This window comes from Nycticebus coucang, chromosome 17 (genome assembly GCF_027406575.1).
Source record: "Nycticebus coucang isolate mNycCou1 chromosome 17, mNycCou1.pri, whole genome shotgun sequence".
NCBI lineage: Eukaryota > Metazoa > Chordata > Mammalia > Primates > Lorisidae > Nycticebus > Nycticebus coucang.
In genome coordinates this window covers 59,141,558-59,429,915 of record NC_069796.1, presented here as the reverse complement: position 1 = coordinate 59,429,915, position 288,358 = coordinate 59,141,558, and the positions used below count along the sequence as shown (strand labels likewise).

At 43.7% G+C, this 288,358-nt stretch overlaps 4 protein-coding genes and 2 pseudogenes across 11 annotated transcripts; 3 read left to right on the top strand and 3 right to left on the bottom strand.

The window, feature by feature from the left end:
- Nucleotides 1-3,441: 3,441 nt before the first annotated feature.
- Nucleotides 3,442-91,962, top strand: ADAM19 (ADAM metallopeptidase domain 19). 2 transcript variants are annotated; one of them, XM_053567150.1, is made up of 23 exons: nucleotides 3,442-3,666; nucleotides 8,078-8,163; nucleotides 12,423-12,493; nucleotides 37,139-37,217; nucleotides 42,986-43,062; nucleotides 53,755-53,947; nucleotides 54,864-54,929; nucleotides 60,297-60,368; nucleotides 64,329-64,495; nucleotides 66,495-66,579; nucleotides 67,226-67,365; nucleotides 69,294-69,471; nucleotides 72,030-72,119; nucleotides 74,880-75,075; nucleotides 76,356-76,464; nucleotides 77,862-78,066; nucleotides 79,053-79,130; nucleotides 79,243-79,351; nucleotides 80,737-80,881; nucleotides 81,700-81,784; nucleotides 82,128-82,352; nucleotides 87,127-87,262; nucleotides 88,044-91,962. In XM_053567150.1, the coding sequence occupies exons 1-23, from the start codon at nucleotides 3,570-3,572 to the stop codon at nucleotides 88,112-88,114; spliced, it is 2,760 nt and encodes a 919-aa protein (XP_053423125.1). In that variant the 5' UTR covers nucleotides 3,442-3,569; the 3' UTR covers nucleotides 88,115-91,962. The 2 variants fall into 2 exon arrangements, with proteins under 2 accessions (XP_053423125.1, XP_053423124.1); XM_053567149.1 differs by having other exon boundaries at nucleotides 3,453-3,666; nucleotides 87,127-87,279; nucleotides 88,068-91,962.
- A 560-nt stretch (nucleotides 91,963-92,522) lies between these two features.
- Nucleotides 92,523-108,694, bottom strand: NIPAL4 (NIPA like domain containing 4). The gene is made up of 6 exons (XM_053567336.1): nucleotides 108,422-108,694; nucleotides 103,862-104,101; nucleotides 100,515-100,571; nucleotides 99,667-99,757; nucleotides 97,305-97,465; nucleotides 92,523-96,691 (listed from the first exon to the last, which is right to left on the bottom strand). The coding sequence occupies exons 1-6, from the start codon at nucleotides 108,456-108,458 to the stop codon at nucleotides 96,063-96,065; spliced, it is 1,215 nt and encodes a 404-aa protein (XP_053423311.1). The 5' UTR covers nucleotides 108,459-108,694; the 3' UTR covers nucleotides 92,523-96,062.
- Nucleotides 108,695-141,709: 33,015 nt separating this feature from the next.
- On the bottom strand, nucleotides 141,710-275,991 carry CYFIP2 (cytoplasmic FMR1 interacting protein 2). Of its 6 annotated transcripts, XM_053566076.1 has the most exons (32): nucleotides 258,910-258,928; nucleotides 256,433-256,567; nucleotides 254,586-254,675; nucleotides 248,191-248,268; nucleotides 244,556-244,657; nucleotides 242,465-242,646; nucleotides 240,550-240,646; nucleotides 239,117-239,245; nucleotides 236,436-236,540; nucleotides 234,684-234,775; nucleotides 232,739-232,856; nucleotides 230,410-230,529; nucleotides 229,778-229,903; nucleotides 223,176-223,342; nucleotides 222,277-222,424; nucleotides 220,088-220,162; nucleotides 219,052-219,205; nucleotides 217,907-218,063; nucleotides 217,119-217,215; nucleotides 215,686-215,762; nucleotides 212,874-212,982; nucleotides 210,690-210,809; nucleotides 204,489-204,688; nucleotides 202,781-202,868; nucleotides 186,766-186,909; nucleotides 185,480-185,570; nucleotides 184,311-184,441; nucleotides 165,440-165,512; nucleotides 164,523-164,617; nucleotides 148,198-148,436; nucleotides 146,605-146,752; nucleotides 141,710-144,472 (listed from the first exon to the last, which is right to left on the bottom strand). In XM_053566076.1, exons 1-32 carry the CDS (start codon nucleotides 258,910-258,912, stop codon nucleotides 144,305-144,307), a joined length of 3,858 nt encoding a protein of 1,285 aa, XP_053422051.1. In that variant the 5' UTR covers nucleotides 258,913-258,928; the 3' UTR covers nucleotides 141,710-144,304. The 6 variants fall into 6 exon arrangements, with proteins under 6 accessions (XP_053422051.1, XP_053422047.1, XP_053422048.1 ...); XM_053566072.1 differs by lacking the exons at nucleotides 220,088-220,162; nucleotides 258,910-258,928 and adding an exon at nucleotides 275,886-275,991 and having other exon boundaries at nucleotides 256,433-256,655; XM_053566073.1 differs by lacking the exons at nucleotides 220,088-220,162; nucleotides 258,910-258,928 and adding an exon at nucleotides 275,886-275,991.
- Nucleotides 185,522-202,692, top strand: FNDC9 (fibronectin type III domain containing 9). Its single transcript, XM_053566077.1, has 4 exons — nucleotides 185,522-185,591; nucleotides 197,444-197,735; nucleotides 199,941-200,615; nucleotides 202,384-202,692. The coding sequence occupies exon 3, from the start codon at nucleotides 199,948-199,950 to the stop codon at nucleotides 200,611-200,613; it is 666 nt and encodes a 221-aa protein (XP_053422052.1). The 5' UTR covers nucleotides 185,522-185,591; nucleotides 197,444-197,735; nucleotides 199,941-199,947; the 3' UTR covers nucleotides 200,614-200,615; nucleotides 202,384-202,692.
- Nucleotides 246,277-247,197, top strand: LOC128568428 (nucleophosmin-like; annotated as a pseudogene). Its single transcript, XR_008375158.1, has one exon. The product of XR_008375158.1 is annotated as a nucleophosmin-like (transcript).
- On the bottom strand, nucleotides 262,350-262,870 carry LOC128568427 (60S ribosomal protein L29-like; annotated as a pseudogene).
- Nucleotides 275,992-288,358: the final 12,367 nt, after the last annotated feature.

The window sequence follows — 288,358 nt, the reverse complement described above, 5'->3', positions numbered from 1 at the left end:
AAGACTCTAATCCAATTGTGGGTCATAAAACTTTCATTACAGAGAGGGTCCTGCCCCATACCCTGGAGGGAGGAATGCTGTACAGAGAGGCCAGGATGAATCTGGAGAGGCCTTGCTGGGTTTATGTAAGCATTTCCCTGAGTTCTGTCAGCCATTCTAGCAAATTAATTGAACCTAAAGAGGGAGACACAGGAACTCCAACTTGAACAGTCAGTCAGAAGTTCTGGAGGCCTAGACTAATAACTGTGTGGGGATTGAGTCCCAAACTTGCGGGGTCTGAAACTATCTCCATTAGGATAATGTCAGAATTGCATTGGAGGACCCCCAACTTGTGTCCACTGCAGAACTGATTGCTGGTTGGAGTGGGGAGAAACTCCCATATATTTGGCCACAGAAGTCTTCCTGTTGAGTGAGAGAGTAAGAGAAAACACTTTTTTTATTTTTATTTTTGAGACAGAGTGTCACTCTGTCGCCCTGGGTAGAGTGCCCTGGTGTCATCATAGCTCACAGCAACCTCAGACTCTTGGGCTTAAGAGCTCCTCTTGCCTCAGCCTCCCTAATAGCTTGGGCTATAGGTGCCTGCCACTACGCCTGGCTAGTTTTTCTATTTCAAGTAGAGATGGTGGTCTTGCTCAGGCTGGTCTCGAACTCCAAGCTCAGGTGATCCACCTGCTTCAGCCTCTCAGAGCACTGGGATTATAGTCATGAGCCACTGAGTCCGACTGAGAAAGCACTTCAGTTTGTGTTTTTTTCAACCCTCAATTGTGTCCTAGTGTTCTGTGGAAAGTGGGAATCAGAAGTGATAAACTTGGATATTTAGCTGTGGAGATTTCTAAGCAAAGGGTTGAAGATGCTGCCTGGTTTCTCCCAGCCGCTTCTATAAAATGTGAGAGAAAGAAGATAAATTGAAGGATTTTTTAAGCAAAAAGGAATCAGAACTTTAAAATTCAAAAAATTATCAGCCTATTCGTATTGCAAAAAATGAGAAAGTATCTTCTGGAGAGGAAAACAAGGGTGTGGCCACTCTCCAGGCAGACAACCCAGAAGCCAGGAAGAAAGATGGGATCTTACCAGCAAAGATGTTGCCAGTTTGGACCAAAGGGAAAAAGAGACAGGAGGAAAGTAAGGTTTTCAGAATTCTAGAATTCTATAGGACAATAGAGCTATGTCTATACTTCAAGAAAAGGGATGAATGATCATAAGACAATTCAGAAATTATCAGGGATGCCCTTCCCAACCGCAGGCTCCGAAAGGCTGTCTCAGAGGGTGGGGGCCCCTCTTTAAGCAGGCTGGACTGCTCCTCCTGCCCAGTGCCTCAGGGATGGGACTGTGGCTAAGACCCACTGCCTAGGGATGTGGGTGACACTGCTGCCCCATTAGGCCTAGTGGAAAGAATAGTCCAGCCAAAGAGGACTATCCTAGACAATCTGACTTGCTAAGTTTTGAACTTCTTGGGACCTGTGACCTCTTTCTTCAGATTCTTCTCTTTTGGAATGGGAGCCTTTGCTCTATGCCTGTCCACCACTGTACTGTGGAAGCTCCTAACTTGTCTGGTTTCATGCGTTCACAGCCTGAGAGGAATTTTGCCTGAGGATGAATCATACCTCATTAGATGATTTAGATGATAATAAGATGAGACCTCAGACTTGTAATTGATGCTGGATTAAGATGCTGGGAATATTGGGATAGGGTGGATGTATCTTGCATGTGACAAGGACGTAAATTTTGGGAGTTAAGGGGAGAATGTTACGGAGCGAATTGTAACTTCTACAATTCATATGTTAGAACCCTAAACCTGGATGTGACTATATTTGGAGACAAAGCCTATACTATAAGGAGGCTATAAGGGTTCCCATAGGACTCTTGCCCTTTTAAGAGGAAGAAACACCAAAGCTTGCTTTCTCTGTGCACATACAAAGAAGCCATGTGAGGACATAGGAAGAAGGTCCCTGTCTAAAGGCCAGAAAGAGAGACTGTACAGAAACCAACCTGCTGGCACCTGGATCTTGGACTTCCAGCCTCCAGAACCATGAGAAGATAAATTTCTGTTGTTTAAGCCATATAGTCTGGGGTATTTTGTTATGGAAGCAGAAGACTAATAGCATGGCTAACCACATCAATGACAAGAACCACGCCTTTGCTCCCCCTGTGGGTGTCCATGTTTAGGTTTTGACAGAGCTCCCTCCACATCAGTTTCAGAGTGCTTTGCCTTCTCCAACACAGGGCATCTTGTTTAGTTGGGCAAACCTGGGTCTGACTGAAAAGGCCCAGTGAAAGCAACAGCTGACAGAACTCTGAGACCGGATTTTTAGACCAGGCTTTGCTGCAACATGCTATGGAATCACAGCAAGTCACTTCTCTCTATCAGTTTATTCAGCCATAAAATAAAATGTGCCACATCAGGCTATGGGTTATGCAGATGTGGGTTTGAATCCAGCCTCTGACATTAGATGTGTGACCTTGGGCAAGTGACTGAGCCTCTCAGGTTTGATTTTCTCATCTCCAAAAGAGGGAGGATAACTAATATTGTTCGTCCTACCCCACAGGATTATTGGGCTAATTAAGAGATAATGCATGAAGAGTCCTTGGCAGTAATAAAAGGCCAATAAAAGGAAGTTCTTTTCCTTGGTTAATTACATGAGTTAATAACATGTAAAGTTCTGAAGCCAATGTCTGGCACTTAGTAAGTCCTGTATCAGTCTTCGCTATCATATTTCCTTATCCAGGCAGCCATTAAGTCCTCAACAAGTGATAGTCGATATTATTATTTTGGGGTCTCATCTCCCTCCATTTCCCTCCAAAACCCTAAACCCTAACCAGCCCCAAACCTGGTTTTCTCTGCACATAGCCCATGGGCTGTCACGCCCCAGTGCCCTTTGTCTGGGGCTGGGCGGTTTCCTCCGCCTTTTGTTCCATTTCTCCTCTTCCCAAGCTCAGATGTCTTCTCCTCTCGGATTCCTCGTCTTCACCACCCCCCTTCTCCCAGTCAGAAGGAAGGGCTCCCAGATTTGTGTTCTGCTAAGAAAACAAGTCCCCATAGCACTCAGTTTTTTGTGCCTGGTGGTTGAGTTAACTCTTTCGGAGCCTGCCTAGAAGAGTGGCAACCTTTGGGGGGACAGCACTGAGTGAGTTGCCTCTAAGTGTCACCCAAGGCGTGTGGCACCGTGCGGGACAGAGTAAACCGGCTGCTGTGGGGAGAGGGGTCCAGTTTAACTCCGGGAGTCTGAGCCCCCGACCCTCCCCAGGGCGCATCCACGGCTCAGCCTCGGATTCTCGCTTCCCCGCGGTTCCTCTCGCCTGGGTCAAGCCGGCTCCCCGGGGTCCCGCTGGCTCTTCCCCAGGCCAGTCCCTCCCCCACCCCCACCCCCACCCCCTTCGGGCGCCTCCCCTCCTTTATCCCAGAGCCGAGCCCGGCGGGGCTGGAGGCGGAGCGTCTCGGCCGAGGGCGGACAGCCGGGTTGAGAGCCGCTGAGTGAGCCGGGGATCCAGACGCGCCGCCACCGCCGCTGGGCCGGGGGGCTGGCATGGCCAAGGGCGTGTGAGCGCCGAGCGCTAGGGCCTCCGCCACCATGCCCGGGGGCGCAGGCGCCGCCCGGCTCTGCCTGCTGGCGCTCGCCCTGCAGCTCCTCCGGCCGCGGGCGGCGCGGGAGCAGGGATGGACGAGAAGTAAGTGGCCAGGCGCGGAGGGGATGGAGGCGAGCTGGCTGGGCGGCTCAGGAACGTGGGAGTCGCCCTGTAGGTCTGGAGCGCCGGGACAGCGATCCCTGCACCTCCTGCAACTCCGGGCCTGCGCCGCCGCCGCTCCCGAGCCTGGGAGCTGAGGCTTTGTTCCCAGGTTGTGCGCCCTGGGAGGTGGCGGGGGTCGGGGAAAGCCAGAGCGGGCAGAAAACAGCCGGTCCTTCCCCTCTCTCTTTCTCCCTCCTCTGTTTTCTGCCTTGGGCTTCTCTTCCCGCTGCTCTCCCGGCCTCTCTCCTCCGTTTTCTCACGGTCCCTCATCCCCGCTCCGCCCCTCTCTCTCTCTCTCTCCCTCTCTCATCTCTGCCTCTCCCGCCCGCTGCACTCTCCAGCGGTGAGCATCCCAAGCGTCCTGCCCGTGTGGCCTGGCACATGCTCGGTGCCAGCCGCACTCCGATGGAGCAGAAAATAAATGTCCCTGGAGGACTGTGGTAGCTTTGGTGAAGGTAGCTCGCCTAGTATCTCCAGCCGTGCTCTTCGGACCCTGGGCTGGCAGGAAGGTTAGTGAAGAGCAAGTCCAAATGTACCCATTTTACAGACTGTGAAGGCCATGCCATAGATTGAGATCTGCGGTGGTACTGGAAATCAGGGCTCTCTTTCCAACCCCCGGGTGACTTCCCTCTTGGGCGTCAGTTTCCCGTCTGTGAAGCCGAGGGTTCCGACTCCATGCTCACCCCTTGGATGCCGCGTGATGTCGGTTTCTCACAACTAGTTTCCCAGACACCAACCCCTACCCGGCCCCATCCCTTGGGGGATTTCGGCTGTTTTCGCGGAAGGAACGTCCCGGGGGTTGCGCCTGGGTTCTGTCATTATGACCCGAGAGAAAGCTTAGCCCTGGCTGCATCGCTGCAGACGGACTGGGACTGGGCAGGCTCCAGCCCGCTGCCTGTGGGACCAACAGTTAGCGTTTTCAAATACAGCATCGCTGGGAGGTGGGGTGATGTGCTGGACCCCCAAGACACCTGGGGCTGGGGGCTGGGCTCTCTCCCGGCAGTGCTCAGCTTCCAGGGGGCCAGTGGGAAGACAGAACCGCCATTTGAGGCATTGTAATGAAAGGGAAACTGAGGCACCGTGTTTTCGAACGTAGCACGAGGCCTGTGTCAGCGCTTAGTGCAGGAGTGTAGCATAAAGAAAGGCGAGGAAAGCAAGTTACTGCTCCGAGCACGGGCGCCTTCTCTGAGTTCTGAGTCTCGGGAGACCACTCAGGGAGGCAGAGTCTCTGTACAATATCTGGGAAATAATGAAAAGTGTAAAAGAAATAAAATGATCTGCAATCTCCAAACCCACAGTTAGTATTGATATTTGTTTTTTTCCCCTTGAGTCTTTGTGTGTTCCTATCAATATATATTGTTAAAATTGGAACAATACCATATAAGCACAGTTTTTTGTCTTGGATTTTTCATTTCACACTATGAACATTTCCCACATCATTAAATGCTCCAAAAACATGATTTTAATGACTCTATAAATTCTATCAAGAGCTGGTAGAAGTATAATTGTCAGAAAGTTAAAAAAACATGACTCTTATACAAATGTGGCAAAGATTTATTCAATTCATTAATGAGGTAGCAAACTGGCTGGTAAAGCTGGTTCTAGGAACATTAGAAGAACAAAGGTGAGAGAGGCATTGGAGAAAGAATGTTGAAATCAAGTGGCGGGGATAGATACACAGGTGGTGGATGACCCACAAAGCAAAATAGTCCTAATTCTTAGTTATCTTTCTAATAGGCTGAAATCATTTGCATCTCTGTCAGGCAGAAATTTATAAGTAACATAGAACTAACTTCACAGAGTAGAAGCTACTAATCAATAGTAAATAAAAAGACAATGGTAGATTCCCCTAGATAATTCAGTAATTCGTGGGTGGGCCTGTTAAGCAGTGCTCCAGTATGACATTGAAAAGATAACCCTGCTTCCTCTTTGCCTGATTTTCAAGTTGTAGAGACTTTTTCTTAAGATTTACTGTGTTCTTCTATTGTTGTGATTTTAGATTGCTTTCAGTATTTTTTGCAATCATAACTATCATTTCAGTCCTTTACATATTCTATGAAATTATCATATAATTTTTGTTATTGTTGTTTAAAAGGTTTTAGACTGACCCTGGTATGAGGAATGCATCTTAAAATCCAGAGACACCAGGGCAGGGTGTCTTCAGGAATATTAAGTACCTGGCGTAATTCTCCGTACATAGTTAAGTACTCATTACTCAGAAAATATTTGACAAATAAGTGAATGCATTGGTTTTGATTTTAACCTATCTGATGAGTGGTGTTAGTGCAATGAGATTATTTTTTAGGATATATATTTTTTAATTTTTTTTTATTTTTTAGACAGAGTTTCACTCTGTTTGCCCTGGGTAGAATGCCGTGGTGTCACAGTTCACAGCAACGTTAAACTCCTGGGCCCAAACTATCATCTTGTTTTAGTCTCCCAAGTAGCTGGGACTATAGGTGCCTGCCAAAATGCCCTGGCTAGTTCTGTTTTTAGTAGAGACCAAGTCTTGCTCTTGCTCGGGCTGGTCTTGAACTCCTGAGCTCAAGCAATCCATCTGCATCAGCCACCCAGAATGTTAGGATTATAGGCATGAATGCCAGGCCTTTTTAGTGCCAAAGCTATGGCATTCAATGCCAGGCATGAATGCCATAGCTTTTAACTACAAGTGTATTATACCAGTAATTAGAAAAGAAAATTAATAATCACTCATAATCACACCATTCTAACAGAGCAACTATGGCCATCTTTTTATCACTCTATGTTTTATGTGATTGATGTGATTAGTTTAGAAAGAACAGATTTTGGAGTCCTCACCTCAGTACTCAGGAGACCTTTGGATTTGGTCTGTTCTTGTGGAGGCTAATTCACTTAGTTTTGGGAACATTACCATTTCATTAATATGGCTTATAACCAGCGTTTGAGTTCTACACTGCCTTGAACACGTCTTTCTTGTGGTTTCAATTCCCTTTTCTTGCAAAATAGCACTCCTGCTACTTACCTCCCAGGCTTGTCCATAAGGACAAAGGAGAACTAGGTAGTGAGAGTGATTTGGAGAGTAAGGAAGTGAAATACAAATGCAAACTTGCCATTAGGCAGCTCAAGTTGAGGTAATGATGCTCTGCAGAGTAGGAGGCAATTTCACCTTGACTGTCTCCAGTACAGTGATGAGATGGGCAGGTATCATTGTTTTCATTTTACAGATGAGAAGACCAAAGCTCTGGAGAACAGTTACCCATCGGCATACCCATACCTTCAGAACATGCCAAGAATCCCACCGCTTCATTCCTCTCCACTGATATCATTCTAGTCCCAGCCACCACTATCTCTCCCCAGGGTCCTAGGTTTCCAACCTTGCTTTCCTGCTTCAACTCTCACTTCCGCCCTCCTCCCCCATCCCATCCCCATTCTCCACCAAGCAGGCAGACTGATCTTTTTAAAACCTAACACAGATCATATTGCTCTGTATTTAAAACATCCAGTGCCTTCCAAGTCTATTTATAATAAAATCCAGGCAGTTTCCATGGTCTCTGCATTATCAGACACATGGCTGTCCTGCTGACCACATCTCTTACCAAATTTTTCTCCAATTTACTTGACTCTAGCTACCTCTACCTTCTGCTTGTTGCTTAGACAGGCCAAGTCCACTTCTGCTCAGGCAGGCCCGTTGCACATTCTGATCCTTCTCCCTGGGGTACTCTTCTCTGAGATCTTAGCTTGGTTCCTCCATCTGGTCCCTCAGATTTCTATTAAATGCCATCTTTGCTGGTCATCCCGTCAAAAACAGGCTTCCCTGGCTGGGTGTCTATTTATTCCATGACACTACCTTACTTTGTTCAGAGTCCTTGGCACCATCAGAGAATGTTTGTTTATTGTCTGTCTCCCACATCTAGAATGTCGCCATCACCTAGACAGGTACCTGGCCTGTAGTCAGTGCCAAGAGCTGGGAATCAAGCAGCTCTTCTAATGACCCAGCACAGGCAATGGTCATTGTCCCAGGAAGTCAATCCAGACCCCAACCAGAGGTGGCAATACAGGTGACCCACTTTCTCAGACATGCCAGAACTAAGCTTTGTGGTCAAACTTAAAAGGGATACAAGTGTCATTGTAGCAGGGACTTTTGTTGCCTAAAAGGGACTCCAAGAATTTATCAGTTTCTTAATCTCAAGGTAGAAAGCTCACATCTAAAACACCGTAAAGAATTTATCCTGTTTTAAATACGTAAATATCCTGTTAAATAAATTCCTTAAAAAAAGTTCAATAGTCCTAAATTGAATTAATTGTTCACGCATGGCTTAGCTAGTTATAGAAGTCTGGGATTCTAATGTTTGTGTAATTTCTTTATTGGCAGGAGGAATTGAGGAAGGCAGCCCCCAGCTACAGCATGAATTAATAATACCTCAGTGGAAGACTTCAGAAAGCCCCTTGAGAGAAAAGGTAAGAGTCCAAAGCTCTCATTTTTAATGGCAAGAGTTGACAACTAGAGGCTTAGGGCTACCTACTCAGCTTTCTTGGAAACCTAGTCATTGCCATCAGTGCTGTTTCCAGCCCACTTTGTCCTCTCTGTGTGTCTGCTTGGGCTATCCTAGGTGGGACTTTCCTTCACTGAATGACAAACTTCTAGAACATTTCCAAATGCTCTTAGTTGAGGAAATGAGAATTCATATTAGTACTGACACAAGCTAAGTGCAAATGTGTTGGTGTCATAAAAACCACCTACTCTCGATTGAAATTCATTCCATGTTGTGATTGTTATTTTTCTGTGCATAATACACATATGCTTTATTTTATCTAGTTTTTTTTTTTTTTTGTAGAGACAGAGTCTCACTGTACTGCCCTCGGGTAGAGTGCCGTGGCGTCACACAGCTCACAGCAACCTCTAACTCTTGGGCTTACGCGATTCTCTTGCCTCAGCCTCCCGAGCAGCTGGGACTACAGGCGCCCGCCACAACGCCCGGCTATTTTTTGGTTGCAGTTCAGCCGGGGCCGGGTTTGAACCCGCCACCCTCAGTATATGGGGCTGGCGCCTTACCGACTGAGCCACGGGCGCCACCCATGCTTTATTTTATCAATGGCATAATGTACCTAGAGAGGAAAAGGATAATCTAAAGTACTTTTACTAACAGGCAGGAGAGAGACCTAGCATGGGAATATCTCTTAAAAATCCAATAGATTCTCCTGGCTAGAACACCAGTAAAATGCACAGACTTTATAAAAGGGAATGGAAAGAAGACAGAAAACATTATCCTGACAGAGCACCTGTGTATCTAGGATATTCTTTGTGGTTCTGATTTTTACAGCGTAACTGAGACATGAAAGAAAGATGAGGTTGTTGTATGCAAAAAACCTCCTATGTGACCCTCCATTTTCTGAAGAACTTGTGTTTCCTCATTTATAAAATGGGGCTTAGAGGAAATAAAGAGGAAGAGAGCTGAAAAGAGGAGTTAGTTCTAAGATCTTTTATGGTTCAAATGGTTTGTGATTTATTGGGCAACATATAGAAGCAAGATTATAGTAGGAAAGAGATGTGTCAGGAAAGACTTCAGATGTTGCAGCTCTTGAGTCTGGAAAGATATTAATAAACAGAGAGGAGAAATGCCTAGAGTTCTAGAAATTATGGCTAGAGTAATACAGATGTGTCCCAAAAAGCTCCACCTTGGATTTACCAAAGGAACTTATAGTGAAAATTTAGGGACAAATAAAAGCAAGTTACATTTTGTCCTACAGGCAATTAATGCATTGAACTCATTTCATCAAAAAGTAGAAGAGGCTTCAGGAAAAAATAGCTTCAGGAAAAGTCTAGACAAGTTAATGGATGGTCATCCTTGAGCAGATTATTTTTAAAACTTAAGATTTTGAATATTACAGCCTATTCTTTATTGCCTAAGGAGTGGGTCTGGTACTTTTTATAGAGGCTTTTTTGTTCCCTCCAGATGTGGGTGCCGGGCATCCTCAGGAAGGGCCTGAAAAACAAAGTGGAAGACCAGATCCTGTCTTTGTCCCCAGTTATTGTCTGCCCAGAATATGGGTCATTGTATTCTGTAGGAATAGTCAGCACAGTGCCTGGCACCATGAATTTTGGTTGAATGAATAAATGAATGAATTTCAGAGAAAGAGAGTAGAAACTGGATTTTATTAAAGCCTCTTATTCTTATTTATGTAATTCATTCATTCATTAAACATTAATTGAACACTTACTGTATACTAAGTATTCTACTAGATCTTAAGGGAATGCAAATGTAGAAGGACAGGTTTCCAATATGTGTGGAGCTGGAGGTCTATTTAATCTAGCCCACAGGAGAAAGGACTTTCAACCCTTCCTTAGGAGAAGTACGAATATTGGGTCAGCTCTCTACACTTCCTAGCAGAAGTGATGGTGTCTCTTCCTCGTACAGTCCCAGAGATACCCGAGAAAAGCTTATCAGTAGAACTGGACAGGGAAACATCATAGATCCTTAAAATGCAGTTTCATTGTTTTGCTTGAAATGTCTCATGGAAACAAGGGACATCATATTTTAGTTATCAGTGTCTGAGCACCTTCCAGAACAGAGAAAATTATTTTTAGATTACCCACATAAAAATAAATAATAGTACTCATGTTGCAGCTTGTGTCTATTTGGGGAAGGGGTGATAATAGTTTGATTTGATGATCGCCTACCTCTGTTGCTGTTTGATGCTTTTGACATGCCCACTTGGGGCTGTGTCCCCCACTTTTTAATGTGGTTGGGCAGGGCACTTGTTCCAGAACTCCCCAGAGTAGAGTGCCAAAGGATCAGCTACCAGAATATGTGTTTGCAAAGGAAAACTGGGGCATCAGAAACAGAGAAGTGGCTCTTTCAGTGAAAGTTATTGGGCAAGCATCTATCCCAGCTTCCTACTCTGATGGGTTTGAAATGTCCTCTCTTAAGATGAGGTAATAGATTAATTTGGCAACAGAGTTGCCCAAGAGTCTTTGATGGGAACATTCTGATCTCCTCAGAGCCCTTGATGACCCAAAGGTCTCAGGAATAGCCAGACCCTTATGGAGAGTGAGATTTGCAGCAAGTAAGGAGAATGTGCTTAGAAGAAGCAGACCCAATCAGAGGTGGCAGTACAGGTGACCCACTTTCTCAAGCATGCCAGAACTAAGCTTTGTGGTCAACCTTAAAAGAGGTGGAAGTGCCATTGTATAGGGACTTTTGTTAACTAAAAGGGACTTCAAGAATTTATCAGTTCCTAAATCTCAAGTTAGAGAGCTCACATTTAAAACACCCTAAAGAATCTGTCCTGTTTTAAATATGTAAATATCCTGTTAAATAAATTCCTTAAAAAAAAGTTCCATAGTCCTGAATTGAATTAATTGTTGAAGCATGGAGGTTTATTATGACTTGGCTTTTAAAATTTCTTTGACTTTTTTTGCAATAATAAGGCAAAAAGATTAAAAGTCCTTTTCTTAAATTATAAAAGAATTATGAAAATATGGAAAGATGTACAAAAGAAAGTAAAATTAACCCATGATCCCACTGCCTAGAATACCTGTGGCAACCTTTAGATTTATTTTTTTCTACTTTTTTCCCTTTGCAAAAGTATATTTAAAGAAAATATGCAATGTTATATTTTGAGGCTTTGTCCTCAAATGTTTGTTATGTACCTTTCTCAGTCTCATTATGTTGCCCTCTGTAGAGTGCTATAGCATCACAGCTCACAGCAACTTCAAACTCTTGGGCTTATGCCATTCTCTTGCCTCAGCCTCCCGAGTAGCTGGGACTACAGGTGCCCATGACAATGCCCTGCTATTTTTTTGTTGGAGTTGTCATTGTTGTTTAGCAGGCCCGGGCGGGCTCGAAACTGCCAGCTTTGGTGTATGTGGCTGGCACCATACTCACTGAGCTATGGACACTGAACCCTTTCTCAGTATTTTTAAAAATAATTTTAAAGTTGCTGTTTTTTAATGTCCAGTGTTCTTTCATATGAATGGATCATTGTTTATTTAACCATTCTCCTATTTTACAAAATACTTTCTATATCTTGGCCACCTCTGAAAATTGTGTAATGAATACTTTATAAATAAAAGTACACTTTAGCTACAATTTCCCATTCTCCCTGTAGATGGTGATTTTATGGATGACCTTTGGGACACCCTATAAAATAACCCACTATGAAGAGGATCCCCTGGTCTTTCATAAGATAATAGCCAACATGTATCAAGGGTTTTCTGTGTGCCAGGCACTGTGATAAACTATTTATGTACATTACCTCACTTAATCCTTGTGAGATCCCCATAATGTTGACAATTACTATCTTTATATTATAAATGAAGAAACTGAACTGTAGAGAGGCTCAGTAACATGTCCACCTTCACTCCACTGTGGTATCAGAGCCAGCACTTGAACCCCAATCTGACTGTACAGGAAACTGGCTGTTGAAGACTGTGTTTTCCTGTATTTTTCTTTACCAGACCACACAAGTACACTTAACACCACATTTCAGCTTGGAGTTTCTTTCCTGTGTCTTTTAGGAGAAAGCGGAGGGGGAAGGTTTAGGGCCATTCTGGCACTGAGGTCATTTTACGTTTGGGCTAGAAATACAACTGACCTCTGCTCCTTTGTTTCCAGTGGGTCAGCGTCTGAGTACTGTCCTAGATAGGACCTGTGCCCAACTCTAGGAGACTTGGCTCCGGCTTTTAGAAACTGACCTTCTTTTGTTGTTGCTTCTAGCATCCATTCAAAGCTGAGCTCATGGTAATGGCTGAGGGGCAAGAACTGATCCTGGACCTGGAGAAGAATGAGTAAGTGGACTCCTCTGTTGTCTAAAATGAAGTAATTAACTTCTGTGTCAATGCAGGATGCAGGTGTCACTGTTTTGGAAGGAAGTAGTTAGTGGAGTGACCTCAAGCTCTCAATCCTTGATTCTGTTGGGGGAAGCATCATGCAAAGACAGAGCTTTTCTAATTTTTTGACTTGCTGTGACATTACTGGACTGCTAAACATCTTGCTTGGATTTCCTTAGGCTGTATTTCTGGGGTCTCTTAAAGTTCACTGCAGGCATAGGAGTGTGTATGTGTGTGAGAGAGAGATTAAGGGAAGGGATGACCAGAGGCCGTCAGCAGCTGCCTTACTAGCTCCAGCCCAGAGCATGGCAGGAAATGAAGGAGATTAGAGGAAAACAGCAGAGAGGAGCGAGGCAAAGCAGAGTGTGTTCTGGGTCAGCTAAGCCTCGTCAGCAGTCTCTGGGCATCCTTTGGCCCAGCTCCTTCATCTTCCTAACCTCATTCATCAGAGGCCTGGCTCAGATATGTTTCCATATTGATTTCCTCTCAGGTACAGTTGTATCTTGATTCATCTTACTGAGGAGGTGATGGTATGTCTGTTGCCCAATCTTTAGCCATTCCCAATCTTCTTAGCCACTGACGAGTTCTCCTTACTTGGCTGAGGGACGCTGAAAGCGTTTGGTATTTCCCCACCAACAGTCCCTCTTTCCTTCTGTCACACAGACATTATAGATAATGCTGCATGGCTTGGAGAGCTGCCTGTCTCCTTTTGGCAGCTTCTGGAAGCCCCTGGAAGCCAATGAGTAATCAAATATATCACTGCCAAGAAAGGAATGAAGAAGGACCTTCCCATATCCAGAAGGATGAGAATGGCTGCAGGATTGGGTGGAAAGGGAGAATATAATTTATTCCAAATTTGGGCTTTTGGACACTTGCAAAGGAAGATGAATGGTGTTTTAAGTGTGGTTGAAGTACGACTCAAGCAGTTTGTGCAGTAAATATGACTTCATCCATATCTTTCCTCTGCCTGCAGGACAGGGTGGCCTTGGGAAGGCAGGAAGATGGGGATTGCAATCACTTTTGCTACTCTCCTTCTGAGATTAAAACCAGTCAAGGGATGTGTTTCTTTATCTCTTGTTTCCTGAAATAGATCTGACCAACTGCATCTTTTGGAGGATGTCGGCTCTGCATGTGGGTTTCTCCTTGGGTGTCTTCTTTTGGTCCTACAAAAAAAGGCCCATAAAGGGTCTGTTCTGGACTATGTTCTTTTAGGGCCTGTTTTAATTTCTCAGGGCTCCCTCCTGTTAGCTCTAGTCTAAATGTTCCCTATTGCCACCTAAGTCTAATGTCTTCTGTTTTGCCCTCAGTGAAGCATATGACCTTTAGCTTACTCTGGTCAACCCCAGTGATGACATCGATGCCATGGGCAAATCTTTAGGTGTTAGACTGACCAAGCAGGGATTCCAGGACTCAAGTCCCCTTCCTTCCATATTGTTTGGAATCTTTGCAAGAGATCACAGGAAGCTACAGCAGGAGATGCCTTAGAAAATGCTCTTAGTAAATAGTGAAATTATGGTTGCAGAAATCTTAACTCAGGGAAGGATAGGTACTTGTCTACGGCACAGCAAGTAAATGAGAGGTGAGACTAGGATCATTTATATGCTTAGCTTGTATCTAAAGCCACAGAATGTGACCCAGGGAAGCTTACCCTTCTCATCTGTAGAATGAGGATAGGAAGGCCAGCCTCATAGGCTGGTTGTGAGAGTAAATGAGGTGAGGTGTGTGGAGTGCATACAAAGCACATGGGAGTGGTCCACTACTGTCGTGATTTTTGTCTTCCCACCCTGAGGTGCCCGAGGACAGCCTGTGGATGTGGTTCTATCCCGGGCCACTCCAGAGCAGCCTCTTGATTCACAGTGAGCGCTGTGGGGTTGGATGTGGTTCTATCCCGGGCCACTCCAGAGCAGCCCTCTTGATTCACAGTGAGCGCTGTGGGGTTGGATGTGGTTCCCGGCCTCTTTGAGCTGGCAGAAGGCAGATGTGACAAAAATGGAAGCAGCAAAGCCAAGCAATATGACCTCACCTTGTGTCCCAGGGGGACAGTTTCCTGCTATTTTCATCCAAATTGGGCTGGCTTTTGTTTTTGAACATGTGTTATGGAGCGGAAGTCCAACTGCACACGACTTCCTAGAGTGTTTATTTCCCAAGCCTTCTCATTCATGGTGCGTGTGAGTCCAGATTCAAAACATTTTGGAGCGGGGGAGGTAATTTTCTGATTTTTCAAATCACTGTGCTTCTATAATTTCATGATATCTGGCGGGAAATAAGCCATGTGCTATGTGTTATCTCAGGCTCCTCATTCATTCTTTCCACTTACTATGCATCTGCAACCTTGCAGGTGCCAGTGTGGGTTTTGGAGATAGAGCTGTGCATAAAACACTTCTGCTTCTATGGAGCTTATATTCTAGTGGGAAACGGTAAGCAAAGTATAGTATGTCCGATGATAAGTGTGCAGGAATAAAGGAACTGAAAGGCTTGGGAAGAGCAGGGGCAGGGAGGAGGAAGCTGCTGTTTCTGAATGGTGTGGGGGAAGGCCTTGCTGGGGAAGTGATACTTGAGTGAAGACCTAAAGGAAGTGAGGGAGTGAGCCATGCAGAGAGCTGGAGATGACAATTCCAAGGAGAGGGAATAGCCACGTTCCCTGCACTGACTGCAAGTGAAAAACGGCCCTAATAGTTTATGAAGATTTCCATTCTCTGTGCTGTGCCACATACATTTCCCCATACATGAGATTCTCAGGCTCCCCAGGAGCAGTGGGGCAAGGGCTTCTGGGACTCTGAGGGACAGAGAGGACATTTGAAACTTCTTTTTCATCATCCTGAGGTGTCTGGCCTTTTCCCATCAAATCAAAGCCCACGTGCTAATACATGGCTCAAAATAGCAGCTAGCAAGCATTTAATGGAATTCACACATGGAGAGAGATGGCCAAGAATGGTGAGGATGGAGGAGCATGGGGGATGGGCCAGGAAAGGGGGGAAACAGCACACCAAGCTTCCGCTCAGGCAGCAGACACGCCGAGGTATCTTGCAATAGTACGGCAGCTGGCAGCCTTTTTTTCTGCTTTCAAGCAACTCAGGCAAAACAGATGACATCCTGTGAGAGTCCCACACCCTTTTTCTACTGAGTGCAAGTGAAAAACAATGATCTCTTAGGGATAACCTGAGCATGGCTTTCATGTCAGACAGTCCTGTGTTCAGATCCTGGCTCTGCCATTTAACCAGCTCTGTATCTTCTTTAAGCCTCAGGTTTCCCATTGGTTGTACAGTCATAGTCCCACATTGTCCTTGAGCCACAAGGAGGATGAAATGAGGTGGTGCCTGTAAAAAGCCTGACATAGTGCCTGGCTTGTATTCCATGCTCAGTAAATGGCAGCTATTATTATTTCTTACTCATTGTTTATAAATTGCAACAGTAATACACACTCATTATAAATCATGTGGCAACGCCAAATAAATAAAAAAAATGAAAGTTTCCCACCTACAAGGAGAATCCACAGTTGACTATTTGGTGGGCATACCCTGCACCTTTTCTTTGCATGTGAGACGTGCACATGGATCACAGTTGCATGTAGATACCCCACAGAAGCATATACACAGACTGTTATTTTTGTTAGGAAAGGAGGAACAGAAATGAGATTATACCAGGCCTATTGCTCCAAAACTTGTTTTATTTTATTTTATCATTTTAAGATGAAGTCTCACTCTGTTGCTCAGGCTAGAGCCCCATGGCCTTAGACTAGCTCACAGCAACCTCAAACTTCTGGGTTAAGCAATCCTTCTTGTCTTAGCCTCCCAAGTAGCTGAGACTACAGGTGTCTGCCACAATGCATGGCTAGTTTTTCTATTTTTCATAGAGACAGGGTCTTGTTCTTGGTTGGCTGGTCTCGAACTCCTAAGCTCAAGGACTCAAGCACTCCTCTCAGAGTGGTAGGCTTACAGTACATGTGTGAACCACCACACCTGGCCCAGAACTTGTTTTGTTAGACTCAAGTGTATCATGAAGATAACACTCTGTTCTAATAAAGTATATATTACATTTTTTAATATTTACAAACACATATACACATAAATTGCAAAGGTTTGTGCATAGTTTTTGTTTGGAAAAACTCCCTTGTGATTGAGGCAGTGTGTAGAATGGACATAGCACTGAGCTCAGAGACCATGTGGAATTGGTCAACCAGCTCCTAAGCCTCAGCTTTCTCATCTGTAAAGTGGAGATTTTGTCCCTGTTGGGCCCTAAGGCTTTTCTTGAACTATCTATTTAAAGTACACAGTATAATTGGAAAAATGGAAGGAAAGTCCCTGCCTCAGGGATTCTGCTCCAGTTATGGAGATGTCCTTAGAAACAGTCTGAAGTGGGATAAAAGACAGTGTTGCCCAGAGCCAAGGGTCCTTGAAATTGAGAATGAACTGCACCAGTTCAGGCAAAAGAAAACATAAGAAGAGAAATTACAGGGCAGAAATTATAGGCTGCTATTTCCACAGCCCACACATTTGAGGCATAAATCTATAATATTTTTTCTATGTCTTTCACTCCATGTTCTGAGGACTGTCTTGCCAACACAGGAACCGTAGTTGACCAAACTTGTTTGCTGAAACAAAATGGAATTGTCCTTAGCAATAGGCATCCAGGGAGATGAAACTCTCCTGGGTGATGTGGGCCCTGGCTCTCTCCCCTCCCCTTTCTTGACTTTTTCCCAAGTGGAGGGCACACTGAATTGCTTAGCTGGCTTCCAGGATGCTCACCAGGCCACACTGCTGGTGTATGACAAGGGCACCTTCAAAAGCAAATGAACAGCTCGGCTAGTAGTTCTCTTATGCATGTTCCGGGACTCTCTTCTTTTCAGTATATTGACCTTTCTTGAGTCCAAATGATAAGAAGTTTAGTATCCACTGCAGAAGGGAGAAATGTCCTTTGGTCTCAGCCCAGTCATTGTGCTCCAGCCCTATTAGCTAAAGAGAGGTCCTATTTGTACAAGTCTAGCTAATAAGAATGAATGTTTGTTTTCTTGTGTGTGTTTATTTACCTCTAGAACTCCCGGGCATCATTAATTGTCAAAGCAGATTTTGGGCATTTAAAAATTACTGATTTTAATACCCAGCATTACTTCTTTCATCTCTCTTCATATTTCTGACTTCTTATCAGTCCTTCAGTGACACCATAGGGATGGAGACTGCTTTTGCTGCCCTGGAAATCCAGAAGCTACCACCTCCAGTCACTGCTAATGGAGTTATCTACCTCCTTAATTTTTTCCTTTCCCTCCTTCTTAGTCCTTATTTGCATTGTAAAATGCTGGAGGAACTGAGAAGAAAAGAATTATCAGGCAGGAAAAGGAGTTTTTCAGCAACAGACAGGACAAATTAGTTGCCACCTCTTATTCCTGCACTACTGTTCCAGGGATGCCTGGTAAAAACCCATGGCTGACTCAGAGCGGAGCCCTGAACACCACTTAGGCTACAGTGCTCTATACCTGCCCCCACCCTACTGCGCTCCTCTTGGGTCAAGAATGGGCTTTAACATCTTACCTAGGCTAGAGGACAGCTCTCTTCGACCCTCTCTTGTCAGGAGCTTCATTTGTTGTTGGCAAAATTCAATTTCCTGGATCAAAGAGCAGCTTAGAGAGGCTTAGACAGTATCTCAATGCTCTTAGCAGACCACGCTTCGCTGAGTTGCATTTAAATGAGTCACAGACATATGGATTACATTTCACTTAAAATACACATGGCTCAAGAAATTAAAGGATATCATTCTTTAACCAAGAATTTGGCAGATCTAAAGTATTAAAAATGTTTTTCCAAACTCTGTACACAGCTGGACACCCCCATTCCTCACAGCTAAGAGTATATAACCCCTGGAGACCCGATTCTGGGGAAACAGTTGGATGTATGGATGGGGACACCAGGATCTGATGAGAGCTGCCTGAGGGTGTCTGAAATTTTCTTCAAGCATTTCTTTGGAAGTATCAGGAACTGATTTAACCCTGCTGCGTTGACTCTGAAGGCAGTGAATGCATGAGCAAATTCCAAGCACTGTGCTAGGCACGCTGCCCCAGAGAGACCTAATAGGGGTCTGGGGGTGTAGTTTCCAATTGTAGCTTTGTTGACTGAGATTGATTTCATTCACAATTCCCATGTTGTCCAAAACCCCTGGAATTGCAGAGCAAATGGATTGCCAACCAGTCTGATAGGATCTTTGTATAAGCCAAATTCTCAACCCCACCCCTGGCTGGCTCTCTGTAAATGCTCCTTAAGCGGTGAGTATTACATAAGCAGGGTGTTCATTTGTAATGGACTGAAGGTTTATGTGTCCTCCCCAAATTCATTGTGTTGGAATCCTAGACCCCAAGATGATAGAATTAGGAGGTAGGGCCTTTGGAGATGATTAGGTCATGAGGGCTCTGGCTTCATGTATAGAAATAGTGTCTTTATAAAAGAGAACTCAGAGAGCTAGCTCATCCTTTCCGCAAGGTGAAGACACAGCTAAAGGTATCCTTGATGAGGAAAAAAATCTACTTATACCTTGCTCTTGAACTTCTCAGTCTCTAGGAATGTGAGAGGTAAATTTGTTGTTTCTGAGCTACCCAAGTCATGCTATCTTTCTTATTTTTTAAAATTTTTTGAGGCAGAGTCTCATTCTGTTTCCTAAGCTAGAGTGCCATGGCATCAGCCTAGCTCACAGCAACCTCAAACACATGGGTTCAAGCCATTCTCCTGCCCAGCCTCCTGAGTAGCTGGAGCCACAGGTGCATATCACAATGCCCAGCTATTTTTAGAGACAAGATCTTGCTCTGGCCCAGGCTGGTCTCAAACTGGTAAGCTCAAGTAATCCATATGCCTTGGCCTCCCAGAGTGCTGGGATTACAGGCATGGGCCATCATGCCTGGCCAAGACATCATTATTTTTGTTTTTTATTATTACGTATTTATTTATTTATTTATTTATTTATTTTTGAGACAGTGTCTCACTTTGTCACGCTCACTAGAGTGCCAGTAGAGTGTCATGCTCACAGCAACCTCAAACTCTTGGGCCCAAGCGATCCTCTTGCCTCAGCCTTCCTAGTAGCTGGGACTACAGGTGCCTGCCACAACACCTGGCTGTTTTTAGAGATGGAGTCTCATTCTTGCTCAAGCTGGTCTTGAGCTCCTGAGCTCAGGCAGTCCACCTGCCTCAGCTTCACAGAGTGGTAGGATTACAGGTATGAGCCACTGTGCCCCGTTGACATCCTTATTTTTAAATTGTTGGAAACATGATATTACTTTCTTAGGGTCCATTGCTTAAGCTCAGTCTCAGTAATTATAAGTGGTGATCTGAAGGAAAATAATTTGTCTACAGCTATTTCCAGTATAAAAGAAAAAAACAATTAAAACAAAATGAAGGGATGCAGCTGTTTGAAGTAAGTATCAGAAAGTATCTAAAATTGAAGTAGCCTAGATGTGTGGATTCTGAAGGTCATGAACACATAAGCCCCAAACATCCTAATTCCTTAGATTAGGAATCTAAGGAGTAGAATAGATTTGGACTTTGGTGCCTGAGACCCAGATTCAATTCCAGGCATTAACATTTCCTTGGTTAATGGTCTTTGGCAAGTTATTTACCGTCTAAGTTCTACTTCTTCTTCTGTAATGTATTCATGACGATACCCACTGCTCAGTGAGCATTTACTGAGAGCCAATGCTAGGCAAAGACACCTCATACAATGTCTTATTTAATCCCAATGGCAACCTTTTGGAAAAGATGTCATTATTATCTGCATTTTATGAATGAGAAAACTCAAGCATGAGGAGTTTAAATAATTTACTCTATGTCAGGAAGATGTAAAACTCAGGCCTGCCTGTCTCTTTCTACATTTGCTACCTGCATAGAAGATCTGTACTACAGGGTATGTTAGGCTGAAAAATGTGCACTGTCCCTTTAAAAGAGATCTGCATTCTAACTCCTGGACCCCCTTACGTGGCTATGTTGCCTTATATGGCAAAAACAGGTCTTTGCCGGTATGTTTAAGTTAAGAACCTTGAGATGAGGAGATTATCTTTGATTATCTGGGGGATAATTATCTGATCCATTAGGGATGGTTCCTAAATGCAATGGGTCCTATTTATAGGAGAGAGGCAGAGGGACATTTGACTCTAGGCAGAAGAGAAGACAGAGTGACCACAGAGGCAGAGACTGGAGTGGTGAAGCCACAAGCTAAGGCATGCTGGTAGCCATCAGAAGATGGGAGAGACGTGAAGCAGATCCTCAGGAACAGAGGGAGGGCAGCCTTGCCGACACCTTGATTTTTGTTTAGAAATACTGATTTCATTCTTCTGGCCTCCAGAGCTGTGAGAAAGCAAGTTTCTGTTATTTTAAGCCACCACATTTCTGGTAATTTATTACAAGGCAGCCCCAGGAAACAGACACATAGTGTTTTTGAGGTGTAGAGATAATGTATTACAATGTGCTTAGTACAATGTCTAGTACATAGCAAGTAGGTTTTTAATACATGCTTACCTTTATTAATGCAAAGTCAAGAACAAATGTTTTCTAAAGTGTCTTGGTGATGTAAGGCATGACATGTGGCCTCTGCAGGTTTCTTTAAGTGTGAAAATGACAAGAGAAAAACATATTGAGAAATAATCTGTGTGGTTATTGCTTATGAGCATTTCCTAAATTCTAGGTCAGGTTCTTCTCTGATGCTCATTCTGCCTTTAAGGAACTTCTGGCTGACGTTAACTAGGAAGGATGGTCAGATAATAATAACAACAATAATAGAAACACGAAAATGTAGAAGTCACCTATGTAAGAGGCACTGTACATGGCTCATCTAATTCATTTGTCACAACCACCCTATAAAGTGTGGGTACCTACATGAACCCTATTTAGCAGATGGAGACCCTGGGGTGTGGAGCACTGTGACTTGCTCAAGGTCCCCTGGGTGCTGAGAAGCACAGAGGCAAGATCTGAAGCTAGAGTTGTTTGACTCTCAAATTGAGACTTTTAACCTGGGCATTGTATTCCTCTTAGATGCTCTGTCCTGGCTTAGTATGCTTTGACCTCTTTGGCCGGCATTGGCTTTGCTTCTCCATTGTTCTACCCTTCCTCTTCTCGTCCCTCCCCGCCTTTCCTCAGCCTTCGTTAGAATGTGCATGTCAGTGTAGCATGGTGGTGTAGTCCAGGCAGGTGTGGGGCCCGAGCCAGGCTTGCCACGCTCCCGAGGTGTAAACTTTGGCCAGTTACTTCATCTCTGCAGACCTCAGTTTCCTCATCCACATGATGGGGATCATAACAGTGGCCACCCCACAGGATGCTATGTGAAGTCAATAACGTAATGCTCTTTAAGGGTTTACGCAGCGCCTGCTGCACTGTGAGAGCGCAATAAATAGCCACTGTTATTTGTGTTTTACAGGGTCGGAAAAACATTTAAGAATGAAGTAAGAGGGAATTCCCCTGAGTTGGTTTCCAAATGTAATTAAGAGGAGTTGACCTTAAAACTCATTGCCCCTGGGAGGAAATACACTTCTGCTTGCCAGCCATGCCCAGTTTGACCTAACTGTAACTCTGAACACAGCTTTGCAGTGTTCTCTTATCAGCCAAGGTGCACCTCTTCTCTGTGTCTGCAAAAGCAGTACCCAGCCCCTCCCTTAGGGGAGGGCCTGAACTAGCCGACTCGGAGGTTGAATTTGGTCCCTGGTTCCAGCTCTATCTTCTTCCAGGGACCCACAGCCGGGGCTGCCTGTGCAGCCAGGAAGGATGTCCAGAGTTTTCTTTTGTCTCAAGCTTATTTCTCCTGGCTGCCCTTCACCAAGAGCATGGGGTGAAATGAATGGGAGGAAGCTGTCAACTGCCCTTAGACAGATCCTTGTCAGAGCTAAGGGAAGAAGTAAGGAGTGTTCTGAGTTTGGGAATCCCTTTATTATCAGGCTGTTTACCTTAAGATAACAACAATAGTTTGCATCCAGTGAGTAAGCATTTACCATGAACTTAATATTTTGTGTAGCTTTTTTATCCTTATGTATGTTTACCCACATGGGATCATACTCTAACCTCAGTTTTATAATTTTTCTTTTTTCACTTGGAAATATAGCATGGGCATTATCAAAGCCTTGAAAAAATTTACACAAGAACTTTTGGGAATGTTCGATGCTTTTCATAATAGAACTCCAGAAAAATATTAAAGTTATGGAGTTTTTAAATAAATGGGGTTTTACTTTATACTTTGCTTTTTTATTATTGTGTTCAGTATCTTTCCACATTAGCACATTTATAGACCTATTTTATTCTTTTTAATGATGTCCTAGGATTTTATTGAATAAAGGACCAAAATTTATCGAGGGTGGCGGGTTCAAACCCAGCCCCGGCTGAACTGCAACAAAAAAAAAAAAAAAAAAAATAGCCGGGCATTGTGGCGGGCGCCTGTAGTCCCAGCTACTCGGGAGGCTGAGGCAAGAGAATCGCTTAAGCCCAGGAGTTGGAGGTTACTGTGAGCTGTGTGACGCCACGGCACTCTACCAAGGGCGATAAAGTGAAACTCTGTCTCTACAAAAAAATTAAAAAAAAAAAAATTATTAATCCCTATTAATGGGCATTTAGGTTTCTGGTTTCTTGTTATTTCAAATAATGTACTAATAGGCTTGCATATAATCTTTAAACACATTTGCAAGTATTTCTGTAGGATCATTACCTAGAACTAGAGTTGTGAAATCCTATGGCATATACATTTAAAATGTTTTTAAATTTTGAGAAATTATAACTCTCCCTCCACATATATCTCCTTAAAGGCTATCCCATTGTGTATTTATATGCCGAATGTGAGAGTATATTATGAGTATGTTTCCACACATTTATTGTATCATTTTTAATGGCTATGTGATATTACATTGCATATAAGTGATTAACTCTTAAAATTTTTTATAATGAAAAATTATCAAATGCACAGAGTAGAGAAAATAACATAATGAATCCCCATTATTGTTCAGATTCAACAATAATCAAATACCATGATTAATCACTCCATATTTTTCTTTTCTTTTTTGTTTGAAAGGTACTTCCTTTCAAAGGTCCTCCCAGAGAATCACTTCCTAGATAGATATACATGAGTCAAAGGTAATTTACAAGTAATATGTGGATATATAAAGACAAATTGCCTATGGCTTTTCCGTAAGTTTATATCCCACTGAGATGTCCTGTTTTCTCAAACTCTATCAATTGCTTGATTGTTGAGCTTGGGCAAACTGTTTAAACTCAAGCTCTCCTGTTTTGTTTTGTTTGTGTGTGTGTGGTTGTTTCTTTTTTTTTTTTTTAGTTTTTTTAAATAGCTTTACTGAAATATAACTTACATACCATATAATTCACTCATTTAAAATATACAATCCGATTTTTTTAGTATGTTTGCAGAGTTGTTGCAACCATCACCATAATCTAATTTTATAACATTTCCATTACTCCCAAAAGAAACTATTAGCATTGTTATGGGTTGAATTGTGTTCCCCAAAGTCATATGTTGAAGTCCTAATCCACAGTTCCTCAGAGTTACCTTATTTGGAAATTGAGTGGTTGGGGCTGTAACTAGTCAAGATGAGGTCATCCTGGAGTGTGGCCGGCTCCCAATCCAAAGTGACTGATGTCCGTATAAAAAGGGGAGAGTTGGACATAAACGTGTACATGTGAAGAATACTCTGTGAAGATTAGGGTTATACGGTCATAAGCCAAGGAACTCAAAGCTAGGAGAGAGGCCTGGGATAGACCCCTCCCTGGCACTTTCAGTGAGAGCATGGCCCTCTTGCCACCTTGATCTTGGAGTCTTAGTCTCCATAACCGTGTGATAATAAGCTTCTGGGTTTTTTTTTAAGTTTCCTCTTAGTTTGTAACACTTTGTCAAGGCAGTCCTATCTTTTTTTTTTTTTTTTAAGGCAGTCCTATCAAACTAATACAATCAGTTATTCCTCGTTCCCCATCAGTCCTATGAAACTGCTAGTCTGCTGTTTCTAGATTTGGCTGTTTTGCGTACTTCATGTAAATGGAATTATACGATTTTTTTGTATAGTTATAACACATTTTATTAATCCATTCATTGGTAGATAGAGCTCCTGCCTCTTAAACCGGAGCTAAATTCTATGCATTCTATACATCTGTGTAAAGTTCTATGCCAAATGCTATGTACGGAGTAGGGATGAAAACAGAATTTCTTTGCCCTCTGGTAGATTATACTCCCTGGGAGAGAAAATGACTAGCAAACAGCATAATCCAAAACAGATTCCAAACATACACAATAGAGTCAAAAGTAAAGTATTGAGAAGGCAAGCGGAAGGGGCATTTGCAACTAGGGAATAGGGGAAGCTTCCCTAAAGGGGATTACTTGGCACCCTGTCTTACAGAAAGAGAGAAGGTTTGTGATGAGGGAGGGAGAAAAGATGGATGGGAGAATGAGAAAGGAATTTAGACTGAGAAAACGGTGGATAAATATTTAGTCTGGATCAAGGGGAACCAAAGCTGTAGGGCTAATAATCTCTTAGGAATTTAGTATTCCTAACTAGCCAGATCATTTGAATTCAGAAGAGTGATAAGTTGCGGTCGGGGAAGGGGTGGCTTTTCCTTCCACAGTTGGGCTACCAGAGGATTTGAGTGGTATGGAGCTCAGTATTTTTATTCTTCCATTTTTGACTTTGGATTGGGTTCTCTCTTACCTGGGGTAAAACCATGTGGCCAGGGAAGTAGGTGCACTAGTTCTGGGAAAGATGCTTGAAGTATACTTTAAAGCAAAGCTGTGTCTCTACACCTTGGATGAGATGCAGCTTCCTCCCTCTCCCCTGCACAGTGAGGAAAAATTTGGGTGGAGCTGGATGGATGGAGGTGTACTTGGTGGATGGAGCCCATGGGTGGCCAGGGACTAAGCACAGGCAGAAATGGCTTCTGCACAACTTGGGAAGGTGTGAGGGTCTCCTGAGAAGCAGGGCTGGTGGTAGGATGTCTACCTATATTTTCTATACCACATATATAGATGGTGTATATATATATATACATATATATATAGATAGATGTGGGGTGTGGTATAGAAAATATACGTACATATAGACCCTACCTTCCAGCCCTCTCTTTTCTCCCAGCTTCAAGGATGTGAATAAGCTCTTTGTCTAGGGTCTCTTGAAATTGGAGGCTATTTCCTACTCTTCAACCTTTGTGCCTGACTAGACTAACCCCAGGGAAAAATCTAGGAGAGGAGAAGGTGGACAGTGGGGCTTCTGGATTGATGCTGTTCAGAAAAAGAAGCTGAATTTACATTTCACCAAAAGAAAGTAAGCTTTATTTTCTCTATTTAGAAGTCAGTGACACACACAGATCTTTGGCTGACCCACTGAATACTAAATAAATCAGGCTTCTGGGCACCCTGGGGCAAGTTATAAGTCTTGCTCAAAGTCATCTGAGGGCAAATATTGGGTCAGAGAATCCCTGGCTTTTCTGACAAGGCTTGAACTCTGGTATGCTCACTGAGGATTCTTAATCAGTCTTTCTTTCTCTTCCTTCATTCAACAAATACTGTGAGTGCCAACTTTGTGGCAGGCACTGTGATAGATTCTGGGTGTTCCTGGAAGAAGCAATGACAAGCAAAACACACCGTCTGCCATCACGGGACTTAGAGATTAGCAAAATCAGATAATTAAACAATTACAAACCAACATGAGGTGTCCTGGGATGGAAGAAGTGGAGGGTCCTGCAAAAGCATGGGGAAGGGTAACTTCTCCTGGACTGGAGTCCAGGAAGGCTTCTGGGGGGAAGTGAAGAAAGGGAGGAGTGTGGCGGTGGAGGGTGTGGTCGAATTGGCTCACACAGCAGAGATTCTGTGCCAAGTGCACAGTAGCAGGAACAAAGCCCAAAGGCAAGAGCAAAGTTGAAGATGAAAGGAAGTTCTCTATGGTTAGAGCAGAGCAGGCAGAAGGAAATGATGAGAGAAGAGGTAGGCAGGGGTGAGTCTTTACCAGGCCTTGTAGGCGCCTAAAGAAGATTGAGCTTTCATCTTGAGGGCGACGGGAAGCAGATGAATATTTCAAGATCTGCATAGTGACAGCATCTAAAATATATTTTGGAAGAACTAATGTAGGGAAGCAAGTAGCCAGTCCAGAGAGGATGGATTCCAGAGATATTTATAGGGCAGAAACTCAGAGACTGGGAAGTAGGTTGAACCTGGGCTGAGGGAGAGAATAGATTCCAGAGCCACCCAGAGTTCCTTGCTTGAATAAGCAGCACTGTGGCGTCTTAGTCCATTCTGTGCTGCCATAACGGAATTCCAGGGACTGAGTAACTTAGGAAAATAAATTCACTTCTCACAGTTCTGGAGGGCGGTAAGTCTAATACCAAGGTGCCAGTGTCACCCTGTGGTAAGAGGGTAAGAAGGCAAGAGATCAAACCTGAAGCTTCAAACTTTTTTTTTTTTTGAGACGGGGTCTTGCTCTGCCACCCAGGCTAGAGTGCAGTGGCATCATCATAGCTCACAGCAATCTCCGACTCCTGTGCTCAAGTGATCCTCCTACCTCAGTCTCCCAAGTAGCTGAGACTATGTGGTATGTGGCACATACCACAATGCATGGTTAATTTTTTTTATTTTTTTGCAGAGATAAGGTCTCACTCTTGCTCAGGCTGGTCTTCAAGTCCTGAGCTCAAGCAATCCTCCCCCCTTCACCTGCCTAAGTGTTAGGACTATAGGCGTAAGCTACTGCGCCTGGCTATTGAAGCCTTTTTACAATCAGCATTAAATTCGTTCATGAGGGTAGAGCCCTCATAACCCAAACACCTCCCATCAGGCCCCACCTCCTCGCACTGCCGCAGTGGGGATTAAGTTTTCAACACACGCTTTTTGGCAGACACAGTCAAACCCTAGCAATGGTGGTGCTCGTCCTTGGGTTTGTCCTGCACTTGTGGTGAGGTGTTGGATAAGCTATTAATTTTCTCAGATTTTTAGTTTTCTTGTTAGATAAAAGTAATAAGCCATAGTCACCAACTTTGCAGGGGATCCACTGATAAAATCTATTGAAATGTAATATTCTGTACTCTTTCCATCAGTCTGACAGGTCTAGCAGAAGCAATCTCCCCTCCTCTGGTTATCTCTGTCTTCCCTCCTTATCTAAAATTCTAAGCACTTGATCTCCAAGGAATTGGTGAGACCTCTGCCCCATTCCAGCAGCGAAGGCTTCACTGGGGGCCTCTCTGGGATTCTCAAACTGGCTTTTGTTTAAAACAATGATATCATCGAGTGGGTGGAGTTGGGCTAGGCTTTCCTCAACCAGTCAAAGGAGAAATGGGGCATATGACTTATGGCTCTTTTCCGACCTCTTCCATAGCTCCCATGTACCCTCATTACCCCTTCCTCCTCCTTCTCTCCTGAGGTTTTGAGTTTGCAGGAAATTGGCAGCCTCCACATTCTCTTGCATCAGTCTCTCTGGAGAGCAGTCCAGATGGACCAAGGGGCTATAGTGGCTGCATTATATCAAGCCTTGTTTCTTTCCCCAAAGCCCCCCTTCTGGGGAAGGGCTAGTCAAGGAAAGGGATTCCTTTGGAGGGAGGTTGGAGTACTAGGGAAAGTGGTGATCTAAGTGCTGGAGGGATGTCTGGCTCCTTGTATTCTAGAGGCTCTTTATCTCTTGACTCACCCTACTGGATTTGAGACTTAGGTAAGAATGCAAAGGTCACACTGACCTGTTAGGTGTGTGGTGATGGGAAGACGGCTGTGGAAAAGCCATGTTGAGTATTTTTAGTCCCTAGGCCAGCCTTGCTCTCTGCCCTTAACACACACACACACACACAGATGCATGCACACATACATGCACGTGAACTTCTCCTTCATAGCTGCATAAGCAGCTTGGAAATTGGTTATCACATTGGTTTGCAGCTGTTCTAGGAAGGAAGGAAACAAGATGAGCTGCAAAACAGTAACTTGCCTTCTGAGGACCAGACAGTGACACCTACCCTTTGTGTGGCCTGTCAATGTTTGCCAAGTGCACTCAGCGATGACCTCTTCTAACCATGGCAGGAACTGTAGGTGGCAGGAACTATAGGTGTCAGGATACCAAGGTCTGCCTTGTTGCCTGCTATATATCCATCCTAGCACAGTGCCTGGCACACAACTGGCCTCAGGAAATATTTCTAGAGTGAGTGAGTTGGTTACAGATGTAAAGCCCGAAGCTCAGAGAAGGGTTTCTTCCCTGCAGCCTGGCCAGGGACCCCACGCACATTAAGTGATGAAATCAAGTCCTGAGAAGTGCCAGCTTCCTGATGCCATGTGCCCTGCAGTTTGTACCATATTATGCTGCTTAATAAGCAATTATTGATGAGATTGCATGAACATCCTTCCTTTCTGCCTTCTGGGAGTGTCTGGATGGCCCAACTCTTGGATTATCTACCACTGACTTTTATCTTTTACTGATTATTGAGAGAATAGGTTTAGAAACTTGATGTTGGGCACACTGTTTTGCTCTTTTTCCAATTCATCTGTCAAAGTGAGGGAGAACATTGGGCAGAGAGGGTGGTATATAAAGGTTGTTTTGATGCAATGGACTTTGCAACTTACACGTAAATCCCTGCCTCCCCACAAAAGAACTTTATAGAAAGGATGAGGAAACACAGAATGAGGGAATAGCTGAAGAACTAGGGTTTGAAAGGTTTGGGATCCAAGAATTACTAGAGAGTCTTTTCAGGTGCTACCATGGGGGTTACTCAGCCCCAGCCATTTCCACACAGGTGTCACTCACCTAGAAATTCCAAGATGAGATCTTACTGTCCAGACTTGTCACGTGCCAGTCATTTGGCCAAGTAAGGGCAGGGACCTTGACCAGCTCCAGGTGCCCAAGTGAACAGTGCAACAAGAGGGAAGTATTTCTTTAAATGCACATCATTTAAACACGTTTAATCAGAGGCTAAAAGGGACTAAGCACCTAGATTTGCAGATTGGTTTGTGGTCTTCACCCACCTGTTTCTGATTTTTTTTTTCCACCCACCTATTTGTTTTTCAGGGGATGGTCCTCCTATTCCCTTTTTTCTAAGCATATTCTCATAGGGACCAGTGGTCTTAGAGGGCCCTTTTCTTCCTTTCTTCCGTGTCTCATCCACATAGTTGTAATGTGGCTATTTCCTCATACACCCCTTGCTCTGGCCCTTCCCTTCAGGTTATCTGTGGTGTCAGTGACTCTGATAAACACTGTGGTTATTTACCAGAAACTGGTTCCTCAAGAGGCTGTTGTCAGACAGTATTTTTGCTATTAAATTTTTCTCAGAAATACTAAAGATAACTCTCCATTTCTCTGAGCTGTTCTTATCCAATTTTGATAAATACCCACAATAGCATATTCAGGATGCTACAAAACAAACGTGTGAGCTCTTCTTGGGGGAGTCACTGCAGGACCCCACTCCCCACCCACCCACCCTCCACCAGCATACACACACACTCCAATCCCCAGCAATTAAGCTTCCTAAGCCTAAGAAGTTGGCCCTATTTGTACAGAGAGGTTACTCATCCTTGTAGTGCAGAGGCAGCCAAGAGGGAGGCACGACGAGAATTAAATAAAGGCCCTGCTGGCCAAAGGAGTAAATGGTACTCATCCAAACATCCTTTGGTATATATCATAAAATCAAGACACAGGACCTGGAGCTGGTCAGAAGACTGGGGGAAGACGTCATGGGAAGCAGTTGGTGAAAAAGAGTGTTGATTTAATACATTGTTTGGAAACTTCCTTAATAGAAGGTTAAAGAAAACATACCCAGGAGCTTTGGCTTTTTGCCAGCTTCTGGGTGGCGCCATCTTGCCTTCAAAGTGTTGCCCCTGAAACTGGTCCTCCAGCAACAGTGATGCTTGTTCAAGTGAGTTCTTGGGATAGGAGGCTGCCCAGCTCTTTACTGTAGGAATAGGCTTTAAAATCCCCCCTTCCTTGGCTTTGTCTTTTTTCTCTCGAAAAAGAATGCCTCTGCTTGTGGACCCCTGGACTTATAAATCCCTTATTTGGCTTTGGGGCCATGGCTTTGGCATGTTGGTTTGTTTCCATTCCTTTGGAGTCAGAAGTGGAATGAGCACTGATTTGGAAATCTGCGTTCTGAAACAGTGCTAAGCTGTCTCTCCTCCCCCTTTATTTTCATCATCTTCTAAAACCAAACCAAACAATGCTTGCTGAATTTGTTCTTTTGACCCAGATATGGGCTAGCATAGGCCATGACATTAAAATAGCACTCTCTTCTGTTCAAAGACACTTCTCAGTGCCTGTTCTGGGCCTCACCTTTTCTATTTGGTAGAAAAAGAAAGCGAAGCTGAGTGGATTGTGATGTGCACCTTTTCACTTAGTCAAAAAGTATTAATATAAAAATTTTCAAACATTCTCCTAAAAAAGAGAGACTAGTGTTATGAACCTTCAGATGCCCATTACCTATATTTGACAATTATCAAGATTTTGACACATTTTTTCCAGCTAGTGCTGGTGCTAGAAAAAATTATAACAATGATGTTTGCAGAGCACCCATGCTTTCTACTTTACAAAGAATTCTTTCACATTTATTCATTTTATCTAACAAGTAGGCATGTAAGTCTCACTGTATGTGCCAGACACAATCTTACAGCAGCCCTGTGAAGTAGATTCTATCATTCTCTCCATTCTGTACAGGAGAAAATGGAGGCATAGCGTAGTTACTGACTTTCCCAAAGTCACCCAATTTGTAGGTTTCAGAGCTGGAATTTGAACGTATTTTCTTCCTTGAGCCTTTCAATGTTGCTATGAGATAGTAATTATTACTCTGCCCATTTTGCATCCTAGGAAATGGAGGTGGTTTAGGTGGCTCCAGTGAAAACAATTCCCATGCAAATGCATTGTGAGCACTCATGGAAGTTTTATTTATCTAATTAATGGGGGAACCAGCAAGATGGTAAAATTGGCTTAAAACTGGGTAAGGGAAACCTAGGCGTGTGTGTGTGTGTGTGCATGTATCAAATAGTGAAAAAAGGAATGCTAAATTAGATACAAAACTAGTAATTTCCTAGGGGCAATAAAATCTTAACCTTTGCAGTTACCTTTTCTACTACATGAAAATATTTGCATTTCTATTGTATCTTAAGTTTTTAAGAGTTAACATCTGATTCTACAGAGTGGTACAAGAGTACCCTAATTAATGGTGAGCAGTAAGTCTTTCAAAGCCACATTCCTCCCACAGAGCCCAGAGAACCCTAGATAGCCCTCTTTGAGTCTAGGACCTGACAGTGCTCTTGTGTGACATTGAAGGGAACCACACTCATCTTTTGCCTTATTTTCAGGGTTTAGAAAGACAGTTGCCTAGTGTGGCTAGTACTCAAACCAAAGTACTTGTTCCAAAGTACTTGTTTAGAGCCCTAGACTTTCCCTTGATGCTATGCTGGTATAAAGATGTTTGGTAGGTGATTAGAAGGCTAGAAATGGAAAGAAGAATTAAAAATGTTAAAATGGATCAAATGTAGTTAGAACAATACCCAGAGACTGAGAATTATCACCTGGAAAAACTATTAAAAAATCGGATTCCTTATTCCTTCTGTGGAGAGTATAATTTCCAGGTGAGCTGGGATGGGGGCCTGGGATTTTATTATATTTATTTTTTTGACAAGAGTCTCATTCTCAGTAGCATCATCATAGCTCACAGCAACCTCAAACTCTTGGGCTGAAGCAATCCTCTCGCCTCAGCTTCCTGAGTAGCTGGGACTACAGGTGCCTGCCATGATGCTTGGCTAGTTTTTCTATTTTTAGCAGAGATGGGGGTCTTGCTCTTGCTCAGGCTGGTCTCAAACTCTTGAACTCAAGCAATCTACCCACCTCAGCCTCCCAGAGTGCTAAGCTTACAGGTGTGAGCCACTGTGCCTGGAGGGATTTTATAGCTTCTCATAGACTTTCTAGGTCTTCTGCAGTTACTGGGGCAGTCCCTCCGATGACATCAAGAGTGACTTTGTCACTAACACAGGCAGGGTGAAGACCCTCCATGTGAAATAAAAGAGACTAGCAAGGCTATATACCTCCCCAAGCATCATTAGGGTTGAAACGTCTGGGTACTCCTGAAAGATGCTTCAAGATTCGGGAAAGGAGGCAGCAGTAAAATTTGCCACTGAGATGAGCCCAGTGAGGCCTGTTTATACTGAGCCGTTGGTATATGTTATTGTTTTTCAAGGTAGTTTGGAAATAGTTTTCACTTTGTCTTTGTGGGTTTGCTTATCTGAAGCAGGAGGAAGAAGGATTGAGCTCCCTGAAGATGTTTTGCAAATTTATATTAGTCTTACTTCTCCTTTCTCTAGAGAGGCAATTTTAGCTTAGAGAGGCATTTGAAATTTGCCCGATGATACTTAAAGGAGTTGTTGTGGGATTGAAGGCTCCAAGCCTTAGAAAGACTGGTCAGAGCTGTTTTCAGATTGCAGAGTGCTTTGGGGACCTGGCTGCTTCTACAAACGGCACCAGTTCTTCCCTAGAGAGTGACCTCGTGTTTTACGTCCAGTGCGTGGGGCAGCTTACTTTCCTAGATGGGATTCTGAAAATGCAGGTTTTGCTCAAGAACTTTGGGGTCTGAGTGACCCGTGTTTTGTCCAGAGTCGCCAGTGCAGTGCCGGCCACTGTTGTCATGATAAGGGTGGGAGCGTCCTGCTGATCTCGGCCTGACCCTAGACCCTGAGCAAAGCAGACAGGGTGAAAAGCAGCAGGGTGCAACAGAAATTGCTTTTCTGTCAAAGCTAGAAAAAAGAGGGGGCAGGATGGGAAATCTTGGATAGACTTTCTCTCTTCCTGGATGCACATCACTCACAACTCATTTCCTGAAAATCCTAATGCAATCCCGTGGTGAGAGACGGCTTCCTGCTGATCTGCTGAGCCAGCTCCTTGTCAGGGAGGAGATGAGAACAAGATGTGGTGGCCACGTGGCCTCCTCTCTGAGGGGACAGCAGCAGTGGGGAAGGCAGGCATGCATAGGCCTAGGTTGGGGCAGTTGGAGAGTTGTTAAAACAGGTGGCTGAGTTTCTATCTGATTCAGTAGGTCTGGGGTGGGGCCAGACAGTTTGTATTTTTAAGTAGTTTCCAGGTAATGTTGATGCTACTGGTTCAGAAAGGGTGGGCAGATGGAAGAGGAAGCAGATTGTTCTGTGTGGATTCAGAAGCCAGAATGAAGGCCATGGGTGCCAGTTATAAATAGTTTCTAATTCATTGTAAGAACTACTGTGTGTGGTCAGAAATGGAGTGGGTGGTCTCAGGAGCTTCTGTCCCTGGAGGTGTCCAGTGTTCAATGTCCATACGGCAGGTTCCTACACTAGGTAGAGGGTTCTTTCATTCATTCGTGCACTTTCTTTCATTCACTCATCCACTTTTTCACAGAATACATATATACCGCCTGCCAGCCAGGTGCTGGTGCCTGCCAGTCGGGTGCTGAGAGCTGGGGAGAACTCTAGAAAAACAACTGTGGTCCCCACCCACAGTCGAGTAGATTTGGCTGTATAATTTCTGGGCTCACTTTCAGTACTAAAGTTTTGAGGGTCCTATGATGGGTCAGGGGGAGAGATCCTTAGAGAAAGGAGCTGTAGAAAGGTTCTTATCTTCTGAAGACCTGTGCCTGAGGACCAAGAAGAAGGTGGAGTTCTCTGAGGATCAGTTTGGAGTGTCTTAATGGGACTTGGATGAATGATTTTCCCCCCTTGCTGAAGTGGCTGAGAATGTATCTACCAGGAGGGCATTTCCCCAGGGAAAATTCACATCTCCCGATGGCACCTGGTATGAACCATTAAACTCTAAAGCTCTGACCAGCCTCCATTATGCAGTCTGTGAAGGCAGACCAGGAAATGGCCTGTAGGAGTGAGCAGATTGCTTTTTACCACCTCTCTCAAGTGATGTCCTGGAGAGTTAATGGCTGAGGAGAGTTAGAGAAAACTAGGTAAATTCCTGCAGTTTTTCTGGGTTCTTTCATCACAATCCATGTTGAAAGCAATAATGATAATTACTAACTTGTACTTGGCTCCACTCTGTGCCAGGCATGGTGTTAAGCCTGTTATGCCCAATCAAGATAGTGAGTATATTATCCTCATCTTTTGCACAAGAGGAAACAAAGGCTTGGGGAAGTAAAGTAACTTGCTCATGGCCATAGAGACAGTAAATGTTGGAGCTGGAATCAAAACCTCAGTCTTCCAGACTCCAGCTCATGCTCTCAGCTCCTAGTACACTGAACTACTCATTCATTCATTCACCCAGCCATGAGCTAAGGAATCTTTTCATGAAATAGATGTTAAACACTGATAAGTATCAATGAGAAAAACTGCTAGGCCTATGCTATCCTGGGGCTTACAGTTATCTTCCTCAGACAAATGAGTGATTCTTCTCTTGAGCCCCAGGCTCAAAGTAATAGCTATAACTGGCTAAGGAGAAAGAGAAAAGGCAGGGAGACAGATCTTGGCACGTTGGCTACTGACCCAAAGTTTTCCTGTGAGTGAGAGTTTCTCTACAGGAGCTGGGTTTTGTGCTTTGCTTTATTCTTATATTTCCCTGTTGGGTTTCTTTTCTTCTTGTCTAAGGATGGATGCTGAAGGCCTTGACATAATACAAGAGACAGTTCTTGTGGTATTTACCTCCTGACTGCACCCTGGTGGTAGAGCAAAATCCGAGATTCAAGAGTTCTAGAACATAGAGCTACAAGTGACTCTAGAGACCCTTTATAATAATGACCCTCTCTTGCTGAGAAGTATCACCTCTTTCAAAACCCAGTTGTCCCTATAGATTTCTTTGGCTTTCTGTACTGGCCTCAGTCTAAATTTTCTTCATTTTAAAGGCAGTTGTAAATTAGGTTTTCAGTTTTCAAAATACATTATCTTATAATTGTTTTACAAGTCAATTAGTTCAGAAATGTATAACTTACATTGTGAACATCTTCTGCAATTCCCCTGACATAATCAGTGCTAACAATGGGCATTTTTTCTCTTGTTGCTTGTGATACATGCACTAGTGTGTACAGTTATAGGTTTTTCATTAAAATGGAGTTTTAAGATACATACTTTTCTGAAATTTACTGCTTCTATCTAACTCTATTTTAGACATCTTTGCATATTAGTACATAGAGGGTGGACATAAAGTTCATGTGTAATTTATTATGCTTAACTATTTTAAATTGCACACGAACTTTATGTCCACTCTGTAGAGAGCCACAGTCTTTCTTTGAGAGACTCCAGTTTCTCCCACTCAAGTAATAACCAGGCCTGACCCTTTTTAGCTTCCAAGATCAGATGAGATGGGGCACATTCAGGGTGACCACAGACTGTCAGACTTGAATTTCTAATGGTGCTTTCCCATTGTAAACCTGTTTGTACCCTGACCTTGACTTTCTATAGAAGAATGAATGTTTTTAACGTGGTGGAACTAGTTGAAACATCCATTTGGTTCTTTTCACTTGTCTTTTAACTTTCACAGAGAAATCCTAGGAACCTTGTTTGGCATCATCTAGACTTTGATGTTTGATGAGAGATTCTTCTTCCTTTTTTTTTAGATCGAGTCTCACTCTGTTGCCCACACCAGGCTAGAATGCCATGGCTTCAGCCTAGCTCACAATAATCTCAAAGTTCTGGATCCTCCTGCCTTAGCCTCCTATCTAGCTGGAACTACAGATGCCAGCCACAATGCCTGGATGATTTTTTTCTGTTTTTAGTAGAGATGAGGCTCGATCTTGCTCAGACTGGTCTCAAACTCCTAAGCTCAAAGGATCCTCTTGCCTCAGCCTCTCAAATGGCTGGGACTACAGGTGCCTACCACAACCAATGCCCAGCTAATTTTTTTCTGTTTTTAGTAGAGACGGGGGTCTTGCTTTTTCTCAGGCTGGTCTTGAACTCCTAAGCTCAAGAGATCCTCCTGCCTCAGCCTCTCAGAGTGCTAGGATTACAGGTGTGAGCCACTGTACCCGGCCTTCATGAGGTATTCATAACCTCAACTTCAGGGGGTCTGTGACAAGAGAGAAAACAATGTCCAAGTTTAAAATCGAAAATAATGGATGTATTGGGATGGCAACATACAGAACTACCAGGCCTCAGGAAATCTGAACCATGAGGTCTCAGAAAGGACAGGCAGGGGCAGCTCTGGGAACTCAGGTGGCAGGAAAAGAGGGGCAGATGGTGTTGCCTCCATCTGTTCAGACTTTGCAACATCACGCCATTGGCCTAGCTTGGAACCAGGGCCACCCCTTGGCCAGGGCTAAGTAGGTCACTTTGACAGACAATCTCACCAAAATATCCATCAGGGCAAAGTTATTCTCTTAAAAAAAAATTGATCTGCTGATACTAAAAATTGGTGGATGCAACACTGGAAAAATCAATCAAGGAGAGTCCATAGTCCCTGGAGAATTTCATATGTGTTTGCATGTGTATTTTCCCAAGACCCAGAAAAATGCTTCAGTTGCTTTCCAATCATCTCATTGGAGTAATGATCCCAGTAAATGCAAAATTAACAACAAATTTCCTCTGGATTTCCTTTGTTCCTTAACCCCTGTGGCTGCATAGTTTCTTTTGCATGGAGATGCTTGGGATGGTCCTGTCTTGTTCAGTTAAAATCACCAGACCCCATTACCAGGAGGATGTAGCCCATTAACTGAAGATATAAAAAATGTCGCTTTTTGTTGTTTGCAGGCACCTTTTTGCTCCAGCCTACACAGAAACCCACTATACTCCAAGTGGTAACCCTCAAACCACCATGCTGAAATCAGAGGTGAGTTCAGGTCAGCAGATGTCTGTCCAGCTGCTGCCCTCTCTGGGTAACACTCCTGCGGACTGAGGAGATTCTGATGGAGGTGGTCCCTCCTCTCAAGGATTGTTTCTCATGACCAAAGACCCCAGGAGCTAGTAGGAGAAGCGAAATGTGTATTTTTTTGTTTCATGAGTGCTCCCTATCCCTTTGCCAGCTAAAATGGCTAAACAAACAAATAGAATATATATACATTTTTTTTGCAGTTTTGGCCAGTGGCAAGTTTGAACCTGCCACCTCTGATATATGGAGCCGGCGCCCTACTCCTTTGAGTAACAGGCGCTGCCCACAAATAGAATATTTTTGGGTAATTGCTTGTGATTAACATTGATAGAAGTCATTGGGAAGCATACCTTTACTTTGCTTCATGTTCATAACCCACACTTCAATAAAACTTTAAGTTAAAGAAATAATTTACCCGTAATCCTTACTTTACTAGTCAATTGGTACCACCCTTTTAAAAATGGAAGTATAAGGTTTACAGAGTTGTAATCACTGTGCATACAAATTTTGTAGTCTGCCTTTTTGATGTGGTTCTAAGTTATGAAGATTTTCTTATTTTGCTGATATCTTTATACTGGATATTTTTTCCTTGAAAGTTGTTTTCAAGTGTGGATGTTTGCACAAAGGCAAAGATTTATCATTTGGGAAACGGTCTTTCAGATAGATACATAATAGTTTGGTTTACCACACCTCACTGTTGGTTGTTTAGGGTAGTGAATCACAATCATGCCCATTTCATGCTTTATTATCTCTTTCTACAGGGTGCCTGTTGGAATTTGTGGGCTCAGAGCAATGGTTTTCAGACAGGCGCTATGCCCTCTACACTCTGCCCCAGGGAACACTTAGCAGAGATAGTTTTGATTGTCACAACTGGGTGGGGGGAGGGAAGCTACTAGCATTTAGGAGCTGGAAGCCAGGGATGCTGCCAAACATTCTACAATGCACAGGACAAACCCTCCACAACTAAATTATCCTGCCCCCAGTGCTGTTGTGCCTACGTTGAGGAACCCTGTGCCCTTTCTCAGAGCCTGGGCTGATGAGAGGGAGTGAAGAAGAAGGGAGGTGTGGAGGACAGCAGCAGAGGCCCTTCCAGGGAACCAGAGATCCCACATCGCCAGAGTGCGCACGTCTGACAAGATAGTGCCAGCCACTATCAGTCATTAACAGCTCTGATTAGGTCATCGCCTTACCCCTGGGTGGGGAAGGGACCCAGGAATGCTAAGTCTTGATAGACATGAAAGATCTAGAGCCTGTGAACTAACCCTATAGCTCAGGGGCTGTAACCAAGACCTTCCTGGATGGCGAAGGGGTTGCTAGTGCAGCCGATGCCTGCAGCGGGCAAGGCAGGCTGTATCTTCGCTGTTTCCTCATCACTGGGGAGGCGGTCCAGCTGTGACTCCACCCTCCTCTGTGCCCCTGGGTCAGAACTTGTCTGCTCCTCTTGAGACCTCTGTTCTCTGCCCCCAGAGACAGGCAGATGCTTCAGGCTTACCTAGAAAGCCTTAAGCCATCACAGCTGCACAGAAACACCCTCCTCTGAGCTTGGCTCCTGCTTCTTCTGTCCCTACGGCTCAAGAATGGGTCTCAGTCCACAATTTGCCATGAGCTCATGCTTCCTGCTGTGAAAGCCCCCTCAGGGTGGCCCCATCAGGCGGAGGAGCCACGGAATGCAGTGACTTCATGACTGCTTCATGACTTGTCCTTTGTGCTGTCAGCTTGTGCGTTAGGCAATGAGGCTGTAAGGGCCTTTCAGACACAGAGGAGTGGAAGAGAACGTCCCCTCATTCCTCGTCCCCCTCCTTCCAAAAGTCTTGTTGACTGAACCATGGGACACTCACTTGTTTTCTAACATCCCCTGCTACTGCACTTTTCTGAGCCCCCACCCAGGCCTATGGGGCTCTCAGTGGGTCATTTGGATCCTGAGATCTCAAAGAGAAATGGGAATGGAATAAACCATTTAGCTGCACTTAACCCAAGTGTTGTTGATGACTGTGTTCTGCTACCATACTTGGCCTGGGGGAGTTCTGGGAACCTTATCAAGACTCGGCAGTGAGTCTTTTAGGCCACAGCCCTGATCTAGGTCAGGTCACTGGGGATGGGTCATGAATGTGTTTCTGCGGAAGGAGTTACAGGGTTTGGGGTCTGAAGCCAGGCTTATAGTTTTGGCTTTAACTAGCTATGTGACCTTAAACAAACCCTTTTGACCACACTAGTGTTGAGTTTCCTCCTTTATAAAGTGGATATGCTGATATCTGACTCACAGAGCTATAGAAGGGCAAAATGAATCACTGCTTTTCTTGGGAATTTATAAATTAGATATCTCTTCCAGCCTTATATTTTGCAGATGAAGAAATTGAGAGAAAAGGAAAAGTAACTTGCCCAAGTTCAGCTAACCAATAAGGGGCAAGGCTTAGACTAGAACTTGTCTGCCCTGATGCTAGGGAAGCCGGGGGATGACGGAGCTCTGACAAATCAATTCCTTCCTTTGCCACTTCTGGGAGAGGCAGCGGATGGAGTGTAAGGCCAGGCTGCTGGGTTCCAGTCTCCTCTTTGCTGTGTCACTTTGTGAATGACTTAAAACCTCTCTAACTTCCTTTTTCCTCCTTTTAAAACATGAAAATCATATCTATCTTAAAAAACAGCATTCAGACATAAATTGGAAAACAATCTGCCTACATTGTTCATCCAGTGGTAAGAGCTGGGCAGATGTTAGGTCTTATTGTTGATGATAGTAAGTGGCAGGTATGATGATCACAGAAGGTCAACTGTAGGAAAGTCATCTGTGTATTGTCAAGCATGCTACAAAAATCAGTGGTTAGGCCATTTCAGAGAGCACTCAGCTTGCGAATCAATCTAAAGGCAGGAAGAGACACAGGGATTCTTCACGGCCATCCCAGGATCTGAATTCTCTTTAATTGTGATAGCACCAGCATTTTGGAATCATAGCCGACATGCATTTCTAAACTCTTTCACTTTCTGTCTCCCCAGCTTCTGTGTACCCCATTTCCCTCATGCAGGCCTGGCCCTCTCCTCCCTGTGACTACCCTGTGTAGTGGGGTTCACGGCCTCTGAGCTCTGAGGGCCAGCTTTGGGACTGAGTACTCTATGATCATCCTCTGAATCCCAGAACCCTAGGGTAGGGAGGGAAGCCACCTGACAGGCTGGCATTTGAAAGCAGATGGACTGCCGGCTGGAAGGAGGGTTTGGCCTGCCTGGCTGTCTTTCCTACATGCTGGCAGTGCCCTCTGCCCCCAGGGTGGGTGCTTTTGTACTCCTCACAAGGGTAGGATTGCTCTTGTTTAAGGTCCAGAAAAGTTTGATACAAAGGTAGGCTTGGCCCCTGTTCCTCTTCCTGGCGGCATGAGCTTCAAGGGGAAGAAGCCACATTGCCGTCTGTGGATTATCAGCAGATGAGAGGACACGGTGGTCCAGAGTGAGCTCCAGTCAAGTGTCAGCTTGGCCTGTGTCCTCTGACCTGGCTGCTTGGCTCAGCGGCACAGGACATAGAGTTGGCACAGCAGAGGCCGGGCTTAGCCCATTGTTGGGCTTCCAGGTCCCTCAGGGCCACATAGTGTCTTTGATGAAGAATTTAATGATAGCCTGGTCACTAACGTTTATTGCCTGCCGCTCTGGGCCTAGCACTTTGCTAGCTCCATGGTGTTCTCACAGCCATTCTGGGAGGTGGAGCCTGAACACATGGAGGGTCAGAGAGAGGTTGTGGAGCTGTTTACATACGTGGTAGATGGGGAGGGGGGGTCTGGATTGGCCACAATGCTTGAATTTAATTATTAGGCTGTACTCATGCTTAGAGATGGGAGAGAGATGGGGCCAGAGAATACAGACAAATGGGTTAGCTATCTGCTGGGTCACAGCTCAGGGCACAGAGCAACAACTACAAGCAGCGTGATCCTAGACAAGGACCCTGGGGCGGTCACTTATGTGGAGGCCTGAACATTTACGGTTGGCCCTGCTCAGGCTCAGCTGTTGGAAAATAGGAAGCTTCTATGTCTGTAACTGAGTTTACATCCTTAAGATCTTTTCAGACCTTTGCTCTACCCTGAGGGTTTTGCCTTCTCTCTGTTCTGAACATCTCTGTCTTGACCTATTTGTGAAGAAGCTTATGGGAATGAGTCCCTTTGTAGTACCCTTGGTTTCTGGGGGACAGTCCTGGTTTGGCTCATCTGTCTGGTTTTGGTCCTTCACACACTCAGCAGTGCCCTACTCATTAATCTGTCAGCACCCCAAACGTTTATTTAAGCCACTCCTTATGGTTTGTAATTATATCTTTTCTTTCCTTCTTCCTTCTCTCCTTCTCTCTCTCTTTCTCTTTCTTTCTGAGATAGGATCTCACTATGTTGCCCAGGCTGAAGTGCAGCGGCATGATCATAGCTCACTGTAACCTCCAACTTCTGGGATCAAGCAGTCCTCCTGCCTCAGCCTCCTGAGTACCTGGGACTACAGGTGCCTATCACCATGCTTGACTAATTAAAAAAATTTTTTTTTCTATTTTTTTCAGAGACATGGTCTTGCTCTGTTGCTTAGGCTGGTCTTGAACTCCTGGCCTCAAGCAATCCTCCTACCTTGGCCTCCCAAAGTGCTGGGATTATGGATATAAGCCACTGTGCCTGGCCTATAATTATACCGTTTTTTGGTATTAAGCCCCACAGAAGCTGAAGCTGTGTTTGCTCATTGTTGTGTCTCTGGGTCTTGGCCCAGGGCTTGGCTCAGATTGGTCTTCCACAGCTTGGTTGGGAATACCAAGTGGCCATGAGACACAATGACCAGAGAGCAGCAGCAGACCTCATGGACACAGGTGCCAAACCAAATAAGACCCAAGTGTGGAGGGAGTCAGGGAAAGAAGGCATGGAGAGCTGTGGAGGAGATGGGGGTGCATTTGTTCCCTTGAGCTGCTGTAACAGAGCACCATTAACTTAGAGGTTTGAAACAATAGAAATGTATTCTCCCACAGTTCTGGAGGCTAGAAATTCAAAATCATGGTGAGGGTGGGACTGTGCTCCATCCAACACCTCTAGGGAAGAATCCTTCCTTGCCTCTTGCAGCTTCTGGTGGCTCCTGGTGATCATTAGTGCTGCTTGGCGTGGAGCTTCATTACTCAAGCCTCTGCCTCTGTCCTCAAATGGCCTCTTCTCTTTCTGTGTGGGTCTGTTGTCTCCTCTTCTTACCAGGACACAAGTCATTGGATTTAGGAACTTTGTAATCCAGTATGATCTCATCATGTAATTACACCTGCAAAACCCTATTTCCAAATAGAGTTATATTCTGGGGTTGTGGTGGATCTGAATATTAAGGGGACACTATTCAACCCACAACAGGGGGTTTTTAAGGTGACATTGGTAGGGATGAGGGCCCTTTCAGAAATCAGTGTTTCCTGTGGCTACCATCATGCCACGGAAAGGGCTCTGACAGATCTGGAAGTCCTGGGTTCTCCACCTAGAAGGAAGACCTTTGGCAAATCTCTTTGCTCCTCCAAGCCCTACCTTCTTTCTTTGTTCAATGGAGATAATGACATCTGCTCTGCCCCCTCTTCCAGGATTATTATAAGAGTCAAATAAAATGGTAGCTGGGAAAGGTCTTTGCAGGTTGTAAAGTGCTGTAAGGTTAGGGTAGATATATGAGAAGCTGTGCATCACCCATCACTTTCATGAGATGCTAGCATTGCCATGCTGATCAATGTTCTTTGGCCTGACCACTTCCTTTCTCCTTGCTAGGATCACTGCTTTTACCATGGCACGGTGAGGGAGGCAGAGCAATCCAGTGTCACGATCAGCACCTGCCGGGGAATTAGGTAAGAAACGCTGAAGCTGCAGGGGGCACTTGGTAACCTCCCCAGGACAAGCAGGACCAGCCTAATGCAAAGGACTGGGGAAGGGCTGGGCTGGGCCGGCAAGGGGAATCCCAGGTGATCCAGAAATGCTGGAATTTGTTTAACTTACCTCATGAACTTGATGTTTTAAAATATAGATTTTATCACCATTATGTATGGTAAGGCCAGCATCTCCAGAGACAAGTGCTATTGAAATATGGTCATACAAAAGAGGGGACATGCTATGCTATGGGAGTGAGGGCATGCAGGGAAGCCCGGGGGCTGGTCCAGGGCAGAGGGAGCAAGGTGAAGTGCAGGCGGGAGCCTTTCTGTGGTTTCTGCAGGAAGGAGTGGTTGACACAGAGTAAGCAGGGTTAGGATTGACTAGTTTGAATAATTCCAGCAATTTCTGGGGCATACAAGCTTTTTTTCCTTAGCTGTCCTGTGCCAGTTCTAGAGTGATTAGGGAAGGAGCATAGTGGCCCACAGACCAAGAGCCCAATAAAGTAGATGGCTGGATTGGCTGGCTTGCATGTGACAGGCAAGGTAGCTGGAAAATTAAATGCCATCTCTAGGATCTGGCAGATCCTGGAAGGGGCAGTCCCTCTAGGGTCAGCAAGACCCCAGATATCAAAGCAACAGAGACAGAAAATAAGACACATGGTTAATATACTCAACACTGATGAGCTGAGCATTCAGTTAGTTTCTCCTCAGCCCTTCTCTGGTAGAAGCGCTTGTAGGTGGTGAAATTGGAAATGGGCAGTTAATGAAGTAGGGGAGGAGAAACAGGATGAAGGACAGGCAAGGATAATTTGCAAGACAGGAAATCAACAGAAAAGTTCCAACCAGATGGCACTTTCTTCAAGCCAGCCAGACCACCCGATTTGAATCATTAGCAGTTTACTAGCTGAATATCTCAATTGGCTCATTTGTAAAATACGGATGAAAAGAATATCTTCCTGGTGTTGTGAGGATTCCGAGTGTTAACAGCTATCTGACCTTAATAAGGTGGCACTGGGACCTTGTCACCAGTCGTTGGCCTCCTGGACCCCTGCTTCTCTAGGTGTGGTCTTCAGGTGGCAGCATCAGCTTCAGCTGGGAGCTTGCTCAGAATGCAGCAGCTCCTTGGATTTTAATGTGCATTCTACCAAGATCCCCAGCTGCTCTGTGCCTGAGAACATGTGCTCCTTGAGAATATGAATTATACCTCAAATATCTATTTCTCTCCACCAGCCTGCCCTAGTGCCTTCCATGTGGTAGGATCTATACATGTATGTTGGAGTAATTTTATTTATTTAGACCCCTCCCATTCTCCTTTTCATACTTTTCTTTTTGCTGTTTTTGGCCAGGGCTGGATTTGAACCCGCCACCTCTGGTATATGGGGCCGGCGCCCTACTCCTTGAGCAACAGGCACCGCCCTTCATACTTTTCTTTTTTTGAAAAAGAATGATGATCTAAAAAACCTGGATTCCAATTACCTATACTAATTGCCTGTATGATGTGGTACCAGTTTCCAGTGTGCTGGGAAACTGCCTCACTGGGAAAAAGAGGAAAAGCCCTGATTAATAGCATCTGCCAATATACTGATAGATACTTCCGCTCAATTTTAAGCTACTATCATGAAGTGTAGAAGGCAGAATTGAAAAGCTTAGCCCTTCATTGGCTCTCATGAGCTGGTAGGAGATGGCTGTACTGTATACTCATTTTTTTGAGACAGAGTCACGCTGGGTAGAGTGCCGTGGCATCATCATAGCTCACAACAACCTCAAACTCTCAGGCTCAAATAATCTTCTTGCCTCAGCTTCCCAAGTAGATGAGACTACAGGCACCTACCACAATGTTCAGCTAATTTTTTCTATTTTTAGTAGGGACGGGGTCTTGCTTTGCTCAAGCTGATCCAGAGCTCAAGCAATCCACCTACCTTGACCTCTCAGAGTGCTAGGATTACAGGTGTGAGCCACTCTGCTCAGCCTCTACTCTTTCTCTCTTTATTGATTGATTCAATGATTGCTCCTTTCATTCAACAGATTAGTATTGGGTACCTCCATTCTGTCCATGCCCTATAAATGGAGAAAAAACAGACATTGCAAAGTAATTTCTGGAGTCCTCAGTTTCCTTGCCTAAAATGAACATCAATGTGTTAGGCCTGGTAGAGATTGTTATTTCAAGTCTACAGAACTTTATAAACATATGGGATTCTTATCATCTTTTCACAGTGAAATTAAGACCTACCAGGTTGCCATACAAATCTAAGGCCCCACACGCTGCAGGTCCCACATGTCTGTTTATAAATTGGGCCATGTCTTAATTTTAAGTCTTACGGTGAGTCGGCCAGTGGGAATTGGGCAGGAAACAGGCTTCGGCTGGGAGGCTGTAACAGATTAGCTTCCAAATCCCCCATTTAGCGTGACCTGGTTGAGCCAAACCGACTGGCCTTGTGGTGGTATTTGCAGGCCAGCCACCACCACCTGCAGTCTGCAAGTAAACAAAGTCTGTCCCAAGAAGGAAGAAAGGGGACATGCAGGTGTGACCTGCTTCTCTCTCCCTCTTCCTCCATCCGCTCAGTCTGGAGCAGTGGGAACTTGGCTTGGCCTCTTGTAAATCATTCCAGCAGCAGTGCTGATGGGGGAAGCTGGCTGAGCCGTCCATGTGTTTCTGCTTTGCACGCTTCCTCTGGTGATACACTCGCCTTACTTTCCCAGCCCTCTCACTATACACCTTAAGAGACCGAGGTTGTGGGTGGATTGATTTAAGAGCTGGAGCCTCATGCCAGATGGCTCCATTTGGACCTTGGAGAAGGAGCAGCTGCAACAGAGGCCGTGTTCAAACCCATGTAATCCAAACTCAAGTCACCTCCCAAGGCTCATAAAGCACTTGCAATGGAAAATCTCCATAGTGATTGCTCTTCTCTCCTGGAAACATACTCCTTGTGATTGGAGGAAATAGGTAGGGTTTACATCAAGTGGAATATTCAGGGTAATGATATAAAAAACAGAGGAATTTATCTGAGCTCCTAGATAGCTCCGGGGCCCCCTTTTTTCTCCAAAGCAGTTCTTCAGGTTACTTTAACTGAAGAAGTAATACATGATCATAGTAAGAATAAATTCAAATAATACAAAAGAGTATACCATGAAAGATAGGTTTCTTTTACACCCTGGATGTTGCTCCTTTCCAGAGGCAGCCAATGCTACCAGTTCCTTGTATCTGTTTAGAAATATTCCCGAGAGAGGACATTAATATGGAGTACAATGCTTTGTGATCTTATTTGGGCCCCGGACCTCTTTGAGAATTGGATGGAAGCCATGAATACTTACAAACTACACCAGTAAAAGGACATGAGATACCAACTCATGGGGGATTGCAAGTGTCCAGACCCCCCAGGCCTGTCACAGATTAAGGACCCATCCTCTGAATATTTACACAATTTCTCCCATGCACAAATGCTTTGCAAGCTAACACATGGTATCTATGTAGGGAATGATTACTATTTATGCAGAAATCTAGACAGTGCTGGGCCATGGTGTCTCTGTATTCTGGAAAACACATGTTTGTGCGCACGTGTTTGTCCCTAGCTCACTGTCTGTCAGCAGCAGGGGCACTCGATTGCTAAGTTGTTTTCTTAAAAAATACTTAGTAAAAGTCATCATTATGACTTTTTGTCATTTATCATTATTATCAACCCTAACATAGATTTAGTTATATAAACATTCAAATCATACAGGAATGTATAAACTTACAAAAGTGAAAGTTCTTTATCTTGTCTCACCTTCCCCAAAAATCCCATTCCCTAACTGTAATGACTTTGGGGAGAATACATAATTGTCTATTCAATACATATACATATATTTGTATATGTTTCTTTTCATCCATAAGATGACCCTATATATAATACATATTATATACATATATAGTCCTATAATTTTTTGTTTCAATTTTATGTTTTAGGTATACACTGATCTATCTCATTTTTTTAACAGTTGCATAGTATGTTATGTATTATTGTCTGGCAAGTTTAATTATATAAAAAGTCTTTCAAAGGTATACAGTAAATCATCCACAGTAGCCCTGTCCTGAAAAATCTGGGGCCCTAGGGCAGTGGCTCACACCTGTAATCCCAGCACTCTGGGAGGCTGAGATGGGCAGATCACCTGAGGTCACAAATTCAAGATCAGCCTGAGCTAGAGCTAGACTCTGTCTCTAGAGATAGCTGGGCATTGTGGCGGGTGCCTGTAGTCCCAGCTACTGGGGAGCCTAAGGCAAGAGAATCACCTGAGCCCAGGAGTCTGAGGTTGCTGTGAGCTATGACGTCACAGCACTGTACTGGGGGTAATAAAGTGACTCTGTCTCAAAAAAACAAAAAATCTGGGGCTCACAATCACTGTGACTATACCCTAACCCTGGTCCCCGGACTCTGATTCTGTGAGAGAGAAGTGAGGAGAGAAACCAGACAGAGAGTGGGTACGGGAGGATGTGTAGGACGTGTGCATGACGGCCTGGACTCCGAGTTTACGATCTAGCTCCATACTTCCCGGCTGCATGGCTGCTGTGTTTTCCTCTCCCCATTTAATTGTTTTGCTTGCCTTTATCTTAGCTGTGCTGGTGCCTCCCTGGGACATTAGGAGACCTGGGACTTGCCCTTGGCTCTAACATTAACTCACTGGATGAGTTGGGCAAGTTCCTTTTTGGAGGGGCTTTCCTCCCACCTATAAAATGGGAGTAGACCTGACAGTTAAAAGGGGCCTTTGGGGTTGGAAGCCCTAGGCTGTGAAGAAAATAAGCAGAGTCAGGAAAGAGGGCAGAGGAGGTGGTTCAGGTACAGGGTGTCCCAAAGGTCCCCATGAAGTCACCATATGCAGGTATAGAAAAAATGGGAAATTGTAGCTACATGTACCTTTATTTACAAAATATTCATTAAAAAGTTTACAAAGAGGTAGCCAACTTGTAAAGAATGTTTAGTAAATATTTTGTAATAAATATTTGTAAAATTTTACAATAAATATTTTATAAATAAAGGTACATGTAGCTATGATTTCTCATTTTTCCTATGTATGGCAACTTTATAGGTTACCTTTGGGACACCATGTCCATGCAGCCAACCCATAAGAAATAGCATGTTCTTTCTCCCTTCAGATACCTCACCTGCCTTCTACAGAACAGATAATAAATGCCACCTGTGGGTGGATCTGCACTCTGCAGATTAAGCCCTCAGACAGCAGTACCATTGAGTTGTGACAAGTTTAGATTCTGGCGTCAGACTTTCCTGGCTTAAAACCTGACAAGCTACTTCCGTTCTCTAGCCTCAGTTTTCTCACCTGTAAAATGGAAACAGTAATATCCACATCCTTGGTGGATTTATATGAGGAGATGACGGCCAGGTTCTGGACAGCGGGAACTTTGTTTTGATTGTGCTGTGTTCCCAGTGCCTTGAACAGCCCCTGTCACATGGTAGGTTCTCAGTATAGGTGCGTTGAATGGCTATTAAGTATGATGCTTTGCACCTTGCTCCATGTACAATGTGTGCTCAGTGACTTTAGCTGTTTTTTTAAAGTGTTGCTTTGCTTGTTAGTAAACATTGCTTGTTACATCAGTCGCAGTGTTACTACGTAACTTACCGCACAGCTAGTAGACAGCAGAGCCAGGCTGTGAATCCAGGTGTCACTCCTGAGCCTGTGATCTCTACCTGTGCCCTGCCACCCCATCCCAGAGTGGGGACATCAGTCGTGTGCCTCCTCTGCTCTGCTGCCTCTGAAGTTCCCTGTAGCTCCTTTCAAATGGATGCAAATTGAAGGGAAGGGGAGAGGAAAGACAGGTTACGAGGGGTCACCTCTTAGGGCAGCTCTAGGTGTAGGGATGTAGGATGAGTTCTTTGGGGTTTAGCTCTGAATGGACAAGTTCCCAGGAAGCCATTCTTGCCTAGTTCCTAGAAGGATGCATTTGGGTGTCTGTAGGTTATTCAGGTGTTAAACATGAATTGCTGGCTAACTGCCTGGCCTGGCCTGTTCTTCTGTACAATTTCATTTGTATCTAGCTCTTAAAGGTAAGGAACAGGATGGAGAACAGAATGGAGACAAGTATGTGAGGTCCCAGCCACCCAGCCTCCTGGAGCCCACTCGTGCCTCCTGCTGGGTTCTGCCCCTGCCAGTACTAGTATTTAGCAAATGAGATCAGCCATAGCTCCTAGAAGGACCAGTGACTGGTGGTGCCCAGGGAGGGCAGCTAGAGGACTTGGGGTGGTGGCAGGGGAGGGCCCCTGGAACCACATGCTGGGAAACTCCTGGATCAACAAAGCTGGGGTTCACTGTAAGTGCTGGGGCCAACCTTTAGCCAACCTCTGTCCCCAGGCAATCTAGGAGGACTGCACCTGTGACACAGGGTGGATTACCAAGGGCCACAGTTGATAGACGAGAGGGGAGTGGCCATGGGATCCTGTAGATGGAAGGACCTTCAGTGTCCTTCTGAGCCTGCATTTCTCACACTGTAATCTGCCTGTGCCCTGCAACAGCATTGCTCAGGCCCTTGGGAAAATCAAGCTCCTACAGCAGCATGTGGCTCCAGGCCATAGTTCCTGAGTGTGACTGCTCAGGGAATTGCCCATGGGACTTATCCGTGGTGTGGACACTCAGGCCTGCAGCATCAGGTCTTTTAGGTTGGACTCAGACATCTATATTTCTAATACATGGTAGAATATTCTATTAGATGTCACTGGGACCTCCAATCTTAGAAATCTCTGACACTTACAGTAGAATGCACTGACGGAGGCAGACAGCAGAGAGATTAAGGGCCCAGGGGCCAGACCTTAAGTCTTTGGTCCCAGATTCCCAGTGAGAGCTTGTTATTTGATCTCTCTGAACCTCAGTTTCCATATCTATAAAATGGAATTTATGATAGTACCTATCATATAACATGGATGTGGGAATGAAATAAGAATAATGTTTGCAGTGAACAATCTAGTGCAAATATCTTTATTGCCAAATGACTTTTGGTCCTTTGGATATACACCTAGAAGAGGAATTGCAGGATCAAATGCAGATCTACATTTAGATCCCTGAGTGTTCTCCAAACTTGCTTCCAAAAGGAACGTACTATCTTGCATTCCCACCAGCAGTGCAGAAGTGTTCCCTTGCAGCTCAATTCATAATTGCCAAGTCATGGAAGAAGCCCAAGTGCCCATCAACCCATGAATGGATTAATAAATATGTATATACCATGGAATACTAATTGTGGTGTATGTATACCATGGAATATTATGCAGCATTAAAAAATGGAGACTTTACCTCTTTTATGTTTACATGGATGGAGCTGGAAAATATTCTTCTTAATGAGGTATCTCAGGAATGGAAAAAAAAAAATCCAATGTACTCAGTACTACTGTGAAACCAATTTAGAATCACTCACACTTGCATTTGAAGAATGAAACACGACTATAGCCTAGGATGAAGGAGGGAAGGGGAGGAAGAGGGGAGGGTGGGGGATGGGTTGATAGAGGGAGGGTTGGTAGGGGGACCACACCTATGGAGCACATTGCAAGTACAAGTTGGATCAGGTGTGGAACACAAATGTCTTAATGCTGTAATTGGGTAAATGAGGTAAAAGCTATGTTGATTAGTACAATGTAAGCAGTCCAAATTTGTACAAATAATCAACACATTGAATCCCATAATGTCATAAATGTATTTATGATCTATGTACAAATGACTTAATAAAAAAAAGAAAGTAAGAAAGAATAATGTTTGCAGTACAGTGCCTGGCATCTGGTTAGCTCTCAATAAATGATACCTGAGGATGAAAAGTGGACGGCATGCCTCCTTCCTGTCTCCCAGTGAATAGGATCTGACCTCACACAGGCCAGCTGCATAGTACTAGTCACACCACAGAGGAGAGTTGCTGTCACCATCACTGAGCCATCTGTAAACAGGGGGTATCTTTCCGATCCACTCTACAGGGCTATTGTGACCAAGGCAGTATACCATCAGAGTTAAGGTTGTGGGACTAAGGATGAACCAGAATGCTTGGGTTCAAACCCCTACTCTTAGTATTTTTGAGACTTTGGGCTAATTAATTAAGCTTGCTGAGCCTTAGTTTTACCATTTTGTATGTTGAAGATAATAGTTGCAAGAATCCCAGAAGCTGGTGTGAAGAGTAAAATGCTTAGCACAGTGCCTAGTCTATAGCAAACGGTTGGTGATCTTTGGCCACTATGATTATTGTTATTTATCATGCACCAAACTTAGGCTTGGTCTCTGTCCTGTTAGGCCCAGAGGATGCCAGGCCAGCTGCACCTTGTGGCCCTACACTGGAACTTCCCTGATTCCTATATGGAACTTTCCATTCCCTGGGTATAGTCTTGGCAGCCATAACCTGATGCATACAGAACCATTGGTGGTTTGTGGTCACACCCTCTGTCTGTAGCCACCAGGGGAAACTGAGGTGATGGGCCAGGCTTTGGACAGCTGGGATAGGGAGATAACTTGGGAACAGGATGCCTGCGGCAGTGCTCCCCTCTGCCCTTTCCTGTCTGGATTAGGGAGTGGACATGACCCTTGCCCTTTGCCCCACTCCCATCCTCAGCTATCCAGAGAGCAACTTTGGTGCCCCACTGGGGGCTGGTTGGATTTGCTGTGTCAGCCTGGGTGAAACAGCCAGGAAGTCATCAGGCTCCCTGATTTTGGAATGAAGTCAGCCAGGGACGGACTCTGGGAAGGGCTGCTGCTGATCAGAGCCTGGCACTGTATTTCCTGAGAGCATCACAGCCTCTTCCCAAAGGGCAAACCCTGGGAGGGGATCCTGCGGAGATTGTGCTGGGGGTGGAAGCTGAGACAATCTGAGATAGTGGCAATGACTCTGAGTTGGAGATCCTGTAAGTTCTGAGCTCTCTGGGTGAATGAGAGCCTGCAGGAGGTTTTGGAGCACGTGAAATGCTTCCTGAGTTTCCTCCTCCCCCAGAGCCTTGAGAACCTTCCCTTGCCTCTGTATTCATCTCCCTGTAACAAGGATGCATGGGCCTCTACTCATTTGTGATAGCAAAAGACCAGGGGTCCTCGAACTATGGCCTGCGGGCCACATGAGGCGGTGTGATTGTATTTGTTCCCGTTTTGTTTTTTTACTTCAAAATAAGATATGTGCAGTGTGCATAGGAATATGTTCATAGATTTTTTTTAAACTATAGCCGGCCCTCCAACGGTCTGAGGGACAGTGAACTGGCCCCCTGTTTAAAAAGTTTGAGGACCCCTGCAATAGACAATCAGCCCTGGCTCTCCTCACTGAGGCTAGCTAAGCCTATAGAAGCCTTGCTGGAACATTCTAAACAAACACATTAATCCATCAGTCTTAGGGGTGATGGCCTTTTTGCTGTCTCTGCTATATAGGGTATGATTAAACTCTAAGCTTCATGTGGGCATATGCTTTGTCTGTTTTGTTCCCCACTCCATTCTCAGCAGCTAGTTGTTTCCTGGCACATCACAGGACTGCAGTAAATGTTTGTGGCATGAATCATGGTCCTACAGTGGACTTTGAATTACTTGAGGACAAGAATTATGTTTACATTGTGTCTAGGACCAAGTAAGGGCTCAATCAGTGAAAGAATAAAATGAATGAAGGCATCTTTCTTTGGAGGTCAATGCTAGCACCTGTAATTGAGGGGAAGGAAAGTAGTCACACTTGCTTGGTTATGGATATCCCTTCTCCTGATAGCTGCCGTGCTGACAAGGGACAGTCGGGACTAGTAGTTGCTTCTAGCTTTGGTTTCCAAGTACAAGGACACTCGTCATTCCATTTAATCATCCAAGAGTCCTGACAAGTTACTAAATTATTTCCATTTGGGGGATGAGGAAACTGAGGCTCAGAGAAATTTAAAATGTTTGTTGGACAAACGTGACAATCGAGTATTGGAGGGAAATCCTGAACCTGGGTCTCCTTATCTGTAGTCCAGTGTTCTTTCTCTGGCCACTGGGCTGCTTTTCTTGAGTCTGTAAAGTTTTGAACTGTTATTTGTCATATGCATGTTTGGATTTGGGAGGCCTTTTGGAATTCTTGTCCTACCACCCTTGTAAGCATTAAATGTCCTGGGTGCAGCCTCTTTAGAACCTTCTGGGCTTTTCTAGTCTAGAGATTCTTTTCTCTCTCTCTCTCTCTCTCTTTTTAGAAGAGTGCTGGAATGTGGAAGCACCTTTAATAATAGCTGATGTGACTCAAGGGATTTCCTCACCATTGCACTCTTAACACAAGTGCCTGGTTCCTTTCACTCTTTCCCCCTGAGTCCAGGTACATATGTGTGCGAGGAGCAGTGGGGTGCAAGGGAAGGCTACTGGCTGCAGGCTAGACTTGCCCCTTCAGGGAAGTTGTTTGGTTCCTTCCTGAAGCAGGAGGGCTCGCTCAGAGCAATATTTAATCACATGCTCACTGCTTTCCTCTCAAATTACCTTAACCTAGAGTCAGAGGCTGAGCCTAGGGTGTCCTGAGATTGTGCACTACATTTTATATACATGTGCATTTCTCTAGAGCGGGGTCTGGGCTTGCATCGGATCCTCATAAAGGGGTGCATGGCCCCCTAATAAGGTTAATAAACAATGATTAAAACCAACTGTCATTTTGCATATGGGGAAACTAAGACCTATGCTAGGGACTTTTCCAGGACCATAATCTGTGACCAGAGATTCTATTTCTCCTATCAACAGAGGACTCATCGTGGTGAGCAGTAACCTCAGCTACATCATCGAGCCCCTCCCTGACAGCGAGGGCCAACATCTTATCTACAGAGCTGAACATCTCAAGCTGCCTCCAGGGAACTGCGGGTTTGAGCACTCCAAGCTCACCACCAGGGACTGGGCCCTTCAGTTTACACACCAGACCAAGAAACGACCTCACAGGGTGAGTTGTGAGGTTCATGGTGCAGGAATCAACCTGGCATAGGTTTGTCCCCTCTGAGGACCTTTACTGTGAATCCAAGAGTATTTCTCAATGCAAGGGTGATGGTTAAGAAGGAGGAAATCACTTTCTTTTTTTATTCTAAGTCATTACTGAGCATGAGATACTCTCATAATTAACTGCTTTTGGGGGAAACAATACTATATTTAAAATACTCTGAGATGCTGATTTCATAAATTTTAAAAACTGAAAAAAAAATATACCTCCCCTTTTGGAATAGTCACTTTCCCATATGCACAAATACTTGTATTTATTCATACTGAAAATAGAGGTTGTGGTTTCCAGATTGTTTAGGAACCTGCTTGTCAGCATGTTCCCTCATGGTATGACAGCCTCTGTTTTGCCTGTGCTGGCCAGACCCACCGGTATTTTTTTTTTGAGACGGAGTCTCACTCGGGCACCCTGGTTAGAGTGCCATGGTGTTATAGCTCACGACAACCTCTAACTCAAACAATCCTCCTGCCTCAGCCTCCTAAGTAGCTAGGATGACAGGTATGTGCTAATTTTTCTATTTTTAGTAGAAATGGGGTCTCACTCTTGCACAGGCTGGTCTCCAACTCCTGAGCTCAAGCAATCCTCTTGCCTCTGACTCTGAGTGCTAGGATTACAGGCGTGAGCCACTACCCCTGGCCCCAGTTTAGTATTTTTTGAGAATAAAGGCCTGGATCCTGGGTGCCAAAGCAGCCTCCAGGGATAACCCAATAGCTGTGGAAGGCGTTAGTGAGGGTGGGGCCACCACAGCCAGAGCCATCTCTAGTGCCCAAGGATAGAATCACAATGGAAGCCTGCTGTTCATTCACCAGCTCTGTTTCAAGCCCACCATTTCTGTAGTTCTGAACTGCTTCGGTCTCTTTCTTAGATGAAAAGGGAAGATTTACACTCCATGAAGTACGTGGAGCTTTACCTCGTGGCTGATTATGCAGAGGTAAGAGGGAAGCAATGGCTTTAGTAGAAAAACTGCTGTCTTGATACTTCCATCAAGGCTTTAAACTGCTTTGGAGAAATGCTGACATGTTCATCCTTCTCTGGTTTATTACATGATTCTGACCTTAAATCTTACTAAGGGCTCTTTTTGCTATTTTAAGTATATCCTGTTTCCCCAAAAATAAGACAGTGTCTTATTTTAAGGTGTGCTCCCAAAGACGCGCTAGGTCTTATTTTCAGGGGATGTCTTATCTTTCCTGTAAGTAGGTCTTATTTTCGGAGGATGTTTTATTTTCGGGGAAACAGGGTAGTTGTGAAGGAAAAAAAACCACAAGGAAACATACCCTCTCCTGGCTTGGTACATTATTTGGATGGAAAATCAGGATAATTATCTGGATTGACATTTTTTTTTTTTTTTTGGAGACTGAGTCTCCAAATACGGAACTCACTGTATTGCCCAGGCTAAATAAAATGCCATGGCCTCACCCTTATTCACAGAAACCTCCAACTCCTGAGTTCAAGGGATTCTCTTGTCTCAGCCTCCTGAGTAACTGGGACTAAAGGTGCTCACCACAACTCAGGCTAGTTCTTCTATTTTTAGTAGAGACAGTGTCTTACTCTTGCTCAGGCTGGTCTTGAACTCCTGAGCTCAGGCAATCCTCCTGCCTCAGACTCCCAGAGTGCTAGGATTATAGGTGTGAATCACCACACCCAACCAGGATTAATATTTCTTTTTTTTTTTTTTTGTAGAGACAGAGTCTCACTGTACCGCCCTCGGGTAGAGTGCCGAGTGCCGTGGCGTCACACGGCTCACAGCAACCTCTAACTCTTGGGCTTACGCGATTCTCTTGCCTCAGCCTCCCGAGCAGCTGGGACTACAGGCACCTGCCATAATGCCCGGCTATTTTTTTGTTGTTGCAGCAGTTTGGCCGGGGCTGGATTTGAACCCGCCACCCTCGGCATATGGGGCTGGTGCCCTACTCACTGAGCCACAGGCGCCGCCCAAGTATTAATATTTCTTGAGTTGGGTCTAAAGACCTTTAGATTCTGATGTTTATCTTAGGGTTCATGAATTATCTATAGAAATTCTTAAATTTCTTTTTTTTTTACAAATAATAAAGTCTCAATTATCTGATTGAATACTTTTTTTGCTCATAGGTGAGTCCGTTTTTATAATCACGTAGGTGCTAGATGAGGACCTAAATCCATTGTCCGAAAATGTGGTCCTCAAGACAGGTCCTCATAGCACCTGTGAACTTGTAAACTCTTGGGCTCTACCCCAGATTTATTGAATCCTAAACTTTCAGGGTGGGGGCCAGAAATCCATGTTTTAACAAGACCTCTGGGTGATTCTGATGCACAGGCAAGTCTGCGAACTACTGACCTAAAAGAATAGCATTTTAGCCTTTAACTCCATATTCCTTAAATTAGGTTCTAAGATTTCATGAACACCCACCTAGCTCATCATACCTTCCATACACTTATTCATCAATGATTTCTTGATCTTTTTTTTATTATGTGCCAAGCACAGCACTTGGCACTAGATGATATAGCTAATCAAGAAGACAGACCCATCCCTGGCATGACAGTTTATCATATTGACTGCCACACTAGAAAAAAAATGTTTTTCCTTGGGACCATGGTGTTTTATTAGGTTAAAGTAAGTCAAGAGACATGTGAGTTATATATGCTTCACAAGGCCCCGGGCTCAAAATTAGCATAAGTTAAATACAAGTCACACAACAGTTACTATATTATAGTAACAGCACAAACTATAGGTTGAAAGTGTGTTAACCATTACGATGGACCCTTAGGGAGTTTTCCAGTGCAGATGAAAGGATCCAGTATGGTTTGCAGAAATGAAAAAAGTCCCTAAGGCATTGACGTTGAAGCTGATACCTGAAGAAGGGGTTCAGGCCTCAGAACCCATATTTGTCTAAATCAGCCAGATGTTGCCTCCAATCCTCCCTTTATGTAGTGACCAACCATAGAGCTAAACATGTCTTCTGCGCATGGGACATTATGATGAACTGAACCCTCACGCTGTTCTAACACTGTGCACACTGGCCTTGGGGCCCGGAGGACGGAACTCATTAGAACTCCAGTCTGTTTGTATCTCACCCAAAGGGTTTAGCTGTCAGCTCCCCCAAAGGCCTCCTTCTAAGGTAGCTCTACCCAGTAACAATTCTGAAACACGGTTGTTGGGGACAGTGCCAGGTGTGGGAAGAACACTAGATTTCAGGCCAGAAGGCCTTTGAGTGCCCATTACTGGATGTTAGTGACAAGAGGAGGTGGCTCTTGAGCTGCCTTAAAGGACAAGGAGGAGTTAACTGGGCAGAGAAGTAGAGGTGAAGGGCATTCCAGGCTGAGGGAACATTGTGTTCCGCTTTGAGAAGAGTTTAGCTTTTTAATTCATGTCCGTATTAGTTTTTCCAGCAGCCTTGTGTATGTGCATGTGTTTTACTTTTTTTTCTTTTTTCTCCGAAGACTAATGTGTGGATAGGATCGGGGAGTGGTGTGGGGAACAGAATCCAAAGCTGTTGTAAAAGGCAGCCCAGGCTCCACGGTCGTAGTTGGAGGTGACCAACCCCAGCCTGCCTGGCAGGACTGCCCCTACTGTAGGAAGGTAACTAGGAGAAAGCTGGACTCCTCGAACTCTGGAACACTTTTCCTTTAAGCTTTGTATTATCTAAGATATCTAGTAGAGTGGTCTTGAGCCACTATTTTTCCCCTGCTACAGAATCATTTATTCACATAAAAGCTCCTGAGGACCCCAATAGTTCAGCACATAGAAACCCAGGTGCTCTGGGTTAAAAGTGGTTATTTCTCCCCTTTGGCCTTACATTGGCCCCAGAGGAATCTCTTTGCAGGGTTTGAAACCCCTGGGTGGAGTCTCCAGCAGCCAAAGAAGTGGGGAGTAGGACAGGAATTGGGCATCTTTTGTCTTCTGACCTCTGGGGTCACAGCAAGCCCCAAAGGAAAAGGGTCTGCTCAAGGTGCCTCCGGGCCTGTTTTGGAGGAAGAGTCTTTAGCAACAGCTCTGGACTCCCAACAGGGCTGTGATTCATGAGCCAAGGGAATGTGCTCATATTTCAGGGGTCTGGGTACCCCTGAGCTGGAGGCTCTGGGTGGTCCATGGGAGGGGGTGGGCAGGGATGTAATAGGCCAGGCTGGGTCCCTGTGCTCTCCCCTTACCCCCTTTCCCAGGGGCCTTTTAGCTCTATAGGCAGAAATGTATTTCTGACAATTAATTAATATGAGACAATGAGAAGACAGGGGAGGGGAGGCCTGCCTTGGCGTGATTTACAACCTGGTGCTGAGACAGGCCAGCCTCCTCCTAGTGCTGCTGCCTGGAGAGACTTGTCAGCAGTGCAAGTGAGCAGGCAGCTCCTCACTTCCTGCGGTAGGTGGGAGCTCCTGGGGAGGTTCTTGCCCTGTTCATTCCTCAGGTGGAATGGGATCCAAGCAGAACAAACAGTAAGGTGGGATGTTGTAGGAGGGGGACAGGGTAGCTGTAGACACAGGCTGTAAGGGACCTCATGACCAGCAGAATGCAGGGTAGCCAGGAAAGGATGGTGCTGCACCGTGTTGTACTTACTGTGTCACCCCAGAAAACATAAGGTGGAGATATTCCTTTCTCCAGACCAGGGGTCTACAAACTATAGCCCATGGCCAAATCCAGCCCACCCCATGTTTTTATAAACACAGATTTACTGGAACACAGCCATACCCATTGTTAAGTATTGTCCATGGATGCTTCCAGGTTACCACAGCAGAATTGGGTAGTTGTGGCAGAGACAGTATGGCCTGCAAAGCCTAAAATACATGGTATTTACTCTCTGGCCTTGCCGAGGTTTACAAGTCTTACCTAAGACTATTCTGGACAACAGGATACACTCCTTATATTATGGAGTCCCAGTTGGGCAATTGTTTACACATAGGATTAATATGTTTGAAAGATAATAAAATTGGACCATCATGTTCTAATAAATATTTACTAAATGAATGGAAATTCAGCAGCACTTTCTGTGCTATGGGGACTAATTTAAAAATGGGAGGCCTCTATACTGAGACAGTTCTGAAAAGGTCTGAGTCACAAGGTGTCACACTGAAATCAGTGGTAACAGTGAGATTCTATTCTAGTGAGTGACAGTTCTAAGGAAGCCCAGGAAAGTCCAAAACAGTGGGAGAAGGGGAAAGATGGATTTCTTCCCTGTGTCCGAGCTGGGAAGAACACAACCAGCCCAACAAAGACCTCAGGGTACTATTTTGCCTATTGTTTTTGTTTCTTGCTTTGATATTGTTTTAGGATGGGGTGGAGGAAGAAAGTGAGGGTTTGAAATTGAAGGAACACATATAGTGCGTACCCAGGGTAAATTAAATAGGTACCCAGATTCTAAGTAACAATGGCCATGTTCAAGACATGGCAATCATTTGCAAATTTAACTTGCATCTGTAGCAGATTTTTTTGTTTACACTGTGAAGTTTTCTTTCATCACTGTAAGCGAAAGAGATCTGTCCTTCTGGGAGGAATGTAAGTATGGGGCATTCATACTGAAATATCCTGCTCCTGGTACCCATGCCAGGCATCGCTAATGGAGTACAGCTCTTGTTCCTGGGTTTTATTGGAAATGTCTGATTTCTGCCTGATGCAGCCTTAGAATCCATACTGTGGACGGCACTGCCAGCAGATCTCAGTGGCCTGCAAGATGAAGTGTATTTGCCAATGTTTCGTAGTCCCCCCCATCATGTGTCTGTCAGTCCCGTGGCCTCACCTTGTGGTTACTCAGGTTACTTGTAGTTGTGCATGTTTTCTCAGCCCATTTCAAGTTTATACCCTTTAAATATAGGATCTGTCATTGTGGTTTATTTCTGGTCTTTTCTCTGTTTTGATTGAAGCTCCTTTAGTCTAGGGCCAAGATCTTAGACTTGTTTGTGTTCCACTTAATGCTAAGCACAATGCCTTGCAATAATTTGACCAGTGTCGACTGGCCACATAGAGGGAAGCCCAGGGTTAAATCAGTCCCTCCTCTAACCCCCAATGGGAATTTGCCAGAAGCCTTGTGAATTGGACTGCAAGAGAGCAAGATTTACTTCAAGGGTTAGAGGAGGACAATTCAATTATGCAATTATTATATGCCTGCTGTATGCCCTGCACCGAGCTCATAGCTGGGATAGACACCAAGATGGATGTGACCAGGTCCTATTCCGCACGAGCTGTCACTGTGTAGGGAAGATAGTTACATAAAAATGGCTGCTCATAGAAGACAGAATTAAATAAGAACACATTCAAAAACAAGTAATGAGGCATAGGAGGGGTCCTGTAACAGGTTCTGGGATCTCACGTGGTTCTGCCTGTCCCATTCAGTTTCAGAGGAATCGAGGAGACCAGGATGCCACCAAACACAAGCTCATGGAGATCGCCAACTATGTTGATAAGGTGAGACCAGGTGTGTGCTTTGTGGGAAAGGTGGCGGGTACAGCACCTCAGAGGGGCTGCAGGGCAGGAGCTGGTTTCTGCTGGACTGGAAGCCCTGCCCTGCTTCTGAAAGGGAATGAGCAGTGCTCAGGGTGGGCATGATAAAGCCCCAAACTATGTAACCTCAGGTAAGTAACTCATTTCCTTTGGGCTGCACATTTTTTTTTTTGTTTTATTTGGATGTATAAAATAGAGGAGTTGTCTCCAGTCAATGGCTTTTTGTTATTCTTATTTTCCTGGTAGAATGTTTTTTTAAAAAATGAAATCTTATGCCAATGTGTAGTATAAAAGTCAGATGAAAACAGACTGATCTAAGCTGAAGCAGAGGTGTGGACCAGAATACCACCCTTCTGACCCATTCCTCTCACCCTGCTATGGCTCCTGAGGAACCCTGGGGCAGGGAGGAGCCCAGTTTAGGAATTTTTAAGGTTCTTAAAGGCTCCTTCCAGGTATAAAGCCCAGGGATTCTTAGACATAGGAGGGCATTGAGGTGGGTCAGGGGAGGGAAAGTATACTTCAACATTGAGAATTGGCCTGTTTGGGGCCAATTTGTAAAGTCTTCATTTGCAAAGCTATCCTAACATTATTTCTGGTCTCTTAGTAAGGATGTGTGAGTGGTTAACTTTCCCAGGTCAGGAATTTTTCAACATGTTCTTAAGAAATAGCCACATTTTTTAATTTTACCAGAACAGGTTAGTCTGGGACTTAGAAATACTTTGTATGTCTGAAAGAGGATATTTGTTATAGTAGAAAACTCAGAGTAGAGTAGGTAACTGCAATGACAGTAGCCTCCTGATAGGCTAGTAGAATATAGTTTTTAAAAGAAGGTTTTAATGGGTTTGGATCACAAGTCTCTTTGAGAATCTGATAACATGTATTATACAATTTTAGAACACTCATAAAACTTCTCTAGCTTAATTCTGGCTCTGCAAGGGATTCATGAATCTCATGTCTAAAGGGGAAATAATTTTTTCTCTAAAGACTAGAGGATAAAAGAAAACATTTTTAGGGATTAACAAGCAAATTTAGTGTGTTCTGCTATCATCAGATGGCAATTTCTATGCCCTATGTTTTTGTTCTGCTCTAAATGTCTATGAAAACACAGATCAATGACTAGTGACAGGTGAAAGTCAAAACATTGGTATTTCCTGGAAAGAAGGACTCTAGGGACCCAGCCCAGTCCTCTGTCCAGCTCCCAACTCGCTCAACAATAATGTTTAAGTAATCCTACAACCCAAACACTCAACATCTGGGAAAACAAGGAAAGCTTGTTTTCCTGGGAGGAATATCAAGGCGGACCCTGCTCTCACCATGGGCCATCTATTGTTTGGAGACCTGGCAGGTGAGGGGCATGGCTGGATCTTCCCTTTGTAAGCTCCCCAACTGGGCTGGGTGACAGAACTGAGGGCGCTGCGGGAAAGTGCTGGGAGCAGAGAGGCTGCAGCAAACCCAGTCCTTACTTGAAGCCCCAGGCGTGGCTGGCGGTCCCTTCTTGGTTCTCTCCTCAGTGAGTCCTGGCAGAGGTGGAGGAAGGCACACCCGCTTCTCTGAAACTTACTGACCCAGCTGCTTGAACTGAACTAAAACTGGAATGAACTATATTAATCTGCTGAATCATGAACCCACTCTAAAATGTTTTTCCTTAACTGTGAAAAAGCTAAGTTTACTTCCTTAAAAAACAAATTCCCTGCTAAAGCAAATTCAAACTGGAATCTAAACTCTTTATTTTCCCTAATGATTGACCTTGCACAAAACAGAAAAATTAAAATTTCCATTGAAGTGTATTTGCCATTTTACTGAATCTGGAAGCTAAGACTCCTGTTTTTAAGGGCAGTTTGATTATCTGGATGTGTTAATACTGCCACACTTATACAGGATAGGGTCAAGAGCAGGCTCTGGATCATAATTTGGGCCTTCATTCTGGCTCCACCACCTTAGCCAAGTTCTTTAACTTCTCTAAGCCTCAGCGCTCAGTACATAGAAAACTCTTAATAAACTTTGGTGCTCTGGTTGTTATTTTTAGCTGGGGCAGTACCTGCCAATTTCAGATTAAGAGAGTTTCTCCTGCTGGTACTCATACCTCCAGTGGGTTAGCTTTAAACAAAACCCTCTTCCTGCTTATGTTTGTATGAGATAGAAGATGACAGGTCATAAAGCTTAGATGTAGCTCTATCCTCACGGAGGTCAAGAGTTCAGGTCTTATTTAATTTCAGGATCTCTGGGTTGAACTCAACCCTGAAGGTTATCAAGGACTTTTTATAGTCTAGGGCTTACAACTTGATCACAGTATCTCTGACAAAATCAGAATCCCTCCAGGGATAGAGAAAGAAACTTTTTTTTTTTTTTTTTTTTGTAGAGACAGTCTAACTTTACTGCCCTCGGTAGAGTGCCATGACGTCACACAGCTCACAGCAACCTCCAGCTTTTGGGCTTACGCGATTCTCTTGCCTCAGCCTCCCAAGCAGTTGGGACTACAGGCGCCCGCCACAACGCCCGGCTATTTTTTGGTTGCAGTTTGGCCGAGGCCAGGTTTGAACCCGCTACCCTCCGTATATGGGGCCGGCGCCCTACTCACTGAGCCACAAACTTTTTTTGTTTGTTTTCTTGCTTTTTGTGACAAAGTCTCACTCTGTTGCCCCAGGCTAGAGTGCCAGGGCATCAGCCTAGTTCATATCAACCTCCTGGGTTCAGGTGATCCTTTTGCCTCAATCTTCCAAGTAGCTGGGACTACAGGTGCCCGCCACAATGCTCACCTACTTTTCCCATTTTTAGTAAAGATGGATCTCCCTCTTGCTCAGGTTTGTCTTGAACTCCTGAGCTCAGGTAATCCTCCTGCCTCAGCCTCCTAGTGTGTTAGGATTACAGGCATGAGCTGCTGTGCCTGGCCAAAGGAAACTCTTGAAAGGAAGCTGTTTATCCACTTGTGTATCATTAATACTCACTTATTTCCAAAATGAGTTGGAAACACTTTACAACAAAATAACCATATATAATGTGGTAAATCCATACAATGAAATATTATTCAGTAATAAAAAGGAATGACAAACTGGATGTGTGAATCTCAAAAACATTGTTTTAAGTGACAGGAGTCAGATACAAAAGATCACATATTATATGATTCTGTTTATAAAAAAGATTTTCAGAAAAGGCACATCTGTAGAGGTGGAAAGTAGATTAATGGTTGCCTGAGGGTAAGAATGGGAAATAACTTTAAATGGACATGACAGATCTTACTGATGTGATGAAAATATTCTCAAACTGCATTACGGTGATGGGTTAATAACTTGTAAATTTACTAAAAATTATTGAACCGTTCAGTTAAAATACGTGGATATTTATGACATGTAAATTATACCTCAATAAAGTTGTTTTTAAAAAAAGTCATGTAGAAGATAATTTTTAAAATAAATATTAAAAGGTAAGGGCCATGTAAGGAACTGGGAGAGGAAATTGTCCCAGAGAGCCAGGCCAACGATGCTTATTGCAAAAGACAGCAAAGTTTAGGTCTGAGCTTACTCATGACCAGCTTTGTTTGAAAGCTTTTTTCCTATTTTAAAATGAAATTTATCTTCCTGTCTGCTTTATCTGTTGATTTAAGCCCTACTTGAGAATCACACAGAGCAATGCTGATCCTTTTTCTACATGCAAGCTCTGTACATAATTTGAAAGCAATTTTATGTCCTATCTCAGTGTTCTCAAAGCAGTCACCCAAGTCCTGCCTCCAGAATATTGTGCATCTCTCTCAGGATCTCATTTTTCCCCTTCTGAAAAAACATCAGTAATACTTGTTTCCTCATCCCCTTAGAGCCTGGGGCAGAAGAGAAATCTGGTATCAATGCTCTGAGCTCTTAGGCTGGGAAGGGGCTTTTGCATCCCAGCTGGTGTTGACAGATGCTTTGGCTTTTCTGTGTGCCCTTTCAGTTTTACCGATCCTTGAACATCCGAATTGCTCTCGTGGGGTTGGAAGTGTGGACTCACGGCAACATGTGTGAAGTTTCGGAGAATCCATACTCTACCCTCTGGTCATTTCTTAGTTGGAGGCGCAAGCTGCTCACCCAGAAGAACCATGACAATGCACAGTTAATCACGTAAATAGCCTTTTTCCATATGTGTTGCATTTGGCCTTGATTGCAAAGCTCTGCCCATAGTGTGTGTGCTCAGAGTTTGAGCCTTTCTTTCTCCACTGGTAAGGTTGGTTGTATAAAGCCATCCTGGTTCCCCGGTCCAGGTGATCAGGCATTTAGTGCACATGTACTTTATACCCAGCACACCCCAGAAAGTATTAAAAAGCTTAAGGGTTTATAATCTATATGAGAAAATTAGACTTATAATTTTGTGACCCAGTCATAACTTAGATCTTATAGTTCAGAGATCTAGTGATCTCAAATCAGCTGAGCATCTGAAACAATTGAATATGTATTTGGGAAGAGTGATTGACTATTGGTCATGGGCCACTTTATAAGAAGTTCATCTTGTTCTTCTCAGCATTTTGTTTCAGTCCATAAGCTAATCTCTCAGCACAGGTGCAGGAGAGGGGGTTCCACTTGGCTCCCAAGAGGCATAGGGCTCACCTGAGATCATCAAAGTGGTGAAGAGCATGAAACTCTGTGCTCGGTGGGAGGGAAACCTTGAGGCAGGATTGTGCTGCATTTCCATCAGTCCCAGAGAGAAAAGAATGGATATTGGTGGGGGTTATGGTGGAACATGACAGTCCCTTGAGGGTGATTATTTGGTATTTATTAGTGTTTACTTCTAAAGATATTTTGAGACAGTTACAACAAAAGGCATATAAATAATAAAATAATAAATTCATTTTTTTTTCAGTTCCTAAGTATAGCTCTAAGTCAATGATCATTTAAATCTCGGTTTACCCTTTAAAGAAACCAGGGAAAATAACTGTCCCAGAACCCTGGGCTGTGAATGGTTATTTCATGATAGTACATTCATCTAGGAAAAGTCTTTGGTTACCAAATAATCCTAGTTACCAAATCTTTTGGCCTAAACTTTGGAAGTATGGTGTCTTGCTTTAAGCCAGACCTTGCATCTGAGTTTCCAGGAGGACTTCCTCAGAGCCTCGTCTAAGTTTAGAAAGTAACCAGTTGGGCTTCATATAGATTTGCATATATTTTGCATATTTCTTTGCAGATTGTTTCTCTGAATATAAGTCTGCCTTTAATTCAGCAAATATTTATTATGCTTCCGCTATGTTAGATTCTGTGCTAAGTTCTAGTGATCCCAAAATAAATAAGATGGTCTCACTCTCAAAGCTATCACGGTCTAGATGAGAAGACAAACATGGAGACGAGGACTGTGTAACACATTTCCATATAGATCCCTTAAATGGATTACATGTTCATGGCATGTACAGAACACCAGATTTTGATTGATTCCTTCTCCCCTACCCTGGATATATACAGTTGAAGCAGGGATGTTAAACTACACAACATATAGCTTGCCATTGGCAGGCAAGGATCATCGTTGTAGAATAAAGGCAGGACAGCTCATCCTTGTGCCACGTGCACTTTGGGAGGCCTCTGCCAGGACACAGCTGTTTCCCTGGCCCCAGATTGATGTGGGAACGGAGCATCAGCCACACAGCTGCTGCCCCGGCCCCTCCCTCCTGACCCCCTGGGACACACACCACAGAACCTGTAATAAGCTGTGGGACCCTGGCAGCAGGTGGAAGAGGGCCTGATTCACTCCAGCATCAGAACCTGTGCCACCCTCCCCTCAACCCCTCAACCTCCCCTCTAACTTTTTCCTGTGTGACAGGAATGGGATGCAATTTTGCAAGCCCTGCCCATTTCCTTCAGGGGAATTGGCTGTGGGCATATTGTGGGGGAAAAGTGTAACCTTTTGTTCTTTCTTTCTGTTTCCATGGAGCAGTGAGGGAGTAGGTGAGAGGAAGTGCAAGGTGTGGCGATCTGGAAATTGTCCATTTGGCCCAGATACCAGGACCTCCTCCATTAGGAATGACCTGGGAATTTCAATAGGGCCAAGTAATACCAAGATGGCCACCTCCTCTTGGGCACATTGGACCAGCCCTTAGTCCCCATGTGATCAACTCTCTGCCCTTCTCTCCTGCAGGGGCATGTCCTTCCATGGCACCACCATCGGCCTAGCCCCCCTCATGGCCATGTGCTCTGTGTACCAATCTGGAGGAGTCAGCATGGTGAGTCTCAGGGCTGCACAGGGCTTTAAAATGGCCTCACAAGGTAGGGAGTCATCTTTAAAAAAAATAATTTGAGATTTATTATTGTACTCCTTGAACATCAGGAAATGGAATTATTTAAAATAAAGTCAATAGGTTCTAAGAGATGGAGGTACTCAAGGGTGACTTTTCATTTACTGATGTTTGTTCCTGATTTTCAAGCTCAGGAGAACCCAGAATTGATTGCATGAATATATCGCTAAATCTCTCATCTGTTCTAAACCAGGGGCTGGGGAATAGTAAGAGAAATAAAAATTAAAAGTGTTTTTAGGTCAGCACTGTGGCTTAGACCTGTAATCCTAGCACTCTGGAAGGCTAAAGCAGAAGGATTGCTCAAATCTCGGAATGTGAGGTTGCTGTGAGCTTGGGGACACCAAGCACTCTAGCCTGGGCAACAAAGTGAAACTCTATCACACCCTCCCACACCCCAAAAATTGATATCCTAATAATGACAGTGGCTTTAGACCTGTTGTCAAAAGCATGTGGAGAGCCTATATGCTCAATGATGGGGGAATCAGTGGTGACCTGCAAGGCTCGGCTAAGGAAACAGAAGGCAAGGGAGGCAGAGGTGGAACCATCACCTCACCCCAACTATCTCCCTGAGCAGGACCACTCCGAGAATGCCATTGGTGTGGCTGCCACCATGGCCCATGAGATGGGCCACAACTTTGGCATGAGCCACGATTCTGCAGATTGCTGCTCAGCCAGTGCAGCGGATGGCGGGTGCATCATGGCAGCTGCCACTGGGTGAGTCAAACAGTATGGGGCATGCCTGGCCAGTGTGACTCAGATGTTCCTCCCACCTCTGGTGGGCTCTCGGAGAGGAATATGGTTTTTACAACAAAGAAATTGGAAGAGGACCAAGAAGGCAATGTGTGGAAGGAGCACTAGGTTTCTACCAGGAGGTTTCATGCTGGTGGAACCCTAGACAGACTTAATTGCTCTCCTTAGGGTCTTCAGCTGAAAAATTGGCCTGACCACATGTGTCTTTCTTGCTTCATGGATTTTTGATGATGACCATTTTTGATGATAGCCACAATACTTAATCCTTGCAGCCCAGAGGAATTTGGTTAATGGTGTTATATATAGCCCAGGTTTGATCGAAAGCTCTGATGTAGCTTCTAGAACAAGTTGAAGAAGGGGGACCATCCACATACCCCACAGGGACTCCTCTGGAAGTAGGGGCAAGAGTGAAGCAGCTGCATCCCCCAGGAGTCATGAGGGCTTTTTAAAATCAGGGTCTTTGAAAGAGAATCAAGAAGTTTCTTCTGAGGTCTTATCTTCTCAAGTCTAGACTCAGTACAAGGCACTGGGTTCTTCTAGACTTCTTGGAAGTCATCCATGATGGGACCCTGGATGCACTCCAGACCATCAGGGCCTACTTGTGCTTCTTAAAGAATGGCGTTTCAACATCTCCAAGAGGAAATGCAGCTTTCTTGGAGTGCCAGTGTCCAGAATTTTTTTTTTTTTTTTTGTAATTTCTTCTTGGCTGTGATACAGAAAGGATGACGTTTACACTAGTATGCAAATTCATGGGTTGTGTTTGAATCCCTATGAACTGATGGTTAAGTCTACCTTTTTTCTCTCAATCTAAAAAGAACATATATGGCTGGGCACAGTGGCTCATGTCTGTAATCCTAGCACTCTGGGGGGCCAAGGTGGGCGGATTGCTTGAGTTCACAAGTTCAAGACCAGCCTGAGCAAGGAAAGACCTGCCTCTATAAAAATAGCCGAGCATTGTGGTAGGCGCCTATACTTCCAGCTACTTGGGAAGCTGAGGCAGGAGGATCACTTGAGCCTAAAAGTTTGAGGTGCTGTGAGCTACATCATAGCACTCTACCTAGGGCAACAAAGTGAGATTCTGTCTCAAAAATAAAAATAAAAAGTATATCTGTAGACAAATGATTGAGAGATTACATGAACTATTACTCCATTTTTAAAGATTCTTTATAAATTTTAATAATTTAATGATTATTTGTAACAAATTCCTTGCAGCATACCTTACTTCTGCAGGAACCCTCCAGTGTTTCACTTTTGATTGGTTATTGGGAGTAGGATAACTCTCTCTTTGTAGACCCACATGGTGGTACTTTTTGTCCTTTTCCCCAACACTGGGACCCAGGATCTTCCACACTCTTATGAAAAAGAGCATGTATGTATTTTTGAATTGGCTGGTTGAGTTTGGATTACCCTCTACAGTCTTAGAATTGAAATGAGATCACTAGCCCACAAAGAAATTAAACCTACGATCTTGTTAGTTTTTGGCCTGGTCTTCTGTCCCAAGAGAATATCCATCTGATATCAGCTTCAGGAAAAGTTTGAGTTGGCTAGTACTTTATTCAGCTTGAAGGCTCAAGAGATCTATCATAACACACTGACAACTGTTAACTTATTGTAACCCCCTCATGCAATGGGCAGAAATTGCTACTCTTGATTCTCAAATACTTTTTCTGGGCAGAATGATAAACATTATGGGGAATTGATATCTTATCATTAAGGATGAAAGAATTCTAAATTAATGTATTGTGAATGTGCTAAGGGGACAGAATGTATGTGCATGGGACCATGAGGGTCTGAGCCCAGGTGTAATCAGCCACCACAGGTAGCAGGGTTGACAACTGTCTGACTGCTGGATGCTAAGACTCCCAACTAATTCCAACTTTGTCCTCTGCCAGGCACCCCTTTCCCAGAGTGTTCAACAGATGCAACAGGAGGGAGCTGGACAGGTACCTGCAGTCAGGTGGTGGAATGTGTCTCTCCAATATGCCAGATACCAGGACGCTATATGGAGGCCGGAGGTGTGGGAACGGGTACCTGGAAGATGGGGAAGAGTGTGACTGTGGAGAGGAAGAGGTGAGGGGCCATGACGATGCTACTGGGAGGGGAATATTTTGCATTGCTTCCCAAGCTCAAGGTCAAAAGAGAATGCAATTGAGAATTTCTTAGGCATAGGCATTTCCTGAACATGGCTGTCCAGGGTCCCTTGGCAAACAAGATGTGGAGAATAAGCCTTCCAGATAGACCATTTCTGCAGCCTATGCCCAGTTGTGGTTGGCAGTTTGTGCTCAAAATGAGTTCCTCTTATGAGTGTCTGGTGTAACCAGAAACCACGACCATGTGGCACGTTGGCTCTCTCTTCCCCAGTGGGGCAACGGATGCCTCCTGGGCCCTCCAGCTGCATCGAGTTTATTCTGGAGGCCACACAGCCGGATATGTGGACTTGAACATGGGCCTTATGAGAATGCTTAAAATAACAAGCTCATGCTGTTTAGCCTAGAGAAGAGATGGTTGGAAGGGGACGTAGGAAGTGCTGTCAAGTCTGGAAAGGGCTCCTGGGAGGAAGAAGGAGCCGGACTGTTTGTGTATAAGCTCTTTCCTTCCTTCTGGTCTTTAAAGTGAGTGTGAAGGGCACATAGCAGAGCTCTGTCATTTTTAACAAATGTATGTTGGTCTGCAGAAAAGCAGAACTGAATTGTTTCATCTCTATTTTTTAAAGGATGAAAATATGTATGTTAATGCATGCATAACAATTTGGGCTAGAATACAAGTAACAGAAAACTGAGGGTGAAACTGAGGCTCTGTATATGTGGAAAAAATGATTTTATAACCTTCCCTATGTTGTGATTTTTCTTTTTTTAACACCAGCATGTAACTCTCAGAATAAAATAAGAATTAAAGACACCACCTCCCTGCCCCCAATCTCAGAAATCAGCCCAGACCCTTCAGAAAGAAAGGAGTTGTGTTTGTGTGGAAGGCCCAGTGGGCCTGAGGACCATCCTGAGAGTGGGCTTGGCCAGTTGGCTTATATTCTAAAAGCTGCTTATTCAACAGAGACTTTCTGGGTGTGGGTTACAGTGTTGGGGGCTCAGGGCAGGGTGGATGGCAGAAATAGAGTTCCTGTCCTTGGGGAGCAGTTCATGGTGAGTGCCAGGAGGGCAAATAACATGGTCTCTGAGCAGATACAACAAGAGAGGGAGCTGGCTCGCCTGGGTGGGTGGTGACCACAGTGCGCATATCAGTAAGGTTGTGTTATGGGCATGAGGAGGGAAGTGGTAGAGGAGGAGCCCATGTGTAGAGGTGGGGGGAAGTGTGGTGTGGTAGAACCCAGGGTCGTGGGAGACCAATGGGAGGAAAATGTCCTTGTTCTGTCTCAGGGGAGACAGGTGTGTGTCAGCAGATGGTGTGATGTGTCTCTCCAACCTGCTAAACCCTTGGCCAGCCATGGTTGTGGTATGGTTAGTAACCATGGGGAAGGTCCCAGATAGGTGTGTGCCTTGGCCATCCACTGCACTTACCCAGCTCTAGTTTCCCAAAATGTGGAATGGGGACAAGGCTGCCTCACAAGGCTGTGATAGAGTTATGCTCCAGCCCCACACAAGAAATGGCTTATGAATTGGCTTGTGAATATTGTAGGAGTGGAGTGTGATAAGGACCCTCAGAGTCACTGGGATATCTCATCATCATTTTAAAAATCTCAGGCTGTGGAGCAGAAAGGAAGAGAGCAGGGAACCTGTAGAGACCTTCTATTCCAGAAGGGTCTAATCCAGGGAGGATTTAGGACAACCAGCAGATGGAGAAAGAATTCTGAGGAAACAGGCCCAGGGGCTGACCTAAACTGTTCAGAGACGTTGCTCCAGCACATTCTAACCCCCCACAGCCTCTGTTTATGGAATAATGAGGTCTGGGAGCGTGGGGTGGGGATGGCAGCTGAGAAAGGCAGAGTGTCCGGATGTTCTGTCTGGGATGGGAGAAATAAACCTTACAATTTCCATATAATGTAACATTCTGCTACAAGTCATGTTTTAGAAGAATATGTGGTGTCAAGGAGAAATTAGTGTGTTATATTAAGTTAACAACGGTGGGGTTACTATTACTTTGTAAAATATAGTATATATGCAGAGGATGCCAAAAAGATGTATACACATTTTAAGAAAGGAAAAAAACTATTGGGCGGCACCCGTGGCTCAAAGGAGTAGGGCGCCGGCCCCATATACTGAAGGCAGTGGGTTCAAACCTGGCCCTGGCAAAAAACTGCAAAAAAAAACTATTAAAATTAAAATAGTCAATATACACTGATAATGATTGTTATAATATGTGTATGTGTATATATATCGTTGTGTACATATATATGCATGTATATGTGTGTGTGCGTGTATGTGTATATATGTATATATATATATATATATATAAAAATGCCTGGGAAAATAGTCAAACACTCAAAATGTAACAGCATCTCAGTTGTGGTGTAGCTGATAATTGTGTGTATGTATATTTTCTCTGATAAATGCCCATTAGCTTAGCGATAAAGCTATAAAGCCTTTCAGAAGCTGGGACTGGGGTTCACTGGGTGGGGTGGAGAAAGCCTTCCCTCCCCAGCCTCCCACCTCCTCACCCGACTTCTGCCTCCCCAGGAATGTAACAACCCCTGCTGCAATGCCTCTAACTGCACCCTGAGGGCAGGGGCAGAGTGTGCCCATGGCTCCTGCTGCTACCAGTGTAAGGTAAGTGGCCCTTTACCTGCCTGGGGCTATGACCTGTCAGCCAACTGCTCTGCTGGGGATTCACCTCTTTCCTGGAGGAGGGATGGCCTCAGAGTGTCAGAAACTTGGAGCTGGAAAGGTCCCTTAAAAAAAGTTTACTCTTCCTCAACTTGGCCTCACAAGGCTCACATCATCCCAGAGATTTGGTGCCTCCTTGGAGGGGGTAGCAATATTTATATATGTATATCTTTTTTTGATTATTTTCTTTTCTTTCTTTTCTTTTTTGAGTCTCAAGCTGTTGCCCTGGATAAAGTGCCATGGCGTCATAGCTCACAGCAACCTCAAACTCTTGGGCTCAAGCGATCCTCTTGCCTCAGATATTCTATTTTTAGTAGAGACAGGGTCTTGCTCTTGCTCAGGCTGGTCTCGAACTTGTGAGCTCAAGCAACCCACCTACCTTGGGGCCTTCCATAGTGCTAGGATTATAGGCGTGAGCCACCGCACCCAGCTATTTTTCTTTTTTTGTAAAGAAGTGTCCAGAGAGAGAGAGAGAAGACTTGCTTTTATTTGTGCTTAGAAACAATTATTATAATTTTGTTAACATTAATGGACCACTTAGTAGACAATAGGCACTATGCTGAAAATTTTATCTCGGTCAGTCTTCACAAAAGCCCAATGAGATGTATGCATACTATTGCCTTCATTTTAAGATGGGGAAGCTTGCCGTGGCACTATAGCCAGGGCAACAGAGTGAGACTCTGTCTCAAAAAAAAAAAGATGAAAAAACTGAAACTTAATAAGTGGCTTATTCAGAATGAAGCAGTCAGGAAAGGACAGAAGGCAGCTTTCCCTGGCCCTGGCACCCACCTCCCTGACACTGACATGGGAGACAGATGGTGCTACTCACGCTACTAGTGTTACTGCAGTGCTACAGTCTCTTATTCACGATTCTGAAATTCAGAAAGTTCTGAAAAGTGAAAACAAAAAATTAAATACATTTGGTGGCCAAACGTGACTTAAATCGACATGAGATAATTATAGCCTTTTCTTTAATCACACCTAAACTGAATATTCATATTTCATTGGAGAAATATTAATGTGTTTGATCATGAAGTGTAATCCCAGGCCTTAATGGGTGACTGTGTAATATACATATGTAATTATACATATATAGTCATATGTACTTATACATGTAAAAATGTGTATGCACATACATTATATATACATGTATGTAATTATATATTGATACACGTGTACATATGTATTATGGTATCTGTTTTTGAAAATCTGAAGTCTGAAGCCCATCTGGCCCCAAGGTTTTAGACAGGAATCATGGGCCTGTGCTTCCTTGCCACTTGCTGAGTGCTCATTATGTGTCAGATACTGTTCAAGTACTTTATTCTAATTCAGACTTTTTAATAATCCCATTAGAGGATTATTATCCTGAGTTATGGCAAATGAACATGAAGAGAACACAAAGAGGTTAAGTGCCCTTCCCAAGGCCCTTTGCTGGTTAAGGGGCTGGCATTTGAGCAGGCAGGCTGGGCAGGGCAGGGCCTCTTCTGATCCACCAGCTCCTGGGTGGGAGAGGTGCGTCTCGCTGCGCCCTTCTGCACATGCTACTACTCTCCAGCCTTATGACTGCCACTCTTCCAGCAGGCCACTCAGCTGGCCCATTCTCAATTTAAGAGTGGCCAGCAAAGACGCCTGTCTGCCTTCTCTCCTGGAGGACCTTGTGGGTGGTGTGGAGTCACCCAAGGGTAGGGGAAACTACTCCCAGTCACAGTTTTCCTTGCTTGGCACAGGGATCTCACTGTGCTAGGCCGAGTCCTTCTAGTCTTGGTGGAAGGCCTAAGAATCAGCCTGAGTGTCACCATTTCATTCAGTTCAAGGATTTCAGTTTGAGCCTCAGAAAGGATTTCCTGGGGTCTGAGACTTTTGACTTCAAGCCTTGGCTGTGTGATTTGGGACAAACTATTAACCATCTGACTAGTTTCCTTATCTGTAAAGTGGGAAGAGTATTAGTAACATGGGCCATTCAGAGAGGCCATAAGACTGAAGTGAAAACACAGTTTTTGCCATATTTCCAAGCTGTGTTATTGATCAGGTTATTTGATCCGCAAAGTGGGGCAAATAGCAGTATCTATCTCATGGGTATTGTGAGGCTTACATGAGATAAGATACTCAGCCAGTGCCTGGCTTTGTAATGGGGATGCTTTTTGCTAAGGAGCTTTGTAAATTCAAAGATGTTATATGAGTACTAATTGTGTGTGTGTGCGTGTGTGCGTGTATTTGTGTCTATATGTTAGTGGGTCTGGCACCTCGATCACTTACTATGAGACTTTGAATATGTTTTCTAATCTCTATCAGCCTCAGCTGTCATCATAAAATAGGGAAAATTATATTACATAAGACTATCATGAAAACTAAATGAAATAATATTTGTACTGGGCATGTAAGTGGAAACTGCATTACAGTAGCTGTTATTACTAAAGCATGTAGTAAAGTGTAAGTTGTTGCATAAATACTCTGTCTTATCTATTGTACTGCTATAAGGAGGAGATAAGTTAGCATTTGAGAAAACACCTTCAAAGCTCTAAGTCACTATTCTTATGAGAAGGCGGATGATGGTTTGAGCTAATGAGGTCATGTAAAAAGTGCTGTGAATTAATGGGGATGGAAAAGTCTGTTCCTTAAGAGTGATGCTTACAAGTCCTTGGTTGATAAGGTTGAAGGCAGGGAGGAGATTGACTGTTTTTTCCCTCTTGTTCCTTGGCCCAGCTGCTGGATCCTGGCACCCTGTGCCGTGAGCAGGCCCGGCAGTGTGACCTCCCAGAGTTCTGCACGGGCAAGTCTCCCCACTGCCCCACCAACTTCTATCAGATGGACGGCACCCCCTGTGAGGGCGGCCAGGCCTACTGCTATAATGGCATGTGCCTCACCTACCAGGAGCAGTGCCAGCAGCTGTGGGGGCCTGGTAAGGGCTTTCCTGGGGAACATGGTCCTCTTCCCATCCAGCACTTCCCAGCCAGCCTCCCTCTCCAGCCCTTGGAGCAGCTTAGAATCATAGATGCAAAACAGCACCTCCAGATACCACCAGATACTCTTTCATCCCCTTGACTCAGAGTAGATGTTCAGGGAAAGCCAGTGGACAGAGTTCTTCCCAATCCCTAGATGCTTGTTATTCTGAGTGGTCAAATGGATAAAAATATTTGAAAAGAAAAGTGAACGGAGGATGTAGACAGAAAAGCATATGCAAATGGCCTTTAAGCCATGAAACAACATTTAACTTCAGTCATGTTAAGAGAAAGCATGTTATAGCTAGTACAAAGTAGGACTTTTTATGTATCAGACTAGAAGTTAATATAATAATAACAATAGTAATCTTATGGAAGGTTACTTGGAGATATCAACATTTTAAATGCACTTATTGGACCCATCAATTCCACTGCTTAGAAACATACTCAACACTTGTACTTGCACGTGTATGTGAAGACACATTTACAAAGATGTTCATTGCACCATTATTAGTTACAGCAATCACAACCTCTGTGTCCTCAATAGGATCAGATTAAATTAATCCTGGTACATCCATATAATGCAATGCTATGTGACCAAATAAAAGAAGGCAGCTTTGACTTCACTGAATCAAGTCATCTTTCACAATAAATTAAGTGAAAAATGCAAGTTATAGAACAGTGAATAGAATATGGTTTCATTCTTTGTTAGATAATCTATACAAGGATTTGTATTACAAATTTGTGTTTGTAATTTGTATTAAAAATTTGTATCACATGGAATTGTATTAGGAGATGCAGAAGATAGAAATATAATTATCTCTAGAAAATCTGCTGTGAATAAGCACTGTTTCTCCATGACATAGGGTAGTAGGAACTGGATGGCTATGAGAAAAAATTCCAAAGACGTACTTTATACCTTTAAAATTGTGTGCATGTATTACCTATTTTTAAAAATCCTGAAATGGGACAGGACTTCTTAATTAGAGAGCAGGCATAGCGTGCAAACCTCCACAGACAGAAATCTTCAATAAGGCAGGAAGAACTGATGTAAAACATTTTGTAGGACTAGCTCTTGGTGAGAGTATGGAGATGGAAATAACCTGATAGGCATGCCAGAAAGAGAGGCTGAGTATTCCCTCCCATAAACCATTCTTCACTTGGTGACTTTACAAGGGTTGCTTTGTCCTAGGGGGCTTCTGACAGGAAGTATACTGATCAATGTTTCATGCTCACCCAGGAGCCCGGCCTGCACCTGATCTCTGCTTTGAGAAGGTGAATGTAGCAGGAGACACCTTTGGAAACTGTGGGAAGGACATGAATGGCGAACACAAGAAGTGCAACATGAGGTGAGGTCCAGAGGGCAGCCTCACAAGATAGCGTGACAAAGCAGTTCTTACTCTGTCTTTCCTACTCCTGCCTGGCTCGGTGGTGTGGCTGACCCCAGAGCTGGGCATTTAAATAAGTCAGTTGAAGTCTGTCATCTATTCTTAGCCTATTGTTGGATAATGCACCGTTCAGCCTTACGGAAGTCAAGGAGGGGGTTGTGGGTGGCATTGCTTCCTAGAAAGCTAATCAGGTTTCCTTTGGGGACTTAGAGTGGGGCAGGGAATTGGCCCTCTTGAGTCATTTCTATAGGTGCTAGTTATGCCTTTATCTGAAGAGCCCATCATGTATTTATTCACTCCATTCATTTACTCATTCCAAGCAGCTATCCACCTACCCACTCATTTCATCCATCTATCCATTATCCACTCACCTATCCATCCATCCACCCACTCACCCCTCCACTCATCTACTCATCCATCCATCCCTCTACTCATCCATCCTACTCTCTATTGAGGGTTTTCCATGGATCAGATTACTAGGCTGAGTGCATGGAACTTTTAATTAACAATACAGTGTGGGAACGTGGAGCAAGCCAGCCAGCCCAACTTAGTGCATGAGGGTGGTTTCCCAAAGGAAGTTACACCTATAGCTTTGCTGAGATCTGGAGCATTTACCTAGGTGAACAAGATGGAGAGTGGTGCTACATGAGTTGAGAAAAACTAGCAGTTGCAAGAACTGGTAACAGTTTGGTACAGTTAAGGTATAATGTCGGGGTACAGTGGAGAGGGGCTGCTGAGAAATGAGCCTGGATAATTAAACAAGAACCAGATTGTGAAAAGCTTGAATGCGTAGCCAGGGAAGTTGGGACTTCAGCTTGAAAGCAGTGTGGAAATTGGACTCCTATGGGATAAGGCCAGAGGCAGGAAAAGCAGTTTCCAGAGGTCCTGATGAGAGGGGTGGCAGTGTGAATTAAGGCAAATATATAGGAGGGAAGATTTACAGGGCTTGAAAATTGCTTGAACCCAGGAGTGAGGGAGAATGGGGAGTCAGAGATGGTCAGAGATGATCCCAGACTTCTGGCTTCTTTGAGCTCCTGGGTGGATGATGGAGTGAAGAGCAGAAAGGAACAGACTGCTCAGATCAGGCAGTTGTCCCTGAAGTGAAGACTTCCACAGGCCAGTTCCCTGTCTTGGATCTGCTAAGAGACAAGTAGCCTGTGCCCTTCCCTTGATCTCAGTCCACACAGAGTCCCTCCTGATGGGTCCCTCAGGCACACTCACTACCCTGGACCTCTGCCCTGCTCTACACAAGACTGTTGTCTTGGTCAAAAACAACTGAAGCCCTCTGGTGCCCAGCTCTTCCCCCACCCCAGAGTCTGTCTCCTTTACTCTCTCTCTCTCTCTCTCTCTCGGCCCAGAGACGCCAAGTGTGGGAAGATCCAGTGTCAGAGCTCTGAGGCCCGGCCCCTGGAGTCCAATGCGGTGCCCATCGACACGACCATCATCATGAATGGGAGGCAGATCCAGTGCCGGGGCACCCATGTCTACCGGGGTCCCGAGGAAGAGGGTGACATGCTGGACCCAGGCCTGGTGATGACAGGGACCAAATGTGGCTACAACCATGTGAGTCGCTTCCCCCAGCCTAACTCAGGAGCCAGTTACAGGGACAAGTGATTGAGAGGCATGAGTCCCAGAGGGAGGATGCCTGGGCTCACACTCCAGCCTCCCCAACCCTGAACCTCAAAGGCTTCTTTTATAAAGCATGTATATGACAGCAATCACCCACCCCACAGAATTGGTTTGACAGGTTGAGGAGAGAATCTCTGCCAGGATTTCAAGATTGTTATTTTTAAGCACCAAAGGAGGCAAGAAAAGCTTCACCTTCCACTGTTGCGCCACTTGTAATAAAAGGATTTGTTCTCTAAAATTTGAATTCACTCAAAAGGTAGCCTTTAACTGCCAGGAAGGCCACAAGTTTCCTTGAAGAGTCAGATTCCCCACCTCTGCACAGGACTTATAATTAATTGGTATATGAATTAAAACTGAACTAGGAGTCCAGGAAGCTTGAGGAAATCAATGTCAACTATCTCATAGAGTTAATGTGACAATGAAATTATAAAAACCATATGAAGCACTTGGTATGGTACCTGGCACAGAGTAGGCTGTGGTCACCATCATTATTTTTAATTATAATATTAAAATTAGTGCATAATAATAGACAAGTAAACAACATAATGAACATAACAGTAATGTACCATGTAATAATACATATTTAATATTATAAGAGTAGATATAAAGTTCGTGTACAATTAAAATAGTTTAAAATAGTATATTGCACATGAACTTTATGTCCACCCTTTATTGTTAAATGTATTTTAACAGTATAATATTTATTGTTTTCCCCCTAATCTCAAAAGTAATAGCAGAATTTAGTCTGCTGTCCTGTCTTTGGCTTTTTAGGTGTTTTTTGTCTTTTTCGTTGTAGTAAGTGACCTGAAGCGGGCTGTCCTTTTGGGCACTTGCGTGCTCTGCATAGGAAACCCCATCTCCTAGTTCCCACCCACTGTCCCTTTCCTTGTACTAATGATCCCGCTTTCTCCTCACTGCAGATTTGCTTCGAGGGGCAGTGCAGGAACACCTCCTTTTTTGAAACCCAGGGCTGCGGGAAGAAGTGCAACGGCCACGGGGTGAGTGCGTGCTGTTCCGGGCTCCTCCCTCCTGCGGAAGGAGGGACAGGATGGCCCTGCGGGTGGCCGGCGCTCTCCGCGGTGCTGACACCTCTGCCCTTCCTCGCCCTAGGTGTGCAACAACAACCTGAACTGCCACTGCCTCCCGGGCTGGGCCCCGCCCTTCTGCAATACTCCGGGCCACGGGGGCAGCGTCGACAGTGGGCCCATGCCCCCCGAGGGTGAGTGCCCGCTGCCGGCCCCACCTGTGGAGGCGGGGGGTTGTGTTGCTGGCGTCCACACTGAATCATCCCGATTTTGTAGAGGAGAAAACTCAGATAAAGAGAGGAGGGACCGGGCAGCCTGGAGTGGGGCGAGGCTCAGTGGCTTCGTGTCCTGTCTGCATTAAGGGAGATGGTGGATCCCCAAATGTTCCAGTGGGGATCATTTGGGGGATGGGAGGGTGATTCATCCTTTTTTGACGCTTAAAAATAATCACAAACCGGTTGGCGCCTGTGGCTCAAGGAGTAGGGCGCTGGTCCCATATGCTGGAGGTGGCGGGTTCAAACCCAGCCCTGGCCAAAAACCACAAAAAAAAAAAAGAAAAAAAAATAATCACAAACCTAGGGCACATTATGGTGGTTTATATTTCCTCTGATGAATGAAGGTTAAAATGGGGAACCAGACACCCAGAAAAGTTGTTTTGGGGTGTTTTGTTTTGTTTTTTAAGACAAGAGTTTGACTTTGTCACCCTTGGTAGAGTGCTGTGGTGTAGTAGCTCACAGCATCCTCCAACTGTTGGGCCCAAGCAATCCTCCGGTCTCAGCCTCCCAAGTAGCTGGGACTACAGGCATCTGCCACAACACCCAGATGTTTTTCTTTTTTTTAGAGACAGGGTCTGGCTCTTGCTCAGGTTGATCTTGAACTCACCAGCTTAAGCAATCCACCTGCCTCAGCCTCCCAGAGTGCCAGGATTACAGGCGTGAGCCACCGAGCCCGGCTCCAGAAAAGTTTTATAATTTTTAGTGGAATTATCATGGATTCCAGCCCCATGGCTTCTAAGCTATTATTTTTAAATAGTAGCAATGTACCTTTTTAAAAAGGGGAGGAAACCTGAAATCTTTCAAGGATGAAACCAGTATATAAAAACATGTAAAAATAGTGCTTCCTTGGAATGCATATATTTTCTTCATTGAAATTTTTAATTTGTGAGAACATTGAGGTGGCTCTGATAAAACCAAATGTGACATCTGGATTATGGGTTAGAGTTCTAATCTTAAATCAGTCTCAGTATTTTGTGTTAGTTGCTGTGTGTCCAGGAAAATTATGATTCAGGCTAAAAACTAGTGGTAGATGAGAACAGACTTGAACAGCTTGCCTCTCTGCAGCTATGCAAAAGTGACTGTAGAAACTGCACAGAGCAAGTTGACCTGGCTCTTTAAGCAAATATTAGTGGTTTCCCAGTGGTACACAATGTGTGCTTTTTATTATAATTTGTAAGTTAAAGTAAGTAATACAAATGAAACGCGAATCAAATATCTGAAGAAGAATCAGAAATACATTGTCTGAAATCCACTGCTGTAGCCCAGTAGCTTCTAAATCTTCCGCCTGGTTCTGTTTCTGGAAGGTGTTGGTCCTGTGATAGCTGGAGTGTTCTCAGCCCTCTTTGTGCTGGCGGTGCTGATGCTGATGTGTTATTGCTGCAAACAGAAAAACAAACTGGGCCAACTCAAGCCCTTAGCTCTCCCTTCCAAGTTGAGGCAAAATTTCAGGTATGATGGGGTCCCAGAAGGGACTTGGGGTCTACTTGTGGATCATGAAGTTTTTCATAAGCAGTACCTAGAGAAAGTGTTGAGAGTGGTGGGTCTAATTTAAGGAAGATAAATGCAAGGTACACACAATCCCCTCCCCTGCTGTGATGCTCTGTGACCAAGGCAGACATCACTAGTCGATCTTACTGCACATACTCTCTACTGAGCCTGGTTGTCACTCCAGAACAATTCTCAGCAGATTACCCCCAACCAATTCAGGTTACAATAGAAAATACAATCAATCCACCATCTATTATCTTATTGATTTGTTCCCCATTTTAAAGAGCAGGAAACTGAGATGACAGAGAAGGGATTGCTAACTCAAGTCAGTCACACGGGTGTCTGGACATCAAGATAAAGGCAAAGGTTTTTTTTTTTTTTTTTAAGTGATTCATTCTTTTGGGTGTAAAAGAGGTATTGTCTCTGAGTCCCCTATTACATTACACTTGTTTTGGAAGGGATTTTAAGTCATAAGTCTTTCTGAATATATGCCTGAGGGAGACTGATTGGTGGCTGGTGACATCTTTTGTCCCTTAGAGGGGAAAGCTCTTAAAAGAGTGAAGAGAAGATGCTGAGAAAATGCTGCTTTATAGAAGACCAACTCTCTTTCCTTTTGAGTCCTCCGATTGCCACATACAAGTATTCTTCCTTGGGAAGATGGGGTTTGAGAAGACCAGTTCAGCTTCCTCCAGAGCAGACTTGATGGTTGTGCTTTGGTGAAGGGGAACTTACTCACTGACCCTTGCTGAATACCCTTCCCTCTGATTCCTTGTTTCTAGTTGTCCCTTCAGGGTGTCTCAGAACAGTGGAACTGGTCATGCCAACCCAACTTTCAAGTTGCAAACACCCCAAGGCAAACGAAAGGTAAGGGCTTTGCCCCTCAAACATTGCTGCGTTTTTGTTATCCTTTAGGATCAGGCTGGATTTCCTAAGAGCCTCCAAAACCATGTAGAGATGAGGTGGGCCCTTCGGATTGCTAATAAAAGCCATTTTACTGGCTTGAGAGACAGATCAATTGGTTTTGATGCCCCCTAAAGACTTTAAAGTTTCAGCTGACCTCTGGCATGCTTGGAAGATTTAACAGGTCAGGCATGGCTGATCTCCCCTTGGACTAAGGTTCTCTCAATGAGGCACAAAAGGGTGCCCCTGTGTTTTTAAGTGAACTGAGGATTCCTTATCTCAGGCATTCCTTGTCTTATGCATACAGATGATCAACACTCCTGAAACCCTACGGAAACCTGCCCAGCCTCCTCCACGACCCCCTCCAGACTATCTACACAATGGCTCCCTACCTGCACCATTGTCAGCATACCTGAGCAAGACTGCTAGAAACTCCCCAGGGCCCGGGTCTCAAGTGGAGAGAAGGGAGTCATCTAGGAGGCCTCCCCCAAATCGGCCAGTGCCCCCTGCACCAAATTGCATCCTCTCCCAGGTAAGCAGATTCTCAGCAACCCTGGGCTGGAAGCATTGATTTTAAGGCCACTTGCAATGGATGTCAGCACCTGGAAAGATGGAACTTGTTGGGTCATGAACTGACTGCTCCTCCTGTGTTCTGGTGAATACAGGGGCATACAGTGCATTAGAGCAAGAAGTACATGGAAGTAGCCTCCCAGGAAGCTCCTAAACCACACAACATTTCCTCCCTGGTTGGCTTATTTTGGGACAAGCCACGAACCACCTTCCCCACCAAATTAACTTCTTTCAGTTCCCTGTGCTCCGCGTCCTCCAGCTCTGTGCACATGCTGCTATTCTGCCCGATATGCTCCTTTGCCTGCCAGCTCTCACTCACCCTCAGGTTTGCTGTTAGATGCAATTCCTCCCAGGAAGCCTGCTCTGAGGCCTCAAGCCAGGGTTTGCTGCCCCACACTTCTCTCATCATATCTCACCAAAATCTGAGGGGCAGGGGAAGGGCAGAGGCATCTGGGAGCTGAGAGTGGGGTCCAAGCCCTCTGCCCCACCACTGGTGCTGATAGAAGCACAGCCCCCATCTCTGGCCCCTCCCAGCAGTCTGTGCTCTGATGGCTTCAACCACACCTTCTGGCAGAAGTCGCCCCAGTGCAGACACAGGTGTTTCCTGTGCCTTCTGGAACTGACCTGTGTTTGGGGTGTGACATTTCAAGCAAAACTGCTTTTCTTAGGCATGGTCCAAGGGTTCCATAGGGCTCAGGCTGTCTCTGATCCTAAGGGTTGTGGGGCTGTGGCAGTCTCTGGAGGATCCCTGGGATGTGGGACAGTGGTAGAGTTGAGAGCATCGGGTCTGGTTTCATTTGCCTTGTGCAGGGGAGGGGTGGGATAGGAAAGACTTTGGAGAGAGGGAGGGGAAGGATTGACAGGGAGAGTGAAGGGAGAAAGGGGAGAAAGCCAGAGGAGGGAGGAGGGGAGAGAAAAGGAGACGATCACAGTCACGTGCAGGAGCTGCCACAACAAAGTACCACATGCTGGTGGCTTCAACAATAGCCTCTTATTTTCTCACAGTTCTAGAAGTCCAAGATCAAGGTGCTGGCAGGACTGCTTTCTCCAGAGGCCTCTCTCCTTGGCATGCAGATGGTCACATTCTCACTGTGTCCTCACATGGCCTTCCCTCTGTGTCGTACATCCCTGAGGTCTCTGTGTCCAAATTTCCTCTTCTTAAGAGGACATCAGATTGAATTAGGGCCCATCCTCATGGCCTCATTTTAATTTGATCATCCTATCACCTTTTAAAGACCTTATCTCTTTAGAGCAGATTCTTGATGTTAGAGCTTCAATGTGTGATTTTTTTTTCAAATGGTGAGGGCTGCACAATTCAGTCCCTAACAGAGAGAGAAGAGAAAAGGAGAATGAACAGAGAGAAGACAGGAGCATAGAGATGAAGTGGCAAAGGGAAAATGGGGGTGCCGGTGGAGAAAGGGAGCATGTGTCCAGGGAGCAGTCCACACAGATCTTGGTTCCTACAAACTCTCACTGGAGGCTTGTTAGAGAAAGTGAGGCTGGCTGCACATCCTGTCACCTGAGGCACAGAGCACTAGGACTAGAAAGAGTGTTGGAACAGCAGGAGTCCTGCTGGGTAGGAGAAGTAGTTTAGGCCTCCAGGTGCTACTGGCAGGTGTCCTGAGCTCAGGGGTCCACCTAGCTGGTGGCAGATGCCCTGAAATGCATCTTCTGAGCACAGCTTCTCCTGGGCCCCAGGCCCCAGGTCCCAGGGGGGTTTCCTCTGTGAGCAGGCAGCGGGAGGCAGCTGCCCTGAGGGAGACCACAGGGACCGGATCAGGCAGCCACTTCCCCCTTCTAAGCCGGTCCAAGACATGAGTTGTTGCTGCCCTCATTTCTCATTGATGCTGCTGAGTCAGGACTGAAGGAAGGACTCACCTTCCATTGCTCAGTTTGTGAGTGGAGGAGCCAGGCCTTGAACCCAGTGGCCAGCCAGTTGAGTGAGACACCTCACCCCCACCCCAGGGTCACTCGTAAGCTCTAGTCTGCCTGCCAGAAGGCAGTGCCATGCCTCCCAGCGGGGAGAAGATAGGTGAAGCTTTATGACCTTTTCCGTTCACCAGGCAGTGGCAAGCAAAGCAGATGCCAATCTTGCCTCCAGGATCACATTCTATGCAGAAAAGACTCTGGGATACTGTCCTTCAGCAGCCATAAGTGCTGTGAAAGAGAGGTTCAGGGTGCTCAGGAGATTGTAACAGGAGACTTGACCTAGCCTGGGAAATCCAGGAAGTCTTCCCTGAGGAGGTGACTTTTGAGCTGAGAACATGAAGGAGGCATAGCAGCCTCCTGTGCCCACTAGCAGGCAGACTCTGTGGTGGGAGAGAGTCTTATGTACTGAAAGAACTTAAGGTCCATGTGTGAGGGGCCCAAGAAGCTATGAGATGAGGCCAGAGAGTCAAGAGGGGGTGGGATGTGCCCGAGCACATAGCCTTCATCAGGACTTTGGTCTGTGTTCCATGGGAAAGGGACAGTGTTGCCGCTCAGCGATATGACAAGATCTGTCATGTATAACGCTGCTCTGGCCTGCTTTTAGACAGGGGGCAGGTGTAGTACCTGGGAGGGGCCCATAGATATTTCTGGGGCTGCAAATCTATTTCTTGACCTTGGTGGGTGTTATTGTGTTTACATCGTGATAATTCATCTAGTTATATATTTATGATTTGTTCACATTTTTATGTGTACATTACCTTTTGATTTAAAAAAAAAAAGTTTAGAAATATTGCAGGGATTGCCCTAGTAGCAATGGAGGTTCTAGTTAGAAGAGTAGAAGTTATCTTGAGAAAGATAATAAAAGCTTGCAGCAGCAAGTGGAGTGAAGACCATGAGAACTGTGTAAAAGAAGAAATAGGACTCCGGGATCCAGTGCAGACAGGGCTTAGCAAGGAGGGACGCCACTGTGTCTGGCTTGTGCAGCCTGAGGGCATGAGATGCCACCCCTCTCATGGAAGGGAGCTGTGGGCCAGAGTGGTTCAGGGCTGTTTCTGCTGGGCAACCCCTGGTAGAACTGAGGTGCATCATATCAGCTGTGACTTGGGACACTGGTAGGCCCAGTGCTAATGTGCTGATAAGGCCTCTGCCCAGGTAATGACCCCCCAGGGCTCACTGTGCAAACAGCTGAGGGAGCACTGCCTTCCCAATTGCACCCTGACACCTGCACCCAGCTGTTGTTTCCCCTGAGAAGATCTCTATTTTGGCTTCCAGCAGCCACTGCAATTTGGCAGCTCTTCTGGGCTGAGGGAGTTGGGGGATTATGTTGCCCCCAGGTGGAGCTGAAGGATGTGGCTTTTTGGTTATGTCAATTCTGTTCCTTGGGCTTTAGTTTCTGTTCTCAGTTTTCTGATTCAGAGAAGCTTCTTGCAGAAAAGCTTGGCTGCGTGGTTCTGCTCTCTGCACACTTGCTTTTGCCCCTTTTTTATGCTTGACCCTCTCAAGAGAGGAACAAGTGATGGGGAGAAGGCCCTGGGATTCCCATCTGTGCAGCTGGCTTCTCCTTCAACCCCACCAGGATGGGGGCCTGTGAGTGGCACAGCCTATTCTTTGCCTCTTAAAAATTATTTTTTAGACACAGAAGAAATACATATTTATTTTTAGAACTTTGACTAGCACATTTATTCAACAAATGTGTGTTGAGCACCACTGCATACCAGACACTGTCTGGCAGCTTGAGCTGTTTCACTGAATGAAACAGACAAGGACCCCGGCCCTGCCTCTCTCCTAGTGGGTGTGGGAAGATAAAAGGTAAAAATCAGCCAGTATGAAAGATGTGGTTTTTTCTTTGTTCAAATTTTCTTTTTATTTGCATAGGCAATATGCTCTTGCTAGAAATACTGGCTGTTCACCTGGACCACACTTCACCCGTCCCACACCCCATCCCAGTATAACCTCTGTTTTCAATTTGGTCTGTACCCTTCCTGACCCGTTAGATGGGGGAGCATGGTGACTTATTTTACATAAACTGTCCTCGGCTGCTAGTACATCAGCTTGCTTTTTTACCTTAACAACCCTTGAACATCAACCCATATCAACCTACTTCATTGTTCAAAAATGCAGCCTCATTTATCACTATAATTTTGGTTATTGTTCTGCTGATGGAAGTTTTGGCTATTTTTAGTTTCGCTGGTGTCACAAACAGCTGTGAGGAACATCCCATTTCGTTTTTGTGCACCTATGCAGATAGTTCTTTAACACGAGTCCTAGGTAATGGGACGATGAGGTCAGAAAACGGCCATTGCTAATTGTGACAGATACTGAAACCACCTGTCTCCAGAAAGCCTTCCTGAGCATATAAACACACAATATGCACGATGTGTTTTCAGTTGAGACTATACAGTGTATGCCTTTCTTCATCTGATTTTGACCCATAAGATATCAGGGGCATTCTCTTTTGGATGGACTCTCTGTCCTTCAGGTGAGGCTTACTGGCCGAACATGGTGGCTCAGCCCTGTAATCCTAGCACTTTGGGACCTGGAGGCAGGTGGATCACCTGAGGTCAGGAGTTCAAGACCGGCCTGAACAAGAGTGAGACCTTGTCTCTAGTAAAAATAGAAAAACTAGACAGGCTTTGAGGCAGGCACCTGTAGTCCCAGCTGCTTGGGAGGCTGAGGCAAGGGGACTGCTCAAACCCAGGAATTGGAGGTTGCTACAAGCTATGATGCTACTGTACTCTATCCAGGGCAACACAGTGAGATTCTGTCTCAAAAGAAAAAAAAAACAAGGTGTACTGCTTTCTCTCCAGGACTTCTCCAGGCCTCGGCCGCCCCAGAAGGCACTCCCAGCAAACCCAGTGCCAGGCCGCAAGACACTCCCCAGGCCGGGTGCTGCCTCCACACTGAGGCCTCCTGCCACCACCCCTCAGCAGTCCCGACCTTTGGTACCACCTACTCCAAAGGTGAGTCCATGGACTCCCCGGGAGCCCTCGAGGTAAAAGCCCAATACAAAGGGTTTTGGGGGACAAGCATGGGGCTGAGAAAACAAACCAGCTCATGTTTCTTGTCTTCTGGGCTGAACTTCCAGAACAAAATCCAAGGACAAAAGTTTGCTATATCTTAATGCCTGCTTGACTGTCCCTCAGCTTCACCACAAGGTACTCTGTCTTTATGTGAGAGGTGATCCTTAGGAGCCTGAGCCCTGGTGGCCTCCAACCTGCATCTGCTCCTGACCAGTGGAGTGACTCTGAGCAAGTCCCTCTCTCCAGTCTTAATTTCCTTGTCTGTAAAAAGCAGCAGTACCCAGCCCCATCAGCTCACTGTGAAGAGCGAGGCTGTGGTTACATAACCCACGGGCTGGGGCAGGCTGTGTGCACCAGTCCCTCTGGTGACCTCTTCTCTGTGGCTGACAGACTCTCAGGTTGCCATCCTGGGAGTTGGGTGGGAAAGGGATGAGTGAGGCAGCTGGGGACAACCTGCATTCCCATGTGGTGCTGGGAAGTCTGTAAGCCATGCTGCAACTTTAGGGGTGAAGGGAGTGGGAAGGGATGAGCAGTCAGCTCGAGATGGGCCCCCCACATCCCCCTCCTTGCAGGGCTGGTGGTCTGGGTGAGCAGAGGCATCGACGGCTTCCACAGGACACTTTTCCTCTGAGCAGACGGTCCACCAGGACAGCTCTCCCATTTGGTCCTGCCAGTCAGTACCGAGCTGATGTCTTTCTTCCTCCCTTCTCTTTCTTTGCAATTTCCAGAATACAGATCACAGAGAGCTGGTGGGAAGACTGGCTCGAAAATCTAGACTCACCTAAGGGGTTCCTACTTTTCCTCTGAGGACTCTGGACACCATAGAGGATCCACGGCCACAGAACCCAAGAGAAGCATGTCTGGCCACCTCTGAGCCCCGCCTGTCCTTCTTCAGAACTGCCATAGCCCAGAAAAGGTTCTCCTTTACTCTGGGCCTCCTTGGCTTCCTCGGAGGCCCAGGGATCCAATGGCTTCTGAGGGTGGTTTTGTGCAATATACAGCCCTGGGTAGGGAGGGGAGACCACCGACGAGGAGGAGGGATGGAACTTCTTCCCCCAACCCCCAGCCCCAAGGGGTCACTGGAGATGGTCAGGGATGTCTGAGCTGGCAAGCTGGGCCAGACCTGTTTAGCCCCTCAGGCCAGGACTTGGCTTGCAGAAGTCATCCTTCCACGTCCTATGGTGGAGAGTATGTGTGAACGGATGTCCCATTGCTTTTGTCTCCCTCAACAATCCTCAGCTGGACAGAGGCTGGCACTTACCCATCCATTTTAGCTTTTAGGGATTGAGGAAGGGACCAGCCATCCATTGCTGTATCCCTGCCCAGGGCTGGGTTGACGCAATGGCTCCTGGCTCTGTAGCTGCATGTGACAAGCCACGTCTCTTTCCCACCTCCCCACAAACACCTGCGTCCCCTTATTTACATGGGTCACTCTGACTCAGACAGGTACTATTTGTAGGCAGTGTAGACAGCAGAGGAGCACCAAGCTCGGGCCTCCTCTGAACTGAGATGCCAAAGGTTGCGACTCCCAACTCGTGATATTTTGGGTTGCTTTTTGTTTTCTCTTCTGCACTTTCCTAGTGCCCCATATTCTTGTCTTGTCCTTTCCCCTCATACCCCCTGTAATGTGTGGTGCTTTGATGAGTGGACCCCCAGCAGTCCTGACTTTCTGGTGACCAGGTGCTTATGACCAACAAGTCAGGGTCCTGCCCCAAGGTTGGCCACTGGATTTCCTGCATCGGATCTCAAAAGTACTGGCTAGAGTAGACTCAGGGCATGGCCCTGGGGGTCATACCTTTATTTTTCATTGTTTTTTGAGACCTCAGTAGAGTGAGGGTTTTCCTCATTACTCCCTGACCTAAATCAAAGTGATGTTCCTCTGGGGATGGGAGCAGCTGTGTGAAGGCAGCAGACACCCTACAAAGCCCAGCTATTAACCTAGTGCGTACACAGGAGCCAGCCTGCGCTCGTGGTCTGGTCGCTGACTTGAGGTGGGATGACTGATCTCTGAGTAACAGCAGACCTGTTTCTAACCAAGGGAGCCTCTGCAGCTGAGATTCCCTGGAACACGCAGTGACCACCACCTGTGCTGGAACAGTCAGAGCAGACCCCTAACCTGGCATTTTGTCTTTCACCTTCTTTTGCTCTCCCTCCCCTTCCCTGACCCTTGCAGAAAGGCAGCTGTGAGCTGGGCTCCAGTGCTCCCGTCCTCCTAGAGCAGGGAAGGGAGGGCTGTGGTGCTCTGCTAGATGGGATGATTTTCTTAAAGTACCTAGAGACATTCTCTGAAAGACTATCCCCTACCCCAGGAAGGTGCTGGGTAGCTCTCCGGAGGGGAGCTGGCCTGACTTCCACTCCTTTGAGGCTTTCCAGGGGCCTTCCCACCTCTTGCAGTGAGCATTTGTTCGCTCTTGAAAACCTCAACGCAAGGACTAAGGCCCCTTATCACCCAGGGCCTTATAGTTCTCTGCACACAGTAGGTGCTTCATAGATCTTCTTGGGTTTGTAGATAAATGGGAGGTATATGATGTGCACCTGGGAACAAATCTGGGGTGGATTTAGAAAGATCCCAGGAAAATGAGTTCCTTTCCCCTCAGATGGCTGTGATACTGGTGCCCTTTCTGCCTGGCCTGGGCCCTCCTTGCTCCCAGATCCACTCCCCACATTCCTTGTGGCCTCATTAAGTCAGGGGACAGCTTTCCAATTACACACACTGCCCCATGCCTCCAGGCTGGGCCTAAGAAAAGTAAAGTGAAAATAAACAAAGAACACCCTCAACCCCCAGCCCCTGCTTCACAGATGTTCCTGTTGCTTATCCATTCTTTCTCCCTCACTCCAGGAGGTAGGTGGTTCTGAAGGGCAATGCCATGGCCATTGTGACAGCATGAGCCGTCTTACCCTGCAATCCACCCCTAAGAGACCTGAGTTGTTTTCTTGCTTTTTATTTTGTTTTGTATTTGTTTTCTCATTATTTTAATATCACCTCCATCCCATAAAATTGTACTGTGAACTGGAAGATGGAGTTTTTTTTATTTGATGGAGACTTTTAGCAGCCTGTTCTAATGGCTGTGTTCCTGCTGGCTCTGTGATGGAGGCTGCCCAGGGAAGACCACCATCATACTGCCCCTCTTCTTTCCAGGGCCCCCTGCTCCTGTGAGGTGTCAAATGCAAATAAATTTGTGCTTCAGGAAGAAGATTCCTTATTCAAAAGGGTGATTGCAAGAAGGGAAAAGGGAACATTGCTAAAGGGGAAGAAGGGATTTCTGCAATAGGGAGCATGATCAGACCGACCTACTGCAAAATCACAAGCTTCTCAAAACCCAGGCAGAAAAGGCCTTTTGTCTTTAGAAATAAGAAATAAGCATAGCTAGAGAGAGCCCCCTGCAGGGAGTGTCTTTGTGCCTGCCCTTTTTTGGGGTGGGGTGGATCTAAGAATGGGCTATTATCTGGCAGCGCCTGTAGCTCAGTTGAGTAGGGCGCCAGCCACATACACCGAGGGTGGCGGGTTTGAACCCGGCCTGGGCCAGCTAAACAACGACCATGGCAACAACAACAATAAAAAATAGCTCGGCATTGTGGTGGGCGCCTATAGTCCCAGCTACTTAGGAGGCCAAGACAAGATAATCGCTTAAGCCCAAGAGTTGAAGGTTGCTGTGAGCTGTGACGCCACGACACTCTACCAAAGGTGACATAGTGAGGCTCTGTCTCAAAAAAAAAAAAAATAGAATGGGTTATTTTCTGGCTAAAATTGAGGGCAGGTCAAGGTCCAGGGTCTGGTGGGGAGGAGGGAAGCCTGACTAAAGTTTGGTTTAGTGAGTTAATACCAGTATAAATATTTATAAAAACTAAATTAGCTTCCTGCCAGTTTTACAACTCCGGAATGTTTTTCTTAAGGACTTTGGAGCTATCACTGAAATGTAAAAAAACCCAAGGGAGGTAGCGCCCCTGTTTCCCGGTTTCTCTGGGAGTTTCAGCCTGGGCACAGGGCTCCAACTTGTTGACTTCTCCCTATAAAAAGAAAGCCCTTTTCTGCTTCAGTTCTGAGATGCTTGCAGATTTTCTGGTCAGAGAGTTCTCTGTATTGCAGCCTACCTTCCCCCCACTGTGACAGCCCCTTCCTGTCCTTACAGGCTCTCTTTTGAATATGTTCCCTACTTACCTATTTCCTAGTTTGTTCTTATGTGACAGAAGGTATGAAAGAGTTGCATTTTTAAATCTTATGGACCAGATCTTAAGTCAGTAATTGTGTTCAATGCACACATAAAGGCTCTGCTGGACACCCAAGCAAGTCACAGGAACCCCAACTGGAAAGGTCCCCCACCCTGAGGGAAGTCTGGTAATGAGAAATTCTGCAGAATCCACACTCCATGTCCCCAAAGTCACCCTCCGCGCATCCTCGCACACCATCCACTGTGTGTATGTATGTGTCTGGGCTCCAGGGCAATGTGAATTTTCTTTTTCTTTGGGAGATTGTTCACGGAAAACAGATCTTCTTCTCTCTTGTCCACCTGTTAATTGTTTACAATATTTGTACATCTATGCAAAATACTTGAATGGGCCATGGTGCCTTTTTTTCCTTGTTTGTATTTAATTAAAATGAATTGTTTGTTATTTGGAATGTTACTTGGTTTGGTAACTCTTTTCTTGTGTGTGTGTGTGTAATGTCCCACTGCTTAGAGTGGCTAGCATACACGACATGTGGGCGCCTCAAAGAGAGTTCCCCACAAAGACCATCATGAGGGTAGACCGTGGGCCACCTGGGATTTCCCACAACCAGAAGAAGGAGCTGTTTGTTCTTGCATCTGAATACAGACTAGTCTACTTTAATTAGGTCTGGGATCATTAATGGCCTGAAAGATCCTGGGACTCCCTGATCCATTTCTTCTCATACTACACTATCGCATTTAGAAGATAACCGAGACTCTCTGCTCAACTCCTCAACTTATTGCGGGGATCATACTTTGAAAAGGGAGGGATTTGCCCAGGGTCTCTTGGGCTGGGAGGCAGGTGCAACCAGGGCTGGAGTTGGGTGCACTTTCTGATTCCACATCCCTGTGAGATAGCACAACTCCTATGCATAAGTGCCTCCTAGTCCACAAAAGAATCCCACCCTCATTCTCTCATTTGACCTCTACCTCATTTTTTAAGTTCTCACAGAAAGAGAAAGAGAGAGAAATAATAAACACGAGAGCAAGAAACATTTACTGAGTACAATTGACCCTCTGTATCTGTAGGTTCCACATCATGGGTCCAACCAACCACAGACTGAAATATTTTAAAATAAAAATAATAATAATAATAATGGAAATTTAAAAATAGACTATAACAAATATTTATATAGTGTTTACATCATTTGTGGTATTATAGTAATCTAGAGATGATTTAAAAGGTATCAGAGAGCCCGAGGATCATTCAGGCCTTACATGGCAGATTTGTATTAAGTTATATGTAAATACACCATTTTATATTGGGGACTTGAGCATCTGTGGATTTTGGTATCCAAGAGAGTCCTAGAACCAGTCTCCCATGGATACCAACGGAAGACACTACTTAACAGATGTGAGCCACCATGTGCTTCTTTTTTCATGCAGATTATGCCATTTAATCCTTGCAAAAACCTTGGGGGGGGGTCCTTGATATCTGATTATGCTATTCTAACCTCTTATGGTTAAGAGGTTGCCTAAGGACACTTAAGGCATCTAACCTCAAATTCTTTCACTGCTAAAATGCCTGCTCATGAAACTGGTCCCCATTTGAACATCCCTGCCTGCTTACCAGGCCACATTGTCCACTGTTGGCCAATACCTGGGTTGATAGCTATCTCTTGGTCAGCAGAAATTCTGGTTAGACCTGGGTTCAAGTACAGACTCTCTACTTACTAGATACAGGAGCTACATAGTTCCAGAACCCTGGGTCTTTCTTCATTATATAAATAATACCTAACTCGAAAGTGTTGTGATCATCGATGAAGTTCTCCATGGAAAACCCCCCCTGCACCTGACACAGGCAGTGCACTCAGAACTGCTGACTGCATCAGTTCAGAGTTGCTCTGCTTTACATGCGGGGGTTGTCAGGATCTGCCCTGCTTCGAGAGCTGGTCTCCAAGAGTTTAGGCAAGGAAGAACTGTTTGTAAGGGTATTGTTCCTTCATTCAATAGATTTTTTTTGAGTGCCAACTATGATCTAGGCACTGAAGATCAGCAGTAGATCAAGGCCAACTCTCATGGAGCTTACATCCAGGTGAGGAGAGAACAAGGACACAAGAAAATGAATGTACAAAGTAATTGTCACAACTGGTGACAAGGTTAGTCTTTTGGAGAACAGTTAAGATTGTGGACTCAGAACCAGATATCAACTTGGACTCTTCCTGGCTATGTGACCTTGGGCAATTATTAACCCTTCTGTGAGTCCCTTTCCTCACATATAAAGTGAGGATAAGCCCAGTGTGGTGGCTCATGCCTATAATCTTAGCACTTTGGGAGGCTGAGGCAGGATGATCGCTTGAAGCCGGAGTTTGAGATCAGCCTGGGCAACATAACGAGACCCCCATCTTTATAAAAAATACAAAAACTAGCCAGGCATGATGCCATTGCCTGTTAGTCCCAGCTACTCCAGAAGCTGCGGCAGGATTGCTTGAGCCTAGGAGTTTGAGGTTTTAAGAAACTATGATTATGCATAGCACCCCAGCCTGGGTGACAAAGTAAGACCCTTTCTCAAAAAAAAAAAAGATAAAAATATACTACATATCTACCCTGGGAGATTTGTGAGGGATTACAGGATTTACAGGAGGCACTTACTGTGCCTGGTGCCTAGTGTGGGCCCAGGCATTATCAAGGGATGAGGCATCATACACTGGCCCTATTTCAAAAACAACCTTTCCCACTATATCAAGAGCAGCCACACTCTTTCAGAGACTGAAGACTGTCCTCCCAGCAGTAGAGGAAGCAGTTTTAATTGCTCCACATTCAAGGAAGGTCAAGACCCAAGTGTCAAGTAACTGCACTCTGAAGTCTTTATTCTTGACCCTGTAGACCATGATCTCAGGGTCAAACTCTCAGTTCTCAAGAGCCAACATGCTGCATTGATTTTAGTTACAGACAGAAATCCACATTCATTATAAATCTTGGGATTTTGCGGCTGGAGGTGGAGGAAGTCAGTCTGGTGATTGGCTGAGCCTTCAAACTCCAAGGCCAGCCACAGTTTGCCTGGGCGTGGCTACACTTAGGGTGAGGGATGTTAACACAGGGCACAGTGGGGGAGGCTCTGCACCAATGTGGGGCTGAGGACCCAGTCTTCCCTCTTTCCAGATATGCTGCCCCCTAACTTCCCTTTCTCATGGTCCTTGTGCCACCGCACACTCATGCAGCTGGTACAAGACCGTAAGGGAAGGGATATTCATCACATCTCTCCAGCTGCTCTGGTTCTGTGGGGGCCTCTGGAAAAATGTGAGGGGGACTTGCAGCAGTCCCCATGGCAGGCAGTATTGGAGCAATCATGGTGTGCTGTCCCAGCAAGGGTAACTAGCTCATCAGTGGAGTTGGAGAAGCAGTAGCAATATACAGTCAACATCCAGATCGTGCCTGTGCCAGTCGCACCCCACTTGGCCATGGAAATTTAAAGTCAATCCCACTGGCCAAGGCTTTAAGGTCACAGAAGCTACCCCAGGACCCTTTCTCCTAAGCTCCTTGTTAAGCACCAGAGTGAACACAAAAGTTAGTCCCTGCTTTCCAGAGAGCCTGTGACTGCTTTCTGCCAAATCCTGGTGTTGCTCTTCATCCTTCTCCCCACCTCCCCAAATCATATTTTGACTGACTCCTTGAGGAAAAGTCAAGTACATTCTGCCCAGTCTAGCTCAACAGCCGGGCCACTTTCCGGAACAGTGCAATTGCTATTCTTTTTCCACAGTAAGGCAAAATGGAACACTGGGTTTGGCCAGCAGCACTTAGCTTTGCAGCATCTTTTGTCATTTTGTTTTGAATCCAAAGACACATACATACTGCCTGTGTGTCTCAGGGACTGACCCCTTAGGATGTATATAAAGAGGGCAGGGGGCAGGAGTGCACTGGGTGGACACAGAGAGGCCGACCACCAGGCTGGGATGCTCGGGCAATGGGCTGGTTGAAATTTTTCCCTGAAATGTCAGGTGGCTTTCACAGTAAAAAGGTCAGTGGAGGTCTTGCTTCTGTCTCTGAAGAGGAAGTGGCAAAAACAACAGGATATTTTATGGTGGTGGTGTCCCTGTCAGCTCTGGGTGGAAGGCATGCAAATTGCTCTCAGAGCCTCTGGAAGCCAGCTCTTTTTCATTCTTGGGCTAAGGAATGGCAATTCCATCTCAGGAGAACTGTTATGAAAGATTTCCTGATGATTAATCTCAGGGAAGCACTTAGACTGCGCTACATTCAACGGGTCAAATTCTATCGTCTCCCAGCAGCAGAGAGATGGCACTGAGGGAACAAGTGAGAAAAGAGGTCCGGGGGACCTGCTGGCACCAATGTAAACTAGAGTATTTGGTCACTGAGGCTGTTCCCTGAAAGTTCTGCTACCACCACTCCCTGGGTAGAGATCTTTCTTCCGGAAACAGAGATGAGGTATAAATGAACATCTCAAGAAATGAAAGCCTGTTGACAACCAGGTGGTTGTGCTGAAAACAATCAGGTGCTTTCTAAATTGAGTGGTGAAGTTATATGGACAAGCTCGTCCTTCTCGCTCACATCTTCCAAGCTTTAAGAATGGATTGTAAATACTCTGGGCTTCTCCTCTGGTGATGGGGTGCTGGTAAGTTCTATATTGTCCACAAGGACACTTTTGTCTTGCAGGCTAATGACAGTGGGCTCCAGTGTAGGAGTTGGGGGCGGGTTTTTGTGCATGTGAGGCAAGCTGGCCCAGCTGACGCCCAGGTCTTTGAAAGCATGAAGCATGAACACACCCAGGATGATGGTGACAAAGCCAGAGATGGTGCCCACGATGTCCACAGTTGACATGCTGTGCCACTCCTTGAAGAGGATGATGGAAGAGGTAACCACCGTCGTGGTGAAGAACACGTAGTAGATGGGGAACACCAGGGAGGTATTGAAAATGTCCAGTGCCTTGTTGAGGAAGTTGACCTGAGTGCTGAGGGAGAACCCCAGGATGAGCGACAGGATGTAAGGGAGGGGGTGCCGCACAACTGGCAACCCCTGGAAGAAGTTCTTAATGGTGATGCCCAGACCCTTGACGGCAGACACGGAGAAGGACCCAATCACAGAGCAAATGATGATGTAAATGAGGATATTCCTTTGCCCGTAACGCGGGGCGATGATGAAGATGAGGATGAGGCAGAACACCAGCATAAGCACAGCAAACACGATGAACCCTTCGGGAGGGGAGGAGGCAGTCAGCATCTAGTGCCCAGACCGTGGCAGGGGGAGGCAACATCACGATCATGGGCTCTACAGTCAGGCAATTATGGGTTCCAGTTCCAGTTTCATAATTTTTTTAATAACTTTGGTAAGTTGTTCAACCCCCAAGACCTGTTACCTTTTATATGTTTTTTATTTTTATTTATTTATTTTTGAGACAGAGTCTCATTTTGTCACCCTTGGTAGAGTGCTGTGGCATCACAGCTCACAGCAACCTCAAACTCTTGGGCATAAGTGATTCACTTGCCTCAGCTTCCAAGTAGCTGGGAACCACAACGCCCAGCTATGTTACCTCTTTTAAAAAGAAAACCAACAATAGGATCTTCCTCAGAGTGCTATTTTGAGTGATTCAATGAGATAATGTCTATAAAGTTTTTAGAGCTGTGCTTGGCACAAAATAAGCACTTAATCAATGGTATCTGTAATACCAGAGGAGGGCCCCCCCAGCCCTCCTCTTCTGGAGCGCCTTCCCCTCTAGGTGGCAGCATCTGAGATGGCCAGAACCCAATCAGACCTCCTTTGGGATTCATCCCCCAGTGTTCTGCTTTCCAGGAGCTGGGAGCTTACCTGTGTCTTTCATCTTAGAAGCCATCTCCATGATGGTGGTGATCTTCTCCTCCTCAGGTGCATGTATCACCATCACTGTGCTGCCCGCCACACAAATCACACAGCCCAGCTTGCCCAGCAGATTCAGAGTCTCTCCCAGAAAATAGGAGGAGAGGATGGCACTGCACACGGACATGGTAGAAAGGGATCAGAGCAGCCCTGCCTGTCCCTGTGTCCCAAGACAAATGGGGGCTGAGTAAGCACTCACTGAGAACGGAATTCACTACTTGCTCACATGGAAGCTTTTCAAGATCCCCCCCAAATGTCTGAAATAGAAACTCATTTCTGGGAGAGTTACAATGTTTGCTGGAGGAAGAGAAACGCAGGTGAAAGTATTCCCAAACAGAGTTGGAAGACCCCTTCAAAGCACTCTTAGGTCTAACTTCCTACCTGCTGATTACATCCTCTCTTAGTAATCCATCTGACAGATGGCTTTCACCTTGGCTTGTATATTTCTGGCAACAGGGAGCTCACCTATTCACAAGACAAATGACTCCCTTGTGGCTTCTCTCGAATTATTCACCAAAAACATACCTCTAGCAATTTCTACTCCTTGTCTCATTTCTATCCTTTGGGTCATAGAGAACAAATCAATTCCTTCTTCCATTTGTATGTGCCAATATAAACAACTGCAGTGATAATACTGGGCACCATGTCTTAGGCATACATCACCCACTAGGTACAATACTAGGAATTTTCCATTCATCTCACCAATATCTCGAAACTCTTGGTGAAGTAGAATCTACTATCCCTATTTTATAACAAGAAAACTGAGGCTCACAGACATGAAAATGACTTGGCAAAGTCAAATGACTGCTAAGTAGTGGTGCCAAGAGTCAAGCTCAAGTTCTTTCTACTTATAGAAGTGATGGATTTTCCTCTACACTGCACTGAAGAATAAGGAAGTCCTTAAGACTTCTCCCAGTCTTCAATTTTTAGGAAAAAGACCTCCAGTTCCTTGCTGTTCCTCAGTAACGTGCCTCCCATTCCCCTCATATCCTCTAGCCGAGCCAGCAGAGGTGAGAGAAGGGAGGGAAGTTGGGCAAGCTGAGTTTGATCCCTGGAGGGTGCTTCCACTTCTTTACAAAAGTGGCATTTGTTTAGGATAAAAATCTGATGGCTGTCCTGAGACACAATTAGCTTAAAAAAAAAAATCTTAGTTTAAGGTATCAGAAGAGAGGGGTCTGATGTCTAAGCTCCTTGTCTGTCTCCTATCTCTCTTCTAAAACTACAAAAAAAAAAAATGCCTCTAATTTCCCATTCAAGAGACATTTGCACAGGCAGGGGCCACACACTGGAGGACTCTATGCCTCCCCCACCTTCCCTGGTATGGAAATTTGCAGGTTAATCAGACACGTGATAGTGGCATCACAGCTACATCGGCTGTGAAATCAGCCAGGCCAGTTGTGCAATGAGTAATAGCTCTATTTGGTTTTGACTGTATAAATGTTGCCAAATTGTCACCAGGTCAGTAAAACAAAAGAAATTTTGAGTACTGAGATTTGCTAAAGTTCCAGCAAAGACTGGTTCTGTGTCTGTAGCTCATGATGACTAGGGGCATTGGGACCTACACACATTTAGCTTCAGTTATGTTAAAAAACAATCCAGACATTTGAGTGTTTACTTTAGAGGCAATGTGGCATGGTGTTAAGCATCCTGACTCTGGAAATAGACTGCCTGGGTTGGAATCCTGACCTGGCCAATGGGAACATGGTGACCTTGGCCAAGTTGCTTAACCTCTCTTGGTCTTAGGTAGGGATACCATGAGGATTAAATAAGATATTACTCAGGATACATTTAGGAAGTTTAACCCATAGTAAGCCCTCAATGCATGCATTTTCTGTGCATTATCTCATTTAGTCCTCAGAAAAATGCCTCCAGGTAAATATTGTTAATATTCCCATTTTACAGACAGGGAAATTGAGGCTTAGAGTGGTTAAGTGACTTGCCCATGGTAACATAAGTACTAGTGGTAGAGGGAGAATTAGAATTCATCTAGTGCTAATTTAGGGCCCATACCCTTCTATGCTGCTTCTATTGGGATGCTGAAATATTGACAAATGACACTCAGCTTGGTGGTGGCGGAAGCCTTTCTGACTGGTTTGGGCTTGGCCTGCCTCTCCATTGCCTGGGCAGTCGAGCGTAAGTGACAGCAAACAACTCAAGGGCCCACGGCTCTAGACAGCACACTGCCTCTTTCCAGGGGCTGAGACCTACCTGGGTCCCTGATTTCCAAGTGGCAGTTAACCCTATGTGGCAATTCCAGGCCTCAATATATTGAAAGAAGAACAGAGTCAGAGACAGCTAGAGAGTAGAAAATAACCTTATGAGGACACTCAGTGCTCCCAGAGGTGTGACGACTGTTGCAGGTGCAAATGCATAGGCCCCGAAGTTGGCAACCTCTCCAGCAGCCACTAGGAAACGAAGGAAGAAAAGAAGCTAGTGTGGTGTGGATGCACCATCTCCTTTGGGTAAAACTGCTCGATTCAATGTTCAACCATCCTTGGACTCCCACAACAGCATTCCTTAGAATCCTGATCCTTATGTTTTCTCCCTAGAGAGCGTGGGCAGAAGGTCCCAGACTATTCTGATCAAATCCTCCCCCTTTAAGGATGGTAAAGCTGAGGCTCAGAGCCCAAAGTCACACGGCAAGTTTGTGGGTAGATGCTTTCTTGTTCTTCAGGTCTCTTGGCCTCTAGTACAGGCATGGTTAAGTTTGTCCCAGGGACCTCCAATGTTTTGGACTATATTTTTAAGGTAAGTTCTAGAGTGGAAATTACTGATGAGGAAATAGTTCCATTTATTGATTTTCCAAGTACCCATTGGGAGCTGGAGAATCCTAGTGGAGTGGTGGGCATTCTTTCTAGACTGACAGATGGTTAGAAAGCTGACATTCCCAAGGGGCTTAATTTCTCCCCATTTGCAGTCTGCAGTTTGCAAACTCCTGCAAGTGCCTTTTCTGTCTCTGTGCTGGTGTTTCATGGATGAAGACAGACTCTGAGAAAAAGGAGAGATGTTCCACAGGCAAAGGGTGTCAAGATTTCCCCTTAGGAATCTGGGCCTCAGATTTATACTTTGCATAAGAGATAAAAATGCCCCACCCACCTCCTCCTTTATCTCCATTCCTATTATCAATAGGCCACTGATATTAGGAGGAAAGAACCCACTTACTGGTGAGAAATCCAGCCCACCACATGGCGTCCTTCAGGTAGCCATAGCCTCCGTCCACTGTTGAGGGAATGGACACAAAGTTAGGTTAGATCTTGGCCACTTTCTCAGGCACCTTTCCTAACTCTACCTTCATTCCCTGACCTCTAAGTGTTCTTCATGGCTTGTTTATGGACCTTCTCCTGGGTGACTTCATCCATTCTCAATTTTTAAACACCATCTATAGGGGATACCCCGGCTCTGTATCTGTAGACTGGATCTTTCTTCTGGGCCCACAAGTAATTCACTGTTCATGTGACTTTTCCTCTTGGATCTCTCACAGGCATCTCAATCTCTTTTCTAATTGGAACTCTTTATTATTATTATTATTATTTTCTTTTTTTGAGACAGAGCGTCAAGCTGTCGCCTGGGTAGAGTGCCGTTGCATCACAGCTCACAGCAAGCTCCAAATCCTGGGCTCAAGCGATTCTCCTGCCTCCGCCTCCCAAGTAGCTGGGACTACAGCTCAGGTGTATGTGGCTGGCATCTTAGCCGCTGAAGCCACAGGTGCCGAGCTGGAACTCTTTATTTTAAGTGTTCCTCACCCATCCATCAAATGAAACTGAGTAAATGGCACCTCCATGTACCTAATTGCCAAAGCCAGACACCAGGGACTTGCTCTTTGGCACCACTCTCTCCCTGTCCTCCTAAGGACAACTAGTCCAACTTGCTGGTTCTGTCTCCAAAAAGCAACTCACATGTGTCCACTCCACCACACCCCCTATGCCAAGACAGCATCATTTCTGGGTTGCGTTGAGCCAACCGCTTCCTTTGGGATCACTCTGGTTCTACTCCTGTCCCTTTAATAACCCATTTGTTTCAATGCAGCTTGCGGTCTTTTAAGAATGTGAACCAGATTATGTCAGTCCTCAGCTTGTGGCTGGCCAATGGCTTTCCGAGTGCTCTTCGGATCAAGGCCAGAATAACAAGACCATGCATAGTCTTGTACATGCTTACCTCTCCAAACACATTCTGCCATTCTCCTTTTTCTTAGTTCTTCAAAAACAATTAGCTCTTTTCTGCCTTAAGGCCTTTGCATGTGCTTTCCCCTCATGTACAGAATACTCTTCCTGCCAGTATTTGCCTAAACCCACACTCACTCTGCAGGTCTCTGTATGACTGTTGCTTCCCCTAGGATGTCCTGACACTTGATCTCTGTTCTTTCCCTCTGGGGTTCTTTTTCATAGTACCCAGTTCCACTCTTTCATGGCACTGTTATTTATAATTTGACTTGATTCCCCACTAAAATGGAAGCTCCATGAAGCCAGGAATTGTGTGCTTTGTTCAGAGCTTGGTCCATAGTTAGTACTTAATAATATTAGTAATGATGATGATGGTGGCAGTGGTGGTGGTTGTGATGATGGACGGGTCTGTGACTATTCTGTGAAAATGCAAAATGTTGTTTTATGGGAATGCCCACTTTTACTTTCATCAGGGTCCTGCAGGAGTTAGAATCTCCCATAAATGTTAAGAACTCTAAGAACATTTACTCTAAGCATTGAAATCACAGGAGACACTGAAATAGCAGCAGATTGGAAGAAAAAATGATTCTAGGGGAGTCATCTATCTGAATGGTCATTGATATCACTCCTGTTCTCCCTTGAGCACAAGCAGACATTTTCCTGATCCTATGGGAGGTCTCTGGCCTTTTGAGCATTTGTCCAGAGAAGTGAAGAACAGAGCAGCAGTGATCACTGCTCCTGCCTTCATCCCTGCAACTTATAGTTCTCCATATGGGGTACACATGAGTGCTAGAGCTGGGCACCTCACTGTCTGCAGGACTCCCCTGCCCCCCCACCACACACACATCCCTAGATAATGCTACTACCAGAGCTGTTGCTTACTCTGTGCTGGTATCTTTCTGAACATGTCACATTGTCTTATAACCCTTGAGGCTGTTTATTCTTATCTTCATTTTACAAATAAGGAAACTGAGGCACAGAAAAAGTGCTTTTCTTTCCCAGGATCATATCACCAGGAATCAAGAAACCAGAATTAGAACCCCAATAGTCTGCTTCCCTGACACAATGTCCCACAGAGACATTAAACGTGTCCAAACTTGAACACATCATCTTTCCATAAACCTGTTCTGCATTCGTCATCTCAGAAATTAGCACCAGCATCTCCCCAGTTGCTTAAGTCAAAAATCTGACTCATCCTTAACTCCTTTCTTTACCCTCCTCTTGAAGCCAGTATACATCAAAGCAGTAAATCCTACCTTCAAAAACTCTCTCTGGAATCCACCACTTGTCTCCATTCCCATTGCTATTTTCCAGGCCTGTTTGTCCTCTTGCTCACCTAACTGGTCTCCCAGCCTTTTATCTTGTCCCTCATCTATTTTACATACAACCGGGGATCTTTGTAAACCCTAAATCAGACTGTGTCACTCCCTTGACTGAAACCTTCCAGTCAGGAAACCATGGAACTCAAAGTCTGTAGCCCACTTACAAGACCCTTCATAGGCCAGCCTTCCCCTTCCATGCTCTAACTATCCCAAACCACTTTCAGTTTCTTACATCATTCATGGTCTCTCACCTCTGAGTCTTAGCACGTGCGATTCCTTCTGCCCGAGCACTGTGCCCTCCTCCTTTACCTTGCCATTTCCTCCTCAGGTTAGCGACCACCTCTGACAGAAAACCTCCTCTATAACCCTCCTCAGGTCCCCTCTAGAACCTGCCCACAGAAGTCTGCACCTTCCCCATGATGGCACTTAACACACTTTAGAACAACTGTCTATTGGCCTGGCTCTTTCTCCCACTCAACTAAATGTTCCAGAAGGTCTATCATCACCCCTTGTACATAGGAGGCACGCATTAACGATGATTAAATGAATGCCTTTACACACAATTCCTTCTGTCACAAATTGCTTCATTACACACATCTTACTTTCCAAACAAGCAAATCCCTTGTGGACAGAGACTGAACGATTCTTCTGTAGTGAGGGCACACCGTGGTCAGACATTGTCCTTAGAAGGGGTGTTTGTTTTCCCATTTTGTGGAGAATTTATGACTTTCCTGTAATGGCACTGGCGGTAAGAAGTAGAACTAGGACTAGACCTAGAGCATCCGGTTCTTGGGCCTGAGAATTCTCCCCATCATCACTCTAGTGAGCATATCACGAAGTGTTTGGGAAATATTGCCTTATAAAGCAAGGTCCCCTGTTGGCAGGTGGGATTCCTGATGGGTTGGCAAGGAGCCTTTTGTATCCACCTGAGGCTGTCCTCTTACACTGCAGCCCTGGCCCCAAGAAGGAAGCTGGCTGAGGACTTGGCTGCCCTGCGCCTCTTCCTTTCCTGTCCCCAGAAGCCTACCAGCTCGAGTGGCCCCTGTGGCCGCGAGTCGCAAGAGGCCTTTCTTCTTGAGGATGACGCTGCTGCCGATGAGGAAGCAGGACAGGAAGGCCAGGAATAGGCCGATGTAGAAGCCATAGTTCTGCCTGAACCTCTCCTGCCAGCTGATGGATGTGGCATTGTTGGGTGCCTCAGGGCCAAGGTCACCTACGATCTGGCACACGACTTGCTGGGAGGAACAGTAGAGGTTGATCAGGGAGCCTGGATGGGAAGACCATGGTGAGAGAGTCAGGCTGGGGACATTTGCACACTTTAAAAATATTGGAATCGGCAACTGTTTCGGACTCCATGCCTCCCCTACTGCAGGGCAACACCCACACTGCACCCCTAACCCCAAATAATAATTAACATTCTCCAAGTGCTACTCCAGCCAAGGGCTTAATACATGCATGACCCAACCAAAGTTTTATAACCAACTGTCAGGTATGTGGTATTTCCAGTCTCCATTTCACAGATGTATCTGGACACGGAGGCAGTAAGAGGTCAGGTACTTTGCTTAAGGACAAAGCCTGACTGTAGAACCGCAGCGTTGCTACACTGGTGGCCCACACCCCTGCAGGGCCACCCTCCTGCTCTCCACAGGAACTGTTCCCAGCCTGTGGGCATGAGGGCCTCCACTAGCTCCTGTCCTTCCCTGGGATTCTCTCCCTCCTGCAAGCCTGTTCACAGGCTACCCCTAAGCTCCAGCTGCAGTGGAAGGCCACTCTGACAGCAGCACAAGGGAGCAAGGCCAGGGAATCCACAGACTCCTCTAGGCCTGAAGATGCCTCAGAGGTGAGCTCCTGTCTGTCAAGACTGACCATTCCCAGGCCTCACTTCAGAGACCTCTGGTACTGTGGTCAGTGCCAGGTTCTTCTTCAGGCTACAAAGGAATTGGTGTCCCTGCCATTCAGATAGACTTTGTCTTTAGTTTGCTCTCCAAGTCCTAGAGTCCCCAGGAATCCAAATCAGACCTCATCCCATCCTTTGATTACCCTTCTGGGCCAAATGCCAAGGACAGCAAGGATAGACGTGGGCCCAATGGGGCAGACCCTCAATCAGAAGAATCATGCAAGTTCAGTGACACAGTGCCAAGAATAGCCAATAATCTTCCAGTGCTCTGGAGGTTTCTACCCACTTCCCTGAAATAGACACGATGATCATGTTCAGGCTTTTAGTTGAAGAAACTGAGGACCTGTTAAATCCTATAACCTGCCTAAAGCTACACTAGCAATAAGTGGTGAAATCAGAATTGGACTCCAAACCCATCTGATGCCAAAGCTCATGGTCTTAACTACCTCCTACCCCCAATAAAGCAGGCAGCGAAGAAGGGAACAGGGATTCATACAGCCTCCTAAGAGGTATTTCAAAACATGAATTTGTTACCAACATTTTAAAATTGGGAGATTTCTCATGAAAATTCAGATTTGGGGCTATACTTCAAAATCAGAACATCTGCTTATCATACCGAGTATGCCTTCCCATAAAGCAACAACTGGCTGCAGCTATGCTTGAGTTTGTGAACTCTGGAAGCAGAAGGCATTTTTCAAGTAGAATGTCAAGAAGGCCCAGGCCCCTGTGCCAAGAATGTCATCCCAGACCAAGAACTTTTCCAATCAGTCTAGAACTTACAGCCAGTTCCTGGGAGCATCCCAAAGTCCAAGGTCAGGCATCTCTGGATTTGGCACATCTGCAGGTCAGTGTGGCATTTTAGTGGAACAAACTAAGGGCAATATTAACCTTTCTCCATGACACAGAACCATGAACAACAGAGCTGGAAAAGCTCTTAGAAAGCAGCCTAACACTTTTACTTTTAGCTAGGGAAACTGAGGCCCTGAAAAAGGAAAGGACTTGCTTGAGACACACCAACAGCCAGTGGTAGAGCTGGGTTTGTAATCTCTCTATCCAACACCTGTGTCACAATCAAGGGAAGATGAGACAAGAAGCCGTCTCAGTTCCTCATCAAACTTGTTCTGCATCGCTCACTCCTGTTTGTCCAGCTCAGGCATCCTTGCCCAAGAGCCAAATCTGGGGAGTTCCCTGGACCCAGGAAATGAGCCAGTGCCTGGAGGATGTGGGCCAAGGAAGGTGATTCCAGAGAGGAAGGCCAAATTCATTCTCACACCCTTCCCCTGCTCCTCATGATGTCAGCCACTGTCATCCTACATTCAGGCCCTGCTGGCCTGTGTGCCGCCATCTGGATCTGTTTATTCAGGTACAAGGCCTTCTGTTATAGATAAAGTTAAGAAACTGGACGTTCCCAGGACCATGGTGCCCATCAAAGACCCAGTGAATGAAGTACCCTTAGTGAAATAGTGACTAACTATAAATTTAATCTAAAGAAAGAATGCTTTGAAGATATAACCACTTTAAGATAGGGGAATATTATGTAACCTTGTAAACTATGAAGAAAAATCTGCTTAACCAAACTATAATGAGTAATAACAATGCTAATGTTTACTTTTACTGTGAGAATAAAAGTGACAAAGGGAAATAGGAGGGCAGAACAGCTCTTTGAGAAGATATCCTCACTGTTCTCCAGAATTACTGGCTTTTCTGTAAATAAAACTATTGGCTTGGCACCGGTAGCACAGTGGTTATGGCAGTGGCCACATACACCAACGCTGGCAGGTTTGAACCCAGCCTGGGCCAGCTAAACAACAATGACAACTGCAACAACAACAAAAAAATAGCCAGTGTTGTGGTGGGCAGCTGTAGTCCCAGCTACTTGGGGGGCTGAGGCAAGAGAATTGCTTAAGCCCAAGAGTTTGAGGTTGCTGTGAGCTGTTATGCTACGGCACTCCACTGAATGAGACATAGTGAGATTCTGGCTCAAAAAAAAAAACAGTGAAACTGTTGATCTCTCATCTACTTAGGTTGATTGGCTTGGGTGACAGGTGGACAGACTCCTTGGTCTGGCAACAACGAAGGCTGCTGGGCTCCACAGCAGGTGGCTCCAACTTGTCTGTGGCATGGCTTGTGGGTGAGAAGTTGCCAGGGTCTGGACCAAGTGGTGAGGAGATGATGTGTCCCTGAGGGAAGGGTCCCTGGGAGGAGTCACCCAGTGTCTTAGGCAACTCCAGGAGGCTCTGAGGACTCTCTAACAGGTGGAGCCAAAGAATCCACTGGGAACTTGGCTTCACTAAAAGGCCTGTAGCACCCAACAGCTTAGCAGTAGGCATTGAGGCAAATTCTCCCATTATGGTGAAAAGGAAAAGAATGGCCAAAGGAAATCCAATTCTGCGCAGTGCACTCATCTGAAAATTGTATGTTGGGCCAGGTTATTACTGTCTTCTCTTCCAGAAAATGCTGGGATTAGGGAACTCATTCTGCCCTTGGAGAAGTGGGGAGGCTGAAAATGGCCTGCATTGTTGATCAGGAAACCAAAGTTAAATAATACCCAACCAGCTGGCTTTAAAAGCTTCACTCCAGAAAGGAAGAAGTTGGAGAGCCAGAGATATCCCACAGGCTGCAACCCCAAGACAGGTAGAAAGGTGGAGATACACCACAGGAGAGGCTGTGCTTAGTAGTATAAGTACAGGGTTAAGAATCCCGGAGGCTTGCTTCAAATATTCCATTTCCCTCTTGTATTATCTTGAGCAAATCATTAGCCTTGTCAAAGCCTCAGTTTCTGTATCTCTAGAATGAGGGTAGTAAAATAGTCTTACCTAAAAGAACTCCTAGAGTTGTTTTAAGGATTAAATGAGATAATTCAGGCAAATCGCCTAGTCCACTACCTGTTTTATTTACGGTAACAATTTAATAGGCCGGGGGTGGGGGGGTGGCTAACACTACTGGAGGCCAAGGCAGGTGGATTGCTTGGGCTCAGGAGTTGGAGATCAGCTTGAGCAAGAGTGAGGCCCCATTTCTACTTGAAGTAGAAAAACAAACTAACTGGGTATTGTAGTGGGTGCCTGTAATCTAAGCTACTAGGAAGACTGAAGCAAGAGAATCGCTTGAGCCTATGAGTTTGAGGTTGTCATGAGCTATGACACCATGGCACTCTACTGAGGGTGACAAAGTGACTCTGTCTAAAAAAAAAGAATTTAACATGAGGCCAAAGATCTTTCCTTATCCTTTTCTGAGGCTCTTTCCTTTCCTTTTCTCAAAAATGTGTGTGGGTTTGGGGGTGGTAAGTCTCTGTGCCCCTCTCCTGTCCACCTTTGGTGGCCCTCAGCGATCCAGAGACACAGTCAAAATTGGGCAGATACTAAAATGTGAAGCAACTACACATTTAAAAACCCAGAAGAACCACCTGCCTCCCCCACCCCCACCCCACCTCACCCACGTCTCAAGCTGTCTGGTCCAAACTACCTCCTCTCCTCCCCAGTATGTCCCTTTCAACCCCCTTACCCCTCTCAGCCACCCCAGCCGCGAGGATAGTGATGAAGTCTCAGTCTGAACCTGATCTTAGAGTATGGGTGGGACCCAACTCCTGCTGAAAGTCTCCTGCCGGCTCGGAGCCCGGGCCGGAGAGCCTGAGAAGGCGAGGGGAAGGCGCGAGGCGCGCAGCCCGCCCGGGTCCCTGCCCTCCGCACGCACCGTTCTCGCAGCTGGCGTTGCTGACCCGCAGCTCCATGGGCCCTGGGCGCACCGACCGAAGCACGGACGGACGGGGCCAAGGCTCCCGAGCTCCGGACAGGTGGCCGCGACTTGTCCGCGGCGTGGCTCGCGCGCGAGAAGCCGCCCAGGGGTGGGGAGATGACGCGCCCCCGAGGGGAGTGTCCCCGGGGAGGAGTCACCCGGCTTCGGCTTCTCAGGCAACTCCGGGGGCTGGGGGCCGGCGCTCGTGCCGCCCGCAGAGGGGCGCGTGCGCTCCCGCTCCCGGCGTGCGACGCCGCCGGGCTCCCAGTCCCCGAGTCACGGCCCCGCACCCCCGGCGGGAGGCGAGGGGGCGGGTCCCGGGCGCCGCCCCTTCGGGACGTCTGGGCCGGCACCCACTTCCCTCCGCAGAGACAGAGGTCGCGGGTCCCTGGACTGCGGGAGAGGCGGCAGCTTCCTTGCAAAGCTAGAAGTGGCAATGTAGGGGGTGGAAGGGGGACCTGCAGCCGGTTGGGAAGCTAGATTCCTTCCTTTCCTCCCTTCCTCCCGCCGTCCTTTACTTCCTCCTTCGTTCATTCGAACATGGGTGTGTTCTGTGCTGAGCACTAATGGGCAACGGCTACATAGTAGCCCAATACGTGTTCAATATATTTTTATGTCGCGTGAATGAATGTTAGGGGCTTGGTAAATTAAATGAAAGAAGGAAATGAAGCGATTGGAAACCAAAAAAGTCAGACTATTCTCTGTTCCCCAAGGACCTTATATATTAATGGGGGAAATAAAAGACCAACTATCTAGGAACCAGTCTTTTTCAAATTACTATTTTACAGTCACCTGTGTGTATGTGTGGGCGCACATGTGTGTATGTTGTCATGAAAAGTGTATTTGTAACTGTAATAGTAAAAAACAAGTCAGAAAAACATTGGCATCGTAAAAACAGTCCAGGCCTGCAGCCGGTGCTTCCTATAGGCCAAGAAGAGTTCTGAGTACTGAAAAATTTCTGTCCATTTAATTCGCATGACAACCACATGATACATAATTTTATTATTTATAGTAAGTAAACTGAGGCACAAAGTGATAGAATAATTTGCCCAGGGTCTCAGCAGGGAAGTGTTAGAGCCAGGATCAAACATTTTGTTGGTGGTCATACTCGGCCGTCTGGCATTTTAGACTAAAATAAACTCCTGCTTTAGGCTGGAGAGTGTGTGGGGCTATTGAGAAAGCAGTGATCCCTCAGACAGGGCTGGCTCCCTGGAGGAGGTAGCTTTTAAGACCCAACAGTCGAACTATGGAATCTTCACTGTGAGATCAACACTGTACCAACCCCTTTATAGGTGGGGATTAGCTCAGTATAAGCTTTCTGTGAAGCAGGCACCCTTACTCTCCCCATATTGCAGCTGGGGGGGGGACTATTTTTTAAAAAAATTTTATTATGAGAAAATTTTAGACTCATGGGAGAGTTAGAGAGTTCTCTTGTGCTTGTAACCATTTTCCCTTAATTTTAACATCTTGTATAGGAATAAAAAGAATGATATTTTGAACACTCTTCAAACTTGCTCCCAAGGTAACACAGCTAGTGATGAGGAAGCTAGGCATAAACAGTGCCGTTCTGGCCCCCAGGCTTGCCTTCTCAGCTCACGCCTTCCACTTTTCGACTTCTAGCTGGCCTCCAGGATGGCTTCTCCAGCATGGGGTTTACCCCAACTTGTTGAATTACTTTGAACAAGTTGCTTATTCTCCATAAAGGTCAGTTTTCTTGTCTGTCAAATGAGACAGCCCCTTCTTGCCCCTTTCCGTTAATGTGAACCACCAACGGGAGGGGGTACAGATGACATTGCCAATATACAAATGCGACATTGTATGACATTAAGTGCATCCAGGCCTGCCCCTAACTTTGGAGGGCTATGGTCCAGAGTTCAAATGGAGGTGAGCATGTCCAAGACCAGCATGAAGTGGAACGCAGAGTAACAAGAAACCAGATGATTGGCCGGACTGGGAAATGATACTTCATTACTGAAAAATATAGGCACCCGTGCTACCTGAGAGGGAGGATTTGACAAGAGAAATTAACTTACTTTTCTCTAACTCCCTAAGCATTTCTGCTATTCATATCCTCCTGTGCTACAAACCAGTGTCCACTCTGAACCTGGCCATGGTATAGCCCTCAAAACTTCACTGCATTCAAACTCAAATGCTTTTGTTCCAAGGGCATAGGACAAAGTGGCATGGAATATTGCCCCCTGACCTGACCTCCCCCTCCCCCAGATTTAATGAAGTATGATTAACAAATAAAATTTGCGTAAATTTAAGGTGTTCAACATGTGGACTTAGTATAGGTGTACATTGTGAAATGATTCCCATAATCAAGCTAATAATACATGTATCATCTCCCATAGTTACTGAGTGTGTATATGTTTTGAGAACACAAGATCTAGCAGCTTCTCTTAGTGGCTTGACTTTTTAAATCACAAGAGAAAAGGTTTAGGATTGCAGTTGCTAGAACTGAGCCCAGACCCTGAGAGACAGAGATGCCCATGTGTGTTCTTTAATACATTTGTTTTTTAATGTATTTGTGATTTGTGGAGCCACTAAATTTTAGGGTCCAAGCCTGGGGCCCCCTTATCTGGAGTTATGGGCTATAATGAATTCATAGTGCTTTGAGAAGGCCTTTTCAGAGTGTGATGAAGTTTGTGTTTTAGGGCAGTGGGAGAGGCTGGAGCGAGCAGAGCCTTCCACACCCTCTCTGGGCCTCAGGTTCCCCATCTGTTTCAGGAGGGGGCTGGGCCTTCCCAGGGCTGGCATCAGAGCATCTCACCAGGGCAGACATAAAGGGCCCCATTGAACTACAGGCTCCTCGACTGCTGTCCTGACAAAGCCCTTTTCTCCTCGAGCCACAATGGCTCTGTCAGGCAGGTAGCAGGGCCTATAGCATTGTCTCCCAAGGAAAGAACAACAGGGCTCACTGTCTGTCCCAGGCTCTGGCTCCCTGGGGAGGGCGGGAAGCTTTAGAAGGGTCTGACCAGCCAGGACAGATGGGCTGTGTCCTTAGCCTGCCAGGGACTGGTGAACTGGCCATAATTCTTTTGGCCAATTACTCAAAGATGAATACACAGAAAAACATTAGCAAAACTCAAGTTCCTGAAAACTTGTGTTTTCTAAGTATATGTCTAAATGTTTTATGTTATAGAGCTGTACCATCCAACATGGCAGTCAGCAGCCACCAGCGACATGTGGCTACTGAGAATTTGACAAGTGGCTAATCTAAATAGTGATGTGCTGTAAGTGTAAAACAGGCTCTGTTAACATTTTGGAGCAGATCATCTTGTTGGGGATGGGGGGTGCAAGGCATCCTATGCATTGTAGAATGTTCTGCACCACCCCAGGCCTCTGCCTTCTAGATGCCAGGAGCACTCACACACTTCTACTCCCCTCCCCTATGGTTTTGACAAAACCCTTCCCAGACAATTGCCAAAATCACCCTGTATTGAGAATTACCCAAATTCCAAAGACTTAGTAAGAAGAAAAGAATCTAAAATATGTCATTAATGACTTTTTAATGTTGAGTACATGTTGAAATGCTGTTATTTTGGATATAGTAGGTTAAGCAACAAATATAATTAATGTTCCCTATTCATTTTACTTTATATAAAGTGGCTACTAAACTATTTTAAATTATATATGTAGCTCATGTTATGTTTCTACTGGGCAGTGCTGTTATAGAGCAAGAAACTAAGGGCCAGAGAGGGAAAGCGACCAGCAGAAGGTCACAGAGTTGCAGAGAGGCAGAGTCATGTCCCAATCAGGTTTCAGACTGAACCCCAGACCAATTCTACTACTCCACACAGCTTCCCAACTAAAAAGAAATCCAAAAATCAACACACTGGGTGTTTCCAGAGTGGTAGGGGTAAAGAGTATCAGAGGAGGAATAGAGAGATGTGAATAATATTAATGTTATTAATAGGGGCTTACTACTATATGTCATATTCATGCTCATTTAATCTTTGCAACAACTCTAGGAAGCAGACTTTGTTATTATCACCATTTTATGAAGTCCTGTGAGGACACTTAGCCCGCAAGTTGAGAAGCTAAGAATCAAACCCAGATACTCCTTTCAATACCACACACACTGCCTTATGGTCCTAGGTGTGGCAACACTCTATGAGACTTGGGTAGGTCACTTGTCCTTCTCATATCTACTCTGGGTAAGAGGACTGAGCAAGATACAGTCTGAAGTCCTTTCCAGCACTGAAAAGCTGTTCTGGACAGCCTGGGGAAGGACAGATGGCTGTTACCTCCTTCAGGCTGACAGGTAATCATAGAATCTGGACAGTCAGCATGCAGAGGCTGGTCCACCCTTACCGAGGTGTGTCCCCGGGATGGCTACTGTCCTCATAAAGAGCTTTGTTGACATCAGAAATGATGCTTGGAAAACACACATGTATACTTGGTCTGGCTCTAAAAAGAGCACCATGCCCAATGATGGGGTTCATGTACAACTGGCATCAATAATGATTATAAAAACAACACTCTACTACTGAGTTCCCCTTCTGTGTGCTAAGCACTTGCAGACATGAACTCATGTGCTCTTTACAGTCTCTTACTCTGGGTACCATAGGAGGCAACCATATAACTTTCCTGTCAACCCTCTTTTAGAGTCAGAGCTGGAAGGGCTTACCTAATGCAACCCCCTTAGTTTGCAGTTGGGGAAACTAAGGTACAGAGAGTGGCAAAGTCACTTGCCCACTTTATGGCCAAATCAGCACTTCACCCAAAGTCACAATTCAGCACTTTTATTTCCCTCTATGCTTTGATTCTGGGCATAAAGGGCAGACTTTAGGATATACCATGAGTTAATATTTTGGGAGCAATTTTTAAAGATGATCCAATGCACTATATATATATATATGATATATATATCATATATATCATTTAATCTTCTATCAAATTATTATTTCCATTTTAAAGATTTAAAACTGAGTCCCAGGGAGGATAAGTAACTTGTCTGCAATTAGATAGTAGAGCCATGATGAAATCTAACAGACTAGAACTAGAGCCAGTTTCTTGACATTATTTTCATACTGAACCCACTGCATCTATAGGATTCTCCCATCAGAACATCTGCCTACAGGTAGAAGACTGTCACATTACTCAGACGCATGTATGTGGAAGTGCCACATTGCTTGGCCTTCATGTGGGTGTGCAAAGAGCCTAATGCACATGAATTATGTATACGAACTTCAGATCTCATCAAAAACCAACCATAGTTAAAATAATAATGCTGATAAGAACTATTAGTTGCATGACTTTATTTTGTAGGCTTTTTTTTTTTTAACATGTGTAACCTCTAATCCTTATAGTAATCCTACATTAGGGAAAATGTACCATGAAGTTATACCAATTTTACAGCTGATGATAGTGAGATTCTGTGAGGTCAAGTGACTTGCTCAACATCACACAGGTAATAAATAGCTAAGCTGGGGTTCGAGCAGCTGTCTTCCCTGTTCCCCTACCACTTGCTCTCTGAGTCACTGGCAGCCTCAGGCCAGCAACCTCGTGGTGGGAGACTGAGGGGGACTGTCGGGAGGCTCATCCCCTAGGCCTGTTTGGACCTGCTGCATTCAGTATGTGGGAACAGGGAGGATAGGAACACAATGAGCTCTGAGTGTGGCCACAGGGAAGACCGAAATATAAAGTCAACTTGAAAATGAACAACAAACTATTGTTTTCCTTTTTTTTTTTTTTTTTTAAATAAACTCATCTCAGGCTCAATGTTTGAGAGGCTAGTAGAAAAAGTGTCAGGAGATGTCACCAACATGTTGAGACCTGAGGCAGTTCCTTCCCATCTGAGTCTCAGTTTCCCCAACATGTGCAATGAAAATAAAGAACTAGTCAGTGGTTTTGTTTTTTTTTGTAGTATTAGATCATAGCTGCGTACATTAATGCGATCATGGGGCACCATGCACTGGTTTTATAAACAGTTCGACACATTTTCATCATACCCGTTAACATAGCATTCCTGACATTTTCTTATTGTGTTAAGACAATCATATTCTGCATTCACTAAGTTTCACATGTACCCATGTAAGATGCACTGCAGGTGTAATCCCACCAATCACCCTCCCTCTGCCCAACCTCCCCCCCACATCTTCCCCATATTCTTAGGTTATAACTGGGTTATAGCTTTCCTATGAAAGCCAAAGACTTTACCTCTTTCATGTTTACATGGATGGAGCTGGAACATATTCTTCTTAGTAAAGTATCTCAAGAATGGTAGTCAGTGGTTCTTAAAACATGTTTTTCTTTTTTTCTTTTTGGTGGGATGAAGGTAGACAGCAAATCTTTTTTCTAAACATAAAGTTACACAGGCAGACACCCTACCAACTTCTGTAAAGAGCAGCTTTTGTTGTTGACTCAGACCTGAGCCTAAGTTTTTGCCCACTCAGCCTCCATGCTGTGTCCCTGCTGTCCCATCCTGCATGACAGCCACTGAGGCATCTCCTGCCCATGTTAGGATTTGGAAGATCCCAGGTTGACTGTGGAGGAGCCTGTGGCCTCCTGGGCCTGCAATGTATGCAATGGCCACTGCCTTACGGGGTGTTCCCACAGAGCTGTTAAAGGTTTGGGAAACTGGCCAGGGACTTCCCCATGTGGAGAAGCTCATGAAGGGATGCTAGTGGGCTCAGGACCTTCTCAGTTCTCCAGGCCCATATGTCAGGGCCTTGGGACATGGGCATGTTGTTGCCAAGTGGGTCTGTGAACACTCCTGCTTAGGTCGTGTGGTCTGAGTTCTGAGGGAAATTCCTACTCACTCCTGAGTGGCGTGTGATGTGAGGTGTGGGAGAGGAGTTTTATTTCCAAGCTCAAATAAAATTAGTTTGGCTTTTTTCAGAGTTCTGGGGAGGAAGAGCAGATTTGGGTTGCAAATGGGTCTTATCCTGGCCACACATAATAAGCTGTGTGGTCTTAGACAAATTACTTACTCTTTCTATGCTTTAGTTGTCTTATCTGTAAAACAGGAGTAATGAGGAAATGGTAATTATAAAGTTACCTCATATTGAATACTTGCTGTGTATAGATTCTATATTTTTTTCCATGGATTATATCAGCAAAACCTCACAATGACCTTATGAGGTAGGTGTCATATTATTCATTTTATAAGGTGCAGAGAAGGAAGGTGGCTAGCTATCAACTGGCGGAGCTAAAAGTGAACCCATGTTTATCTGACTCCAAAGCCAACATTTTCATCTGCAACATTATGCCACCTTCCTAAAATAAGGCCTGCTTCAAAGGGCTATATTGAGAATTATGAAAAACAATCTACTTGTCAGAGCTGGCTTATAAGTAGGTGCTCAACAAATAAACTTCCTGTCTTCATCTCCATTCTAAATGCACCAATGGCCCCTGTAGGCCTGAAGGAGTTGATGAATGTTTACAGTTCCTTTTCTTTCCTTTTCTTTTTTTTTTTTTCTTTTTATTGTTGGGGATTCATTGAGGGTACAATAAGCCAGGTTACACTGATTGCAATTGTTAGGTAAAGTCCCTCTTGCAATCATGTCTTGCCCCCATAAAGTGTGACACACACCAAGGCCCCACCCACCTCCCTCCTTCCCTCTTTCTGTCCCCCCCCCATAACCATAATTGTCATTAATTGTCCTCATATCAAAATTGAGTACATAGGATTCATGCTTCTCCATTCTTGTGATGCTTTACTAAGAATAATGTCTTCCACGTCCATCCAGGTTAATACGAAGGATGTAAAGTCTCCATTTTTTTTAATGGCTGAATAGTATGCCATGGTATACATATACCACAGCTTGTTAATCCATTCCTGGGTTGGTGGGCATTTAGGCTGTTTCCACATTTTGGCGATTGTAAATTGAGCTGCAATAAACAGTCTAGTACAAGTGTCCTTATGATAAAGGGATTTCTTTCCTTCTGGGTAGATGCCCAGTAATGGGATTGCAGGATCAAATGGGAGGTCTAGCTTGAGTGCTTTGAGGTTTCTCCATACTTCCTTCCAGAAAGGTTGTACTAGTTTGCAGTCCCACCAGCAGTGTAAAAGTGTTCCCTTCTCTCCACATCCACGCCAGCATCTGCAGTTTTGAGACTTTGTGATGTGGGCCATTCTCACTGGGGTTAGATGATATCTCAGGGCTGTTTTGATTTGCATTTCTCTAATATATAGAGATGATGAACATTTTTTCATGTGTTTGTTAGCCATTCGTCTGTCGTCTTTAGAGAAAGTTCTGTTCATGTCTCTTGCCCATTGATATAAGGGATTGTTGGCTTTTTTCATGTGGATTAATTTGAGTTCTCTATAGATCCTAGTTATCAAGCTTTTGTCTGATTGAAAATATGCAAATATCCTTTCCCATTGTGTAGGTTGTCTCTTTGCTTTGGTTATTGTCTCCTTAGCTGTACAGAACCTTTTCAGTTTAATGAAGTCCCATTTGTTTATTTTTGTTGTTGTTGCAATTGCCGTGGCAGTCTTCTTCATGAAGTCTTTCCCCAGGCCAATATCTTCCAGTGTTTTTCCTATGCTTTCTTGGAGGATTTTTATTGTTTCATGCCTTAAGTTTAAGTCCTTTATCCATCTTGAATCAATTTTTGTGAGTGGGGAAAGGTGTGGGTCCAGTTTCAGTCTTTTACATGTAGACATCCAGTTCTCCCAACACCATTTATTGAATAGGGAGTCTTTCCCCCAAGGTATGTTCTTGTTTGGTTTATCAAAGATTAGGTGGTTGTAAAATGTTAGTTTCATTTCTTGGTTTTCAATTCGATTCCAAGTGTCTATGTCTCTGTTTTTGTGCCAGTACCATGCTGTCTTGAGCACTATGGCTTTGTAGTACAGACTAAAATCTGGTATGCTGATGCCCCCAGCTTTATTTTTGTCACAGAGAACTGCCTTAGCTATACGGGTTTTTTTCCGGTTCCATACAAAACGCAGAATCATTTTTTCCAAATCTTGAAAGTATGATGTTGGTATTTTGATAGGAATGGCATTGAATAGGTAGATTGCTTTGGGAAGTATAGACATTTTAACAATGTTGATTCTTCCCATCCATGAGCATGGTATGTTCTTCCATTTGTTAATATCCTCTGCTATTTCCTTTCTGAGGATTTCATAGTTTTCTTTATACAGGTCCTTCACCTCCTTCGTTAGGCATATTCCTAGGTATTTCATTTTCTTTGAGACTATGGTGAAGGGAGTTGTGTCCTTAATTAGCTTCTCATCTTGACTGTTATTGGTGTACACAAAGGCTACTGACTTGAGGACATTGATTTTATATCCTGAATTATTACTGTATTTTTTGATGACTTCTAAGAGTCTTGTGGTTGAGTCTTTGGGGTTCTCTAAGTATAAGATCATGTTGTCAGCAAAAAGGGAGAGTTTGACCTCCTCTGCTCCCATTTGGATTCCCTTTATTTCCTTGTCTTGCCTAATTGTATTGGCTAGAACTTCCAGCACTACGTTGAATAGTAAAGGTGACAGAGGACAACCTTGTCTGGTTCCAGTTCTAAGAGGAAAAGCTTTCAGTTTTACTCCATTCAGTAAAATATTGGCTGTGGGTTTGTCATAGATAGCTTCAATCAGTTTTAGAAATGTGCCACCTATGCCTATACTCTTCAGTGTTCTAATTAGAAAAGGATGCTGGATTTTATCAAATGCTTTTTCTGCATCTATTGAGAGGATCATGTGATCTTTATTTTTGCCTCTGTTAATATGGTGGATAACGTTTATAGACTTGCGTATGTTAAACCAGCCTTGCATCCCTGGGATGAAGCCTACTTGATCATGATGAATGACTTTTTTGATGATGAGCTGTAATCTATTGGCTAGGATTTTGTTGAGAGTTTTCGCGTCTATGTTCATGAGTGAGATTGGTCTGAAATTCTCCTTTTTGTTTGGGTCTTTTCCTGGTTTTGGTATCAGGGTGATGTTTGCTTCATAGAATGTGTTGGGGAAGATTCCTTCTTCCTCAATTTTTTCGAATAATTTCTGCAGTACAGGAATAAGCTCTTCCTTGAAGGTTTGATAGAATTCTGGAGTGAAGCCATCTGGACCAGGGCATTTTTTGGTTGGAAGATTTTTTATTGTTTCTTTGATCTCAGTGCTTGAAATTGGTCTGTTCAGGAGCTCTATTTCTTCCTGGCTGACTCTAGGGAGAGGGTGTGATTCCAAATATTGATCCATTTCTTTCACATTGTCAAATTTCTGGGCATAGAGTTTCTGGTAGTATTCAGAGATGATCTCTTGTATCTCTGTGGGATCAGTTGTTATTTCCCCTTTATCATTTCTGATTGAGGTTACTAGAGATTTTACTTTTCTATTCCTCGTTAGTCTGGCCAATGGTTTATCTATTTTATTTATTTTTTTCAAAAAACCAACTCCTTGTTTCATTAATTTTCTGAATAATTCTTTTGTTTTCAATTTCATTGATCTCTGATTTGATTTTGGATATTTCTTTTCTTCTACTGAGTTTAGGCTTAGATTGTTCTTCTTTTTCCAATTCCATAAGATCTCTTGTGAGATTGTTGATGTGCTCTTTTTCTGTTTTTCGAATGTAGGCATCTAAAGCCATGAATTTTCCTCTCAAAACTGCTTTTGCAGTATCCCACAGGTTTTGGTAGCTTGTGTCTTCATTGTTGTTATGCTCAAGGAAGTTAATGATTTCCTGTTTAATTTCTTCCTTCACCCATCTGTTATTCAACAGAAGATTGTTTAGTTTCCATGCCTTTGGGTGGAGTCGAGCATTTTTGTTAGAGTTGAGTTCCACCTTTAGTGCCTTATGGTCTGAGAAGATACAAGGTAAAATTTCAATTCTTTTGATTCTGTTGATAATTGTTTTGTGTCCCAGGATATGATCAATTTTGGAGAATGTTCCATGGGGTGATGAGAAGAATGTATATTCTTTATCTTTGGGATGGAGTGTTCTATATGCGTCTATCAAGCACAGTTGTTCTAGGGTCTCATTTAAGTCTCTTATATCCTTGTTTAATTTCTGTTTAGAGGATCTGTCCAGCTCTGTAAGAGGAGTGTTAAGGTCCCCTGTTATTATGGTATTATCAGATATCATATTGCTCAGACTGAGTAAGGTCTGTTTGAAGAATCTGGGAGCATTGAAATTGGGTGCATAGATATTTAGAATTGAAATGTCTTCTTGTTGTATTTTTCCCTTGACCAATATAAAGTGACCATCTTTGTCTCTTTTGACTTTAGTTGCTTTAAATCCACATGTATCTGAAAATAAGATTGCAATTCCTCTTTTCTTCTGAATTCCATTTGCCTGAAAAATTGTCTTCCAACCCTTGACTTGGAGCTTTAATTTATCTTTTGGAGCCAGGTGTGTTTCTTGCAGACAGCAAATGGATGGCTTGTGTTTTTTAATCCAGTCAACCAATCTATGTCTCTTCAGTGGGGAATTCAAGCCATTAACATTTATTGAGATAATTGATAAGTGTGGTAGTATTCTATTCGTCTTATTTGGTGAGAGTCCATTGCTTAGTTTTATCTTTTGCATCAGTGTGGAGGTTTGGTTCTGTCCTTTGATTTCTGAGTTCTTACTTTGCTGCTGATCCATTGTGGTGGTCAGTGTGCAGAACAGGTTGATATATTTCCTGTAGAGCTGGTCTTGTTGTGGTGAATTTCCTCAATGTTTGTACATCCGTAAATGATTTGATTTCTCCGTCAATTTTGAAGCTTAGCTTAGCAGGGTACAGAACTCTGGGCTGGAAATTGTTCTGTTTAAGTAGATTAAAGGTAGATGACCATTGTCTTCTTGCTTGGAAAGTGTCATTAGAGAAGTCTGCGGTCACTCTGATGGATTTGCCCCTGTAGGTCAACTGGCGCTTACTCCTGGCAGCTTGCAGAATCTTTTCTTTTGTCTTGACTTTGGACAGGTTCATCACAATGTGTCTTGGAGAAGCTCGGTTAGAGTTGAGGCGACCTGGGGTCCGATAGCCCTCTGAAAGCAGTGTGTCAGAATCTTTGGTGATATTTGGGAAATTTTCTTTTATAATATTCTCTAGTATGGCTTCCATTCCTCTGGGGCATTCCTCTTCCCCTTCTGGAATTCCTATAACTCGTATGTTGGAACGCTTCATAAAGTCCCATAATTCTGACAGTGAACGTTCTGCTTTCTCTCTCTTCTTTACTGCCTCGTTTACTATCTGAGTTATCTCAAAAACTTTGTCTTCTACCTCTGAAATTCTTTCTTCTGCATGGTCTAACCTGTTGCTGATACTTTCCATTGCATCTTTAAGTTCCCTGATTGACTGTTTCATTTCCTTCAGCTCTGCTATATCCTTTTTATATTCTTCATATCGTTCATCTCTGATTTGATTCTGTTTTTGGATTTCCTTTTGGTTATTTTCCACTTTATTAGCAGTTTCCTTCATTGTTTCCATCATTTCGTTCATTGTTTTCAACATGTGTATTCTAAATTCCCTTTCTGTCATTCCTAACATTTCTGTATAGGTGGAATCCTCTGCAGTAGCTACCTCATGGTCCCTTGGCGGGGTTGTTCTGGACTGGTTCTTCATGTTGCCTGGAGTTTTCTGCTGATTCTTCCTCATGGGTGATTTCTTTTATCTGTTTCCTTGCCCTAATTTTCCTTTCACTTCCTCTTGCTCTTTAAGTTCTCATGCCAGTGGACTAAGGGTTACAGGACCAGAAGGGTGAAAAGGTTTAAGAGCAAAAAAGGGATGAAAGAAAGGAGGATCGAGTGATAAGGAAAAAAAAAAGAAAAATAGAGAAAGGAGAGGGGGTGGGTAAAGGGAATATTGACAAAAAGAAGAGAGGCACAGAAAGAGGGAGACAGAGCAATATAGGTGTACAGTAGGGTACTTTGATACAACCTTAAAAAAAAAAAACCCACCTTCTGGGGGTGCCCAGTTGGGTGGTTCCCTTGAGGTCAGCAGCTCTTTGCTAACCTGATCAGACACAGTACCCCACCTCCACCAAGTAGAGAGGAAAGACAAAAATGCTACAAATCAAACCAAAACAAGGAAACAGATAACTTTATGGGATAAAATTCCTGGAAAAACCAAATAATAGTGGTAGAAACACTAACAAAAATGAAGTTGTAATTGTTGAAATAGGCAGCAATGGGAAATTATAATTAAACTAGAAAAATTGAGAAAGAAAAAGGATCTGTATGGAAAAGGTTGAACTTAAAAAACAAAACAACAATCCACAACATCAAAATAAACAAAAAAAAACAACCAAACCAAAAAAAAAAAAAAAACCACGACCAAAAACAAAGCAGTATGTATATGTTATTGAATATTGTCTGGGCAACACGTGGTCTTCTGGGGTATGAGATGTTAATCACAGTTCTGATACGACTAGAGGCTGCTAGTTTCTCAAACTCCAGCAGGTAGACACCCTAAATCTCTCTTCAGCCCACTTAAAAGGCACTTTTAACTTGTTCACTTACTGAGCAGAAGCTTTCTCAGGGAAGTGCTTGTCGCTGAGTTGAATCACTGCTGAAGTGGCTATCCACTTACCCTGTGTCTCCCTCTGCCCCCAAGGGTTAGGGCTGCAAGGTGGCTCAGACCCCACCCTTAGGCTACTTAGTCGCTGGGTTACCAGCTCCCACCCAATTCCAGCTCTGCGACCCTGAGGGCGGAGCTTGCCGGGGTAGATCGCTCACAATGTCTGCCTGTGACCCAGAGCCAAACACTATTAGCTCCATGTGGCTCAGCGGCTCAGACTGGGGCCCTAGACAAAGGCCAAAGTTCTCCGCACTCCTGCTCAGGCTCTCCCCAAGGCAGTTCAGCTGAGTGCCAAGTCCAAAGACACCAAAACAGTTCACAGATCAGGCCTTTCTGGTTTGCAGTCTCGCTGCTACTGAACTTACAGTTGCGGGCGGGTTTAGACGGATTGAACACACGCGACCACTTGCCGGTTTTCCGCTGTTTTAGTCCTCCTCTTGGGGTCCAGAAGTCTCTCGCTGACTCCTTGTATCCTCTCAGGGGTGATGGTAGGCAGATCCCACCAGCCAGAGATGCCTGGAGTCCTATCTCCCCAGACTCACGGTGCCCAGATGCAAGGAAGCTGTTACTCGGCTGCCATCTTGCTCCGCCTCCCTCCCTTTTCTTTCCTTTTCATTGCAAAAGTAACAAAAGTAGTGAAAGGGAAGAGAATTCTATCTGAATTCTGTGTAAAGGAGTGTTTACCAATCTGTGTTCCATGGAACACACTCCACATCATTTTGTGTTCAATCAAATTTGGGAAATGCTATAACCTCAACCCCTCTCTTAGAGATGCCCATTGTATTTTAACATATTAAAGGCACTGAGAAGTCCAGCTATAAAAAATCCTACCAAATTTAGTTTAACCCACAGTGTTCTAAACCCCATTGACCCTGGAATCCTCCCTCTCCCCCATAATACATTGTCTTCTAAAGAATACACATGGGAGGGAAGCTGATTCTTGTCCATTTATGCACATAAGATCACTAAGGGCCAGAAAGCTTAGGCTTAGAACTTAGGTCATGTAGTTACCCAGTGGCAAATCCTTTTGTAAATGAAGTCTTATTCTCAAGTTCACTGTTAAGTAACCCTGCTGAGATGCAGATACTGAGTTAATAAAGGTTAAAGGTTAAAGGCCAGGGGACTAAACTGCCCCCTGTACCATCAAGGACCTCCTTCCAGCCAGTCTGAGGCAGAGACAGCCTCATGGGCTACGGGGATGCAGTGGGGAGAGACAGAAGGTTAAATAAAGATATAGATACAGATACTGAATTAATAAAGGTTTAAAAGGGAAGCTTGAGTCAGGCAACCTGAGTTGCCTCCACCATCTGTAGCCATGGGCCCTTGAGCAGTTTGCTTGACCATCTGGGCATCAATTTCCTTATCAGTTATTATGGGGATAACATGGTGCAAACTCATGAGGCTAATTTGGGGATCCAATGAGTTAATATATGAAAAGTGTTGAGAGCAACATCAAGCACCAAGTAAGAAATTAATTATCACTATTCCTGGTGGAGTTTTGCAGAAAATGAGGTCCACCTGAGTAACCATGGCACTGGCAGTGGGAGAGCTGCTGCCTGCCAGGGCTCACCAGGGCCTGCTGGAGGGCGCCCAGGAGTTGGCCTGTTCTCCAGCTAAAGCTCCCTGGAGGTGCGTGCTCTACCGCTTACACCTTGCCCCAAGACAAGGCCTCTGGTGCTGCCAGACTGGAAAATTTCCACATTTTGGCCTCTGCATCCAATCTCTTATCTAAGTTCAGAGGAATCCTTGCTGAGGTTGTCAATTTGTGAGAACAAACAGATCTGGAAGGAAAGGAATAAGCAGAACAAAGTCATATAAGGGTCACCGAATGCTGAGCCGAGAAGTCCTGGTATCAAACCCAGGCTATGGTACTTACTAGTTGCATGATTTTGGCCAGGTCACTTAACTCCTCTGGGTCTCAATTTCTTCATTTGTAACACAGGGATAATAATGCTACCTACTTCCTAAGTTTGCTGTAAGGTACAATGTTTAATAAGTGCTTACCACATGCACCACTCTAGCAATCAGGGATTGCTAATGTTATAACAGACGAGGTCCCTGTTCTCATGGAGCTTAATTCTAGAAGGCATGGATATGCTCCAAATAAGCAAAGAAATGAAACAGACCAGAGTGTAGTAATGTATATAAAGAAAATAAAATAGGGTAAGGGGAGGGTAATTGGTGGTACCACACTTACGGTGCATCTTACAAGGGTACATGTGAAACTTACTAAATGTAGAATATAAATGTCTTAACATAATAACTAAGAAAATGCCAGCAAGGCTATGTTAACCAATGTGATTAAAATATGTCAAATGTTATATAAAAGCAGTGTATGGTGCCCCATGATTGCATTAATGTACACAGCTATGATTTAATAAATAAATTAAAAAATAATAATAAAAAGATAGGGTAAGTGGCCAGAGAATGAAAGATAAAATGGTCTAGGAAGGCCTCACTGAGATGGTGATGTTTAAACTGAGATCTGATCAACAAGGAGTAGACCACATGAAGAAATTTAAGGGAATACACTTCCAGCCATAGAGAATAGCTAACACAAAGGCCCAAGGTGAGAAAAAGCTTAGTTTGCTTGAGGAACAGAAGGAAGGTCCTTATGATGAGGAGACAATGGTATAAGGTAAAACCATCTACTCCTACTATATACCCTAGAGAATGAAAACCTATTCTGCACAAAATCTTGTACTTGAATGTTCATAGCAACATCTTTCATCATAGTCCCCCAGATGGAAACACCTCAAATGTTTATCTGCAGATGAATGAACAAACAAAGTGTGGTGCATTCATACAATGAAATATTATTATTATTATTTTTTTTTGCAGTTTTTTTTTTGGCCGGGGCCGGGTTTGAACCCACAACCTCCAGTGTATGGGGCGGACATCCTACTCCTTGAGCCACAGGTGCCGCCCCACAATGAAATATTGTTCAGCCAAATGTGCATGGACCTTGAAAATACTATGCTAAGTCCAAGAAACTAGACATAGAAGGCCACATATTATATGATTCTACTTATGTGAAATACCGAGAATAGGAATCTCATGAAGACAAAAATGTAGATTATGCCTTTTAGGTGCTGAGGGAAGTTGAGAATGGAGGGTGCTAATGAGAATGGGGTTTCTTTTAGGGTGATAAAAATGTTCTGAAATTAGTGGTGATTGTTACATACCTTTGTGCATATACCAAAAGCCACTGAACTGTACACTTTAAGAGGATAAACTTTATGCTCAGTGGATTGTTATCTCAATTAAAAAAAAAAATCAGAGGGCTAGGCAGGGTCCAGTTTAAAAGTCGTGCTGAAGAGTTTGGAGCAGGTGCTATTGTTATGCCCATGTTACACAGGAGGGTCCTAACACACAGAGAGGGCAAGCAACTTGCCTGAGGCCCCACAGCTACAAAGCCAGCAAGCCTGTTCTATTCTTTTGTGGAAAACATTTATATAGTACAGGGGCTGGTATACTTCCACATAAACTCAATAGTGGGGTTAGGGTTTCAGTTTCTGAATTCCTTCTCTCAGGCGTTCACTGTCTGAGATGCATCCTTCCCATTTGTCTCCTTCCAAGGGCAGAGACTGAGGACCAGGTGTCTTGCCCTTCTCCTGGGCCCATCCATGGCAGGGAGAGGCCCAAGCTCTTTGGGACCTATTAGTTTTCTGCCAACACAGTCACACTGGAAATTCTGGTTTGCAAGCCAGTCCTAGATGAGGGACCCCAAAGGAATCCAGAGCATGGGTTAAGATTTCTTCACAGGTTGTCAGGTGAGGCCAGGGGGCTAAGCTGCCCCTTGTACCATCAAGGACCTCCTCCCAGCCAGTCTGAGGCAGGGCCAGCCTCCTGGGCTAGGGGGATGCGGTGGGGAGACACAGAGCTCTGCCCACTAGGGCAGTGCACAACCACCTGCCTTGGGATTGGCTGCAGACCAAGGCACTGGGCCAATAAAAAGCCACACCTTGTTTTTGTTGAACTAAATATCAACTGGTGATAATTATCTGCGTTTTGCTCTCCAAAGAAAAATGTAGTTGTTTATTCTGCAAGCAGCCAATAGATATGTTTGTGCCTCTCTATCTGAAGGCCTACATTCCCAGAAAGCCTGGTCTGATAGTGGTCTGACCTTTAGCCAAACCAGGAATACTGAAGTGTTCCTTAATTTAGGGAAGGGACTCAGCTAGTCATTTTTAACTTTTTAGTAGCCCAAATCTCCTTAGTAATCTGACCAAAATGGTCAATACTTGCCTCATAAGGATGCATGCGTGCGCGCACACACAAACACACACACTTTGCACTGAATTTCAGGGAGTCTTGGTTTATTAACCCTTGGTTTTTGGCCAAAGTGGACAAAATTCTGTATTTTTGAAGATATATATATATATATATATATATGTATGTGTATATATATATATGCAGAACTTCACAGAGAATAGGAAATGAATGTTAAATGTAAAGATCAATGGATTTTTACATATGTATACACTTTGATAATTACCATACTGATAAGATATAGAACATTTCTGGCCCTCAGAATGTCAGAAAGAAACTCTGACAAGACTTTTTTGAGACCTTCATGACACCTGCTTGTAACTGAGATAATATTATTGTTCTCAATATTGCCACCGTCTCAGACACACAAGGTTTTTATACTTATCACTTTGTATGGTATCTATTTATGCAACTACATCTCCCACCACACTGGGGCTTCTTGGAAGCCCAGCTTTGCATTAGTAGTCCTGGTACCCTCCAGGCTTAGGACACAAGGTACCAAGACACGCCAGATGTGTTTGTTGAAGTGCAGTACAGACTTTCTGAATCTCATCACCTTCTCTAAATTGATACTATGTGTTATAAATAACTACAAGTCATTGAGTGCTAAGTACGGTGCTAGGACAATATACATAATTTAAATCCTCATACAAATTCTATGAGATAGCTAGTATTATCTCCATTTCATGATGAGGTTTATTGAGATTAAGAATCTTGCCCAAGACCACCACCCTGGTCAGTGATATCCCTGGGATGTAAACCCAAGTCTGTCTGACACCAGAGCTCTACAATTGTATACTAACCTTCTGTTTTTCTTGGCTCCTTGGGCAGGAGGGAGTTGGAGGCAGGAGGGGGATAGGGCAGGAGGTCTGAAGGTACAGGAAGAACCATGACCCCATCCCCTTCATCTTTGCTGAAAATGATGGATATTAGTTAGATCGCATGTTTTTAAAATTATAAATCATATAGATGCTTGGTTAAAAAAGTAAATAAATTGAAGTTCAGAAGGCTAAATAAAAGATAAAAAAGGTACTCAGTCTACCCTAGACCCAAGCAGTACTCTGTTAACTATGAACAGATTCTTCGGTGTCCATCCAGAAATTACATCCATAAACACACAAAGGCATATACTCTTTTTTAAAAATGGAATGTCATTATACAGATTATTTCAAGTTGCTTTTCACGTTGCAAGGTAACTTGGAGAACTCTTCATATTAGTACCTATGAATACACATCATTATCTTTAGGATACTGCATCTTTTTAGAATATTCTAATGTATGAATATTCCTAACTTATTTAATTATGTTTCTACTGATTATCAGTAGGACAGGTTATTTTCAGGTTTAAGTATTATAAACTCTGCTGGGGTGGACATCCCCAAACATACCTCTTTGTATATGTCTACGGTTATATGTGTAGGATAAATTCTGGAAGTGGAATTACTGGGTTAAAGAATTTGACTACTTAAAATTTTGATTCCTCCCAAAGGCCTTTGTGGTAGGCTGAATATTAGCGCACACCCCTCCTCCCATATCTTAATCCCTGGAACCTGAGAATATGTCACCTTACAGCGGTGGATGTGATTAAGACTCCTGAGATATGGAGAGTGTCCTGGATTTTCCAGGTAGGTCCAGTATAATCCCAAGAGTCCTTATAGGGAGAAGGCAGGAGGATCAGAGTCAGAGGAGGAGGAGGCCATGTGGAGACAGAAGCAGAGATTGAGGTGATGCAGCCCTGAGACAGCAACCTCTGGAAGCAAGAAGCTGCAAGGAACGAATTGTTTCCTGATGCCTCTAGAAAGAGACCATTTTGCCAAACCTTGATTTTAGCCCAGTGACTAAGTTAGAAGACCGCTGTCTTTTGGTGTCCATAATTGTAGGATAAGTTTGTGGTAATTTGGTAGGACAGCAATAGGGGAAACCGGTGTGTATCTTTTCCTCTTCACCAAGAGAATAGGAGAATACTTGAATCCCCAAATCTTCTCCAACAACTGTGAATATATGCTTCAAACATTGCCAATTTTGAGCAGAAGCTGTTAACTTGTTTGAGAAACTGAGCCTATCTATGAACCACTCTCTGGTGAAAAGCAATGTACATACATAGGTGCCTAGTAGTTCAGAGTGAAGCATGTTCCTAAAGCTAGTGCTTTCCATTTCCCTTCCCATGGTCCCTGTCTGGGAGGTCACAGCCGGCCGGGGCAGGATGAGTCCTTAGAGATTATCTGGGGTTCTGTGCTCATTTTGAAGATGGAGAAAATGAGGCCCCAGGAAGAAGAGCTAGGATTAGATGCAGGTCTCAGGACTCCCAGGGCTCTGTGCTCTCTCTGCCTGTATATCCTTCCTTTTGGGGAGAAAGAATTATGGGGAAGCTGGGCCACAGTTGAGGTCTGGAGACACCGTAAGTCACTGTAGAGTTGAATTTTCTTGACCAGTCACTCCAGGCAGTAAAGGTCTCCTACTGGGGCTCTCCTTCCTCTGTTGGGGTCTGGGGGAGTGCACACATAGAAGGCCAGTCCCCGGACCTCCAGGTCCTGAGAATAAACTCTTGGTTTTTCTTTTTTTTTTTTTTTTTGTAGAGACAAAGTGTCACTGTACCGCCCTCCGGTAGAGTGCCGTGGCGTCACATGGCTCACAGCAACCTCCAGCTCTTGGGCTTACGCAATTCTCTTGCCTCAGCCTCCCGAGCAGCTGGGACTACAGGCGCCTGCCGCAACGCCCGGCTATTTTTTTGTTGCAGTTTGGCCGGGCTGGGTTTGAACCCGCCACCCTCGGCATATGGGGCCGGCGCCCTGCTCACTGAGCCACAGGCGCCGCCCAACTCTTGGTTTTTCTCAACAGACAATGAGCCTGCCAAGGAGGAACTGGGGCTGGGAAATAGGCCCTTCCCCTCTGGTCTGAGGAACACTGTTTCTGACATCCTGGCTTCTGGGGTTTGGTCTGCCATGGTGTCTTCTAAGCAATTTCTTCTTCCTTATCTAGGCTTTTTGGTTCCTGAATCTGTTGGAAATAGCTTTGGAGTGAATGGGAGCTAAGGGTGAGATCTTCCAAGATGTGTTTTGATTTTCCCTGGAAAATCTTGAGTGGAAATCTAGGTTGGAAAGATGGAAACAGGGCCTGAGGCTGCAGAGAGAAAAGAGTGACTTCAGCTGGCTAAACCCTCTTCTCTGTGTCAGTGTGTTACTGATTACCGACAGTGTGCAGGACACCGTACCAAGCTGATTCATGTGTACTATCATTTATTCCTTATGACGACCCAAGTAGCTGGTGTCCTTCATCACTGTTATATATATTCTTGTTTTATAGATAAGGAACCTGATGTTCAGAGAGATTCACAGGAGGTGACACCGTAGACGCTCCTATACCTGCTGAATAAATCCATTTCAGAGCTTGCTAATTTCTGGCAGAGCTGGTTTTTAACAACCCAGCTCTTAACCAGTTACTCTCTTCTGTCTGCATCATTGGCTGAGAAGGGCCACAAGAGAAAGAGCGTTCACACCACTAAACCTCACACTCAGCTCTGACTCCGCTCCTTCCTCACATTTGTCTCTGTCCCGCCTGCCTTGATCTCCAAGTCCCATTTTCTCTAGCCCTATATAGTGTGATCATTATGCTTACAGCCTGTACCCAAGAGGCTTTATCTTCTTCTCTTTCTTTCAAGCCAGCTGCTGTTTTAAGGCAGGTTAACTCATTGTCACCAATTACACGGCGAACTTTTTTTTAAGGGAGCAAGGACAGGTCTAAGGGAAATGGATTCATTCAGCAGGCATAGATTGAGCATTTATGTTGTCACCTGCTGTGACCAGCACAGGCACTGTGATGGTGAGCAAGACAGAGGCAGTCCCTGTGCTCTCTAACTATGTGTATTAAATGGTCACATGATTAACATTGAATTGTAATTTTGATAAAGGGCAAGAAGGTCAAGGACAGATGCTTGTAGGATATCTCACAGAGCAACAGGGGCCTGGGCTTCCAGGAGGAAGGGGGCATGGTAAGTGAGACTTGAGAGATGAAGGCAGGCTGGGAGGAAGGATGGAAGGTGATGTTTCTGGCAAGCAGGGCAGGTGTAAGGGGCCGGGGGCAGAGGTTAAGCTCACAGTGTAGGTGCTTAACCTCTAGTTTACTAGGTTCTGTGTCTGGGTTCTCTTATGCAAAATGGGAATGATATTTGCACTGCAGGGATGGGAAGAGTGACATGAAAATATGGTATCAGCAGATGGGTGGAACCCAGGCAGCCATGGCTAGAGTCAGGCCGTCCCCAATGCAGCCTCCAAAGAGCCCAGTTCCTGATTCCCAACTCACACCTGGGCTTGGCTCCTTGACAGAGTCATTTTAGAAAAGCCTGAACCAGGGGTTCTTTGATTTCTCCTTTTCCTGTCAGTCTGAAACTCCAAAAGGCAGAAATCCCTGGGTTTTATTATGACTGTAAAGATGGAGTTTAAGGTCTGCATAATTTTCATTCTGATAGCAACTCACAGTGTATTTTCCCAGGGAAACCATGCCCTTTCTCTGTGGTGCGGGAAGCTCTGGCCTTGGCAGGAACTTAGCCAGGAGGGAACACAAGCATAAAAAAACAGACTAAATCAAACCATATGGGGAAGTGGAGACTGGCTTGGGATCTGGCCACTCCTTTCCATATGTAGAGGCAAGCAAACGTGTCTTTATCCCTCTCCCACTATGGACTTGATTCTCTTTCGGGGAGGTAAATGGAGGTTTGAGAACCAGCCCCCATATCTTTAAATAATTAAAAGTTCTATATCATACCAATAAAACATTATAAAATATGCTCTGTCTTCCTGATTTGATAAAATATTACCATATAACACAAAGTATACATAAAATCATGGCCTTTATGTGACTAAAAGTTGGCAAAAATATAAAAAATGACTGAATTTAATTACCATTGCATAACTCTGGGTGTTCTGCTGTTGGGCCAATAATGTTTGGATGAATAAAAACATGTCATTCATATCCTATACATTTATTCTTTAACTTTTATTTTTCTTGCCACCATATAATCAAGAATTTTTTTTTTTTTGAGACAGAGTCTCATTTGTCACCCTCAGTAGAGTGCTGTGGCGTCACAGCTCACAGTAACCTCCAACTCCTAGGCTTAGGCAATTCTCTTGCCTCAGCCTCTCAAGTAGCTGGGACTATAGGCTCCTGCCACAACACCTGGCTATTTTTTGTTGCAATTTAGCCAGGGCCAGGTATACCACCTTTGGTATATGGGGCCCGTGTCCTACAAACTGAGCCACAGACACCGCATTATAATCAAGATTTTTTATATAGTCTGTGCTTTATTGTCAGTAATACCAAGTCAGACATGCTTTCTTAAATCCTTGCAGCATCTAAGAGTTTTTTATTTCGATTTGGAGAAACTGTTCTCATAAAGAGTTGCACCTGGAATGGTCAATGAGATGTTTAGAAGCAATATTATTTGGATTCAGAAAGGAACTGCAAGTTTTACATATCACATTCAACTGCTGTTGGAAGCCCCAGTGTACAGTAAATCTTCACGTAATATTAGAACTTATTCCTTCTGTCAAGTTTTATGTTTGTCCCTATCAGTAAACCTCTCACTCTTTTCAGCCTCTGGTATCTATCATTCTACTCTCTACCTCCCTGAGGTCAACTAGGAATAAAACTCTGTGATACTGTTCTGTGCCTGGCTTAGTTTATTTCACTTAACATAATGATCCCAAGTTCCATCCATGTTGCTGCAAAAATGACAAGATTTCATTCCTTTTTATGATTGAATTGTATATAATATGCACATCATATTTTCTTTATCCATTCATCTACTGATGGACACTTAGGTTGATTCCATATCTTTGCTATTGTGAAGAGTGCTGCCATAAACACAAGGGTGCAGGTATTTTTTAAATATACTGATGTCTTTTCCTTTGAATAAATAACCAGTAGTGGTATTACTGGATTATATTAGTTCTATTTTTAGTTTTCTGAGAAATCCTTATACTGTTTTCCACAGTGGTTGGATTAATATCTGTTCCCACCAATAATGTGTAACAGTTCCTTTTTCTTTGCATACTCACCAGCATCTGTTATTTTTTGTCTTTTTATTAATAGCCACTCTAACTGGGGTCAGAGGATATCTCATTGTGTTTTTTTTTAATTTTATTTATTTATTTATTTTTTATTAAATCATAACTGTATACATTGATATGATCATGGGGCATCATACACTCGCTTCCATTTGACACATTTTCATCACAATGGTTAACATAGCCTTCCTGGCATTATCTCAGTTACTGTGCCAAAACATTTACATTCTACATTTACCAAGTTTTGCAAATACCCCTGTAAGATGCACCACAGGTATGATCCCACCGATCCCCCTCCCTCTACCCACCACCCCCCTCCCTCCCTTCCCTTTCCCACTTCCCCCTATTGTTAGGTTGTAACTGGGTTATAGCCTTCATGTGAGAGCCCCAAATTAGTTTCATAGTAGGGCTGAGTACATTGGGTACTTTTTCTTCCATTCTTGAGATACTTTACTAAGAAGAATATGTTCCAGCTCCATCTATGTAAACATGAAAGAGGTAAAGTCTCCATCTTTCTTTAAGGGTGCATAATATTCCATGGGGTACATATACCACAATTTATTAATCCATTCGTGGATCGATGGGCACTTGGGCTTTTTCCATGACTTAGCAATTATGAATTGGGCTGCAATAAACATTCTGGTACAAATATCTTTGTTATGTTGTGATTTTTGGTCTTCTGGGTATGTGCCCAGCAGAGGAATTACAGGATTGAATGGCAGATCTATTTTTAGATCTCTGAGTGTTCTCCATATCTCTTTCCAAAAGGAATGTATTAATTTGCATTCCCACCAGCAGTGCAGAAGTGTTCCCTTTTCTCCACATCCACGCCAACATCTCTGGTCTTGAGATTTTGTGATATAGGCTAGTCTCACTGGAGTTAGATGATATCTCAAAGTAGTTTTGATTTGCATTTTTCTGATGATTAAAGATGATGAGCATTTTTTCATATGTCTGAAGGCCGTGCGCCTGTCTTCTTCAGAGAAGTTTCTCTTCAAATCCCTTGCCCAGCCTGCGATGGGATCCCTTGTTTTTTTCTTGCTGATGCATTTGAGTTCTCTGTGAATTCTGGTTATTAAACCTTTGTCAGAGATATACCCTGCAAATATCTTCTCCCATTCTGAGGGCTGTTTGTTTGCTTTATTTACTATGTTCTTGGCTGTGCAGAAGCTTTTTAGTTTGATCAAGTCCCAGTAGTGTATTTTTGAAGCTGCTTCAATTGCCCGGGGGGTTCTCCTCATAAAATACTCGCCCAGACCAATTTCTTCAAGGGTTTTCCCTGCACTCTCCTCTAGTATTTTTATAGTTTCATGTCTTAAGTTTAAATCTTTAATCCAATGAGAGTCTATCTTAGTTAATGGTGAAAGGCGTGGGTCCAATTTCAGTCTTCTGCAGGTTGCCAGCCAGTTCACCCAGCACCATTTGTTAAATAGGGAATCTTTTCCCCACTGAATGTTTTTAATTGGCTTGTCAAAGATCAAATAGCGCTAAGTAGCTGGATTCATCTCTTGGTTCTCTATTCTGTTCCAGATATCTACTTCTCTGTTTTTGTGCCAGTACCATGCTGTTTTGATCATTATCGATTTGTAGTAAAGTCTGAGGTCTGGTAGTGTGATTCCTCCTGTTTTGTTTTTATTTCTGAGTAATGTCTTGGCTATTCAAGTTTTTTTCTAATTCCATATAAAACGAAGTATTGTTTTTTCAAGATCTTTAAAATATGACAGTGGAGCTTTAATAGGGAGTGTGTTGAAATGATATATTGCTTTGGGTAGTATGGACATTTTGATAATGTTGATTCTTCCCAGCCATGAGCATGGTATGTTTTTCCATTTGTTAACATTTTCAGCTATTTCTTTTCTTAGAGTTTCATAGTTCTCTTTATAGAGATCTTTCACGTCTTTTGTTAGGTAAATTCCCAAATATTTTATCTTCTTTGGCACTACTGTGAATGGGATAGAGTCCTTGACTGCTTTTTCAACTTGACTGTTGTTGGTGTGTATAAAGGCTACCGATTTATGGATGTTGATTTTGTAACCTGAGACACTGCTGTATTCCTTGATCACTTCTAGGAGTTTTGTAGTAGAGTCCCTAGTGTTTTCCAGATACACAATCATATCATCTGTGAAGAGCGAAAGTTTGAGCTCTTCTGACCCTATATGGATACCCTTGATTGCCTTTTCTTCCCTAATTGCGGTGGCTAAAACTTCCATTACAATGTTGAAAAGCAATGGAGACAATGGGCAGCCTGGTTCCTGATCTGAGTGGAAATGATTCCAATTTAACTCCATTCAATATGATATTGGCTGTGGGTTTGCTGTAGATGGCCTCTATCAGTTTAAGAAAAGTCCCTTCTAGACCAATTTTCTTGAGTGTTCTGATCATGAAGGGATGCTGGATATTATCAAAAGCTTTTTCTGCATCAATTGAGAGAATCATATGGTCTTTGTTTTTTCATTTGTTTATGTGCTGAATTACATTTATAGATTTACATATATTGAACCAGCCTTGAGACCCTGGGATAAAACCAACTTGGTCATGATGTATAATTTGTTTGATGTGTTGCTGGATTCTGTTTGTTAGGATCTTGTTGAATATTTTTGCATCTATATTCATTAGTGATATTGGTCTATAATTTTCTTTTCTTGTTGGGTCTTTTCCTGGTTTGGGGATCAGGGTGATGTTTGCTTCCTAGAACATGTTGGGTAGCCTTCCGTCTTTTTCTACCTTTTGGAACAGGTTGAGTAATATAGGTACTAATTCCTCTTTAAAGGTTTGGTAGAATTCTGACGTAAAACCATCTGGTCCCGGTCTTTTCTTTGTAGGGAGGTTTTGTATAGTTGATGATATTTCTGAACTTGATATGGGTCTGTTCAACATTTCCACTTGATTCTGGCTAAGTCTTGGAAGGTGGCGTGCTTCCAAGTATCGGTCTATTTCCTTCAGATTTTCATATTTCTGAGAATAAAGTTTCTTGTAATATTCATTAAGGATTTTTTGGATTTCTGACGAGTCTGTTGTTATTTTGTCTTTGTTGTTTCTGATTGATGATATTAGAGATTTTACTCTTTTTTTTCTGATTAGGTTGGCGAGAGGTTTATCTATTTTATTGACCTTTTCAAAAAACCAGCTTTTTGATTTATTGATCTGTTGTATTATTCTTTTGTTTTCAATTTCATTTAATTCTGCTCTAATTTTGGTTATTTCTTTTCTTCTACTGGGTTTGGGGTTGGAATGTTCTTCCTCTTCCAGTTGCTTGAGATGTCCCATTAAGTTGTTAACGTCCTCTCTTTCTGTTCTCTTGAGGAAGGCTTGCAATGCTATAAATTTCCCTCTTAGAACTGCCTTTGCGGTGTCCCAGAGGTTCTGATAGTTTGTGTCTTCATTGTCGTTTTGTTCAAAAAAATTGGTGATTTCTTTCTTAATCTCATCTCTGACCCAGCTATCATTCAGCATAAGGTTATTTAACTTTCATGTTTTTGTATGAGTATGCAGATTCCTGTTGTTACTCAATTCAAGTTTTATTCCATGATGGTCCAAGAAGATGCAAGGAATAATTTCTATTCCTTTAAATTTACTGAGGTTAGACTTGTGACCTAAAATGTGGTCAATTTTGGAGTAAGTTCCATGGGTTGATGAGAAGTATGTGTATTCAGTTTTGTTGGGATGAAATGTTCTGTAGATGTCTGCTAAATCTAAATATTGGATGGTTAGGTTTAAATCTAAGATTTCTTTGCTCAGCTTCTTGCTGGAGGATTGATCCAGCACTGCCCAAGGATTGTTGAAATCTCCAACGATTATGGAGCTGGAGGAAATCAAGTTACTCATGTCTGTTAGAGTTTCTCTTATAAATTGAGGTGCATTCTGGTTGGGTGCATAGATATTGATAATTGAGATCTCATCATATTGAGTATTACCCTTAACAAATATGAAGTGACCATTTTTGTCCTTCCTTACTTTTGATGGTTTAAAGCCTACTGTATCTGCAAATAAAATTGCAACACCTGCTTTTTTCTGATTACCATTTGCCTGAAATATGGATGACCATCCTTTCACCCTGAGTCTGTGTTTATCTTTTAAGTTAAGATGTGACTCTTGTATGCAACAAATATCTGGCTTGAGTTTTTGTATCCAGTCAGCTAACCTATGCCTCTTTAGAGGACAGTTTAAACCATTCACATTGATGGAGAGTATTGATAAGTCTGGGAATTTTGGGTATCGAGTTTTTCAAAGGTCCAGTGGACATTTTTAATCCTTTCACCAGTGTGGAAGTTGGAGTTTGATCCGAAGTTTCTGAGTGAGTTTACTTTTGTGGTATAGGATTGGGTTGGTCATTGTGGAGGATAGGTCTGAGAATATCCTGAAGAGCTGGTTTACTTATGGCAATTTTTTTCAACATATGAATGTCATTGAAGTATTTCATTTCTCCATCATAAATGAAACTCAGTTTAGCTGGATACAAGATCCTGGGTTGAAACTTATTTTGCTTTAGGAGATTAAAAGTTGATGACCACCCTCTTCTGGCTTGAAAAGTTTCAGCAGAGAGATCTGCAGTTATTCTAATATTCTTTCCTTTGTACGTTATAGTTTTCTTTCACTGGGCTGCTTTGAGAATCTTCTCTTTCATGTTAACTTTAGTGAAGCTGATTGTGATATGCCTGGGGGATGACTTATTGGGGTTGCATCGTGCTGGGCTTCTGAAGCTGTCTGCTATCTGAATTTCAGATTCTCTAGGCATGTCTGGAAAATTTTCTTTCATAATTTCATGCAGAAGGGCCTCTGTGCCCTTCGAGGCCACTTCATCATTCTCCGAAATCCCAATTATTCGTATATTGCTTTTCTTCGAATTATCTGAGAGTTCTCTGAGTGAGTGGTCCGTTTTTGCTCTCCATTTCTCTTCCTCTTTGAGAGATTGGGAGCGTTCAAAGACTTTATCTTCAATGTCAGAAATCCTTTCTTCTGCTTGCTCCATTCTGTTGCTGAGGGATTCTACAGTATTTTTCATATCTTTGAGGGCTGTAAATTCTTGCTTCAGTGTGTCTAAGTCTTTGGTGGTTTTGTCTTTAAATTCGTTAAATTCTTGTGACAACTTTTGAATTTCTCCTCGAATTCCTAATTCCATTTTATTAATCTTGTCTGCAATCCAAATTCTGAATTCGATTTCTGACATCTCAGCCAGTTGTTTATGAATGGGATCTTCAATCACATCTGCCGTATCTTTTTTTTGAGAGGTTTATCTATTCTGGTTATTCATGTTACTAGAGTTTTTCCGCTGATTCTGCCCCATGGTTATTTTACTTCCTTTGATTTTTCCCCTGGGGCTTTATCGAGGGCCCATACAGTGTTGTGGCCTGAGATACTTGGGCCCTGTCTTGTGTGGTGGGGCTAAGTGGTTCTGTCTTGTTTTCAGCTGGTTTCTGTTCGATCCTATTGTAACGTTTACTCTGGCTTGAAGTCTCAGCTGTGTGGAAAAACCAGCAATTAAGTCACCCTGCCCGCCCACCTCTGGCACTAGTTGGAAAAGGAAAATCAAACCTTCCTACAACTGCATACCCAGGGCACTGCCTGAAAAGTCCTCAGTCTATTAGTTCAGTTCAAAAGGTCCAAATCGATTGTCTCAATCGGCACCTGTCTCAGGTGGGAGAGTTCAAGAGGTCTCTGGGAACTGGATCACAGGGGTCTGGTGACTCCTCTGATATGGCTTACTCCAGTGCTGCGTGGAGTCAGGAGGAGCTACCTAGCAAATAGATCAGTCTGGGAAGGTTGATGTCTCCTTCCCCACTTTGCCCTTCTGTCGGACCCAGTCACTGGTATCTCTGCAGATGGCTAACCAAGTTGCCTGTAGTGAACAGATACTCCAGGGGTTTGCACCTGCCTGAATTGCAAGGAAGTCTGCCAGGCCCCTGCAGTCTGCTGCTATCTAGCAGGAGGAGGTGGGGCCTGACATCTTTGAGTGCTTGATGCAGGTGGTGGGAGGGAGGTCTTCACTCAGGCTTAGCCCTGTCCCTGATTGATGTTGCTAACAGAACAGAACAGAACAGACAACTTTGTGGGATTCTGTCTCTGTTTCTGCTAAAATCACCTACAGAAGACGGGCTGTTCTGAGTTCAAACGTCTTTGCTGCTGGAGGTTTGTGTCTGATCTCATTGTGGTTTTGATAAGCATTTCCCCGATGATTAGTGAGTTGAACACTTTTTATACACCTATTGACCATTTTCATATCTTCTGAGCAATGTCTATTCATGTTTTTTGCTCACTTCTCTTTTTTTTCTTTCTTTCTTTTTTTGATTCAGAGTCGTATTCAGGCACCATCGTAGATCACAGAAACCTCAAACTCTTGGGTTCAAATAATCGTTTTGCCTCAGCCTCCTGAGAAGCTGGGACTATAGGTGCCAGCCACAACACCCTGCTAATTTTTCTATTTTTAGTAGAGATGGGGTATCCTTTGTTCAGGCTGATCTCAAACTTCTGAGCTCAGGCAATTCACTTGCTCTGGCCTCCTGCTCTGGCCTCCCAGAATACTAGGATTATAAACCATTGCACTCAGGAGAGTGCCCTGGCATCATAGATCACACCATCCTCAAACTCTCAGGCTTAAACAATTTTCTTGCCTCAGCCTTCCAAGAAGCTGGGACTACAGGCACCCACCACAATACCTGGCTATTTTTAAGAGACAAGGTCTCGCTCTGGCTCAGTCTGGTCTCGAACCTGTGAGCTCAGGCAATCCACCACCTCAGCCTCCCAGAGTGCTAGGATTATAGGTGTGAGCCACTGCACCCGACCCCCTTTGCTCACTTTTCAATGGAATTGTTTGTTATTTTATTGTTGAGTTGTTTGAGCTGCTTTGTATATTCTGGTCCTTGTCAAATGAATAGTTTGCAAATAGATTGTCTCTTCACTCTGTCTCCTTTGCTGTACAGAGGATTTTAGTTTAAGATAGTCTATTTTTGTTGTTTGTGTTTTTGAGGTCTTAGCCATAAAACCTTTCCTGGGTCTAGGTTGTCTCCATGCTGAAGATAAGCCTGAGGTATAAATCTAAAGTCTTCTCTGGTCTTTTCGGAGCTTTCCCCTTTCCCTGTGCGTCATCTCCATCTCCATGGTGACTTTCTAATTTCTGCCTTTCATACAGTTCCTTTTAATGTCTTGTTCCCAAAAAGTGAAGAAGAGAAATATGATGTGGAGGTTGAAAGGGAAGAAAAAGAACATGGTCTTTTTAAATCCTTTGGAAGTTGCTTCAGCTTGGGGCAGGGGGAGCTTGCAATAATGCTGGGGTTTGGGGAGTGCAAAAATGGCTGCCTGCCCTTGTCATTGCACCTTCCTGGTGAGAAGCAGCAATCAGTGATTAGAACATAAATCCCCAATATTTGGAACACAGGGTGCTTAATGCCCACCCTGGCCCCTGCAAGCTGTGTACTCCATGCATAGCTATCTCTTTTGGGCCTGTCCGGCAGGGGATACGTGATAGTTGGTGAGTTAAGAGATGAAATTGACCAAAATTAACTGTAATTTACTTTCCAAGGCTTTTCCCCTGAAAGTTGCAGGCCTTCAATAGGGAGTTCCAAAATAGTTCCATTAGACCCATCTGCCAGTGTGATTGTTACTTAGTTTTGGAGATGGATTCCTTGGGCTTCCTACTCCCCCATATTTCTATAATCCTCTTATTTTTTCTTCCTAATCTTATATAAAGTCTTACAAATAAGTGTTCAACAAAGAATGACATCTTCACCTTCAAACTGTCCAGAGTCCCTTGAGACAACACCTTGCCCAGCTTCATCTCCAGTGTTCTGGGCTAAATTATCCCCTCCCCCCCAATCAAATTCTTATGTTGAAGTCCTAACCTTCAGAATGTGGCTGTATTTGGAGACAGTATATCTAGAAAGGTAACTAAATTAAAATGAGGTCATTAGAATGGGCTCTAATCTAATAGGCCTGGTCTTCTTATAAGAAAAGATTAGCACACAGATACACACGGAGGGAAGACCACAGGAGAAGATGGTCACCCACAAGCCAAGAAGAGAGGCCTTGTTATAACCAAAGCTGCTGACATTCTGATCTTGGACTTCTAGTTCCTAGGACTGTGAGGAAATGAATTTCTATTTAAGCTACCAAGTCCATGGTATTTGTTGTGACAGCCCTAGCTAATGGATACACCCAGCCACTGTATCTCTCCCATCATCAAAATGCTTTACCTTCCCATTAGAAACCCTTCAATACTTTGCTAGGTCCCTGCTTCCGTTTGTGTCCCAGTGTCACAATTTCTACTGTGTCACTGGTCCTTCTCCTGTGGGTTTTTTTAAAATATCTTAGCATGGATTCCTATACCCTTAGCCCAGTGTTTTTCACAGTGTATTCCAAGAGAAGATAATTAGTGTTCCAGATAAAGGGGTTTCCAAGGTCATGGCTCTGTAGGAGACATGGTATCAATCTAGACTGGTTAGGTTCTGCAGAACTCCCTAGAGCATGATGGACATTTAGAGGAAAAAATGTGCCTCAGGTTTATTTTTCATGGAACATTCTTTACACTTAGCATCTCTCAGGACTAATAGTCCTCTAACCACACTAGCTTAAATACATGACTCCCAATGATGGCAATTTTAGGAGTTGGTGATGCAAAGTTGAGAAAGACTCCGTGTGTGTGAAAGTGGTCAGGCCCCTCAAAGTACACCAGTGAGAAATTACCTAGAATCAGGATATCAGAGCTGCAAGGGATTAGCTTGTGTTACTTGACAGAAGGGGAAACAGCTATAGGACTCATCCTTTCTTAAAGGATGGCCTTTAAAAAAAGCTCCAAGCATCCTTCTCGGGAACATTTTTCTTATGAGTGGGGGAGGTTCCTAGGCACTTGCCTTTCCCCTTCAGCCTGGGAACTCCTCAGCCAGCATACTCCCTGAGCTGTCTCCTGATATCAGATTTTGTTCAATATCACTGACTCAAAGCCCTGCAAAGTTCAGCAATCAAATCTTCTAGTCTAGTTTTTATGTTTGGCCTGGCTGATAAGTTCATTGTAGTATGATCTCAAAATCCCAGCTCTATGACTTAGTAACTATGTGACAATAAACAGATTCCATAGCCTTTTTGTAAAATGTGGACTCTACCATAAAGTGGTTGTGGTTGATTAAAAGGAAGGTATAGATAGAATTCAGCATGGTGCCTGTGCACATCAGGCCTCAATAGCTACCATTTTTTCTCTTAGAACCAGGGACATAAGGTGTATAGTAATGCTTAGGGAGACTATGAAATCCTGAGAGCAGGGACTGTCTCCTGCATTTTGCCCAGTGTAAATCAATTTGTAAAGATATAATTCCCCTAGTGAGAAAGCAAGCTGAGCATTAGTTTAGGGAGAATTGACCTTCTATGTTTTCACTTTCTTTAATTCTCTTTTGAAGTTGTTTCCTTAGTCATTAGTTCTAATGTGGCCTTACACAGATAATGAAGATTGGAAGGTGACCAGGAATCAAGATTTTTTAGTTTGGAAGCAGTTTTAATGGAGATGGAAATGTTTATCAATTCAACACAGGTACCCCCAAAATACAAATCAAAATATCATCTTCAGCAGCATAGCAAATATGATTTAAGAATTTAACATCATTATTTGATCACAAGCGTAAATATGTCACCATAAATAAATGTAAATTCATTGTACAAAAATCCCCAATGACTCTTAATACAAATATGATACATTTAATGATTTCTGAAACAGATATTCTTAAACTTCTTAAAACCTAAGATTTCTTTTTTCTTGGTTCTTGGACACACAAAAAATCAAAAGGTAGGAGGCAGTAATACCAGGGACAAAAGGGTATTAAAACTTGTCTGGTGTTTGTAAGTGCTGCCGGCAAGCCAGGGAAATAAAATCTTTCTCTTCAGGGTGAGGCCCTCCATTGACTGGGATCAAGTCTCCTGAGGATAATGTGACTCTGCCCAGATGGTCAAATACAGGGTTATGAATGCAGGGTGGGAGGGGTGAGTGGTTGCAATAGCAATCTTATCTAACGGATGATTGAAATCTCCATAAAGCAATGGTCAAGGATTTGGAATGAACTCTAGTCATCAGATAGAGCTAGCTACCATCCCCAAACAGCACTGATCTGGTAGCCTCTGGTACTTAGAGAGTTCATGTGGGTTTTGAAGGCATGTTCTACCATGTAGTTCTGCCATGTGGGATAACCTCCCCTTTTTGTCTCTGTGACATTTCTGTGGTCATCAAGAGGAAGAAATAAATCAGAATAGGAAGTGGTAGCTCCAGACAGGAAGTTCTGCCAGCTTCTACTCTGAACCACCTTCCTTCCCTACATGTATTTTCTTTCATGGCTTAGAGGTAGGTCAAAGCCCAATGTTAAACAGAATGATTCCTTTATAGCAGTGGTTCTCAAACTTTGCTGTGCAACAGAATAACTCAGAGAGCTTGTTAAAATGCACATTTCCTGGCTCTACTCCCAGAGATATAGGATTAGAAGATTTGAGGTGGGGCCCAGAAACCTGCACTTAAATGTACTAATCTCAGGATCTCCCTTCCCGCCTTTGCTCACTGGAGGATGAACATCTCACACAGACCTCTTGCTATGGACCTTTCCTTTGCTCTTTCCATGGGGTTAAACATGGGGCCATCTGATTAAAGCTAACCATTTCCTTTCATTTGCCCTGGTGGAGGGGTCATTATTGTTCTTTCCATTTTCTCTTTTCTTTTCTCCCTGGGCTAGAGGAGACATGTCAAATGTTGCACTTTATATGGTCATAAAAGCTCAGTGCCCCAGACTCCCTTTGAAGATGATGTGCTCTGTGACAAAGACGTTCATATCTCAAAGGCTCTGTCCTTCTCAGTGGTCTCCCACACTTGGTGGAAGATTTCCACAGAGGATTTGGGTTCAGTCTGGAAAATGGAAGTGGATCTACCCCTGGGAGAGATCCACTTATGAGAACAGGCAGTTGAGAGCAAAAGGTAAGATGTCCCAGTACACTTATGCATTTTTAGTATCTAGGACAGTGAAAGTTCTGATTCACTGAAACGGGACTCCTTTGGGGGCATATATCTTGGTTTTAAAAGCTCATTGATAAGTATTATTTTTCTTACTTCCCTATCCTCAAGATGTTTTTGGCCTCTGTTGTATAAACCCCTTAATAACCCTTCTCATGGGAGTTTTTCTTGAGGAGAGATTCTGTGCCAAGAAGTGGTCCCTCATTTGGTCTCTGGGCAGTGCCATGATTAACTTGCCCAATGCTGCATACCCTGTGTACCCAGTGCTAAGGTTAACTTGCCCAATGCTGCATACCCTGTGTACCCAGTGCTTAGGACCTGCTTAGGGAATAAAAGAACCATCTCATCATCATCAAGCTGCTGAGATGGTCTAAAATTGTTCTGCTTGGGGCTATGTAATTCCTAGATTAGATTCCTAGATTGTGTGCACATATTCAGCTTCCTCAGAGCAGGCCTGACCATTCTTCTACCCCAGCCCCACTCAGTGGGATATGGCTGGGAAATTTTTCTGACTTCTCTCTCACACTACCCTGAGAGGTGGGCTAGGATGGGGCTTTTGGAAGCTGATGTGTTGGAGCTGCTGACACCCATGGCAGGAGGAGATGCCACCTGGGTGCCTGGAGGGGAGCCAAGGGTGATGAAGGTGCAGTAGGTTGAGGCATGCTCCCCACCACCCACCAGGCTGATATTTCAATCTCTGAGCCTTCATCCCTGGGCTGCATTGTGGGCACTGGGTAGGATGTTGCCATCCTGGGAGGAGTTCTTGGAAAGCAACTATAGAAGGGTGGAACTATGCAATAGAGAAAGGGTGAAACTAGGAGCTCTTAATATAGCTGAGGGGGGGAAATAAAAACACACACTGCCCTGTTTCCTTTGTTTTTTCATTTATGCTATGGACAAACCACCATGGAGATGTCGTGGGAGAGCATGCACAGGCCCCACCCTTGGGAGTGGTAAAGATGTGTTTGGGGAGGTGCTCTTTGCTTCCAGATCCATCCCACACACTGTCTGGTTGGATCCTGTGGCAGGCTGGCTGTGGTTTTTCCTCTCTGATGCTCCTCCTCCTCCAGGATGTTCTGCCTAGCAGGTGGTGGCCAAGGACTGGTGGATGGGTGGTTGGAAGCAGCGCACATGCTCCACTGTGGAACTGTCTGTCTCCACGGACTTCATGTACTTGTTTAGGATGGCAAAAACCTCATTGTTCAAGATCTGGTACTTCCTGATCCGGTCGGCCATCTTCTTCAGGGGCTGCAGAAGGAAAGGGACGTTTGAGGTAGGGAAGCAGGGGGGTAGAAAGAGGGAGGGCAAGAGAAGAAGTTAGTAAAGTTGGGGTCCAGGGTCCAGAAGCTTCTGTGATCATGTCACCCTTCTGCTTAAAGGCCTTCTGTGGGTACCCAGAACCCTGGCAATCAATGTTAACTGGACTGTAAAAACCCTCTGTATGTTTTAAAACTTACTACAGAGATACAGTAATCAAAACAGTGTGGCACTTGTATTAGACAGACATATAGACCAATGAAATAGCATAGACAGCCCTCAAGTAAACTGTTTAATGATTTTCAACAAATTTAATGATTTCAACAAAGATGCTAAGACCACTCAATGTGGAAAAACAAAAAAGTCTTTTCAACAAATGGTGCTTGGAAAATGGACACTACATGTATAAAACTGGACTATCATTTATACCATATATAAAAAAATTAACTCAGAAGGGATCGAAGACCTAAATGAAAGAATGAAAACTATAAAATTCTAAGAAGAAAACAGGGGAAAATCTTTGGCAATGATATCTTGGATATGACATCAAAAGCAGAAGTGAGAAAGAAGAAAATAAATTGGATTACACCAAGATTAAAAAATTTTGTGTGTCCAAGGCAACTATCAACAGAATGAAAAGGCTACCCATAGAACAGAAGAAAATATCAAAAATCATATCTGATAAGGAATTAATATCCAGAATATATTAAAAAATTAACAAAAATGATGCAATTAAGAAATAAGTTATTTTTAAATAGATATTCCTTCAAAGAAGATGTACAAGTGGCCAATAAATAACACATGATATGACACTCAACATTAACAATCATTAGGGAAATGCCAATCAAAACCACAATGAGATAAGACTTGAAACACATTAGAAGCGCTATTATAGACAATAACAAGTGCCAATGAGGATGTGGATTGGGACACTTATGCATTGCTGGTGGGAATATAAAACTCTGCAACTGCTCAGGAAAAGAGTATGGCAGTTCCTCAGAAAATCAGACACAGAATCACCTCATGATCCAGCAATTCTACCTCTGGGTATCTACTCAAAAAAACTGAAAGCAGCAATTCAAAGAGTTATTTCTATTCCCATGTTTCCAAATGGTCAAAAGTAATCATTTTCTACAGTATCAGGAAGGTGGAAGCAACATAAGCTTCCACTGATGAATAAATGGATAAACAAAATGTGGTATATATACACAATGGAATATTACACAGTCCTAAAAGGGATTGGCAATTCTGACTCATGCTATATGGATGACCCTTGAGGACATTATGCTAAGTGAAATAAGTTAGTCACAAACAAATACTGTATTATTCTGCCTAGATGAGGTACCAAGAAGAGTCAAATTCATAGAGACAGAAAGTAGAATGGTGGCTTCCAGGGGACAGGGGAGGTAAGAATGCAGAGTTATTTTCTAAGGGGCAAAGGAAAAAGTTCTGGAGCTGGATGGTGGTGACAGCTGCACAATGAGGGTGTACTTAATGCCTCTGAACTATATGCCTAACATTTTACGCATATTTTATCACTACTAAAAAACCCTTTGTGAGGTTATCTCCTGCCTCTTTCTCCTCTCACTCTCTGATCCACCTTCATGCCTCGGACCATTCCCTATGTCTGGAACATCCTTGAAAGTCCCCCACCCCACTTATGCCTGGCTCTTTGCTGCTGGTCGTTCAAGACTCAGCATAAGCACCATCCTTCCTGGGAATCTTTCTCTGCCACCTCTTCTCTGCCATTCAGCCTAGTTTTAAATGTGGTTCTTTTCTCTCCACAGCAGTTCTGCACACCCCACACCAGCATCTATCCAATCTCAGCGCCCGAGGCAGTGTGAGTGCTCAGTGGACATTTGCAAGATGAAGAACCAGCATCAGCAGAGTCTTGGCCAGGGAATGTGCATTTCAGGGCTGAAGCCCAGCCCTGCCCTCCAGGGTAACCTGATTCATAGCAATAGGTTATGGGCAAGTGACTCATGGCTTCCTCCAAGCAAGTCTTTGGGCTCTGAATGTCTCTGTACCAAACTGTGGTATGGGGAGTTGGTCTCTGTAAGCAGCACATCCTCCCTTCCTTTGTGATGAAAACCAGGCTGTCAGCCAGACCCCAACTCACTTACCACATTCTTTATGATTTCATCCTTCCCATCCTGCCTCTGCACTTTTAGCAGGTGGTAACAGAAGTCAAACAGGTCAAAGCGACGCTGCTGGCCCAGGAGCACAATGATGGAGCAGCCAGCCCAGTTCAAGCCATCACCAAAGCACTGCCTGGAAGCAGGGAGAAGAGGCACAGGGGTGAGAGGCAGAGGGAGAGGGAACCTCAGCTGGGACCCTAAGTACAGCTAGTACACATGCCCATCTTGGGGCCAAGTCTCTTGGTCTATATAATGGGTACAAGGGAAGGTGGGAGGGTGGGTTCATTAGCTCCAGGGACCACAGTTTTAAGTCTTTCCAACCACAAAGAGGTGTCAGCTTGTTTGTATCACTAATGTAGGAAAAATTAGCCCTGAAGATGACACAAATTTGCAAGGAAAAACCCCAACCAACTGTTGAAACTTATGTGACTGATTACTTCTGGCAGATTGAAGGGGAATCTATGTAGAGGAGCCAGAGAAACACCTGTGGGGTGAAGAAGGGCCATGTCGAACTAGGGAGACAACTGGCCAGAGCAGGCTTAGGGGAAGGTGCAAGGCATGGTGGCATATGCTGGGCTCATGGAGGCTGAGTCCTCTTGGCTCTGATGTAGCTCTGATAGCAGTCCTCAAGCTTGAGAGAGATTTGGACAATTTGGATGGCAGTAGGGTCATCCCTTGGCTGTCTCTCTTGTTCTCAAGCAGCAACCCAAGCCCACACAAGACAGGCGCCCCCATTGCTCCACTCTTTGCTAGGAGCGTGCTGGCACAGAGCTGTTCTGAAACAGCCTCATGGCAGCATGCCCGTCTTCCCACTCCAGTCCCAGCACCACTTCCTCAGAAAGACTTCTCTGGGCCCCATTCTGTCTCAGCATTTTTAGCTTCTGGTGTGCAAGTCTCATCTGCCTTCCCTATGCTGTCCTTGACGTGTGGCTGGGTGAGTGCAGGAAGAACCAGCTCTGTTGTCTTCTCTGAGGACTCACAGAGGCTCCCCAATTTTCAGGAGTAGAGTGTATTGGAAGATGAAGTGGGAAGTGAGGCTTGTACTGCCAGCCCCTCACCAGTTCCCTCCTGCCCATGCAATCAGCCCAGGTTCCAATGTTGGAAAGATAGGCCCTGAGAGCTCTCATAGCCCTATGCTGCACCCTCACACACACACTCAGCTTCCGTGTCAGCTATCTGCTGCTCCTGGATGCCCCCTTCTGCCTTCTATTGATTTGAATCGCGGGCATTGCTCAAGGCTCAGTTTGAATCCATGTATTGAAAACTGATAGCTCCCTTAACCTCTCTTCTGGCATCAGCCACCCTTCCTGCCCTGGCTGCCAAGCAACCTCATTTGATGTCCCTTATGTCTATGTTTCTTGTCTCCCTCTTGGTCACATTAGCTCTGAGAGGCCAGGGACTGCCTGCTTTTGCTCAGCATTATTGCATGTCTGGCACCCAGCACAGTAACCAACAAATTCAATAAACAGTTGTTGGCCACCCCCATTTCTGCCTACTTTTCAGGCTGAACTCTGGCAGGATGAGGATCACAGGGGCACAAGCAGGTTGGGGTGACCCTGCTTTCCTGGAAGTACTCACTCAGCGGTGAACTCATTGGTCCCCACGGGGATGCAATAGACGAACTGCATAGCACTCCACAGCCGGTGGAACTCCACACACTCGTCCACATGCATGACGCCGTTGGTGGGTGGTGGGCCCCTCCAGATGGGGTCCTGCAGGTAGCTGCGAATGCGGGTCAGGATGACCTCGAACATGGACAGGCCACAGCACAGCCGCTCCTTGGTCAGCAAGTCACCCTCCCGAGCAATGGCGATTTGCTGGGAAAGGAAAGATATGTGAAACTTCTACGCCACCTCCTGCCAGAGATGCCCAAATGCTGAAGCTGGCCACACCTGGAATTCATTCACAGAACTGAGGTCTTGCTCAGAGCAGGGCACTGTCTTTATAAACCTGAGTGCAACAGCAGGGAAGCCTGGTGGTAAGTGTTATTTGTGTTAAGTAACATCCAGGCACCACTGGTAGAGGACTGATTTAATACATTAATTGCCATGTGAGTTGCATTTAACCTATGCTGTTTTGAGCCTGCAGCTTCATGATGCAAGTATAAGTCTCACAAGTCTCTTGACCTATCTTGGCCTAATAAAACACTATGGCTCCAAGGAAAAGTTTTTTTCTAGTGTGCCAGTCAAAAAAATTATGATAAATTCAATGCAATTCCCATCAAAAACCAATGTCAAGTTTTGTGGGTCTAGAAAAATCAATCCTAAGCTTTACTTGGAACCAAAAAGAGCCCAAATAGCCAAAGCAATCTTAAGCAAAAAGAAACAATCTGATGACATCACATTATATAACTTCAAATTAGACTACAAGGCAATAGTAACCACAATAGCAGGGTAGTGGTATAAAAGTAGAAACATAGAATAATGAAACCTGGAAAATAAAACCACGTACCTACAACTAACTGACCTGTGATAAAGCAGGCAACAACATACATTGGGGAAAGGAAGCCCTATTCAATAAATGATGTGGGGATAATTGGATGTAATTCATATACAAAAATTAATATCTCTCGCTATATATAAAAATTAATTCAAAATGGATAAAAGACTTAAATGTAAGGCATAAAATCATAATAATTCTAGAAGAAAACATAGGAAAAACTCATCTGCACATCAGCCTAGTTAAAGAATTTATGACCAAGATTCCAAAGGCAAATATAGCAACAACAACAAAAAATAAATGGGACTTAATTAAATTAAAAAGGTTCTTCTCAGCAAAGGAAATACTTAACAGAGTCAAAAGACGACCTATAGAATGGGACAATATATTTGCAAACTATGTATCTGACAAAGGACTGAAATCTAGAATCTATAAAGAATGCAAATCAGCAAGGAAAGAAAAACCCATTAAATAGTGGGTAAAAGACATGAACAGAAATTTTTTGAAAGAAGACAAATGGGGAGGCGGAGCAAGATGGCAGCCGAGTAACAGCTTCCTTGCATCTGGGCACCGTGAGTCTGGGGAGATAGGACTCCAAGCATCTCTGGCTGGTGGGATCTGCCTACCATCACCCCTGAGAGGATACAAGGAGTCAGCGAGAGACTTCTGGACCCCAAGAGGAGGACTAAAACAGTGGAAAACTGGCAAGTGGTCACGTGTGTTCAATCCGTCTAAACCCGCCCGCAACTGTAAGTTCAGTAGCAGCGAGACTGCAAACCAGAAAGGCCTTACCTGTGAACTGTTTTGGTGTCTTTGGACTTGGCACTCAGCTGAACTGCCTTGGGGAGAGCCTGAGCAGGAGTGCGGAGAACTTTGGCCTTTGTCTAGGGCCCCAGTCTGAGCCGCTGAGCCAGACGGAGCTAATAGTGTTTGGCTCTGGGTCACAGGCAGACATTGTGAGCGATCTGCCCCGGCAAGCTCCGCCCTCAGGGTCGCAGAGCTGGAATTGGGTGGGAGCTGGTAACCCAGCGACTAAGTAGTCTAAGAGCGGGGTCTGAGCCACCTTGCAGCCCTAACCCTCGGGGGCAGAGGGAGACACAGGGTAAGTGGATAGCCACTTCAGCAGTGATTCCAGCGACAAGCACTTCCCTGAGAAAGCTTCTGCTCAGCAAGTGAACAAGCTCAAAGTGCCTTTTAAGTGGGCTGAAGAGAGATTTTGGGTGTCTACCTGCTGGGGTTTGAGAAACTAGCAGCCTCCAGTCGTATCAGAACTGTGATTAACATCTCATACCCCAGAAGACCACGTGTTGCCCAGACAATATTCAATAACATATACATACTGCTTTGTTTTTGGTTGTGTTTTTTTGTTTTTTGTTTTTTTTTTTTGGTTTGGTTGTTTTTTTTTTGTTTATTTTGATGTTGATTGTTGTTTTGTTTTTTAAGTTCAACCTTTTCCATACAGATCCTTTTTCTTTCTCAATTTTTCTAGTTTAATTATAATTTCCCATTGCTGCCTATTTCAATAATTAGAACTTCATTTTTGTTATTCTACCACTATTATTTGGTTTTTCCAACCAATTTTATCCCGTAAAGTTTTCTGTTTGCTTGTTTTGGTTTGATTTATAGCATTTTTGTCTTTCCTCTCTACTTGGTGGAGGTGGGGTACTGTGTCTGATCAGGTTAGCAAAGAGCTGTTGACCTCAAGAGACCCACCCAACTGGGCACCCCCAGAAGGTGGTTTTTTTTTTTAAGGTTGTATCAAAGTACCCTACTGTACACCTATATTGCTCTGTCTCCCTCTTTGTGTGCCTCTCTTCTTTTTGTCACTATTCCTTTTACCCACCCCCTCTCCTTTCTCTATTTTTCTTTTTTTTTTCTTATCACTCGGTCCTCCTTTCTTTCATCCCTTTTTTGCTCTTCAACCTTCTCACCCTTCTGGTCCTGTAACCCTTAGTCCACAGGCACGAGAACTTAAAGAGCAAGAGGAAGTGAAAGGAAAATTAGGGCAAGGAAACAGATAAAAGAAATCACTCATGAGGAAGAATCAGCAGAAAACTCCAGGCAACATGAAGAACCAGTCCAGAACAACCCCGCCAAGGGACCATGAGGTAGCTACTGCAGAGGATTCCACCTATACAGAAATGTTAGGAATGACAGAAAGGGAATTTAGAATACACATGTTGAAAACAATGAAAGAAATGATGGAAACAATGAAGGAAACTGCTAATAAAGTGGAAATTAACCAAAAGGAAATCCAAAAACAGAATCAAATAAGAGATGAACGATATGAAGAATATAAAAAGGATATAGCAGAGCTGAAGGAAATGGAACAGTCAATCAGGGAACTTAAAGATGCAATGGAAAGTATCAGCAACAGGTTAGACCATGCAGAAGAAAGAATTTCAGAGGTAGAAGACAAAGTTTTTGAGATAACTCAGATAGTAAAAGAGGCAGAAAAGAAGAGAGAGAAAGCAGAATGTTCACTGTCAGAATTATGGGACTTTATGAAGCGTTCCAACATAAGAGTTATAGGAATTCCAGAAGGGGAAGAAGAATGCCCCAGAGGAATGGAAGCCATACTAGAGAATATTATAAAAGAAAATTTCCCAAATATCACCAAAGATTCTGACACACTGCTTTCAGAGGGCTATCGGACCCCAGGTCGCCTCAACCATCACTGAGCTTCTCCAAGACACATTGTGATGAACGTGTCCAAAGTCAAGACAAAAGAAAAGATTCTGCAAGCTGCCAGGAGTAAGCGCCAGTTGACCTACAGGGGCAAATCCATCAGAGTGACCGCAGACTTCTCTAATGACACTTTCCAAGCAAGAAGACAATGGTCATCTACCTTTAATCTACTTAAACAGAACAATTTCCAGCCCAGAATTCTGTACCCTGCTAAGCTAAGCTTCAAAATTGATGGAGAAATCAAATCATTTACAGATATACAAACATTGAGGAAATTGGCCACAACAAGACCAGCTCTACAGGAAATACTTCAACCTGTTCTGCACACTGACCACCACAATGGATCAGCAGCAAAGTAAGAACTCAGAAATTAAAGGACAGAACCTAACCTCCACACTGTTGCAAAAGATAAAACTAAGCAATGGACTCTTACCAAATAAGACGAATAGAATACTACCACACTTATCAATTATCTCAATAAATGTTAATGGCTTGAATTCCCCACTGAAGAGACATAGATTGGTTGACTGGATTAAAAAACACAAGCCATCCATTTGCTGTCTGCAAGAAACACACCTGGCTTCAAAAGACAAATTAAAGCTCCAAGTCAAGGGTTAGAAGACAATTTTTCAGGCAAATGGAATTCAGAAGAAAAGAGGAGTTGCAATCTTATTTTCAGATACATGTGGATTTAAAGCAACTAAAGTCAAAAGAGACAAAGATGGTCACTTTACATTGGTCAAGGGAAAAATACAACAAGAAGACATTTCAATTCTAAATATCTACGCACCCAATTTAAATGCTCCCAGATTCTTGAAACAGACCTTACTCAGTCTGAGCAATATGATATCTGATAATACCATAATAACAGGGGACCTTAACACTCCTGTTACAGAGCTGGACAGATCCTCTAAACAGAAATTAAACAAAGATATACGATATTTAAATGAGACCCTAGAACAACTGTGCTTGATAGACGCATATAGAACACTCCATCCCAAAGATAAAGAATATACATTCTTCTCATCACCCCATGGAACATTCTCCAAAATTGATCATATCCTGGGACACAAAACAAATATCAACAGAATCAAAAGAATTGAAATTTTACCTTGTATCTTCTCAGACCATAAGGCACTAAAGGTGGAACTCAACTCTAACAAAAATGCTCGACCCCACCCAAAGGCAAGGAAATTAAACAATCTTCTGTTGAATAACAGATGGGTGCAGGAAGAAATAAAACAGGGAATCATTAACTTCCTTGAGCATAACAACAATGAAGACACAAGCTACCAAAACCTCTGGGATACTGCAAAAGCAGTTTTGAGAGGAAAATTCATCGCTTTAGATGCCTACATTTGAAAAACAGAAAGAGAGCACATCAACAATTTCACAAGAGATCTTATGGAATTGGAAAAAGAGCCTAAACTCAGTAGAAGAAAAGAAATATCCAAAATCAAATCAGAGATCAATGAAATTGAAAACAAAAGAATCATTCAGAAAATTAATGAAACAAGGAGTTGGTTTTTTGAAAAAATAAATAAAATAGATAAACCATTGGCCAGACTAACGAGGAATAGAAAAGTAAAATCTCTAGTAACCTCAATCAGAAATGATAAAGGGGAAATAACAACTGATCCCACAGAGATACAAGAGATCATCTCTGAATACTACCAGAAACTCTATGCCCAGAAATTTGACAATGTGAAAGAAATGGATCAATATTTGGAATCACACCCTCTCCCTAGACTCAGCCAGGAAGAAATAGAGCTCCTGAACAGACCAATTTCAAGCACTGAGATCAAAGAAACAATAAAAAATCTTCCAACCAAAAAATGCCCTGGTCCAGATGGCTTCACTCCAGAATTCTATCAAACCTTCAAGGAAGAGCTTATTCCTGTACTGCAGAAATTATTCCAAAAAATTGAGGAAGAAGGAATCTTCCCCAACACATTCTATGAAGCAAACATCACCCTGATACCAAAACCAGGAAAAGACCCAAACAAAAAGGAGAATTTCAGACCAATCTCACTCATGAATACAGATGGAAAAATTCTCAACAAAATCCTAGCCAATAGATTACAGCTTACCATCAAAAAAGTCATTCATCATGATCAAGTAGGCTTCATCCCAGGGATGCAAGGCTGGTTTAACATACGCAAGTCTATAAACGTTATCCACCATATTAACAGAGGCAAAAATAAAGATCACATGATCCTCTCAATAGATGCAGAAAAAGCATTTGATAAAATCCAGCATCCTTTCCTAATTAGAACACTGAAGAGTATAGGCATAGGTGGCACATTTCTAAAACTGATTGAAGCTATCTATGACAAACCCACAGCCAATATTTTACTGAATGGAGTAAAACTGAAAGCTTTTCCTCTTAGAACTGGAACCAGACAAGGTTGTCCTCTGTCACCTTTACTATTCAACAGAGTGCTAGAAGTTCTAGCCAATACAATTAGGCAAGACAAGGAAATAAAGGGAATCCAAATGGGAGCAGAGGAGGTCAAACTCTCCCTCTTTGCTGACGACATGATCTTATACTTAGAGAACCCCAAAGACTCAACCACAAGACTCTTAGAAGTCATCAAAAAATACAGTAATGTTTCAGGATATAAAATCAATGTCCACAAGTCAGTAGCCTTTGTGTAGACCAATAACAGTCAAGATGAGAAGCTAATTAAGGACACAATTCCCTTCACCATAGTTTCAAAGAAAATGAAATACCTAGGAATATACCTAACGAAGGAGGTGAAGGACCTGTATAAAGAAAACTATGAAATCCTCAGAAAGGAAATAGCAGAGGATATTAACAAATGGAAGAACATACCATGCTCATGGATGGGAAGAATCAACATTGTTAAAATGTCTATACTTCCCAAAGCAATCTACCTATTCAATGCCATTCCTATCAAAGTACCTACATCGTACTTTCAAGATTTGGAAAAAATGATTCTGCGTTTTGTATGGAACCGGAAAAAACCCCGTATAGCTAAGACAGTTCTTAGTAATAAAAATAAAGCTGGGGGCATCAGCATACCAGATTGTAGTCTGTACTACAAAGCCATAGTGGTCAAGACAGCATGGTACTGGCACAAAAACAGAGACATAGACACTTGGAATCGAATTGAAAACCAAGAAATGAAACTAACATCTTACAACCACCTAATCTTTGATAAACCAAACAAGAACATACCTTGGGGGAAAGACTCCCTATTCAATAAATGGTGTTGGGAGAACTGGATGTCTACATGTAAAAGACTGAAACTGGACCCACACCTTTCCCCACTCACAAAAATTGATTCAAGATGGATAAAGGACTTAAATTTAAGGCATGAAACAATGAAAATCCTCCAAGAAAGCATAGGAAAAACACTGGAAGATATTGGCCTGGGGAAAGACTTCATGAAGAAGACTGCCATGGCAATTGCAACAACAACAAAAATAAACAAATGGGACTTCATTAAACTGAAAAGCTTCTGTACAGCTAAGGAGACAATAACCAAAGCAAAGAGACAACCTACAGAATGGGAAAGGATATTTGCATATTTTCAATCAGACAAAAGCTTGATAACTAGGATCTATAGAGAACTCAAGTTAATCCACATGAAAAAAGCCAACAATCCCATATATCAATGGGCAAGAGACATGAATAGAACTTTCTCTATAGACGACAGACGAATGGCTAACAAACACATGAAAAAATGTTCATCATCTCTATATATTAGAGAAATGCAAATCAAAACAACCCTGAGATATCATCTAACCCCAGTGAGAATGGCCCACATCACAAAATCTCAAAACTGCAGATGCTGGCGTGGATGTGGAGAGAAGGGAACACTTTTACACTGCTGGTGGGACTGCAAACTAGTACAACCTTTCTGGAAGGAAGTATGGAGAAACCTCAAAGCACTCAAGCTAGACCTCCCATTTGATCCTGCAATCCCATTACTGGGCATCTACCCAGAAGGAAAAAAACCCTTTTATCATAAGGACACTTGTACTAGACTGTTTATTGCAGCTCAATTTACAATCGCCAAAATGTGGAAACAGCCTAAATGCCCACCAACCCAGGAATGGATTAACAAGCTGTGGTATATGTATACCATGGAATACTACTCAGCCATTAAAAAAAATGGAGACTTTACATCCTTCGTATTAACCTGGATGGACGTGGAAGACATTATTCTTAGTAAAGCATCACAAGAATGGAGAAGCATGAATCCTATGTACTCAATTTTGATATGAGGACAATTAATGACAATTATGGTTATGGGGGGGACAGAAAGAGGGAAGGAGGGAGGTGGGTGGGGCCTTGGTGTGTGTCACACTTTATGGGGGCAAGACATGATTGCAAGAGGGACTTGCAATCTAACAAGTCCTAACAATTGCAGTAAGTGTAACCTGGGTTATTTTACCCTCAATGAATCCCCAACAATAAAAAAAAAAAAAAAGAAGACAAATGGCCACGAAACATGAAAAAAGTACTCAATGTCACTAACATCAGGAAAATGCAAATTAAAACTACAAAGAGAAAACACACCTTACTCCTATCAAAATGGCCATTTTTAAAAAAGTTTTTTAAAAAATGCTGGACTGGACGAAAAAAGGCTTACACACTGCAGGACTGCAAACTAGTACAACTTCTGCAGAAAACAGTATGAGATTCCTCAAAGAAATAACATGTAAATGTGCCATTCGATCCAGCAATCCAACAACTGGGTATCTACTCAAAGGAAGTAAGTGTCATTTTATCAAAAAGATATCTGCACTCAAATGTTTATCACAGCATTATTCACAATCGCAAAGACATGGAATCAACCTAAGTGCGCATCAATTCATGAGTGGATAAAGAAAATGTGGTATATAGATATATATCATAGAGTACTCCTTAGTCATAAAAAGGAACAAAATAATGTTGTTTGCAGAAACATGGATATAGCTGCAGGCCATTATCCTAAGTGAAGCATCTCAGGAATGAAAACCAAACATAAGTTCTCACTAACAAGTCGGGGCTGAAGGATGGGTACACACTGGCACAAAGCCACATAAAGGACACAAGAAAGCATGGGGCGATATGGGATAAAAGGTACATATTGGGTACAATGAACACTATTCTGGTGACAGGTATACCAAGAGCCCTGACTTAGGCATTATACAAGGTATCCATGTAATAAAAACAGTTTTACCCCTTCAATTAATACAGTAGAAACTCCCTAGTTGACCACCTCCCTACACTGACTATCTCCTTACGTAGCCCTAATTCTCATAGACTGGAATATACCACATGTACGTATCAGTACAGTGGGCCTATTCCTTATGTTGACCACTTCCATATGTTAACCAGTGTGTTATGGTCCCAAGGGTGGTCAACTTACAGAGGTTCAACTGGTATTTTGAAATAAAACAAAAAAATAACAAAATTATGATCTACCCACATAATAAAACACTAGGTAGCCACTGAAAAGACTGAAGTTGTTACTACTATACTGCCACTGGTAGTACTGTAACTACTACTAGTTCGTGCTTACCGAGTGTAATAAACCAGGCCCTATTCTAAGCACTTGATAGGTATTAACTCCCTTCAATCCCATGAGGTAGGTACCATTATTACCCCCACTTTACAGAGGATGAAACTGAGGTTCAGAGAGGCAGTCAGTGAGTGGGAAAGCTGGGATTTGGTTGCCAGTAGTGCATGGGTTAAATTGTAAAGTGAATAAAGCAAATTGCAGAAAAGAGTATGTACTATAATCTTATTAAAAACCATCAACACCACACAATCCCACAGACAAAAGTATACGTGGGGCGTATATGTATGCAGAAATCTTTCAGAAAGATTAACATCAGTTGTGAGAACAGATGGGCTTGGAGAAGTGGGTGGGACTTTCTGTACTTTAAATATTTCTAATACAGTTGAATGTGTTACAATGAGCATATGTTAATCTTTCAGAATTTGCCAAAGATTTAAGAGAATTATTTCCTCTAGTTGTAAGTTCTTCTCTGACAATTGCAAATGATCTCTGTTAATTATGTGAACTGGCTTCTCATCTGGCTTCTGGCTCCTGCAGATCTCATGATCACAGGATGTGTGCATGATGAATAAAAGCATCTATGGGTAAAGGTCCCACCATCTGCAAAGTAAGATAAATATTAAAATCTAAGGTCAAAGTAAGATCTCCAAGTCTGAGGACAAAACTGAAGGGTGCTGGCTTCTGAGCCTAAGAAATTCTCAGGATGCTCATGGGATCAGCTTCCCCATGGGAGGATTTCCCGAAGAGTTCATTGCATAGGATGTCTGGGAGGCATCTGCTCAACTTCCCCCGTAAACTCCCTCCCTGGAGGCCCATGGGAAGAGGTTGACCTCTAAGTGATTCTGAGGAGGGAAATAAGTCAGCTAATACCAGTGTGGGTCCCTGTTTCAAATGTGGGCCATGCATGTAGTTGTTCTAGCTATAAGTTGAAAAGATAACTAAGGAAAGTCCTCAAGTTACAAACATCTGACTTACATACAATTTGCACTTATGAATGGAAGCTATTATAGATAATAGGTAAATTACTTACTAAATTACTGCAACTTACTTACAAATTCAACTTAAGAACAAACCTACAGAACTGATCTTCTGTATAACCTGGGGACTGCTTATACAAGCCAAAAGTCTAGAAAAAGATGAGTTGGAGAAGAAGTTTGCCAATGTGTGTTTTAAATACAAAGAGGAGGGAACCCTGATTGATGGTGACTCATCCCACTTCCACAGGCAGAGCCAGCTCATGAGCAGAGGAAGGTTCACTCAAGCGGCTGCAGTTAGCTAGAGAGATCTCTTTAAAAATTCTCGAGCCCTGTGCCTGCTTCTATTCTTACTCTTTTTTTTATTTGTTCTTATTCTGTTGTATTTGGCGGCTGAAAGGGCTCAGAGTGTCTGGTACAGGGGAGATACTTTTAAATAAAGGATCCCAATTTGTTCTCCAGTCGTGACTATTCTCTCTTCTAAGTTGAAAACAAAGTTGTAGTTTACTAATAAATCTACTGTGCATTTAGTCTGAATCAATCCCTAGAGCCTGATAGTCCTGATTGGGCAACTAGAAAAATTGGCAACTCAGTTTATAAATCCTTTTTTTTTTTTTTATTGTTGGGGATTCGTTGAGGGTACAATAAGCCAGGTTACACTGATTGCATTGTTAGGTAAAGTCCCTCTCACAATCATGTCTTGCCCCCAGAAGGTGTGGCACACACCAAGGCCCCACCCCTCTCCCTCCTTCCCTCTCTCTGCTTTTCCTCCCCCACCATGACCATAAGTGTTATTAATTGTCCTCGTATCAAAATTGAGTACATAGGATTCATGCTTCTCCATTCTTGTGATGCTTTACTAAGAATAATGTCTTTCACTTCCATCCAGGTTAATACGAAGGATGTAAAGTCTCCATTTTTTTTAACAGCTGAATAATATTCCATGGTATACATATACCACAGCTTGTTAATCCATTCCTGGGTTGGTGGGTATTTAGGCTGTTTTAGACAGACTTTGAACTCTGGTGACCCCACCCACCATAGCCAGGCAAAAGGCCTTGACTGACAGTTTTAGTAGCATTATTCCTTTCCTTAGAAAAGCGTTTACCCTCATAGACCTTTCTGTGAACTACAGAAGTAATTAATGGTCACTGAGTAAAACTTAGAAAAAAATGTTTTCAAAGTTATAAGAAAATACAAATATCCCATAAACCCCATTATCCAGAGATAAACATTCTTAAAATATTGATGTATGTCTTGTGTTCATGTATGTGTGTATATTATCTACATTTAACAAAATTTGATGACACTATCTATATTGCTTTTTTCTCTTACTATATCAGTGATTTAAAAACTCACTTCTGTAAACATTTTTATGATTTTTTTAAATGACTACATGATTTCTTTCAATGGCTACATAAAATGGCCATTGGTGGTATACAATAATTTATATTTCACCCTATACTCTTATTGTAGATTGTTTACAAATTTTTACTTCTGTGAACAATTCTATGGCAATCATCCTTATACATAAAATTTTGTGAACTTATTTCTGATTTCATTAGCATAAATATTTTTTAAAAATATTGGCACATTGCTACATAATGGCAAACTTGTCTCAAGTAAAGCTGACCCACTTGTGTCCTCATCAGTACCTTTACTAAAAATGTTCTTTACCAACTTGAGATATGAAAAATTGTACCTCATTCTTTGAATTTGCATTTCATCGATTATTAGTAAGGCTGAATACTTTTTCTGTGTTTGTTGTATATTTTTTATGTTGTAGGTTTTCTTTCTCATTATCTTTTTGTTATATCCATCATTTTCTTTTTGCTTCAGAAAAAGCGCTTTCTAGATTGTTTACTATAAATACTTGCGGCTTGGTGTTATATATGGAGAGAGTGTGTGTGTGTGTGTAACATAGCTTTAGCTTTTATTCACTTTTCTGTTCCACTCAGTGGGGGAGTTTTCCTCTCCCTTGCCATCCTTTTCTAAGTTAACAAAGGAACAGAGAAAACAATGGGGAAGCCAGGTTGAAATCATGCCTGCACAGAGTACTTTGATTACTTTTAGTACCCTTTGGAGGAGAATGACGTCTTAATGTTACTTCTTTATATAATCCTTTGTTTTTCAGAATTCTTATGCTTATTAATATCTTATTTGTTCATCATGGCAGTCAAGAAAGAAGGCTCAGTTAGGGAGGTAAAATAGCTCTTATCTCATGTCAAACACAAGAAAATAAAGACTAAGAAATTACATGGCTTGCGCTAGATAATGTATATGTAGATCTGGGGACAAGGATCTTTTGACCCCCAGAATTTTTCATCTATGATAGTGTGGGGCGAAAAATCGGATTATCTCAATTTGTTTCAAAAACAAATTCCAACAATGCAATGCAGCTGAACTTCCTGGCTTTAAATATGTTGTAGAGTTCCTCTGTCACTGAGCTGGATACTACATGATTACCCCAAGTCCCAGTGAGCTTAGAAGTTAATATTTTGTTAGCTTTTCTTTGGTCTATGGAATGACTAAGTTTTGGACTATTTCTTGAGGGATGTGAGACTTATAAAACTGGAATTTCCTTTCACATGGAACATCTAGGCTTTTGTTTGTTAAATACTCAGCATTTGACAAATTGAGATTTCAGTCAGTCCCAAGGAAGTGGTGTTCACCAGAACAGGCATGGAATTCACAGTTCTCTAAGTGGAAACACATGCCAAACTTTGGGCACGAGAGGCTGGATTCTTGTAGGATGACACCAGTAGTGAAGCAGACACATTTACATGTCTCCGACTTGGGGATTTCTCCCTAAAAGGAAACATTTTAGAGCATCTCCTCTGTTCAGCCTTTGAAGGCCAAAAAAGAAATGTGTGTACTCTACACTATCTGAATTCTCTCTGTGGGTGAGTCAAAGTACCCAATGCCATTTAGCTTTTAGTGACCGTTTTCAGTAGGAGGTTGGTGGCATGCAATGGGCCTGGCAAAGGTGACCTCACCTGCATGACACCTGGGCAGAGGACCTCGGCCTAGTGCTCCAAATACCTGCCATGCTCTTCCAGAGGAGAGGCTGCCATCTGCCCTCTGTGGGGGCTGTGGGTCTTTCTTGATGATAGCACCAGAGAGGACAGTTAGAAGGTGAGCCAAGAGTGGATTTCAATCCCACATGTTTTCAACAGTCTCACTACAGCCTTGTCTTCCCGTCTCTCTCCTTCCTGAATTCTTCCCCTGCCCACCCCCAAAGTGTGAAGCTTGCTTAAATCAGCTGGAAAGGAGACAGCATATCCTTTTTGTTGCCCCTGTCTGCCCTCATTTCCTTTCCTTCCTGCTCCCTGCAGAGTCTGTGAATTCTCTGAAGGCAACCATCCTGTCTTTAGTGACTGGTATAGGTTTTAAAAATGAATTTTAATTACAGAATTAACATGTGAGCTCATTAACCTTTGAAAATATTAGAACATTATAGGCAAAGCTAAAGTTGGTTTTGATTCCTCCCCCTGTACCTCATCTCTATCTCCATCTCTCTTCAGAGGTCGCCAGCTTCATGTACTAGGTGTTTGTCATTCCACATATTTTTAGGACAAGTTTTACTTACATGGTTTTGTTCTGTGCATTTTGAAAAATGGCATCTTTCTGTGTGACTTTTAGCACAACTAGCTTTATCCACTCACTATATGTTTACAATCAATCCACACTGATGCACTGAGATCTAATTTTTCCTTGTCATTATTATGTATTAAGTAAATGCCAAATATTTACATATTCAGCATTTAGATGACAATGCTGCATTTTATTTAGTAAATGCTTTACTGATAAATGTTCAGGTTGTTTCCACTTTTTGCTTTAACAATGTTACAGTAAGCATCTTGTGTTCCTATGTTTCTTTAGCAAAAATATCCAGAATTGAACTGCTAGCTCACAAGGTGTGTGGAGAGATACCTGAGCAGAATTCTTTATACCGCGCAGGGGAATAGTAGATACTTACTCAAATGGGCTGACTTTATCTTTCTTGGCAGATTCGTGCCACAGATACAGAGTAAATACTTAGGCCTGAAAATCGGTAAATCTCATTCCAGACCTGCTCCTGCCACTAATCAGCTTTACAGTACTGGACACTCCCTTCCCCTGAGCCTCAGTTTCCCTACCTGTAAATCAGAGGGGTGCGTCAAATGCTCTAAAGTTCCTTTTGAGTAATGTCTTGGCTATTCGAGGTTTTTTTCTGGTTCCATATAAAACGAAGTAGTATTTTTTCCAGATCTTTAAAGTATAATGGTGGTGCTTTGATAGGGATTGCATTAAATATGTAAATTGCTTTAGGTAATATGGACATTTTAACAATGTTAATTCTTCCCAGCCATGAGCATGGTATGTTTTTCCATTTGTTAACATTTTCAGCTATTTCTTTTCTCACAGTTTCATAATTCTCTTTACAGAGCTCTTTCACCTCCTTTGTTAGGTAAATTCCCAAATATTTCATCTTCTTTGGCACAACTGTAAAGGGAATAGAGTCCTTGACTGCTTTTTCGGCTTGACTATCATTGTTATATATAAAAGCTACTGATTTGTGAGTATTGATTTTGTATCCTGAGATGCAACTATATTCCTTGATCACTTCTAAGAGTTTTGTAGTTGAGTCCCTGGGGTTTTCCAGGTATAAAATCGTATCATCTGCAAAGAGTGAAAGTTTGATCTCTTCTGACCCTTTTTGGATACCTTTGATCACCTTCTCTTGCCTGATTGCAATGGCTGAGACTTCCAGAGGTAGATGTATGGAACAGAATTGAGAACCAAGAGATGAACGTAGACACTTATTGTCATTTGATCTTTGATAAGCCCATCAAAAACATAAATTGGGAGAAAGATTCCCTATTTAACAAATGGTGCTGGGAGAATTGGCTGGCAACTTGTAGAAGACTGAAACTGGACCCACACCTTTCACCATTAACAAAAATTGACTCTTACTGGATAAAAGATTTAAACTTAAGACATGAAACTATAAAGATTCTTGAAGAGAGTGCAGGAGAAACACCCAAGGAAATTGGCCTTGCAGAATACTTTATGAGGAAGAACCCCGGGCAACTGAAGCAACACCAAAAGTACATTACTGGGATCTGATCAAACTAAAAAGCTTCTGCACAGGCAAGAATACAGTAAATAAAGCAAGCAGACAGCCCTCAGAATGAGAGAGGATATTTGCAGGTTATGCTTCTGACAAAGGATTGATAACCAAAATCCACAGAGAACTCAAACTTATTAGTAAGGAAAGAACAAGTAATCCCATTTCGTTGTGGGCAAGGGACTTGAACAGAAGCTTCTCTGAAGAAGACAAGCGTGTGACCTATGGACACATGAAAAAATGCTCATCATCTTTAATCATCAGAGAAATGCAAATCAAAACCATTTTGAGATATTATCTAACTCCAGTAAGAGTTAGATGATAACTCTTTGTTATGGCTCACATAACAAAATCCCAAAACTACAGATGTTGGCATGGATGTGGAGAAAAGGGAACACTTCTGCACTGCTGGTGGGAGTGCAAGCTAATATGTACCTTTTGGAAACAAGTATGGAGAATACTCAGGGATCTAAAAGTATACCTGCCATTTGATTCTGCAATTCCTCTACTAGGTGTATATCCAAAAGACCAAAAATCACTTTATAACAAAGATACTTGCACCAGATTGTTCATTGCTGCTCAATTCATAATAGCCAAGACACGGAAGAAGCCTAAGTGCCCATCAATTGATGAATGGATTAATAAATTGTGGTGTATGTATACCATGGAATATTATGCAGTTTTAAAAAAAGATGGAGACTTCATCTCTTTTACATTTACATGGATGGAGCTGGAACATATCCTACTTAGTAAAGTATCTCAAAAATAGAAGAAAAATATCCAATGTACTCAGTACTATTATGAAATCGATTTACAATCACTCTCATATGAAGAATAGATTACAACTATAGCCCAGGATGAAAGAGGGAGGGGGTATGGGAAGGGAGAGGTCAGATAAAGGGAGGGTGAGTGGTGGGATCACACCTATGGTGCATAATGCAAAGGTACATGTCGGATCTATTAAGTATATAGTATAAATGTCTTAACACAATAATTAAGTAAACGAGATGAGGTATATATCAACCAGTGTGATATAAGCGTTCCTAATTCTATATGAAATCAGCACATTGTGTCCCATTAATGCATTAATGTATACATGAAAAAAGATAAATAAAGTTCCTTTTGGTCCTCAAAGCCCATGACACAGGTTCATACCTGGGGGGTCCCCAGTCGCTCTATCAGAGGGACCAGGTGCAACGGGGCATACTTGGCTTCCAGGCGCTTCATCCGGACCTCCAAGCGCTCTCCCTCTGCAAAGGAGCAACAGAGCAGAAAGTGAGAGTCAGGGCACACTGGGTGACCAGGGAAGGATTAGCAATCAGAGGCCCTGATGAGGGAAATGTATTCCCAAATGTGGATGGAGCATGTAGAGCTGTTCTCCTTGAGTGTAGAAAGTGTGAGGAGGATTCCCCATAAGGAAACATTTTCTATGATCTCTATCCAACAATGGAATTATCTATTAATATTTTGGGAAGTGGTGAGTTCTCTATCACTCAAGGAATCCTTATTTTCTTTTTTAAGATTTGTATAGGGTGGCGCCTGTGGCTCAGTGAGTAGGGCGCCAGCCCCATATGCCGAGGGTGGCGGGTTCAAACCCAGCCCCGGCCAAACTGCAACCAAAAAATAGCCGGGCGTTGTGGCGGGCGCCTGTAGTCCCAGCTGCTCGGGAGGCTGAGGCAAGAGAATCGCGTAAGCCCAAGAGTTAAGAGGTTGCTGTGAGCCGTGTGACGCCACGGCACTCTACCCGAGGGCGGTACATTGAGATTCTGTCTCTACAAAAAAAAAAAAAAAAAGATTTGTATATAGAGCAAGGGGGTACAAATGCAGTTTTGTTACACGGATACAGTGTGAAGTGGTTCACTCAGGAAATTAAACCAATGTCAGATAGCAACATATTATGGATACTCGAGAAGGAGCCTGTTTTGGAGTGTCACAATTCTGTGACTACTGAATAGGTGTCCAAAGCTCTAACTTCTTCCTCGCTGACTGCAAATCTGAGTTGACTGGGATGAGGAAGTGAGTATAAGGCTAAAACGCACACTGGCTTTCAGCTGCTGTCAGGGGTTTCTTACCTTTGATGTAGACTCTAGGCAGGATGTTCTGGAATGGTGCAGCATGGAGCAAATCACAGACTTCCTCTTGAGACTGCAGAGGTGGAGGGAAAGGAAGAGAAAGCAATTTTCATTTTAAACCAGGAGAGATTTCCATTCCTAAAAACTTGAGCACTGGGGTTAGTTAGACCTGGATTCAAATCCTGGCTCCTCTACTTTCTAGCTGCTTGACCTTGGGTGAGTTAGCCTTTTTGACTCGTTATCTGCAAAATGAAGATGAGAACGATACCTATTTTAATGGGTTGTTGTGAGGATTATAGGACATATAGCCTCATAGCACAGTTCCAGACACACAATGAAAGCTCAATACTTTTTTTTTTTTTAAGAGACAGAATCTCACTTTGTCACCCTTGTTATACCAGAGTGCCGTGGCGTCACAGCTCACAGCAACCGCCAGCTCTTGGGTTTAGGCAATTCTCTTGCTTCAGCCTCCTGAGTAGCTGGGACTACTTTTTTTTTTTTTTTTTAAATAAGGAATTTGTTGAAGAATTAGAATGAATGACAGGAATCACACAGAGATGATGGGCCTCACAATCTGTGTTTGTCTGGTTGGCTGTAGGGTCTGTAGGCTTGAAGCAGACAGCTGGGCCCATCTTCTAATCCATTAATCCAGGATGACTCTGTACAGGTCCCACATCAGACATGGACTAAAGAGAGAGACCAGAACCCAAGCCAGATTAGTTTTGATAGTTGACTTGTTATGCACAACACAGTGATTGGAAGGAACAATTTGGTTAGGGCCAGGTAGAAAATGTGGTCTTTTGGGCTTACTGTCACGGGACCAGCTTGTGATCTCTGGATTCAAAAACAAAGGGGAAGAAAGGGGCCTGGAGAAGCCACTGAGGCTTGCTTTTTCTTCTTTAAATTGTGAGCATCTGGATTAGGTAAGATCCAGGCACTGGGATTCAAAGCATCTGAGAAAATCAGGATTCTGAGTGTCCCTGGTTTCCTCCACCCAAGGCACAGATGGAACACTGCCACCTGGAGAACCTGAGGGGCTGGATGCTCAACAGGGGAACCCCTAAATTCCTGGGATCCCCAAAAGGATCCCCAAGATCCTTTTTTCAAGATCCTTTCCTTTCTAGTCTGCATCCTGTTGACCCCACAGCCAACAGACTGAGACCCTGAAGCCCATCATCTCTGAGTAATTCCTCTGTTGTTCATTCTAATTCTTCAACTATGGGGAAGGAAGGAAGGAAGGAAGGAAGGAAGGAAGGGAGGGAGGGAGGGAGGAAGGGAGGGAGGGAGGGAGGGAGGGGAAGAAAAGGGACGGAGGGGAAGAAAAGGAAGGAAAGGAAGGAAAAGGAAAGGAAAGAAAGGAAAAAGAAAAAAAGGATTGAGCTTTCATTGTGTGTCTGGGACTGTGCTATGAGGTTATATGTCCTTTCCTTCCTTTTTAACTGCATATCAGTTTGAAATGAGGATACTAGAGGGAAACATGTTGGTCTGCCCCCTTCAAGAGGATCCTACCAGACCTAACTATAATTCTTAGTTTCTTAACCAGAAGCGGAAACTTCCCCCTTTATTAATTGACCTGTTTTACTCCCTACCAGTAAATCACACAATCTGATCTTTATTGCTATGTCTAAGCTTAAATCCTTTCATTCATCACATAACCCAAAATCCTGGCTTACTAATCCTTGAGGCTAATCTTTCACATTCACCTTGTGAACTAGATAGATGGATTTTTTAAAGATGAACCACCCTTGCATTCCTGAAATAAACCCCAGTTTATTATGTATTATCTTATTAATGTATTGCTCAGCTTTATTTGCTAATATTTTGTTGAGGATTTTTACTCTATACTCATGAAAGATATTGATTTATGTTTTCCTTTTGAATTTCTTTGTTTTGGTATTAGGATAATATTGGCTTCATAAGTTGAAATGAACCATATTCTTTTCTGTTTCTTTGGTGGGGGGGGGAATTGTATAGAATTGGTACTATTTCTTCCTTAAATGTGTGATAAAATTCACAAGTAAAACCATTTGCATCTGAATTTTTTTTAATTGGAAGTTCTGTAATAAAGAAGAATGCTATTTCTTTAAGATATGTGGGCTATTCAGCTAATTTTTTTTTTCTTGAGTAAGTTTTGAGGGTTTATGTCTTATAAGGTCCTAGCTCCTTTCATCTAAGTTTAATTTATGGACACAGAGTCATCTGTAGAACATATTTTTTGTTCTTTCTATGTTTGTGGGGGTCTATCGTGATATCCTTTTTGCATTCCTGGTCATTTGTACCTTCTTCTTCTTTTTTTTTTTTTTTAAGTCAATCTGGCTACAAGTTTATCCATTCTATTAACTTGTCTGCCTCCACACACACAAGAACCAGCTTTTAGTTTTCTTTATATTTCTCTATTGTTTTCCTGTTTTCAGTGTTACCGATTTCTACCAATTGTTATTTCTTTTCTTTTGCTTGCTTTGGGTTTAGTTTACTCTTCTTTTTCTAGTTTCTGAAGGTGGTAACCTAGAATACCGATTTGACATCCTCATTCCTTTCTAACAGACATTCAGGCATCCTCCTATAATTCCAGCAATCAAGAGCTCAGTTCTTTTAAAGGCAGCCCAATCCATTTTTTAACAATGCTAATGGTTAGAAAGTTTGGTTCTTAGGAATATCACTGAATGTATTTTTCTAGTCTACATCTTCTACCACCCTTCTCTCTTCTCTCCTTTTCTTCAGGAAATAGAGATGTCTATTCTTTCTGTTTCCTTCAGGAAATAGACATCTCTATTTCCTAGTCTTCACTTCTCTCCTCAGCAAACAGGAACACGTCCAGCCACACCATGCCATGGCAATGGTTCTGGCAACAATGTCCAGGGACTATTCCATCAACTGAGGTCAATGGATTCCTTTCAGCCCTCATCTTAAATGGTGTCTCCAAAGCAGTGATTTTCAACTAGTATGCTATGAGAGGATCTTAAGTATACTGTGAACATTTTTAAAGATCATTAATTTTCTTCAAAAGACGTTGAAAGCACAGTAAGTATATTCTTTTTTCACTCTTTTTTTTTTTTACATCAACATTATGTTAAGTGTGCCATGGAAGTTTAACTCTAAGTTCAAGTGTGCTGTGAGATAAAAAAAGTTGAAAAACATTGCTTTAAAATATTATGCACTGTCCTCAGCTGCTATAACAACGTGTCCTTTTGTTTCCACCATTTTGGTTTCTTTTCAGGTCTTTGCAGGTTTTCCTTCTGACCATTCCATAATGTGGGTTTTCTTCTTACTCTTGGTTTGTATCTCCTGCTCCCATGGCTAGAGATACCACTCATTACCTATGATTTATTAAATCTGTATTTCCATCTAGATTTTTCTCCAAAGCTGCAGAATGGGATGCCCAACTCCTTGCTGCATGTCCCCTCTTGGACAGTGCACAGCTCAGTATTTCTAAAGATGACCTTCTCCCCTTATCACCTGGGGTTTTTGGTCACAGAATGGCACAGTCACCTCCTTATCTGTCCACTAGAACTGGGGGTGCATCTTCTCTCTTCTTCACCTTCTAAGACCAATTAGTCTTTTGTCAGTTGATTCCCTTTGCCTCTTGATTCTTTGGACATTTTTCCATATTGACCGCCATGACGCTATGAGATCCTAGGGGCAGGGACAGTGTCTCTATTTTGCCACTTATCCCCAGTGCCTCACCTATAATAGTTTCTCAACAATTATTTATAAAATGAATATTTGTTACCCCATAAATGTTTCTCAGATGAGTAAATAAATGTATTTGTCCATGTGACTATCCTCCAAGTATAAGAATGCTGCTGTTACACCTACCTATCCATTCACCCAATGAGTATTTATTGAGACCAGGCACTGTTCTAGGCTTTACAGATATGATGTTGAACAAGTTAGATTAGCTCTTTGCTCTCCCAGAATTTACATTTTAGTTGATAGAGACAGATAAAAAGAAGTAAACAAGGTAGTGATAAAACATAATAGGTAATAAGGTAAAGAGTGAGTAGGAGTGGGGAAGGGGCTATTTCAGGTGGTTAGAAAAAAGTCTTTTTGAGGGGGTGACATTTGAAGAGAGAATGGAATGAAGTGAGGGAGCTAGATATGTAGATATGAGGTAAGGGAATTTCAGTGCAAAGGCCCTGGGGTAGGGAATAAACTGGAGTCTTATGATAACAAAAATTACAGTACACAGAGCAGGAGGCCCTAAAGGTCTGGGGCGACTAGATCTTGCTGGTCCCCATCATGGACGTGGTGCTATGTTTGGATTTGAAGTATAAGGAAGACCTATTGAAGTCGCTCTGAGGACAGAACTGGTTCAAACAGCCCCACTGTCAACTTTTCTTGTCTTCCTCTCTTCCAAGTATTTCAGCTACTTCTCAAAATGTTTTATTACTAGAAGGTTGCCCATTGTATGAACTATCAACTTTCTATTTTGTTGATATGGGTAAACTTGATCTTGGAAGCCACCTTATAAGATAAAGGGAGGGGAAGAAAGCTCCAGGTGGTCTACAACAAGAGCAATCCTGCTGCTTTATTCATTTTACATGGCTAGCTTCTATTTCAGCTTTCTTTTGAAGAGGCAGAAGTCCTTTGGGGGTACTTTCTACTGGCATGCTTCCTGGGTATTCTCGACTGTGAAATGTCATATATCAATGAAGGTTCAGAAGGGGAGAAAGATGTGATTTCCTAACAAAGGTGGGAGAACATTTGCCTGGAAGATACCAAGAGAATGAGCTACACAACCATTTGCATAATGAGGTGGCAACACACGGTACAACATCCCTTCTGGAAGGTATTTGTTTGGCATTCATTAGCTGAGATCATTGTGACTGATAAAAACATCCATTTTTGAGCATACTACAGCCTGTGTAAGGGATCCAAACAAGCTTCTACTGTGGGAGCCTCAACTAGCTACCAGGGACTCCCTCTTACCTAATCATTACCTTAAAGGATACACACACTAGGTCATCCACTCTGCCTAAGAACCCATCAAACCATGTCCTTCTGGAAAAGCTCTTTGGTCTGTGAAGTCACCAGCCTGCAGTGTTCCTCCCCACTCGCATGTGGCTGTCTGCTCTTTCCACAGCAGCTGTTGTACTTTCTCTGGGTTGTTCTATAATCCCTGTCTTTCCCCTCGCCTACCCCTTTTGCTTAGTAAATTCCCACTCTTCTTCCAGCATCGTACTTTCAAGAAACCCTTCCCTGACTCTCTCAATATCTCTCTGTCCATGTAAGGCCTGTTGTTAAATGTCCTTAAAAGTTAGCAGCTCTTTTCCTCTTCAGCATTTGCTCTTAATCTATACACGTGACTATCTGATTAATACCTACCTCCTCCCACTGCAGTTTAATCTCCATTAAGGTAGGAACAATGTCTATTTTTGAACATACTTATTCCCAATAGTAAGCACAGTGCCTGGTATACATTAAAATGCCCAATAACCACAAAGAATAAAAGTTGAAAATCTTGGCACATAAAGGAATTGAGACTTAGAAATTCTCCTATTTGGGGCCTAGACTCTTCTTATTAATAAGGGAGGCATTTTCTCTTCAATTGTACTGATTACTCTGTATGAATGATGTGAAGTATTTTTAAGAAATGCTGTATGTAGTAGAATTTCAGGTATTTTAAATTTCTAATCTGTTCTCCCTTCCATCCTGTTTTTTTTTTTACTTACGTATGTATACTAAGTTTTCTATGTTAAACATCATTACTTCAAACGATTAATTTGAAAGAAGAAAAATAGAAAGGAACTACCTTTTAGCTTTATAATAAAGAGCATTTGCGAATCTTGCTGCTGGAATCAGAGGGAGGGAGATGAAATCCTGGTGTGCCACTCGGTCCAGCAAGAAAAAGTGTTTGTGTACACTTCATGCCAATAGTAGATGTTTTTGTTTGTTTTGATTTAGGCTACACTTAAGGACAAATCACAGATGCAGAACATCATGAAAATACAAAAAACATGATTGTGATGACACAAAAGTAAAGTATAGCTTTAGGAGGTGGAAGTGCCATGAGTGGTAGTTTCTTTGGTCTTTTGGTATTTATTTCACGGAAAGAAGTTAAGCTACTAAATCACATTAGCAAAAGAAGCAGTGGAGGTGTAAGATTATTAACTATGAAGGAAAACAACAGAAGCAATAAGGAATATAATCAAACATTGAGAGGAAGAGGGGGAGGGATATAAATGAACTAAAATTTCATTTTTCCAACCAGGGTGTCAATAAGCATTGTGTAGGGTTTCTAATTAAAAAACAGAGGTTATATTCATGTTATTAGGTACTATGGAGAGAGCAACCAGAAGAAGCAGAACAGAAATGATTGAGCTCAGCTGCCCTGGGGACTGGGATGCAGGTGGGGAGAAGAGCAGCAGTGTCATGCTAAGAATGATGCTTTTCATCATCAACTCGTCTGTTTGATTTATTCTCCTGTGCAGTTAAGAACGATATAAATGGAACAATAGGAAGAAGCTGAATTGAGGTTTCTAAGGGTCCTTCCCTAGAACAAAGAGTCTGTATTTACTTTGCTCTTTTGGGAAGGAGAGGCAATGGGCATTACTGAGTACTAGCTACTTGCCAGGAGTTTCATACCTGTTTTCTACTTTATGCTTCAGAATGTCCCTGTGAGGTAAGTCTTACTGTCCCCCCATCCTGGGGATGGGGAATATCGAGCTTCTCATGAGATGCAGCTTCCTAACCAGTCCACATCATACTAAGTAAGCAGTGAGGCTGAGAGTTAGGCCCAGGTCCATCTCACTTCGACACCCATTGTTTTTCCATGGCAGTCCCTGTAGCCAAAGCCTTGGGAAGCTTGAAAAAAATTCCCCTCGTTATATATACATATTAAGAAAAAATGCAAAATTATCAAGACTAGAAACAGGAGAAAATCACTTAAAATCTTACCACTTGAGAAACTTTTTAACCTCACTCATATCTGATAGGATCATATACATCATTTGTTGATTTCCTGGGTTTTCATCATAGCAACTAATGTTCTTTAAGAAAACTGACAAGTATATGTAGTTTGAAGAAGAAAAGGAGTCATGAACCAACCTCCAACCAAAGAAATAGAAAATTACTGATACTTCTATCCCAAACTTCCAGCAGTAGCCTCTATCCTGAATTTCTGTGAACTATTTCTTTGCTGGTAACTAATTTTTATAGATCTGCTGGTGTGATTCAAAAGTATATAACTGAACTACTGATCATATGGTCAGTTTATACCCACAAAGTCCTTCTTCCCTTAACCCTCCCCCCAAACAAAGTTCTCCACTCAATCTTATCCATCCCATAAATTCAATTTTTACCTTCTAGGAGTCTTCCAACCCCTTCTAGTACCAGTGCTTTTTCTTTTCCAGAACTGATCAGAGTCCTTATTTATTCAAGGCCCCCACTAAACTGACTGCAGGCGGAGCAGTCTAGCCCCAGGCTAGGGTCCTGAAGTCTGAGCATCTAAGGGAGAACCAGGGCAGCTGGATAGTGGGGTACATCTCATGCAAGGACAAAGAAAGTCTTTGTGGAGGAAACACCACGATGAGGACCTGCACTTTATCTGATATGAGAGGGCCATTGAGAAGAACAGAGAATATGAGTATAATAGGATCTAGAGATCAGACAAGGAGGTACCAAATTCTAAACACATTCACTCTGACTAGGATAGAGTTGAGCGGAGATTAAGTCATGTATCCATTCATATAACAAATAGCAGGCACCTATTATATACAAGACTATCCACAAGGTGCTGGAGATACAACACGGCAGACTTAGTGCATGGTCTTTACCAAGACAAGGAGAAAAACAGGTAAATGGGCAATTCTTTCCATAAAAAGGTTTTTTTAGTTCATCATTGAATCCTAAAAGGTCAGTTCTAATGAGTTTACTCCATTTGAGGTGTGTTTGGGGTCTGTGGGGATACAAAAATGGGCAACCAATCCAGACGTTTGGGGAGGATGACAGGAAGAGCTGAACTGGGGTACCTGTTGAACAGGTGAGGAGGAATAGCACCTGCAAAGGCCTCGGATCAGCAGAGACCATGGAGGGGCAAGTCTGAGAGCTGAGACCGACTGAAGCTTTCAGAGGTAGGAAGAAGTGATATGGCGTGGGGAAAAAGGGATAAGCAGGGGTAGATGGCTTAGAGCAGTGGTTCTCAATCTGTGGGTCATGACCCACAGGAACTGTATTAAAGGGCCGCGGCATTAGGAAGGTTGAGAACCACTGGCTTAGAGTCTTGTAAGCCTCATAGGTGTATGGGCACTATACTGATTGTTTTAGTCAGGGAAACAGCATGATCAGATCTCTAGTTTCACTTTCTGGCTGCAAGGGAAAGAGAGGGTTAGGGCGAAGGTGAAAAGGGTGATGGAATAGTCCAGGTATGAGAGAGCAGGGCCTGAAGTAGTGGAGAGGATTCTGACACCATACTTAGGCACAGTGGGATCAATCACTAATGTTCACCTGGGACTAGATGGGGGATGGTGGAACTCAAGCTGCAAATTTGCTGTCCTTGATTTCCAAGAACCATCATCAACAAGAATAATAATATTCTAGTTACATCACTTGTGTTATTTGATTTGCCATTTGTCATCATCCTCTGGGAATATACCAAATACTTAATTCAGCCTCCAGGTAAAGACTGTGGAAAATGACTAACTTAACAGATATGTTTTTATTTTAAAATTATTTATTTTTTGAGACAGGGTCTCACTCTGTTCCCCAAGCTACAGTGTAGTAGCACCAATAACAGCTCAGTGTAACCTCAAACTCCTGAGCTCAAGAGATCCTCCCATCTCAGCTTCCCAACTAGCTAGAATTATAGGTATGCACCACCATGCCCAGCTAATTTTTAATTTTTTGTAGAGATAGGGTCTCACTATGTTGCCCAGGCTGGTGTCAAACTCTTGGCCTCAAGCAATCTTCCCACGTTGGCCTACCAAAGGGCTGGGATTATAGGCATGAGCCACTGCACCTAGTACAAATATATTTTTTAAAGTGCTACTCTAGCCCCTTTTCTTTTTGTTAGCTAAATCTGTATGTACATTCTTGAAAAAAATTTGAAAATGCAGATATACTTTCTTTTGTAGACAGAGCCTTACTTTGTCACCCTGATAGAGTGCTATAGTGTCGTAGCTGACAGCAACCTCAGTCTTTTGGGCTCAAGCAATCCTCTTGCCTCGGCCTCCTGAGTAGCTGGGGCTACAGGCACCTGCCACAACACCCCGTTAGTTTTTTCTATTTTTAGTAGAGACAGGGTCTCGCTCTTGCTCAGGCTGGTCTCAAACTCCTAAGCTCAAGCAATTCACCCACCTCAGCTACCCAGAGTGCTAGGATCACAGATGTGAACCACTGTGCTCAGCCAGATACACTTTTTAAAAAGAAGAAAAAATGTATAATTCTACCACCCAGGTGTCATCACTGATACAGCCTTTCAGGGTTTATTCTGCCAGACTGTTCTATGCAACATTTAAGTATAATTTTTTTTAAAGAATGGGATATAACATACGGACCATTCTATAATGTATTTTTATCACTTAGCACATACTATCAACATCTTATCATGTACAGAGTAGAGCTTCTATTTTCATGTTTTCTCTTTGACTTTTTGCCTGATTTTAGTTTCCCTACACTCTTCCTAAATGACCATCCCACTCACTCCTTAAAATTACAATAGAACCTCTATAGTTAACCACTTCCCTACACTGATCACCTTTTTAGTTGACCTGATTTTCATAGACCAGACACAGACCATATGCAGGTATCAGTACAGTAGACAGTAGGCCTAGTTCCTTATGTTGACCACCTCTGTATGTTGACCAGTTTGTCATAGTTCCTTGGGTGGTCAACTTACAAATGTTCCACTGTATTTGATAAATGAATACCTGCTAAAGTACTGGCTCTCACAGCATTCCCTTCCTCCCCACCTGTCTCAGCAGCCTTTGCATTTTCGTGGGGCCTTTTAAAGATCAGATAATGCTTCAAACCAACGGAGTGAGTCTCTGGCGAGAGGGGAAGGAGGAATTCAGTGTTCTAAACATTCCCTTATATGGATGCACATGTTGTGTGTTTCCTGCATACTGATGTTAAGCTCCAAAGATACAGGGCCTGTGGAGCAGGCAAGAAATTGGTCTTCTCACACCCACTGCAGCCCTCGTTGGCAAAGAAAGTATAAGCTGCAGCTTCCAGCATCTGTGTAGGACTCCAGATGCATCTGGAGATAGACCGCATCTGTCCCTGCTGCAATGGGCCGCACTTCCAGCAGCTCCCTTGTAGCCCTGGCTGAATAAATCAGTAACTTAATCTTACCTGATTGTGTGTGTGTGATTTCCCCACCAATCTATGCAAGGGGATAGTAGAATTATTATCCTGGATCAGAATCATATCTGGTCAACTGGGAAACATCTATCATCAAGAAACGGCAGCCTAGAAAGTGACTTCCTATTCCCCCCAGTGTGTGCCAATGTCTTCCAAGGTTACCATTTCTCAGAGCAGGAACTGGGGGTACAAGCACAGGGTATTCAGTAATGGTGAGCCACATGGTGAGAAAGTTCTTTCCTTTTCAGTTTCCTCATCCATCTTTCTGACAGCCTTAAAAAGAAAGTCTCCATTTGGAACCGGCACATGGTAACACCTCTCTAAAGTTGTTAGTCTTGTTTGTATCAGAGAGAGGGAGCAGTAGGCCTCAGGTTCAGAGGTCTGGGCAGGCAGCAACTGGAATTGTATTACTTTGCTTTATTCTCATTGAATTTATTATTCTAGTTGCATCCTAATGACGCCAACAGTGATTTTTTTAATGAAAGTGATAGTTTCCTCTTAAAATAAGTTTCAGTTGAAAGTTGATTTACATTAAAAGATTATGTAAACAATAGAACCAGTGCTCTGTAGTTACAGCACAAATTGTGACAACAAAGCACCAAAGCCAAGGCTTTTGCAACTCTAGTCTGAGAAGTTTGCTTCTAGATCAAGGACTCTCTGCTCTTGCTGCACATAGAATTAAGTGCAGAGCTTTTAAAACACCTGTGCCCATTCCCAAAGCTTCTGTTTTCCCTGGAGTGGGATGGGGCTCAGAAATCAAGATTTGGGGGTGGGAGGAGCTTTCCAAATGACTTTCGTGAGAAGCCACAGTTGAGACCCCTGCACTACCCTGAGTGGCCTCCCTGGTGTTTGGAGAAGTTCACTGTATACTACTACTCAGGAGAGCAAACTGCATCCTGACCTCCAAGGCCTCGGCTCCCAGGCACTCTGTCCATTAGGGTCTCCTCATAGCAAGGTCATCAAAACAGAATTGCACAACCAAGGCTCTGGTTTTTGGCAGTTACTGGCAAGACTAATACAATAAGTAAGGGCTGGGCTGGCTTTGATGAAGGTGCCAGATTGCCTGTCTCAGATGGAGTTGGTGGTATCTCGAGGATTTTCTGGGATAAGCAGCTACAGCTCTGTTGATCAACTAGGACTGAGCTGAAGTGTGCTGTCCCTTATTCATAGTTGCTGAGCCCCGTGTCAGGTGCTGATGACAAAATAACGATCCTCACCTGGGAAACATTTCCTATTACCCTCCTGTTTCTATAGATCCATTCTCCTGTTTTGCACTCCATTGTTGTATACAGAGGCTGCTGTTCTCCTAACTCCTTTGACAACAAACTTTCTCACTGTGTGGCTATTATTGAATACCCTGTCCTTGTACTCCCAGTTCCTGCTCTGAGAAATGCTAAGCTTGAAAGACATTGTCATACACTTGGGAGGAAACAGAAAGTCACTTTCTAGGCCAGTTTCTTGGTGACAGAACTTTCCCTGTTGACCAGACATGATTCTGATCCAGGATAATACTTTTATAATCCCCTTGATAGTCAGAGGAGGAAGCACAGACTGGTGGGAAAGCCGACCCCCCACACACACAGACAGGTAAAATTCTAAGCCAACACCTCAACTGACATATATTTTATCAACTCTTTAGGCTGTCATTGTCAAATGGTGTGTACATAAACAATAAAGTTTAATTTCTTTCTTTTTGTAGTAAATAAAGAGTTAAAAGCTCTGCTATCACTTTGCCTAGCTCCAGAGGGCAAGCCCCCCATGCTGACTTGAGCAATGATCTCAGGGGTGGGGTGCATGGCCAGACCTCAGAGCCCAGCTTTCATGTCTCCAGAATCAGTGACTCCTCTCCAACCATTTTTGCCGGGTCCTGACGCGATGACTCTAGCATGTTTAGTTTTTAAGATTAGGCTACGTCTTAAACTAGTAATTATAATTACAATCTGTAAAGTCATGCGAAGAATGGATGTTATTCAGAGTCAAGATGCCTCCATTCCACAGATTGTGGCTCATTTGCAATCAAGAACACAATCTGTCTCTGGGTCTGAGATGGAAGAGACACTTGCACAGAAAGGCTGAGGGGTACTGCTTGTGGATGCTCGCTTCATGGGCAGCTGGAGGAGTCTCTCCTCAGAGCGATGGCAAAATAATCCCAGACCAAGGATAGGTGGGAATGTGGAGTGAGGGTCTGAGAAGGGTGATGGAGAGTCGGCTTTGGCTTTTTACTTTCTGTGCATCTGGACTGTGTTCATTTAAGATTGCAAGTATTTCCTTTTATGGAAAAAAGGAATAAAAATGTTTATTGCAATAAATTCAAGCAGTAATTTACAGTGTAAAGTAAAAAGTGAAAGGCTCCTCTCCCCTGCCCCTACCTCCCTCTCACCCTGCAGAGGCAACCACTCTTCTCAGCTTGATATTACCTTTATAAAACTAATAGATGAGGAAAATTAATATTAACATGCTGAGACCAAACATCTGGAAGAATATCCTCTGGAATGTGAACTGTCGTTATCTCAGTATGACAATGTAGTTTTTGTTCTCTTCTTTTTGCTTCTCTGGGTTTTCTATCAATGAATTCATTTCAATTGTGGAATAAGAAAAACAGAATTAGATGGGGGCTATAAAGAGGAAGTGGGAACAGAGGGTCAGTTGAGGGGCTAGAACTATTAAAAGGCAACAAATAAAAACAGTCTGTGGAGCTCAGCTGAGCATCTCTGTGCACCTTAGTATGCTAACTTAAGACTCTCTGGACTTGAATCACATCTGGTTCTCGTCCCAACTCCTGCACTAGCAGTAACCCTGGGAAAAATCTGCTCTCCTGAGGCCTCAGCCTTTCCATTTACAAAATGTGGGGTTGTATCAGATCAGTGGTTCTCAACAGAGGGAGGGTTTTGTCCTCCAAAGGCAAAGCACACACCATCGGGAGACATTTTCGGTTGTTACACTAGAGACACTAGGTGTTACACTAGATAGTCCAGAAACGCTGTTCAACATCCCACAAGGCACAGGACAACTCCCCACAAGAGTTTTATCTGGCCCCAAATGTCAGTGGTGCCGAGGTTGGCAAACTGGCCCTAGATGATCTCGGAGGGCTTTCCCAATCTGACTAGCATTTTACTCTAGGGGTCCTCAAACTACGGTTCAAGGGCCACATGAGGCGGTGTGATTTTATTTGTTCCTGTTTTTTTTTTACTTCAAAATAAGATATGTGCAGTGTGCATAGGAATTTGTTCATAGTTTTTTTTTTTTTTAAACTATAATCCAGCCCTCCAATGGTCTGAGGGACAGTGAACTGGCCCCCTGTTTAAAAAGTTTGAGGACCCCTAGTTACAGACTCTCCTCACCTCCTGTGGGGCAGTAATGCTCTCAAATGATGGGATTGTTGCTGTGGCCCACTCCACTATAAGGAGGGAAGAAGAAAAGAAAAAATAAACAACAGGGACAAAGAGAGGCAGAGAACACTCTGCAGTCTGGCAGGGAGGCCCTGCGGTTAAAAGGCAGACAGAGCAGCCGTCTCCTTGGCAGGATTCAGGGCCTCCCTTGCTCACACGTACCACTAGGGTCCTCTCCTGGTGTGTGCTGGCATAACAAATAATGGCCTGATGTCGAGAAAACCATACAAAATTTGTACATTAACTTGGTGGTTCCTATTTTCCTAATGACCATCTTATGATTTCTCAGGGTAGCAGACATTAGAGGAAACACTAGATATTAATAAAAGACTCTCCTTCCAAAACAAGAGACACACACTTACATAGATATTTAACAAATGCCGATTCACTTCAGATTAGATGCAACAAATATTTATTAAAAGCCTGCTCTAACCAGACCATTTACAGACACTTGATCAATAACAGACATAGTGCTACTAGATCAGGGGAAGGAGGTCTTTTCAGTAAGAAGCGCTGGGATAATTTGGGGAAAAAAATGAGTTTGGACTTCTACTCCCCATTAAATAAACACAAACTTCATTTCCAAGGGAGTAATAGACTTACAGGTCTGTTTAGCCTCGAAAGCCTAAACTCTACTACAACTTTCATAACATATCTTATGACTACAAAGTAGAATTTCTAAATAAGTCCAAGAACACCAATCATAATAGAAAAAATGATAACTACATTAAATCTTAAGAACTACTGCTCACCAAAAGATAAGCTACAGTAACACATTTATAATATATGTATCCATGATATGTAAAGCCTAAAATCATCAAGAAAAATATAATTTTAAAAAGAGGCAAAAATGTTAACCATACTTCACAAAAGAGGTTGTTCAAATGACCAATAACATATGGAAAGGGGCTCAGCATCGTTAATCATTAGGGAAATCAAAACCATAATCCACCAGAATTGCTGTTGATCATAAGATGGAGAAATTCAACTGTTATGAGGATGTGAAAAACTTAAAACTCTCACGCATTGCTGAATAAGAGTATACGTTGGTACAAATAATTTGTGAAAAATGTTCACAAAACTATTGAAGCTAAACTACTAGGTTTAGCTTTCTAAGTAAACTATTTTTACCTCATAAAATTGAGAGATGTACACCACAAGACATGGACAAGAGTACTCATGGCATTTTTATTCGTAATGGTATAAAACTAAGAACCACCCAAATGTCCACTCACAGTAAGATGGATGATTCAATTAATCTATTCATGCAATGAGAATACTATGAAATAGCAAAGAATGCATCATCCAAAACACAGATGAATCTCATAGACACAATATTGGATGACAGAGTTCAGATGGGAAAGGGAAAACCTACTGGATAAATCTATTTATATGAAGTTCAAGGGCAAGCAAAACTAATCCCTGGGAATAGAAGTCAGGGCCATGGTTCCATTTGGAGGACTGATGGGAAGAGGCAGGAAAGACCCACCTATGATACTGCGCATGTTCTATACCTAGACCTAGGTGGGAGTTACCTGGGCATGTACTTTCATCAGGCCATACACTTGGGATTTATGCATTTGACTACCAGTATATTTTAACTAAAACCACCATTCTAAAAAAAACAAAAACAAAAACCAGAAAAATGACCACACAAGCACATGGGTTTCTGTACTAATTTGGATCCCTGAATTTTGAGAAACATTCAGAAGCAGTCAACTTAGTGAAGTATACTTTTGTCTTCTACTTATACATTAATGATATATTAACAATACCTCTGTTAAAAGAAAAGGACAAGCCACAGAATGAGAGAAGGGATTTACAGCACATGTACCAATATGGAATCTACAACCAAAGAGAATTCTGCACATCTATCAGAAAAAGAGACAAAAAATGAAAAAGAGAGAAATAGGCAAAAAAGACTTCTCCTTTGTGCTTTTCAATATCCTGCTGGTTTTTCTAAAACTAGCATATACTACTTCTATTTTTAATTTATAGATCGATAACAATATTTTCCTTGTAAAAAAATGAAGACATTCCAGATAAGGCCAAATCCCCTGTTGACCTCTCACCCTAGTTTCCTGTCTAATACCTAGAGAAAATGACTGTTTATTACTTGGTATACTTTTTTTCTAGATTTTTTTCCAATGCAGTGTTATTTTGTGGGTTTTATTTTTTATTTGTTTACATGCATGGCATCATGATGTATGTCTTGTCCTAGAAGTTGCTTTTTTATTGCTCAATTATTATGTCTTTCACCACTTTTTATGTTCATGTGTGTGAAGCTACTTTATCACTGTATTCTTTTTAACTGCTTCAGAGACTTCCGTAAGAATGAATGTTCCATGGTTTATATAGCCCTTTCTCTACTGGATAGCCATTAGGCATCTTTCTTTCCTTTATTTTTTTGCCATTAGTTTTCCTCTTTCAGTAAGAACAATTGGTATGTCACACTTAAATACTAATTATTTAATTTCAGCTTCTTCAACAAAAAGTCTCCAGAAAGTTTATGACTCATTTTAATCTCAGAAAGCAGGGCCTAATCCCGGAGAACTCCCTGGTTGTCTGAGTAGACAGCCAAGTGCACCCTTTGTCCAGCCCGGATCCCTGCTCTGTTCCCTCCTCCCCCACCCACCCTGCAAAGACTGGGGTCAGTCTTGGCAGCCTACGCCTCAGTTCTTCCACCTCTGCAGCCACGCTGTGCTATGCTGCTGACCTCAGGAGAGCTGCTCTCCTCTCTAGTTCTCCATCTCCTCATGTATGAACAGAGGGGACTGGAGCATATGTGCTCTAGGGCTGTGGTCCCCCACCTCCGGGCTGTGGACCAGTACTGTTCATTAGGAGGTGAGTGGCAGGCAGGTGGGTGAAGCTTATCTGTATCTACAGCCGCCCCTCACTGCTGGCATCACCGCGTGAGCCCCTGCCTCCTGTTAGATAAGTGGCATTAAATTCTCATAGGAGCACTAACCCTACTATAAATGGCACATGTGAGGGATCTAGGTTGTGTGCTCCTATGAGAATCTAATCCCCGATGATCTGAGGCGGAGATGTGATGCACTTGAATCATCTCTAAACGATCCCCCCAACTCTCCATCCTACCCTGTGCAAAAACTATCTTCCATGAAACAAGTCCCTGGTGCCAAAAAGGTTGGGGACCGCTGTTCAAGGGGATCTCTCTCAGCTCTGAGGGGCTTTGATCCTGAGTGACGTGTAGTTTGTAATTTTCAGTGGTAAATGTAAGTGGCCAATCATACTGGGTGCCTGAGAAAAGTTTTTCCCTTCCATGCAGCCCTCACCAACAGCCTGCCTCCTGGAGTCTGCACAGCAGGTGCAGAACTGATGCTCTGAGTCCCAGCTCCTCATGAAAGATACTCAGGAGCTGACGCTTCAGGGACCTGCCCCCACACCTCCACTGTCTCCGGGGCCATGAGCAGTTGTTCCCACTTATCCCTGTGACTTCTGAAGCCTAAGTTGCTATAGCAACCCAGGCCAATTGAACCATGTTAAAAACCTGCTATCATAAAAGGGAACAATTAGCTGTCTTGAGAGTCCATTTAAAGGGGTAACAGAGACACAATTATTCTTTACAGAGGAAGAGCTAACAGTCCCCATTTCAGAGCCCCTCGGGCAGCTGGTCCAAGTTCCTCGTTTGAGAGATGAGGACACTGAGGGATGGAATGAAGTGGCTCACCCCAGGTCGCAGAGACAATCAGACGGCTGTGATGCTCCTTCGCTTATTGCTGCCTTCTCATCCCTCCACCGTCATTCCATCTCCTGACTTTCTCTTCCCCTATGTTCTGCGCATACCTGATGCCTCCAAAGATCGTCCCTTGACTGCACAGAGCCTCATCCTCCACTCACTGACCTGTGGGTTCTTCTCTCCACAGCCCATAGTCACAGACCCCTGGCCCTCCCGTACCCTGCTGCCCGGCCACCTCCCACCACACCTCCAGCCTGTCCTCCCCTTCCCTTCACACCAGCTCACTCTGGGGTCCCTTCTGTTCCTTAAAGACCTCAAGTGCTGTCCTTTCCTGAAATAGCACATCCCTCCCTGACGTTTCACGCTCCCTCCATCCCATTACCCCGTTTCTTCCTTCACGGCTCATATACCAATCAGAGTTGGTTGTGTGAAATGTCACTGGCCTCCCTCGCCAGAACAAAAAGGTGACACTTTGTCTCTTTTGTTTGCAGCCATTTATGGACAGCCTAGAACTGCACCTGGTGACAAGCAGGCTGTCCGTACCTGCCATGGAGCGAGCGTAGGGATGAGTGAACAGGTGCTAAGAGGGACTCCTACTGCGTCCCAAGTCAGGCATCCCAAGAGGGACACCCTCTCTGCTCCAGGTGGGACCAGGCCCGCTGGGGCACCACATGTGGCGAACAGAGACACACAGAGTGTGTCGGGGAAGAAGCCGGCAGGGCTGGCAAAGGCAGGCAAACGCTCACACAGTACAGTGGCTGGCTCTGTGAGGACCTGAGGTGTGGAAACACGAGGGTGGGGGGTGTGCTCTGGTTCCCCGTAACGATGACAGATTGCTTAGTTCTCAGCGTGTGCTCCACATGCACTCTCGCTCTTCAAACTACCCTGTGAGAAAAATTATCGTCTCCCATCATAAAAAATGTGAAGATAACACAGATTGCTATTCCCTTGGCCTGGAACAGCTTCACCAGGAAAATCCCTGCTCATTCCCCATGCTGCCTCCTCAGGGAAATCCTTCCTCAGCCCCACGGCCATGTCAGGTTCTCTGTCTTACGTTCTCGGGACCCTGCACTCATCTGTCATGGCTCCAGCTGTAATGGTAACATGTCATTTCTGCGTAAACATGGACAGGACAGGAGGCAGGGTCTGGCTATTGCCATGCACTCCAGCACACAGCCTGGCCCATGGTAGCAAAAGAGTAGCTATTTGTTTAATAAGTGTGTGGAGAGTTTAGACCGAGATGGCTATGCCAAGGTCTAAGTGCAGCTGGTGATGGGGGAGCCAGGACTCGAATCCAGGTCTGACTGGGCCAGTGCCCCTTCCAGGGTTCTCACAGATGGGAGAAGCAGCATGTGAGCCACACTGGGAGGGCCCAGATCACTGCTGCAGGGCCTCCTGGGCAGGGGCCTCTGCAGCTGGTTGAGTGAGAGGTTCCCTTCCAATCTGGAGACAACCTGACTCCTCTGGGCTCCAGAGGACTTACCAGAGCTTGTTCTATTAGGAGGCAAAACAGGATGGCATTGCCCACTTCCCTCAGGCTCTGGAACACGTCTGTTTTGAGCTCTGCATACTCAATGATGTCCTTCAGCTGGTGGTGGAAGAACTCCAGGATCCCTGAGAGATAAAGGGGGCCACTCAGCAAGGAGTCAACGCTGTTCAGCTTTGTTTATGGGAAATGCTAAAGGCACAGCTCTGGGGCCTCTAAGAGCCAAGCCATGCGTCCCTCTATATGCTGGCCCAGCGGAGAGATTTCTTTCAGGGCTCAGTACTGGAAAAAAGCATAGGAAGCCGACTGAAATCTTTAAAAAAAAAAAAAAAAACACAAATGGACCAGCCCTGGGCCTGTCTTCTGTGTTCTAAAAAATTGCCTAAATTTCTAATAGTGATAGGAAGTAACAGTGTCCATAAAGTGTGTGTGCAAATTAAAGCAACTATTTTAAATTGCACGCGATCTTTATATTGTGTTAAGCACTTTGTCAGTAATATCTCATTTAATACTCATAACAGGAGCAAGAATGTGCCACTATTACCCCTATTTTCAGATGTGGCTCAGAGAGAGTAAGTGGCCTGCCCAGAGTCACACAGCTAGGAAGTAGGGTAGCTAGAACTCAATACCAGAGCTTTGGCCCCATCCCTTTCTTATTCTGAAACATACTGACCTGGCACCTGACATCTTGGTTTTTGCACAAAAACACCTGGGGTCAAGCTCATGGTCTCCATCTTTCCCTGTTCCCTGGGCCCCATTTTTGTCCTTTCACTATTAGGAAGGAAAAAATTATTTCTCTGCCCAGAGGTCAAATACCAAAGATGCCTATTTCCTGGCTCACGTCAGATATCACTTAGCACCACTGCCTGGGGCCCCAGCCTCTTACAAATGAGCAAATGGAAGGACGTCTCCTGGAGCTTCTGAGCTAATGATGACAGCTTCATTATTTAAGCACTTTCACGTGTGCTGTGCCCACCCAGTTGCCCAGCAGGCCTGAGGGGCAGACCCAGCAGGCATCATTTACCTCCCCTGCTGGAAGATGACACCATCACTCAGGGGGATAAGGTCGTGGCCACCAGCATGCTAGAGAAGCAAACACTCCACGTTGAATGGTGAGCGCCTCCTCCCACCATGACATGGGTTTGGATTATTTTCCTGTTACCAACCTGGGGAGCCATACTCGTGCCGGGGCAGGCGGCATATCTTGGGCATGACCTCTATCAGTGTTTTCACATACTGGAGAATGGTTCCTTGTAGCTGACAAAAGAAAACAGGTGAGTGAGATCGTCCACTGCTTGCATTAATGCATCTCAGGGTTAAATGCTGGGCTACTGGATCCTGGGTGGGGTGGTTCTGCTGAGACCTGTGTGTAAGGCAGTGTTCCCTGGGAAGAGGGAGCAGCTTGTTGCCTAAAGGTGGGGGAGAGCCCCTCTGTCCTTTATAAGGAAAAATGGGCCTTCACAAGACAGAAAAGAGAAAGGAGCTCTCTCTTGGGTTTACAGATTTCAAGGAAGGCACATTTCTAGGTGTGTGGTCCTTTCTGGGGTTAAGGATGGTTACACAATATCCAGACTAAGAGTTAAAATGAAATGGGGCCAGGGAGCTGTGGAGATTGAGAGGCATTATCTAATTTAAGCCTGGAAAAAAACAGCACATTTCATACATTCTGTGTCCAAGGCAGACATCTTTAATCAATTACCACATTTTCCTGTTTTACTCTGAATTTAGCTTAACAACTCATGGCTCCTCATAGCTGTTGCCAAATAATCTGAGTTAGCAGGTGAATCCTGTTTGCTATTCCTGAGCTGGTTATATTTTATTTTTTTCTCTTTTATCCTCCAAGATTTTTAGGAAAATCTCAGTTAAATGTTTTGGCCTTACTTCAGTAGTGTTGCAGGGAACTGAATGAAGACTCAGGTGGCCACACTTGGGACAGATTCAGAATGGCGGTAAAGGGGTACAGAATTCTCTTGAAGCCAGTGCAATATTTGGAGAGTTTTGGCAAGAAATCTCAAAGGGAAGAAGTGTGGTGACTGATTAGAGATGCCTGCCATGGGCATGGAGTTGATAATTTCAGCAGGTATATCTTGGATTTGTTGTGCTCTGATAATGCAGCACAGCCAGGACGAGGAGCAGTCATTAGCAGGCTCTGAAGATCAAAATCGGGATTGCTGAGTTCAGTCATCCAGTACACCCTGACTCACCCTGAGCTAGTTCAGGGTTAGAAAATGGTAGGCACTGCTACAAATCAATAAGTGCACAGAAATTACCAGAAGAGATGATGGGTAAGACCAACCAAGGGATAAGAGCCAAAGACTCTCTGGGTGATTTCTCCAGGCAGAACTGGAGTGCCTGGGATTTGTCTTCACAGGCCAGGTTGACAGTGAAAGCAAATCCCACTCCCATCAACCCTACCTGGGCACACCCCACATGCAGTAAGGCCCTTCCTCACCAAGCTCTTCACGATTTTCAGCAGCTCCTCCATGACCACGGCGATGCCCTGGTAACCCAGGAGTCTGCAGATGGTCTTGAAGTGAGGTGGTCCCACGAAATTCCTGTAGGAGCTATAGATGTGGCTGTAGGCAATGTTGAGAGGCTGGAAAAGAAGAGGTTGTGATAAAGTAAGCATCTGAGGTCTGAATGCATGCTGATGCCAGGCCCGGCAGGAGATGTTTGCTGATATAAGGGTCTTTCACTGGGACCCCATTGCAAGATACTGGCCATGGAGAGTAGTGTGGCCAATGACCACCGGATATAGCAAAGGTCACTAGATATAATGGCTGTTCCCTAGCAGAAGAAGAGAAAGGGCTTCCAGACAAAAGTCCCTTTTACAGGGATTCCTGCCCCTTACAAATCAGGACTTTAACAAACTGAACTATGAAGATAGGGGTAAAATGGCTGAATTTTGCAGGGGTCCTCACACTGCAGCCCGCTGGCCACATGAGGCAGTGTGATTGTATTGGTTCCCGTTCTGTTTTTTTACTTCAAAATAAGATATGTGCAGTGTGCATAGGAATTTGTTCATAGTTTTTTTTTTTTTTTTAACTATAGTCCAGCCCTCCAACAGTCTGAGGGACAGTGAATTGGCCCCCTGTTTAAAAAGTTTGAGGACACCTGCTCTAGAGGCATTTCTGATAATAGAAATTGGCTGGAAGAACCATGTGAAAACTCGATAGCTGGTTCAACATCCTCTTCTTCCTTCTACTGTTAGTTGTTCCTTCTATGTTAGTGGGTGTCTGGGAGTCAGGAGACCTCTGCCAAGCGCATGGGAAAATCACTTAGGCATCTGAGCCCCAGTGTCTTCATTTATGCAAGGAGGGGTTTGTATCAAAGCAGCAATTTCTTAAGTTTAAGAGCAGCAGTCTGCAGGAGAGAGATTGTGGAGAATGCATCTGTGAACATAACAAGTGGAGCTGCTCAGCCTTGGTGCTGGCTGGGGACGCAGAGGCCTGGCCACTGGCCAACTGCCACCACTATTCCCTGGACCCCATGATATACCCTAACTGAATTACAGGGTGCTCTTTAATATCCCTTTTTGTCTGAGAATATGACTAAAATATAGGGCTCCAAATTGGTCTGATTTGGTGAGAAAGTAGTCATTGACTCGAATGCTGTCACTTACTAAGCACCTCATGCTGGGCTTTGTGAAGCCCTCCACGTGCTTTTTCATCTAATCCACACAGCAAACCTAGGTGATATGTACCATTTTTAGCCCCATATCACAGATGAGAAAACTGAGGCTCAGGGTGATAAGTAATTTGCTCAAGGTCACATAAATTTGTAAATAATTGAGCCCTGATCTGAACCAGGTATAGCTGATTCTAAAGCCCACGTTTTACCAATAATGGTATATTTTGCAAGTTGGATTCCTAAATAAATCATACAAAGTTTTTAAGATAAATTTTCAATTCAAAACTTAACTGAGTATAGTTTTCCCACATAGACTGTAAGAATATTATACATGGAACATGCAAACATGAGAAGATCACACCTGATATTCTATTCCCTGAAATTCTCTATTCAGTTAGCCAATTAGAAATTCTCCATGAATTAAATAGGAATGCAATGATGCTTTTGGAGGCCTGCAAGAGTCTCAACTCCTTTTGGAGCCATCAAGGGGAGATTTAGTTATGTTCAGTCTAAGTTTTGAGTTAAGTATATTTTATTCTATGCAAATTATTCTAAACTTCAACAAATAAGCATCACAATCACAGTACGTGCTAATAACAAAGATACACGCACGAAGAACACAATGAGAGTTCCCACTAATAATAAGGATTTGTGAAGAATTAGAACACCCACTCATTCACCAAGTTGAATAATAGTTCATTTGGAAAAGCTTATGACTACACATTAGGAGGCTTGGAATGTGACAAAAAGGAGTGTTCTTTATGCAGCACTGAGGGGTTGTCACATTAAACTCTACCTGAACCTACATAAGGCAGGTATTTTATGTAGTTTACAAATGTATAGGCTAGGAATGGTTTATGAAGGGAGAGAAATACAACTAGCTTAAGAGTATGATGCTCACTGAAGTTGATATTCAGCACCTCTGGAATTGTACGACTTGTTGAGTCTTGAGTTAGCCACGCATGCAGCCAGGGTGTGTTATTTTCTCTGTGGGGAGAAAATCTATTTCACTGCCTCTGTCACAGGCCACCCTGTCAAGCAGGGCTGCGTTGTGGCGAGTCGGCCATATAGGACAGAAAATGCTAGAAGGTGCTTACTCTCCACAGTGAGGACAGCATAGTTACCAAAACCCCATTTCATATTCTCATGCTTTCCTCTCTAGAGATGAGGAGAACATGGTAAACGCCAGACAAACTACGACTTGCCTCTGGTGGGGGAAGACTGGGGCATGAGAGAATCTCTTGGGTGATGGAGAGAACTTTCCCGACTGAGTTGTTGACTATATAGATGTGTTCATTAAAACTCATACAACTGTATGTACACTTATAATCTGTGCCTGTATGGACAGAATGGTTGTGTCCTAACCTCCAATGTGATGGAATCGGGAGATGGGTTAGTCATAAGGATGGAGCCCTCGTGAACAAGGTCAGTTCCCACATAAGAGACATGAGAGTCCTCTGTCTCTCTTCCTCTCCGCCATGAGAGGACACGCAAAGATGGCCATTTGCATGCTAGGAAGTGAACCTCAACCAGTTACTGGATCTCTTGGCACCTAATCTTGGACCTGTCAATCTCTACAACTGTGTGAAATACATGTTTGTTGTTTGAGTCACCCAGTCTATGGTATTCTTGTTAATAGCACAACAAAAATAATGCCTTTTCCTGTATATGATTACACCTTGATAAAAAATTTAAAAATGCCACTAGGCTATGTCATAGCCTAATTAAATCCCCAACATTATTTTCAAAGACCATGCTTTGAATTTTCTCCTGAAGAGGGCAAGGGCTCAAGCCTGCACAGGGCCAGGGCTGAAGCCTTGGAGGGGCCAATGACCTGGTTGTGCTCACGGCCAGGGAGCATCTGATGGAGCTCAGGGCCTTCTCATCCACCAACACCATGGGGTCTGAGCTTCTCCTGCAAACCCTGTAGGGCTTTCAGCACTTTCTTTCTGTCCCTTCATTGAGTATCCTACGAAAGGAATTTTTTTTTTTTTTTTTTTTGAGACAGTCTCACTTTATCACCTTTGGTACACTGCCGTAGCATCACAGTTCACAGCAACCTCAAACTCTTGGGCTTAAACGATTCTCTTGCCTCAGCCTCCCAAGTAGCTGGGATCACAGGCGCCCACCACAACACCCAGCTATTTTTAGAGATGGGGTCTCGCTCTTGGTCAGGCTAGTCTCAAACTCATGAGCTCAAGCAAACCACCCACCTCAGCCTCCCAGAATGCTAGGATTATGGGCATGAACCACTGTGCCGAGCTTGTGAAAAAAAATTTTGAGTAGCAGGGAGCTTACAAATGGATATCTCTGGAGACCACAGAAAGCAATCAGCTACTAATTTTTCCTGAATTACTATCAACTTCTTTTCTAACTTGTCTGAGCTTAGAGGATGGGCACACCTGAATTCAAATCCTAAGTCCATAAATTTATTAGCTAGATGCTCTTGGGCAAATTACTTAAACCCTCTAAGCCAGTGGTTCTCAACCTTCCTAATGCTGTGACCCTTTAATACGGTTCCTCATGTTGTGGTGACCCCAACCATAAAATTATTTTCCTTGCTACTTCATAACTATAATTTTGCTACTTTTATGAATTGTAATGTAAATATCTGATATGCAGGATGGTCTTAGGTGACCCCTATGAAAGGGTCATTTGACCCCCAAAGGGGTTGCGACCCACAGGTTGAGAACTGCTGCTCTAAGCCTTGGTTTCCCTAAGTAAAGATAATACCAAATCTAATGGGGTTGTTAAGGGTTTAAAAGTTATATAACATATGTAAAATAGCTCGCATGGTGCTTGGCACAGTGGTATCACCTTCTGAAATAACAGCCATTAATATTACTTTGTTTAGCAACTTGGTCAGTAAAGACTAAGAAAATATAGCTTCTGGGTCAAATTTCCCACAGTGGCTTTGGCTATAGCTATGATTCTGTGCATATGTGGAGTATAATTTTATACAGCACAGTGTATCACACAAGGGGATGTAACAGAGGTCAGTGCTGATGGAAGGCACCCAAAATGCAGATTTTACTCACGATCAGGAACATCATACAAGTGACAGATGTCCAGCAACAAGCTGTGCTGGGTAGAGTCCCCCTTGCTGCAGGTGACTGAGGGGAGGCGGAGACACACCACGTAGGAGTGCTGCAGGGACCCACAAAGGACTGGAGGTGGGAAGAGATGTGCTCTGATGCTCCCTTCAGAGGTTCAAGCCCCATGCTCTCTTCCTGGGTGCCTGCCCTTCTTACCAGCGTCTAGTGCCAAGCTTCCCTTAATACTTCCCAGCAAGCACAAACGAATATGTGTTCACATGTATGAGAACTGTTCAACAGGCTTTCCCAGTTCTACAGAGAGTAATTTTGAAATTGTTTTACCAAACAAAGATTTTCAAAATCACCCCTCCAGACCCACTCTGGGCCTCTGGTTGACGTCCCTAGATCAGTCTTAGATTCTGTCCAGACTGGAAGTTCACACCTCAGTTGATGGTGCGAGGTGCATTTCATGCAGAAGAACTGATATGAAATGAGGAGAATTCAAATCCTCCTTCTAAGTGAACAAGCTCCCCTTACCCTTATCCCCCTAAACACCACCACACGCATGCAAGACAAAACACACACGCATGCCAGAAAGTCCATGCACACGCACCCCCGGAGGGCACCCTTCTGACCTGCTGGCTCAAGAGGAGGCTTGGCCCTACTGAGAAAATGTGGGAATAGGGAAGCCTGGGCATTTTCTGAGGTTTGGCAAAGAAAAACAGGAATGCGACATGACTTGAGACATTGGAATCTTGCCACAAATCTCACACTGAACCAATTCTGCTAAATGACTCTGGTTATAACCAATGGGCTTAACAGCAAACTAATTATGTATCCTATCTGTTTCAGGTGGCTCACTTAGAATCAAGCTGTTTAAATCCATGCTACACAAAATAGGTAACTTTATGAGATTTCAAGAAATAAGCTATCCTGATTCAGGAATTAAAGTCATGTTATTACCGTGAGACACAAACCTGCATTTTCTAAACAAAGCAAAACAGTATTTTAGGAGAGAGGGGGGAAAAAAACAAAACAAAACATGGTGAGTTTGATCTGGCAGATCCTAGGCATTGTAATGTTATCTATAGATGGACATTTTTTTCATTAATTATAGTAAAATATACATGACATAAAATTTACCATTTTAATCCTTTTAAGTGTTACATGTAGATTTTAATCATAGGGGCTCTCTCTCACCAGGACGTAAACATGGCCAACCACTCCAAACAGTAAGGCCTATTTGTTTGGCAATCTGTATTTGTAAGCAATTTGCATCTCTGCTCTTTGGAATCTCGATTGCTGTTTTCAGAAATCCCAAGAGGAATTAAAACTGTTCTTAATTTCCTGTTTTCATTACAATTTCTCTAATGAATACCATCAGCCCACAAACACAAACACAGCCCTCAAATTCAGGTTGGAAAGCTGCAGCTCAATTCTCTTAAAATCACTGCAGGTAAAGGAAAAGGAGGTGTGTGCAGAAGGTGGGGGAAAATGAATAAAACAGCAACACCATCCTTGTGGGGAAGGTCACAGAGCAAGATCATTCAAAGAACTGACCCAACCTCAGTTACAAATTCACATCCATTGCTAAGAGCTTGGGTAGGGCTGGGTCTCTGACGTCTGGGTTCCTTCTTGGCTTTCTCAGCTCAGAGGCTGAAAGACCCAAAGGAGCTGCTACACAGATCTCAATAAATGATGTTCCTTCCTTTGTCAACCCATGAAGAAAGTGCTTTGGAAAAGGCAAGAGCAATGGGAACTGAGCCTTCCAGTTCTGAGGTTATATAGGTTATCTACACTATAATAGTCAGAGATGCTAACAATTTTTAAGGAAACCAATGTTATCACTTTTCTTTATAGTCAGTACCCACATGAGTATATAATGCTTCTCAGTGAACATTTCTCACCCATTACTTCCTTCATAACTGCCCATGTAGTTTTCTGTGGCTGTAATCAATGACTATAAACCTGGCAAAGAAATGTATTCTTTCACCCTTCTGAAAACCCTAAATGTGAAATCAGAATCACTGGGACAAAACAAAGGGTTTGACTGGGCCACGCTCTCTCCAGAGGTTCCAAGGGGGAGTCTGTCCCATGCCTCTTCCAGCTACTGGTGGCTGCCAGCTTCCCCTGGATTGTGGCTGCACCGCTAAATCCTACCTTCTCCCCTTATGCATGTAACCTCCCTCTGCTTCTCTCTTATGACACTTGTGATGGCATTTAGGACTCACCCTGATAGTCCAGGATCATCTTTCCATACCAAGATCCTTCACTAAATCCTATCTGTAAAGACCTATCCAAAGAAAGTGCCATTGACAGCTTCTGCAATTAGGACCTGATATTTTGGGGAATCATTCGCCACCATATTAAGTGGGGTAGTACTGTTACCCCATTTAGTGGAAGAGGAAACCGAAGCCCAAGTGAAATGAAGTATCTTGCTTGAGGTGAGATACGAGATGAAATTTTGTCATATGTACCAGTTGCCAAATAACAAAAGCCTTTGGCGGGTAAACAATGGTGTACCACTTGGTGGCGGTAGACACAGGATGAGGTGGGGCAGGGAATTGGGTGCTGCTGGTGTTGTCACAGGAGCTAAGGGAAAAGTCCCCCAGTTAGCCCAAGTGGGAAGTGTTGGCCAGCTGAGCTGTACCCAGCTTGCTGCAGCAAAGCACTGGGTAGGGGACCTAAGGACTAGGACTTAATGGGGAAGGCACTGTAAGCATATGATGAATTTCCCTGAGGTGAGATCCTGGTTCTCACAGGACCACCATTTAGCTAGTAATGTTTATGCTAAACAAAAAAATCATCCTAACAATTTCTAAAAGCCAAAAATTTATTGGGAAATTACTAGAATAATTGAATGAATGATTTGTACCATAATCTGTATCACTTGAGGATAGTTTTAGGATAACATTCTATATACTTCACTTAGAGAATATATATATCCATATACGTACATACATATATATTATATATATATATATTTTTTTTTTTTTTGCAGGTTTTTTTGGCCGGGGCTGGGTTTGAACACACCACCTCTGACATATGGGGCTGGCACCCTACTCCTTTAGAGAATGTGTTTTTATAGTTTTGATCCATACATTAATTTTGATTACTGGATCAGTTAAAATTTTTTTTAACATTTAACATCACTCCTAAGCAACAGAGCTCTTAGGCAGGTATACTTGGGCTCCAGAGCAGGGGATGTTTAGAGGAGGAAGCACATGCTAACGATATTTCTCCACAGGAGGTGATGTTTTTTCCTGATGCTACTGTATTAGGCGGTTGGGTGTTTTCTGCAAGGCCTTTTAGTTCTTTATCTGTTCACATCCTTCTGGAGCCCACTGTAGTATGACATCCTTTCTCTACCTCTCAAACAGAGCTAACCACAAGGCAAAGAGTAAAGACTAAAGAATCCCAGGTTACAGGATGACACATGCAAAACAGCAGTGCACCAAAGCCAGAGACCAGTGACCAACAGACCCAGGATTAAAGCACTGCTCTGCCAAGATGTAGCTTTCTGATAGCATCAGGCCAGTTGTCTGTCTGGGCTGCAAACTCTTCCTTTGTATAATGGTGATAAGAGGGCCTATCTCAAATAGTTGTATGAGTAAGGGTAAAATGAGAAAACACATGAAAAATGCACCAAATGTTCCCAGTGGTTATTTCTGAGATGTATGATATGAGTTTTACTGCCCTCTTTAGATCTTTTACGTTCTATATTCTTTATAAAATGAGCATATGTATTTTTTAAAAAATAAAACCAATAAGGCTAATTTAAGGGGGGAAAAAGCAAGGAAGTACAATGTAATGCAGGGTGCAAATCTTGCTCATTATAGCCCCTGGAGGAAGCTATGACCTACTTAGGAGAAGGCTCTGATCCACTGGCCTTTTCTTCTTACTATTCCTAAGCCCAGTACTTTATAGATATGGCTTTACCTCACTGTTATAACAACACTGTAAGTCAGGTATCACTGATGTTTCCATTTTACAGATGTGTAAAACAAGGCATAGAAAATTTTGAACATAGACTCTGAACCATTCATTACCCTGTATGCCAATCCAGCTTTGGGACGGAGGCAGGCTCTCAAGCTGTCCCTTCACTGCCTCTTCAATAAGATGCATGGACCCTGCTCTTGGTTGATTTCCCCTAGTGGTAATTTACCCGTGGTGTAAGTGACTGGGGACCACCTGGCTCTATAGCTGAAGCAGCTACAATGTGGCTACACCATGGAAGGGCTGACCCTGCCGACAGTGTTGAGTTTGGCTGCAGTCTCATCTCATGGGGCAGGCACCGTCTGATACTACAACCCATTCAGAAGGGCTGCACTGGCTCCTTGGGGGCTGCTGGTTAGCAGTGACAGCTCAGAGGAGCAGGACAAGCTCTGGATTCAGTTTTTACTCCCAGCCGTGCCACCTGTCAGTTAAGCGGCTAGAGGAATGCCACGTCTTCCCTTGGGACTGTGAAACGAGGGCTTCTAGGCCTCACATTCTTTTGACAGTTTAAATTCCACAAATAAAAAACTCACAACTAAAATTGTCATCCAGGCACATTAAAAATAAATTCCCATTATCTGTGGGAAAAGGCTGGAGTGCACCTTGTACCTCCCTCCTCAGGCCCTCTAACTCTGGTATTATTATTCTCCTAAAAATAATCTTTTCAAAAGGCACCTGAAAACTACTCCACTGGCCTTTCTGTGGAGAGGATGCTTTCATACTCAGCAGGGTGTCACCATTAGAGACAGGCTGTCTGTCTCAGCAGACAGAATGGCATGGGAAAGCCACAAGCGATAGTCTGATCAAGGAAGACTGGATGTCCCTAGACCCCCGGACTCCTGGAAATCACTGGCTTGGGGAAAGGTCTTGTTTATTATTGACACGAATCACAAGGAGACCTCCGTGGGTGCACTTGGAGACTTTGGCAAAGAACTGAGGGAAAAAAGCTGGGTTCTAAAAATACACAATGTGTGTAAAATTACCATGTCTAAATGCATGTGAGCTACTTTCCATCCTCTATTTCAGACCAGCTTTGTGATCACCTCAACAGAAGGGTGGGTAGTGTTCTTCTAAGTCTGAGGGCAACAGGAAGGGATGGAATCTCGGGGAGACAGACCTCTGTGGGAAGTGGAAGAGGACAGGGAAGCAGTCTGCATTTCTTGAAGGGAATGCTGGGGACTCTCCAATCCAGGAAGAGTAAATGGTCTCCAATTCTGGTGTCAGCATGATTGATGCCTGTGCTGAGAGGGATGATGAGGCTGTTTCTGAGCCTAGCTGGAAGGATTGCTGCATTTGATTCCTGAGTTTGCTATGACAAATTACCGCAACCACAAACGTGGTGGTTTAAAATGACAGAAATTTATTTCCTTACAGTTCTGTACACCAGAAGCCTGAAATCAAGGCTCTAACAGGGCCATGCCCCCTCCAAAGGCTTGAGGGGCAAATCCTTCCATGGCCTTTCCAGCTTCTGATGGCTCTGGGTCTTCCCTGGCTCGTGGCAGCATCCTTCTCACCTCTGCCTCTGTCTTCACCCAGTTCTTCCCTTTGGGTCTCTCTATGTGTAAACCTCCCTCTTCTTCCTCTTATAAAGATACCAGTTGTTGAATTTAGGACTCACCCTAAATTCAGGATTACTTCATCTTGAGATCCTTAACTAATTACATCTCCAGCCAGGCTTCGTGGCTCATGCCTATAATCCCAGCACTCTGGGGGGCTGAGACCGGTGGACTGCCTGAGCTTAGGAGTCAAGACTAGCCTGAGCAAGAGAGAGACCTCATCTTTAAAAAATAGCCAGGCATTGTGACAGGTGCCTGTAGTCCCAGCTACTTGGGAGGCTGAGGCAACAGAATCACTTGAGCCCAAGAGTGTGAAGTTGCTGTGAGCTATGATGCCATGGCACTCTACCAAGGGTGACAAAGTAAGACTCTCTCTCTCAAAAAAAAAAAATAATAATAATAATTACATCTACAAAGACACTATTTCTAAATCAGACTGCATTCTGAGGTTTTAGGTAGATATGGGTTTGGGGGTACATTATTCAACCCAGTACAAGTGACATGATGATTTCACAAGTTTGACAGAGGTGCAGGCTGGCGGGGATAATGCTCACATCTTCTGCCTGCCATCCCCATCTAGCCCAAACCCATAGCTTTACAGATGACACAACTGAGGTCCAGACAACAAAAGGATTTTACCAGTGCCATAAAACTAGATAATGCCAAAGAAGACAAGAAGAAAGAAAAAGATACAGAGGTAGGATAGGAGGCAGTGATGGGGGGGCGAGAGGGGATGAGGGTGAACTACTGTTCCTGTTGTGGTTTCACAATAACTGAGAAAGGCATCTTTGCATTTCAAAGCATTGTCCAGAGAGGATTTAGAGGGGGAGAGGAAATGATAATCAGCCAATTAAACAGAAAACGTGAGACCGTTTGAAGAATTAGTACCATACTATGGTTTGTTTTGCAGGAGACTGCCTTTTTTTTGGCAAAAGGAGTGAGAGCTCCTCTCACTGGGCAAAAGCCTTTCCAGACTGGTCCCTGAAAGCATCATGCGTACAGATGCCTCTGGTTGCCATGGTGAATGATGCTGATCTGAAGAAATGAATAATGTGAGCGTTGGGGGCGACAGTGGGATTACTCAGTGGTTGAGAGAAACATCCAGGAGAGACCAGAGCGGAGGAAGGAGAAGGCACCATTTTTTCAGCTTTGGTCCACTCTGCCTCAGAGGGCAGAGCTCTAACCAGATACGCTGCAAGCATCAGGTAAGAGGCTCATCTTGGAAATGGAAGTAGCTTTTCCTTCCATATTCCACCAGGCAATGGTAAATGAATAGTTCAAAAATAGAAGGAATTTAGAAACAGAGGATGAAAAATAAATAAGGGAGATGGGTTTGGTCCTAAAAATGTCGGCTGTAGGGAATTCAGTCTGTAAAGACGGCTGAGAGCAGATAGGAGGTAAACAGAAGAACAGATTCATGTGTGACAAGAAGCAGGATTCTTGACCACTCCTAACGAAAGGTGGTTGCCGTGTGTCCTAAGTAATGAATTAAGCTCTGTACACCGTGGTTGAAAGTGTTTTACAGGGCTGCGTGGGGAGCTGGGGTGGGGAAGGTGAGTGTGTACGAGGAGACCAAGGAAGGAGCCCAGACATTCAGTCTCCTTCACCACGACCTTCCCTGGGAGGATCCTGAGCACACCTGTCTCATCCTTTTCATTCCTCATTTTCTGGGAAGAAATTTCCAGACAAATGAAAAGGAAATACTCTCCTTGCTGAACATCTTAATTCCCTGCCATCTTTAGAGAGGAAAGACAAAGATTGAAAGATGGCTCAGTGCAGTGCATCTTTCTGCAGTCCAACCCCCAGAGGAATAGGAGACAACAACGGGAGAGGAAGGCAGGGTGGAAGATAAATCAGTTCGGTTTAATAGCCAATTCACACTGAAATCTGATGGACTGCTTTTTTACTCTGTTATTTCAATGTGAAATGCAACCTTGGGTTTCGTGTCAGAAAAGAGGGCAGAGGATGAAGCAGGGTGAGACCTTTACGTGAATATGCACAGGTTGATGGTGGCTGTCCCTGGATGTCTGGTCAGGAAATTCAGTGCAGGAGAACTGCATCTCCCAAAGAGAGGTAATGAGAAACTAAGATCCTTGAAGATGGCTCTATCTTAACAAAGTGAGAAGCCTGGCAGTCTGAAAAGGGCTCATTTGATTTGCCTGGAAAAACAATAACTAGGTTTCAGTACTGGCACCTTGTTTTCCAATAATGCTCTGTTATTAAATCTAGCAGCCTTGCATTTGGAAGGGTGGCAGTTAAGTAGCTTTGAGTCTTTTTTTGTGTGTATTAGCTGTATGACCTCAGGTTGCTCATCTATACAACAGGAATCTAGCTGCGAGGGTGTGATGAAGAATAAAGAAAATTTATCCTTGTATGTGAAGTACCTAGCGTGATCTGTGACACAGCGCCAGCTCACTAGTTGTCAGTGATTATGCCCATCACTAACACTCATAATACCAGTGGTTGTAAATAGCATAGTTAACTGGTATTAGGAGCTGAATTCCTTTTTTTTTTGAGACAGAGTCTCACTTTGTTGCCCTCGGTAGAGTGCCGTGGCATCACAGCTCACAGCAACTTCAAACTCTTGGGCTTAAGTGATTCTCTTGCCTCAGCCTCCCAAGTAGTAGGTGCCCATCACAATGCCTGGCTATTTTTTTGTTGCTGCTGTCATTGTTGTTTTAGCAGGCCCAGGATGGGCTTGAACCCACCAGCCTCAGTGTATGTGGCCAGCACCCTACTCACTGAGCTACAGGTGCTGAGCCAGGAGATGATTTTCTTGACCTATTGAACTAATTTCCTGGTACCTTTGGCTTTGAAAAAAACAAATAAAATATGAGCAGAGGTTTGGGAGCAAAATCAGTTGCTAATCAGTGACGTAGTAAATCTCTGTTCACCACAGGTAACAGAACTGAGAGGCTCAAAAAAAGAAAAAAAAACAGTGGGCAGAATGTTCTAGATTAATGAGCTCACTTGGGGCAGAAGCAGGAGGTCGAGAAGGGAAATTTTAGGTTTATCAGTGGCCTGAGGAGAGGTACTATGCTGACTACACTGTGGTCTCTGAGATTCTACTGATTTCTCCTTTTGTTACTTTTTCTTCTTTTTTTAAGGGGTAAGAACAATGTTGTATCTTAGCCAGGGTGGGATGTGGCCAGGGTCACATGAGTACAGGCATGTTTTAGGCCCTAAGCCCAACCACTTTGGGGTGGGACAGCCCCGGGTTGAAGATTTGTTCTGCTACTTCCTCACTACGGCTGGCCTCAGTAATGTAACCTCTTAGTCTCCATCGATTTGTCTATAAGATGGGGGTGACATTAGTGTCCACCTCAAATGCTTGGTAAATGGTAGTTCTGATTATGATAAATAGTCCTTAAACAGGGGGATGTCACTCTTCACTTTGATTCTGGTTCCAGAATCGGGATGAACATCAAGGTTGGGAACATTTCTTACACAGAAGCCATCATCTCCTGGTCATCCTCGGAGCCCTGCCTGGAGGACTATTACCATATTATGTACAGGCCCAACTGGAACAGCATCTTCTCTGGCTACCTTCGCTACAGCTTCCACCACGAGGAGAAGGTGCCTCGGACCATCAGCTCCGTGGTGCTGGAGCATCTCGCCCCGTCCACTCTCTACTTCCTGTGCATCAGCTGTAAGAAGGCCGCTTTACCTTACAGGCACTACTGCACCATGTTCCACACCCTGGATAAGAGTCCGCTGGCTGCCGGAAGCTCCCTGGTGGACCCCCAAATCTCCCTGTGGGTGCTGATGGCCATCCTGCTGGCCTGCTTCACAGCTGTCTTAGCCTTCATCTGCCTTCAGTTCTGGTGCATCCGTTGCCATGAGCCCCGGTGGTCTTACAGAGCTGGCCACGTGGAGGAGGCCAATGGGCTGGTGAGATGGCCAGAGGAGGCCCCGGCTCTCGGGCAGAGGGAAGACCTGCAGGGGGTGCCCCTGGTGGAGCTACCACGTAAGAACTCTGGAGCTGAACCAGAAGCTGAAGCCGACCAGGATGCCCCCAATGTAGGTGCCTTACAGAGGGAGGGGGTTCGCCAACCGGACATGCTGCCCCATCATGGGGAGTAAAGGTGAGGGAGACAGCTGGCACCAGGGGCCTAAAACCCTCCACGCAGTAGGCCTTTTGTAAAAATTTGCCTGTAGACTACCCACTTTTCTCCCATCAAATGTCAATGGTATTATTATAGACTGCCTGGGTTGGACAAATGCCTGACGACAAAGCTCTCAAGCTGGAAAACGTACACCTCCAGGGAGTGCCAGGGACAGACATGCATCTCTTCAGCAGTGTCCATTTGAGGGGCCCAGTTAAGAAATGAAGGTATTATCTGAACATCAAAACAAACATGGAGGCTCGGAGCCTATAGCTCAGTAGTCGGGCACCAGCCACATACACCGGAGCTGGGGGGTTCGAACCCAGCCGGGGCCTACCAAATAACAAGGCCAACTACAACCAAAAAATAGCCAGGCATTGTGGCCGGTGCCTGTAGTCCCAGCTACTTGGGAGGCAGAGGCAAGAGAATTGCTTAAGCCCAACAGTTTGAGATTGCAGTGAGCTGTGATGCCACAGCACTCTACCAAGGCCCACATAGTGAGACTGTCTCAAAAAAAAATGAATACAGTAGAAAATAAAAATCTTCATGACTTAAACACAAAACTTGAAAGAAAGTTTTGAGTTGCAGGTGGGCTCCCTGAAGTACACTTTCAGTCGGCTGAGGCAGATGTCAGTCTCCTCTGCCACTGGAGGGATTACTTAGAAAAGCGTGAGAAGTGTGATCTGGAGTGTTTTCCAACCTTTAGGCAACTACATACCACCTACATCCCATCTCCATTTTTTTTAAACCATGGACTATCATTACTATTATTAACAATCCTTTAACTTGACTTATTCTTTATACTTAAAATCATTTTCAAAGACAGCCTTATATTACTCCATAAGTGAAAAATCAATACCCCCTGTTATAAATATAGGGAAGAGACATAAGAATAAATATAATAAAAACAAAATAATATTAAATTTGACTGAGCTACTTTTTTTTTTTGAGACAGTCTCTCTATATTGCTCTCAGTAGAGTGCCGTGGTGTCACCACTCACATCAACCTCAAACTCTTGGGCTTAAGCGATTATCTTGCCTCAGCCTCCCAAGTAGCTAGGACTGTTACAACGTCCGGCTATTTTTTTTGTTGGAGTTGTCGTTGTTTAGCAGGCCTGGGCCGGGTTTGAACCCACCAGCCCTGGTGTATGTGGCTGGTGCCCTAACCACTGAGCTATGGTCATGGAGCCTGACTGAGCTACTTTTGCCTGCCAGTGACTCTGAGTTTAAAGCCTGATCTCTTGTCTTGTCTTTTTTTTTTTTTTTTGAGACAGAGTCTATGTTGTCCTCAGTAGAGTGCCATGGCATCACAGCTCATAGTAACCTCAAACTCTCGGGCTGAAGTGATTCCTTTGCCTCAGCCTCCCAAGTAGCTGGGACTACAGGCGCCTGCTACAACACCTGGCTATTTTTTGTTGCAGTTGTCATTGCTGTTTAGCTGGCCTGGGCCAGGTTCGAACTGGCCACCCTCGGGGTATATGTCTGGTCCCATAACCACTGTGCTACTGGCGCTGAGCCCTGATCGCTTGTCTGATAGAAAGGGGACTCCACCAGTGTTGAAGAAGTATTAAATACACATTAGCATGAATATAAGCCTTTCTCTTTGATATACGCTAAGGTTTGAAAGAGGACTGAAAAGGGAGGTGCTGTTTTTCCTTTGTGAGTTGATATTAGTTAATCCCATGTTTGTGAAGCATTGCAAACACTGTCTTTGCACCTCCTTTGATCTGAGAAATCACCTTGACAGGACTGTCTGTTCTGCAGAAGACACTTGGACTCTCCCTGCATCATCCTGAGACCTACTGAGTGCCCCTGACATTTATGGAGCACAAAACCCCAGAATCACAGGAGGACACTGCAATGAATCAGCAGAGAAACAGCAGGACCTGAGAAGCCAAACGGGAGGCCTCAATCCCCATTTCCCCGCCCACCTCTGTGAAGTCCTCACCTAATTGTTCCTGCTCAGCTCTCAGCTCCCCCCACAACCCTGCTTTCACCCCCATCCCTGCTAGTTGTGAACAAATAAAGATGAATAAACTCGGAGTTTCTGCCTGGAGTTCACTGCGGCCTTTATCTCTAGCCTCCTCACTGTTCTGATTCAGGGAACACTTTTCTATTTGCTTTTTCTCCCCAACCCTCCTTACCTTGGATCCATAGAGGTAATAAGGTTGGACATTAGCAGGTTTGTCTCGTTGTGGTTCTTGGGTGAAAGGAATGGCAGTCCGGACAAAACTAGCAGAGGAAAAGATGGGAAAGGCGTGAGCTGGATCTTAGCATTATGCTTCGTGGGACACAGGGAGCAGGAGCCCTTTCTGACAGGTGAAAGTTCATAGTGGAATAAGAACACAGTTCTCAGCTGGATGCCCACAAAGGTACCAAACTTTCCAACAAGCTTTTATTCAACACTGTTTCCTTTCTACAGAGGGGAAAACTGTAGCCCCAGTGGCAATTAACAGTGTCCACTTCTTTTGAGAAGTGGGACCCTGGTCTCAGGGTCTGGGGCTGCTGAGCAGGGCACAGGTGAGAGCGTGAGAGCGTGAGAGTGGGCTGGGCCTGAAAACAGCCTTCTCTGCTTTCTCACCAGCAGAGCCCGGTAAACTCTTTCTCTAACAGCCTGCCAGTCACTCTTCTCAGCTTCGCAAGCCAGATGGTCTCTGTCACAGTACTCAACTCTGTTATTGCAACGTGGAAGCTCTCACAGACAACAATAAACAAACGAGCACAGCCAAGTTCCAGGAAAACTTAAATGAACTTCAAATAATTTTCACTTGTCACCACATATTATGCTTCTTTAGATTTTTTTCCCCTAACCACCCCCAAATGCCAATTCCACTCTTAGCTCACGGGTTGATCAAAAACTGTTGGCAACTAGATGTGGCCTGTAGTTTGCTGTTTTCAGCTCAAGATAGTTAAAAATCCTGAATTTTCACAGACTTACTAGAAGTCTGTTTTGCTCAGTGTGGATCTGGGAGCATGTGTGGATTGTTCACATAGCCCTCCATTCAGTCACCACATACTCATTTCAAACTAGCCCTGTGCCAGGCCCTGGAGACACTGAGGGCCTGCAGACGCACAGTTTTTCACATCCATGCATACTTGTTTTGTATGTGGAGACATGTCTTGCCTCTTCCACCAGGTCATGAACTTCTGCAGGGACAAAGGACCTAGGTCTTAGCTTTACCTAGGTGTCTGGTCCAGGGCTCTGTGCTCCCTACAAGAGGCAAATTCTACTTCATCACATACACGTGTGCCCTGCAAATGTACACTTATTTGGCATGCGTGCATTCGGATATGTGGATGTCCTCACCAATGCACACTCTGATCTCGTCACTCCCTTCCTCCAACTTTCTAGGGTTGATGAATCTGCCATCCTGTGTGGCTTGTGGAGTCCTGCACGGTCTGTGTTTCCTGCTTTTTCTCTCATGGCACCATTCCCCACCCCACCATTTACTCTCACTGACCTCTTGGTTCTACAGAAAGTTGGCCTAGCATACTCTTCTGACCATATTTATTCCTACTTATCCTTCGCATCTCAACTCCAGTGTTACTCCCTCAGAGGAGGAAGTCTCCTGGAGGTTAACATCACTTCTTGGACTAGGTCAGGTGGTGCTGTGACCTGTTTCATGGCCCTGCGGGCTTTTCTTTATCTTCTATTCACTGCTTGTCATGGTACATCTGTCCTGTGATGGTGTGATATCTGGCATCCTTCTTTAGCCTGAAGGTTCTAAGAGGCAGGATAGAACAGAACCTACACCCAGGAGGGGCCCTGAGAGATGCCTGTCACAGAACTAACTGACCCATGTGCTGGGCCCCCACTTGGCCTAGGCCCCTGTGTGAAAGGGTCTCCCTTACCGGTTCGTGGACCCATTGTAGCAGTAGTTGGGGAGAAAGTCAAAGTTGAGCTCCCAGAAGACGTGCAGAGTGATCCGGCCGTAGGGGGCAGACACGTTGTGATTGGCCTCCCGGAACATGGCATCAAAGCTGTCCAGTGTCATGTGCTTACAAAGCAGCCGGTGTGTGAGTCGGTTAATCTCCAGCAGCCACTCCAGCTCCTGCCCAGACAGAGAACCCATCATCGACTGCTGAGGCCACACATATAAACCTAACACGGGTGTGCTCTATCTTACTGATTCCTTGCACACAGGTCAGAGCCTCTCAGCCAACCTCCTGACTAGGACCCCACAGTGGCAATTAACAGTGTCCTCTTCTTTTGAAAAGTGGGAAGAACCCTTAGACTGTGTTGGGGGCAGAGCGGGAGTAGGGCTGCATGCCTGCCCCCTGCAAAGAGACCATGGACCACATGCAAATCCCGTTTGCACCCCTTTGTGTAGAAAGCCTGCTTGCTTGCTTTCCAGTTTCTGTATTGGTGAGGAAAAAACCTATCCCTCAGTGTCACAAGTAAAGTAAAAGAAAACTGCAGATCAACAGAGGCTGTACCCCACCCTGCATAAAGCAATAATGGGAGCTACCACTTATTAAGGATATACTATTAGGTCGAGCCTTATGAAATTGATATTTTTCTTAGGTCCAACACTTTAGATACTGGCAATTTCATATGGTTCAAACTAATTAATATGTGCCAATTTTATATGGGTTAAAACGCTCATCGAAACCCTATGAAGGCAGAACTGCTGCTATCCTTACTTTACACATATGGAAACTGGAGCTTTGAAAAGCAATGTGACTTCAAATCCAGGATGTTGGGCTCCCAACTGCAATCTTAACCACTATATACTCTAACTCCTACAAATTTTTTTAAAGAGGCAGGGGCAGAATGCTTCCTCCTTTGGACTGTAGACCCCTGAAGGTGTCACACAGGAGTCAAGAAAGGTGTGGCTACAAGCCATGGGCAAGCAGTCTGCAGCCTACAATAACTAGGGATCTATGGGCACTGTGGGCCATAGGTGGACTCTCACCTTCAGGCAGAGATGGGGTTAGAGTAGCTAATAGCCACACACAGAGGGAAGCTGCATTTGCTGATAAATGAGAAGAGTGAAATCTTTCATCTTTTGTTGTCCTGAAACTTCTAGATCTTGCTATCAAAATGAATCAAAGCACAATCTCACAGGCCACTTCTGCACTGTTTTGGTTAAGCCGTCCTTTGCGATAGATACAACTTTCCCTATTTCACTGAGGGGGAAGACTGAGGCCCACAAGGTTAAGTAACTCGCCCAAGGTCACACAGGGAATACATAACAGGGCTTAGGATATGAAATCAGGTTTTTTGGTTCCAAATCACATGTTCTTGGCCCCTGTGACACAGTTCCCTGGAATAAGGGTGCAAAAGCTATAAAGGCCTTCAAAGGGCAAAGATAGTTTTATAATTCAAAGGCTGAAAGAATAGCAGCAAGGGCAGTTTGCCATCGCGTGGCCAGATAGGCTGGCCAAAGGGGCGGGGGGAGGGGTCAGCGTCAGTGGCTAGGACAGGGAGCTAAGCTGGCCATGGCCATAGGCGGCAGCCTCATACGAGGGAGTCAATGTCATTCTCACCAGCCACAAGGTACTCAGTACCTGGGATGAAGTCCCTGGAAGGCAGAGACCTAAGACCACGCTTCCAGTTTTCAGAGCTCTGCCTTTCTGAAACTCAGATTCTATAGCTCTAAAGCAGTGATTTTCAACCGGTGTGCCATGAGAGGATCTTAGGTATGCCGCAAAAAATTTTAAAGTTCATTAATTAAATTATTTTTGAAAGAAGTTCAAAGCACAATAAGTATTTTTCTTTTTTTTTTTTGGCAGTTTATGGCTGGGACTGGGTTTGAACCCGCCACCTCCAGCATATGGGGCCAGCGTCCTACCCCTTTGAGCCACAGGCACTACCCAGTATATTTTGTTTTTCACTCTTTTTTGATCAACATAATTTAAGTGTGCCGCAGAAATTTAACTGTAGGTTCAAGTGTACTGTGAGATGAAAAAGGTTGAAAATACTGCTCTAAGGTAAGAGTGAAAAACTGGTTGAAGCCTGGCCAACAAGACAGGTCAGGTAAGTGAGAGCAGGCGGGGTCAAGGAGGAGTTTCAGGGGTCGGTTGTCTGTAGCAAACTTGGAGGGCCCTTGATAAATGTGGAGCTACTACTTTTGAAATTCCACCTGGTTGTTGTCATATTGGAATGGGGTTAGTGATGGCAGATTCTGCAGCTTTTCAAAAGAAAGTCAAAATCTGTATTTCAACTCTGGAATAACATCCAGAAGAATAAGTTTGTAGTCATCATGTACCATGATGTGTAAGAAGGGTGGAAACAGTGAATCCGCTTTCTGCTTCTGTCTTTTGGGGGCCTAGCTAGTTACAATGTGTTTTTTTCTATTCACTTAGGATGGATAATTAATTAATTAAATGGAGTAAACAGTGATAAGTTTATTTCTAATTTTTATCACTGAGTCCTCTGGAGACTGTGGCGCCCTGTTACTGTAGACAGCTGCAGATGAGAAACTGGGGAACAATTTCTATTCCATCGTTCTGAGATTTTCAACAGTCTCATGAGGGTGTAGTAGTATTTGCAATGGAGACCAAGGGAGATGGGTAGGCTGCTAGAACCAAAGGTCCATTTCTTTCTCTACATTAGTAGTCGAAGTTGTATTAATATTCTGCATCACATTTTGGATTTGTTCTTCTGGCCTTTGAGTCAGGAGAGGGCATTCGCCTGCTGAACACAGGAGCTCAGTGCACCGTGGCATGGACAAAAAAGGTTTCAAAGGCTACAAGGTACCTTCTCAGAGGACCTCAGCTTTCCACAGCAGCACAGCTGAGTAAATAAAACACCCAGTGGACATGTTCAGAGAAGCAGGGGAAGGAGCTCTTTGATGGGAGTCAGAGGAGCTGAGTTTTAGGCACATTCGACTGTCGCCAGCTCTGTGCCCCCGGGCAGATGAGAGGAGCAAGGGTCTCAAACTCAGATGCCGTGTGGCCTAGAAGGTCACACAGGGGAATGAAGCCCGCCAGTGGGGCCTGCCGCAAGCCAGAGGGAGCACAGCCCATCTAATAGAACTGCCAGTCATTTGGGCATAATCGCTGCCATCTGGGAATGCTGGTCTGGTGTTGCCACAGCTTCTGTAGTTTTATTTGAATTCTTCCAAATGTTAAATGTTGACTCAAAATTACAAATACATCATGCAGCCTTAGCAAAATACAGCCTGTGGGCTGCTGGGTTTCAATTCAGCATCAGGGCTTGCGAGATTCTCTTGTTCAGCTGCATAAAATGAGGGCGGCTGCAACCTCAACCCGCTTGGAACCAGTCCCTGCCCTTTCCCAGGATGGAGTTGTTGAGGTGGAGGGAAGGGCTAAGGCAGCACATTCCTCGTGTGTTTCTTGGAGGAGGCAGACACTTCTCAGCCAAGACGGAGCAGAGGCCATCCTGACCCAGAGCTTTCCTGGGGTCGCCTCTTTGGAGCTTCACAGGAAGGGCTTGATCGCAGGGAGCGTTGCCTTCACCTAATAAACAAGGGCTTCCACTGCTTGTTTTGATTCTGTTCCCAGCTAAAAGAACATTCAGTGCCTTTCAGAAGGTGAGAAGAGGCCATGGAGACCCACACATCATAAACCATTTCTTCCCCATTATTGGAAAACTAGAAGATACAGTTGAAAAAAAAAAAAAAAGAAGAAGAAGAAAATACCCTACCACTTGGAGCTAATCAAGGCTAACATTTGGCATAAACAAAGAAAAACTCCATTTCTTAAAATAGAGGCAGCCAAATGATTTCCCAGAAGAAAGAGTACTGCACTGTAGTCTCTTGAAGTAAGTGACCTGGGACGTAGGTGGGCGGTGAGGTCAATCCTGGGAAATGTTGCCAAAAATTCACCCTGAGGGCACTGTATGACCCACCCAATTTTCTCTTTTGCTCTGACCTTTGTTCCATAAGCTATTATTTACTAAGTGTTTGGGAGGCACACAGAATCATGCAAAGCTCTTTCCAAGCAGTATCTCACTTTCTCCTTGTAACAAACAACCCTAGGAGGTAGATTCTGATATTTCCTCCATTTCAGAAATGACCAAACAGGCTTGGACATCAGTCACTTGCACAAGATCCCCAGGCTAATAAGTGGAGGGTCAGGGCCAGGACACCCCTGTCTGACTCTGAAGTTCCAATTCTTAGTCACTTTATTTTTTACCACGTTGTTCACTTAAAACAAAACTTTTTATGTTGAAATGATCTTAGACTTACAGAAAAGTTGTAAAAAAGATGCCATGCATTCACCTTTACCCATCTTCACTGTTTACCCAGTGCTAACACCTGGCAGAACCACAGACTAATTATCAGATGAGATGGGGCATGTTCAGGGTGGTATCGCCGTAACACAGAATAATTATCAAAAGTTGGAAGTTAACTCTGGTACAAGACTATAAGCTGAATGACCGGCTTTATTCAGATTTCACCAGTTTTTCCACTAAGGTCCTTTTTCTGTCACTGGGTTCAATTTCAGGATTCCACATTGCATTTAGCTGTCATATTTCCTTACTCTTCTCTAAGCTGTAAGTTTTCAGTCCTTCCCCGTCTCTCATGACTTGATGACTTGGGCCCTTTTGAAAAGCATTGTTCATATGTGTCTCTGTGTGTGTGTGTGTGTATATATATATATATTTTTTTTTTTTTTCTTAGAATGGCACTCAATTTGGGTTCATCTGATATTTTCTCCTAATTATACTGAGATTACACATTTTGGCAAGAATATGAAATGGCAATAGAAACCTGTCTTACCAGTGATAGTAACCCTGATGCTTGGTTAAGATGCTATCAGTTTTCTCCATTGTAGAGTTACTACCATACTATAAACATCTCAGGGGAGAGATGATTAAGAATATAAAAATATCCTGTTTCTTCTCAAAGTTTTCTTTTTAACGTTTTTTTTACTGTGGTAAGATCTACATCAAATTTACCATTTTAATCATTTTTAAGTGCATTGGGGCATTAAGTATATTCACATAGCTGTACAACTATCACCACCACCCATCTCTAGAACGGAAACTCTATCCATTAAACACTAACTTCTCTTTCCCTAGCGACCACCGTGAATTCATTATGCTTCCATGACTTTGCCTGCTGTAGAAACCTCATTCAATATTCTTCGCAAAGTTCTGCCCACTAATTTTAACATCCATTTTAACATCCCATTGCATACTGGTTTCGGCACCAGTCACGTGCATTGAACATGGCGGGTTTGAGCTCGACCCTGGCCAGCTAACCAACAATGACAACTACAACGAGAAAATAGCTGGACATTTGTGGTGGGTGCCTCTAGTCCCAGCTACTTGGGAGGCTGAGGCAAGAGAATTGCTTAAGTCCAAGAGTTTGAGGGTGCTGCGAGCTGTGACCATGACACTCTACCCACAGCGACACACTGAGACTCTGTCTCAAAAAAAAAAAAAAAAATCCATTGACAGATCTTTCCTGCAACAATTATTATTATGTTCTATTGGTGATTTTCTATTTTCCATTCCTTCTACTCATCTGCTTTTGAAAGCATTGAACTCTTGCTTTGAATCAAAGACAAATCAATCAAGTTTATTCAAATTCTTGGAGAGAAAGAATTAGCGAGGAGTATTTTCTTTAAATTGCTATTTTCTAGGAGAAAGGAGCAGACCTATTCCATACTTTACATCAGGACTAGCTACGTAATTTGCAGGGTACGGTGCATAATGAAAATGCAGGGTCTCTGTGTTAAAAATTATTGAGAATTTTAAACTGGTGACAGCAGAGTATTCAACCAGCGGCAGAGCCTTTCTGGGTCCTGTGCTACGGCATGCCCATGAAGGCCACCCTATTGAGCAACCTTACCTAGCTTGTTAGGACCACTCACCTACTTGCTGGTTCTTAAGGGTCCTAAGGACAAGCAGCTGTGTCTGACCACTGGCCATCTCTAGAGGTCCCCTCCACTACCACCTCCAGGCAATTAGGAGGGTTACCTTATTCTCATTCTAAGTCTTTTTATCCCTGCTTCATTCGGATGGGAAAGAGATGCACTGCTTCTCTTTAACTGACCCATCACTAGGCTAACAGTAATCTCCAGCTAGGCTTCTATTCTAACCTATGGAATCCAAGAGTAGAAATCCCACCAGCTCACCACAATGGAGGTCAGGTCCTCACTCTCGAAGCGGCTGATGGCCTGGTCCAAGGATTTATACATGGCAGCAGAAATGCGCTGGGTGATGAGTCTGTTCAAGTCAATTGATCTACCCAATAACTAGAGGGAAGAGAGAGAGAAAAAATTACTTAAGATTCACTCAGATACCTGACAACTAAATGCAATGCAATGATGGGAGACTGGATTAAAATTAAAAGGGAGGATTACTAGGAGATTATGGAGATTGTATTTTAAAAGGAGTATTAAGTTTTCTGAATATGGGGCGGCGCCTGTGGCTCAGTCGGTAAGGCGCCGGCCCCATATGCCGAGGGTGGTGGGTTTGAACCCGGCCCCGGCCAAACTGCAACCAAAAAATAGCTGGGCGTTGTGGCGGGCGCCTGTAGTCCCAGCTACTCGGGAGGCTGAGGCAAGAGAATCGCTTAAGCCCAGGAGTTGGAGGTTGCTGTGAGCTGTGTGAGGCCACGGCACTCTACCGAGGGCCGTAAAGTGAGACTCTGTCTCTACAAAAAAAAAAAAAAAAAAAAAAGTTTTCTGAATATGATTGTTCTATTTTAATTTTATAAGAGAATGCTGCTGTACTCAGGAGATATACGCCAAGACATTTAGGGGCAGAATCTTATGATATCTGCAACTTACTTTCAATGGTAAAGAAAAAAAGCATGCATACGAATACACTCACTGTATACATCGTTAGACGAAATATATACTTGAGAAGGAGAAAGTGAACTAAATGTGGTGAAATATTAATAACCACAAGTCTAGCTATAGGTAGATGAGTGTTCATTGTGTTGTTCTTCCAACTTCCCTGCAGACTTTAAATACATCAAGTGTAGGAAAAATGTGATTCATTCGGGCTGTGGGAAAAGGCTCAGGGTAGTCGCTGGCTCCCTGTAAATGCTTGGGCTGACATCCTAAATTTAACCCTGAGGTTCTTCCTACATCTTTCCTGTGCTCAATTCAGTAATTCAGCCACCAGGGAACAGCAGCCACCTCAGCTAGGGCCCACTTTGTGCCTTTATGGGGGGAGATTTTAAAGCAAGAGGAAGAAGGAGTGATTACAGGATGCAAAATATAGCTTCAGACACTTTCCCCTGGGGTACTTGTGGGCATTACTGCAGATACTATGTAGAGAACAGTGAATATTCACTGAGTACCTGCTGTGTCCACAGCACTTTGCTAGGTGCCCAGTGATTATTTAACTACTTCATTTTTTCTGCTTCCCTTTTGGGATAAATTTTCTACCAAATGACTAGGGCTCCTGATAGCCATCTCATGCACACATAAAGCTCTCTGTATTTTAATGTCCTGTGGCTAATTCTGGCTGCCTCGTAACTGATAGCAGTAATCTTCTGAGAGTCTGAGGAAAAGCTCTCATTGAGCCACTGCTGCTGGCTGAAGTGAGTTTTTGTTTTCCCTCTTAGCAATATTCCATTTTTCTTAGATTCCTCGTAGCAATGGGAATGTTGAGGTTCCTGGATGAGTTATTTCCTTTTCTCGTAAGGCATTGCCTCAGCCGCAGCCCTGACCCTTCACAAAGACCAGGACCATGTAACAGACACACAGACATCCCAGCAGACAGGCCATTCTGTCTGGCCAACAGCAGGGCTCCAAAAGGAGGGCTTCAAGTCTTCTGGGACAGCTCTTACTCGGTCTGACTCACATTAACATTTTTAATTGGGGATATCTTTCTCAGCTCCCAGGAACATTTCCTCTCCATCTGGGGTCAAATGCTAACAGAAACCAACTCCACACACACAAAACAATTTCTACCCTGGGTTTTTCACCTGACGTACTCATTTCGAAGGTGCCATGGTCCTCCTTTACTTTGACCAGCACTTAAGCCATGTTCGGAGACCCATCTCTGAGTGCAGTTTCAACTGAAAGAAAGGGCTACAGCCTATGATGGGAAGACGAAAGCTTTGGTGGCACCTACTTGATAGTGGTCAGCGGCAGATGGGTGGAAAAGCCTAGAACGTGAACCAAAGGAAGCCCAATGCCTCTGTGATTTGAGAGATTCTGAAGCTGTGTGACACTGGTGCTCAGAAATCCACACTGGGCAACATGCAGGGCAGACAGCACCTGGTCCTGGTTTCTGGCCTCTACATTAACTTTCATGCTCTGTCCTGCCTGCTCCACCCCCATGGTGGCTTTCTGTCACCATACCTGGACATGCCTCTGTTTCAGCAGCGTTTCATAACGGTTGGATGGTGGGTATGGAATGATGACTCCATAATTCTTACATTCAGCTCTAAAACGTTTATCCAATAGGACACTGGAAGACAGAAAAGTTAAATAAGGCCAGTAAACAGGACAGTGGATGGCTCTCAACTGCCCAGCTGCATCTACTTCAGACCATAGGATCTACTCATGGGGTCTTACAGATCTTTGTGTGTGTGTGAGAGATGGAGTCTGGCTCTGTCTCCCAAGCTGAGGTGCACTAGCACAATCATAGCTCACTGCAGCCTCAAAGTCCTGGACTTCAGCGATCCTCCCATGCCAGCCTCCCAAGTAGCTGGGATTACTGGCATCGGCCACCATGCCCAGCCAATTTTTCTTATTTTTGTAGAGACAAGGTCTGGCTATGTTGCTCAGGTTGGTCTTAAACTCTTGGCCTCAAGTGATCTCGCTGTGGCCTCCCAAAGTGCTGAGATTACAGACATAAACTACCATACCTGGCCTATATATCTTACATATAATTTTTCTGCTTTGGAGCAAGGATCTTCAAATTTCTTCTCAGGTACAGAAGCTCAACATGCCCAACAGTTTCTAGGTAAAGGTGGGCAACACAGAAGCTGAGCAAGCCGCTTCCCTCTTTTATTCATTTACCACCAAATCAATGAGTGCATGCTTGGTACATCCCACGGAACATTCTAGTACTGGGACACAAAGTTCCTGTCCTCATGGGGCTCACATTTTAGGGACTAGAGACTGATGATACAAAAGAAAAGCAAAGGAATGAAATAATTGCAGACAACTATAAACATCTGCATGGTGTTTGCTATTTCCCAGGCATGCCACATACACACCCCAAATCATTTTAATCTCACAACAATCCTCTGAGTCAGGTGTACTTGTGTTATCTACTACTGGCTCACTGTTGGAACCACATCCCACTTAGTCCACAGACACCCATTCAGCAACCACTCGGAAAAAGGCTGTGTTCTCTGTGCTTTCCCTGAAATCCTCAGCCCACGCTTTCTAAACTTCCCATCATCTGAGAGTCGTTCTCCTTATTCAGTGCACATCTGGTGGTAACAGATGTGTGTGTGCTGCTCACAAACACCTATGTGAAGTACATCAGTGCTACTCTAGCTGTTCAAAGCAAAATTAAGCAAAGCCTTTTCATAGAAAAATAATTAAGGTAGAGAAATATCCTTGAAATTATTGGATGTACATTTGGATTACTAGTAAAAATGAAAGTACCTACATATAAAAATTGAGTCTTTTTTTTTTTCTTGACAAAGACTGTTGGAAGTTCTCAGAACCCTGAACTCACGGAGTCTAAATCGGCATATACTGACACTACCAATGAGCCACTGAAGCTTGACAGTCTCTGACCCAGACTCCGTCACTGGCATCCTAGCTGGTTTCCACATACTTATTCTGGCTTACCATGAATCCAGTCTTCACACTAATATATATATATATATATATATATATATTTTTTTTTTTTTAAATGAACTTTCTTTCTTTTTTTTGAGACAGAGTCTCACTTTGTTGCTCCTGGTAGAGTGTTGTGGCGTCATAGTTCACAGCAACCTCAAACTCTTGGGTTCAAGTGATCCTCTTGTCTCAGCCTCCCGAGTAGCTGGGACTACAGGCACCCACCATAATGCCTGGCTATTTTTTAGAGATGGGATCACACTCTTGCTCAGGCTGGTCTTGAACTCCGGAGCTCAGGCGATCTACCATCCTTGGCCTCCCAGAGTGCTAGGATTATAGGCATAAGCCACTGCGCTTGGCCTTAAAAGTGAACTTTCAAAAAATAAAAATTGACTGGCCAGGCATAGTGGCTCATGCCTGTAATTGTAGCACTCTGGAAGCCGTGGCTGGTGGATTGCTTCAACTCAGGAGTTCAAGACCAGCTTGAGCAAGAGTGAGACCCTTTTCTAAAAATAGAAAAGCTAACTGGACATTGTGGTGGGCACCTGTGGTCCCAGCTACTCAGGAAGCTGAGACAAGAGGATCGCTTGAGCTCCAAGAGTTTGAGGTTGCTGTGAACTATGATGATGCCACGACACTCTATCCAGGGCAACAGAGTAAGACTCTGCCTCAAAAATAAACAAATACAAATAGAAACTGAATTGGGTCACCACTGTACTTTTGAAAGCATTCTATGCCATTCCCTCTCAGACAAATGTCTACAGGGAGGCGTGATCTGGCTCTGCCATCCTCTCTTGCTTTATCAGCCAGGCTGCTCCTCGCGTGCTCGTGAGCGAGACATGTACCTGTATCAACTCACATGAATCCTCTCAACAGCCCCTGAGGTGGACAAGCTATCATTAGACTTGCACCACAGGGACTTTGCATAAACAGTGCCTTTGCATGCAATTTCCTGCCCTTCCTTAACCCAGGTTTACTAAACTCCTATCAGCTTCAGGTAAGAATTCAGATGCTGTCTTCTCCCGACAGCCTTTGTTGTTCCCAAACTCAACAAGCAGTTCAGGCTTAAGCATCATGTTTTCCCATATACTTTTCCTCCATAGAGAGCACATGACCTCCCTTGTCAGGGTGCACTTATCAGTTTTTAATCAAAGTCGATCTTCCCTGCTAGGATGTAGGCTAAGTGAAGTTAGCACTGGATCTGCCCAGTTTCCCCTTCACTACATCTAGCATCCTTGCCATTCCAGGCCTGTGGAATGGCCCCATTTTCCTCAGGTGCTAGGGAAGAAGAAAGGTTTCGCAATAGGAAATCCAGTCTTCCAGGTGGCAGTCTTAAGAAAAATTGTTGCTCACAGCATTGGGGCTCTCATACCTGCCGGCCATCGCTTTATAGTAAGCAAAGATCTGGTCTGCCAGCTTGTAGACAAACTGATCAAAACACAGGTTCACCTGGGGAAGAGAAAGTGGGACAGGTTAGTGGTGTCTGTCCTGCTTTATTACAGAAATCCAGGCAGCTAAAAGAGGGCAGTTGGGTAGGACAACTGCCCAAAGCCATGTTCTGGGGCAAGGTGTTTTGAAGAAAAAGAAGATTCTGTGGCCAAGTTAAGTTTGGTCTCTTGCTCTCGAGGTCCTCAGTCAACAGAGAAGGTAAAGTTCAAATAGCCTGTTGAGGAACGACCTCCCTACTGCCCCCTTCTTGGTGTCATGAGGTACCCTGCCCAAGAAAATGCGACAGACAGACCTTTCTGAGCAGACAGACCTTCCTGAGATCCTGCAATTGCTCATATTAGTTAGCCAACTGAAGCCTCCCCATCCATCTCTCTGTAACTTCCTTGTCTTGCCCTTTCATCTTACTTTACCTTGCTTTGCAAATTTGGTTATGAAGACGTTGATAGTTGTTAGACATTCCAAAGCCCCCTTTTTTTCAAACTTTGCTTAAAAATTTTGGTTTTTTAATGAATAGGCCTTGCCATTTCTATGGTAGAAGTGGCGATCAGGTGGAAAGATAATTTCACACCGGACAGAGAGAATCAAACCAAATCTTCTGATCTGGCAAGAGCAGAAACTGGCCAAGGGCGGGACTTCAAAGGGACAGAGCTGTGACAGGTCCTGGGTATGAGTGCAACACCAAAAGAGGCAGAATACATTTTCCACATTCATCTCTGATTCTTTCCATACCACACCCTTGGCTCCATTAACTATTCAGAAATCCTTTATATCTTTGAAGTTCCACATATTATACAGAATGCAAAAACAGTACTGAGTGTACTGCTTTCCTCATATCCAGAGAACTGAGGCCTCTGAGTTTCAAGGGTCCCCAGTGGACCCTCTTCCAGGCATTAGAATCTACAAAGTTAAGGTGTTTGCCCAGCCCCATTCCTGCCTTCCAGAACTAGCTGTCAGGAGCCTGTGGCCTCCCTCAGCTTCACCCCCCTGTAGATGGGTGGCCCTGCAGCTTGGGGGAGCCTTTTTTAGCAACAGCCAAACAGCCACTACTTCTGAAGTAGTGCAGAAGTATCAGGCAGAGCTTGCGTGTCTACACAGATGTACCCTTCGTGGTGCAGAAAAGAATTTGAGGATGGAAAAAGGAAGAGACCAGGCTATGAGCTGGGTGTCCCAATTTGCACTTCTGCTTGGGCCCTCAAATGTCACACAGGTCCCCTTTCTGAGGATCATGATGGTTATGAAGACCAGTCTCTATAAGAAGGCACCGATCCCCCACTTGGTGCTAATACCTAGCAATTTGAAAAAGTCCAGAATCTCAGGACAAGGTCACAGGGACAAAAGGAGAAGCACATCACTTGCCTCAGCCTCGATCTCATCATACAGGAACTGCTTTTTAAACTTGGTCAGAGCATAGTAGGCGCTATCGTTGTACAGATCCAGAGGGTAGAGGACGTACCTGGAGAGGGAAAAACAGCAGCCAGTAGCTTACTTGGGACCTTTCTTAACCCCTGACTGCTGAGGGGCTGAGGAACAAAACGTGCCTACAGGTGTGTTGAACATAAACATCTTATACTGAATGCCTAAAGGCGTCCTTAATACCAAATGAATGTGTTGTTTGAACCTAGAGGCACTACTTGCAGTCAAAAGGTTAAGGAAGGCAGAGTTTTACTTGCTTAGGAAATTAAATCCAGTGCAGAGTTAGGAAAGACAAACTTGGGCCCTATCTGATATTTCCAGGGCTTCCAACACTTGAGAAAGATTTATTTTATAGTGGGCCCCAAATCCATGATGACATAAACCAAGGACAGCAAAAATCTGTCTAGGACTAAAATAATTAACAATAAAATGGTGGCAATTAAGGATTTTAGCTTTCTGATCCCCAGAGATGATGGTTTCATGACACTGACAGAAGTGTAGGAAAGGATGTTGGGTGGTAGACTTGTGACTCTGTCTGCCTGGATGGATCAAAGGATCTTGTGTGGCTCAACCCCCAGCCTGGGCTGTCCCCCAGGATGCCCCCTGAGTGGGGCATGCTGCCTCATCTCTAGTCAGCTCAGTACTTCCGTCTGGAAAGCACAGAACTTGCTGGAAAACTATCTTCCACCTGCACCCTGGGAACCTCCTGCTGGCCAAATCCTGCCTCTTACTCCATCATAGAAGGTTCTTTGGTTTCCAGAATATGGTCCGTTAGGATCCAGGGCATGGACATCTCAATGGGGAACTGGATTCGGCGGCCCATGGTTAACTCCAGGAAGAACTCTCGGAACCAGAGCTGGGAGAGGTCGCAACACTGCTGCAGGGCCTCTGCAAGCACAAAGGAGTGTGTTTCAGGTTACACATAGAAAGCTCCCAAAGGTCTCAGTTCCTGTTGCTGGCGTTAATTTTTATTGTTGGTATTGTCACTGTGCTTGCTAGGTACATGGCAGGCACTTTCAGTGATCAGCAGACCTTGTTCTTTTGTACCTGAAGGCAGGCTTAATGTCTATCTGGAAAACAGCATTTGGTAAGCTTCAGAGACAGCAGTCGTGTGGGGGTAGGGGGAAGATGTTTCAGAGCTTTAGATCCCCCAATTACTTTCATTATCACTCCACTGAAAACTGGAAATCTAGTGTAAAAAGTGTGCTCGCTATACACACACACTGTTGAGACAGCCCCCAAGTGCTGGCTTTGGGCTAGATGGTGGCTCCCCCACCCCTTCTGTGTGGGAATTCCCACATCCTGCACAGGATTAGGAGGTTGGGAGGCTACCAGCTAATGGGGAAGTTCACACTGTTAAGATCACCTTTTTATTACCAACAGACACTATTAAGACCCTCATGTCCCTGGCATGCTACTCTTCCTCTGCCTTATTCTGTGCAACTTGGATGCACATCCTTCTAAAAGGAGAGGAAGAATGAGGGGCACGGGACCACGACACTGGACCAAGACATAGCCTGAGAGTCTCCTCGTTTACAGCAACAAGTATTGACCAGCTGCTGGCTGCTGCTGAGGAGCACAGGGTTGATCTAGTGCCCAGTTGTGTCCGTTATGTGTGAATTCCTGTTTGTAATCCCCTTCTGTAAGTATCTCCCAGACAAATTTAGCTAAGTCAGAATGGCTGGACTGACTTAGCTAAAAGGCCTTCTTAGCTCCTAAGGTCTATAGGAAAGTGTGTATGTTCCCTTTGATGGCAAATCTGTGCCCCTTTGGGTCAACAATCATGTCTCTTTGCAACTTCTAGCCTGGTGGATGTAGCCACTCTGGGAGCTGGGGTCCTTATCCTCTTGTCCTGTGCCTGGGCACTGTGGCTCACCACTGATGTTGAGCAGGTGTGTGAAGAAGAAGGACTGTTTGTGGAAGTCCTCTATGGCCAGCACGATGGGGCCGTCCAGGCTGCTTCTCAGGGTCTTCTTGGAGCCGCTTTTGTCTGCGATGAGTGACTCGAGCATGGTCCGTACCATGTACAGCTTGAAAAAGGAAGAAAGATGAAAAGGTCAGAAGAGGGCCCTCCATCGCAGGGGGTAAGGTTGCTTTGCGCTGTATTTATGTTTTTCTTTTTTTCTGCAGATGTCTCCTCTTACAAAGCATGGTCTTAAGGAAGTGCCAGTTTAGGCCTGGAACAATGAAAACCTTCAAGAGGAAGACTGGCCAGCCCAGGCAAGAATTTCTGTCCAGGGCCCTGCAACATCCCTGGGCAGGTTACTCAAGGCCCAGTAAGAGGCTCTTGACTGCTCTGCTCAGCCAAGGGTGTGGACATCAGAGGAGACGGCCACAGGTGCCATGGGTGGAGTGCTGAACTGGGAGTCAAAAGATCAGGGTTCAACACCAGGCACTGCCACTGACTTGCTGTGTAACCTGAGGCAACAAAGTCCCCACTCTGGGCCTCAGTTGTCTTATCTAATGCAAAGGGGATTGGACCAGATACTTTCTCACACCAGTCCCTTTCAGCTCTAACACTCCGAGGAACTGTGAAATGGGGTAAGATCAGAATGAATCCCCCTCCCACACCTTAAGTTTCATGCCCTCAGCGTTTTGACTCCATTACTGAGCAATGGCGCCCCCTGGTGGCATCAGCTGTGTGGCACAGCCTGCCGAAATCCTTGATGCAAAGCAGGTGAATATTGGTACTTACACAGGAGGCTACTAGGCAATTAACTCCTGCTTACAGAGTGCCTTAAGTGCAAAGGATGCAAGTGCGGTGGGCTTGTTCTCTTTGCTAATCTAGATCTTTCCACATCATTTGTCTGTGAATCTTAGGGCTGGAAGGGGCCTTGAGGAGCCAGGCTAGTCCATTCCTGCTGCCTCCTCGAGAAGGGTACCCAAACCAACCCCGCCAGGCGGTGTTATACCAGGGATCGGCAGCCTCTTCGGCCCTGTGTGCCACCAGTGGGGTGAAACAAAGCCCTCGGGGACCACTGGCAGGCCTAAGACATAGATAGGAGAGAAGGAAGAGGGATGGGAGGGCAGGAGAGACAGGGAAGAGGGAGAGAGAGAAAAAGAAAGAGAAAGAGAGAGAGAAAAGCAAGAGGTATTGTATACGATGGGAAAGCCGCGGCGACTGCTAGAGGCCACTGAGATGCTCCAACCTCCCAGCAACCGCGTTCATCTCTGCTGCCTCTGCCTCTGCTCTGGCATTGACCCCACCATGTACCTGGCACCGCTTTGAGCAGTGCAGCCACAGAAGCACGTGACACACCGTCCCTGCCACAGGGCTTCCCTTCATGGTAAAGGGTCCACCTGGCTGTTAGCTCATCAGCCAGCCCACTGTCTGCAGCCCTGCCAGTGGGCACATCTCAACGTCCCTGAGAGTCGAGACACACTCTTCTCGTGACCGCCTTCCATGTCCTCAAAGAAAGGATTCACAGAGTCTAATCTACTGTGGTTATAGAAAACTCTTAACTATTTGAAAACCTCATAAGAGGGTGAATTCTGTCCCCACCTACTTTTCCCACCTACTTTTATTTAACAGAGCATTTAATTCACCAGAACAGTTGATATATACTAGCTGTGGGAGACACCCATGTCCACTGCGTTTTGAAGGCTGTGACAGAGCCCTGGGTGGGAGTCAGGAGACCTGGGTTCTTGTCCCACCTCCACCTGGGACTCATCTTGTGACTTAGACAAGTCACTTCCCTTCTCTGGACCTCAGTTTCCCCATCTTAACGTAGAGGGGGGGACTCAGTTATTTTTTTCTAAGTGTTCTTCTAGCTTCGGCTGTCTAGGAATCTATTAAATATGTCTATCCCACCTGGAGTGACTTGGTGGTGTCTGGGGGGATCACCGTTGGTAACCCTCCCCTCTCACATTAGCTATGCAAATACACCTTCCTCCCCTCTTTCTCTCTCTGCCTGCTAATGCCCCTCTTTCATCCTCCTCTCCAGTTTTTCTTGTGCCTAATCTCTTCCTCACTCATGTCTTAGGACTTGCAGAAACACCTGTAAGCCTGATCAGCACCCCCCAGGACATTCTGGGCTGGAGAGGTCTCTGACCCTGGACATTCCACAGATCTGTCTGTAGATGCTTCCATGAGATGCTCGATAACCCGTGGGTGAGAGTCATGTAATCAGGCGGAGGGCTGTGAAGCCAGGGGAAGTGATGACGAACTTGCTGGACCCCACCTCACCCCTGCCCCAGCCCCCAGCCCCTGCCCTGACACAGACACACACACAGTGAGGAGGGTCAGTGGGTGGGCCTCAGAGGACCCAGGGCAGAGAGGACCATAAAGGTCATAACATGAAGTAAGAGTTCTCAGCCTGGGCCTTCTGGGGTTAGCAAGACCCTCTTTTTCAATACTTTAGCAAGGCTACCAGAAACTGTTCATCCTTAGGTAGGTAGCAAGGAGTCAGCTAAGATGCCCAGATGATTCACTTTTTTCTCTATAATTTTATGATGGATTTAGATTAGGCACAGGGACCCTCTTTATTGTATGGACGCTCCACCTGGCAACCGAATATTTCTAATGACTAGACTTTCATTAAGGGGTCAAGGGCTTACTTATGCTTTGGGGAGGACATGAGGATTAACAAGTGTTTTGTCATATGATCTCATACAAAATTTTCATTTTACAGAGAAGATAATCAGAGCTCAGAGAGGTTAAGGTGCTTGCCCAAGATTACACAGCAAGTCAGAGGCAGAACTTATGAATTTTCAAGATAGGATGTCACTGCAGGAAAAGGGGCCAGGGCTTACTAAAGAGGGACAGATTCCACTTTAAACTCCTCCTGCACTTTGGAATCTTGATAGAGCTAGATGACAGCCAGGATAGGTGGATATAGTATTATCCCTATTGGCCAGATTAGACAATTGAGGCACAGAGAGATTATGTAATGTGGCCCAGGTCACACAGGTATCTGGGACTAGAATCCAGGTCTCCTGAATCTTAAGCGAGTGGTCCTCTACCTTTATCAAAACAAGACCGCAGAATAAGACCAGAGCAGCTGCTCAACCCTGCCCCTCCTGACTGAGGGGCCCCATCATCCTGCCATGGCCCAGCTGGCCTCTGAGTCAATAAAGCTGGCCTCTGCCTGGAGCTGCTTACCTGTGTGCTGGATGGCCCCACAGCACGCCGGGGCACCTTGATGTCAAAGCCACCTTTGGGGTCCTTCTCCCCTCGCAAGCATGGGTCATTGGGGGGCTCTCGCCCTCCCTCCCAGTCACAGATGGTCTTCCGAATTGCCTGCAGCACACTGAGGAAGGAAGAATGGAGACTCAGACCAGTGTCACCATGGGAAGGATACACTGCAAGCCTGTGTCTCTTGGGCCCCCAGTGTTCCAGGACCACCTGCATTAGAATTCTGAAGGGATGCTGTGAAGCATGCTCATTCCTGCACCCCTACTCCCCAAGATGCTGGTTTAACAGATTTAAGGTACAGTCCAGAAACCTGGATTTTAACAAGTTTCCCACAGGATTCTGATGCCTGCCGGATGTCTGCAAACTCATCCCTGAGCCCATGAAGTGAGAAAGAACTAGGGTGAGGCAGGATGATTATTTTTCCTTTTTTTGTTATAGGGGAGTCTCATCAAATCTCCGCATATTTGAAGTTTTAATCAAAGCTTATATGTTCTGCATACCAACCCCATGCTGCCACGTGCTTGGGTCTACACGTGGATTACCTCATTTCATCATCCCAACGGGCTGTGAAGTAGGCACCACTATCAATCCCCATTTTACAAATGAGGAAGACTGAGGTTTGGAGAAGGCCAGTAACTTGAATAAGTTCTAGACAGGATGTGCACAGGGGTTTCAAACCCAGACAGGAAGGCTTCATTCATCCCAAATGTCCACTCCCCTAAAGAGACCCCCTGGAACTCGCTGGAAGGATCTGCATGTGTTCAGAGGCTAACCTGGAAGCTGACCAAGCAGGAACCTCCCTCCAGCATGGACTTAGCACTAGTTATTTTTGATATGTCCCTGAAGGGGACCATCTGCACACCCACCTGATGAGGACGTTCTTCTTCTTCCGCACTGCCTGCCGGAGGGGCTCACGCAGCGTCACCTGGGCAAAGTCCTGCAGGGCTGCGTAGATGGTGTTCCTGATGGCCTGGTTGAAGACGCTCTCCATCCTGCCCATGAGCACCTGCAGGCCTTTGATCATGGCGATCACCTGGCCAGGGACATAACCAGGGTCAGGCTTACCATGCCTCAGCACCCCAGCCTGCCCACTACCTGCCACCACCTCACGGTGGGAGTCGGGGGGGTTGGAGACATCGAGAAGCATGAGGCCGGTGCCACTCAAAGTGCCAGCTCATGACTAGGTAAGCAACATGCGCCAGCACCCATACAAATCACCTCTCTGCTTCCTTTATCCAGAAAGTCTTGTTACAACAAAGACGTCAGCTCAACTGAACGATGCACTTTATGATGCAGCTGATTTTCATCCTGGCATGAGCTCCGATTTTGTTGTTGACTATTGAAAATGGCAGCTGGTCCATGGACCACATTCTAAGCAGCACTCTGGCCTTCAGGGGCCTCTTCACATAGCATGTACCCACGCACAATGTCAAATAGAACTTTTTTTTTTTTTTAACTATAAAACTTCTTAAAGAATTTTTTTAGAATCTTTGTTTTTGAAATCATTTGGCCAGATGCTGGGTAAGTTTATAAAATTGCAACTTCTGTCTAAGTCTTGGGGGAAAAGCCCCTGTTCTTCTATTTGCCTCTTCCCTAACCTTTAATTTATGTCTCTGTTTGGAGAGGTGGCGAGACAGGTGTGTGTGATGAGAGTGGCGTGGCTCGACCTTGGCTGTCTGTGGGAACTGTCTGCCTGTGGCTATGAAGCTTTCTTCTGGGTTCCCATATTCCCCTTGTAGTCAGCACCCCTGCCCATTCTGAGGCATGTATCTAATGCAGCTGCTTTGCGAATTACCCACTGGTAAATTTAATGGGACGGGGGGTGGGGGGGTGGGGAGATAGCCTGATGTGATCTTGGGTGGAAGCCATATTCTCTACCTCAGCTTTACCAGAAACAAATCTGATTCTTTGATCACATCAAAGTGAAGCGTTAATTTCTCAGTTAATTCAGAATTCAGAAGAGAAAGCATGTGCAACATAGTCTGCACTTAGCACACTCCACGTTCAACCTTCCACACCAGACTTGAAGCACACAGAGAACCTGTGTATGTCCCACTGCTCATGGTAAGCAGACAGAGTTTTTGTACAAAAGAACAAAAAATTAACAAACGAGCTTAAACCCTAAGGCTCTTTTTTTTCCCCTCTGAAACTTGAAGAAAAAGAATATTAAAGGTAAGTAAAGATGATATAAGAATAGTACAGGTAGCAAGGACTTTTATTGGGACCAGTAATGGGAGAGGCATTAAAGGATTGTTAGATCATAACAGAGGCTACAGATGTAACTAGAAAACACGGGGAAAAGGAAGGAATAGATGATGAAGATGTTTCTTACACAGAACACAAAAATCACAAACTATGAAAGAATCGATATATTGGACTTAAAGTTGGCTGCCCTTCAAAAGATACCTTAAAGAACACAAAAAGTCAAAGTCACAGATCAGAAAAAAACATTTGCGACATATATGACTGAAGACTTGTATCTAAAACATGGAAAGAATTCTCACAATTCAATAATAGGAAGACAGAAATCCAGTTTCTAAAAATGAGCAAAAGATTTCAACATTTCACAGAGGAAGATACTTGAATGGCCAATAAATACATGAAAAGATGCTCAGTATTTATACCTCAACAGAGCAGATTACAAAATGCTATAATATCTTTATGAAGGTAATCACATTTATGACATAAGAGCTGGGTGTTGTAAAAAAAGGAATAAGACATAACTTGGACATTAAAAATATGATGGCCTAGCTTTCTTCACTACGAGAATAGTGAAAGAAAAAAAAAACTATGATGGCCCCAATTTAGAAATCCCAATGCAATTGAAGGTTGAATTTAAGGGAATATCCCATAAAGCAGATCAAAAATACGTGAGGTGCAATAAGAGAAACAAGATCAAAAAATTAGAGACTAAATCCTAGGAGCTCAATATCTGACAAACAGAAAACTCAGAAGAAAAAAAAAAACAACACACAAAGAGGAAGAAATTGCTAAAATTAAAATACAAGGAAATTTCATGTCCTAAAGTATCCACTTTCACACTAAAGTGAACTATTCAGTATCTAAAACAATGAATATAGTAAAAGATCCTCATTAAGGTATCTCACATTGAAATTTCAGAAAAACAGGGACAAAGGCAGTATGGTGGCTCATGCCTGTAATCCTAGCACTCTGGGAGGCCAAGGTGAGTGGATTGCTTGAGCTCAGGAGTTCGAGACCAGCTTGAGCAAGATGAGACCCTGTGTCTAAAAATAGCCAGGCATTGTGGCAGGCTCCCAGCTACTTGGGAGGCTGAGGCAAGAGAATCATTTGAGCCCATGAGTTTGAGGTTGCTGTGAGCTGTGACACCACAGCACTCTACCCAGGGTAAGATTCTGTCACAAAACAAAACAAACACACACACCCATAAAATTCTAGAGATTAAAAAAAAGAACAAAGTTGGAAGACACACATTTCCTAATTTTAAAACTTACTACAAAGCTGCAGTAAGTAAAACTGAATGATACTGGCATAAGGATATAAGTATAAATCAATGGAAGAGAGTTAAAAGTCCAGAAATAACCCTTCACATTTATGATCAATTGTGTTTTCACAAGGATACCAAGACAATTCAAAGGAGAAAGACTATTCTTTTCTAACAAATGGTACTGGGACAAGTGGATATGCATGCGTAAAAAAATGAAGTTGGAGTTCTACCTCACACGGTAAACAAAAATTAACTCAAAATGAATAGAACACCTAAATATAAAGAGCTAAAATTATAAAACTCTTACAAGAAAACATTAGTAAATCTTTGTGACTTTGGATTAGACAATGGTTAGATATGACAAGAAAAACATGAGTGACAAAAGAAATAAATTAGACTTCATCAAAATTAAAAACTTTTGGGCTTCAAAGGATACCATCTAGAAAGTGAAAAAACAACCCCTGGAATGAATTAAGCTTTTACAAATAATATATCTGATAAGGGACTTGTACGTAGAATATATAAAAACTCTTACAAGTTATCAATAAAATGACAACCCAAGTAAAAAAGGGCAAAGGATTGGAATAGACATTTCTTCAAAGGCAGCTAGCCAATAAGCATGGATAAAAGCTCCATGCTCACTAGTTAAAAGCTCAATATTATTAGTTATTAGTTCAAATCACAATGAGACACCACTTCACACCAACTAGGATGGCTAAAATGAACAAGACAGTAACAAGTCATGACAATGATGTGAAAAATCGCAGCCCTACAATTGTTGTTAGGACTATAAAATGGTGCAGCAACTTTGAAAAACAATCTGGCTGCTCCTCAAAATTTTAAACATACAATCACATATGGCCCACCAATTCTGCTCCATGAGAAATGAAAACATATTTCCCCATGAAAACTTGTGCATGAATTTTCATATGAGAGTATTCATAAGACAAAAAGTTGAAACAAGCCAAATGTTCGGTTGATGAATATAAAAATAATTGTGGTATGTATATACTCACACAATGGAATATTATTCAACTACAAATTAATGGAATATTGATAATATACTACAGCGTGAATGAACTTTGAAAACAGTGCACTAAATCAAAGACACTAGTCACAAAGGACTATGTGATTCCATTTATAGAAAGTCTCCAGGGAAATCTATAGACAGAATATAGACCAGTGGTTGTTCAAGACGAGGGGAAGAGGAAGAATGGGAAGTGACTGCTAGGGTATGGGTTTCATTTGTCACTTTTGGTGACAAAAATGTTCTAAAATTGGCCTGTCACAGTAGCTCATGCCTACAGTCCTAGTACTTTGGGAGGCCAAGGTAGGAGGACTGCTTGAGGTGAGGAGTTTAAGGCCATCCTTGGGTAACACAGAAAGACCCCATGTCTACAAAAACAAATTAACCCGTAGTCCTAGCTATTTAGAAGGCTGATGCAGGGGGATCACTTGAGCCCAAGAGTTCATGCCACTGTACTCCAGACTGAGCAACAGTGAGACCTTGTCTTTAACATTCCAAAACAAACAACAACAACAACAACAAAAACCAATTAGATGGTGCAAATAGTTGCACAACTCTGAATATACTAAAGATGATAGTACATACATTGAGAGGTAATTTAAAAGTGTGAATTTTATGGTTTGTAAATTATACATCAGTTAAGCTATTATTTTAAAAGTTCTGCAGTTGAAAATAATAAGGAATCAAGGATTAGAATAGAATTTAAATTTTCAACAGCAACACTAGAGGTTAGAAGACAATGGAATAACGTTCCAAAAATTTGGCAAAAAAATATTTATAATTTAGAATTCTGTATTCAGCCAACTACAAAGTGAGGCCAGAATATACAGAATTTAGATATTCATGCTAACGTTACCCCCCCCCCCAAAATAATCCCTTTCTTAGAAAGCTATTAGAGGATATTTGCCACCATTACGAAGAAAAAGGCACAGCCTCAGTACAATGATAAGAATCTCAGATCAGTGGTCTGGCTGGTCTACAGAAAAATTAGTACAGATGAAATAAAATAAGGAAAGAGAAAGAATTGCTCTAAACACACAAGCCATGAAATGACAATTGTGATGGGTTATTTTATAAGGAGTTCTATATTTTGTTGGTATGTTTGAAGTTGCCTTTTTGATAGGTTCATAGAAGAAAACAAAGAATAAGGCTTTATTAATTCTGGAAAAACAAAAGTTGTACAAGCAAATAAATGTATTCACATCAGACCATGTGACTTGGTGATGAACAATGGTTACTTTTCATAATAATAAAAGGTAACTATCAATTCCATTAAAAAGTGTAACTTTACCATTATGGGAAATGGGGGGATGGAAGCTGGGTGTGTTAGGAGGTGGGAGGTGGAGATGAGAGGGCTAAATCCTTATCTAGGATTATAGTAGGAAGCCAACAGAAAATGCCATACATTGAAAAACCAGGAAATAATCTTAGAAGCCTGTTACTTCAAACTTTGGTGATAAATGCCAGAAGAAACAGCTTTACAACTTGCATGTTTCCTATGTGGGGATTCAAGGTGGAGTGGGGTGGTGCAGCTTCCTACTTTTGCTTTGTTTATTATTATAGGTCACATAGAACTATTTTTCCTTTTAAACATATTTTACTAATAAGATAAAAATGAAAAGACCTCTCAATAATAGCAAAGTAAGAATGAGAAGGAAACACAGTAAAATGTTCCTGGTGGTTGTTTCTGGGTGATGATATGTAGTATGAGGCAGTGGGAAGGTCAAGGCAGGAGTAAGGTTGGAGGAGCATTTTCTTTCTGCATCCTTCACTCACAACACAGTCTGAATGAGTTTTCCTTTCAGATAGAAATATTATTTTGTAATCAAACAATCAAAAAAGGATTCAAAAGGTTAAGCAGGAGGAGTCCTCCCTTCAGAAATTATTATTGTTAATGGTTTGGCATATATATAAATATTCATGCCCTTCACTTTGAAAAAATATATAAAAATTTAATATAAATGAAATCACTTTAGGCGGTGCCTGTGGCTCAGTGAGCAGGGCGCCGGCCCCATATGCCTAGGGTGGCGGGTTCAAACCCAGCCCCTGCCAAACTGCAACAAAAAAATAGCCGGGCGTTGTGGCGGGCGCCTGTAGTCCCAGCTACTTGGGAGGCTGAGGCAGGAGAATCGCCTAAGCCCAGGAGTTGGAGGTTGCTGTGAGCTGTGTGAGGCCACGGCACTCTACCGAGGGCAATAAAGTGAAACTCTGTCTCTACAAAAAAAAAAGAAATCACTTTACATGCTGGTCTTTAATCTTTTTTTTCAACTTAACAATATACTGAGTGTCCAACAATATACTATACTTTTTTTTTTAACTTAACAATATAGCTTCCACGTAGGTATATCTTTTTTATAGACTGTACGGTATTCAATGGTATAGCTGTATCTTAATTTACCTGGTCTCATGTTGAAGAACACTTAAGTTTTGGTATTAATAATGCTGTGATAAATATTCCTGTACAAATGTCTCTGCACAGCTGGCTATTTCCTTGGTTATACTTTCAGAAGAAGAACTTCTTGGCCAAAGAGTGTGCATGTTAAGTGTGGACACATACGATCACCCTGCCCTTGTAGAAAGCCTTAAAATGTAGACTGGACACCAAAGATATCTCAGAATGTCTATTTCCCACACTTCACCCTGCAATAGGCATCACCCATCTTTCAAATTTTGGCCATCCTGATTGGTAAACACTTTATCCTCTCTTACTTTTAATCTGTAGTTCTTGGACCGCTCATCAGTTTGGGGATTTCTATATCTACTTTAGCCATTTTTTTTCACTTTTGTTTCTTCAATTTTTCTAATGGAGTGGACATGACATTCTGTTTTGGACTTTTAAGGACAGAGTGAGTGCACACGAGGAGGGCTGATACCGGCATCTCGCTCAGAACCACTTCTGAAGCAGCAGTGTTAGAGAGGCAGGGAGGAGCTCCAGGAGGAGCTCCAGGGAGGAGCTGCAGGGAGTCAGCACCTACCTCCACGAAGGCAAACTTCTCCTCACTGGTGTAATTGTAGCGTGTGGCTCTCTCATACTCCTCCGCTGTGCCAGGGCAGTCCTTGTTGCAGAACTTGTCTGTAGGGTGAACCAGCTTCCAAGAGTACTGCAGACAGTGGGAACAATCCAAATGTCCATCGACTGATGAGTGAATATACAAAATGTGGCCTACCCATGCGATGGAATATTATCCAGCCATAAAAAGGTAACAAAGGAAGGACGACTGATCATGCTAAAACATGGATAAACCTTGAAAACATGTTGAGTTTGAAGAATCCAGATAGAAAATATACATATTATATGATCATATTACATTTATGTGAAACATCTAGAATAAGAAAACCTATAAAGAGATAAAGCAGACTGCTTAGGGCTAGAGGGATAATTCATGGTTTTTATTAGAGCAATGAAAATATTCTAAATTTGGCTGTGGTGACACAACTCTGTGAATATATGAAAAAGCAATAAACTCACACTTTAAGTGGATAAATGGTATGGTATATGAATTAGATCTCCACAAAGCTGTTTTAAAAAATAATGCCAGGGAGAGACAGAGGCAGACTGTAAGGGGGCAGAGGTCAGTGGGAGGGCCCCTGCTCACGGGACACCTACCACCTCCATGACGTGGGCACTCCACTTGGACAGAAGCTGCAGGCCCCGCAGGGCCAGGTCGAAGAGCTCCCGATACTCCTCATCTGATTTCTGGCTGTCCAGCCCCGAGCCCGTCACCACCTGTGGAACGTGGACTATCACACTCACTGTCTGTAAGAGCCTGGCACTGTAATACAGCATTACATCGATTCCCCCCAAAAATACTACAGAGAAGTTCTAGTATTATATCCCTGTGACAGACAAACTGGGGCTCAGACAAGTGCCTCGCTGAAGGCCACATGGCTCATAAATGGTTGAGGGTTGAAATTCAGGTTGTACGATGCCAGAGCCCCACTCATACTCCCCTCCTCCAGAGTACTGCAGAGCAGCACCTTGCTAACTTTTTGACTGTTACTTGCAGTAAGTGCGCACTGCATGGTGATGCAGGAACACATACTTACATAGAGAGGTTAAATATATGTATGCAACAATATTTTACCCTTACTGCATGAGATTCCTTGATTTCTTATTCTATTTCATGTAAAACTGCTGATCACAAATCACTAAATTGATTTCACAACTCATCCATTAAATACAGCTCAATGATTGAAAAGCACCACAATGCAATATGACATGTACACACGTCTGTATATGCACAGATATATGTGCATGGGTGTATATATGTACCTACACAGACATGCAGATACAGCCAGTCTTCATTATTGGGGGATTCTGTATTTTTTAATTCACCTGCTTGTTAAAATTTGTTTGTAACCCCCAAATCAACATTTACAACAAATTCTCAGTCATCTGTAGATGTGTGCACATTCCCAGATGAGATTAGACAAGGTGACTCTTTGCCATCTGGTTTCAGCCCTCATATTAAACAAATGTCCTCTTTGTGGTCTAATTAGTGCCATGTTGTCCACATTTTTGTGCCTTTTATTTGTGATTCCACAATTCAAAATGTGCCCTAATGGCGTTCTTACGTTCAAGGAAGATGTAACATGACTGATATTTAGATAAGCTCTGCTCAGGCACAAGTTACAGTGCTATTGGCCACATGTTAATAAATCAACAATATATATATCATGTAAAGTGTCCTTAAACAGAAGCCTATGTAATGCAAGGTTATATGATAAATTGGTTGACAAAAATATGACCAGAGGCCCAAAGGAACGTAAATCTATATTTTTTCCTTAGAATGATGATTCAGTATTCACAAATTCACACGTGGCGGCTACTTTATAGAACATAACAACTGTGAATGAGTCTTTATACATGTATATAAAGCTTATAATTAAAAAAATATATTCTTGGCCAGACTCACTCTTTGACCACACCAAAATCTGGCTAGGAATTAAGGAGCCCTAGCACTCAAGAGACGTTATTCCTGTAGCTTCAGTTCAGCTGATTGACACAAGTAGTTAAGAAGCTAAAGGTTCGGGCTTGACCCTGGGCCATGTGGGCCACCGGTCTAATGAATACACTGCTACATTTGTCAGACTATCCCCTTTTCCAATATGTTACTCTGTGATCGAAGACATTTCCTGAGTTTGGGTTTGTAAGGCATGATCACTATGACCACTAGTCACATGGTAAACCAGGAGCAAACCAGGGCAGAACAGAGCCATCCGTGATCGCTAGGGAATAAAGCAATTGAGTCAGGGGTCCTGTGTTTGATCAAACAGGTATATTGGAAGAGTGTATATAAGATGAGGTCCAGAAGGATATATATCTCTCCAAACATTAATCATAGTTGGTTCTGAAATAACAGGATTTTACACGATTTCCTCTCCTTTTGCATATCTGTATTTATTTTAAGGTTTATGCATGGATCCTGTTTCCATATTTTAAAAAAATTTATAAGAAAAAAATTCAATGAAACGTAACTATTGATTGAGATTACAGGAGACTTTTATGGCCTCCTTTTGCTAACTTTTTTGCAATGACCATTTATTATCTTGTAGTTTGGACATGTTCCGATAGTGTCTCAGCGTGGAGGCGGGTTGGGTCCTGTGCAGTTAAGAACTAACGATTACTGGGCCTGCCGTACCATCTGCCAGGCTCAGCACATGCTCCAGGCACTGTATCATTAATCCTCTCAATGAACCTTTCAGAATAGATACTATTATGATCCTCATCACACAGATAAGGAAAGTGAGGCTCAGAGATTGTTAAATAACTTGCAAAGGGCAACAACAGAACCCATAGTAACCTCAGTGTGCCTCTAAATTTCATGCTCTCCTGCCTCCGACATGTACCTCACTTCTGTCTCCATGGGTTCATGTCCTCACCCTCTTGGTCCTGGGCCCACACTGCCCACATCCCAGCAGCCAGACATGCCCACCTCACTGTTGCTGTAGCGCGCAAGTTCAGAGATGAAGCGGATGTGGTCATCCCGGATCTGAACCATCTGCTCGCAGATGTTGTACTGGGGGCTGATGCTGCTCTGGGTGCACGTCCACCTGGGTAGACAATCAGGGGGTCGGAGTGGGACTCCACCCCAGAAGCGTGGGTAGGACAGGCTCGAGGCTCTCACCCAACTTGGCCAGATCCCCCAGATGGCACCAAAAGGCACTCCAGGAACCTCTCAGCCAGGGAGCCTGCTAAGTACAATGCTGTGGGGACCACAGGCCTAGTGGAATGGTCCTTCCTCCTCTTCCTTGGGGCCAGTCTCCTCTAAGACCCAATCATAGGCCTTTCCAGGAGTGGAGTCCATAATACTTACCAGTAATATGAGAGGGGAGAAGCCACAGCTTCTCTAGGGCTGCAAAGGGCCAGAATCCAAGCAAAAAAAAGCAAGGTGGGCAACCTCCCCAAGCCCATCTGCTGACTAACAGCACTAACACAGGGGCCTTTGGGTCAGGACTAGGGAACCTAAATAGGATTATGCCTCTTTTCCAATAGGGACCTGGCAAGCAGGAGCACCCCATGGAGAGGGAAGCCATAATTATTCTGACGGGCATGGCTGGCCCCTCTCCCTCCACCCAGCCCCTTTCTCTTCTTCCTCCCCCCCATCTCCTCTCTTTCCCTCTATCCACTCTCTCCCCTCCTCTCCCTCTCTCTCTTCTTTATGCTCAACTCTTTTCGAATAAACATCTTGGGGAACCATCCTGAATTGTGGAGGAAGTAAATGAATGAAAATCTTCACTCTATCCCCCAGAGGGGAAAAAAAAGACCGCCGTCACCCTCTCCTGCCATCGGGTGCTGGTGACCCAGCAGAGTCTAAGCATGAACACCAAACAAGACAGAAACATACTCCGGGGAGAACTTAGTGTTTCAAAAGGGTCCCTGAAGGAGTTCTCATGAGAACAGGAGAGTGGTGATAGCCTTCCTTGGGCTTACTTTTTGGTGTCAGTTTTGTTTTATTTGTGCAGGGATGGAGCACACCACCCCTTGAACCTGACACCCTGCCCTGGTTACCCCACCAACTTCAGGTGGTCGAGAAGTAATACAGGGAAAAGTGAGCAAATGAGTCCAGCACTCTCGACTCTTTGCTCCTATAAAACCTCTTCACACACTAGTAGCCAGAGGGTTATGAAAAGACTAAATTGGCTGTCCTTGGGGAGACAAATTCATAGCAGCTCCACTTCAAGGCTGTGCCATCTGTATCTTTTCAAGCCATTGCAACCCTTGCCCTTGACTAAGGGATGCCAGTTCCCCTCTGTATGGAAAGGCCCATCCACCCAACTCTGGGCAGAATGCATACAGAAGGAACCTCCTTAACAGCCTCAGAGATCTAAGGGGTGGCCAAAGAAGAGCCAGATGCACCCCAACTCCCATGAGGCACTGACACCCCAGGCCATCACACAGGTTACCTAGGACCGTGGTTTATAAAGAGCCCCAAGGTGAAGCTGTCAACCTACTTCATTGTTGGGACCATCTAGACCCCACACTCCACAGTGGACATACTGCATGGCCATTACACCCAAGGAGCAGATCAAGTGAGGAAAAACACCACCTCTCTCCCCAACCACTGAGTGCCGGCCACTCCTCCCCACTTCTTACGGGAAGAAGGGACTTGCTGTCCCACTGGCGGGCTATATCAGTCACTGCTGGGCTGGACAAGGGGCATGGCTGTGCTCTGAGCCTTTTTGAACCTGATAGCAAAGGATGGACACAAAAGGGCCCAGAGCACCCCCTGCAGTGTCCCTCTGGCCCACGCCAGTGTTCTGACAGATTCCACCTGCCCAGGGTTCTGGGGAGGGAGGAGGGGCTGAAGTGGCCCCTTGGCTCCCTGCCCAGGCTGGGCGTCCTCACGGGAGCCGAGAGACATTACGGCAGGCACTCACTTGGACTTGTTCTCTTCATAGTGAGCACTGGTCTTAATGTATCTGGCCAGCTCTATCTGCATGTCGCCGAAAAGGGGCACCACCTGCAGCTGCTGCAAAGGAAGCAAACACAGCGTGTAAGACGCAGAGGGCAGGGCGGGCGGCGGCCTCCACGGCCACCCCACGGGGGAGGCAGGCCTCCGTGTGCCTGGGGGCTGACCCCTAGTTTCTGCTTCTGATGGGGCCATAGTGTGACCTGGAACCAAAAGGAGGTCCTCCTCTGCCTCCAGCCAACTCTGTGCTCCAGATAACTGAGCCCAGCAAGGTACAGTGGCTTGTCTAAGTGCACTGGCCAGCAGAATGGACAAAAGCCAAGACCAGGTGGCCCGCCTCCCAGTGCAAGGCTCTTTCTGCTCCACTGTTCCCCAGCTTGAGGATCCTCGCTGCTACTGATGACTATATTAAAAGTGAGTGTCTGAGAGCTGCTGGCTGGGTGTGGCCTCCTTGAGAAGGCCCACACCACGAAAAATTAAAACCACAGTAATACCTAACACCAGAGGGCAGACCAACGGAGGGGAGGCTGCTATTTAACGTTGCTTCTCATGCACTAGGTACTATGCCAAGCACTTTAAAACATATCTCAAACCATATAATAACCCTGGGAAGTCAGTACTATTATCACACCCACTTTACAGATGAAGAAAATGAAGCTTAAACAGTTTATGTGATTTTTCACAAAGACCAGTTAGATTTCAAGGAGCCAGGATTATAACCCAGGCTTCTGACTCACCCATGGAGTCCCACTAAATCCTGAGGGAATCCTACTACTCATATTTTTTCAGACTAGGAACTCAGTTTCAAGGCAATTTGGTGACTTTCCTAAAGCCATCCAGCTAGTAAGTGGCAGAGCCAGACTTAAACCCAGGCCTGTCTGTGTAGGGGTTGTATTCTTCTGTGCTATCTTTATCTTGTTCATGCTGATTTAAGGCAGCTTTCGCAAGGGTCTCCCCCCAGGATAAGTCCTGTTTTCATTTGGGGCAACCCTGGAGAAAATTAAAAGTTTCAATCTTTGAAAGGAAACGAAGAAAAGCCACAGGTCTCTTCTTGGTGACCTATGTTCCCCTTCATCTTGAAAAGTAAGTAGGACCCAGACTCTACATTTAAGGAGTTTAGTTGCTCATGGTAAGTTGGGCATTCCCGTGTCTGACCCTTCAGGCCTGCTCCATGCCGCCAGTGCCTAATATTAGAATCTCCCCTTTCAAAAATTTCAAAGACTTAGTTTAACTGCAAGTTTTTAAAGATCTGGGCCCAAAAGATAAAATCTTGGAGGCATTGGAATTAACTGTGTGTATTATAGACACTGATGAGAAATTCTGCTCAGAAGTGAAGGCAGGCTAAGGTGGCCTCCAATGTCCAGTCTTCAATTACCCTATGATTAAAGCTCTGATTTATACTGGACACTGTAGTAGGCACATCTTTCCTTAAGTAGCGAAAGATTGCAGGAAAGGAAAAAAGACTGAGGGCCTCCCAGCCAAATTTCAGCTGAATCCTGAGACTCAGAACCACCTGTGGCTTGCAGCCTTCCAGAAAATTCCTCTACTGATGGCAGGTAGAGGCCCTGTCATTCATTTTATTCACTTCCTCTTGGGCTCTTTGGCACTATAGCTTAATTAATAAGCCCCACAGTTTTCTGCCTAATTTCATTCCTTTCCCCAAAGAAATCTTGGCTCTAAGACCCCAGCCTTCTGCCCTACCCCAGTCCCAGTGGCTGACCTTAAAGAACTTATCAATTTTGCTAAGATTGATTCTTTTCTTGGCATCCAGTTTGTAAATGTTACTGACATTTCCATCCATCAGGTAGAGGCCAAAGCCCATTACCTAGAATGAGAAGAGGTAGAGCACAGAAGCTAATCACATCCATTGGAAAAGTTAAAAAACAAAAAAACTAGGTCTGGGGATGATCTTGTAGAGACACGTTCAATCAGAAAAACCCAACTGTCTTCCAATCAAGACAGGAAATTTAGGTCTAACTTCAACCAGAAATTTGGTAAATTATTAGGCAACTACTTCTTCAGGGCTTACTATGGCCCAAAGTGTGTGCTTAGGACTTTAGCAAGCATTATTCTTAATTCTCACATACAATAACTTTATTCTTTAGATGAAGAATCAGAGACGCAGAGAGGTTAGACGGCTTGCCAAGGTCACACAGTTAAGGTGCAGAGACAGGAGCTGAACAGGAGCTGAACCAGGGTCTGTCGATTAAGTCTGCTCAGTTAGGTCCTTCTTACTGGACTACTTCTAGATCCTCGCTCTATCCATGGGGTGTGGCACACACAAGTACAAGATGAATACGTGCTGAACAGTGAGGGAATGTAAAAATTATCTACTTCTTTCTCCACAGAACAAACACTGTAAAGGTTCCCAAGGAGCCCCTGGTGACTTTTTTTTTTGCAGTTTTTGGCAGGGAATGGGTTTGAACCAGCCACTTCCAGCATATGGGGCCAGCGCCCTACTCCTTTGAGCCACAGGCACCTGGTGACTTTATTCTTTTTTTTTTTTTTTGTAGAGACAGAGTCTCACTGTACCGCCCTCAGGTAGAGTGTCATGACATCACACGGCTCACAGCAACCTCTAACTCTTGGGCTTACGCGATTCTCTTGCCTCAGCCTCTCGAGCAGCTGGGACTACAGGCGCCCGCCACAACGCCCGGCTATTTTTCTGTTGCAGTTTGGCCGGGGCTGGGCTTGAACCCGCCACCCTCGGCATATGGGGCCGGCGCCCCACTCACTGAGCCACAGGCGCAAACCTCTTCACGAAAATGTCCTACTAGTGGGTCAACATGGTTGGTTGATTCCAATCCATTTAAATCTCCTGAATGCTGGCTTGTTTTCTCTTTTTAAAATGTACAGCTGTGGGACCGTGAGGAAGTCACTTCTCTCCGTGTCTCTGTTTCTCATCTGACACGAGGGAGGTGGGCCAGGAGACGGCTGAGGCTGCTCTCGTTCGGGTGCACTTTGTTCTGCAGAATGAGTCACGCTTTTCCGAGTAAGGGTGCATGGCTCCCCCTGGTGGCACGTGCATTCACCAACACAAAGTACAGGGAGACCGGACATGGCAAAAGCCGGGTGTGGAGGCCTGGCTGAGGAGGGTGGGGAACTGAGAGGGAGGGAGGCAGGAAGGGGAGGTGTGTAGGCTTTAAAGATGGACGCGAGAAAAGGAGGGACGCGGAACTGGAAGGCAGCATCTAAGACTGGTGGACTGGAATTTGTAACCTAGGCTCTGCAAACAGCAAGCCGGGAAGAGCGTGTACACGGGGAGGGATGGTGCATCTGAACTTCCGGGACTTGCAGGGAAGACAGAGTGAGCAAGTCTCCAGCCCACCCAGCCTGCAAACTTAACTGAGGGGCTACAAAAGTAAAATGGGAACACTAATGTAGGGCTGGGATTCTTAGACTGAGCAAGAGTGATACGGAGAAGAAAAAAAGTACCAGATTTTTGAAAGGTGAAATTCTGGGTATGACTCCAAAGGGGCTTGGTAGTTTGTGTAAAGGATCAGAGAAGATTGTTCATTTCAGTGTTAGGGCTGTGAGGTATAACTCAGAAACAACCTACCTCTATCAGGAGAGTAATAGACAAAGAAATGTAGCCTCATCCACATGTCATGATTTAACAGCTGCCCAATGTTCCAAATACATTTAATCACATGGGATAAAAATAATACATCCTTACGTATATTGCAAATTTTGAAAATTTATAAGCATAACAAATTAGGACACATATCAAAATTCTAAAAGTATTATCCCTGGGTGGAAAGATTGTAAGAGATTAATTTCTTTTTGAAGAGATAATATCTCGCTGTGTTGCTCAGGTTGGATTTGAATGCCTGGGCGTAAGCAATCCTCCTGCCTCAGCCTCCCAAGTAGCTGTGATTACAGGCATGTAATCCCATGCCTGGTTAATTTTTTTATGCTTTCCAGATTTTCAACAGTTAAGTATGACAGTAATTTCAGAATGAAACTTGTAAACTGATAAAACAATTGTGATCATTTTGGCAAAATATAGCAAAAACTTAAAGATTCTGCCTTCTGCGATGGCAATTTCTCTTCCAGGAGTTTTGACTTGACAAAAACGGTGTACACAGAGGCTGAGCTACAAGGGTGTTCAATGTGGTTTAGCAAAAAAATACCCAACCATCAGGATTTTTTAAATAACAACATCCCCATGTAAGGCAATACTTCGCAGTCATTAAAAATTACATTGCAGAAATATTCATAATGGCCTCTGGAAAGGTGACTCTGTCATACTAAAATTAAAGGAGCAGGTTACTAACCATTACATGCTATAAGATCTACATCTATGTTTAAGAAAAAAAGAAATATTATTTTTTTGGAAATGATTTTAAATAAGAAGGAGGTAAGAAGCAAGCCCAGGCCCAGTAGTCTCGGGCGTTTTACCTTGAGGAGCATGTGTTTCTCGCTGGGGGTCAGGTACATCTTGTTCTCGTAATAATCTACGCAAATGTTGACAATGTCTGCCAGCAGCTCCTCATAGCCTGGGATCACTTCCAGTTGCTGATGGAGACACTAAACAGCAGCACCGCCCTCTGGTCAGACAGTGTATGTATCCTGTACCAGCACCTGGGCCCACCTAGGGTGGGTCCTGACTCCTGGACCCCTGCTGAAGGTCCAGGAGGTGCAGGACAGCTCCAGGTGAAGAAGAGCCCTCCAGCCAGCCAGCTCTTGATGCCCAAATCCTCTCCTCAATGTCCCCACAGTGGTTGGCCACAGCTCCTGCACACCTCCTATGGCAGGGAATGCACCTGACTTGTGCCCCTTCATTTTATTCCCTCGCAGTTCTGATGGTCACAAAGTGCTTTCTCTGTACTTCACAGCAATGGGCTTAAGTAATTTCAGCTTAGTTCTGCGGGAGAGGACGTATCTACATGGTCTTCTGAGACCATGGCAGTAGAGAAGAGGTGGGCCAGCTGCTGTGGTCCTATGGGGACACAGCAGTGCAGGAGCATCCCCTGTTCCAGAAGGAGGCCCCCGCGCCAAGCCCTTTCTCTCCTGCAGGACATTCAGAGGGGGGACACTGCTGGTACTCCCCACAGGCAAGGGAGACGAGTCTCCAGGAAAGAAAACGTAGAGTGTCAATTACTGAGCAACCTTCTGCCATTAACTAAGAGTAGGAAGGGCCCTGCCCACCGCAGGGTTTCAATGACAATGATTTGAACCTGAAAACCCTGGGGAGATGAAGGAACCCCCTCAGTTTTGGCCTGAGTCCTACAAATATTCTAGGTGGAGCCTGTGTAGGTTGAACTGACAGAGATTGAGATAGGTTATGCCATATTGGGCAGAGCAGGAGAGTGACAGTTGGGTGGGGGGGTGCCCTGGCAAAGCATGACAGCTGAACAACAGCTTTGTCAGGCTGTGCGTGATAAGGGCTTTTATAGACTATCTCATTTATTTCTAACAACAGGCCGAGGAGATGGATTCTCATAATATTCTTAAAATAACAGACCCATTTCATAGATAAGTATGCTAATGCTTAGACTTTGCCCAAAGTCTCACAATGAGTCAGAGGCAGTCCAGGATTAGAAATCAAGGCTGCCTAACTCCACATCCCACACTGTCAGCCCATCCTCAGGTGCAGAGGGCACAGCACTGGCTGAGAGGGCTTTCAGGGAATGAAATGTGGAGAGCTTGAAAGGGCCATATGGCTGGGAGGAGAGATTGGGCCTGCATCTCCATCTCATTCTCACTAGGGGAATGGAGACGGAAGGTGTGGCCCGAGCTTGTCCACTTGGGTTCATGGCCCACACAACCTCTTGACCCCCACCCTTATCCCCGAGACACCAGGTCAGGACTAACAAGGACTCTGCCCTCACCTGGGTGATCCTGTTGTGGTTGGCCAGGAACATGGAAAGGTTCTGTGACTCCTGGATAGACTGGGGGTCCGCCATCTTCCTCAGGAACTGTGCCGCCCTGGAGTACAGACAGCAGGTGATACAGAGAGGACCCTGAGAGCGCAGCAGCCTAGGCCATGCCTCAGGGGCTCTCACCCCAACCTAACCCAGAGTTGCCATCATCCCAAAGTTAATGAGCTCTGAATCTCCCAGGTGACACTAACATCAAAGCAGAGTGTGTTCTGAAGTCATTTCCTTTGGGGCTGCTTAATTCCTTATAATAAGGATCCCTGAAATTAAAAGGCAAAAATGTACTGAAAATCTCTGAAATCTCAGAATGTTTAAGGGGAACTTGTATCCCATCAAGCAGCCAGGCGTGGCAGAATAAGAAATGAAATGGGAATCCTTGGATTTTGCTGTGGCTTCCAGTGAAGATGCACAGTAAGTTATGGAGAAGAGTCATAGGCTAGAGGCTTTGTTTTTATCGTATATTCTGTTGTGTATAGAAAAACTGCAATGTTTCTAAAGCGAAGCACTGTACAGCTAACAGAAGTCCAGTTAATGTGCCAGGATTACAAGTGAAAGGATCATGGGCACAGGGAGTACAAGCAGGACTTAATGAGAGAAAACCACAGATGCCCAGGCTTCTCTGCCTAACTTTCTGGTGGTACCTGTGTCACTATGAACTGTGAAAACAGACAAGACACCCTGCCTTGCTCATGACCTAGCTGGGCTGTAGAGGATGTGATCATGGCCGTGATGGATGGCCATTAGGTTAGGCCGCTAACCCTAACTGTGGAGACCTGGGGGAAGGTATCATACCATGAGCTACCTCTGAAATCTGCATGAAGCTGCCACTTGTGAGTCAGCCGTGAGATGAAGCCCTGTCTGCTGAGCACCCTCAGACTTCACAGTTGACTCAGGAAGATGAAACTGAGAGTTAGCCTATTCTCTCCAGCTATCTTGGAATCCCAGCAGGATGTATTTCAAGGAGGAAGGTCCTTTTTACTAGTAACACAGCAAATCCTTCTTGAGCAGCAGTTCTCAACCTGATGGTTGCGACCCACAGGAACTGTCTTAAAGGGCTGCAGCATTAGGAAGGTTGAGAACCACTGTTCTAGAGAGATGTTTCTAGACACTCTGCAGCTCCTCTGAGCCTCTACCAACACAAAGGAGATCTGATGCTTTTGACTGCCCTCCCTTACTTCCAGGTGGCTCCCTTAAGGCTCAGAAGAATGACTCTCCTTTATTCTCATTTTTTTCTTATGAACTGACACAAACCCCTGGCTCCAACCAAAACACCCCCAGTCCCCACCAGTGACTGAGGGAGGGGCCAGCACACGACTCCAGCTGGACCAAAGGCAATCCTCCCTAGGACTTTTGCTAAAGTATTTGGAAGGAGGAGCATCTTTTCCCTCCTCAGAAGCCAGGGTTGCCATCCTGGCTGGAGAGGAAATACTGCTAAAGGCTACCAGACACCTGAGAATGAGGCCAATACAGAGGAAGGTCAAGCCTAGAGGTGGAGAGACACGGCTGACGTGTTATCTGAGTACCCAGCGCAGGTATTCCTGGTCTCTGCAATTCTGACGCCAATCCACTTCCTTCATTTACATAAGCAGTTTGAACTGGCTTCTGATTCTTATAGGAAATGGCTACTGTAACCATTTTACCATTACCTTACTGGTCCACAGATGGGGAAAATGAGGATTTGATTCTATCTTGAGACATAAACCTCTGCAAAGATGCAGGTTCTCCAAAGCACTCTGTTCCTCACAACACCAATTCAGGCCCAGCCCTGCTGTGTTTGGCTAGTGCGGTAGTGTGTGCCAGAGATGAGCTAGTGAAAGGGCTCCGAAGGGTCCCGGTTTGGGAAAGGAGGAGGGGAGGGCACCCTGACCTCTTGTAGGCAGAGTGGTCGTTCTTGACGCTGCACTTCATATTCTTCAGCTCATCCAGGACGGCAAACATGTTGATGAACTTGCCCAGGGTCAGGAGGTAGGCCTCGGACACAAAGTCCTTCCTGCGCTCAGCATGGCACAGCCGCTTCACCTCGCTGCAGAACCGCTCAATGGCCTTGCGCTGGAGGCACAGAAGAGCAGGTAAGCCCGGGGCAGGTGCAGGAGGGCTCCCTGGGCTCTCCAGTAGGGACAGGGTCAAGTCTGCCCTGGGACCTGTCAGAGTCTGGCTCTTTGCAGAGAGGCTAATCTGTCAGGCAGTCTTACTCTGAGCAGTCCTTAAACACAAAGCTGACTTTTAGAATGGAGACTGAAACCCACCCCCAAGTGAGTTAAACCACTGAGTTCATTCAGAAAGATTGGCTGAGAAGTGTTGTATCTTATTCATTTTTTATATCCCCAGCACCTAGGACAGTTTCAGGCACCAGACAATAAGGAAGCAGAGAAAGATATTCAGAAAGAAAAAGCAGTAATAGCTATTTAATGAGCATCAGCTATGTGTCAGGCACCCATCTAAACACCAGAGTAGAGCAGGGAACAAAATAGGAAAACAAACAAATAAGAAAATTCTGTCCCAGGCCAGGTATGGTGGCTCATGCCTGTAATCCTAGCACTCTGGGAGGCTGAGGCAGGTGAATTGCCTGTGCTCATGGGTTCAAGATCAGCCTGAGTATAAGCAAGACCTCCTCTCTAAAAATAACCAGGCGTTGTGGCAGGTACCTGTAGTTCCAGCTACTCGGGAGGCTGAGGCAAGAGAATTGCTTGAACCCGAGAGTTTGAGGTTGCTGTGAGCTAACAGCACTCTACTGAGGGGTGACAGAGTGAGACTTTGTCTCAAAAAAAGAAAAGAATGAAAAAGAAAATTCTGTCCAAAGGAGCTATGTTCTAGTGAGGGAAGACAAAAAACGAATTCTTTTTATCAGAATGTGATATAGGTTATAGACAAGAAAAAATAAGGCAAGGAAGAGAGGTGGGAAGCACTCAGAGGACCTGCCCCTCTAAGGAAGAAATTAGAGAAGAAATCATCAAGAAGTGACTTTTAGAAAAAGAATTTAAAGAGGAGAGGAAGAAGATAAGAGTAACTGAATGGCCAGTGCAAAGGCCCTGACACCTGTTCAAGGGATGAGAAGAAAGCTGTGTGGCTGAAGTGGGGTGAGCACAGGGAAGGAACTGCAGATGGAGGGGCCAGGGCCATTGGCTCTTTCAGGCCTTCATGAGGGCTTGGGTTTGGACACTGAGCTAGCAGGGGAGACATGGGAGGTTCTAGCGTAGGAAAATATGGTCTGAATTGTATTTTAAAGGGTCACAGTGGCTGCTATGGTGAGAAAAGACTGTAAGGGGCGAGGATAGAATCAGAATCAGAAAAATAGCTAACAGCTGCTGTGTTTAAAGGTGGACTTACCATACAATCCAGCAATTCTATCCCCAGTATCTGCCCAAGAGAGATGAAAACCCAGGTCTACACAAAAACTTGTACATAAATGTGCAAGAACTAGACACCTATCTAAGAAAATGCCACAAAGGCTATGTTAACCAGTTTGATGAAAATATTTCAAACTGTATATAAAATCAGCACATTGTACCTCATGACCGCATTATTGTACACAGCTATGATTTAATAAAAATAATAAAAAAATAAAAATAAACTACAGCTGAAAAAAAAAAGAACTAGACACCCAGGCCACATGTTAGATGGTTCTAGTTATATGAAATGTCCAGCATAAGCAAATCCATGGATAGAGACAGAAAGTAGATCAGTGGTTACTGAGGGCTAGGCTGGGATAGGGTGGGAAATGAGGATATTGTGGGGTGATGGCTGAAGGGTTTGGGATTTCTTTTGGGGGTGATGAGGATTTCTAAAATGGATTGTAGTGATAGATACAGGACTCTGTGAACATATTAAATAAACATTAAAAATAATTTAAAAAGTATTTGCTGAATGAAAAAAAACTCAGCACAAAACTCCAAACAACAGTGGCCAGATAGCAGGGGCCTTTTCAAGCCTCCCCATGTACACCTTCTCCCATCCTCACCTGAAAGTACATGAACTTCATGAGCTTGGTGACCTCCGGCTCCAGCACCTCCACTGTCTTCTCATAGATCTCCACTCGGTTGGGCTGTTCATTGCATTTCACCTGTGGGAGCAGAGGTGGGTGGGGTTCATACATGTGATTTTCCCAGGCTGGTTCCACCTGTCATCTTTTTAACAGGGCCCTTTTACATTTTCATTTTGGATTATCACAATATGGTCACCCTAGTGACAGAAGGATGGGGTTGCTTTGTCTCACTGGTCTGTCAGGAGGCAGAAATACTCCCCAGAGACTGGCTGCAGAAAAGGAACCAGTTGGTCCCGAGAACAGAACCCTCCTTCTTCTGCTCTGGGCCCTGTCTCTGAGCTGTACACACATCCACGATAACTTGCCAGCTCTCCCTTCTTTAGCCTTGTCCCTGTCCCTGCTCCAGTGGGGCTGGGCCAGATTCTAAACACAGAGAAGTGTTTTGTCCATTGCTCAGGATGCACCTGGGACAAAGCTCCCCTAGCCACACACAGGCCACTGTTGGCCGATGTAAAGTGTGCCCATCAAGAAACCCATTGCCAGGCAGCCCCTGTAGCTCCGTGTGTAGACACCGGCCACATACACCAAGGATGGTGGGTTCAAACCCAGCCTAGGCCTGCTAAACAACAATGACAACGGCAACAAAAAAATAGCCGGGCAGTGTGGTGGGCACTTGTAGTCCCAGCTACTTAGGAGGCTGAGGCAAAAGAGTCACTTAAGCCCGAGAGTTTGGGGTTGCTGTGAGCTGTGACTCCACGGCACTCTACCCAGGGTGACAGGTTGAGACTCTGTCTCAAAAAAAAATAAATAAATAAATAAAAAAGAAAATAAAAGAAAAAAAAAGGAAACCTATTGCCCATGCCCAGCAGTTTTCAGCCAGTGCGCAGTGTGTACGTCAGAATCGTGTGGCAGATGTCCTCACAGCTGCAGCCCAAGACTGCTGTCAGGCAGACCAAGTCTGCAGAGAGAGTGAAAGTAAAAGCAGGGACATTCTTCACACTATGGTTTACAAATGCTCAAAATGATAGCAACACCCTAAATAGTCATCAGTTGATGATTAAATGAATAAACCATGACATAATCATACAATACCATTATGAGCTGTTAAAAGGAATAATTCAGATCTATGTGAACTGACACGAAAAGAAGCCACCATGAACTGACAGGTGAAAATAAGTCACAGAACAGGAAGTATCATTTGTTCCCAAAACAAAACAGTGTATGCATGTGTGTTCACATATAATACAGGCATAGAAAACCCAAAAGGATGCAAGCTGAACCATTAGCAGTAGTTATCGCCAGGTAGGGACTAGAATTAGGACTAAGGAGGAGTAGTTTCTGTTTACACACCTGTGGCTCGTTGATTTTGTTGTAAGGTGGTCTACTAATTATATGATGATAATGGTAATAAAAATATCTGTGTGAACAAATCAGTAATTAAGGATTAAGTGGAGCCCTGGTGTGATTCCGTCCTGTGCGGCTGTTCCTTGGAGCAGTACTTGTTTATCTCCGTCCGCCTTCTCACCACCTAAGCGCGTGCCACCACCTCACGGAAGATTCGATGGACATGGACGTGAGCCCCTTGAGGCCTCAGAACTATCTCTTCAGTTGTGAACTTAAGGCCGACAAAGATTATCACTTTAAGGTGGATAATGATGAAAATAAGCACTAGTTATCTTTAAGAACGGTCAGTTTAGGGGCTGGTGCAAAGTATAAGTTGCACATTGTTGAAGCAGAGGCAATGAATTATGAAGGCAGTCCAATTAAAGTAACACTGGCAACTTTGAAAATGTCTGTATAGCCAATGGTTTCTCTTGGGGGCTTTGAAATTACACCACGGGTGGTCTTAGGGTTGAAGCGTGGTTCAGGGCCTATGCATATTAGTGGGCAGCACTTAGTAGCTGTGGAAGAAGATGCAGAGTCAGAAGATGAAGAGGAGGAGGATGTGAAACTCTTAAGTATGTCTGGAAAGCGATCTGCTCCTGGAAGTGGAAGCAAAGTTCCACAGAAAAAAGTAAAACTTGCTGCTGATGAAGATGAAGAAGATGATTATGATGAAGATGATGATGATGATTTTGATGATGAGGAAACGGAAGAAAAAGCTCCAGTGAAGAAATCTGTGTGAGACACTCCAGCCAAAAATGCACAAAAATCAAACCAGAATGGAAAGGATTCAAAACCATCAACACTAAGATCAAAAAGTCAAGAATCCTTCAAAAAACAGGAAAAAACTCCTAAAACACCAAAAGGACCTAGTTTTGTAAAAGACATTAAGGCAAAAATGCAAGCAAGTATAGAAAAAGGTGGGTCTCTTCCCAAAGTAGAAGCCAAGTTCATCAATTATGTGAAGAATTGCTTCTGGATGACTGACCAGGAGGCTATTCAAGATCTCTGGCAGTGGAGGAAGTCTCCTTTTTAAGAAAATAGTTTCAACTGTTTGTTAAAATTTTCCATCTTACTTCATTTCTGTAACAGTTGATATCTGGCTGTCCTTTTTATAATGCAGAGTGAGAACTTTCCCTACCGTGTTTGATAAATGTTGTCCAGGTTCCATTGCCAAGAATGTGTTGTCCAAAATGCCTGTTTAGTTTTTAAAGATGGAACTCCACCCTTCACTTGGTTTTGAGTGTGTATGGAAGGTTATGATAGGGCATAGTAAGTAGTAGAGGTCAGACAAGGAAATGGTGGGGAGACAAAAAAATACATGTGAAATAAACTCAGTATTTTAATAAAGTACCACTGTTTTTCTTAAGAGGGACTTTACCTAACAATTGCAATCAGTGTAACCTGGCTTATTGTACCCTCAATGAATCCCCAACAATAAAAAAAAAAATAATAATAATAATAAAAAAAATACTGGATTTTTTGATACTGACAGAAAAAAAAAGGATTAAGTGGAAAAAACTGGCAGCAGCACACTATAAACAACATATTTCTATAAATATTAATAATAATATAGTAGACCCACTGTACATTGACCATCCAAGGGACTGTAACAAATGGTCAACATATGGAGGTCGTCAACTTAAGGAACTTAAGGCCTACTGTATACTTATGTGTGGCATATGAAAATCAGGTCAACTTGAGGAAGTGGTCAATGTATGGAGGTGGTCAAGTATGGAGGTTATAATGTAATTTACAAGGCAATATTCATGCCAGGAAAAGATCCAGAAGACTATGTAGCAAAGTGTTCACAGCGATTACCCTCTGGCAGGAGGTGGGTTTGAGTGGTGAGGTTAAGTGGGGATATTTTGCTTTTTACTTCACACTCTTCTGGTTTGGGTATCATATGGTTGGGATACACTGCTTTTGAAATAAAAAATATTGAACAAATGTTTTCAAGGGTGGCACCTGTGGTTCAAGTAGTAGGGCGTCAGTCCCATATACCAGAGGTGGCGGATTCAAACCTGGCCCAGGCCAAAAACCGCAAAAAAAAAAAATGTTTTCTTCAGTGCCTGGGCACGAGTTCTTGTCAGTTTTATGGGGCATTCTCTGAATGTCTGCAGCATTCTCTCTGGGGTAACAGGTTCTGCTTCACTCCCTGCCACCTGAGAAGCTCAGCTGTGTGGTTTGGGGTTAGGGTAGGGGTAGAGACATGTGGCAGGTCTCACCTGGGGAATGGCCCGGGAGCAGCTGCGCCAGGTGTACAGCATGACAGCATACTCGTGTCCTTCCTCCAGCATCTCATTCTGAAAGAGCAAAACACCCTCAGCAAGGAGAACCATACTGGTGCTGCACACTTCTCAACAGCCCCCCAGATCCTCCAGCAGCATGGGCATTTTGGGGGGAAAGGGGATTCTGCAGGGGAAAGGTGCTTATTAGAAATGCAGCATCTCAGGCTCCTCCCTGGGCCTATGGGATAAGAATCTGTATTTTTACAAAATTCCCAGATAATGCACACACACAGCAAGCTTGAGAAGAATAGTCCTAAATCATCCTCACATTTACCAAACAGATGGATGGCTACCTTAGAAACAATGAGCAGCTCGAGGTGTTCCCACAGCCAAAGCTGCCCCAGATAGAAGGCTGGCAAGAAAATAAGCAAGTAGCCAAACAGTACATATAGTAGATAGGTTAAAAAACAACATCACTATTAAACTGGAACTAATCAACCAATACCCAGATACACATTTGGTAGTAAAACTCAACAGAAAGCAAGCAGGTGGGAAGGGGCAGGACGGGGGGGTCAATTCACACCTAACAGGTAAAACCATACTGGGGGAGGGCACACTTAGAACTTGGACTCAAACTGTATAAAAGCGATTCATTTATCCAAAACATTTGCACCCTTGTAATATTCTGAAATTAAAAAACAGTAACAACAAAAAATCCAGGAATAATTATGAATATGTATTATGTATTGAAAAAAATTTGATGCAACATGAACCAAGCTACTAATAGCAAGCTTTCTGTGAGACTGAATTATTTTTGATGTTACTTCTTACATCACATAGACTCTAATGTTCACAATTTAATAAGCGCCCACATTACTATTTTATTATAGCAGGAAAATGATTAATATAAATTTAAAAAAATCACGTAGAGCAGATGGCAAAACAAACATGAGAAATGAACATGAAAAATACAGTGATGACTCAGCTCACCCTGTAGGTGCTTCTGTGAAATAAGCCCTCAACTCAGGTCCAAATATCTGGGCTCAAATCCCAGCTTTATCACTTATTAACCCTTTAGCCTATTTAAGTCATTTAAAAATTCTCCACTTAGTTATCTGTTAAATGATGATAAAAATAATAATCTCATAGAATTTTAGAATTAAAAGGATCACACACACACACCTCTATGTATTACACAGGTGCCAAAAATATATACACATTTTAAGGAAAAAAACTATATTAAAATTGTAATACTCAAGTTATGTCTGACATTTGACTTCTGCAATTACAAGAGATACAAAATACAAGATAACAAACATTGGTATATATTGATCATTACAATTTTAATACAGTTTTTTCCTTTCTTAAAATGTGTATACTTTTCTTGGTACCCTCTGAAAGGTGTAAGTAGTGGCATCCAGAAACTAGAGAAGAGTGGAAATAATCAGGTCAAGTTTATTGAAAGGGGAGCATGACTTGCCCGGGCAGTGCAAGGGTTGTGTCTGTGCCTAGAGACCCCTTTTGTATGGGGCTATACGGGCTGGGCAAATTCCACAGCTTGCCCAGAAAGTTAGGGTCTTTGGCAAAAACTTTTTTGGGGGGACTACTAGATCCTTTGTGTCTTAGGAGGAGAGGAGGAAGAGGAAGGGGAGAAAGGGTTCCAGTGTGGCTGCATTAGGCCCCCCAACACCCTCTGTACATAAACACACTCCAGTTCACCTCTAAGAAAAACAATCTAGCAGCACCACAAAATGTTAACCATTGAGCTGTCATTTGCCCCATTAATTCCATCCCTAGATGTATAGCTAAGAGAATCGTATATTTTAAATGGTTTTATGGTCAACAGACAGTATGCCTTAAAAAATACCATAAAAACTAATATTACTAGGCCATCTCCCTTTGAATGTGTAAATGTTTGCATCTACAGGGAAATGAACCCTAATTGATTCATTGTGAAATCCACATACCTATTTCATAATATCTTGATCAGATTTAATTTGCTTATAACAGTTCTGTTTGCATTAGCAAATGTCACTGCCAAGTCACACTTTCAATTCTTAATTTAGAGAACTTGTTAGATCAGTAACATGTCCTTGAGACTAAAAAGAATCAACGTCAAAGTCAAGCCTGTGGGTCTCCTACATGTCAAAAAAGGGGAAGAAACAGTCATGTAAGAAACACGTGTTTACTTTTAGTAAACACCTGCCAGTAGGTATAATTCCAACTCATTTATTCAAAGAATGTTTTACTGGCCACACAGGGCTCCTGGGCTCTGCTGTGTGGTGGGCACAGGGCAGTGAACAAGAAGGATGTGGACTCTGCCCTACGGACAGTTTGGCTGGCCATCAGCCAGACTGTAGTCTAATCGTGCCTAGAATGCAAAACGCAGGATGGTGTGGTGAAAAGAGACCTGGGCAGGGGCTAGGCTGGCTCTTCTTGGGGCCAGGCTGGCTCTTCTTGGGCCCATCTTTTAACTTGCAAATGCCATGGTTTCTTTATTTGGAGGTAAAGGGTTGGTCCAAATTCTTTGTTCCAAAAGCTGAAAACTCTGTAATAACTAGGCCATACCCCAGACTAGCTAAATATTTATTGGGGGTGAGGGTCCAGGTAACTGATTTTTTTAACGATCCCCAGGTGATTATTTTTGTGGTCTAGTTTGCAGCTGCAGAACTAAGGATTCTCAAAGTCCTTTATATTTCCAATATTCTGTAGTCTGAGACTTAAATCCAATGTGAGTCTGGTTCAAATTTCAGTGCTGGTAGTGACAGATCTTATCTCTCAGCATTCAGACAGCCCCCACTCCCCAAACTTCCATGTACTTGGTCACCTGTGTAGTTGATGTACTTTCTCTTCCCCTCTTCTGTGATCATTCTGGCCTTGGAGAGTCAACTTGCCCAAGTGTGGCAGGAGAAATATAAGAAAACGAGTGCCCACCTGCTGCTAGTGAGCAACTTTCCAAGTGGAAACTGTTGACTAAAGTGAGATTTTGGTGTTAGCCAAGAATGTCAACTGTACACCCTATTACTAACTCATGTCTAATCCACATCAACACTATCCCTGTAGACAGAATAAAGACCCCCAAAGCTGTCTGCATCCCAATCCCCAGTACCTACGAATATGTTACCTCATGTGGAAAAAAGGGACTATGCAGATGTAATTATGTTAAGAGTCTTGAGATGGGGAGGTTGTCTTGGATTAGTAATTATGTTAAGAGTCTTGAGATGGGGAGGTTGTCTTGGATTATCCTAGAGAGCATAGTGGAATCACAAGCATCCTTATAAGTGAAAGAGGGAGGCAGGAGAATTATAGAAGGAGAAGTAAAGATGGAAGCAGAGTTCAAGATGATAAGGACTGCTCACTGGATGGGGGCCGAAAGCCAACGAGTGCTGACAGCCTCTAGAATAGTGATTTTCAACCAGTATGCCATGGCACACGAGAAGATTTTAGGTATGCCACGAAAATTTTTAGAGATTATTAATTAAATTATTTGCAAAAAAAGTTCAAAGCACAGTAAGTATATTCTTTTTTTAACCCTTTTTTTGATCAACATAATTTAAGTGTGCAATGGAAGTTTAACTACAGATTCAAGTGTGTCGTGACAGTTTAACTACAGGTTCAAGTGCGCCGTGAGATTAAAAAAAAAAAAAAAGGTTAAATAAACACTACTCTAGAAGCTGGAAAAAGCCAAGGAAACAGATTCACCTCTAGAGCGTCCAGAGAGGAATGCTGCCCTGCCAGATGTAGGACTTACAACCTCAAGAACTGCAAGAAAATAAATTTTTATTGTTTTAAGCCACTAAGCCTGTGATAATCTGTTAGAGCAGCCATAGAAAGGAATACTATCACCTTCCAAACCAGCCTCTCCTTGTGGCTTCCCTCCTGGTGGCCTTGAACAGCTATTTTGGGAAAACTCCATTGGCATGGTTCCAGCTGACTGCTAAACCAAGTGGACTCACACATCCAGTGGCTCTCACATCCACATCCTATTAGCCAGCCCCAGGGCCATCCCTCTCATCCAGACTTTAATGCCTGTATGTAGACAAATTTATCTTGACTGGTTCACTTGCCCCATACACACTCACATATAACGCATTCTACATACATTAACAAACAAAATTTATCCCCAAAGCAGGATTCTCTTCACATCTCTGCCTTAGGGATGAAGATTTTCCACTGTTTTGATTTTTTAAATAAATTAAAGCCTTCTGTTATGAGCTAAATTGCATACCCCCCAAATTCCTATGTTGAAGCTCTAAACTTCAGTATCTCAGGATGTTGACTATATTTGGAGACAGGATCTTTAAAGAGGTAATTAAGTAAAAAAAAAAAAAAAAAATGAGATCATTAGAATGGGCCCTAGTCCAATCTCACTGGGCCCTAGTCCAATCTCACTGGTATCCTTTCAAAAAGAGGAAAAATTTGGACACACAAAGGGATCCCAGGGACACACACACACAGAGAAAAGATCAGGTGAGAAGACTGCTTATAACACACAGTGAGAAGCAGCTGTCTGCAAATCAAAGACAGAGGGCTCAGGAGAAAACAGATCTATGGATACCTTGATCTTGCACTTCTAACCTCCAGAACTGTGAGAAAATAAGCATCTATTGTTTAAGCCACCCAGTCTGTGGTACTTTGTGATGGTAGCTTGAGCAAACTCATATACCCTCTATGCACTGACCCTTACCTAATTTTCTACAAAAAGTACAATTTCTCTGTATGTACCATACAGTCTAAACCCAAACAGTCCCTGAAAATTCTTGCCTCTGTACCTTTGCTCATGCTGGTTCTTCTACCTGGTACACCTCCCACCCCCCAATCTCATCACTGACTGATGAAACTCTGTGTGAGACAGCAGAGAACCATAGAAAGAGATCAGGACCAGGGATCAGTCCTGGATTTTAGATCCAATCTTATGACTCATGAGTTGTGGCAACATGAGCCACTTGCTTATAAACTTCTCTAGGCCTCAGTTTTCGCATCCCTAAAACAGGTTTAATGATCCCTTTGCTAGCAATAGGACTGTTAAGAGGATCCAATAACATGCATGAGAATACCTTACACACATTTTAAGGTGCGATATACCTATAAGCATCCTCCTACAAGGCTCCACTCAAAAGCCATTTCCTTCATCAACCTTTCTCTGATCCTCTCAAGGCCCTTTCAAGAACACATGACTTTGAACTTTTACCATGCCCTTTACCCTTAACTTTGTGTGGTATTATCTGTCTGTGAAGGGCAGCCCAGAGCACAAGTTTTATAATCAGATCAACCTGGGTCTAGATATGTCACTTGTCAGCACCAGGTCCCTGAATAAGTTACTTAACATTTCCAAGATCCAGTTTTCCCCATATGGAAAATGGATATTATAAGAGAACCTACCTCACAGGGTTGAAATGAGCAGTGAATGAGATGCTTCTAAAATATTCGCACAGAAAGTGTTCAATAAATGGTAAGCTTGTTAATTTCCCACTTGACTCATTGAGAATCAGGACCTTCCCCTGTTTGGCCTTTAAGAGGTGACTGGATCCTAAGGGCTCTGCCACCATGAATGGATTAATGCCATTATCACAGAAGGGGGTTCCTTATAAAGGACGAATTTGGAAGGTATCTCAACCATGTGATGCCTTCTGCCATGATATAACACAGCAAGAAGACCCTCAACAGATACCAGCCACTCAATCTTGGAGTTTCCAGGCCACATAATCACAAATCAGTAAGTTTCTGTTCATTATAAATTACCCAGTCTATGGTATTCTGTGACAGTGGCACAAAATGGACTAAGACATATTGTGGGAAAGGTTTATTAAGTCACAGGAAGAGCCTATAAATAAAGAATTTGAAATTCTTCAAATTTTAGAAATTTGGCCTGAGAATAAAACTGATGAAAGCCCAAGAGGGAATGGGATGATTCCTCCACAGACGGGTCAGATCCTAAGAAACAAAATAGTAACTGGCCCTCTTTGCAAACGATACAGTTTCCTAGGTGTGTTATTCCAAAGCCAAAGCCAGTGTCCCTTTGTTGAGGAACCTTTTGCACTTTGGTCAAGAGACAAAATTCCACACACTTGGTAATCTGTAAAGACAAGGCAGGATTTAATCGCATGTTAATTCAAAAAGCTATAAGAGTTTAGGGAAGTGAGCACTGGGGATTAAGCTGGGTGCTAACAGTGAGTGGGATTTTGCAAAGCTGGAAGATAAAGGGGAACAGTACGTCCCTGGGCACTGAGAGGGAGATGGGGCAGAATGTGGGAATGGGCTTAAGCAGATGGTCTGACTGAGGCGGGGGATCCTGGAGGGGCTGAGCACGCGCCCCTGATATGAGAAGCTGCCTGCAGCCCCTCCCACCCCAGCAGGCAGCATGTCTGCACACGTGAGCCACAGAGACTTACCATGCTGGAGTGCACTGTGGCCTGCTCAATGTACCTTGCAATGCCCGTGACAAACGCATTCCTGTCCTCGAAGTTTGTGTCAAAGTTGGCCTGTGGAATTAGAGGACGGGAACATTTGGTTATTGGAAAACAGGTCCAAGGTGGCTGCCAACAAATACCACAAGCTCTCTGTGGAAACCTACTGCTGTACCACCTTTCATCTTGCCCCTTCCCCCTCAAAATTCCGACTCTTAATCACACAGGGCAGGAGCAGGCTGATGACAGGGCCTGCGGCTGCTTCTCAACAGTAACCAGGTTCACTCAGCTGAGCCTCAGAGTAAACGCTTAAAGTCCACAAGCCCAAATACCCGCTAGAAGTTAGGATGTGCATTGCTTTAATTCAGCAGCTCCAGAAATACTTACCCAAGGGTGCAGATATGTATGTACAAGGATAATCACTGCAGCATTTTTTGTGATTAAAAAAAGGAAACAACCCAATTGTTCATTAATAACAAAAGACTAAATAAATGATAGTATATCCATAAATGTACTTAATTAGAACCATGATGTGGTTAAACATAATACGGCAGTATTGTTGTATTGTCATAGAAAAATTCCCATAGTAAACTTTAATTTAAAAAATTGACTCCTAAATCCATAAATATATATAGCATGATTATCTTTTGGTAAAAACATATATATGTATATTTGATAAAAAGGTACATATATAAGCATAGTTATACAAAACTCTTATTTGTTATACTTTTTTGTCTTGTTTGTAATAAAAAGAGAATTGCACAATTAAAAATTTCATTTGGGACTATGCCCGTAGCTTAGTGGGTAGGGCACCAGCCATACACACCAAGGCTGGTGGATTCAAACGCAGCCTAGGCCAGCTAAACAACAATGACAACAGCAACAACAAAAAAAATATCTGGGCATTGTGGTGAGCACCTGTAGTCCCAGCTACTTGGGAGTCTGAGACAAGAGAATCGCTTCAGCCCAAGAGTTTGAGGTTACTGTGAACTGTGATGCCATGGTACTCTACCCAGGGCAACAGCTTGAGTCTCTGTCTCAAAATAATAGTAATAATAATAAAATAAATACAAATTTCATTTGGGTTAGAAGTTATGAACCCAAGTTTATGAGTTGAACCTTTAAGCATGTGCTTAATAAATCTAACCACTGAATGAAATTAAAAATGTTATGTATTTATATTTAGTCTTCTTAACCAGTCCAAGAATTTGCAAAAGGTCAAATACAGCTAAAAATTTCAAATTAATGTATGTAGTATCCTTTCTTAATGTGGCATTTGGCTTGACAGACCCAGACAAGGGGCTATTTGCAAGGCTGACTCCAGCTGTCTGTATACCCCGCCTCATGGATCACGGTTTTGAACAATCTTATAGTGGTTTATCACAAGCTCTAGTCTCTTAGGCAAAAGCAAACAACTGTGACCAGCTTCCCTGAGCCATTAGCTACCATGGGGAGTTGCAGAGCTCTTTTCACATACATGAAGGGAAAATAATTACCCTGGCAGGCTCTAGGGGTTTTTAAATTGCAATATTTAATTCATGAGATCAGAGCTGCCAAAGCCTTGGTTGGTGCATCTGCAGGAACCGCCAGGAAGGTATTTGGGGTCAGAGAAGATCAACAGGACTTCCCTGGGGGAGAAAAATAGTCCTGGTGTACATTTACTAGCTAATCTATTCCCTACATTAGGCTCTGCAAGTGCACAAGGGACTTATCAGCTTGTGACCTTTCACCTTCTTGATGCAGCCCTCCTCTTCCTTCTGCCTTAGGCAAAGCCTCGTCTGGGATCCCCAGAGTTCCTGAGGCCCCCCTGAATTATCTGCTATTTTCATTACCTGATACATGATGGAAGAAGGCGGAGGCTCGATGCATGGCTGCTGGTCAGGGAGGGGCAGCTCTTCAAGCAGGTCCACGTTGGACAGGGCATCTTCCAGGGTGACGTGCGTGGTCATGGCTGCAGCTTCTATATTCTGCACAGCAGGAAAGGAAGGGAGGGACAATGGAGAATTTCAGGGGCCTCCAAATATTTCTCTCAATCTCACCATGTCCAGGTTCATTCTGGAGAATAAAGTAGGTAAAGACACACTGAGCCCACTTCTTCACAAAGTTCACTCTATCTGTACCATTTATATTTGAGGATCTTTTTAGAGGTAATTAAGTGTTTCTGTGTCTGTTATCTCGACTGACTCTCGCACAACCCTGTGATCAACATGGAAGATGGTACTCCAGCTACAGAACTCATGAGAAAACAAGCCTCAGAGCAAGTCCACACAACCACACAACCAAGGGCAAAGGATCCCTAGGACGTAGGTCATGGTTAGTCCCCTCACCTTCTGTTCATCAGACGGCTACTTATGAGTTCTATTTTAAAATTATTGCACACAATTATCCATGGTCACGACAGCCAAGAATTCAGGGGTCCTCAAACTTTTAAACAGGGGGCCAGTTCACTGTCCCTCAGACCATTGGAGGGCTGGACTATAGTTTAAAAAAAAAAAAACTATGAACAAATTCCTATGCATATTGCACATACCTTATTTTGAAGTAAAAAAACAAAACGGTAACAAATACAATCACACCACCTCACGTGGCCTGCGGGCCGCAGTTTGAGGACCCCTGGAACTGGAAACCAGAGCCTAGGTATTTAGGCCTTTAGCTGGGACTACAAGAATTCACTTCCCACAAACCAACCTTGTTTGCAAGGATGGAAGAGCCATCCTCTTCTTTGGCCTGGGTCTGTTCTGTGAGCCAAACAAGTCAGCCCTAAATGGACATTTTTGTGTCTCAGACCCTGGCAGAGTGCAGCTGCTTCAATGGTAACTCTGGTTGGCAGTGAAGCTGAAGAGGATCTGCACAGTGAGCGAAATGCTATTTTAAGAAGTCAGCATCCAGCAAACAGAATACTTAGGTCTTTCCCCAAACATATGTGAAACACTGATGGAAGACTAATCATGATTTAGGCTATACTATATATAGCAGGTTCTCATAGTTTCCTCCAAAAAATGATACCCTAGATGTCACATTCAATGATTAGATTGCAATTCCAGGAAGTTAGAATTCAATAATGCAAATTACAGCAAAAAATCCTCTGACAATTCACAAAATGCGTTTAAATTAGTCATACATAAAAAGATATTCAAATAGAAATGATAAAATATTCAGGATTGAAAGGTAGCACGAATACATGTCTCAAATGCATTTAGTAGAAGGTAAGAAAAGTAGAACTAAATGGACTTAATGTTCCACTCAAAAATCTTAGGACGGAACAAAAATTAACCCAGAGAAATGAAGAGTAGAGGGATTGATAATTACAAAAGTAGAAATAATGCCGAAAAAAATAAAGCCCATGCAAAATAAAACACAAATAATAGTAGAAGTGAACAAAAAAACCTAAAGGCTGAGTTCTATAAACAGAGCAATAATAATGAACCCAACCCTTAAACACACATGAAGGACACAAAGAGTGGGCCACGATGCTGCTTCCAGAACCGTCCTCCACAGCCCCAATCCCAAGGAACTGTGAGACAGGCTGAAGGGCTATAGTTTCTCCTGTGAACTCCAGAGAGTTTACCATGTTGGTTGGGAAATGTGGACATCTAGGAGGAAAGGGACCATCTACATGAGAACTTGGTCCAGAGGCTGCAAAGGGCTGAAACAGCTACAGAGGTCACATTGCTCCTATAGTAATATCTCCGTTTGGGCCAAAGTTGGAGGGCAGATCAGGGCTGAGCTGCCACCTGCTAGGCAGCTAACTGGATACATAGTTCACTGGGTTGTCAAAAAGATGCTCCTGTCACATACACTGGAAACAGAGAAGACCACATTGAACAACAGCACATGTAGCTCAGATCAGAAGTAACTGCCCTCTTTATCCTTTGCACAAGTCTGGCCTCTCAGGGTGGTTTCAGGCCCTCTCCACATCTAAGCTGCATCCTCTTCTCTCCCCTGAATTCTAAGTGTGGCATTAAGTTCTGCAGCAAAGCCACTTGCCAATCCATAAAAGCAAAACAAACAAATAAAAAAAGACTATTGTCTTTCTTAATTACCATGTTCTATTAAGTCCATTTTACAGGATGGGTTAATGACTTTACTGACCAACCTCCAAAGCCTTGATAATTCTCTTCATTAACTCAAATAATAATGATGAAACTGACATTTCTTTAGCCCTTACTTACCCTGTGTCAGACACTGTGCCCAGCGCCTATTTTAATCTTGCATCTACCCTGTAAAGGTAGGTACTATGACTATTTCCATTTTACAGATAAGTAAACAGAAACTCAGACATTATGTGTCTCCTGATGGAAAAACATACCATCTCTGGTGAAGAAAGCTGGACCCAAAACAAAACACCTGAATCTAATCAAGCATTTGATACCAATTCAAAGGGAATATGGCACTGAGACAAATGACTCAGCGCCTTCAACAAATACACTGGGGCGGGGGGGAAGGGGGTAGAGAGGAAGAGACAGAGGGGAAGCTTTTAAAGGGACCCAACACACACTATTCTGTGTGGACCTTATCTGGATTCTATTTCATATAAACTAATACAATTATAACATTTATGAGAAAATTAATGCTGACTGGATATTTGATAGTACCAAGGAAATAGTGGGGTTTTTTTTTTAGGTGTGATAATATCAAGGTTATGTTTTAAAAGAGTCCTTATCTGCTAGAAGTATTACTAAAATACAGGTAACATGGTATAAGAGGACGATAGTAGGAGAAGAGTGAGTAACATACAAAACCGTGAGTTAATCATTGTTGATGGTAGATGATGTATACATAGTGATTTACTGTACTTTTTTCTCAATTTCATACATGTTTATACCTTTCTATAAACCTCCCCTAGAGATCAGTTTATATGCTCCCATGTCTTATCTACCTTCTCTTCTTTTACCTATAACCAGGTTTCTTCTGGGCTCCTCAAACTTGAAAATACTCATTTACCAAAATAACCCTTAAGCTTTTCCCCTTCAGTATAATGGTACCCCTGGAAAAGAATCAGCAAGTGAACCACCTACAAAGTCAATAAATTAAGAGTCTTTGTTTAAGTTAATGTAATCTTTCTTTTCTTCCTACAAATACAGCTTTTCTAATGGATTTTGGTGAGTGTTTGTAGATCATTCACTGCCTAAGAGAAATCAGAGATTTTTAGCTCAAGTGCTGGAAGTCACTGCCAAATCCACATCAATCAGAAGGAAAAAGTGCTCTGGAAATTTGCACAGAGGTACACATGACAATAAGCACACACTTCTTTTCTGCCTGAGTGTGCTGCCTGTGATGCAATCTCCCAGATGAAAATAACTCAGTCCATGAACATGTGGCCATTTTGTCACTTTGGAAAAGAAATTAATACAGTATTTTAAAATTAACAGCATTCTGGGAGCATCATGTGTTTACCAAATACAGCAGCACCTTTCAGGGTGGGCCATTCATGGTAGATTTAAATTCAGCGTCTTCATAACAAACTCAAAGTCAGTAGTCTGGTTTCACTGATAGTAGTGGTAACATTGGGCTTACTGGAAGTTTGCTTCTGGGGAAGTCTTTAGGGGGCCCCCCAGGCTGAGATGACTTGACAGACCCCAAGCAGGTGGGGATGGCTTCACAAATGCAGGACTGGTGCCAGGAGAACCTGGCTTTGGGAATGAAGGTTCTGACATCCACACCCTAAACCCTGCTGTTCCCTAAGTAAAAGATTTGCATTGTCATTTTCTGTTTGACTTTCTGGGAAAAAAAAAAAAAAGAAAAAGTAAGATATTTGTACTGAAGTAGAATGCTAGCCTAGAATAGTGGGTAAAACTTGTGTTTGGGGATTCAAATCTTATTATTTGCCACTTATTACCTATTTAACCATAGCATGTTACTTTAACTACTCTGAAACTCCATATCTGTAAATAGGTGATAATTTAAAATAGTGTCCTCAGCAATTTATTCTGAGTATCATACAAGTTTTCAACATGTGGAATATATAACATAGTAGCTAACAAGAAGAAGCATTCAGGAAATGTTAGTGTCAACAGACAAAATTACAAAAATTAATAGATCAAATTGGCTTTTCTTATCAGTTGATGAACTGGGTCAGTCTCTATTCCACAAAATAGAATGAAAACTCCCATTGGGCAAGAGCAAAAAGGTGGGTTTTGTAAGGTAGAAACAAACAAATAAAACAATAGGAAAAAAAAGCTGATTGGTTAACCTCAGGTTACTTCAGGTTACTTTTTTGTATGAATTAAAGCAGAAGAGACTTGCTTATTATGCTGACTTAGGTAGACTTGAATCTGTCATTTTCAGAAAGAACTGATCTGTTTGGGGATCTCTGCTTCCTTGAAGTTTCAGTTTGATTATGTAGCATTTAGGATTAGTGACTCCATTTTGGTTTGGTCTGGTCTGTTGGGACTCAGTGTAGGAGCTCAATCCAAAACAATGGCATCCTGTAATTCTGCTTAACATTAGTTTCTGGCCTGTTTTTAACAGAGCGAGTGGATGAGTTGAACATTGCAACAATTCTCCTACAAAAAAGGAGGAAGGCATTATTACTACCCTAATATTCCAGTTCTATAGATCTTTCACATTAATTTTCTCAGTCCCAACTACCCTGGAACTTCGACAGGGAAGGTCTTATTTTTGCTGTTGTCCTGACAAGGACACTGTGTTACAGAGAAGTAAATGCTTTCATTCAGAGTCACATGGTCAGCTAGTGGCAGAGGTAGGGTAGAAATGGAATATCTTGACTCTCAGTTCGATGCCCTTTGTTTCAGACCATACCTGTTTTTCTACCTTTTAGAAAAGTGCCAAGTACTTTTTTTTTTTAATGTGACTGCCTTTTCTTGCCTCAGGAAGAACTAAACTCCACCAAGCTAGAAAGATAACTGTCACCTTTGAGTTTCATGAATAAGAGGCCAAGAAATAGTTTCCTTGTCTGTATAGCTCATCTGCTAGAGGCTATATACACATATATACACGTGATATATGGTTAAATAGGTAGTAAGTGGCAAATAACATATGCCAAAGAAAATATTATGTAATAAATATATAAATATAAAAATAAATGAAAGGGAGGCTTAGATTGTTACTATTAAAAAACTTTCAGTCATGTGCTACATAATGACACTTTGGTTAACTGCATGTGGTCCCATAAGAGTACAATAGTGTATTTTTACTGTACTTTTCTATCTGTAGATACGCACATATTTACCATTGTGTTACAACTGCCTGCAGTATTCAGTACAGGTTTGTAGCCTAGGGACAACTGGCTGTACAGATAGCCTAGGCGTGCAGTGACTGTATCATCTAGGCTGGTGTGGGGATATCCTCTGATGTTCTCTATAAGAAATCACCAAAAAGACATTACTTAGAATATTTCTCTATCATTAAGTGAAGCATGACTGTGTTTAGGGCAGCGTTTAACTAAGCAGAAAAATTCCAAAGAAGGAATCTGGATCACAGTTTGCTGTTCTATCACGGGTGTGAGCAGGGTGTGTCCAGAGATTATGTGGGAATTGAGTTTTCTGTGACTGGTTGTGATTCCATAGATCAAAGGGTGTCCCATGGAGCTGACCCCCCTTCATTCATTGAAGCCAGCTTCTTCACAGGTGTGGGAACCAAGCAGGAACATAACTGTTCGTGTTCAATTTTTTTTTTTCCTGCCTCAGGTTTATTTGTACAAATAGCACAGAGGACCCCAGACCCACGCAGACAGAAGCCCAGAGGTCACACCAGTCCTTTTGTCCTCATGTTGGCAGACAGATGCCTCTACTCTGGAGCCTTCTTGGGGGCCTGGGCACCTTTGGGAGCCTGAGCTGGAACTGAAGCTGGAGCTGAAGGTAAAGCGGAAGACTGGGCCCTAGGTTGATCCTTGGCCTTGGCCTTGGCCTTTGGATGGCAGTGCCTGAGACCCTTGGCAATGTGCACGCAAGCATGCTTCCCAAGCTGGGGGTAGGCACCATGGGCAAGTCGACTGAGCTTGCAGTTGGCACCCTTTGGGACCTTGATCTTAACCTCCTTGGGCTTTACGAGGACCTTGATAGCTTGAGCACGTGCACTCATGACCTTGGCACTGTTGGCCCGCGTCTTCTTCAGGCCTTTCTTGTTGTGCTTCTTGGCAAAGCACCTCAGGCCCTTCTTGTTGTATATCTTGGCAAACTACATGTTCCACAGGAACTTGGGATCTATCCCTTTAAGAGATTCATATCTTTGTGATTGGGTTTCTTAATGTCATTTCTGTGCCACTTTTGGGTCTAGTTGTGTGTGGTGTGCCTCTTGGACTTGGCCATGTCTGCACCATGACCCGTGGCTGCTGAAGCACCTGGGCCCACATGTTCATGTTCATCTTATAACCATTCCAAAGAGTATACCAAAATGGACCACTGCAGTTTATTCTGAACAGACTGGGAGTGAAAAGTTTGATTGGAACCATCTACTTATTCAAGAGTTAGACCTTGTAGCTTCAACCCCCCATTAGCTACCCAAAGCTACTTACTTTTAGAGTATTACCTATAGCACTCTATAAAATAAAGCCACAAGTTAGGAGGCACCAAGATGCTAAGAGCAGCCGGTCTAACTGGAGAGAGAGAGATGCAAGACGGAGGGATGGACAACACAGGGACAGGCATCAGGGCACCTGAGTGCAGAAGCAAGAGCTAGCTCTGTATAACTCAACAACCAAAGGAGTATCACCAACACCGTGGTCACAATAGAACCCCAACAAAGTGATCTTAGAGCTGAAAGAGACCTAAGAAGTGATTACCTCCTTCATAAGTCTCTCAGTTACCAAGCCCTACCTGAATCCACTTTCTCTGCTGGTCTTCACTGAAGCCAGCATGTTCCTTCTTCATAGCATCTACAATATTATACGATTGATCATGTTTTCTCTGCTGCCCTAAACTATATAACCTCTTGAGGGCGAGCGCTGTGCCTAATTCATACCCAGTTTCTATGCTGAGCATGCACATGTAACTCAGAAATGATCTGTGCAACGAAAGGATGACCAGTGAGCCTGAGACATCAAGAAAGGTGTACTAGGTCCAAGATGCTGGGTTTTTAAAAAAGTGGTGGAGGGAGAGAAGAAATATAAATGGCAGAAAACCATTTATATTTTATAAAGAACTCCATCAAAATGGTTAAAATCATTAATGTCTAAAGTGATAAGCTTCAACATTTTGTAAAGGGTGACCTATGAAATAAAGTCTCTCTTTTCTAACTTTTCCGTCTTTTCATGTGCTGCTTTCACCCATCCTTCAAAGTCTCCCCTCTCTTAGGTATGTGTACCTCTTTTTCGACATTTTCTGTCTCAGAAGAAACACAAATACTGATACTTCTCCTCCCATGCCAGGGAAGACATTGCTAATTGATTATGACTGTTTCATATAGCGTTAGCCAGCTGCCTGAATACTGAGCTTCAGGCAGCTACCAGCAATCAATCTGGGTTTGCTCATAAAATAAAACATATATGCCCTCCTTAGAGGAGTATGTGTAAGCTCTTCAAGGTCAGGGACTATTTTCCTATGCACCACTGAAAACCACAGAACCTTGGCAGAATGCCACAAACAGAGTAGGTACTGGGCAAGTATCACATGAAAGAATGTATGAACATACCTAAATGTCACAACAACAGCAGAAATGAGATGACCTGAACTTGGCCATGTCTTAATTTCTAGTTTTCCCATGTCTTCTCCTTCACTATTAAATAAAAACATAGATAATTTAAATCAGAATGGAATATACAATCATATCCATAAACTTCCAGTACAATTATTTGCTTCATAATTTTTTCTAAGGAAGCTCTCTTTTTGGGGCCACTTTATAAAAATATTTTAGAAGGAAGCTTTATGTCAAAATCACACATAGAAAACCAGTATCTCTTGCCAAAAACAGAGGGGAATCATAAAAAATAAAAGTAATGGGGCGGCACCTGTGGCTCAGTCGGTAAGGCGCCGGCCCCATATACCAAGGGTGGCGGGTTCAAACAAAAAAATAGCCAGGTGTTGTGGCGGGAGCCTGTAGTCCCAGCTACTCGGGAGGCTGAGGCAAGAGAATCGCTTAAGCCCAGGAGTTGGAGGTTGCTGTGAGGTGGGTGATGCCCTGGCACTCTACCGAGGGCCATAAAGTGAAACTCTGTCTCTACAAAAAAATAAATAAAAGTAATGAAAACAAACAGAGGTCTGGGTACCATCTGAAAATTATATCATGACCACCACTGATAAGCACAGGACAGGCATTTTAATGTGGTAGTGAGGCTGGGTGCCCGTATCTCAGTGGTTAGGGCTCTGGCCACATATCCCAGGTCTGGCGGGTTCAAACCCGGCCTGGGTCTGCTAAAAACAATGACAACAACTGCAACAGCAACAAAATATCCTGGTGTTGTGGCAGGTGCCTGTAGTTCCAGCTACTTGGGAGCTTGAGGCAAGAGAATCACTTTAGCCTAAGAGTTTGAGGTTGCTGTGAGCTGTGATGCCACAACACTCTACCAAGGGCAACATAGTGAGACTCCGTCTCAAAAAAAAAAAAAAAAAGAAAAATGTGGTAGTGAACTGGATGGCTTGAGTTAGAATCTTGACTCTGCCAATACCCGGCTGTGTGATCACGGATTATGAACCTTTCTGAGCCTCACCTTCCTCATCTTTGATATGAGGCAGAATAATAGTTCCTATCTCATGGGTCATGAGAACTAAATTGAGTTAATCCATGTAAATGGCTTGGTGTATAGAAAGTACCCAATAATGAAGCCAATTTATAGCTTTCAGAAACCTATAACCCAATTATAGCCCAAGAAGAAGGGGAAAGAGGCGAGGGAGGGGAGGCGAGAGGAGAGGGGGATGGAGGGAGGGTAATTGGTGGGAACACACCTATGGTGTATTTTATAAGGGTACATGTGAAATTTACTAGGTGTAAAGTATAGATGTCTTAACACAATAACTACGAAAATGTAGTGAAGGCTATGTTAACCAGTTTGATGAAAATATTTCAAATTATATATATGAAAAAGCACATTGTACCCCATAATTGCATTAATGTACACAGCTATGATTTAATTTTAAAAATGTCAAAAAAGCGAAAGTACTCAATAAAAGTTAGTGCCCCAACAAAACTGTACCCAGCAACATATACAGAAGCTTATACACCATGACCAAGTAAGATTTTTTCCCTGAAATGTAAGACTGGCTTAATGTTATCATTTAGAAAATGATAACCAATTTTTAAAAAATGATTAATTGATAAAATCAATTAATAAACCATATCAATAGAACAAAGTTCAAAAACCACAAGATCACCTCAATACACAGAGAAAATGCATTTAATAAAATCTCACACCCCCTCATGATAAGAACACTCAAAAAACCTAGAAATAGAGAGCACCCTTGACCTGACAAAGAGCAGCTACAAAAACCCTTAGCTAACATTAGACTTATGGTGAAAGAATGGCTGCTTTTGTCCTGAGATGAGGAACAAGACAAAGAAGCCTGCTTTCACCCTTTCTATTCAATATCGTACTGGAGGTTCTAGCCAAGGTAATCAGGCAAGAAAATTAAATAAATGTATCCAGATTAGAAATGAAAAAGTAAAACTATTTCTATTTGCAGATGACATATACTGCATATAGAAAATTCTAAAATAAATCCACTATAATTTATTAAAATGAACAAGTTCAGCAAGTTTGCAGATACACTGTACAAAATTCAATTGTATCTCTATACGGTAGCAACATATGATCAGAAAATTAAGAAAAGAAAAATAAAAAAAGGAAAAAATTAGGAAAACAATCCTGTTTAAAATAGCATCAAAAAATATAATATATACAAATAAATTTAACAAAGTAAGTGCAAAACATACACTATAAAACATTGTTTTAAAAAATAAAGGCTTGGCCGAGCACAGTAGCTCCTGTAATCCTAGCACTCTGGGAGGCTGACAGTGGGATTTCTTGAGCTCACAAGATTGAAACCAGCCTGAGCCAGAGCAAGACATCATCTCTAAAAATAGCTGGGTGTTGTGGCAAGTGCCTGTAGTCCCAGCTACTTGGGAGGCTAAGGCCTGAGAATCGCTTGAGCCCAAGAGTTTGAGGTTGCTGTGAGCTATGACACCACAGCACTCTACCTAAAAGGTGACAAAGTGAGACACTGCCTCAAAAAAGAAAAAAAATCGAAGGCCTAAATAAATGAAAAGATATCCCATGTTCATAGACTGGAAAATGTAATACTATGTGTTAAGATAGCAATGCTCTCCAAATTGATCTACAGATTCAACACACTCTCTGCCAAACTCTCAGTGGACTTCTTTGCAGAATTTCATAAAATTAATACGGAAATTCAAGGGACCCACCCAGGGTAGCCAAGACAATCTTGAGGGGGAAAAAAAATGGAAGACTCAACTTTCTCTCAATTTCAACACTTATCTACAAAGTTACAGCCCTCAAAACAGCATAATGTTGGCATGAAGATGGACAGTAAACAATGATCAGTGGAACAGAACTAAAAATCTAGAAATAAACCTCACATTGATGATAAATTTATTTTGACAAGGGTACTGAGACAATTCAATGGAGAAAGAATATTCTCTACAACAAATGGTGCTAGGGCAACTGAATAGCCACATGCAAAAGAAAGAAGGTGAACCCTTACCTCCCATAATGTTACAAAGTTATTTAAAATGAATCAGAGACCTCTGTAACAACTAAAACTATAAAAATTTTAGAAGAAAACTAGGAATAAATCTTTGTGACCTTGAATTATGTAATAACACTAAAAATACAAACAAAATAAAAAATAAACTAGACATCATCAAAATTAAAAACTTCTGTTTTTCAGCTCTGCATCCATAGCTCAGTGAGTAAGGGCGCCAGCCACATACACCAAAGCTGGCAGATTCAAGCCCATCCCGAGCCTGCCAAACAACAATGACAACTACAACCAAAAAATAGCCAGGCGTTGTGGTGGGCACCTATAGTCCCAGCTGCTCAGGAGGCTGAGGCAGAAGAATCGCTTAAGCCCAAGAGTTCGAGGTTGCTGTGAGCTGTGATGCCATAGCACTCAACCGAGGGTGACATACTGAGACTCTGTCTCTAAATAAATAAATAAATAAATAAAAATAAAAACAAACAAAAACTTCTGTGCTTCAAAAGACACCATCAAGAAAGTGAAAGACAATCCACAAAACAAAAGAAAATATGTGCATATCATTATATATGGTAAGTACTACGTGCATACAATATATAAAGAATTCTTAAAGCTCAACAATACAAAGACAAATTACTCAATTTTAAAAGCAGGCAAAGGATCTGAACAGACCTTTCTCCAAAGAAGATACATACACATACAAATAGCCAATAAGCATATGAAAAAATTAATATTTTTAGTCATTAGGGAAATGTAAATCAAACATGCTACAACTTCACACCCATTACGACGGCTATAATAAAAAGCACACAGAATACAAGTGTTGCCAAGGATGTGGAGAAATTGGAAATACCATTGCTAGTGGGAATGCAAAATGGTACAGCAACTTTGGAAAAAAAATAGGCAGTTCCTCAAATTTTTAAACATAGAATTATCGTATGACCTGCTAACTCCATTTCTAGATATAGCCCCAAGAGAGATGGATACACACGTCCACACAAAAACTTGTACGTGGATGTTCATAGCAGCATTATTTGTGATAGTTTAAAAATGGAAATAACTCAAATGTCCATCAACTGATAAATGAATAAGTAAAATGTGACAGATCCATATGATGGAATATTACTCAGCCATAAAAAGGGATAAAGTACTGATACTTTCCACAACATGGATGAACCTTGAAAACACTATGTTAAGGGAAATAAATCTGTCACAAAAGACCCCATATTGTACATGTTCACAACAGGAAAATCTATGGAGACATAAAGCAGATTAGGACTGGGGGGGGTTGGAGAAACAGGTGGTACTGCTAAATGCCATGAGGTTTCTTTATGGGGTGCAGAAATGCTCTAAAATCGACTGTAATTAGGATTGCACAACTCTGCAAATAACACTAAACATCACTGAACAGTATGTTTAAAATAGGAGAATCGTATAGTATGTGAGTTGCATCTCAATAAAACTATTATCAGAAAATCTTAGTATTTTTATCATTACTTTTGGGAAATTTGGAGTATAACATAGCAGGAGGGGTACCAAGAGAGCTGGAGATGGAGCAGGAGCCTGGGGAGTGTGGGGATTACTACTCCTACTAGCAGAGACTGTAGTGAGCAAAAATCAAGAGGGGACAGTGGGAGAGACACACCCACGCTACCCCACCGAGGGGCCCCCTCAACTGCAGGATGAAATGGACCACCATGAGACACCACCGAAACCAGCCTGCCTGGTTCTTCCCCTTGCCTGTTTTTGTTTTGCTGCCATTTGTCAGGTCCCGGGACTGCCCCACCCTGATGATAAAACTCTCTGAGGTAGGTGGGGATGGGCTGGAGGTTTAGAATGAGAGGTAGACTCCCTCTCCTGCTGACTAGAGAAGAGAAGGGACTTGTACACAGTCACTTGGCTGGTCAGGGGACTCATCAGCTCACATGGCAACTTCTGGAGAAGACAAGGGAACACAATACAATAACTGGTATGATGAAGCTTGAAAGAAAAAGAATACTTTTAAGAAAGAAAGGAAAAAAAGAGCTCTAATTCTGGAACAAAACAAAAAGCCACACAAGAAAGAAAATACAATCAAAGGACATTACTTGGCAAACTTGTGATCATCATTTACACATCTTAATAACGCAGATGCTTTCAACATGATTTAGGTTAAAATAGAGCTCTTCCTATGCCAGGCGATGGGGGCAGGGGAGGGAGGCGGATAGTGCAAGAAAGTACAATCGTCATCCATCACAGCAGGAAGCAAACAGACAAGATGCAGAATGGATAAATCAAGAAACAGCAGCACAAGCTTATTATTTGGAGCACTGGAGGAGCTAGCGGAAGAAACAGCAGCAGCCTCTAGGCTAGGGCAAGGTGGGCTCTGGGTGGTTGTTTTTTATTCAGTCTTTTGATACTATTTGATTTTTTAAAAGCATGTACATGTATTGCTTTGATCCAAATTTAATAATTTACCTTAAAAGACAACAACCCAAGGCCTCCTTGCCAGCAGTTCAGACATCCAGCGAGTACTGCCTGGCAAGGCAGTCTACTGCGTGAGTCCTTCACCGCCTCTGTCCTGGGATCAGAGGCCCTGTCACCTGCAGCTTCTCTCCACACTGGGGACTTTGAGGTCAGAGCAGAGAAATATAAGCCTCAACTTGAGTTTCTAGAGAAGGCCTACCCTCCTTGTTGCTTATAAAGAGGCAAAGAAAAGGATCTCAGGGGGGCTAAGGGCCTCACTACTTCATTTGCTGTTTTACTCAGGCGCTTCCTGTGTTGGCAGGGTTGAGGAGGCCTTTCCGGTGAAACCAACCAGATACAAGCAGCTTGGGGACAGGCCCCCATCCGCTCAGGAGGGAAGGCCATACCACTCAAGATAGCTTGCTGATTTGCTCCTGTTGGGACCTTGCCAGGAGATCACATGAGGGTCACCAAAGTGACTTGTAACCCCAAGAGACGAGCCGCCTCCAGAGGCACCTGCTGAAACTCAGAAAGGAAGCCACTGCATCTGCTGTGGATACAGATGGTGAGACTTCAGGTTTGGCCTTCAGATCGGAGCATGCAGACCTCAGCTTCACCAACATGAAACTGCAGTTCTTCTGAACATGCCTCAGTCTGAAGACTAAAAGGCCCAAATCACAAGTCATTCACTCTAAAAGTGTAAATTTCTCTAGCCTGTAAAATAGGGAGGTTGGCTTCGTAATAGTTCTTTCTCAACCGTGATGTCAACACCTGCACTGTGAAGGTTGTTATGGGTAACTCTTGATAAATAACAGTTTAAATACTGAGGTAATCCTAGCACTCTGGGAGGCTAAGGTGGATGGATTTCTGAGCTCAGGAGTTTGAGACCATCCTCTATCTCTACTAAAAATAGAAAAACTAGCCAGGCGTGGTGGTGAGTACCTGAAGTCTCAGCTACTCATGAAGCTGAGGTAAGAGAATTGCTTGAACCCAGGAGTTTGAGGTTGCTGAGTGACGATGCCACAGCACTCTACCCAGGGCAGCACAATGAAACTCTCTCTCTCTTTTTTTTTTTTTTTGTGAGACTATATCTCAAAAATCCATACATTTTGAGGTTTGCAAAAAAGATACTTTTTATTATTTGTGAGGCAAGGGTTCAAGATCCCCCCATAATATCACTTGCATGTTCAAAAGAAGAACTGCAGAGGGTAGAGCCGAAGCAGTGGCTGCAGGGCGTACGTGTTGAGTGCGTCGACAGTGTCCATCACATGGACTAAAACGACAACGAAACCAACCAGGTAAGAATCACTGGACTTGAGCCTCTCTCTAAAGCAAATGGCTATAACTACAGTTGGGACATTTCATCTAAAGGGCTTCCTTACGGACCATGGGAACCATGCAGTATGGCCAAGACATACAGGGCATCATAAACCTGTGTGATGACATTCTTGCTTTGTGCCTTTGCTCAAACTATCTCTACTCCCTTGCGGATCTGCATTTCTCTGAATTCACATAGCACTCAGTCTAGATTCACAATTTCCTGCTGCATTATAAGGACCAAAATACATGTCTTCTGGTTTAAAAAAAGGTGAGAGGGGAACAAGTTAAAATACCATGGTTCTCTAAGGCCCCACATTATAGCCAGCCCTATTACTATAAGAATTTGAGGAGAATTCTATAGAAAATTCTTCTGCCACACAGTTTCCACCCCAAACCATAAGAGGCAGGTCCCCATATTCCTTTTGCTTATGAAAATCTAACAGATTGGAGGCTGAGAGCTGATATCCAGTTTTAAATTCTTTGTCTCACCATTCATACATGACCAGAACCAGTCTTAAAGCATCACATTTTAAAAGCACAAATAATTCTCAGGTATCCCTTCAATTAACACTGTAATTTATCGAGTGTCTTCTATGAGGGTTAGTCTTGGTGATCTGCTTTGATCTCCACTGGGTCTTTAGTAGTTAGACAATTCTCTCTTTCATCCTCAGTTGACTTCTTATTCCACCCACAGAGGCAGCTGTTCTAAACCCCCGAAGTCCCCTGAGTTTCCTAACCAGTCCATCTCCCTTACTTTCTGTAGAGGACTTCTCCACCCACCTGACTGAGAAAACAGACCATATTATATTGACATACTAAACAACCCTCCATTCCTCCTAGAGACAGAAGTCTGAGAACCACTGCTCTACAATGACCTAATGATGATGTAAACGCAAAATCAAAAGGCCTGCTGCTGACTTCATCACTGGGTCTCTCTCAGGCATCTCACAGTGCAGGTCCTGCTTAACTCTTCTCTCTCGCTGTGCTGAGTTGCCGTATGTCTAGCAAAATGTGACTCAACCAGAATGGTCTCTGTGAGAAATTCTTAAACTCTAGCTCTCCCTTTCCGAAACAATCTTTTTTCTTTTGCAGTTTTTGGCCGGGGCTGGGTTTGAACCCGCCACCTCTGATATAAGGGGCCAGCGCCCTAACCCTTTGAGCCACAGGTGCCACGCCCGAAACAATTTCTTTCAAGAATTTGTACCCTGTTCATTTTTTTCCTCTATTGTCAAGGCCCAAGAAGTATGGCAGATCACACACCGCCTTCGGCAAAATGGCCACAGCTAAGAAGCCAGTATCCCAACTCTGCATCCTGGGAGGCGTCCCACACCCACTGACTGAATTCTGAAGTGTCTTTGTACAAACAAGGCCATCCAAGGGCCTTGATTGACAGACTCTGTAAATCACAAAGTGCCTTTTAGTTTCCTGTTGGCTTGTCAGTACAGAGAAGCCACAGATTTATCTTCTTAAATAGGCACACAATACATAATTAATAAACTGTTCCTTAGGAATGGAGGAACTTATCCAAAAGAGCCACACATTCAGGGGCCTCCTTCTCTATTCCATGGCCTTTTCTTCTCAGATTGGAATGAATAAACATTATCTCATCCCTGGGCTTCCATGATTGACAGGGAAGGTGACAAGCTGGGCAGACTGCTTTCCATTACTCAATTTTTTAAATCAGAGAGGTAGCAGCTGGCTCAAAGGCACACAGCAAGACCTAAGTCACACTGCACTGCTCTGCCTTAGAAGCAAAGCACAGCCTCAACATTTTTGGTCAGTTACAAAATGCTGAATGTATGTAGAGAAAGAGGTCCTTGGTCAGCATCATGTGTTGAAATGTGAGAATTGCTCTGGGTTTCTTATGCTCAGTCTAGTTCCTCCACCCTCTCCCTGCCAGCTCAAGTTCTACCCACTTTCCATGGTGCTACTCAAGAGCACCTCCTACCTGGAACCCTTCTGATCTTCCTTTGGCTGGCAAACCTGGGGCTCAGAGACACTCTTCCCTCACAAAAGCAAAATCCAAGAAAACTGGAGGTAGAGGGGTTGGTAAGAACTAAGGGTTGGCTACACATATGAGCCAAATTCTTATGCAATTAATACATTATAACAATAAATAAAAATATAAATATTATAGTACTTACTATGTGCTAAGCACTGTGCTTGGCACTTTCAGGCATCATTCCCAAGATGTTCCAGTTCTCCCTCCCCCATCACAGCTGGTCTCCACCCCTTCCCGCCACCTCCACCACTGCTGCAGGGGCCATCCTCTGGATCCTAGACATAGCTTAGCTCCTCAGAATGACAAAACCAAAGACCTTTCACAAAGACTCCAATGAGGTGACTGATGTCTGGATTTGTCAAGTACAAGTGAATAATTAATACTTGCCAGTAAAGAAATAGACTCATTGTTATGGTGGCCACATGGAGGCTACAAAAGGCCATTTTGTGAAGCTCTTGGTGGACCCCTGGGGCCAACAGTGGTCCAAAGAAGCTTCTTTGAGAGCGTAGTCCAACCCCTAAACATGGGGACTGGAGCACTGTTATGCCGCTTTCCGGGAGCACTGTTCCCAATGTTAATTAGCTTGTTGCCTATTCATCACCTAATTTGGCTTTCTGGTCAATGACAGCAGCAGAGGCCCACTGAAATCCCCAAAGGGTGTGATTTACCAGCGGGGTCAAGCAGTGTGCTCCTGGGGCCTTTCATCATTTTTTAAAAATTCATGTCTATTTCCTTCTCTGGGCCAGCCTCTGATTTGAGTAAAACTCTTCAACCATACTGGATTGTATACCCCACTCTTGGCCTGACGCCTAAAGCAAGTTTTTCCCTTTTCATTTTCCAGCAGGGACTATAGCCTTGGGTGCTACAGAACCGGTCAAAACTGGCTACGAAATATAATAAAGCAGCTTAGTGAGCAGGGAGCTAATGCCCCCAGCCAGAGGCTCAGTGTGCAGACTAGCTACAGGCACTGGCTTTGTAAGCAAAAACACCACTCTTCTTGTGGCCTAATAACTGCCCTGGCAGATAGTAGCCAGCGCGAACGAGTAACTAACTCTATGCAGCAAAGTGAGTAACTTTCTATAGTAGAATTTCACATCCCACAAGTAGACATTGGGTGCTCAAGAAATGCCCCTTCTAGTGACAGTAACCCCTGACCAGTTACACAGACACACATACACACAGGTGTACACTCCTATAGTCTCCTGCCCTCAGGGCCCTGCCCATGCCAAATACAGAACTGTCAGCTGCTAGATACTGTCATTTCAGGGAGCAGTTCTCCAAAAGAGCTCCCTAGCTCTCCACTCCCACTTCCAGCCCACTATCTGAAATTCCACCAGTAGAGATAGCAAATATTTCTATTGTTTCCCATTAAAATGCTTCCATCCACTGTTTCCTTTCAAACCATTTCTAAGGCACCTGCCCTACATCAAATGGGAAATTCTTTGTATTCCCATTTTGTAGTTTAGCTGCTTTTCAAGATAAACACATTCACTAGCTCCTTCCTTGAAAATGATTTTGACACTGGAGAATGGGGACAGGGCAAGGCCCTGTACAGATGTGGAGGTGGGAGGCATCAGGGAGGGCCACAGAGAGGGGGTCTCATGGTGGAGAAAACCACCTTCAAGGCCTTCACAAGCCTGCCCAGGATATGGATCTCCAAGAGCCGACAGCCCAGGGCTGCTGGCACAGCCAGTGTCCACAGTAAGGTGAGACCAATTGCCCTAAATGGGACACAGGCAGGAGGTGGAAAATGAGAACAGGGCCACAGACTCTGCTGATTTGTCCCCACAGCCTGAGTGCCCACACTGTGAAGACAGAACACCCCAGAGCTAGCAAGAAAACATCCTTGCTCCATTCCTGGCTTAGCTGAAGGGCAGCTGCTGGCTGATCAGTCCCTGGTGAGTGATTCCACTGTGCTGGGGAAAGCAGACAGGCCATGGTCAAAGTTAGATTCCCTGGACTGGGGAGGACACCTGGGCAGTCGATGTCCTTTCTAGCAGGGTTCTCAGTAGAGGGAATCCTCCTTCTGTGAAACTATGCTACCTGTTCTGGTTCCCAAACAGAGAACACCTCCATTTCTTCCTTTGGACACAGGTGGGCTGTACTTTGGGGTGGGGGAACGGTAGGTCTGTCTTGAAAAGCAGAAGCCCTAAGAGATAGAAAGGCATCTTCCTGATTCTTCAGAGATCAGGAAAACCCACCCTTTCCCCCGGGAGCCAGCCCACTCATCCTCTTCTTCCTACCTCTTGCCTGCCCCCAGCCAGCAGGAAGAGCGATGCTAGGGTACGCCAGAATGCTTCAAAGCGGGTTTGAGGTGCCACCTCTCTCACAAAAGCCTCGCACCCCCAAACATCGCCTCTGTGTCCTTCGCCCCACCCATCTCACGTTCACCGCAGAGCGCCGCGTACCCGCGGCGGCGGCCGCGCTGGCCTGGGCGGATCTCGGCTTTTCCTGGACCTAGGGTAGGTGATGTTGGCCACGGTGGCAGAGACAGGGGCCTGTGCTCTGCAGTACCTGGACGCGGGGGTGTCGCCGCTGCCCGGCCTACTGCCGCTGCAGTTATCTCTGGCCCCGGCAATTAGCACCGCCTCCTCCCCGGCCGGCGGCTCCGGCCCAGGCCGCGCACCTGCTGCAGCTGTAGCTGCCACCGGGCCTGAGCTCCACGATGCGCCCGCGCCGCCCGGCACAGGGTCCGCGCTGCAGGGCCCTCAGTGGGCCGGAGGGGAACAGGGGCCTCGAGGGGCCAGAGGCTGGGCCTCCGGGGGCCTCCAGGCCGTGCAAGCCCGGGAGCGCCGCCGAGCGCCCCCCGCGGACTGGGAGAGGGGGAGAGGCGCATCCTCAGGGCCGCATCCCGGTCCCCAGGAGCAGTCCGGTCTCCGTGCCCGGCGGAGGCCTGCGAGCCCCGCTTACCTAGATACGCGGCAGGTCCAGAGGAGGGGCCCGAGGCGCCGGCAGTGCCCCGCCGGGGCTCAGGATGCTCTGCGGGCTCCGCGCCGCCGGCCGCCGCGCTCGGCCCCGCCCCCGCCCCGCCCTCCGCCCGCGCGGCTCCTCCTCCCCCGGGCCCGCCCCCTTCGCGTCTGTCACACAAAGAGCAGGAAATGGCTGCGGCTGGGGGCTCTCGGGGCGCCCCCCGGTGCGGCCGTGGCATCTATGATTCGCACTCACCCCGGGCTTGCAAGGCCGCTCAAGTCCCAGTCCCCCAGCCCTAGGGCGGCAAGTCGCCCTGCTCGGAAGGTGAAAAGGGAGGGAGGGCTTACGACACAGCCTCCATCACCAGGGAACCGCACCTGCAGCGGAAGGACGGACGCTTCGGCCCTGTTAGATCCCCTTGGCTTCACAGTATTTTCCAAGTGGCATTTATGTACCTAATCTTCATTGATCACCTATTTTGTTCCAAGCACTGTGCTAGAACTGGGATGTTCCCTGGTGTACAAAACACAGGATCCCGGCCCTCTTGGAGCTTATTATCTACCAAGAGAGATGGGCATAAATAAACCTGCCAACATCCAGTTAAAGCTGAGAAAAGTTCCGTGAGGGGAGTGAGCAGAGTGAAGTGACAGAAGACACAAGTGGGGGTTGGGGATAGGGACCTCCACAAATTGAGACTGGCCCCTCCTGCTGCTTCTTCACTCAAGAATAACTTCTACTCCCTTTCAGTTTCCTGGAACAGAATCCCTGAAGCTGCCAAGTCTCTTTATCAGTGGCCCGCCTCATCCTCATTCCAGGAAGAATTGACCAAAGGTCAAAAAGGTGACAGGGAGCACTTTTCAGCACCAGGGCTAGGAAGGAACTGAGCGGGACAGATGCCTTTCTCTTCAAGGGTTATCTGCCATTTAGAGCTCTTGGAAGATTTAGAGCTCTTCGAAGAAACAATTCTCATTGACGTGCAGCCTGGTGGGCCTTCAGACCAGGCTAAAATCAGGCTGAACCAAATCTTTACCTGAAACATTCAAGCAAATAACTTTACCCCTCTGCTCCTAGGAGGCCACTATATCGTAAGGTAGACAATAATAGTTGCCCTTCTTACCTCACAGGGGAAATAATTTGAAACCATTTGAGACTTTCTGAGGTGTATATAGATATAAGAGATAAAGTCTTGTTACAAGGGAAATTTTCTGAAATGGTTACCTAGAGCCCACACATTTATTATTAATCTCTCAGTCCCTATTAAGGGCTATTTATAGAGGAGCCACATTATTCAAGTCTCAGCAGAGGACTTGTGGAAGTCTTTGCCCTCACTGATCTCACATCATTTCCCAAATACTCAGAATTCAGGATCATTTGTTGATTTGATGTTAAATCAGTCATTCCAATTCAAATTGCTATTTCATAAAATATAATTTTTGTATACGCACATTTTATATGCATACGTTTCTCTTCCTGATGCTGTGTGAGAAGCTGTGGAGGTGTTTGTGGAGGATGGGTTTATAAATGGAACTAAAGTTTCTTTCTTTCTTTTTAATTTTTCATTTTCCACTGTGTTCTTAAGGATTTCAAGTGACAGTGATTATAGGACTTAACAATAGGAATCCCAATATATCAAATTTTTATTCTAAAGGGCATATTATTTTGAATATTAAAATTTTCTGGAGGACACCTTTCTCCCTGTTGTTACTTCCCTGTCTTTTAACCTTTGAGGAAAAAGTTGCTTCGAAACAAAAAGACTATTACATACATATTTGGTTAGATCTTAGGCAAGAATAATTCCCTGACCCCTGAATTCTATTTGCTTATAAGGCACAGCAATTTGCTCTTTTGAAGCCACTGTGTGGGAAATCCAGAAGCTTGCCTTTTGGTCCTAGTTTTGCAACTAACAGAAGAATGATCTTAGGCAAGTAACTTCACCTCACTGTTTCCCCGTCCATAAAATGAAGTAGATTGAGTACTCAACAATGTCCCCCCAAATGTGGAAAGTTACATCAGTTAAAACAAAGGGCACACCCCTCTCAGGCTTAAAGCACTTCATTAGCTCTCCACTCCCCTCAGGATGAAGCCCAAACTCTCTGTCATGTGCTGGCAACTATCTCTGAGGGCTCTTCTATATGGATAAGCTTGCTACACTTCAGATAAAGGGAACCTCTTTTAGTTCCCCAAAGTTGATGTGTTCCCTCTTGTATTTGACCTTTACACAAGCCAGGCTTCTTGCATAGCATGCTCTGTTCCCCCTTTCTTCCACCTTCCATGCTTTCTCCAAGTTTATTTGCCAAACTCCAGTTCATCTTTCTGGTATCCCCTTAGAGATCACCTCCTCCACGTCTGGATTAGGTCATGAGTAGTTGTCTATGTTCTCATAGCTCACTGGGCTTCCTCTGTCAGATAACTTATTACACTGTGTTGTAATTGTCAAGACATGTGCCTACACCTCACCATTAGACCCTAAAATCTAAGGGAGCAGACATATATCTGTCTTTCTTTTCATTATATCCTAAGAGCCTGGCTGGCACAGACCCTGGTGCTTGAACAGAGTTCAGGAAAAATGGGTTGAATGAATAATCAAAGGTGAAATCTTTGCACTTTACTGTTGAAATGTGTACCTGCCTTCAGATTTCCTTCCCATCCAAGCCCAAGCTGTACCATAAGTGATAAGAGGAAAGCAGCTAGCAAGCAAGAATTGCTTTGGCACTTGCAAGGCTGTGGTCCATGCATTGTCCATGTGTGGCAACATTGCCTTGTTTTTAGAAAAGCTTCAAATTGCTTAGAAAATCTACATCTCCATTTAAATAAATCTGGAGCATCACATTACCAGATTCCAAACTATACTATGAAGCTATAGTAACCAAAACTGTGTGGTATTAATACAAAAATAGAGACATGGATCACGGGAACAGAATAGAGAACACAGATATAAAACCATCTGCCTACAGCTAACTGATTTTTATATTTTTTTAACAGCACAGAAAGAATTTATTCCACAAAGTGCTAAGCAGGGAGATAAGACAAATTTCTCAAATCCACCTCACTGAGAATTGGGGGAACAGAGTTTTTAAAGAGAGTTTGGTGGGCAGAGGATTAGGTGATAGGGTCTGCTAATTGGTTGATTTCCAGCAGAATCAGCAGTCTTTCAGCCAACTGCTCTTTGACAAAGCAGATAACAATGTATACTAGAGAAAAGAAACCATATTCAGTAAATGGTGCTAAAAAGATTGGATAGACACATGCAGAATGACACAGGACCCTTATCTCTCACCACTTCAAAAATTAAGATAAAAGACTTAAGTATAAGGCATGAAACTGTAAGAATTCTAGAAGAAAGTGTAGGAAACTCTTCTAGATATCAACCTAGGCAAAGAATTTATGATTAAGACCCCAATGGCAATCATAGCAACATGAAAATAAATAAATAGGATTTGATTAAACTAAAAAGGTTCTACACAGCTAAGAAAACAATCAACAGAGCAAATAGATAACCTACTGAATGGGAGAAAATATTTTCAAGCTGTGCATCCAATAAAGAATTACTAATCTGAATCTACAAAGAACTCAAGCAAATCAAATGCAACCATTAAAAAGTGGGCAAAACCAGAGATGTTGGCATGGATGTGGAGAAAAGGGAACACTTCTACACTGCTGGTGGGAATGCAAACTAATACATTCCTTTAGGAAAGATGTTTGGAGAATACATAGAGATCTAAAAATAGACCTGCCATTCGGTCCTACAATTCCTCTACTAGGTATATACCCAGAAGACCAAAAATCACATTATAACTAAGATATTTGTACCAGAATGTTTATTGCAGCCCACTTCATAATTGCTAAGTCATGGAAGAAACCAAGTGCCCATCGACCCATGAATGGATCAATAAATTGTGGTATATGTACACCATGGAATATTATGCAGCCTTAAAGAAAGATGGAGACTTTACCTCTTACATGTTTACATGGATGGAGCTAGAACATATTCTTCTTAGCAAAGTATCTCAAGAATCCAATGTACTCAGCCTTACTATGAAACCAATTCATAGCTTTCTTATGAAAGCTATAACTCAATTATAGCTCAAGAAGAAGGAAAGGGGGGGGAGGATGGGTGGAGGGAGAGTAATTGGTGGGACCACACCTATGGTGCATCTTACAAGGGTACATGTGAAATTTACTGCATGTAGAATATAAATGTCTTAACACAATAACTAAGAAAATGCGGTGAAGGCTATGTTGATAAAAATGTTTCAAATTATATATAAAATCAGCACATTGTACCCCATGATTACATTAATGTACACCGCTATGATTTAATAAAAAAAAAGAAAGTGGGCAAAAGACATAAATAAAAGCTCTTCAAAAGAAGATAGACAACTCTATGTGCCATGAGCTTGCAATGTAGCTAACACAAGAGTTAGCAGGAAAAGGAAACTTGATGAGTCAGTTACACAATTTACATTGGTCACTATGTAGATAGAACCTGAACACTTGCTCAGAATTGCCTCACTTTACAGATGAAAGAATGGAGGCCCAGAAAGGGGAAGGGTTACCCAAGTTGGGCTGATTGGACCCAGACCTCAAGTCTATCCTTAGGAAACTGAGCTGCCTATCTTTTTTGGAATATGAATAATTTGTTAAAGCGCATACTTCAAACTGACATTTATTAAATGTTTATTTAGAGCCAGCCTCTTTGCTAGGTACTTTATATGGATGGGTTCATTTCATCCTCAAAAAATTCTAAAAAGTGGCACTGTTACTTGTACATGAAAATTTAAGGACTGTTTCATGGTTGAAACATTGCAGCTCTATCCTGGATCACTTGGAAATGCATACCTTCCATTCTCTGCTGTGTTTCTCTCACTTTGCTCATTTCCCACATCTTCTTAAGACCTGGCCTCCCTTGAAGGTGAGATCTTTTACACAAAACTTGATAGTAAAGAACATTTCATCTTCATTTAAACAAATATGACTTACAATTATTTTAGGTAAGAACTGATAAAGAGGGTCAGGGCATATTCCAAACTGGATTTGGAATGCAACCATGAAGCTGTAGATGGGTCATTGCTGCTGTATTCCCAGAGGGTAGCATAGGACTCCCTATATTCAGCTCCATAGAATGGCTGGGAGCATTGGAACTTGTGGACAGGCAGTTTTGTCTTATCCTGCCACTTACTAATGTGGGACCATGAATGATATCTCTTGATTTACTGAGCTCTATTCTCTTCACCAGTAAAATTGAGATGATAATAATTGCACCTATCTTGTAGGTTCTTGTGATGATTAAATGAAATAATAAATGCAGCACACTAAGCATACATAATAAGTGCTTCTGTTGCTATTGTGATGGCATAACAAATGCTAAAAAATTTGAGCTATTAATTATTATTAAATATGGTTCAAATTTCCGTGAATTTTTATTTCTGTGAATTTTTTGAATTTTTGTTCAATTTTTTTTTCTTTCCCTAGGAAGAATACAGGAATTGGAATGAGATCTCAGTTGTAGTCTCACCTGTGTTAAGTAGCTCTACAATCCCAGGTGCATCAGTTAATCTCGCTGTGTGTTGAGACCCCCCCACCCCCAGGGCCATTCCAAAACAACTGTACAGATCAAATATAGTCCTAGATGAGCAAAACAGAAAAGCAAATGAATGTTTGTGTTGCCTGTGTCAGCTTATGTACACTTCCACTCAGAATCAGCCTTAGAAAAAATGAAAAGTGTCTGGAAACTTCTTAGAAGCTCTAGGTGGGGGAGGTGTGGGAATGGGAGTAATCTGGTGGTTGGAGGAATCAGGAGCTACAGTAAACCCTTTAACAACACAAATTTGAAGTGACAGGTCCACTTACATGTGAATTGTTTTCTGTAAATATATTGGAAATTTTGTGGGGGAAATTTATGACAATTTGAAAAACTCACAGATAAACTGCATAGACTAAAAAATATTGAAAAAGATTAAGAAAAATTGTATCACGAATGCATAAAATACATATATGTAAGTAATTGTATATTTTGTCATTTACTACCATAACACATATACCAATCTATTATAAAAAATTAAAATTTATCAAAACTTACACACACACATACACCTGGTCACTTACGTGGTGACATGGTCGAGAGAAATGTAAACAAACATGAAGACACAGTATTAAATCATGACTGCATGAAATAAACTGTAATAATATTGCACTGCTGTAATAATTTAGTAGCCATTTCCTGCTGCTGTTGCGGTGAACTCAAGTGTTGGGAGTATCTGCTTAAAATGCAGTTTGATGCTAATCGTCTCTGTGTGAGCAATTCTTCTCTCCAGTAAATTGTGGTAAAAAGTGGTCTCTCACAGTTCTCTCATATATTTCATTGTGTTTATTGTGTGAGGTAAAATAAAAATCTCAGTACCACCCTCCACTCCTATGATAAAAGAGAAGAACAAGCTTGGAGGCTGAGTCATGCAATATCTGCTTCCAAATGAATAGCTGTTACCAACATTAGGCATCAGCCAGATCCCCATGGCAGGGTAAAAGGCTTGGCATTTACAAGGGCTGTCCCTACTGACCCTACTGATCAGTCACAAGGAAATTCCCTGCTGACCTCCTATAATCAAGGACATGCAAATTGTAACTTTAGGTCTGAAGGCTAAGTTTAGCTCCTAAAACTAAAATTTGTTGATTCAACACTAATAACAAATTACAAGTTTATCTTCCCAGGTGTAGAACAGAAACAAGACAAGATAAAACATTCTTCTACCTACCCAGGAACATCTACATATTTGGTGCTTTTTTCACTCCTTTTTTCTCTTCTAACAATCACCTTGTCTTTCATAAAATGTAGACATTTCTAGGCCTCACAGGAATTTAACCATTTTGCCTCACTACCCACACCCCCTCTCCTTTTTTTTTTTTTTCTTTATGCTCTTTCGCCCTGAAATTCAGATGTTTCCAAATTCCCATTTGGAAAAATAGTCATAGATTTATCTGTGGTTTGTGTTTTTTCCCAGGAATATCCTCAAACTGTGTCTTAATAAACCTCCATTAATTGAGAACTTTGCCTCAGTCACTTATTTTGGGTTGTCAAATGCAAAACCATAAATTTTGAATGACACTTCAAGACCCATACAAAGTACTATTGAGGCTGCAAGTGCTCCCAAGAAGCAGAGAAAAGTCATGAGATTGCAAGAAAAAGTTCAAGTGCTTGATATGTACTTTAGCTTGCGGTCTGCAGCTGCAGTTGCCCACCATTTCAAGATATGAATCCAGCATAAGGACTGTTGTTAAAAAAACAAAAGGAAATTCATGAATTTGTAGCTGTAGCTACGCCAGGAGGCATGAAAACCTTGCACATTTTATAAATTACATTCTTATATGTATTGAAGCACAGTATTTGTGTGGGTGCAGGATTGCTCTAAGAAAGGCATACCTATAGACTCTAATAATATTAGAGTCAAGGAAAAGCAAAGTCATTACATGACAACTTAAAGCAAAAGGAAGGCTGAAGATCTAAAACTAGAGAATTTAATGTCAGAGGAGGATGGTTTAATAAGTTTAAAAAGAGTTTGGTTTAAAACTGTCAAGATACCATGAGAAGCAGCTTCTGCTGGAAAGCACATGTAGTGAGAATAAGATGGGGTCAGGCAGGTTAGGGCGGACATGACGCAGCTGGTCTGATCAGGTTAGGTCCTGCCTGACATTTACCTCCTGTCTTTCCTTCTTACTGTTTTGTAAATTTAGCTCCCACCCTAAAGATGACCATCTTGAATAGTTAAGGGAACAAACTTTTGAATTAGATATATTGTAATGATTGAGTTATGTTAATAATTATTTAAAACAAGAGTTATTGTGGTCTTTGCTTTAGGAAGATTGATTTAGGAAATTAACTTTTGAATTGGAAACGCTGTAATAGATTGTCACTGAGTTGTGCTTTTTATTGTTTAAAATAAGAGTTAATGTGGTCTTTGCTTTGAACCTTTATGGATAAAACTGAGATTTTGGAAATGTAAGAATAGAAAAGTGTTGTCCAGAATTACCGGTGCACCTATCCCCATCTCTGCATATTGGCTGACAGTGATAGGCGGCTGGACCATCTTAGTCTGGTAACATGCTGACCAAGAGGCACCAAATGGATTCCCAGATACCCTGAAGAAGATTATCAAGGAAAAATTATCCACCTGAACAAGTTTTTAATGCAGAGAAAAGTGCTCTATTTTGATAAAAAAAAAAAAATGCCACCAAGGACATTTATTAGTAAGGAAGAGAAGTGAACACTAAGATTTAAGGCAGGAAGAGAGAGGCTAGTTCTCTGTTTTGTGTAAATGCAGCCAGGTTTATGAACTAAAATAAAATCTTAAGCTCTCCTTGCTGACTGAATGGATTCCTGTCGGCCAAGGGGACCCCCTCACACACGCACGCACACACACACACACACACACACAATCCTTAAAGCTGACTTTCTAGCCATGAGAGAAGAAAGGTCAGACAAGCTTAGCTATGCTCTGCCCTTTTTAGAGTTATTCTTTGTAACAATAAGATACAAAATCCTTAATAAGCCTAAGGCCATGTAAGACAAAGGTTAAACCATACCTAAAGGTTATCAATTTACTTAACAGATCTCTTGAGTCTCAGTATGGGTCTATGGCTTGTCTATAATTAGCAGCCTTACTTGTCCTAATTAAAACCATACCGAGTCTTTGGACAAAGCTCATTTCTTTTACCAATTACATTAAAAATTAAAGAATCTTTAAACCCACCTATAACTTGTAATACCCAGCTTAAAGATGTCCTGCCTTTTTGGGCCAAACCAATGTACTACTTTCACATGTTGATTTATGATTTTATGTGTTATTCCCATTTCTCTAAAATGTGTAAGATCAAACTATAACTTAAGCATAATGAGACCACTTGTTCAAAGCATGGCTTGGGTGTAGCTGTATAGGCCATGGTCACATATACTCAGCTCAGAATAAATCTTTATAAGCAGCAGTTTCCAGTCTGTTGGTTGTACAACAAGAAGGCCTAGATGACAAGTATCCTTTTTCTGGATTGGCCCCACAGATGCTTTGACCCTAAAGTCAATAAGTACCTTGCTAGTGACTGACTTTCAAAGTTCTTTTGAGATTGGACAATGCCCCTGGCCACTCATAATGGTCTACTAACTGAGTAGGCTGAGGAGTCAAAATGGTCTACTACCCCACAAACATGTCATCTCTAAATTAGCCTCTAGATCACAGGGTCCTAGGACCTTTAAGGCTTATTACACACCGCACTCTGTGGAAAGGATTGTCCCCTACAGAGGGGAAATCAAGAAAGTTTAGAAGGATTATACCATTGAAGATGGTATAGTTATTATAGGAAAATCCATGAAGGCTACCAAGCCCCAAATAATAAATTCCTATTGGACAAAACTATGCCCAGATGCTGTACATGACTTCAGAGGATTTATGACACAGCCAATCAAGGAAATCATGAGGAGATGTGGATATGCTAAAAGTCAGGGAGTGAAGGGTTTCAAGATGTGGATCTTGGAGAAATTCAAGAGATAATTGCATTAGAGGAATTAACAGAACATGACCCAATGAAGATGAGAGCTTCTAAATTACTGTCAGACAATGAAGAAGAAGAATAGAAGAAACAGTGCTGGGAAACAAATTGACATTAGACAATATGGCAGAAGTGTTCTGATTATTCTAGGCTTTACTTTTTTTCCCCATTCTTAAGATACTTAACTAAGAAGGATGTGTTTCAAGTCTGTTCAGGTAAACATAAATGATGTAAAGTCTCCATCTTCTTTTATGGCTGAATAGTATTCCATAGTATACATATAACACAGTTTGTAAATCCATTCATGGGTTGATGGGCATCTGGGCTGCTTCCACTAATCCCATTCTTGAGGCCCTCACAACCTCCTAAAGACCTGCCTCTTAATACTATTGCACTGGGGATAAAGTTTCAACAAGAGTTTCAGAGGGACACAAACACTGAAACAGAGCACTACTGCTCAGCTGTTATTTTTCTCTGTACCACTTCCTAACATTTTTCTAAACCTGACCCATACAGTTTTATTTAAAAAAAATATTATGTGTGTATTGTATAAATTTTCTAATATGGCTATAACAAAGTATCAGAAAGTAAGTGGCTTAAACAACAGAAATCTACTATTTAATAGTTCTGGGGGTCAAAAGTCTGAGATCAAGTCTCATAGGGCCGTGCTTCTGCTGCAGGTACTAAGGAAAAATCTGTTCCAGGCTTCTTTCCTAGCTCCTGGTAGTTCTTAGGTGTGTTGCAGTATGACATCAATCTTCACATTGTGTTCTCCTTGTGGGACTGTCTGTGAACACATCCCCCCCTTTTTTTAAATTTCAGATTAATATGAGGGTACAGTGTTGTGGCAGGTAGTCCCAGCTATTTGGAGGCAGAGGCAAGATAATCGCTTAAACCCAAGAGTTTGAGGTTGTTGTGAGCTGTGATGCCACAGCACTCTACCAAGGGTGACATAGTATGACTCTGTCTCAAAAAAAAAAAAAGAAAAATGAGGGCTCAAAGGAGTAAAGCACCAGCCCCAAATGCTGGAGGTGGCAGGTTCAAACCCAGCCCAGGCCAAAAACTGCAAAAAAAAGAAAAAAAAAAAAAAAGAGGGTACAAATAACTAGGTTACAATGTTTGTGTTTGTTATGTGAGGTCTCTGGTGTAGTTGTGTCCACATAACCTTACATTGTGTCCGTTAGACTGGAGCACAGCAATCCTCCTCACTCATCCCCCCAACTCATAGAGTTTTAAATAGTCCTTTTGTAAAGAAGCCCTCCTGAATTTTCCTGATATGAGTATGACATGTTTGGTCCCTAACTGATAACATATCTTAGTCATCTCTTTAGATCCTGTACCTAACAGTGATAACAGTTTAATGATCTCTAAAATTCCTGATAGTATCTGTATGATTCTGTTATCCTACAAGCCAACTATGCTTTATGCCTTTGTAGACACACTTTGCACCTTCACATGCACACACGTAGTGCTGACACCGAGGGGTGGCTCTGAGGAACAGACTTTGGCACCAAATTTATAGTACTTCCCTAAAAGCCCCTAAATCACTATTCTAAATTAAGAACACATTCACTGTGTTGAGGCAGCTTCCGCTCCCAACCAGCTCTTCTAATCAGATTATCCTGCTGGACCCTTTCACTAGGAGCTGTGCAACTCCCTCATCACACACTGATACACACTCTCCCTGCCCTGCTGAATGGACTATGTTCTGTCTCTTTCCCTGATTGGTGGGCTCGTGAGTGAAATGATCCCAAGGAGAGTAGAGTCTGTAGGAAAAATCCTCTGAAAGGCAGATCTGTTTCTCCAACCCACTTTAGATGTTTCTTGTGTGTAATATGTGCCTGTGGGATTCAGGCCCAGAGGTGAGTGGGAGGGGCTGAATGGTAGCCACAGCTTTGTCATCTATGCCTAGTGGCCCACCGGTGCCTGAGCTGCTGGCTCCTGCAATGGGCATGGGCATTTGGTGAAGTGAAAGGTACAGAATGCTCTACACATCGAATTGTAATAATGCTGCCTTTATTTCATTAGGATTTTAAGACGGAGAAGAAAAGCTGTCTATTGCTGTCCAACAGTGACTGAAGAACTCCAAATTATAATTTCCATATGTCACCCACACAGCAGATGACAGTGAGTATGAACAATAATCTGGTACTGTGAACAAGACAAAACCATCTCCAAATGGATCTTTCTTCCACCAGCTTTGCTTTTCTCAAATCCACTCACTACGCTGCTGCCAGAATATATTTTTAAACGAAAATTTGACCTTCTCTGCCTGTGCAATGACATCTTTTGTATCAACAGGGTGAAATTCCAACTTCTGAGTCTTTTAAAATATGGTCCTTGTCTAGATTCCTAGTCTCCGTTTCAGTTTTCCCTCCCCTTCCACCATCCTTACCCTTGCTGAGAACACACACACCCTCTCTCATGCTCTAGTACTACTGATAATAGCTTCCTAGTACATTCTAGTCCCTCTACCTGGAAAGTATTTCTTTTGTTTCCACCCACTTGCTTGCCTGACTAAAAAAACCATGATTCATCTTCGGAACTGATTCATCTAATCCAATATAAATCTCATATCCTGTGCGACAGTGCCTCTCAAACTTGAGTGTGCATATGTGATAACCTGTGCAGCTTGTTAAAATCCACATTCATGTTCAGTTGGTGAGGATGAAGCCCAAGTGTTTGTACTTGTCACAAGCTGGTGTCGTCGCTGCTGTTCAGGCACCACACATTGAGTAGCAAGGTTCTAAGTGCCATTCCTGCATGTCAACCCTCCCCCTCCTCTTTTCTGGGGTTGCCTCTTCTTTGGCCCTATTTCTTTTGTTGGTCTAATTGCTGTCTTATAATTTTATTTGTTTATGTGTCTCACTTCTCAACCAGCCTGGAAAGTAAAGGCTATGCCTTTTTCATTATTGTCTCCATAAGGGTAGTTGTACTCT

Excerpts from the sequence above, each read along its gene's own strand:
- ADAM19 (XM_053567149.1), top strand. The coding sequence starts at position 3,570 with ATGCCCGGGGGCGCAGGCGCCGCCCGGCTCTGCCTGCTGGCGCTCGCC. Across the intron at positions 12,494-37,138 it reads CTGGACCTGGAGAAGAATGA|GCACCTTTTTGCTCCAGCCT; the intron begins GTAAGTGGACTC and ends TGTTGTTTGCAG. Across the intron at positions 53,948-54,863 it reads CCAAGAAACGACCTCACAGG|ATGAAAAGGGAAGATTTACA; the intron begins GTGAGTTGTGAG and ends TCTCTTTCTTAG.
- NIPAL4 (XM_053567336.1), bottom strand. The coding sequence starts at position 108,458 with ATGGAGCTGCGGGTCAGCAACGCCAGCTGCGAGAACG. Across the intron at positions 104,102-108,421 it reads CAACGCCAGCTGCGAGAACG|GCTCCCTGATCAACCTCTAC; the intron begins GTGCGTGCGGAG and ends CTTCCCATCCAG. Across the intron at positions 99,758-100,514 it reads GTGGGCTGGATTTCTCACCA|TGGCTGCTGGAGAGGTTGCC; the intron begins GTAAGTGGGTTC and ends TTCGTTTCCTAG.
- FNDC9 (XM_053566077.1), top strand. The coding sequence starts at position 199,948 with ATGAACATCAAGGTTGGGAACATTTCTTACACAGAAGCCATCATCTCC.
- CYFIP2 (XM_053566076.1), bottom strand. Across the intron at positions 239,246-240,549 it reads ACCACAACAGGATCACCCAG|TGTCTCCATCAGCAACTGGA; the intron begins GTGAGGGCAGAG and ends GCTGCTGTTTAG. Across the intron at positions 229,904-230,409 it reads GTGCCCACGTCATGGAGGTG|TACTCTTGGAAGCTGGTTCA; the intron begins GTAGGTGTCCCG and ends CACTGTCTGCAG.